The sequence below is a fragment of the Strix uralensis genome, chromosome 24 (assembly GCF_047716275.1).
Source record: "Strix uralensis isolate ZFMK-TIS-50842 chromosome 24, bStrUra1, whole genome shotgun sequence".
NCBI lineage: Eukaryota > Metazoa > Chordata > Aves > Strigiformes > Strigidae > Strix > Strix uralensis.
In genome coordinates this window covers 2,235,774-2,515,137 of record NC_133995.1, presented here as the reverse complement: position 1 = coordinate 2,515,137, position 279,364 = coordinate 2,235,774, and the positions used below count along the sequence as shown (strand labels likewise).

Here is a 279,364-nt window from a genome sequence, read left to right as displayed (position 1 = left end):
TCCTGCCTGTACCCCCGGGGAAGAGAGCATACTGGGGGTGTCGGGAGCATGCCCACCTTCCTCTTCCTCAGGCTTCAGCCCCATGGGCAGGATTTGGGGCGGAGGCAATGCCACCCCCCAGGCTCCTTGCCCCTCCGGGGGGACAGGGATTAGTCACGACCCGCTGTGATCAGCCTTCCCCCATTGCCTCCAGCTGCCGTGCCACTGCCCCAACCCCTCTTGCCCTCTCTAGGTCACTTGTCCACCTGCCCCGTGTCCCCCCCAGCCCCTGTGCCTGGGCCGGATCCTGCCCAGTTGCCCAGTCCTGCTGCTCTACTGCGCTGGGGCGGTGATCCAAGGGGGTCGGTGCCAGAGCTGGGGGCGGGGGGGGGGGGGGCACTCAGCAGTCCCTGCAGGGAGCCAGGGGCTGCCTCCTATCTCCTCCCTGCCCCAGCCGCCCCTGGAGGTGGCTCGGCCCTGTGTAGCCTCTCAGGGTGGTCGCGCTGCTCCCCACGTGCCAGCAGGCATCGCCTGCACCCGGCTGGGGGCTGCTGGCTCTGCCCCGGCCGAGGACATTGGGTGGGGACACCAGGAGGGGGGCATACGTGGGGACACGCGCGGTGCCCTGAGAGCCCCTGTGTGCCCTCAGCGCTGCCCACTGGAGCTGGGGGGTGCTCCCCGTGCCCTGCTCCCCACACCGGCCCCCAGCTCTGCTGCCCTGGCTGGGGGACACGGGGAGAGGGGGGCAGGGGGTAGTGGGGCTGGGTGGGGCATGGTTGGGTCCTTGTCTGCAGGTGGGGAGAGGGCGAGAGGAAATTTTGGGGGGGTCAGGAAGGCTGTGCTGTCTGTGCCGTGTGATGAGTTGTTGGGTCTCTGCAGGCATAACCTGGGGGCCTGGCCAGGTTGTTTGGGGCCAGTCTGGGGGGACACTTAGCTGGGCTGGGGGGGACACGCGGGTGTCAGGAGGGTGGGTGTGTAGTGGGGTCAGGTTGGTGGCACAGCAGGGAGGCAGCTGCCTGTCCCCAGCTCAGGACGGGGGGAGAGGGTGGTGGTGGCCCAGGGGCAGGGGGCTGCAGGGCCCCTCTCCCAGCCCCTTCCCCTGCTCGGCTCGGCTCTGTTCTCGTTTTTGCAGAATTGCACAAAGAGAGATTTCCTTTTTCTTTTTTTTTTTAATTTAATGAATTGTAAAGTGTTGTCACCCCCCACCCCCCCTTTTTTTTTTTTAAGAGATATTTTGGCTCAGATTTGACCTCTGTTCGAAAATGATTCTTGTAACCGTACAATTTTTTTGCCTCCTAATAATAATAAATTAACAATTTTGCGTTGTGGGGTGTGGTTACAGTCACGTTACTTCCTCACTGTCACCTGTCCCTCCTTGGTGCTGTGCCCATCCCTCAGACAATGGGGCGGGGGGTCCCTTGTCCCCCAGGCAGCACTGGCCACCTGCATGGTCGTTCTCACCCAAGAGGTGCCGGAGCCAGCTCTGATGGCTCTGGATGCCTTGTTTTCTTAGCCTGGGTGCGAGGACGGGCTCAGAGACCTCTGGCTGTGGCCAGGACCTTTCTCTGCCCCCACATCGTGTTCCGGGGCTGCCACAGGGTCCTGCTTCGATGCTGGCTTTGGCGTGGGGTTGCTGCAGGGCTCCAGCCCCCCGCTCCTTGCCCCCTTGCCCAAACCAGCCCCTTCCTGGGGGCTGTGGCCATCGCTGGCAGGGGTGGCCCTGCCCCGCGTCCTCTGGGGGGGCTGGCCCCCTGCCCTGCCCCGCAGGGTTGTGCTCTGTGCTTTACCTGGGTACCCGGGCGCTGGGGCTGGCACCAGGGCTGGGGTTCAGCCCGGCCTGTGGGGTGCTCTCCCTGCTGCGGGGCTGTGTGTTGCCCACAGCCCATGGTGATGGTGCTGCCTGCGCCCTCCCTTCCCCCTGCCCGGCTCTTCTCCTCCCCACGCATCCAGCCCCACGGGGCCACAGCAACAAGCCCGGCTTTGTTTGCCCTTGGCCCAGGCTCAGGACAGAGCCGCACGGACCAAGCGCGTGAGAGCTGCCCCCGCTCCCTTCCTCCCACCGCCACCAAACCCCCACAGGGACCCACTCACCCCGTGGGGATGTAGGGGGGTGAGGGCACAGTGGGCAGCCTGGCCTCTGCTTCCCCCCTTCCATCCCTGCGCCAGGATGAGACCCCTCTTCTCTCCGCCTGCTCCCACAGTGTGGGGCCCAGCACTGGTCGGGGGGAGGAAAGGAAAAACCCATTTCTGTGCTCTTGGAAGAAAACTGGGGCTTTTGTTTCCCTGGAAACGGGGCTGCGAAAGCAAAGCCTGGTGGGTGTCGATGCCGCACAAAGCCTGCAGTGAGCCCCTCGCATTCACCCGGCCGTAGCAACCGTCTCCCTTGCCCCGGCATTTCGTGGGCTGGGGCGGGTGCCAGCGGCAGGACAAGGAGCTTTAACAGCTCTGCTGGTCGGGGCCGGCATGGCCAGCCTGCCCTCAGCCTGGGCAGGGGGTGGATGTGGGGCTTGGAAACCCTGATACCCTGAAATCAACATCCTGGGACAATTTTGTCCCTGCGATGGGCAGGTGGATGAAGGCCAGGAGCCCTGCACGGGGCTGTGTGGATGAGATGTGCTCACCCCGTGGGCTCCCCAGGGGGTGCTGGGGGTGGGTGGTCCCACATGGGACTGTGCACCATGGTCCTGCATGGTGACCCGCCTGCCTTGCAGGCTGCAGAGCACCTCAGCCTAGTGCTAGGCCGGGCTGGCTGGGACCGGTTTGAGTGCTACAAACCACCCCAAGCCCAGACCCTCCCAGGGGCTGGCTTGGCACCAGCTCGCTCGGCATCACCCCAGAGGGAGCAGGGCAGAAGGGCTGGGGACCTTTCCCCATCTCCCTTGGGTGCTGCCTGACCTGGCACGGCTGCTTTCCTGCCCTCACGCCCACCCAGCTGCCCATGCCCACCCCAGAGCCCCCAGGTTTTAGGAAAGAGCCATCCAACCCCAGACGCTGGCTCCCCGGGGCTCTGCTCGGCGGTGCTGGATGGCTGCGTGTGCGACGTGCTCTAGGTTACTGGTTTATTGAGCTCTTTCTTACAGGGCACTGCTTGGATCCGGTGGGATATAATCACTGGGACCTTCTGCTACTGTGGAGGGGGCTGGCAGGAGGGGACAGGACAGGACAAGGGCAGTTTGTGTTTGCTATGTCATCTGCAAACCGCCATGGAAACCCTCTGTAGTTTCAGATGGGACCTTTCTGGCACAACTCCATCTCCAGAGCAGCAACCCCTCTGAGCCTGGCCAGGCAGGCAGGATGGGAGGGTGCTGATGTCCTTGCTGGCCTTTGGGCAGAGGCAAGAAGGCTGCCAATGTAGCCACGGGGACTGGGATTTCAAGCCCCACTTGCCCAAGATGGGGTTTGAAGCCCACGGCGCAGCCCCCTGAGCTGTCTCTTCTGCTTGTTCCACGTCCAGACACAGGCACTAATGGCAAAACGTTTGGTCTTGGGAGGAGGTGGTGGAACGATCTCTACAGTTTCCCGGTGGCACTTAGCAAGGTGTGCCGAGGGCCAGGAGGGGTGGAGGGGACTCCCGGGGCTTGTCGAAGAAGATGGAGGAGGACATCTCCGTTTTGAGCTTGCTGTCGGCGCTGCCCTCGCTGGAGGCAGTGTCGGGGCTGCAGCCCTCGCAGCAGCAGCAGCAGCAGTCCATGAAGGCCTGGCCCAGGGGTCTGCAGAGGCACAGCAGCAGGATGGGCGTCACCGAGCACTTGAAGAACAGGAAGAACTGGTTGATGAGGTTGAGCAGGTCCAACGTCTGCTTGGACATGTCAGGGGACATATAGGCCACCACGATGTTGCAGACGTTCTCCGGGGTGGTGCAGAGCCCGTAGATGATGGTCAGCCCGATGATGGTGCAGTTCAAGTGACTCTCGCACTGGCCGTGCTTGGTCCCGCGGCACTCGCTCTTCTTCTCGGTGCCGCTGATCCTCCGGGTCACCAGCTGGCAGCTCACGGTGAAGAGGATGGGCAAGCAGAAGTAACAACCAAAGTACCACCACATCCGGGCGTTTTGGTAGGTAAGCACCAGCGAGTAGACAGACTCGGGCAGGTTGGACGAGGGCTTCATGGTGCAATACTCCGTCACTATGCCAGACACAGGCGACGTGTCCTGCGCCAGCTGCCAGAGTAGGATCTCTGGCACCGACAGGGTCATGGAGCCCACCCAGATGACAGCCAGCTTGGCGATGATGGACTGGCACTGCTCGATGGGCCGGGCGCTGGCCTGGGGGCTGGTGGCTGCGTGGAACCTGTCGATGCCCAGGGCACAGAGGCTGAAGGTGGTGACTCCCAGCGATGATACCTGGCGAGGGGGGGAGGCAGAACAAGTGGGCCGTGCTGCAGGGTCATCCCAGGGGGCTTGACTTCACCAGGCTGGTGGCAAACCCCTGGCTACCCAAGACCACAGCCTGAGACCCTTCCTCCAAGGCTGTAGGGAGGTCACAACCTGCAGCTGCATCGCAGCTTTAGAGCCACTTTTCTGTGACTCCTGAAAGGGCAGTGGATAAAAATGTCCCTTGACCTGTTTGTCCCTACCCAGCTCCCTTTTCTGCAGAAGGGAGAAGCTTTGCTGGATGTCTGTCTGTCTGTCCAGTTGGAGTGGGAATAGCAGGAATGTCCATCAGGCTCTTCCTCTGTTCTGAAGAGGGACCATCACACCCACCAACACCTTCCCAGGGTCCCCAAGCCTCCCCCAAGCTGCCCCAAGCTGGCTTGTCCCTGCCCTGCTCTGCAGAGTTGCTGCTTCCCGGACAGGCCAAACGAGTTGAAGGCACCGTTGTCACAAATCAGCTTGAGGCAATTTCCGCTGCATTGAGAATGGCAGGAAAAACATCCCCTTTGCCAAAGGGAAGAGGCCAAAGGAGGCAGAGGAATCACGATGGCTCTGGGAGGGCTGGCAAGGCACCGAAGGTCACAATCAGCATTCACAGTCCCAGCCCCAGAGCTGCAGCTTTGCTCGGAGCCAAGTCCCACAGCCCTTGGCCAGAAAAATGGCAGAGTCACATGCTGGTGCCCCCCAGCCCTGTGGCCGTTCCTGGCCTCACAAAGCCATCAAATGTCACCCTGTGCTGAAGGACCTTCCGAGCACTCAGGAAACCACCCAGGGCTCTGCAGGGTGGCTGGATAGCAGCCCAAGCCAGGTCTGGCACTGCCCCCCCTGCCCCTACCCCCACCTTTTCCAGTGGTCCTGCGTTGGCCCCTTCACCAGCTTGTGGCCCACACTGATGCCAAGCACCAGCATCACCATTCGGTTATGCACAGCAGCATCCCCCCCGACACAACATCGGGGCACTAGCCCAGCATCACCATCCTGCACCCAGCCCCACCACCCAACAACCTGCTCATGTCCCAGCTCCTCAGCCCCATGCCCAGAGCCACCCTGAGCATTCAGACCCCTTGCTCTGCCCCACAGTCAACACCTAGCACACTTGCCCAGCTCCCTGGCTGGCAGCTGCAGCCATCCCAGCGCTGCTGTGTTGCTGCCTTTCCTCTCCCCCTACACCCTCCCACAGGCTCTTTTGTTTCTCCCGGTCCCCTCAGTCCTGGCATGTAACTCGGACATGGCAGAGCATCCTCCCCAGTGCCCTGGCAGGGATGCAGCTGGTGCCACTGGTCACCCCAGGCACATCCCTGCACACCGCCTGTCACCAGGAGCCCATGTAGCCAGCTCTGCTCCAAAAACCTGGCTTTGTGCCCCCCCACAGGGCATTTGAGTTGCTACAAAGTGGAGGACAGAAGGTTTGCTCATTACAGAGTTCATGCAGCAGCCTGAAACACTTGCGCAGTCCCACACTGAAAGGCTGGACACTAACTGCTGGACTGCAGACTGATTCCTCTCTCGTGGCTGACTCTGGGCTGGGGATTTAGCTCTGGCCTGGCCAGGCTCTCCTACCCAGGCAGGTGCTGGGTCCCAGGTGAACAGAGAAGCCCTGAAGCCCATTTCTGCCCTTGCTTTGGGGACCAGAGGCAGGAGGGCAGGGTAGGACTGGCAGCTGGGGTGGCAGAGCAGGAGTAGCCTCCTGGGTGGACCACAGCAGGACTGTGAATCCCCAGGGCTGTGCTGTGCCCATCCTCCAGCAGCCCCACCATCCCACCGTCCTTCCTGCCTCCTTCGGGGACCGAGCTGTCTCAGGGGCACCCTGGTGCTGTTCAATCACTGTATCTGGAGGTGCCACCCACAGGGACATGGCCAGGGACCCCATAAGCAACTCAGAGACAGGCTGTGGCAGATTCTTCTCAGGAAGGGGTCTGGTTTGAGGACATCACCCTTTCCTTCCCATCCTTACCAGGGTGCTGAGCCTGCCTGCCTGGGCAAAACATGGGTCCATATTCCTGCCCCTCTCTGAGTCCTCCTTCAACTCGGCTGTGACGTCAGGGGCCTGAGGGGGAGGATAGGGATGGGGCACTCACTGCATTTAGTAAGAGGCTGGGGTGGGAGATCTCCAGAAATGAACAGCTCCTGCTTGCTGAGCAGGGGAGACAGTGCGGAGAGGCGGGGGCTGCACATCTCTAGCAAACACCCCATTGTTGTGCTGGGCTGGAACTTGCAGGTTTAGGACTGTGTCTGGCAGGATACCCAGGGTGCGGGTCCATCACCCCAGGCCTGCGTCCAAACAACCCAGTGGAATTGCTGGGGTCCCCTGCTAGGGGCGTGCACAGCCAAGCTGCCCATGAATGTCCAGGAGCCCCTGTGCCTCCGCAGACCCTGCACAAAGGACTGGGGAGCAGCAGGACAGACTGGGACCACTGCTGCAGCCATGGCCTCACACCTGCTCACCTCACAGCCCTGGCAGTGGGGCTGTGCCAGCCCATCCAGATTCATGTCTACCCTCCATCTCGCCTGTGCTGGATCACCCCAACCTGCAGCTGCTGTCAGGTGAAGCACGAGAGGATAATCCGGCCACCCAGGGACTGGGATGCAGCCAGGTCCTCCACCCCAGAGCCCTGGGTCCCACTCTCCAGCAGAAGCCGGACCAGGGAAGGGGATGTTGGGGAGGGGATTGTGGTGGGACACGTCAATGTCTTGGGGTCATTTCTTTGCCTGTAATGACTGAGGCCTCTGCAGCCATGAGCTTTCCCTGTCTGAGTGCCAAGGCCTGCTCTCTCTTCCCTCCAGCTGTTATTTCTCTGAGCAGGCTTGAGTCCTGGTGATGGGCACAGACAGGTCTGGTGATGACTGAAGGCCAGGTCACATCCCAGCCTGGTGACAGCCCTGGGAGGGCAGGGCTGGCCTGGGCATGGGTGCCAAGGCGTGTCAGTGCTCTCACACAACCTGATCAGGTTTGGGAAGAATGAGGGCAGCAGCTCTGGGGCCCTCCAGCACAAGCTGTGGCCTCAGCTTGCAGCTGGTTTTTCTATGTCTTGTCGGGGGCACTGACCATGGGAGAAGACACTCGGTGGGATGGGCAGATTTTGAACCCTGTCTGGCCTGACCAAGCCTGAGGGGGTGGACCTGACAGTGTATATGATCTCTTCCACCCTTGGGTTTGCACCCTTCTTCAATAAACTGGGCTTTGGAGCCCCAGAGAACACGCACAGGCAGGCTGGGTCTGTCTGTTGTATGTGGGCATGGAGGGGACCAGCAGATCCCAGCTGTCCCTGCAGCATGGGACATGCCCCACAGTGAGGGTTTGTTTTCAATACAAGAGCAGAACCATGCAAAATCACACCATCTGGGGCATTTTTGCTCATTCTGCCTTCCCATCACCACAGTCCCTGTAGCCTTCTCAGCGGGTCCCCAGCTCACCCCGAATGCGGGCAACCCATCACGTGTGAGGCTTGAGGACAATCAAAGATCTCAGGTTCCCAAACCCAATTCCTGGGCTCTCCCACCCCAGTGCTGCCCCACCCACAGCCCCCTGCCCTGGGGCCATCCTCAGTAGTTCACCACAGCCAGTGCTGGGCCAGCACAATGTGGGGCTGAGCCCACAGGCTGTGGGGTGTCAGGCTGGGACAGGGACAGACAGACAGAGGGACCCCATGGACAGAAGCCCCCATGCTGGCTGGACAAAGGAAGGTTTCATGGGATCTGCCCAGCCCTGGCAGTGTTGGTGCTGGCTGCAGAGCCTGAGGAATAGCCTGGGGCCGAAGGAAAGGGAAGGTCAATATCGAGACTGTCCCTCGGCTCCTTGCTGTGCCATGCAATTGGGTTCTCGGACACACAACGCTTGTGCCAGGCCACCAGCAGCATGGACTGTCCCCAAAGCAAGAGGGAGACGAGTCCTTGAGCCCTCCAGGGCCCTGTGCAGCCCCTTACCTCCATGAAGGGTACAATGCGACAGGACACGTCCCCCAGCAGCCTCTTCTTGGTGATCTCGTTGAAGATGACCACGGGCAGGCAGAAGAAGAGGATAAGGAAGTCCCAGAAAGCCAGGCTGGCCAGGATGGAGTTCCAGGCACTCTTCATGTAGTAATTGTGCCACACAATGCACATCACAGAGAGGTTTCCGATGATGCCCACTGCGAAGACGATGAGAGACAGAAACATCACGGCGTAGGCACTGTAGGAGTTTTCCGTCACCGGGTACAAGGGGTTCTGGATTTGCAACCGCTTGTCGGACACGGTGGTGAGGTTGGCTCGGGGCTCTACCCCCTCCCCGTCCGTGGGGACTCCTTGTTGCTGCTCAGATGGGTCCGTGCTGGATGGCAGCAGGGCCTTGGTTGGGTGCAGGCTGGCGGAGTTGAGGGGCCGTGGGAACTCCACCCGCACTCCCGGCACGTACTGCTGCACTGACTTGGAGTCCTCCTCCGTCCCCCGGCGCAGCCTCTCCTTCATCACCTGGACCTCTGGACTGTCCCAGGAAATCATCGGCAGAGTCCTACTTCCATCTGCACCCTGGCCACGGTGGGTGCTGCCTTCCCCAGGCTGCCCAGCCCTGCCTCGCATCGCCGCAGCCCCCGGTGCCAGCAGCATCAGCAGCAAGAGGACAAGCGGCGGCGGCGAAGGCATCGTCCCCTCCGCACCCTCCGGAGAAAGCGTCTGCTGGGAGACAGGGCAGCCCCGAGCACAGGGACGCCGGGGCTGCAGGCAGCGAGGGAGCCGTCCGGAGGAGCAGCCGCTCTGTCCGGCTCCGGCCGCTGCTCTGGGCTCTCCGGAGAGCTCTGGGCAGAATAAAAGCCGCGCTGGGGAGCGGCAGCGCCGGGCCCTCTGCTGGTCACCCCCCACCCCCCGCGCCCGGGGCGGCTGCCAAGCTCCGCTGAGATGAGCCAGCGACCAGGCTGGGCAGCCCAGCATCCCCAACATCCCCCGACATCCGCCCAGCATCCCCAACATCCCCCAACATCCGTCCAGCATCCCCAACATCCCCCAACATCCCCCAACATCCCCCAACATCCGCCCAGCGTCCCCAACATCCCTCGACATACCCCCCAACATCTCCCCTGCATCCCCCCAGAACGAGCCGGACAAAGGCTGCCCGTGGCTTGGCACTGGGGATGGGCTGCTGAGCTCAGATCTGCCCACCTGAGTTCTCCCAGCCCCTGCCTGAGCAGGTGGCACTAAGGATGCCCGAGGTCCGGCACTGGGCACCGTGTGGCACATCCTCTGCACGCTCAACCTGGACTCAGGACGCCTCAAACAGCCAGACCACCTCCCCGGGGCTGCCCACGGTGGGAGGGTGAGAGGATGGACTGGCCGGCCTCAGGTGATGCTCCTCGCCACATCGGGGTGGCAGATCTGCAGGCCCAGCTCTCCCAAGGTTTGTTGCTGTTTTTCCTACTGATTTCCCCTCTGAGACAGGGGTTTGAACAGAACTGAGATCCCTGATCCCCTGCACCTACAACTTCTCCCCATACCCATCATCTCTCCCCCACACCCATCATCTTTCCCCATTTTCATCACCTCTCCCCACACCCACCACCTCTCCTCTGTCCTAGTCTCCTGTTTCCCTACCTGTTATCTCTCCCTGCGCCGTCATCTCTTCCCCATGACTGTGGGACTGGAGGAACCAGGGTCCCCGCTGGGGACGTGCCCTGTGGCACGTAGGCAGTCCATGGGGATGCACGCCAGGCTGGAAGCAGTGGGGCTGTCCCAGACCTGAGCAGCTCAAGGAGTCTGTCCCTCCCCTGCATGGGACAGTGGCAGGGCCTGGGATGCCTCACCCCACCGCCGCCAGCGAACACCAGCTTCCCCCTAGCTGGGACCCCCCTGCCATCTCCATCTGGCACCATGCCCACTCCTCCCTGAGCCAGAGGGGCCTCTGGGCTGATGTCCTGGGGCACTGAGGGGGACATGGGCCTCTTGCTGCGTCACTGGGAGCTGGGACAGCCGATGCCACTGGAACCAGTGCAGGAAAACTGAGTCCCAGAGCTCAGAGGCTGCCCCTTCCAGTGAGCGTGTGACCACAGCTAGCAGGACACTTGCTGACATGGGTTTCAGTGATGGGATGCTCCTGCTCTGCTCAGAATCACATACTCAGCCAGCCCTTGGTGCTTGGCCACCGCAGCTGGGCTGGCAGAGACTCCAGTCCCTGCAGGGTGAGGCAGGAGGAGCCTCTGCTCCCAAATCATTTGGCTCAGCCAAGTGCAAGCCCTTCATCCCTCCCGCACTGGAACCATCCCTCAGCTGTGTGTGACAGTGCTGGTCAGCAAAGGCCCCAGAAGCGGGAGGCACACCTGCAGTCTGGCGCTTTTGCCTGCAGCCCCAGGTCCTGCCAAGCAGCACTTTGCCCAGGGCCCTGCAGGCAGGAGCTGGCAGCTGTGCCTGGCTGCTCTTCCTCACGCTGCTTCTCCCGCAGCCAGGTGCTGCTCTTTGACTCTCAATAACGCTGTGATTTTTGAGCATCATTTGGCTATTTCCACAGGGAAATGAGAATTTCAGCTCCTGCTGGGTTCTACAGGAGCAAACAGTGGCAATGCCCGAGGTCTGTCCTGGGTGCAGAGGGACTGGCACCTCCAAGTGATCACTGGCCCAATGCTAGTGAGCCCATCTGCCAGAGGGAGAATTGCTCAGCCTGAGCTCAGTGACAGTCTGGGGATCACGCAGGACGGCTGCAGGCTGCCAATTGCTCCAGGTGCTCTGGCTGTAAGGACACAAGAGAATCTGTGAAAGATCAGGGGACCAACCCCAGCATTCATGGCTGCTCTGGCCTTGGCGCACCATCCCATACATAAATGATCCAAGTGTTCTTAGCAGAGAACAAACCCCAAAAAGAGGTGAACTGTCTCCAGTTTGCAACAGGGGCACAGTGCTGTGCACAGATGTGGGCAAGCCAGTAGAGCCAGGTCACAGGCAACTTGTCCAGCCAAGCACTGCCAGCATTTTAATTGTCTGGTTAACTGAAGGATAGATAACATGAACTTGGTCCTCAGTGACCCTCCAGTGCTGCTCCCAGCTCCCTCTGCAAAGGCCAGGTAGGAGAACTGATGGCATCAATCCCCACAGGAGGCTCAGACGAAAACCACGCTGCCTGGTGACGGAGCTGAGTGAGGGACAAACAGAGGCAAGGCAGGGCTTGGGGCAGGAGCACAGAGGAGGAGGATGAGATCTTTCCTCAGTGCCCACATCAGCCTGCCAGGAGGGATGCGGCAGGGTGCTGGCACAGTGGTGCAAGGCAGCCAGGTGTTTTTCTGCAAGGAGAGGGAGCTATTTTTAGTTCCATTTCATGGCCATTGCATAATGGCAGGGTGTGTCATGGAGCTGCCTGAAGACAACAGCAGAGTTCACTGGGGCAAGGTGGCATTTTGGTGGCACAGGAGTGACCTGAGGAGGGCTCTGTCACCCAGGGAATCGCCGTCCAAGCAGCCTCCAAGATGCTCCTCTTCCTTCCCTCTCTGTCCAGGACCTTCCAGAGAGCGTGGGTCCCTGACTGTCCCCAAACTGGGGGCCAGACAACAGCTCTGGAGACTATTTGGGAAGCTCACATTTATCTTCTCCAGCCTAAATGCACAGACAGGTTGAGTCTGTTTCTCGGGAGATGAGTGTGCGTCGGGGTTTTGCAGACGTCTCCTTGGAAGGAACTTTATCTGAGTCAGAGCTTTCCACTGTGACCCAGGGGAGGTTTCTTCCTAAATCCCCTCTTTCAGATATTTCATTCAACCCTCCAAGTTTCGCACAAGTCTGCACAAAATTCAGATCCCACCCAAGACCTGTATCTCCCTGCTCTGTGGCCCAGAGGGACCCTCAGCAAAACATTCAAAATCATCTGACAGAAAAGGGGCAAAAGTCAGAAGTGTTTCTGAGCCTGCATTGCACCACGCCAAATATCTTCCCCATTCTGGGACTTTTTTAAGCTGTTCCTTTGGAGCAAGACAGCTTTGTTGCAGCCAAGGGCAACTACAAAACCACCCAGCAACGGCCTCAGCTCCCATCCACCGTGTGCATGTACCCACCATGGCTTGCCAGGTGCTGGGGATGGTTCAGCAGGGACACAGCGGGACGTGAGGGAGAGCTGTGTTGGATTCCATTGCCGGACTGTCTTTCCCGGCCGGAGGGGATAGTGAGGGTACCAGCACCCTCCAGGGTGTGTAAGCGGGCAGTGTCTGTGGCAGCTGGGACCCCCCACGTCAGTTGATTTCTCCGACTCCCTTCTTGACTCCACAGGAAGACCCAGTGTCCTCCTACTCAGGCTCCAGCATCACCATCATGAAGGGTGAGCTGTGTCCAGTCCCAGTCTGTATAACATTGTTCACTGGCCTTGTGATTTCTGGGGAGAAGGAGAACTGCCCCAGGCAATTTGCTCTAATTCAAGCACAGGGGCTTGGCTGAGATAGAGGAAGCTTGAAAGTCTGGGCAGCAGTAAGATAGTTGTGCCTGCGAGTGTAATGCCATGTGCTGAGATGGACAGTTGGTCATCTGAGGGAACATGGGCCTGTCTGTGGGTGGGATGAGAAGCATTTTTGCCAGGAGGTGACAGCACCAGTGAGGCTGAGCTGAGTTTGCAGGCTGGCTGGGAGGGCAGGAGGGTGGCAGAGACAAGATGTTCTCTTCCCCATGGCCTGTACCACCCTGGCACCTTGGAACTGAGGCTCCATCCATGACCTCCGGCAGCCCCGCTCCTCTCCTCATGGCCCCACTCCTGCTGCTGTGCAACTCCAGCTCGGCAGGTCTGTGCTCTGCTGGGCCATCGTGTCACAGAGCATCCTCACCAAGGGCTCTGGGAGATGCCAGAGCTGTCCCTCTCATCCCCTGCTCAGTGCGTCCCTCAGCAGACCCCAACAGTGAGCTTAGACCCAGTGTAGCTCAGCTCTTCCAGAGCCCTGCAAGTGGGCAAGAGCCTCCTATAACTACAAACAGCCTGAAGTGACTGAAGAGTAGGCATGCTCAGACTCAATTTCACATCTGATTTTTCTCCGTTGATGAAAACACAGTATAAATGTCAGAAACCCCCCTGAGGCTTCAGTGTGTCCTCTGGCGAGCTTTGATGAGCTCCTCAGGGCTACCCCAAGCTACCTCTGACAGTGCATAGCAGAAGGGGATCTGTCCTGGCTGCTTTGCAGACATGGCAGGACGAGATGCTCCAGAACCAGCCACCCCCTGCCACTGCGGGTGCCCCTCACCCTGCGGCACCTCGCCCTTCCTCTGGTGACGGGGGCAGACGAGACCCAAATGCCCAATGAGAGGAGGGAACGGCTCCCTTTTGTTTCCACCAAACAGTCTGGGCTGTGCGGGAGCAAAGCAATAACAAGGCTGGTACACGCCTGTTTGCCCTGTGCTTTAGAGTGATCTGCATGGCTCCTTGGAAAGGGGGGAGAGGGCAGGGAGGGGACACGGTAAACACAGACAGCTGGTGCAGGCAAACCCTGCGCTCAGGCAGCTGCAGCTCTGAAGGCAGGGCTGCGGGAGGTGGGCGCTGCGAGGAGCTCCCCACCACTGCTATGACCCCTTGTCCTGAATGAAGATGCTCCCGTGTGGTTTTCATGCCCTCCCGAGGACTGCTGAGACCAGCCCAGCATCTGTGCTCACCCCGGCTTCTGCGTCTCAAAATTAACTCCTGGTGTGCTGGGCTAAGCCTGCCTCAGTGCTTTATGGGGAGTTTGGAGTTCCCATCAGTGTCTCGATAGCACCGACCCTGCAAGCTGCTGTCTCCTGCAGGGGTGGTATGCAACGGTTCAGTGCAGAATTTGGGGGATTTCGGGGTGAAGCAGCCTGTGATGTGTGACCAGCTGTTCCCGGCACACCACGGTGCCAGCCAGCTGCATGCGGGAGCCATGAAAGGCTTTGGAGCCTGCGGCTCCCCCTCCCCTGATCCTGCGCTTCCTTCCTGGAGCTCATGAAAAGCCTCTCCAGTCCGACCGCAGCCCCATTGCGCTGAGCTCGCTGCAGCCAGCACTACTGGAGCAAACTTGCACCCCACGGCCTTCCCGGCCTCCGGCAGGACGTGGGCTCTGCTCCCTGTGGGCGGGTTTCCCAGCAGTCACTGGTTTAAAGCATGACATGAACACTCAATTCCACTTTGCAGCGAGGAAACGAAAATGACGGTGGGATTTCCTTTGAGCCACAGCAGGAGGCGAGTTCCTGGGGCTTCCACACAGGGGCCACCGTGGGGATGTCCAGGCTCTCCGTGGGTCGGGGCCATGGCGCTGGACGCAGCCTTGGCTGTGCAGTGAAGTGTTATCAGCTCATGTGAGCAGGAGCTGCATTTCTGTTTGCAACACGGCGATCATGTTGGGTTCAGGGGAGGAGCGGAGAACCCAAGGCAAGTTCAGCTTAGGGCGAAGGCAGTATTCTCCCATGCAGTAAAATGAGCGATGGTCTGGAAGCAGTGAGAGGCCATTTGGAGAAGCCCTGAGCTTGGCCCCTTTGTTGGAGCTCACTTGGCGATTCACTCCCAAGTTCCCTGTAAATGCACAAGGACTCACAAATGCAAAAATGCAACTTGGAACAAAAACACTCAGAAGTATAATGTAGAAAATAAACCATCTTCACATCCATCACCTTTTTGGGGGGGACAAGGTATTTGGTTTCTCCATTTAGAATCATAGAATCACATTCGGGTTGGAAAAGCCCCTCGGGATCATCGAGTCCAACCCTCAGCCCGACTCTACAAAGTTCTCCCCTACCCCACATCCCCCCACAGCTCATCCAAACGGCCCTTAAACACCCCCAGGGATGGGGACTCCACCCCCTCCCTGGGCAGCCTATTCCACTCTCTGACCACTCTTTCTGTGAAACATTTTTTTTGCCTCAGTTCAGTCCCTCCAGCTCTAGTAATAACTCCTTTGTTTTTCCCTGCTTTCGGTTAATCCTCACGCTCTCTTGCTGCTGTGTCCCCTGCTCTGGCTGTCACACGCTGCAGCTGGGGGCTTCAGAGCTGCACAGAGCTTGGGTTTGGGGTGGCAGTTGCCGGGGGCTATTGCAACATCCCCTCTAGGTCCTGGGGGACGTCAGCTGGAGCACTGGTGAAAACAACCATGCTTCAAGGTTGTGTCACCCCCTGTTTCCTAGTACCACTTTCAGGGTGCTTCATCTTCCTAACTGCTCGCAGTGAATTCCAACTCCTCCTGCAGCCGTGGAGGTTAAAACCCAGATGAGGCTGCAGATGAGCAGGAGAAAGGTCTGGGGGAGCTTTAAGGACAGAGAGCCTGTGCTAGGTGACTTGTGTCAGGGCTGCCATCCCGGCTTGAGTCGGCAGAGGGAGAGGCAGATTGGGTGACCTGTGGCTGCAATCCACCCGCCGGCCAAAACCTGGGGCTGGGGAAACACCGGTGGAAAATAACCTGCCTGCAGAAAGACGGAGGCGGTCCTGAGGGAGGCACAGCGCTGGCCTCCGTCCATGCTCTACCCAAACCATTCAAGGTCTCAGAGCAAAAGTCAAGGTGATTTGCACTTATCAGGAATATCATGGTTTGTCTCTCCTTGGAAAGGCGCGAGGAGGGAGCTGGGATGTGGGCAGTCTGTGCTGCTCGGGGCGATGGGCCCCCTGTGCAGGGGCAGGGGGCACCCCCCCACCGAGGGCTGCCGGGCTTCAAGGCTGGCAGAGGGTGGCCCAGGGTCACGTCCCCTGCGGCAGGGTGTCTGTGGGCCCGGAGCTTTGTGAGAGGCTGCGGCGCATTCAGGGGGACCTCGTGCGCAGGCAGCCTTGCCCGCAGGGGCTGCCTGCTCTAGGCAGCCTGGCAGGGCTGTGAACTCCTTGGTGGGGGGGATGGCCACAGGTTTCCGTGCTCGCAGGGGTGCCATTCAGAGACTCCGCCCCACCCCATAGCCAGGCTTGGTCTCCTGAGTGGCCTCTCCTGTTGCCCCCAGAGCTTGCCTTCAAACCGGGCAGCTCATCTTCACCATCCTGACCAGATACTGCTCTTTCTGCATCCATGGGCAGCCCCTGGCCACCGCCGCCGGAGCCTGATCCTGTGATGTGCTGAGCACCCCCAAAAATGTCCATCCATGCCAACATCTACCACCAGACACCACAGACCCAGTGCCACTGCCTGCCCCTTCCTGCGGGTGAGGTGTCAGCACCCGGGGCTGGCAGCAGGGTGGGCAGCGGGGACTGCCCAGGCACCAACCCCATTGATGCCCGGGGGTGGCTGGGGATGGGGGGACCCTGCCCTGCCTGGAGGACATGCTGGGGAGGATGGCAGGGTTGGTTTGCCTGCTTGTTGCCCTCAGACCCAACAGTGCGTGGGTGCTGGGGGCAGGGTCCAGACCCCTTGCCCTTCCCCCTCTGGCTGCCCACAGCCTGGTCAGCGCTGCCTGCACAGAGGGACGGATCCCCAGCCCTCCAGTGGGGACCGGGGCACCACAGTGACATTTGGCAGCTGCTGTGAGTGCCCCACCCTAGGTGCGGATGAAGGTCACCATGCAGAAAGTTCGGCTGCTTGCTGACGGAAAAAATGGGGAAATTCCCTGCTTTGTGCAGATGCAAATGAGGTCTGGGCCTGGGGACCCTGTGCCCGAGACCCCTGCAACTGCCCTCCCTTCTCCAAGCCCCAGTGGCGCTGGGGGGTCTCCATGCTCCCCCACCCAGGCCACCACTGCAGCAGATCAGCCCCCCTGAAGCCTGTCCTCCACCCTGGAGTTGTCCTGGTGTCAGGGCATGGCTGTGTCCCCAGGGCGGTTCTCATGGCCCCCAGCCTGCCCCTACATCTGGGTGGGCTATGCCCATGCCCTGACAGACAGACACCCCCTCCTGATGGACCCACTCTCTGGAGCCAGAGGTGCCTTTGCTGGAGCCACATACAGGCGGGGCCACACCAAGACCCCAAGGACCAGGGGTGTCCCCTAGAGCTGATCACATCCTTATTGCTGTGGCCAAGGAAATGGGGGACAAGATTGTGCCAGGATCCTTGGAGGTAGGGGCTTGTGGGAGGAGATGGGCATCTGTCTGCGCTCTGCCATGCAGGTTTGGTACCTGTGACCCTTGCAGAGCACTGGACGCTGGTGCTGGCATTGTGCTGATGCTGTGTGACCAGGCCTGGCCTGACAATTGGGTTGGCAGGACCTCTGTGAGGTCCCAGAGGTGCACACAATTGGTACGATATGCTCTGAAGGTATCTACAGACCAGGCTCAGGAGAGGGCAGAGTACAGGAAGGGAATCTCCTAAGCCTTTGCCTTAGAAGTCCTGTTTTCCAGGGCTGTGGTACTGCCTGGGGTGCTTGGAGGATGATGGATGATGCAGGGAGGGAAAAATCTCCCCACCAAGTTTGTTAACCTGTAAAGCCATTATCCATATGGCTGTGTCTGTTAGTCAGGAGGACACAGCCACAAGTGGGTGAGATGGGCTCCATCGATGTTGGAGCTGCTCTCCCCCAACACCTGCAGCATCAGCAAGGCCCGCCACGAGCACAGATGTGCAAGTGAGATTCCTGAGGCCACCAGCACCATCCATCCCAGGCTCCAGGCCTTGCCACCTGCAAGTCAGAGGTGTCAGCCACGGCCGTGGCGGCTGTGCAGTGAGAGGGAGAGGTTGTCCTCTCCCCAGTGATGGAGAAAACCCCAGGCTCCCTGTGCAGTTTTCTCCACTCTCCTTGTGACTCAGTCCCACATGGTGAGTTGCTCAGCACTGCGACACTGACCCACACGGCCGCCAGCCAGCAGCCCACGAAAGACTGGAGCTTCTCAATGCTGCAATAAGGCAGGAGCTGGCAGCTTGCAAGATGTTCTCCCCTAGATTCAGGTCAGTAGCTCCAGCTGCACACTGAAGCCCGTGGCCCTGAGTCACCAGGTGACACAACCATGTCCCACTGGTATCTCCCAGGTGTGGCAGCTCCACAGGTGATGTGAGGCCAGCTGGCTCACCAGCACCAAGGAGCTGGTGATGCATCAGTAATTGCAGCCTGGTGCTGATGGCACTTGTGACTGTAGGTGGGGGATATCTTTCTGCTACTCACAGCTTTGGGCAATTGCTGAGAAGCTGGTGACAGACCACTTGGCTGGCAGATGTCACAAGTCTGCCAGGATTTGGGCCATTGTCTCCTGGAAGAAGCTGTCAAGCTCCATGGAACCCTTCTGGGGCTGTCGAGGGCTTGTGCCTGAGGCAGACTGCTCACCCCTCTGTTCCTGTCCCTGACAGCAAGGCCACAGGCATGGTCTGCTGCCTGCCATGTCCTGATCATCACACTGGGAACTTCCCCGCCTGCTCCACTGAGTCAGATGCACCACCTGGGAACAGAGCCAGCCTTGGACCCTGCGCCCTTGTGAGCAGCAGAGAGCAAGGCCACAGCACCAGGCCATGGGATCCTGGAGCCCCCAGACTGGGGATACACCAAATGCAGCAGTGTGATGCCACAAGCACACACAGGAGAGGGGGAGAAAGTGTCCCTGGGACATGCTTTGACTTCTACTGTTGCTGACGAGCACTTACAGACCGAGCGGTTCCCGATAGGTGCTGTACAGGCAGAGAGGGTACGTTCAGGCTGAAGGGCCGCATGACACAGTGTCCTGGCTTAACCAGGATAGGGTTAAGTTTCCCCAGCAGTGGGGGGGGAAGCTCTAGCCGGGTTATTCAGATACCATGCCGACGTCACATCCTGGCAGGTCACATTTTCCTGGCGCGGAGTGCGGTGCACTCGTGGTTTTGTACATCGTGCTTCAAACTGCTGTATTTGGTAGCTATTTTGCTCTGTTCACTGCTATCACTATTACTGTTATTGTTATTGTTGTTGTTGGTTGTGTTGCTATTGCATTGTTGTATTAAACCTTTCCTTATTTCAGTCTTGGGGCTTTGTATTTCACTCCCTTTGTGGGGGAGGGGCAGCGGCCGCGTGGTCTCAGATCCCGGCAGGGGCTAAACCACCACACACAGGCATGTTTCCCATGGGGATCCCAGCCACTGGCGCTGGGCAGCTTTAGTCCCATTGGCCTAAAAGTAGAGGTGCTGTTTCTTTTCCCTAAAACACCTGACATCTCCATCTCCAAACTGCAGAAGAGGTACACACCGTGGTCTGCAGGAGGACGATGGTGTTTTGTGTCACCAGCCACCTGGGCTGCAATTACCCCAGCATGGGAGAGGTGAAAAGACGTGATGTGATGGAGAGCAGAGGTTCAGGACTGGCCACAATCCCAGCGCACTCCTGGGGACTCTTCATACTGGGGTCAGAGGGACCCTTGGTCCTACAATGACGTCTTAAGTCTGTTGTCCTAATCATGGCCATGCAGGTGAGCTCATCAGGCAGGACAAGGTCCTGCCCAGCCTGGCAGGCCTCTCACTCCTTGCTGGGACACTCATAAAATAAAACATTTTCTCTGATCTCACTGTGTGTGAGCAATCCTGGGGCTGCCAGCAGAGAGCAAAGGCAGAGGGGGTGAGAGAAAGAGTGGGATGCAAATGGCAATACCCCATGAGCATCATATGTACCAAAACACTGGAGGATTTCCAGCACCTCAGGACATGACATCCCTTTATCTGCGGGGTGCTGAGTGAGCCCCCAGAGAAGGGAGCAGGAAGCAGAGAGCCAGCACTGAGCAGAGCCGGCAGGACACAGCCAGGGTGTTCCTGCTCTGCGTGCCTGGCTCCTGCAACCTCATAGTTGTGGGCTTAGAGAACCCATAAAACGTGGGAATATCTGGGGCCATCACCCCACTCCCAGCACTCGCTGCGGACTGACAGATAAGCTCCCATGGGCAGGTATTTGAGCTAGCACGGTGTCAGGCTCCGGGGCCGCTGAAGGGGCAGGCTGCCAGGCAGGTGGTAACGCTGCCAGGCGGTGCAAGGACACTCCTGCCAGTGGAGAGTGGCGTCAGCTAGTCAGACACTTGTGAGAAAAGGTGCATGTGAGGATGTCCCTTCCCTTGACGTGGGGTACACAGGGCTCTGTCTTCACTGGGACAGGGCAGCAGCCAATTGCACCAAATGTGCTGGATTTAGAAATAACATGTTGAGGAAAGCAGTTGGAAGATTTTAATAGGACATTTTCCAAAAGAAGCAGGGAGGGACGTTCTTCAAATAACCTTTTAACCTAGAGCTTTAAAAAAGTCTTAAAACCCCACCTGGTCAAACCATACTTCACCTGAAGATTTTTTTGCTAATTTGCTGGGCACTCAACAAACCCTTGGACCAGATCTAACCCTCTTACATCTGCCGCTTTTTGCGCAGAGTGGCCTTCTTCAGCCTTGCAGTAATGTAAATGCTCCTTTATCAAATACTCAGATGGATTTCAGTGGATCTGAACTGAGAACTGGTGAGCACAAAGCAAGGATCTTGGCAGGATCATAATGTAGACTGTGACCAAGAGGATAAAATTGTCTGAAGCATGGATGGAAACATCCCAGTGTGAAAGAACTCGAGAAAACACCAGGGATTATGTGAATGGCCTGTATCAGTAACCAGCAGTGGAAGTGACCACAGGTAAACTGATAAACACTGAGAAATGCAGTGTTCGTGCTGAGCCCAGGAGCCCTGCATTCTTGTAACAGGAGGGTGATGCCAGCAAATGCCCTGTGTCTGCCTCCTAGCCCAACAATTTGACAGAAAATGGCCAAAAATTAGGATGAACAGACAGCAGCTCCGCCTGAGTCATGTGGAGGGTGAAGTGAGCAAGGCTTGGAAGTGAAAAATCCTGCAATAATAACTGTTGATGCCTGTCCAAAACCTGCCCAATATCTAGTTTGTCATTGCCAGTTGAGAGGATGCAACACAGAGAGGACTTGACTTGTCACCCCTGTCCTCTGTGTCTCAGCCTGAAGACCTGGCCATACCCCTTGTGCAAACACATCGGGGTGGGGGTGGCTGTGAGAGTGAGAGAGACCAGCAAGAAGTTGAGAGTCTGAGTCAGTTTTGTTTAAAATAGAAATCCCCTGTCAATAAGGTCTGTCACGGAGTTCTGTTACATGCTCAGGAGTAAGCCATTTCTTCTCCTGCATTTCTGCTCCAACCCCCACCAGCCCAGCTTGTGCAGTGCCCCGGCCCGGGTCAGGAGGTTTGTGGTTCATTGGAGACAATTCCAACTCTGAGTTTTGTTCCCAAATGGTTCCTGGCACTTGGGACAGGTCTGCTATTTCCACTGTCCAACGTGTGTTTTAGTCTATGAAGCTTTTCTCTGCCCACCTCATCTCCTCTGCCATTGGCAGAGACACCTCTGGTCCATAACCCAAACATATATTTGGGGACCTCTTTTTATGAGCTTTGTTTAAATGGCTCTCTATTTGCTGAAATGACTTTTCTCTTTTCACTATCACAATTTTCTCACTTTTCTTCCTGTCCTTTATTTGAGGATGTGAGTTTTCTGACCTCAGCCAGGAGGATGGATGGACACGTCTGCACTCACTGGTCTTTTCCCACTCCATGATTGAAAAGTGACAAGGAGCTGGGTGCCAGCCACTTGCTGCTTCTGCAGTTTCCTTGGAGTCTGCTTTGGAGAGATGCTGAGCCTGGGACATCTAGATGGGATCACGCTGACCAGTTGCTGCAGGGGGACCAGCTCCCAACAACCATGTGCCCAGACAGCCCAAGGTCAGCACAGTGGCACAACCCCCAGATTGTCCACACGGCAGCAGCCTGTTGGCAGATAAACCCTGGGAGAGCTGTGGGTGGGAAGAGCAGTGCCCAGACACAGAGGGGGAACCTTCTCCTCCCAGAGGAGCAAGGAGCCCTGCAAGATGCATCTACTGTAGCTGCAAGTCTGAGCCCATGATGGTACCCACTTTTCTTCCTCCCCCTTTCCCCAATCCTGAACACCTTTCTGACCTTGGGTGGCAGAGTCCTGCCAACCTGCTGTGCCAGAAGGAGGAGCTGAGCCCTTCCCGACTGCTGGGCAGGCGTAGGTGGTATCTGCAAACCCATGAGTCAGCTTGCAGGAATGCAGCTGGGACCGGGTGGCAGAGGAAGGACAACAACCTGCCCCACAGTGCCGGGGGATCCATGAGTCTGTGGGTGATCTCTTTCCCTGCAGGGTGACGTGGTCACAAGCCCTCATGCCCACCTTGCTGTGAGCACACACACCACCTCTGCTGGGGCAGTGGTACCCTTTGTGCAACCCCTTTCCCTCCCAGCCACAGCTCCCTGCATTGGGGGTGACGCAGCAGGGGTATTCTCCTGGGTGAGCCTGACCAGCCACAGACGCGCTGGATTTCAGCAGTTGGGGTGTTTGGCAGCACAGATCCTCTCTCAAGCATTATTATGTGTCTGGGCAGGGAGCGCTGCACAGCACCAGCCATTGCCTTCTGAAGCACAATTTCCAGCTGGCAGCCGCTGTGGTGGCTCTTTGCGGGATCCAACCCTACCCTCCAAGAGCGTGTCCCTAGCGCTGTTGGACGCAGCATCATCAGCCTGCCCAGCACATCTTCAATTCCTCAGCCCCCAAGCAACTGTGCTGGGCAAATGCATCTCAGTTCCAGGAACAGACCCAGCCAAGTCACCAGGCGGTGTTGCAGAGGCTGAATACACACAGGTACCACTGGCATCTCAGCCCCCCACGGCCTGGGTGTGGACCAGCCCTAGCAAAGCCCTCCAAGGCCATGCCGACGAGGTGCAGGTTGGGGCTCGTGCTTCACTTCAGCACTACCTGGCCCCTGTGCCAGGCACACCGTATGTTGTTAATATAATAAAACTCCTTGAGGAAGGGGGTTTTTATTTTAAACCAAACTGGCTCAGTCTCTCACATTGACTCTCTCGCAGTTTCATTCATCCCCACACTCACCCACACAAGGGGTCTGACCAGGTTCAGTGTGCAGCATCGAGTATGAGGGATGCTAGCAGCTGTGTCTTCGCTGTATCTCATGGGCTCCTCTTTATTGGCTACAGCAAACTGGTGACAACAGGTCTTTTATACCCTTTAGGAATCAAACATTTTCACAGCAGCTTCTTTAGCCTCTGATCCTTACACACTTCACCCTCCAAGAGCCTCAGGCAGGATCGTTGCCCTTTGTTTGGGCTTCCTTGTTGTGGGTGTCTTTACAGGTGCCATCATGGGGTTTGGGGGAGGAGGAAGAGGTAAGGGATGTGCTTGTATCTTGTTGCCATCCTCCTGCTATCAAAGCACAGGTCTTCTGCTGGTGAGTCATCTACACCCAGGCCTTATCAAACTGCAGCCATCTAGGCTGATGCAAACAACAGATTCCTCAGCATCTGCCTGATGTTGATTGTGTGTTATCAGGTTATCAGTGCAGGCCACTCTCATCATTTCATCTTCAGGGTTTCTTCTGGTGCCTTCACACCCAACCATTCCCACACAAACTTTCTCCATCCCAGTCTTAGAATTTCTGTTACATAGCTCTACAAGCAGGACAACAAACCTAGTCCAAAACGTTATTCTGAAGACCATAACAATGTCTTGGACAAGACAACCAGCAGCATAAAATCTGCAGCAATATGTATGTGCAAAAAGAGGGACACTATTAAAATTAAGAAACTAAGAAAATTAGAAATTTAAAAAATTAAAAGTAACAACCAAAAGAGTAAATCTTTGGACGTTATGTAAATATGATGCTGGAGGCAAGAGTAAATGTACACAGTCTGTCTAAAGAGATTCTAGCAGTATTATAGCAAATGTTTTTCAAAAGCAAGTATGGGAGCCTGTTGGAAGTAAAGTGATATCTCTGAATGAGCTATAGCCATGTCCAAACAATGCAAACAGCAAAGAGTGTAAACCTGGGCAAGTGAAATGTAAAACCACAGTAAGGCGAGCCAAAACGTTTTTTGAGGAACAATTTGCTAAAGGCATAACAACTAACTTTCAAATGTTTTTTTAAGTACACAAAAGATGGTTGCCTGCCAAAGAGGCTGGAGTCAACAAATGGTGGAGTACAACAGGAGCACTCACAGAAGATAAGTTTACAAGAGAAGTGAGATGAATCCCCCACATTGCTGTTCCCTACAGAGGCACGCAGGGGCTTCCCAGGCTGGACTGCTTCTTAACAGTGAAGAAGTTAGATGAGGTCCCTCAAATGGGGATGCCAGTAGAAGAAAATTTCAGAACACGCTAGTTTACATGAATGGAGGGAAAAAATGCCAGGACCTTCACCCAGAGAAATGTCTTCACACAGAGGCTTGGGGAACTCACTGGTGGTGCTGCTGACTAGCAGGGGATCCACAGCATGTGGTTTAGCAGTGTGTTATGGGGAAGAGTCAGAGTGATTTTGGCAGTGAACTGCTCTCTACAGATTGAGGTCACCAGCTGAGTCTCATGGGGATCCTTTCTGGAGCTGGTGCTGCTGATGGCATTAAAAGCTACAGAAAGACCTTATGGTGACAAATGATTACCAGTTAAGTCAGTGTATGTCTGATGATGCCAAAGACAGAGAATCTCAGGAAACCCCCTGTGTGGCTATAATGGCATAGGAAAGGACTCTTCTGTTTTCATGTGCTGTGCTGATTGACCTAATGCCACAAAGGGACATTCAACAACAAGGAGGGAAGGAACAAAAGTGATGCCTCATACCCATTTCCCATTTCTCATTACCCATTGTCCAGTGCCTCTGCCGACCCACGTGCTTTATGACCTGCTCCACGCTCTGCTGCACAGATGGAGCTGCTCCCTTCCACTGTTCTCCTAAGGAATCAGAGATATTGTTTAAAGCTCTCAGGACTGCAGCCAGGAATAATTTTCCACCTGTACTGCTCTGTTTTCTCAGGCTCTAGGGCTTGCTCTGAGATCACAGAGTGGAACAGGAAAGACAGGGAACTGATGCTTAAAACCTGGCCCAGGCCCTTGGTGGCCATTCTCAGCAGACGGTGATCCCCAGGATGGACGCAGGGACATCCTCAGCATCCTAAAGGTGTGACACCAGCTCCCGCACTGGGATGCATGTGCCTGGGCTTGCCTCCAATGTAGTGTGCACCCATGGGGCAAGCCAAGGGAAGACTCTGCTGTGTCCCCAGGAGCTATCCCCGCAGGAGACCCACTGCCCCCATGAGCCAGGCACTGAGCTCGGCCATGACAGCAGGTGCTGTCCCAGCAAGGAACCAGTCATGAAAACCAGTGAGCCTCCAGGAGGGACCCAGGCAGTGAATCAGAGCCAAGCTCTCACCAATAATCCCTCAGGAGAGACCCCAACAACCAATCAGAGACTGTCTGTTGCTGCCACACCTATGGGAGTGGTAGCGGTGTTCTGATTGGCCTTGGGAGACACCTTGTTCTGCACTGGAGTCAATCAGAAGAGACTGCTAATAAAGGGTTACTCAGGAATCAGAATTTCCTGTTGCTAGAAAAAAATGACGTCAGAATAGTTGAAACTGAAATGACTGGCTTGTACCATACCTGGAGCCTGAAGGGTGTCTGGACATCTCCTCCCCGAGCCCGAAGGTGGCTCTGGTGGGACTCTGTAGCCCTGGACATGGGAAAGCACAGAGACACCTCCCCACAGGTGCCTCCTCCAGACAGCTGTAAGGTTTCCAAAGTGGAGGTCAGAGGAAGGTTGAGGCACCTCTGGGGATCAACTAGTCCAACACGCCTGCTCAGAGCAGGGTCAGCTAGAGGAGGTTACCCAGGACCGTGCCCAGATGACGTCTCCACAACTTCTCAGGGTAACCCCTTCCAGGGTTTTCTCCAGCTGTGGGCATGGAGGGTTTTGTGTCATGCAGTGCCATGAGCTACCTCGGAGGAGATGAGTCTCTGGCTGCTCCAGAGATGGGTGGTGGACCTCTGTGCACCTCCATGTTGAGTTGCCCCATGTAGGTATGAGACGATGCAGCACATGCTGCCTTCTCCCAGAAGTTGTGGGCTGCTGGGATGCTCCAGCGAGATCTCCATGTGGGAAAACCCCTGACACTGTGCAACAGGGTGAGCAGTGCTCCATCACCCACCATCGGAGCTCGGGGAGGCACAGGGATGGGGCAGAGGCACCCGAGCCAGGGTGAGACAGGAGGTGAGGAGCACTCATCTGCAGCAAAGAGCTGGTGGTGGTGCAGGCTTGGCTGCTGACTCACAGGCTGAGAGAGGGCAGGTCCCTGTCCTGTTCCCCCAGCTGTGAAACTACAGGAATTCCTCCTGGCTCTGTTTTTTGCAGAGCATGACGGGACAGTGAGGAAAGCGAGCTGACGCAGAGAGGAGGAGAAGCATTTTGGGGATGGGAGGGCTCTGCAGCTGAGGGACCTTGCTGTTTGCAACCTCTGCTTTGCGTGTCATGGGGCTTTTCAAATGTTTTTTGTCGCCAATGTACCATGCTGTGCCCCATATCAGGGAACTGACATATCACTGGGGTCTGGACTGGAGAATGGCAGAGACGGCACTGTCTCCAAGGAGATTATTCCTGGTTGCCATAGAAACTGGTTTGGTTTTTTTTGTGCCCCCTGTCCCTCATTGTTATGGATACAATAATTAAAATAAAACTTTATTTCGGTCCCTGGATCTTGCTGGAGGGATGGGTGTATCCCAGGGGGTGCCATTTGCCAGAGACCACCAAGGTGCTGCTGACCAGGTAAGTCCATGCCACATACTCATAGGGTGATGAGAAGTGGTCAGGGAAGAGCAGGTCCCAAATGAGGGGATTCACTAAGTAAATAAGGACTTCAAGAAGGAGAAGAGGCTCAGGTCTGTGTCCCGGGGTTGAGCTCCCAACCCCAGCATGCCCTGCCACAGCCATCTGCTACTCAGCACGGGCAGCATGGGGTGAGCACGGTCCCCTGCAGGAAAGGAGCCCACCCCACCCCATGCCCTGCTCCCCATACGCCTGTTGGTGCACACCCCAGTGCCACCACTCTGCAGGGTAGTGGCAGCCTGGGGACACGTGACAGTCGATAGTCACCTTGTCCGCCATCTGAGGGGAGAGGCTGCAGGCAGGAGAATCACATGAGTGGCAAAACAGGAGCAGCAAAGGACCTGCTGGCTTCGTTACTGATTTACAGGCATGGGTGGCCCCTGGATGTGCCATGTGGCACCTCCCCTAACTCTTTAGACACCCTCTGACCCCAAGGATGGGGGCAAGAGTTTTATTTGTTTATCTTGCAGGAGCCAGAAGCCTGCCAGGTCCTGCTGCAGTGGGAAGGCTGCAGGTCAGCCCAAGCCAAGGGAGAGCCACCACAGGCTGGCACTGGGAGAGGAAGGGGCGGTGGGCTGCGCTGGGTGCGCATTTGGGCACCCACCCCTGAGAAGCAGCCGATGCAAAACCTGCTGTGCCCATGGGTGCATACGCCCTGCGGGCAGATATTCCTGGCATGGGGTGGGTGAAGACATTTCTCTTTCATGTGTGGGCCCTGCCCTCTCTGGTGTTCCTGCTGTGGAGCTGGGGCAGTGGAGCAGCCGGGGTGAATGCTCGGGCACTGGCGGGGAGGAGCGAGTGCCCAGCAGGAGCCCGGAGAGCAGCGAGGGTGGCTGAGCCCTCCCCAGGCAGCCAGCGCAGGTGTCGAGCGTGATGCCCAGCCATGGCACTGCACAGCCGTCCCTCGCCACTCACCCCCACAGCCCCGTGATGCCGGAGGAGCCTGGTCTCCAGCAGCAGTGAGTATTGCCCAGCTGCCCGCCTTGCCCCTGCCACCACTCCTGCCAGGCTGGGGACTCCAGTTTCTGCCTCCTGCCTGTAATGTGAGCTCCTGCCAGCCTGGACCTAGTTTGGTAACCAAGCAATAAATATCCCAGGGACAATGCAATGACACAGGTCCCTTCCCAGCCGTTGGCGCTGGGAACTGACATGAATCACGCGATGGAAACCAGCCAGCAAAGAGGCCAGAGGGAGATGAGCCCACACGTGGTTTTCTCTGGAGGGCTCAGCCTTGCCCAGAACCAAACTGGGTTAACTGGGAATCGCGTTTTGAGGTTAGCTGCTGAAAACAGTTAATTTGTTCAGTGTGACAAAGGGTCCCGGCTGGCCAGGCACAAGCAGAATTCAGCAGATGAGGGCATTTCTCTGTGGTGCCCCATATTCAGTGTGGTGGGAATCAACATGGACCTGTTGAAAGCACCTGAGATCTCCACTGATGGCTTCAGGGCCTCTTTTCTGGGGGTTCCCACGTGCCAGACACTCCTGCCCATGGTACAGCAGGCATTCCCAGTTGCAGTGGGTTGCAGGAGCACTGGTGACCCTTGTTGTTTGTTGTTTATTCCCAGTAGTGTTGCAGCAGCAAAGCCAAGATCACCTACAGAAGAAAGCAGGGAGATGGTGGCCACCTGAGATCCTCCTTTCCAGCTCACTGTGGAAAGAAATGTTGGCGTTTCTGCTTCTGATGAGCATTTCCCGTCTCAAACTCCACAAGAAGCTGAAATGAAATAAAAAGCTATTTGGATCTGTTGTCCTTGGCTTTCCTCTAGGGAAATTTTTCAAAACAGCACATATTTGCTCTAAAACCATCCATAAAAAGGGACTTGCCCCTCACTCTCTGTGTCCCGCCCACCCTGGACACATAATCTGGTATCTGGCAGAAAGTGGCCGGGTGGTTGGGACACCAGTTAGCAAATAGTGTAAGGCAAGCAGGGGAATTTCTGTCTCTCTCCCTGGGATGACATCATGTGGATGTAAATGCTCCGATGTGCCCCCACCTTGCTGTGGGTTGGGGCCATGTCTCAGTGCACCCGTCCGCTCTCAGCTGCCCTGGGAGCAGCTCCCTGGCCTTGGTGTGGTGCATCACATTCCCTTCGGGCAGCGCTGAGTGCCAGCAGTGCTGAGGCAGAGCTGGCCAGGGGCTCCTCGCCCAGCTCCCCGCCATGAGCCAGCGAGGCTGGGGTGGGGACACGGGCCCTCCTCTGCCCGGCTGAGCCTGGAGAGCAGGTTTGGGGCTGAGGAGGATGGGTTGCTCGTCCTGGGAGGCACGGGCTGCCCGGGTCCTGGTAAACACATTGCGAAATGCTGGGTTTGGCCTCACCCCCCCACACACCCCGACATTGCAGCTGAGTCATCCCGTGCTCCAGGCTGCTCCTTCCGACGTCATCCCTGCTCAGCCAGCCTGCCCTCTTCTGCAAGGTGGCACTAGCGGGGGTCCCCTCCTCCGGCAGGCAATGCAGCATGGTGCGGGGACCCGGCCCCTCCACAGCACTGCCTGAAGATGGGAGTCAGTCACAACCTCTACACTGCCTCAGTTTCCGCACCCATGGTAAAAGATCTCCCGGGTCGGAGGCAGCTGACTCAGTTTACCAGCAGCCTGTGAGAGGACAAACACACCAGACACATCCTCGGCAGGGCTGAGCACATCATGCGCTACACCAGCGTTGGGAGGACAGCTTCCCACAGGCATCCTGGAGCTGTGGATGGTTTTTCCACCTTGAAAAGGATTGGCAGTACACTCCTCCCAGTTAGCCCCAGGATGTGCTCCCAGGGCCAGCCACAGCTGCTGGGAGATTGAAGTGCTTCCTACGAAAGCACAGAGCAAATGCAGCTCACAAAGCAAGGCACAGATTAAAAAAGCGCAGGCACGCTGCCTGCTCTGCCTGGAGAGTTTGGCTCTGGCTCTCTGAGCCGGCAGGCACAGTTTCCCTGGCAGCAGTGCGCAGCTGGCCCCACCTCTCCTTCATCACCGGGGACCAGGCCAGGACTGGTGGTGGGAGACCCCCAAGGCCATCTCTACACTTTCACTACCTCCGAGAAGAGCTGTGCCAAGGTCATGCGAGGGAGGACTTTAGCTCCTCTCCACTTGCTCTGAAGTGATGCAGTTCCCTGGCACAGAAACAAGCCACCACAGCAGCATGCCAGGACGTGCTGCCACCCGCCTGGTGCACTGTGACACCAGGACCCGTAGCACAGGGCGCTGGGCTGGCTGCAAGCACCAGGGGAGGTCCCCAAATCTGTCCCAGCCTGGGTTGCTCCAAGACCCCAGCCATGGTTCTGCTCCCCAGCACCCCTGGACAGGAGGAGAGGAAGGGTCTGGTGGGGGTCCAGGCTGGCCCCTCCGAGATGGTGGTTGTGGAGACGATGCTGGGGCTCATCCCTGCCCCTTGTGCAACTCCTGGGTCAGCAGCTGGGCACAGCACGATGTAGGCTGCCAGCGCTGGGTTTATGGAGGAAGGTGTGAGCAGCGGGGCTCAGCTCTTGGCTCACCCCGCCACCCAGCATGGCCTGGGGAGGTTTGTGCTGTGTTAAGGGTGCGGGGCTGGGGAAAGCCACCAGCTCACTCCTGTGCACCCAGAGATGGTCCAGGCACAGTCCATGATCTTGGAGGGGTGGAGGCAAGGGGCAGGCTCATCTCCTGGGGCTACCAAGCTGTTCTGTCTCAGGCAGGTAAAGCCCAGAGCCATGTCCTCCTCTGCTTTACTGGTTTGATTGCCACAGGGATCTCCCCATCCCTTGACTAGCGTGCTGCAGGCTATCTGTGGTGTGCAGCCATGCTCTGCACACACTGGTGTGTATCACCCTGGACACTTTTGCCATCGTTTTTCCCAGTGTGGGGCTGCCCTGTGGCTGTGACCAGCCTTGTTGAGCACGAGCCAGGCTGCCTGGGACTGAACAAGATGCCTGTCAGCTTGGAAACTTGCTCCAGACTGGGTGCTCAGTGCTGGAAGATGCCCTGGAGCAGGCTTCCTTCAGCAGCCACAAGATCTAAATCTGGTCTCAACACCAAGTTGGGGTTTCCTTAAACTCTTCTCAGGAGCTGGCAGTACTGGAACAGCAATAACATCTGGGGAGATGGCAACACAGCAAAGGTGCTAGACCTGGCGCTGCTCCATGCTGTGCCCCCAGGACAAAGCATCAGAAGTGTAGCAGAGCTCTGTCACTCAGAGCTGCATCCTCAGCTCAAGCCAGCTTAGCTTGCCCTCAGGGACCAGCACCAGCCCTGTTACCTGGGCACTTACCATTAGTCACCTGCAAAATAACCACCTGGAGGGTGCCAGTGGCAGAGATCTGTGCTCAGGCTGGCACAGCCTGGACCAGTCACCACCTGGCAGAGCCTCTTGGGCTACAGGGCCAGTGGGCAGGACCCACAGCCAAGGAAAGCCTGGGTTAGCAGTCCCTCACGTCTCCTGGGATCCACCTCTCCAGGAAACAGCCAATAATCTCCTGTCTCCCCTGGGCAGTTTAGACTCTATCCCACCCTTTTGCCTAGCAAAGGGCCTGGAGTACAGTGTGCGCCAGGTACTGCCTGTACCTATAGCTCACCCTTAGTGTCCTCCAGAGACACCTGCATGATCTCATGCCATGTTTCAAGGTTGGCCTGCCCCTTTACTCCTTTGGACCACTTGCTGGGGCTTCAAAATGGCACTGCTCATGCTATGAGTGTAACCCCAGCATCCCTCACAGCCACTCCTGTCCTGATGCCACTGCTCATGCTGTGTCTGTGCTCTTCCATGCCTCATCTACTTCTAATACATTGCTCAAGCCTTGGGACCATGGAAGCACAAGCTCCCTTGGTCTCAGGTACAAAAAAATCCTGCTCACAGTTTTACCCCATTCTGTAAACCTTCTGCTCTACTGTGGGCTGAGCAGGTCTGTGAGGAGCTGGAGTTGCAGCAGAAAGGCCGGGCAGACTACGTGGCTGAGAGTATCCAGACTACACACCCACATATCCCTGTGAAGTTTGACTCTTGAGAGCTTGGACCTGAATTATGTGAGTCTTTGGACATGGTCAGGGTAGGCAGGCTGGCTCAGGGGAGAGATCTACTTCAGCCAGTCCCAGGCTGTCTGCTACATCCAGGTCTCAGACCCTGCAGCACGGGCTGCCTGATGCCAGACAGTCAGGCAGAAGACTGAAGGAGGATGCAGGAGGAGCTCTTAGGGTGGGTAAAGCAAGACCTGGCAGAGAGAAGAGAGTGAGGAAATCTTGTGGAGTCCTTTACAATGAGAACTTATGGAGAAAGAGTAGGACTTGCATCTCCTAGGCAGGCATAAGCTAATCCTGTTCTCCATGCATCCATCCCTGCAGAGAGCACACAGAGCCAGGAGAACATGCAAAGCACCTGCAAGCAATGTGGGGACCCAGCTGCATGCAGACTCCCACCCATTAACGCATGTACATAGAGGCACATGCATCCACATGCCTGACAAAATGGACATACTGTACCTGCAGCACCGGACATGCACGAGCAGCTTCATGTCTGTTCTGACACGCTCTCAGCTGGATCTCAGCCTCCAGCAGAAAAGACACCCTCCTCCAGGGATGTTTGATGTGAAGTGTGGGCTGGGATGTCTGTACTGAACCAGAAGATCAATTAGCTGGCCCAAACTGCCACATGTGTCACGGGTAGATTTGTCCCCAGGGTCCCTTCATAACACCCCTGCATGTACCAGGTTTGGGTGCAGGACATCTGACAGACTGCCACAGCCTGAGCACGAGGTGGGTGCTGGCTGGGAGCAGCCACTGGGAACTAGTGCACATCTGGCCAGGCTGCATGCACGAGTGGAAGACGCTGCAGGGAGTGTGATGGACCTGTCACCATCCTGGAGATACACAGGGATCCAGCCTGATCCACCTCAGCGCTGCTTAGGGGAGGCAAACAGCTGCTCCAACCCCCGTCCCCCCCCAGGTGCAGTGGACCCTTTATACTTTTTTTTTTTTTTGCTGGGGCAGCTGGAAGCATCCTTGCCTCTGGGGCTGCCGGAGGGAGGTGCAATCAAAGTGCAAGAGGGGTTGTAGCAGCATATGGGTGGCAGGTTTTAAACAGGGTGAGTTGCCCTCCAGCTTGCTTATGAAGTGAAGCAGCTCTCAGGCAGCAAGGACACATGAGTTTTGGGACCATGGAGGCTCTTGGCCCCTTGCCCAGGGTGGGCGTCAGCGGTGCCTACACAGTGCTGGATCCTTGGGGTGCCAGGACTGGGTCAGGAAGCCCGTGGCATCCACGAGAGGCCATCACCCAGGCAGGTTTTGCTGTTTGGAGAGTAGGAAAGGGTTAGCACTCCTGGTGATGCCTGCATCCAGGTATTTGAGGTATGTGCACACCGGGCTCGGCAGGGGAGAGACGCTCCTTCGCTCTGGCCGGGTTGCCTGGAGAGAGCTCGGCATTGTAGACACCCATGAGCTTTGTGGGGCCAGGCAGAGAATTTGGCTGCTGGCCCCAGCTTGTGCTTTGCTCCTCGGGGAATTTACCTGGCAAACGAGCAGGTGTCCCCCTCCACCGCCCCTGCGCAGCCCAGATTTGCTTTGCAAAACCAGAAGGTGACATCTAGCACAAGGAGAGGGCAACAAACGCACCCAGAAACGGCACACAAGGACACTGTTGGCTCTGTTCTTATTATCCATTAATCGATCAGCCAGTCAGTCACCATGACCACCGTCTCCACAGCAGCTGCTGCCATAGGATCTGTGCTCCAGCTTCAGCATGCCCCATCCCACAGGGTCTGCCAAGCCTCTGTGGGTGCAGGTGAGAGGTGGGCCAGGCTACAACAGTGAAGCCGGGTGCTGCTGGAACATGGAAGAGAGGGACTAATGCTGCTGGCTTCTCCAGGGACAAACCGTTTCCTTCCTCAGGCTGAGAACAGCCCCAGGAGACTTAGCTCCGCCATGGTGTATGGGGGTGATCACCATCACTCAAACACAGCCTAAAGGAGTCAGGCTGAACCCAGACATGTCCACAGTGTGTGTCCCCAGAGCATTTATGGGGACTCCCTGTTCCCCAGGGACCAGACCCTGGAGCTCATCTAGTCAAAATTTTGCCTTTTTCCCCAGCAAAACTGACTGTCACAACCAAGGGAACTTGCAAGACCGGTCCGTGCTCACCGCTGGACAACAATGTGTTGTTTTGACAAAGGCAATTGCAAACCACAGCCTTCAGCAGCCCCATGCCAAGCTGGGACCCATAGAAGGGTGGAGGTACAGACCCCCAGCATAGGCAAGGCAGCCGGGCAGGCTGCAGCGGGGAGAGGAAGGGGAGCTGAAGGTGCCCCTGCAGCTGGGGAAGGCTGCGGAGCTGGAAGAGGCACAGAGAAAGACCACGTAGACCTTGAAGACACTGGTTTTTTTTCAGGTGCTGTTTTTCCAGTTCAGCAAAGTCCCAAAGGGGGACAAGGGCCAACAGGGTGTTGAGGGGCTTCTCCTCCCCAAGTCCTTCTCTGTTCTTGGGCTTGTTCCCAGGTGACCAGCTCCCAGGCTGTGTAGCAGGGCTGTCCAACCAACAAAGTCCATATTGCCCTGAGCAATACAGTCTTAGGGCTTTATCCTGCTGCCTGGGGCACCAGCAGGGCACAGGGGGCTGAGCACCCAGTATCTGGAGCAGTGAGGGGCCCCAGGACAATGCCTGGGGAGCTGCTGTCTCAGGGGCAATACCAGGAGCCTTCCCCTCTAATGGCAGCACGCAGCAGAGGTGCTCATGCTGCAGTGCCCTGGCTCAGAGACCTGCTCCAGGAGCCCTGACATGCCCTGCTCCCCACAGTGAGCTGTTGGGTGGGATGCACGGGGAGGCACAGAAACACCCCCATGTGCACCCCACCGTGTGCCTGCTTGCCCCATCCCAGAGGCTGGATTTTGGGTTAAGCTGCGGGGGCTGGGGTTGTGCAGGGGTTTCCCAGAGGAGCAGGAAGATTTTGTGGTACATTCTGGGGATGAAAATCTCTCTCTCCAAGCTGTGCATTGGGAGAATTTGACCTCCTGGCACTAAAAGCCTCCCATTTCCCATGGGGAATGAGGATGCTGAGCTGGGTGGGCTCCTCCCACCACTGTCCCTCGCTGTGTCACCCACCCAGAGAAGGAGTTGACCCCGATGAGGGCTTGTACGGCTGGTGCATCCTCCCTGCCGGGTCCGCTCGGCGCAGGGAGTGTCCGGCACGCACAGAGGCATAAAGAGCTCATTGTTCCCAGATGGAAATGATCATCCCGGTGACCTGGAAACACAGAGCAGCTCTGTCAGCAAAGCTATAGGGTTTCAAAGGCTGAGATCAAAGGGCCCCCCGGGGTAGGACTCTGCCAGGCTTTCAGAGACACCTGTAATAAAAGGCACCTCCTTCTAATTATTCTCATTTTGCCTGTGACAGCCACTGGGGCCGTGGAGCTCGGCATTCGGTCAGGGAGTAGGGGCAGGGACATCGTCCCCGCTGTGACGGGCATGGACAAAGGGCCGTTGTGCAGGGAAGGGCAGGCGTGGGGAGCTTTGGCAGAGCACTGTTAGCCCCGCTTTGCCTGCTGTGAGCCACGGCCGGGGCCCTGCCCTCTCCCACCTCCCACTGTCCCTGGCTGGGCACTCCCCACTGCTCCAGCACATCCCTGGTGATGTCCCCCTGTCCCCCTGCCAGGGCTGTGCTCTGGGGCTGCACAGCTGAGCAGAGTGGTGGCAGCCAGAGCCACGCTGAACTTGTGGCTAGTGGGGACCTGACCTCTCCCAGCACAACCTGGCGACCCCAGCACTGTGCACTGGGAACCTGTTCTACTCCCTCTGCAAGAGCCTGAAATCTCCTGTCGGCAGCTCCCCAGACTGCTTTCCCCAGCCTCTTATCTCCTGGACTTCAGACCCCACCATCATTATCTTGCAGACACACCTCATTCACGCAGCTATCAGCCTGTGAACACACTGCATTTCTCTGTCTGCCTTAAGTTGGCAGAGGTGGCCCTGGAAATGCCAGTGCTCTTATGCAACCAGGCCCCGCTCCCCATGGCCACATCCCACCGGTCTGGGTCAACACAGCTCCTGGCACAGCAGGGATGCTGAGTCCCCTTGGCTGGTACCTACAAGGTACATCAGGGAGGGGTGAGAAGATATTTCAGGCTCCCTTTTGAGAGGTGCAAACAGCTTCCAAAGTGCAAGGCCAGGGACCTGCCTGCCTACAGGTCCAGCAGAGAGCAAACCTGCCGCGACACACAGGAGATGAGCGGGGTGTGTTCTCAGCAGGTCAGGCTCAGCAGGTGTTAGGAGGAAAACTAGGACTGTCTCTGTCCTGGGACGTCATATGAGAAATTAGCACAGCTCCCCAGCAAATTATTGTGCTAATTAGAGGAGGAGGAGGTGATTTATGTTGGCTCAGAGGCTCCTACGGCCAAGGGTCAACCAGGTCTTGGACTGGCACGGGGTCAGCTCTGACCATGAGCTGCAGGTACCTGAGGAGCCGAGTGTGCACAATCCCAGCATGGCCCTTTGGCGGTCAACACCTTGTCTCCCCCAGGTGCTGCTGCCTTGGTGAAGGCAACCCTGCCAGGCAGGGCCCTAGAGTGCTCACCCATGGGACCAGGCCAACATACGTCAATCTCAGATGGGGACATGAGACCCCACCACTGCCACCCCTGGTTTGAACCAACTCATCCTTCCCCAGGCAGTGCTGGGGAGATGCTTCAGCCTTTCTCTTCCCTCCCCTCCATCAGGGCAGCCAAAGGCAGCTGAGAGTGGAGGGGGACAGGGGTGTATCAGCCCAGCCCCTGTGGCTGCAGATGTGACACCAGCACGGGACATGCCTGGGGCTTAGAGAGAAGAGCAGGGTGTTGCATGTGGAGTGTGGGGACACTGACAGTGGGGCACAGGGTCACTCCCCCACAGCAAGTTCTGCTTCTCAGAACAGCACAGGAAGATGGCAAATTTAGCATGACAGCATCAACCATCCTCCCACTAGGAACTGTCCCTGTGTCCTCAGGAGCCACCAGTTCCTCTGGCCCTGGGAGCCTGGTCTGCCTGGCTCACATGGCACAGTTTTAAATCTGCGCTCTGTGAATGCAGCTTGGGGCTGAGCAGGGGGACACTGCTGGGGCTGCGGCAGTTGGAGCCCCTGGGCTGACGTCCCTCATGCCACGGGTCATGCAGCTCTCCTCTTGGGTCAAGAGACCCTTCAGCAGTGGTTCCTGTGCTCTGAGCTGTCTCAGGGAAGAGGTAAGGGGCTGTCAGGGCCCTGGGGTGCCATCAGCTCCATCTGTGTGCTGGGAACACCCCAAATGCCACTCACCGCAGGAGGAGGCTGGGGGGCTGTGCCAGCCTCTGTTTGCCCTCATTTCTGCTCCTTCCAACACAACTGTGTTTGCCTTCACATGGCACCCGGTGCTGAGCAAACAGTGCGTAGGGAGAGACGAGAAGTTGGCAGGGAGGGCCAGTACTGACTGTGTCCCCACTGTCACCTCCCTGTTGCAGGCTTTGCAATAAAATGCAGATCCAGTTTGAACTGGGAGTCTGCAAGGTGCGGAGACCTGGTGAGAGAATCACCAGCCTTGCTTTCAGGGGTGAAGACATCTGCTTTACCCTGCGATGCTGTCATGCCTCTATGATGGTGGTGGTGATGACACAAGAATTTCTACATGGGAAAGGCCACTTGCCATGACAGAGTAGGTGCCAGGAGGGAGTGTACACCCTGGGTTCATAACAGTCTAGCTGTCCTGAACCTGTACCATCCCTCCTCCATGCCATCGTTGTCCCAGGGACAAGGTCTCAGCCATGGCAGGACTCTGAACTCTGTTTTTTGATGCTAGGGTTTGATATCTCCTGTTTGGTGACTGCAGGCTCACAGCTAGCTAGGGCTAGTAGCCAGGGAGATCTCACAAGCAGCCCAGGACTCAACCCCAGGTCCCTGGTGCTGCCAGCTCAGCCAGCAGCAGACTCATCAGTCTTGTCCCAGTCAAGTCCCCAGTGGGAAATGGCACTGATCAGATGGATGGTCTTGTTTGAACTGGTTTCTCCAAGTCCATAAGGCTAACGTGAAGACATTTACAGACCAAGGTCTGATGATGACAGCACAAAACCACTCCAGTCTCCATCTGGGGTGAATTCAAGGCAGTAAAGTTATACTGGTTGGTGCTAGTGTCTTTTCTCAGTAGGAATGGGATGGTTGATATGCTCATTTATGTCACTTGTGAACTGGTTTAAGACAAACTGGAAGAAAGCCAGTGTTATAACAGCAAAAGAACAAACAGCGCAGATCTGCACTTGCAGAATGACCCACGAGGTTATGTGGGTTCACCAGCTCCATGCAGGAGGGGGTCCCAATAAATATAGTTTGTTACAAGCACTGTCTGGGTGTCCCATGTGGTCATTGCCCTTCTGTGGTCATTTCCAGGCCAGCCAAAGTCCAGCACTCTGTGCGTGGACAAGGCTGGAGGAGGTCCAGGCTGGCTCAGGCCACCCCATCACCAGCATGAGCTGTGCACAGAGAAGCAGCTGCAGTAGATCAAAGTGATCCTACAGCCTTCCCCTGCTTCACTGGAAGGTGAAGCACTGCTGGTGATCAGCTTCTCCTGCTGATTAGCTTAAATCTCACCTGCTCGCACTGAACCTGTCCCAGTCTTGATAGAAGGGCCACGGTGGTGTGCTGCTGGGACATGACCAGCAAGCTGCAGCAGGAACGCCGGGCAGGACCATACGCACTCACACCATCACATCCTACTGCTCATCCTTAAATCCTCCCACAGAATGCCAAGTGGCTGCAGAGTTGGAGTGTCCCCAGAAGCACACATTTCACTCCACAGGTCACTAGCAGTGCAGAATGAGCATGTGCTGCCGAAACACCTTGGGCTCCTGTGGCACTGGAGAGGCAGTGCCCGGTCTCTGGTCCCGACTCGAAATTACTGCACTTCCTGGATGGAGACAAATCTGCAGCCGTGATCAGCACAAGGCCATCCAGGTGTGACTCTGCCAGGAACTCCCACAAGGATTTGAGGGAGGGGAAGAAGGTGCCCAGGTGAACCAGTATTGGGGTGACCAAGGTGGGAGCCAGGGTGACACCATGGTTAGTGGGGTGACACTCGCTGATGGAGGATAAGTATGAACATCTCAACAGCGTCCTTCCACAGCCCCAGGTTACACACGAGCAAACCTACCATCTTTCCACCTGACCTGCCCCCCAAAGCACACAGACACTCCTCTTTGCAGCCAGGCTTCACAGGTGAGCGAGCTGTACCTTGGGTGGGGAGTGGGTCTGGCCAGCCAAGCTCATGCCATGAAGAGCTCTGCTGCTGCCAAGCTGGTGGGAGTGAAGTCTGACGGCAGCCAAGACCTGTAGTTTTGGCCTTAAGTAGAAATAACTCTCCTCTGGCCACAGGATAGTCCAAAGCTGACCAAAATCCTTCCTTTTTCTAACTGTGGCCTCACTTATTTTGGTTGCTGTTCTCCTTCCCTGCTGACCACCCCAGTCCCAGGACTAGAGGGATGCTGGGAGACATGGCATCAGGTGTCACACGAACCGTTTTGCTGCAGTCCAGCAGTATCTTTGTTACAGTCGTGAGCCAAAGGCAGGGAGGAGCTGCCCACTGCGGGCAGAGCGCTCCGCAGGCTGGTCCAGATCTGGGGTGAACTCATGTCAGGGCTGGGGCAGATCCAGACAAGCCCTGAAGGGCTGGATGTGGTGTCTGCATCGGATCCTGGCCACCAGACAGCACTGCATGGACCCTGGGGTCAGGGCTTTTGCTCACCTTCAATTCTTGCTGCAGTCTCACCCCTCCCCAACAGCCTGCAGCGGGGTGGGGGTGGGCCACCAGCTCTGGGCTGGGGACTGGGTGAGACCTGGGTGCTCTGAGCCCTTCCCACTGCCCAGGGCACGCATCCAGCCCCTGCTGGGGGGCACGGTGTGGGGTGCCGGGATTTGGCTCTGACAGGGGCCAGGGGCACAGGCACAGGGGAAGAACAGCTGCCCGCAGGGCCCCGAGGTACACGTTTTCCTTTCAAACAAGCTGTTAGCGTTCACCTCCATAAATAAATAAATACCAGGAGCCTGGCACTCGCCTGCTCCCAGCCATTACAAAGAGACCAGTGTTTGCAGCCAGGCTCCTCCTCCGGCGCTGTCAGGGCTTGCTCATCCCCAGGGCTGCCGGGGTTTTGCAAAGTCAGGACATGGGCTGTTCTCCAGGAGCAAGATCCGCTAGGCCTGGCCAGGGGCAGAGCTCTCAGGATGACTGGGTGCCAAGGCAGAGCAGGTCCTGGGGATGGGGGGAAGGCAGGGAATTTCCACTGCCCGGCAGCCAGCCGCTGAGCCGAGCCCACTTCTTGGGAAGCCCAATGACACAAGGAGACGCGGTGGCCAACCCAAGGTCATGCTGTGAGTCAGCGGCACGGGTAGCAAGGTGCAGGGCTGGAGACAAGCCTACAAACTCCATGGCACGTGTGGCAGCGTTGGGCAAAGCCTGCAAGGCTGCAAGGCTCCTGCCCAAGGGTGCTGTATGAACTACCCTGTTCCCAAGAAGACAGGAGTGAAGTTCAGAAGGTCTGCTGCAGCCCTGCCCCTCCCTGGAAGCCTGTGCTTTCTCTGGGGAATGGGGACAAAGTGGTGTCTTCGTCCGGGGTGGATATCTCCTCCAGTCCTGTTAAAAGGAGTAAGCAGCTCTGCCACACTTGCTAAGCCCTAGTCCTGTTGTCCAGGGGATGCACAGGCTCTGTGCCACAGCAGAATGCTCCGGGCAGATGAGCACTGTGCAGGAGCAGGACCACAGGGCTCCAGGCTGTGGGGGGAAAGGAGGGCTTTCAAAATGGGGTTTGGTATGGGGTCTCCACTTCTGCTCTCAGTGTTGCTTTTTATTTCTGTGAGTAAAAGATTTGTAGGCAGATTAGTTTCAGGAAATAGTACTGAAAAGAAACGACTCCCCAGAGCCTGAAGCCCCAGTCCCACAGCTGTGCTGCTGGCAGGGGGCTGCCCCAGCTCCCCAGGGTCCCATCCCTGCGACAGACCTGAGCCACAGCCAGGTACAGAGCCACCTCTGCACCCTAAATGCCCTCTGCAACTCAGAGACCTCCCAGAGCTGCCAGAGGAGCTGACACATCCCGGCAGGGTGAGAGGCTGGGCCATGCCTGGCCTCCTGTGTGCTTCACTCCTGTCCTGGGGAGCCGCTAACTCCAGTTGACGGGGTGGCCTGGGGTCTTCCCGTGATGTGCCCTGGGGTCTTCCCGTGATGTGCCCTGATGTCCCCTGCTGCAAGACGGCTGGGATGGGAAGGCACAGTAGCAGAGAGTGGGGTCCCCAGACACTGTAGCCATGAACTGTGGTAAGGGCAGGGGGTGAGCTGTGCTCCTAAAGCCAGGGCAGACAGTCAGGGGCACCTCAGACAGGACATCCAGCTCCTGGCTTTTGCTGCTGCACCAAGGAACAAGTAAGTGGTGCTGGGGAGCACTATGGCTAAGCTGAGCTAAAGCCTGGCCACCCTCAGCAGCCCTGGGAGAGCCAGCAAGATTGCAAGATTTCCAGCTGCCCTGGAGATCTGGGTGGGTGCCAGGAACCTCCTGTCTTCCCGCATCTCCGCTGGGAGTCCAGCCAGAAGGTGATGAACCCCAGGTCCATGTGCCCATTGCTGGGGGAGGCAAGCAGGAACGTGGTCCCAGCTGTTACAAACCCGCCAGGGACTTGGCTGGAGGGAATCCTCACTCCCAAAACATTTCAGTTTCACATAAGTTGGTGGTGTGCTTTATTTGTCCGAAGGCAAAGGCTTTTGCCGTGTCCTCCCGTCCATCCCCTGTGCCCCGCTGCCGCTCTGCTCTCCCGGGATGACCTGGATGAGGAGGAGCGGTTCAGCCCGGGTGCTGGCAGAATCTGCCCTTGATGTAGTTCATGACCCCGTGCTATTTGCAAAATGAATGTCTGGGCAGTGCCGCACCCCTGGCTGACATGACGTCCTTGCTCAGCTCCATACTCGGGGCCCCTGCCCACACGTACACATGCATACACACACACACAAACACACACAAAAACCTCCCACAACACAAACAGTGCTTGGGTTACACCAGCCCCGGATCAGTGGTGGTGGTGTGAGGCTGCAGGTGGGTCCCTCCACTCACCAGGTCAGGCAGGGAGGGACCCAGGACCAGCTCTGGTGCTGGCTCCACGGAGCATCATGCAGTTGAGCCGTGCCTGGCTGTGCCCGTGGGACGATATCAGTTTTGCAGCTCTCCCAAACCCTTTCTTCTTTGCACTGCTTACATCCCCACCTCACTGGGCTGGTACCCTGTGAGCTCTCCGTATGGGGTCACCTCTCCCCAGAGCATGCCTCTGCCCCTAACCAGGGCAGGTGCCCCCAGGTTCTGCTCTCCCCCTCATCTCCAGATCTTGGGGTCTGGGTGCAGCCCTGTCACACAGGCTCATGGGAGTGGGGAACAGGTCTTTTGGCTATGGACAAAGGTCGCACAAGGAGAAGCGAATGTACAGCAGTGACTGTGGCCATATTTCAGCTGGAAAAGATAAAATTTCCAATCATCATCAGGGCAGGAAGGAGCTGCAATCATTTCCCAGGCAAGCGGCTGGAGCAAGAACCAGACATGGTCTTAAGGCAATGCTTGACCTGTCCACAAGAAGGGGGACCCATGGGGTCCCTCATACCCCGGGGCAGAGGTCCCTGCTGGCTCCCTGCCCTGGGCTGGGTATGGACCCATGGGCAGCGTGGCCAGAGCAGCCCTTTGCTGGCATCCAGCTGTGTGCTAGTTGCAGGGCTGGCTCTGAAGCCACAGGGCAGGCCTGGGGCAGCATGGGGCCAGTGGACGCCAGGAGCATCCTCAGCTCTCCCAGTGCTTCCCCAGTCCCTTCTCTGTTTTATGGAGACCTTGGCCAAGTCCAGATCTTCTCTGTACACACCACATGTGGTACCAGGTTTCCAGCCCTGACTCATCCAAGTGGACTCTCTGGGCCAGCAGCCAAGACCTCTTCCAATACTCAAACCACCAGCCCAAGGGGTAGAGCAGGGATGGACATGGATGGGGGGACACTGTCGTACCTAGGATGCTCCTTCCCTCTCTTTCCCTCAGGTTTTGTGTCTAGAGAAGAGCCTCAGGCTTGCTGAAACTGACAGACACGTGCTTTGAGCTACCCTGGTTCACACCCCTGGGGGAGAAGATGGGTGTTTGCAGGTTCACTGTGTTTATGGGATCCCAAAAGCAAAAAGGGGAGAAGAACCAGACAGTCCCAGGGGCTGGCACACATGTGTGTGCACATAGGCACACAGAAAAGATGGGTGAAGGGATGGGGAGAATGTGTGTGCTGGGCTGGGGTGTGCATGAGAGGAGTGAGGGCTCTGTGTGGGCAGAGGGGGGTGTATGGTGCAGGAGAAGAGGGGGCAGCACTGCAGCCTCCCCACTGGCTCATCGGGTGGGCAGGGGTCCGCAGGGGCTGTGGCCATGGCAGCAGGAAAAGCAGCTGCTGGAGAGGAAGAGGAAGAACAGCTTCATGTGAAGCATGGCCAGGTCTCCAAGGTGCTTAAGGGGTCCAGTGCCTTGGGATGTCAGACCAGAAGGGCTGCTGTGCCTGGTCCCTGTGCCCTGCAGGTTTGTGGCCCCACCAAAAGAAGTTTGCCCAGTGTGGTGATCAGCTGGCAAAGAAGAGGCTGGGGAGGGCAGGAGGGGCTCCTGGGGCTGTGGAAAATGTTCTGGTCCTTCCGGGGACATTTGTCCCCCTGGTTCTCAGGCCTGGAAGATGAGAGTGAGGGACACACTGACTGCCAAGGAAGGAGGTCCTGTCCCAGGCAGCGGAGGGATGCTTTCATGCTGCAAAACCCATCACAGAGGGTTTCTGTTGATCCCATCCAGGTCATGTCTCCTGATCTGACCCAAATGTGACCCGTCCTGACCCTAACCTGCCTTTTCCGGCCTTGATGATAATTATGCCCTGCAGACTGTTCAGCCGCTCTGCCGCACCTTGTAGGCGGGGGCAAAGTCTACCGCTCCCCCAGTCCATGCCCCATGGCTATAGAGCAGTGCCTGGTGCTGGATTCCCCAGTCCCCACCTCCCTGGAGCTCCTGTGGGAAGAGGAGGGGGCTGCACCCTGCCCGACTGCCCTGCTCACACAACCCCAGACACCCCAGCTCCCGCGCTCATCTGTGCTTGCTCTGGGCCCCCGCAGACCTTGAATAACCTGTTCCCACTCCTCCTCTTGCCTCATGACAAAGCACCTGGCATGCAGCAAGGAGGGTAACGACAGCAAAATGAGCTCATCGCCACCCGAGGGACAGTGTGGGACAATCACAGGGTCATGGGAGCTGCAGCCAAGGGCCCCTTCCCCATCCAGCTTTCTCTGTGGCACACCCTCTGTTAGGTGCCCGTTTCCTCACGATAGAATGGGATTTGCTCTCACTGTTTGGGGACAGGGGGACATCAAGATAGAGATTGTTGTAGGCTCTGCATCTAGATTCCCAAAGTGCTGGTGTAGATCCAGGGTGAGCATCTGGTCTCCGCACTGCCCTGGATGTCTGCATGGTGCCAAGCGACTTCTCGCTGTGCTGCACCCTCAGCCTTCCTCAACTCCCAGCTGCAGTCATTTACTTTGAACCCTGGCCAACGTGTCTGCCTCATGGCAGACCTGATCGCTGCTTTCATTCAAGTGAACTCCATCACCCTACCCCTGCTTTCTGGGACCCACATGTCCTGCTCACCCCACAGCCCTGGGGATGCCTGGGCAAACTGAGATAAATAGCAGTAGGTTGGTCTGGTGTGTGAACACCAGCTGTAGTTGGTTTGGCTGGAGCAGAGGGGTGCCCACCTACCTCTCTGCCTGGGCAGCTGCATGGCATTGTCACCCCAGCCTGTGGGGCACTCAGGGAGCTGAAACAGCTTTGGCAGCACCCCATGGGCAGAGAAGGTGCAGTGCCAAGCAGGGGCCCCATGGGATCTTTGGGTTACATCTCACAGGCAGGAGCAGCGAGAGGACACGGGACCCTCCCTCTGCCTGGTGGAGAGAGGCAGATCCCACACCTCTGCTTTGTTTGCAAGGGGGTTGAGATGCCTGCAGCCAGTCTGGGAGACCTTGAGCTGTTTGGCTTGTTTGCAAGTGGCTGGGCAAGATGCTGAGGCTTGTCACCTGGGGCTGGAGCAGCCTGGCTGGATTCTGGAGGTTGTTTGTGACCTTCAGTTAGCTGCTGAGATGCTGTCAGTGCTGGAGGTCTCTGACCCCAGGCGAGTCTGTCCCTGCAGCTCCTACGTCAGGTCACCAATAGGTCCCTGTGGACTGAAACTAGGAAAATAAACAGTGTGGGATCATACACCCCTTGGACACTGCCCAGCCATGCCCCGAATGGGCCCTCGTGGTCTCTGCTGGGGACACACTGGGTGGATGGGTGCCAGAGCAGTCAGGGTGCTGGCCAGAACTCCCACAGGTACAGGCCTGGCATTGCCACTTCTTGCCAAAGTACCAGGGATGGGTGAGAGTCCACCCGTAGTCTGCTTGCACCTTCACCAGGCAGGGGTGGGGGCTGGGTCCCTGCTGCCCCAAAACAGGGAGCACTCACCCTGTATCCTCAGGTGCCCTTGCCTGTTGCTTCCAGCTGGCCTAGGGCTGGAGTAGGGCATGACACACCACCGTGAGTCCTTGGCCCCATTAGCGCCCCGCAGGGGTTTCTGCCCATTCCAAAGTCCTTCCCAACCCAGGGAGCTGGGAGCAAGAAGACGGGCTGGGGCGTGAGTGGCCGGCCACAGTGGGGCTAGGGCCTGGGGACACCTGGGCACCTCTTCTGCGGGTGGTGGGAATGGGACACAAGTGTGACTTGGGTGACCACTATGCTGGATACGACCTGTCTGAGGGGGTGTGTGTGACCATGGGTGAGGAGTTGTGTGGGGGCTTGTGTGAGTAACTGCATGTGAGTAACCATGTGTGTAACTGCTCACATACCTGAGTAATGCAGTGTGTAACTCTGCGTGTATCTGTGTGCACGCCTGCAGCCCCCACACTGTGCATATCTGTGTGTAACTGAGCGTGTCCGTAACTCTGCATCTGTCGTGTGTCTGCACTTGTGACTGTTCACCAGTGTAACGCACTCTGCACCTATCTATACGCATCCGTAGCTGGATGGCTGCAAGTGTGTGTTACCTACTGCGTGTGCGGCCACGCGTGTGCAACTGAGTGTGCTTGTGGGTGCAGGATTTCCCCATGCAGCGGTGTGTTGCCTCCCGATTTCCCTCTGTGCCAGGGGCAGAGCTGTGCTGTCCCTGCAGGGTGGCACTGCTGGCCAGGGGCACCACTCCTCATCCCTGGCAGGGCCACGGCAGGTTGGGGCAGGCATGCAGGCAGGCGTGTAGGCAGCGGGTGCCAGCAGCTGCCCCCACCCTTGCTCTACCTGTCAGACAGGTGGGGCTGGCTGCCTGCCACCGCCACCGTCACTTCTGGGAAGGGAGGATGCGGGAGGGATGGGTTTCGGCACAAAGGCTGGGGACCTGCCCATAGTCAGAGTGACCCTTGGGACCTGCTCCCTGGGATGACTTGAGAAGGGCTCCCAGCACCAGCGACCCTGGAAAACCTCATGGCTGGCGGGTGCCCAAGGAGAGGGGACTGCAGCCCACAGGCACTCAGCCCTTCTGTGTGCCCATCTCCTCTCCTGCTGTGCTCAAAGAACCCCTAAGGCACATCCCCAGACCCCCTCCCTCCCAGTCCCATGGCTGGAGTGGGGTCGCCTGCACTTGTGTCCCACCACTCTGTTGGGATGGGAAGGTGAAGGGCTTCCCCTGTGTGTCCCAGGGAAGTCAGTGCCCATCTGTTCCTATAGATCCAGCCAGACCATCCTAGCCACTGGCAGAAGCTGATTTGGGGACAGACACTTTCTGTCCATCCTTGTGGATCTGCCACCCACCGTGACCCTGGCTCCTAACGAGGGCAGCACACCAGAAAGGCACCAGTTGGAGGCTGATGTCTTCCTGTGCTCATCTGGACACGCTGGGAATTTCCAGGGAAGAAAACTGGGATACCCAGCAGCTCTGGCACCTCCACATCTGGAAGCCTGAGTAAATTACCTGATGGGCACTAGCCACACTGTGGCCACTGTATCAGATGCTGCTCATGCACCAGCAAGTGCTTGGTGCCGCTAACGCAGAGGCTGTCCTTAGTGCAGGTGCAGATTGTCCGGGTGGGGTACAGCGCTGGGGCATGCAGATCTCACTGGGACAGTGCAGCTGGTGAACATACTCTATGGTCTCATCCTGCAGGACCTGGCTGCAAAGTCCTTGTCTCCCCTCAAGTTCAGCAGCACCTCTCTATAGCTCAGGCACTGGGTTCTTACCAGTTCAGCCTGCTGGCACCCTAAAACTTGTCTTATGTAATGGCAGTGGTGAAGGTGGGTCCCACAAAGCGTGCTCTGAAACTCAGCTCATTTCGGAAAGGCCTGGAGCAATGAGATCCTCTTGTAGGACCCACCCTTCGCCTGAAAGCAGACTCAGGCCTGGACTTGCTCACCTGCAGTCCTGAAGGCAAAAAACTAGAGGAGTGCCAGCTCTCTGGAGAGCCTGAAGATCTCACAGGAGCTGCCACCACATTACTCCATGATGACGGCACCTTAGCTAGCTGGATGTGCCCCAGCTGAGACTGGTGTCTGTGGCCTGGACACCATGGCCACTGGAGCTTGCCAGCAGATGGGGGTCATCTTGCCCTGGGATGTGTTATGACAGCAAAGACTCTGCCACCCTAGGTGTCAGTCCCCTGAATGAAGAAAACTAGATAAGGGGATTTGTCCCCCAGACAGATCAATGTGAAGGAACATCCTCAAAGGCTTTGTGTTGGGATGACCAGGACTAGATTCTCAGCTCATCTCAGCCAAGATCTTCCTGACGCACCCCATCCTTCGGAGACGGGAGCTCTGCCACCGCCACCCCAAGCAGACCTTTGCCCTGGGGCTCTGGAGGAGAGCACAGCTGACGCAAGAGCGTGTCTCGTGCTCAGCGGGTGTGCCCACAGTTCAGCAGAGCACTGCCACCCCTGTCTCTGCCGTACAGACACACCACGCAGCTGGAAATTTGATGTTTGTGGCCAATGACGGGATACATCACTTGGGCTGGCGGGGGTCACTCTGCCCTGCAGCACAGCTATGCTCTCTGGTGCTGTAGTACAGCAGCTTTGGAAGAGGTTGAGCTAGGTCATGTCCCCACTGTCCCAGCCATCAACTTCAGGGGCCAGCAGGCTGCAAAATCTGGCAAATACCATACAGCAGGCTAGACATTTCATTATACATGTCTTCCATCTCTGCTCACTGACACCTTGAGCCCTGACAGAAATAGAGACAGGAGGTGTGAGATGCTCCCGTCCATTGCCATGGCAGTCCTGACCTCCCTGGACCACCACAGCGTGACATGTGACTGTGTGATGGTTTCCATGTCCCTCCCAGGTGCTCTTGCAACATTGCTGACCATTGTCAGCTCTCATGCCACACCTGGTGCTGGAGGCCAGGAACACCCCAGAACTCTTCTTGGACCACTCAGAGAGAGATTCCACTCTCCATCCAGGCCTGATGGGCACAATAAAATGCTCAGCAAATGGTTCCCCATGTGTCTGGCTTCTGTAGGCACCCAGGAATGTGGCATTGCAGCAGGGTGGTCAGCTCCTGTCTTCCAGCTCCCACCACTCCTTTGCATCTTCTCTCAGGTGTTTCGGACACCAGTGCTCCCCATCTTCCTTCCCTCTCCACCACCTCATTCTCCTCTTCCTTCCTCTCTGACTGCATGCGTTCCTGTGCTCTGTCACAGGGTGCTGGGGTGCTTCAGCAGGAGAAGGCGGGGAGCTGTGACAGCCTTGCTCATACACCTCCATGCTGCAGCAAGGCAGGTCAGGCCAGGAGCGTCCTGGCCACTCTGGATTTCTAAACTGTGGCTTTTGAGGAGTAGCTCAATGACCAGTGACTTCAGCAAGTCACTGAACTGGGGCCAGAATGTACCCAAAGTGGTTTGGTGGGCTCAGACACCTTAATTTACTACCTGGATTCTCAGATGAAAACTTAAAGGTGAGCACATAGCCATGGCAGGGTGGGAGGGTGAACAATGAATGGAGGAGATCAGGGCTACTGGAGACCTCACCGTGAAATGAATCTGCACAAGCTGGAGGAAAGAAAATATCAGCTGGGAGCTGCAGCCCATGAGTTAACACAGCTCTGTCCCCCATATCCCAGAGCTGGTGTCTGCAACTGTCCCCATCCCCATGTGCTCACAGGGCTTTCAGGACCACACATCCTGATGGTTTGACAGAGGGTTTCTGGGTTTGTTTCCACAGGAAAGGAGATCCCAGATTTCCACAGGCAGGAGATCTCAGGAGGCATCAGTCCACTGAAGTGAAATGTATCTGTGATGAGAGTTGGGCTGCAGTAACCCTGGGCAGCTTCTTCAGCATCTGCCAATCTGCTGCTGATGCCGTGAGCTCGGTCGGGACCGTCAGTTCATGCCCTCTCATTCCTGGACTTTCCAGCTTGCGCTCTCTGCCCAGTGACTCCATTTGCAAGCTGGTGCAGTGCCAGGCTCTTTGCCGTGTTTGGTGGATAACAAAGGGTAGAGTTGGCCAGGAAACAAGAATGTGATTAACATTTCTTTTTGTTTCACAATGAAACAGGACTGGGATTTTTGGTAGTAGTGGTGGAGGGAGGGGAAGGGAGGAAGCTGGGAGACATCCACCTGAGAAGACCCACCAATGCCACTGTTTTGAGGATGCCAGAGACCAAGGGCTGAACATCTGTCCTGACCTGGGCAGTCCAGGAGCTGGCAGGAGGGGAAACATCTGCACAGGGTAGACAAGCTGGGGAGGATGCAGAGATGCAGCTTTGTCAGACCTGAGTAAGAATAAAGCTTTGGGCTGGAAGCAGGTCCCCAGGTCTGTTCCTGAGGAGCAGGGACCAGCCAATGCGGCCAGCAGGAGCCACACATGTGCAGCATGGCTGAGCCACATGCAGAGCCCTGGTCCCAGAGAAGCAGCAAGCACAGCACAGGACAGATGGGGCTGGCATGATACCTCCCCATGGGTGACAGGGCAGCTTCTGCCTTGCCATGCCTGTACCATGGGGTCAACCAGGACCCAACTGTTTGGGGAGCCCAAACCCTCCAGCTGCATGCTGGATGTGCTGCAGTGCCAGGGAGGCAAGCAGAGGACCTCCTAGTACAGACCCCTGGGAGCTCAGGCTAGAGGCAAAGGATGGGTGGGATGCAGACACTTGGATGCAGTGCTGACCATGGGGAAAGGGGTAGATGGGCATGGGCAGGAGGAGGCGTGTAGGTGGTACCCCCATGCCCTGGGGCTGCTCCCCAGCATGCCCGGCCTCTGGTCACCTGCTGTCTCTGGTTCCAGGCAGCCACCACAGCGGCTTCCCCGTTCCTACAGCAGGAACAGCCTCTCTCTTGTTTAACAACCAAACAGCCCAGGGTTTTAACAGATGAGTTACCATCAGTGGGTAGCTCTCCTGAACGAGCCAGACACCCCCGGGGCGGCTACTTCTGGAAGCAATTAGCAAAGAAACTGTTGGTTTGCAAGGCAGGGGGGAGCGTTGTCTGGGAGCCCAGGTAACTGCTGTTACCCTGGGGAAGAGGGACGCAGCCCTGGGGGGCCTGCCCAGCCCCGGGCATGCCTGCCCAGCCCTGAAACCAGGCTGGGCTTGAGCCTGCCATGACAGCACCCTGCTACAAACCCCTGGCAGCACTATCCTTCCCAGCTTCTATAGATATATATCCCCTGGGCAATAACTCTGCCCTCTCTATCACACCTGAGCAACAACCCTCCCCTCATATTACTCAGCTTCCAGAAGGTACAGAACACCCCCATCTCTTACAGCATGTCCCCCAGCAGCATTCGCCTTCCTGCCCCCAGCACATCCCCTAAAGCTCCATCCACAAGACCCCTCCCAGGACCGCAACCTGCCACGCATCCTTCACTCCCCCCATAAATGCAGAGATCCCATCCCATGCAATGCCCTTGGTCCTCAAGGTGTACCTTGTTCCCAGCTCAGTGGATGTCTGTCCACAGAGCACAGCCCCTCCTGTGACCGTGGCTGCCCTGCTCTGCCACCCTTGTGCACTAACCTCAGCTGCTCCCAGGCCCACTCAGGGGTCTGCAGATGGGCTGCCCCACCAGGGGGATGCTTCTCCAGGCATATTTATGCCAGCTGATTGTTAATCTGGCCCACTGTTGGAAAAGCACCCAAAACAGTTGGGCAGTCCAAACTGCCTGACACTTTTGCTCTCTAACAACTTCCATGGCAGACTCTGGGTACTCTGGATCCTGGTTTTGTCCATGTCAAATCCTGCACACCTCCTCCAGGTACAGGCAGTCCTGAAACCTGGGATATATTAGCCTGGGTGGCATGAAGCAAACCTGGGGCTGGTCAGGGACTGGCAAGGTCAGTGCCAGGTGAAATCCATCAGGGAGAGGGTTTCTTGTCACAGCTGCAGAACAATGCTGCAATAAATGTCTCCCACAGGCTTCCAAGACTTTTCCCACCTGGATGTTTTTAGGAGGACCAGACCCAAAAATTCACACACCTTTCTTTCTTTCTGTAATCTTGTTCCCAGAGTCTGAAGGGCTGATTCCCACCTTGACCAGGTACCCCAGGGAGAAACACAGCAAAGAAATGTCCGACCAAAAAAATGTTTCCCCCGAGGAAAGAAGACACTGGATATTTTGAGTCAACCTTCCTTTTGGGTCAGGTGCTGCCTTGATCCCACACCTGGGCTCTCTCCTCCTGCCCTCTCTGTGAAACTAGGGCCAGTCTCCATTCTTGTGCTACTGGGAGCTCCCTTACACAGGACAGTGGGAAGGCAGCTGGGACCCCACATCCCCGGTCACTCCCAGTAGGGGGTTCAGTCATGGTCCCCCACCGTACTGAGCCAGAGGCAGGAGGGTAAGAAAGGGTGAAAGCCCGTAGGGACAGCTTGAAGAAAAGGCAGTGGGAGTGTAAGGGAGAGTGGGGCATCCTAGGGAGGTGGTCTCTGCCTCCTGCAGGCTGCCCCTGTTCCCACCCCATTCCTGTCCAGCCTGGTCCGCTGCAAGGATGGCCACAGTCCTGCTCAGCTGGAAAATCAGGTCATGCTGTTGTGCTCAGGGGCAGTTCATGATCTGACATGTGGGATATTGGACACCTTCTTGCTGGCCCAGTCAAAACCTCTCCCCTTGCCCCATTTCTCTGCTCCCATGTTTGACACGTTTCAGCTGCAGCAGCTTTCTTTGGGTCCACGGGTCGCAGACAAGCACTGGCCAGGGCAAACTGCCCTCCTCTTCCCTAACTGGGACCAGGGATCAGCAATGGCCCCTGTGTCCCTGAAGGGGGGGGGGTCTTGAGGGACAGAAAACCCACTTTAATGCTCAGACTTGAAAGGCGACCAAATTATTTCCATGGGAACTGTGTACCAGAAATATGTTCAGCCTGGGATCACCCAGTGGGGAAAGTCCCCCAGCAGACCCCAGTGTATGTGTCTTAAGGGAGGTTGTTTTTGAAGAAAATCCTCTTTTTCTCCATTTTCTTCTATCACTTGCCACAGCCATAAAATCCAGGCACCTCCAGGGAGATTAAAAAAACAATTAAATCATCTCTTTTTTGTGCCAGCATGCTGGGAGGCTCTGCTGGATTGGCTTAATACAGGCCTGGAGGTCACTGTAGGGGTTACCCTGAGTGTGTGTCGACATGTGCACATGTGCATGTGTGTGTGTCTGGCCTTGCTTGCCCTCCTTCAGCCCTCCCTGGCTCTTTGTGCCACAGACACACGCAGACTCCATGGAAGGCTGCAGGATCTGGTCCCCCAGCCCATGCCTGCACACCCCTGCCTCTTTCTCCTCCTCTGGCCCAGGGTGCCCATACAGCTGAGGGGTCTATGGACCGCACACCTCTGCCCCAAGCCTCCCAGCTGGTGTGCCCCCCACTTGGCAATGGCAGTGGGGTGGTAGTAGCGGGTGCTGGGGACACCAGGGGCATGGGAGAAGAGGCAGACAGGTTCCCTGCTGCTGCCGGAGCTGGTTAAACATTGTCCCAGGCCAGTTAAGTAACACAAACCACAGCGAGAAAGAAATTAAACTGCTTGAGCAAACAAGGTGCGCTTGGCAGGGCAGCAGGCTGCGTGACAAAGTGCTCCCCTCTCCCTGCCAACCTGCCAGGTTTATCTATTGATGAAGAATAAACACCTCACCCACAACCCCAAAGTTGGAAGCACAGCAGCCAGAAGAACAGACCACTCCTGTGAGACCTGGGCTTGTCCTGCTCAGTGTCCTCTCCCTGGACATGCTGATTGCCACCAAGCACCCTCCCAGCCCCCTCCCACACATGCTTCTTCCATGGGCAGCCTGAGAACCTGGGCCTTGTCCCTCCTGCCAGCCGTCCAGGTCCAGCCTGCTCCTTGCAGCAGCTCCAGGAGGTCGGGGATGGACCTGGAGCACTCTCCACCCGCTGGAGCCAGCAGACGCCAGCTGGGAAAACCTGTTCCCTGGGGAAGGTTATGCAAGGAACGTGACGGAGGTCTGGCTGCAGCCCAGACCACGGACTAGCTCCTGGTTCACACCCAGGGACTGGGACCTCTTCTTGCACCACAGGGCAACATTGATGGCCTTATCTCAGCAGGTGGATCTGGGAGCAGTACAACTTCATCCCAGCACACTAGAAGGCAAGAGATGGAGGTCTTCCATATGATTTTGTCATCCCTGGGATTCTGCATGACTGCAGACCCCCTCTTATGTCTTGCTGAATTGCAAGGGTGAGCATGGCAAGGGATGGCATGGCATGGCATGACCACAGGAGACCAGGCATCCCAGCTGGACCAGCAAGGCAACTCCTCATATAAACAGCAGTTGAACCCAGAAGAGGTTGGATCTGGCCCATGGCAAGGCAAGGGGGCCATGCCCTTGATGCTACTGCAGCGTCTCCAGGAGGTCCTTCAGCCTCCACTAAGTCCACAACTTGGGTGCTGCTGGCAGAGAAGTAGGGTGCCCAGGGCCATGGCCACTGGGAGTTTGAAAGCAAGATGGGAGACTTGAAGCAGGGTCTGTGGTTCCCCCAGCCCTTGGACCCATCTCTTGTTATCCACATCCTGGTGAAGCAGGAGCCTGGGCTTCCCCCAGCAGCATAGTGGCTCGGCAGTGGGGATGCTCTAAGCCACCAGCCTCACCCTCAAGTTGGGGCCAGGCAGACTGGGTAATTCCAGCTGTTGCAGCCAGGACAGCTCAGGGGAGACAGCACAGATGGTCCATGTGAGACCTTGCTTTGAAGGACTTCTATTTCTCTCTTTTGCATCAGGTCACTCTTGCAAGTGTGGGATGGGTGATTTTTAACTGCACCATGTCTCCGGCACTAATGAAGGGCAGTCAGGGAACAATACCTGGGTCCTCCTGCCAAAAAATCATCTCAGGCTTTGCAAGGCACCCTTACTGCCTAGGGGCATTCCAAAAACTCCCCTCACCCCCACCACTGGTGGGCTGGCTCCCCTCCTTAGTCACTCCAGAAGGATATGGCATTGCTTTAGCCTGGGCATCCCAGACCTGGTCAAACTCCCAGCTCAGAGCATGAATAGGAGCTGAGCAGTGCTCCCCCTGCATGGCCACATTCAGCAGGGTCCTGTACACCAGCAAGAGGTTGGGGTGGCAACAAGACCCTCTGGTGCCCAGCAGCATTGAGAAATACTCGTCATGAAATGCAGGTGATGCATGCCAACTGGGAGCGATGCATGGACCACTGCTTGCCAAGCTCATGGTAGGAACATACCTGAGCACCTGCTTGGCCCCCAACCCCGTGAATTCCCTCTTGCAACCCCACAGACATCCTGTGGGTCAGAGGTATCCTCCCAGCACCCCTGGGGCACCCTCCCTGCCTCCTCATGGCTGGGCTAGCTGGGGAAGTCTGGTGTTGCTGTTGAGCAAGAAGGGGCAGATGGTGTGTTTGGGCTGTCCACACTGTCAGGCCTTAGCAGTCCCCCCTCCTGAAGATGTGGTCTTTGAGAGGCACCCAGGTCCTAGGAGAGGCTCCCAAATAGCCAGACTGGAAGATGAGCAAGCCTTAAACATATTGTAGTGACTGTGCTATTTCTTTATGTCCCTTCACGCCTCAGAAGAGAGCACTGGCCAGACGGGGGCTGGAGGTCCTACCGCAGCCTGTGATCCCCAGCCAGTCTGGGGACCTTAATGTGGAAGGAGCTGAGAGACCTGCCCCCACCAGACCACAGCAGACTGGGCTCTGGGACCAGGAATTTGCTTCTGGCTTGGAGCTGGTGCTCCAGGAAAACCCTCCTGCAAAGATGAGTGCCATGGCTGAATTTCTGGAGGGTCCTCAGGAGGACCAGGGTTTGAGAGTGGGTGTAAGATGCCCCTGCATGGCTGGCTTTGAGACAAGGCCTCCAGACCTCACTCCCACCAGCCCAGGGACAAGCAGCCCACCTCATCCAAAGGAAGATCCTGTGACCCCGTACCAGGATGACCAGGCAAGTCCAGGCCACAGCAGGCAGGAGGGATGGTAGCAGATGGGGTTCCCGCATGAGTTTGGTCCCCACTATGTCTTTAAGAACAAGCAAAATGACAGGAGGTACAAAAAACCCAACCAAACAACAATTTATTCCTCTTATGTTCCCATTTGAAAAGGAGGAAACCACATGCACCTGCTGGGTGCGTGGCTGGGCTGGCATCCCCCTCCTGTGGCTGACACAGAGCCAGTCTGTGCCCCTGTGACACTGCTTCAGTCCAGCTGAGCATCACCACCTGCTACGAGACACGTGCGTGCCCTACAATGCACATTCTCACACGGGAACATCTTACAAATGAAAAAATATATCTGTACATTCATTCTGTGGTTTTTTTTGGTCTTACATAAATTAGAAGCTACTTTTGGGGAAAAGGCCTGTTTTCAGATACAGGCAGCTGGGCTGGAAATGCAGAGCGGTCCTGCTGTCCCTGGTCCCCTCCCCCCTGAGGGCTCTCCAGGGCCAGGTGAAGCTCCACAATGTTCCCGTCTTCTCTCAGCAGGTGCCAAACTGAGAAGCTGCTGCATGGGGGGGGCTCACCCATCGCACGCAGAGCAAACAGGACGGTGGGCACTTTCAGCACGGTGCAAGCAGTGACAGGGGAGGACTCCATAGCTGGGACAAGGTCCGTCCGATCACAGGTGAGACGGTGGTGCTGCCCCTCTGCCCGGGCAGTAGGTGGGTGACAGCAGGAGACCTGCTGGGCTCTCCCTGCCGTGCCAGCTGCCAGTCGAACTTCTCTTCCCCTTTCTGTTTGTCCAGGCTTTGAAACAGCCAAAGTCACTGCGACTCCAGTCGGAGGTACAAATCCAGCGAGGGAAATAATGGTTTACAATAACCTACTGGAGCCAAAATATTAGCTTTAAACAGCTCCGTGACGGCAGTCACCATCACGCACGAGTGTGCCCATGCAAGGGTCAGCATTTCACACGCTGCACAGGGCATCAGCTTCCAGATACAGCTGCAGGCAAAGTTTCTTGCCAAGGAGCCCAGCTTGGGGCTGGCCCCAAGGGGCTTGTCAGTCCCTGGCTCATCCAGATGTCCTACAGCTCCTTGTTCCGGTTGAGCACCTCTTCCTCCTTCCAGCCACTGGAGTTCTTCCCAAACTTGTACACCAGCCGTCGCCCATCGACTCTCTCCAGGATCTCTCGTTTGTAATAATATCTGGAGGAGTTGGAGGTGGAATCAGGGCTCTGGATGCAGCCCCACATGCTGGGGAGCTGCTGTGGGGGATTGAGGGTGAGTCCTGGTGGGTCTGACCCAGCCCTGTGGGGCAGGTCCCCTTTGGGGGCAGGGGAGGGCACTTACCGCATGGCTCGGCTCAGCTTCTCATAGGTCATGCTGCTGTTTTTCTTCTTCTGCCCCCAGAGCTGAGCAACCGCCTCTGAGCGCAGGAACTTGAAGACGCCCTCCCGTCGGTCCTCCCACTTCATCAGCCCCTCGTTCAGCTCGGGGTGGATCAGGATGTCTCGGATGAACTCCCACAGGTGGGTACCTCTTGGGGCTGGAAGAGGAAAGCAAGCTGTATAGCAGGGAAGATGCTGTGGGTCCCTGCACTTTGGACCTCCCTAAACCCCCCTGCCAAGGGGCATGGCCAGTGGACATGGCCCTTCCTCCCATTTCCCCACCACGGAGCCAAGCTGGTGGAGGCAGTCCCCGCTCCTGGGCTGGAGGGTCCACGTACAGTGCTTGCTCTTCCGGCTCTCCAGGCAGTCTCTGCTCTCCTTGCTGAGTTTTCGGGGCCGTCCCCGTTTCCGCTTGCCATGTTTGCTGTCCCCTTTCTTGCTCCCTGCAAAGCCATCTGTGCACACAGACAAGGGGACATGTTATGGTCTGCCGAGCCTGCTGGGTTGCAGCTCCCCTCTCCCTGGGCACAGAGATGTTGACCTCAGGAGCAGCACAGGGGAGAGCTGGCTGGGGCATGGGGAGAGATCAGGGGCTGCACCCTCTTTTGAGGCCCAGGTACCAGCGAATGATCCCCCTGTGAGCAAGGTCTCCCCATTCCCTCCAGCCTCATCCCACCCTCATCCGTGCCACCACGCTTAGGGCAGCAGCATGCTGTTTGTTCCCCAAACCTTGCTGCTTCTTTGCATCCCCAACATCCCCAGTATCATCACCAGCTGAGATCAAAACTGAAAACACAGCTTTCAGTGCCCAGGATCTCTGGCTGCAGCCTTCACCCTACCACTTACCCCTTCCCACCAAGCTCCCTGCTGCCCTGCCTACCCCAGCTCTGCCCCAGAGCCTGCACCATTGCCATGTTCAACAGAGAGAAACAGACCCACGGTGCACAGAAAATCAACGCCCCCCCCTCCTTGACAGCATGGGGATGGGTGTTCGGGTGTTGTCCCTAAATCACCGCCAGACAGGATGTTCTCTGCAGTTGCTGGAAGTGCCTGGGAGCAAGCCCTCCTTTCCCAGCTCCCAGTGGGAAGCCAACAACTCACCATCAGGGAAAAGCTTTGCTTCTGTTGGATCGAGGTCGAGGTCACTTCCACCGGAGTCCTGGGAGTTGGGGCTGTGGGACATCACAGGCCCTAGGAGGCAAAGGGACAGGGCTCGGACCACCATCCGCTGGAATCTGGAAATGCTTCCCCCGGGTTCCCCCCTGCCCCCCTGCCCCAGGCCCTGCAGGCAGTCTGCTGCAAACCTGCCCTTAGTGGTGGGGCAGTTCCCCACTGATCTCCCAGATCAGGGCAAGCAAAGGGAGCTTGTTGCAGGGCAAAACACTGACCTGAGACATCAGAGCTGCCTGGGGACATGGCACCAGGCAAGCAGGTGAAGTCTGTGGATAGGAAAGGGTTTGTGGGCTTCATGTCCTCAAGGAATTCCTTGGCACAGGGATTTCCCAGCTCTGGAAGGGGCAGAGAAGGGAAGAAGGGGTTAGCCCAGCCTGCCCAGCACGTGGTCCCTGGCGAAAAGGCTTGGCTGGAGCCTCTCTCTTACCCAGGTGGCTGGAGTCCAGGAAGGTCTCTTGGGAAGTCGCATCCTCTTTTTCCAGCAAGTCAATGATCCAGTTCAGCTCATCAGAGGCTGCAGGGGTGGGGGGACTGGGATTAGCGATGCTTATTCAGTATGGAGGGGAATGGTGCATACTGGGAGCTGAGCCCAGCCCTGCCCTGGACTCTGGTCTGTGCCCTCACATCCCTCTGCACAGTCTCCCCAGTGCAGCCTTCCCCGGGCAGCCTCTGCAGTGCCCTGGAAGCACGGGGTCCTGGGCTGGGGAGGTCCCAGCCTCAAGCTTCAAGTTGCCAGGCCTGGAGCTGAAGGGGACTTTGGGACACTCACTGATCTCATGCAGGCGGTCATAGAGCTCGTCCCCCAGGGGCCCGAAAATGAGGCGCATCTGGTCCCTGGTGCAGTGGCAGAGTGCGTGCCCATCCATGTTGCAGCAGGAGAAGTCAATGGAGCTGGCATCGTACTTATTCTTCTCCACGTGGTAGCTGATCCATTCCAGCACCTGCACCTTGGTCCAGAAGTACGGGAGCTCACTGAACCACTCCGGCTTGTCTGCAAGAGACAGAGAGCGGGGCTGAGGGGCAGGGCGGCCGTGCCAGCACTGTGTGCCATGTGCTGGTTTTGGTGCAGTTTGTCCCCTCTGTGCTGGCATTCACCTTGCTCTGCTGGTGTGTTCCCCCGTGCCTCCCCTGGGGCCATCCCATGATGGTCCCACTGGCAGAGGGAGACCCCCGGCACAAGGACTGTACTTCCGAAATGCTCTCCTGGTGAGCCCGGGCAGCCCATCCCCTGGGGTGTGCTTGAGGAGGAGGGCAAGGAGTCCCTCATCCCCCATATGCATCCAAGAAGCTGCACCTTGTGCCACTCAGGGTCTCCTCCAGCAGCCTTTTAGCCAACACACCCCTTGGGAAGCTGAGGCATGGTGCAAGCTGTTGAACTGCCCCAGTGGCACCTGGACCTTACAGTGCTCACCCAAGCCAGCGGCACTGCCTTGCTGCTGCCCTGCATGCTGCCTCCCCTGCGCAGTCACCACCTCTCCCCCAGCCCTACCTGTGCTCTGTGCCGGGGGCTGGCTGGCGGGGAGGCTCAGCCCCAGGGCACTGTCATCCTCAAGGTGTCCCAGCACATCCAGGGTCGGCTGCGCCTCGTCTGGCTGGTACATGGCGCTGATGTAGTTAGAGAAGATGTTGCTGATCTCACAAGATCCCGCCATCAAGCTCTGTGCCAAGAGACCACAGTGAGCCCCGGCCCGAGGAGGCGGCGGGGGACCTGAGCCCGCAGCACCTGCAGCATCCCTGGGGCTGGGCTGGGTGAGGCCAGGCTCTCCCTCCCTCCACCCATCGTCACCTCTCAGGTCACTTCTGCAGAAACACCCACCCAGCACCCGCCGGCCGGGGCTGGGGCCTGACTCACCACCGCCCCGGGGGCCGGGAGCGAGGGAGGCTGAGCTGGAGCAAACCGGGGACACAGCGTCAAGGTGCTTGCAGAGAAGCCCCAGTCCCCAGCAGCCTGGCCTCACCAGCCAACACAAAGGGACAGCAAGTGGGTGGCTGGCAGAGCATGGTGTTGCAGGGCACCCAGCCGCCGAGCACTCCCCAGCCCCACGGCCAGCAGTGCTGGGGCTGGCACACCCGCTGCCCCACCGCCCGCTGCAGGGACTGCGGCGCTGGCAGCTCCAGTCCTCTCAACCAGTCGCAAGAAGCACATCCCAGTAACTCTGCAGCCAGGAGGGGACCAAGTCCCTGCCTGGCCCTCGTGGAAGAGCCAAATCTTGCTGTTCGCTTGACAAAACCTGGGGGCTGGAGCGAGGGAGGGCCTCCAGACGGCTGTCTCGCTGGGCCCCTGAAAGGGTGCGCAGCTGCGGTGCGAGAACAGGCGCGCAGTGAGGAACGACCAAGCACATCCCCCGGTGAGAGCAAAGATGCACAGGGAGGGGAGCAAAGCAGCCGTCCTGGGCTGGCGGACATCAACAGGCCCCGGACGAAAAAGCTTTGGTACCTTCTGCGATGGCAATCCTGGGGGGGGGCAGCTAATCCAGAGAGCAGCGAGGGGAGACGAAGTGCACCCTGCCCGGCCGCTAGCCACTGCTCATGGGCCCGGGGAGGCTGGTGCCGATGGGCAAGCCCAGCGCGTCTCCTCTTTTATAGAGCGGGCGGGGTAACGCGATCTGGCGGCCCGAGGGGAATTCCAGCCCGAAACGTTCATGCTTCCAGATCCAGGTGATTTGCATAATATGAACCACCGGGTCCCAGCCCAGCGCTGCCTTGCCGGGAAATCTGGGTTGGCCAGTTTAATCATTGTCAGAGCCCTTGCCCTGCTGGTGCCCAGAGTTTCACCCACACCAGCTTCGTGGGGTGTTTTCTTCACTGCTGTTTGCCCGGCTCGTGTTTGTTTGCTCGCAGCAGCAGGTTCACTCGGCTGCCGCTGCCAAGCAAACACACCCAGCAAGTCCAGAGCAGGCCCCGGGGGCTGTGCATCCCTCCCTGGGGCTCTGCCCGCGGCAAAGGGGCCAGGAGTGCTGCCCTGGGTGCCCACCCCGCCATGTGGCATCCCCCTGCTGCGGAGGGCAGCCCAGCCCTCATACGGAGCGACTGCTCGCATGGGTGCCCCGGCCACGTTTGGAGAACAGGCTCAGTTGCTCCCCAGTCTGGCACAGGCCCAGCTTCTCCCAGAGGGGGAGGAAGGACCCAGTGACCAAGCCAGGCAGATGCTGGGAGCAGCACTCAGGTGTGGATGGGTGGTCTGTGTGGGGATGGAGCAAAGACCAGGCAGATGCCTGAATATTGCTGCTCCCTCTGTTAGGATGGGTCTATTTTTGCCTGCGGGGAGGTCTGGGACAGTCTGCAGAGCTGTGACGGCCCATTCCTTGCCATTTCACAAGCGCCTGGCACAGGCAGACACGTACACTCACCAGGGACCCGTGCCAAGGGGACAAGGCAAGGTTGTGGGATGCATTTGGGGAATTACCTTCTGGTGGCTCTCACCCCTCTGGCTCTTGGGCAGGGGTACTTGGGACCCTGTCTGGATAGGTTCATGCTGGTTTTAGCCCTGTGCTGGCACAGAAGCCCCAGGCCAGTCCAAGTCAACAACTTGGCACCCATTTGCCTGGTGCTGGTGCTTCACCAAGCCAGTAACATCCATGCCACAGACGAGCTGGCGCAAACCCAGGGCACTGTGTGAGCAGGGCAGACCCTGGCACCACACAGCCACCTCTAGGTCCTTGTCACTTCAAACCGGTGCCTGGTAGCAAACCATCCTGTGACAAGGTGGTGACAGACTGTCACAAACATGGATGCTCTAGCTCAGCCCATGGGACAGCAAGGGTAGGGTGGCTGTGGGCCCCATCCCCCTTGTCACGTCACCCTGGCTGCCATGCCGTGCTGTGGCCCCAGGGCAGGCAGGGCCAGCGTGCCAGCCAGGAGGCACCAGGTCACGCTAGCTGATCACCTGCCCCAGCTTCATTCCTCCACGGCACAGTCACGAGTGCTGGGTGCTGCCAGGCCCTTTTGTTTCCCGGGCACAGCATCCCACAGCGCATAGGGACGTCCCCACACCCAGGAGCAGCCCCTGCCATGTCTCCCACAGGGCAAGCCAAGACCATGGGGGGAAACATGGGTGCCGGGCAGACATAGAGCCTTAAGCCTGTGTTCAGGCGGGAACTGAGCCCAGGGCTCCACTGTGCCTGGGGACTTGGCCGCCTGACTGGACTTCCAGTGCTTGTGGTTAGAAACCTGCCCCTGGGGAAGCATTTTCCACCCACTGCTGAAATGCAGGTGTCTCTGGAGCGGAGTGGGACATGGCAGCTCTGCACCATGCCCTGGACCACAGGCTAAGGAGTCTCCTGCCCAAGGCCTGCCCAGCCCGCCCACAGCTTTCCCCACCCTGGGGGATCTGATGGCGCTCTCTGGCATGGACCACACTGAGCATCCCCTGTCCCAGGTGTCCCTTCTTTGCAGGCCCATAGCAGACCCTGGGGAAGTGCCACAGTCAGTCCACGCACCTGGGCTATGGCATCGATGGGAGAGGTGACCTCAGCAGGTGACATCCCCCATGTGTGCCTGACATACTGGGAGCCCTCTGAGTCCTCCTGGGGCCCAGCCTGCCCCTTTCCTTCTGCTTGTGTTTGGGAGCCAGGAGGTCAGCAGAACCTGAGCAATCCTTCCCAACACCCTGCAGGCACCCTCTGCTTTTCTGACCTGGAGAAATGGCCTTCCCTGCCCATCTGCTCAACTGATGTGCCACAACCCAGGCCCTATAACAGGCCGTGGGTAGAAGATGACAGTGGGGGAGTGTCCACCAGGGACAGGGACATGGGAGAGCATAAGCTTCTCTTGGGGTGTCCCCATGCCCTCCCCAGAGCCGCAGGGCAGCATCAAGCTGCTGGACAGTGCCCGTGGGACCCTCCACTGCTGAGGAGCAGCTGCAGCACTGATGGGCTCAGGGCAACTTCTCCTGGCTGGCAGAGGGCTGCCACAATCTCCTTGCCAGAGCTGGTGGCTCCCAGGGATGTGTCCCTGCTGACCCCTTGCTGCTTGTCCAAGCTGCCAGGGCACCTTCAGGCATGTGGGAAGCATGGCACAGGGTGCTGCCAGCCTAGGCTTGGTGTCTTGCCGCAGTGAGAAAGAGGTGGTCGTGAGTTTGAAGTGAGTTGATGACACAAGAACCAGCAAGAAAAAGTGCCTGTGGTGCAGAGAGTGGCTGGGACATCAGATGGGAGGGGGATGCTACTGCTGTTACCTGCCCATGTAATTTGGCCCATGATAACACCATATTTGTTGCCCCACAGATCCTGTTTGCCCTTGCAGCACCGTGGTGCGGCTGTAGGTATGGAGATTCACACCAAGATAAGCCATGACATGGGCTGAGGGTGACACAGGATGCGGTGCTGGGGACAGGTGTGGCTCCAGGTGCCACCAGCCCTCCACAGACACCGTTAGGGCCGGGCTGGTCCTGCGCTCGGGATGAGCACCCCAAGGTGTGTTTTGAGCCCAGGGCTGGGGGGCCCCCAGCTCTCACCCTGCGGCGGCAGCAGGGTGTGGGGTGCCCCACATGTGGGGCGGGGTGTGTGCCTGGAGGAACCACATCCGGGGTGGTCAGTGCGGACACGGCCCCTGGCTGGCAGCTCCCTGCTCAGCTGCTCCGTCCAACCAGTTTAACCAGTGCTGGCTGAATGGGAAAGAGAAAGTGGAGGTTGCTGGGGCCGAGGCCCTGCCCTGCGGAGTTGGGGGTACAGCTTGCTGCCCCCGTCCGCGCCCTGCAGCACCTGGGGCTGGGGCAGGTGAGTGTCCAGTGTCTTGGGGGGCACAGGCCGGTGCCTACACAGGTCACCTCTGGGTGCGCAGCGAGCACCACACGCTGGCACCGGGTCCCCCCCGCCCTGGCCAGCGCGGGGGGGGGTCCCTGCTGCCCCCCAGCCCCAGCAGCTCTGCCGAGCCCCGGGCACAGCCGTGCCGCGGCCGCCGCTGCCACCTGCCGGCTGTCCCCAGGGCCGCCACCCGGCCCCTGCGCCCCCGAGCCCGGCCCGGGGGATCCGGCTGCCCCCCGAGCCCGGGCAGGGCTGTGGGCAACCGACCCCCTGCCCCGCAGCACCTCCCGCAGCCCAGGGCGCCGCCAGCGCGGGGACATGGGGACGCCTCGGGGGAGCGATGCGATGCTGCGGGAGGGGGATGCTCTGAGTTCTGCGGGGGGTGGCGGCCACTCTGGCTTGAACTACCTGGTTGGACCCTTCCTCCCCTCCTCCTCCTCGGCAGGAGAGATGGGCAGAGCCAGGCGGGCTGGGTCTATGCTTCCTCCACCTCAGCCCCTTAAGTCCCCCCCTGCGGACTCAGGGCCTGTGAGGATTGTGTCCGGTTCTGGGCACCTCAATATGAGAGATCTCGAGGGGCTGGAGTGAGGGCAGAGGAGGGCAACGAGCTGGGAAGGGTCTGGAGAATAAATCCTGTGAGGAGCCATTGAAGGAGCTGGGACTGTTCAGTGTGAGGAGGAGAAGGTGAGGGGAGACTCATCACTCTCTACAGCTCCCTGAAAGGACGTTGTGGAGAGGTTGGTGCTGGTCTCTGCTCCCAGGGAATTAGTGACAGAACAAGAGGGAACGGCTTTAAACTGCAACAGGGGAGGTTCAGACTGGACATGAGGAACAAATGTTTCCCAGAAAGAGTGGTCAGAGAGTGGAATAGGCTGCCCAGGGAGGGGGTGGAGTCCCCATCCCTGGGTGTGTTTAAGGGCCGTTTGGATGAGCTGTGGGGGGATGTGGGGTAGGGGAGAACTTTGTAGAGTCGGGCTGAGGGTTGGACTTGATGATCGCGAGCGTCTTTTCCAACCTGAATGAAAAAAAAGAAAAAAGAAAAGAAAGAAAGGATGCAGGCCACCTTCTCACAACACCTGGGCTGCAGCAGCATCGGCTCACCCATCCTTTCCCCGAGCCCCGCTGCCACCAGGATGGGATGGGCGGTTCCCAGCTGTGCTCTTCCCCTCTCCAAAGCCATCGCCACTCAGTCACTTCATCTCAGTACATTTTATTTGTGAAGACAAAAAGGCAAAGAACAAACACAGCCATTGAAAAAACATGTACATCATGAGACCAAAATAACTTACACTATTTACAGGAACACATCGAGGTATAAAATATACGTACACACCTTGTCCTCTGACAAACCCAGACCGTGGGGCTGGGCTGCACAACCCAGCAGAGAAAAAAAAAGCCTTCACAAGAGCTGGCCTCTAGAAAACAGCTCCGAGCAAGAAAAGGCACCTGCTATTTGCGATACTTGTGCAGCGGGAAGGGGTGACGGAGCAGGTGACGCAACGCTGCAGCTGCCCAAGCCCTGCCACAGGGCTGGACTGGAGGGTACTGGGTGGTTCAAAGACGTGGGGGATGCAGAACAGCTGGCAGGTACCGGGGCAGAGCTGGTATGGACAAGGGGACAAGCCCTTGGGGGCAGGAGGAAGGTGCAGGCCTGTGCTTTTCTGGGTACGGGGTCCAGGCAGCCAGAACAGGCCTGGGGGGTCAGGGCTGTGCTGGGCTCCCTCCCAGTTTCAGCTGGAGCACCATGCAGCATGTGGAGGGGCCAGGGCCCCCATTCCCTCCCCAGAAGGGTGAAGGGGGGTCCGGAGGGCGTACAGCCTGTGGAATGGAGTAAAGCTCCAGTGAGCTTGTGAAAAGCAAGTGGGAGCCCTGTGCTCTGCAGGGTTTGTACCTGGACCCCATCCAGCATGGGGCAGGGGAGGACTGGGACAGGGGCTCTGGGCAAGCGCCTGGGGGAGCAGCACCAAGGCAGGAGGCAGCATCCCAGACCCCACAGCAGCTGAGCTTGAAGGTGCTGGGGAGGAACAACGTACCTGGCGGAGACAGGCCCCTGGTGCTCCGGCTCCTTGCAGCTGGCCAGGCTGAGAGGCACCGCCAGCCCGTCCTTTTGTGCCGTGAGAGCTGGGGGTGCCAGGGCGCGGGCAGTGCCCAGCTCCCTGGGGGGGCTCACAGTGGTTTGAGGGCCCAGTGCTTTTGGGCTCCTGAGTCATCTCCACCCCTTGTGTGCAAAGCTCAGCTCTGGGCCAGCACTACGCCCTCAGCAGAGGCTGGAGCTGGCCCCTGTGTGCCGGAGGGAGGAGACCCACGGAGCAAGAGTCAGGACCCAGGGACAAAAGCATCACCCAGCGATCTGAGGAAGGGAAGGACCTCCCTGGACTGCAGGTACCATCACACCCTTGGCACAAACCAAGGCACCCAAGGGTGAAGGAAAACGAGGTGCATGGTGTGAAGGCAGCTCCAAACTGCCCCTGCAATGGAGGGGCTGGCCAAGGGGCTCAGAGACCACAAGAAGGGACTTAAGCTATGCAGCAGTGCAAGTCCTGAGCCCCAAGGGAGCAGCCCAGCTCAGTGCAAAAGGATGAAACAGCTCACCTGCTTCCTCCAGCAAACAGCCCTCACCATCATCCCCAGCCCCACCTCCACCTTGGTTGTCCAAGCCCACAGCCCCAGTCTGAGCTCTGAAGGACCAGAGTCCAAGGGGCCACCCTTGCCAGACCACCCACATGTTGGGACCTTGTGCTTTAATGTTTGGGGGAACCTGCCCCTCCAAACTGACAGCGTGGCTCAGAGCTGTGAACCCCCTCCCAAACCCCACTGTGCCAGGGGAGCAGGGTACAGCCCTGTGTCACCTCCCCAGCCCCGAGCAGGGGGTAAAGTGGGGGGTCCAGTGTTACCCTGGTTTCTGTTCAGTGCCTAGGACAGGATTTAGATTCAACTACATTTTGGGGGTGAAAAATCAAACATCACACACAAGAATCAGCTTCTCTCACAGACTGCCCCCACCCTGGACGGAGGCTTTTACAGCACCAGTTCCCTGCTGCTTCAGGCTGCCACCGAATTACAGCAGGGTCTGGAAAATGGGGCCTAGGACCAGCCCATTCCAGCGATGTGCTTTGCATGGACATTACTCAGACAAGAAGGGCTTCATTGCATCCACAGAGAGTATCTGTGAGAGCAGAAGCAGGAATACAAGCTGAGCTGAGCCTTTCAGAGGTCCCTTTCTATCCTTCAAAGGGACAAGAGGGACCAATGCCAGGCTGCAAATCAACCCAATAGCTAACGGCAACAACGCCGAGCCTCAGTCCAAGCATCCCACCAGCAATGGGAGCAAAATACCAGTGTTGTGACAGCTGGGGGATGTGACTCACCACTGCAAAGGTGAGAGCTGGGAGCACAGGGGAGAGCAGGATGCTGGTCCTGTTGCACTACCCAGGAGGAGGCGGGGAGGGGGACACAAGGGGCGGCTCAGACATGCAGTGAGGTGGGGGTGAGGCCACGTGTCCCCAGGACGAATTCAAGTGTCAAAACCATAACAATAATTAAGAGAAGAAAAAACTAAAAACGTAAACTCCCCAAAACAAAACCCAATGATGACAGCACCCAGCTTGCACCGTGAGGTAGCTAAACCAGATCAACACTTGAGAAACGCTCTCCAGTATGGGAAATACCAACCCACACAGATACTAAGACATACACACAGACACAGAGGGATCACAGTCACCCCTTGCTTCAAAGACCCCCCCCTCTCTGGACACTTGCTGCTCCCTCCACCTGCAGGCTGTGAAAGCCTTGAAGCCACCGCAATGTGCTGCTGGATGTAGCACTGAGGGGGATGCTCAGCATCATCCCAACACTGGCCACTCAGCCCTGGGAAATTAAGGAGGACTTGTGGCCTACACACAGGAAGAAACTGGTGGCAAAAGGCAAGTCAGGTCTGACCCCAACCCCCCCAAGAGCAGGTCCCTTCACCGACTTCAGCAGGGAGCAGCGAGAGGTTTCAGGTCAGGCACTGGAGATCTTGGTGCAGACACAGATGCACATGGTACACCTGGCTACAGACAAACACGCCCCCACCTCCAGGCAAGCAAAGGTTAAATTGGCTGAGGAATGAGCAGGGAAACCCTCTCCAAGACAGGCTTGGAGGGCAACACCTCCTCCAGCCCCTACATCTGTGCGTTACTCTGGCAGACGTGGTGCCCTGTGCAGTTTTGTTTCCCCCTCCAGTCCCGCCGGGCACGCAGCCCAGAGCTGCCAGCACTGGCACCACTTCTCCACCGTCCTGGGTGGATCACAAGGGACCGGTCACTGTCCTGGGCAGTGTCACACCCACACACGCCATCATGCCCTCCACCAAGGCAAGCCAGTAGGATCGGTTTTTTCCCCCTCAAAAGGCAATCCCCCCCCATCAAATCAATAGCGATACTCCTGTCTTTCAGGATGCGGAGGCATTCCCACACTCCGCTTGGAATGGTTTTAACAAGGGCTGGTGGCAAATGATCTGGGGCTGGTCCACGAGTCACCATGGTTGGAGAAAGCAAAGGGAAACCGGTCTGTGCTTTATGGGACAGGTCCCAGAGCCTCTGGCCATTGAGATTCCAGTTCAGTGCTGGTGGGATCATGTGGAGAAATCCTTATATTTGAGTTCAAACGCTGCTGCTTCTGTGACAGAGGGGAAGTGAGAGTGTGTGAGGCAAGAGCACCAATCCCAGGGTCTCCTTGGTCATCCCACGAGAAGCCCTGCCTGGCCCAGGGCAGGACAGAGCCAGGGATGGTCCAACAGGCCACAGGAGAGATGGAGGAAAGCTTCAGTGTGAGACCAGGGCCTTGCCAGCCCCTTGAATAGGAGAGAGGGAGGAGGGACCCTGGAGAAGCTGCATCCTTGTGGAAACACTCCTGGACGAAGCCCCCAGCCTTTCATGGAGATTGGACTGTGCGAGATCTTCCACTGCAGGATTGTCCTTCAAACACGGGGTGAATCAGGGGACTTGTGCAAGACCAGTGTGTGCAACCCCTTCCTCACCCTGCTCCTGACATAGCTGACTCCAACCTGGTCCGTCCTCCGGCTCCTCCAGGCCTTGCTGGGCCCTCTCGGCTCCTGGATCCACAGGGGCTGACGGGCCAAACCTGAGCTACCCCCTCCCAGGTAGAGGGCTGAGAGCAGAGCCTGGGGGAAGGATTTACAGCTTCCAGCTCCCAGTGATGGCAAAACAAGATGGGCCACAGGGGTGGGGGTGACAAATCCAGCCTTGGCTTCTTTGCCCTGTAACCTCTGTTCTTGCTTCATTTCTCCATCTGAAGGGGGTTAACATGCTGCAGGAACCCACCACAACACCCTGCTGAGGGCCAAGGTGTCAAGAGCAGGGTTAAGCAGCCCTTCCCTTCCCCACTGCAGAGCAGGGTGGGCACATAGGGAAGAGCCTGAGAGCCATGGGTCAGCTGTGTTTATGACTGGGGTTTGGAGAATGTCTAAGGGAACTGCAGTGGGTTTGTCTGAAAGCTGCTGGACAGAGATCTTCCCAGGCTTGCCATGCCTCCAGAGCTGGGATATGGCAAAGGAGCTCAGAGGTGCACACCGCCAACCACTGGGAACAGCCAGACAGAGGATGGGAAACAATGGGATTACCTGGAAATCCTTCTGCAGACCCTCCACAGCAGAGAGGCTGTCCCACGAGTAACGTCTCCAAAGAAGCAGCAGACACCAAATGTTCTTGTGGCCATGGAGTGGAGAAAGACTCCTGCAGGAACCAGCCCCGGAGCCAACAGGAACAGAAGCAGCACATCTCGGTGGAGGCCACATGAGCCCATGGTGGCAGGAGGGAGTTGGGTGTCTCAGAAGGAGCCAAGGAGCATTGACCCCCAGAAGTCCTGGCAGGTGTTACAGCAGTGTGGGTGAGAAGAAAGACGAAACGTTTCCTGGTCACTGGAAAACCATCAAGAAACCTCAGCAGGAGGGAAGGTGGAGCTGTCGGTGCTCCACAGAGCTGCCTCCTCACAGGAGCTGGCAGTGCTCAAAGTACCAGATGGGACATCATCCACCCCGTTGGGTCAGGCACAAAGAAATCCCTATCCCTGGGCTGAGCTCCTGTAGATGACCAGGTCTTGATAGCGAGGGAGAGGTACCCTGACCTTCACCCTCCTGTCATGTCTTCCCATCTTTTTGCAGTTCCTAGTTTGACCCCGCGGGTAGCCTCCTACCGCTCCAGAGCTTCACGGTCAAGTCGCTGAGAAACAAAGGTGAGAGGGACGGCATGACCCAGGGGTTCCCGCAGGAGCCCTGCAGACACGCTGCAGAGAGGGACTGCAAGGAGAAACACTCCCCACCCCCAGCCCATGGCAGCATGCAGCCCACAAGACTCCCCGGCCCTTTTCTCTTGTCAGGAGGTTGCCCAATCCGTTCTGGGGAGCAGGCAGGCCCAATGGGGCTCAGCCTCCAGCTCACCCCACCAGCAGCAGCTGGGGACAAAGGGAAATGGTGACCTCCAGGGCTGACCCTGACAACAGGACTCTTGTACCCCTTGAATGAGCTCTAACTAGGTCAAAGCAGTGATACCACAGGGAGCTGCTCTGCTTGGTCTCCCCAGAGCATGGGCTGCTTCAGGGGTGGCTGCTGACTCCCGCCCCACCATCCATGCAAGGGTGCGGGCAGGCCATGGCTTCCACAGTAGATGTGGGCACTTGGCAAGGAAAAAAAAAAAGCAAACCAAAACAATGCAGGGGTATGGCTGGGACAAAGGGGCAAGTCACTTCTAGCAAAGTTTTATCAAGTGAGGAAAAACGCAAAATAGTTTCATACCGTGAAGAAGCAGCTCAGACCAGAGAAAAAGAAAGAAAAAGAGAGGAGCAAAAGCAAGCAACAGAGAGAAAGACAGAGGGAGAAAGAGATGGAGAGAAAGAGACAAGGAAAGAAAAGACAGAAGAAGAGTGCATGAGCAAGAGAGTCAGAAAGAGCAGAAGGGTCAAGGCAGACTAGTAGCACGGCCCTTTATGGCAAGGACGCGTCGTGGAAGGCAAGGGGTGAGCCCAGGCACGTAATTCCATAACTTTACCCGGCAGTCACTGTGGCACAGATGGGAGGTGGGGAGGAGGAGAGACAGAGAGAGACAGAGAAAAAGGAAGGGAGAAAAGGGACATGGTGGAAAAGAGGATATCAGAGTCTTGCTGCCAAAGAGCTCCCCAAGAGCAGCAGAGGATGCCCAGCCCCAGGGGAGAGGGGTCCCTGCATGGGGAATAACCCGGGGCATCACCGGAGTGTGGGCAGGGGACAGCCGGGGGAACAGCTCTTGGCACTGCAGGGGCAGGCCGTGTCACGGGGCAGGCTAAGGTGGGCAAGATGAGATGAAGGAGAGGAGGGACTAGAACGCTGTGAGATTCCCCCCTTCCCTCCCTCCCTGCTCCCTGTCCACTCAGCACAAACCCACCCAGGCCCAGGGATGACTGTTCAATCCAGGGGTCTCCCACCTCCCAGGGGCTCTGGGGAGCAGAAAGCCCAGGGCTCACCTGGAGGCGGTGAAGATGTGCTTTGAGTTGGTGCAGATGGCGTTGATGGGGCTGTCATGCCCTTTGATCTCCCCAACCGGGGTGAAGGTGTCCACGTTCCAGACTTTGATCATGCCTCCTCGGCAAGCACTCAGCACCATGGGGCGGCCGGGGATGAAAGCCAGGGCACAGACCCAGTCTTTGTGGGCATTGGGGATTTGCTGTAGGTATGAACACAGAGCAGAGCTGATCACCAACCTCATCTGCAGCACCACCAGCAGCCTCAGGCACCCAACCTGGGAGGCTCAGATTCTCACTGTCACCCCAGGGCTGATCTGGACTGTGGGGCTAGTGATGCAAAGTTGGGAGGCCAAGGGGATGGATTCAGAAGTTGCGGCTTGGTTTGTCCCCTGGGCAGGAGACAACAATCCTGTCTCTAGAGAGGAACACAACACCCAGCACTGCAATTGGTGCTGCAGCAGGCTGTGTGCCCAGAGGAGCTGGCAATCCTGAGTGCCGTACAGCACGAACTTACAGGGGTACAGAGCCACCTCACACAGGCACTGCCAGATTCCCAGGAATGGGAGTGCCCTCCCTGGTTAGCTCGACACAGAACATGGGCACCAGCTCCCTGAACAAAGGTCCCCCCACACCCCCAGCAGCAACACTTTTCTGCCCCATGTTACCCCGAGGACCTGTGCTCTATCTCCCCTTCAGACCTGGATAAGTTCCTGCTGCTCCAGATCCCACTTCTTTATGCCGTTGTCCCTGGAGCCACTGAAGAGGATGTCTCCCTGGATGGCCAGGCACTCGATGCCATCATAGTGAGGGGGCTCAAAGTTGTGAGTGGGGCCAATATTGCCCACCGTGCCCTCAGCAATCTCAAACACCTGGGGGAAAAACAGTGAGTGGAAGACCCCAGATGGCACTGGAAACAGAGTTGACCCTCCCTTGGAGAACTTGGACATCACCCTCTGTTTTCTAGGCCCAGGGGACCCAGAGTGATCCTGGAAAGGGGAGTGGGCATTGGCCAGTGGAGGCTTTCTTGGGGCTGAGGTCTCTCCAGGGGTCCTGCCACCATCAGGGGAGGTCTGCCAGCAGAGGCAGCCCCCATTCTGCTGCATTTTACTCATGGTGAGCTTTCGCACACCTCCATGAGCCAAGCTAACAGCTTGCAGCTGTCAGAAGAGTGGGATCCTGCCTCCCTCATTATCTCACCATCCCTCTTCACTCCCCCTGGTGCCAGCTTCAATTTAACCTGCTAAAAATCAACAAAAAACTAAAAGGAAGGAACAAGCTCTTGCTCTGCTGGAGCTGTGAACAAGCAGGTGCAAAGCATCTGTATCGGGGAGGAGAATTGAGCAGAACAGGGTAAGCTGCTCATCTGGGTCAGCCATAACATGCACGTACCACCAGAGCCTGAGGGATGAGAAATGCAAATCCATCTCCAAAGGTGCATTTGTATTGTGGATCAAGCAAAAGGCAAGATCTGGGGTGAGGAGATATGCAAAAACCTCACATGCAGAGGTGAAAACAGAATCTGGGCTCAGATTTCAGGAGGAGAGAAGAGACCTTAGGGGTCGCTAACATCTGGGCTTCCCTCCCCAGGGGAGAGTACCTTGACGTAGTGATCTTTGGAGCCTGTGACCACCAGGTCGTGGTTGCTCGCCGTCTGGTTTACTGTGAGACACATCACAGGTCCGATGTGGCCACTCAGCTTCCCGATGGGCTGCAACCTGAGGTCAATATCATGGGTCAGCCAGCCCCTTCCCAGGTGGCCAAAGCTCCTCCAAGGGACTCCCCCAGGCAAAGACCCCCACAGCCCTGGAGCACCCCCGTAGGGATTGTTCCCTCCTTTGAGGGATTGTGAGCAGGGACACCCCTCTTCTTAGTGATGCCAGGAGAGGAAGGCAGCCTTGGGGCACGCCAGCATCTGGCTACAGAGCCTAGGCTGCAGCAAGGGGTCAGCAGCACAGTGCCCGCCCAGCAAGGAGGGGGGCAAGGGCAAAAGCAGGGGGGTACTGCTGCTCATCACACATGTCTTCCCTCTCCTTCTAAGCTCTTCCCAGCTCACAGACAATCCCCCCATCCCAAGTAGTTCCATTGCTCCTCATCACCCCTTGAGACGAATAGGAAAGGGTCCTGAAAGTCCTTACTCCAGGCAACTTCCATTGCTAAAAAGGCTTTCACTTTCCCTAGGAGGTGTCTTTCAGGCCCCTCTGAGCCAACAGTGTCCAATCAACATCTGTAAGCTGTCCTGCCCACCCCAGCACTACCCACTCACCTGCTCAGCTCCCAGATGCGGACAGAGTTACCAGTGGCAGCGTAGAGCATGGTGCCAGTGGGGTTGAGAGCAATCTGGTTGATCTGGTGTTCCCCCTGCACACTGGTGACAGTGCGGGTGGTGGTCCCGGCACATGCATCCCCAGAGATCACCTGTCCAGAAGATCTACGGGAGAGAGAGGTCAAGGGGGGAGGATGAGCAGAGATCAGAGCCACTGAGGCCACACGGGTGAACCTTGTGGGGCTGTTGGCTCCAGGCTGGCCCAGGTGGGTCTCACATCAGGGAAAGGCCATAGAGTTATCACCATCTCTCTGGCCACAATGGAATCAACAAGACCTCTGTGCCCTAGGCCAGTGTCCTGCTTGCAGAGGGAGCCAAGGATGTCAGGTGTGTGCCTGACACGGGAGCACCCTGCCCTGGTTTCCATTTGAGAGCTGCTCTTCTCTCCTCCCATTCCTCTTTGCTTCCTGCAGGAAGAGCTGGCTAGTGCTGGCAGTCAGCACAGGGACCCAGAAGTATTTGGCCTCTGCACCAAGGAAGAATCACCTTCAGGCCAAGGCAGATGAGCCAAGGCTGGATGGAGAAAGGAGCTGTATGCTGGATCAAGCTGGTAACCCTGCCCTGCCATATTCCCCTAACATTTGAGCCCTGCTCCAGACTGGCAGACCACAGCCAGCCTGTCCCATGCTCCTTTCTGGTCCTCAAAGTCCTCATAATGATCCAAGTTTCCCACTGGAAAGCCTGTGCTTTACTCAGCCATGATGCTGTTAGGGGCTGTGCCTCCTCTACAGAGCTGCTAGCTCTCTTGGCCACCCCCAGAAGGAGCTGCAAATCTCTTCAAAGCTCTTTATCCTGAGCTTTTGCTGCAGGAGGTCCCCAGGGGTCCACTCACCCCAAGCTCTCTCCCAACTCTCCAGTCTAAGGATGCAGTACTGCAAACTGGCACTAAAGCAGATGGTACTTGGCCCTGTCCCCAGCCCCAGCAGGTCCTGGGACTGGCTTCCGCAAAGCCAGAGATGCCCAAAGTGCCCAGGTTCCCCCACAGCTGCTCCTGCCTGCCACGTACGTGAGGGTGCGGATGCACCGGGCTGAGTCCCGGATGTCCCACACTTTGATGTATGACGTCGACACAGTGAACACCAGCCCTGTGTGGCTGCAGTACTTGATGGAAACCACGTTGTTTGGGTGACCCTTGAGGGAAGCAATTTCTTGGCCCGTCACCAGGTTCCACATTTTGCAGCTCCGGTCTACGGGAGAAAGAACACATGCAAGAGTGTCAGGCTGGGGGGGCGGTGAGCACGGTGGCTTGTGGGCCATACCCCTTCTGAGCATTGCCTCCCACCACCCACAGGGCCAGCGGAAAGGAGCCAGCCAGCCCCACCACCAGGGCAGTGCAGGGCAAGGCTCAACACTGAGGACAGAAAAGAGGCCCAGGAGGAACCATCCCCATGGTGCCCAGCACTTCACGTATTCCCCCGTGCCGACCTGCTCCCATAGCGTCTGCAGGCCAGCGATCCCCACATCCTCTGTCCATCACACACCTTTGGACCCAGTGAAAAGCAGCTCGTCGGTGGCATCCAGGCAGAGCACAGGCTTGGTGTGTCCTTCTGCCACAGAGACACACTGCAGCGGGGCTGTCCGGGCATTCTTGGTGCCACCCACCGGGTTAATGATGCCCCTTGCGTGGGAAAGAAAGAACAAGCACGGTGGGGTGTGTGTGGAAAGGTACCACGCTACACAGTCTCAGGGGCATGGGAGAGCAAGAGCTGCCTCACCCCAACCATCTTCCACCGCCTGGCAGTGTGATGGCCCCTCCATCTGAAGCTGGCATGTCTGAGCACAGGTCTTCATGGAAACCCCAGGAATCTCCCCAGGAGCAGTCCCTGCCTACTGCCTCTGCCCCAGCAGTACGGACTGGGAAAGGGGGTCTGCCCAGTGGTCTCTGCTCTCCTGCTGAACCTCTCATGCTTGGCCAGCAGACCCAAGGAGCCAGCTTATCGGTCCTCAGGTCAGTTTGGGACAAACCGCACCTTCTCCAGCCTTAAGCTCTGCCGGGATAAATGTTTCAGGGTACCAATATCCAGCACCCCAGTTCCTTGGGGGCTGTCAACCTGTGGCTGGTGACATTTGGAGACTGGGCCCTACCCCTTCACATAAGACCAGAAGGGTGACAAAGGACAGCACAGGCATTTGCACCCAGCATCCCTGTGGAAGCCCTGCACCCACCGCTGGCTCTGGGCAGGAGAGGACCTATCCCTGCCAAACCTCCCTCCAAGGGACATCTGCTGCCTGTCCCTCTGGACACAGCATCTGTCAGTCCCCTCCACTTCAGCAGCGCTCGGGGTGCTGAGGACCAACCGCCCAGCCCTATCCACCCAGTGTGCATGGCCACCAACAGCTCTCCCCAGCTGGCATCCCAAAGCACAGCCTCCCCGTGGCCATGGGGTCCTGGGTTGTACTAGCCTCTTCTTATAGGCAGGGAAACTGAGGCACAGGGCTGGAGAAGGGCACGCCCAAGGCCACATAAGGTCGCATTAGTCATGAGGACAAACACAGGCTCATTAATTTGGGTTTGGAAATCACATGCATGTGAGCTTTCTTTCTCAGTAAGCAAACTCAAATTAAACAGCCCTCCCCTGACCCCTAGTGTTCTAATCTAAATGGGAACCCTGGCTCCTCTGGGTGAGATGTTATCGATGGACTTTGTGTTGCTGCCTGACTGCAAAGTGCCCAAGGTGATACAGCACAGACTTGTCTGGTGCCACCTCCCCTGTGACTGGGTGCCTGCGGGATCTCATGGCATGGTCAAGGTGAGGGGACAACCAGGTGCTGGAGGGCTGATGTTCCTCAAGGATGGGGGAAAGGTGGCCTTCATGTTGGGAAACCTCTGCAGGCGGGATGGTGCAGTGGGACAAGCCCAGGAGCACCTTAACCCCAAGGCTGAGCTCTGCACCACAATCTGACTTGGTTTCTTTGGGAGAGAGATCTACCTACCCACAGGGAAGCACAACCAGGTGTGGGGAGCACCTGGAGATATCTGCCTGGAAGATGCTTGCAAGAAGGACACACTGGGAGTGCCCAGGATTGCTTGCCCCCTTCCTCAGCATCACACCATCCTGCTGGAGAGCTGGGCAACGGGATGGGACATGGTGGCATCATACTGACGAGAACCCATCAGAGGTGGAGGAGAACATGCTGCCACCCCAAATCAGCCAGTGCCCATAGGTGAGCCCAGCATCACGCTTCCAAGGGCTAATCAGAGAAGGAACAAACTTGCAACCGAGGGGACAGCATCAGACACCAGAGGTGGCATGCCAACAGAGGACAGCACACACAAGCTGGGAGTTGGGGGAGAGCAGCAAGGTGCGGGTGGAGCATGCAGGGACAAGGGAGAGCAGACTCGTGAGACAGAGAGGAGGAGGAGAAAGGGATAATAAATAGAAAGTTGTCTATACCTCAGCACCTCCGAGACAGAGGAATCGCTGTCATCAGACCTAGGGGCAGAAAATTAGCAGGATTATGGGAGAGAAAACCCAGACTAGAAGAGGCAGCAGAGGAATCAGAGATGGAGGATTGTTATTGCATCCAAGCCAGTGTAGGACAGAGAGGAGGAAGGGAGAGAGGGAGAAAGAGAAGCACACATGGACAACCAGGGGAGAGAGCAGAGGAGCAGGAGGGCATGTGAGGATCAGACAGCAGGTCTCCATCAGGGAACGTCAGCGCTGCTAGCAATGCTCCGAGCTGAGGGCAGCTGCCTGACCTGCTGCAGGGGGAGGCTGGGAGGCTGGAGCAGCATTTGTGGGTTGGTGCCAGTCTGTCGGCATCCCACTTCATCCCATTCTGCTCCATAGCTTTTTCCAGTGGTCTGTCTGGCACCGCTCTTTCTCCCAGTAGGGCTTAGCCAGAGGCCAGGACTGCGAGCTCCTGCAAGTGGCCAGGTTGGAGGGGACACACAGCAGGCAGGGTCCAGCATAGCCCTTGAAGGGCATCGGCTCCCTCACAGAAAAGAGCAGGGAGTGAAAATGGTGGCAGAAGGCTGGCTGGAGCCGACCCAGGTCCTGTGCTCCTACACCCCACTGTGGAACCCAGTACATGCCATTTGCTGTTATGTTATGGGTCCCCCTCACTCCGACCCTCCCACCCCACCAGGACTTACTTATCCAAGGCAGACCCCTGGCTCTGGTTGCTTGTGAGACGGGAGAAGACATTGCGGTCGTTGCGTGGACGGGTGGGGGGGGATGAGGGAGGTGTGAAGCCAACATCTGGAGGCCTGAAACAGGAAAGATTAGAGGGACACATGATTTGGGAACTGCTCACCTGGCAGCTGCCTGGCACAGCAGGGCCCAGCAAGAGCTGGTCCAGCCAGCACTGGACCACTTGTCTGGGCCACCCAGTTTCCCCCTGCCCATGTTGCCATTTCTCCAGCTTCAAGCTCACCTGGCAGGTTGCCCACGGTCATAGGATTTCCTCCTTGTCAGAGGCGAAGTGTCTGAGCCACGAGATTGCCTGGGACTAAAGCAAGTGAAACAGAGCACAGCTGGGATCCCTCCATGATGAACACCCACATCCTTCCCCAGGAGAGGAAATGGAGAAGTTGGGCTGCCCTGGAGTCACAATCACAAGATCAGAGGATGCCTCAAGTCATCGCATGAGCGCGGAGGCTTTTGACAACTCAAGAAGCCTTCAAGAAGGCCGATAACCCAGGGCAGTGATTCAGGGAACCTTGCATGCCCCCCTTCTTTCCCTCCTTCTGAAGTACCCTTCTCTCCATCTGCAGGGGATACCAACACACTCCTAGACACTCTCCAAGTCCCGCTGGAGAAATCCACCACTGCTTGCTGCAAACAAGTCTGGATAGATGCAGGATTGGGCTCACCCTCACTGCTCTGCAAGTCCACAGCCAGAGCACAGCTTCCCACCTGATGGCCCATGACTCCATGAGCCTCCCAATGCCCAGAGACCCATCACCCCATGCTCACAAGGTACTTCCTCGCGTGGGCAGGCTGATGGTGCGTGACACCTTCTCCTTGTAATAGGGATCTCGGATGGAGAAGCTGATCCCATCCTCTTTGATCTCCATGAGCGATGCCAAGGACTTGGTGATGTTCTTGGTGGAGACGTCCAGTGTGGGTCCTAGACACTCAGCCGACACTGCCTTCATCTGCCCTGAGAGCTTGGGCTCTCCCTAGAGCAGGGCAGAGTGCTCAGGCACAGGCAGCACAGGGGGAGGACAGCAGCAGCAGCCAGAGAGCTGTGGGGTGGAAGAGCTCATGCTCTCTGGCCACAGGAGGTTGAGTTCCCCCTGTATCATGCTGGGATGCTCATCACAGTGCCAGCTCTCCATACTCTAAGCAGATGTGACAGCCTGTGCAGAACAACAGACATTTTCCTCCACCTTTGCCCACAATGGATGCAGCATTGCACAAGGACCTCCTTGGTGCCCACTCAAATCTGCAGGGTGTGATGTGGTGGATGTTTCCCAAGTTTTTGGTGCTTCAGAGGACCACAGCACCAGCAGGCCTTGGTTCCCCCTTGCCTAGAGTAACCCCACCCAGAGACTAGCCATACTGCCTTATGCCAGTCCTGGCTCTCCAAGAGTCAGATTACAGAGCAGAGGCCTGGAGCATCACTGAACAACATGCCCCTCCATCCCTCCTCCCATTCCCTGTGACGAGGCCACACAGAAAAGCCAACTAACCTTGAACTTAAAGTCATCCTGGCTTGCTGAGCCCTTCATGGTGAAAGACTGGGAGATACTGCAAGGAGAAGGGAGCAAAGATGGATCTTCAGTGCCAAACTCCTTTCAAAGAGCTGATTGCCACCAGCCCACCAGACTCCTTGGGTCGCTCCCTGCTTCCCAGCACCCTTTCTCCAAGGGATGACCTAGTCTTCACTCCCTGCTGGAGTCTAAGAGACATCTCTGCTTCCCTCCCCAAGGGCTGGGCACCACAGGAAAGCTTAGGCTTGTCCATCCATGTCCATCTGCGAGGTCCCACAGGTGGCACCAGACATCCTACCCCACCCCTGGCCTCCTCAGCCACCACCAGCTCAGGCAGGGCTGGACTGGGTGCTCACCTCCCATCTGAAGCCAGGCTGAACTCTGAGACCTCCTCGTCCGTGCTCGTGTAGCCATTCTCTGTGCAGGGGGAGACAGTGCATCAGCAGTGCAGAGGGGACCCCATCATGCCAAGCCCTGTCTGAACTGGTGGCAGAGCGGGCAGCCCAGGCAGTTGGCAGGGGGGACCCAGTCCTTGTCCCTGTTGTGTGGTGGCTAGAGCACACATCCCACCCCCGTCATCGCCCTCAGGGCAGCCCTGAGCATGCAGGTCCCAGCTATGGCACCTCCAGGTGCTCCTTGGGGGGCTGGCATGAGTGGGGCACCTTGCCCTGCAGGCAGCATGCCTTGTCTGAGGATGCACCAGCCCAGGGTCCCACCTTGCTGGACATTGTGGATCAGGGCCTGCAGCTCAGGGTGCAACTCGGCCTTCTCCCGCAGGGCATCCAGAATAGCGTGGTTCTGCGAGGAGCTGGTCATGTCCGTCTGCCTCAGGCGCCCCTCCAGCAGGCGGATCTGGGCCTCCTTCTGTGCCACCTGCAGCCCCTGGGGAAGGATGGCCATGCCGGGCCTCAGGCGGGTGCTTCGGGTCCTCGCCACCATGTCTCTACCCTGGCACCCTGCTCCCCTCCCCAGCTGCGAGAAATCCTCTCACGCATCTGGGTCCTGACGTGGCCCCGCACCTTGTCAATGGAGGCCTTCAGGAAGTTGTCCAGCAGGAGTCGGGCTTCAGCCAGGGAGCAGGAGCTGATCACCACTGAGGTGTCCGTGGAGTCCAGCTCCTCCTGAAATGTGGAGGGACGGGCATTGGATGCAGTGGGGAAGCTTTGCTGTTCGGGGTAGGACAGGTTCTGTGGCCAGCTCAGCATACCCACTGCCCTGCCCGCACTGCCCAGTGCTGACGCTCGCCCTCCTCAGTCTGCCCAAGTGACTACTGGGGAGATCTGGCCATGGAGATGGCCAACGCAACCTGAAGGGCTCCTGTGTTGCTACAGAAATCCTGGTGCCAACACTTAATTAGACACCAATCTGCAGACACCAGCCTCACCCAAATCCACAGCAGATCAAGTCACTGTCCCAAAGGTTAGTGTGAACTAACAACAGCCCCTTCTTCCCCATCAATCTAGGTGACAGCTAGGGACAAGCCAGGGACAGTACACAGCCTCCAGCCCAGGCCGCAGCCACTAGAGGGGAGTTGGGAGCTGCACGGCATCTCTGCAACATGCCCAGTGTCAAAACTGGACACAAAACCTGCAGGATTTCTGTTGGAAGAAAAGCCAGTCCTCTCTGAGATGTTACCACCACACAAAACTCCCACAGGGACAAGTGACCGCCAGCCCCACAGGCCAGACAGGGGATGCAGCTTCCCTGCAATCCGAGGGTGGTGAGGTGCAGGGCACCAGCAGCCTGTCCATGGACATGCAAGGACCTGGCAGCACTCTGCTCCACAATTAACCACCTAATGAGAAGTGACTATGCAGGTGCAGCCCCATCGAGTGTGTGACACAGCTCAGAGGACTGCGGGACACCCAGCCTGGCCGTACCCAAAGCCACTCTCACCTCCCAGGGATGCTCCTGCTCTCTCCCTGCCAGCTGGGCCCAGTCCAGCCACCTACCTTGGTCTCCTCGATCTGCATGATGGTGGCCTGGCAGTCAGAAATGCTGTCGTTGATATAGTCAATGTTGGCTCCCAGCACCTCAATCTCTTCGTTCAGCTCCTGCAGCCCCTTCTGCTCCTTGGGGCTCTCTGCCTGCAGTTTCGCCCTCTTGCCCAGCAATGCTTCCTGCAGTAGCGCCAGCTCCTCGCGTTTCTGGGGGAAAAGGGAGGGGGATTGGCACTGTTGGCATGGCGGTCCCCCTGCCCCGCACCCACCACCCAGCACTTTCTGTCCCAAGTGCCATGGTCACCTTGATGAGCCGCTCCATGTCAGCCTCCAGGTTGACGATGGTCATCCTCTGCATGACAATGTCAAAGATGCGCCGCTCCAGCGACTGCCACTTGAGGCGGGCGGCTTTGCTGAAGGTCTGGCTTGTCCCCTTCTTGGGGAACTTCTTCCTACAGCCAGAGGGTAGAAGAGGCACATATGGGCAACTGGCCACACCACGCCTGGAAAGCTGTGCTTGCTCCAAAAGGATGCCTGGTCTCTGGCTGGCCAGGAGCGGAGGAGGCATCTGCACCATTTCTGGATTGGCCAACTTTTCCATTGCCCCTTAGCAAAAAGAGGAACGAAAGATGAGCCCAGCAGGGTTTGTGCTGTGGCATTTAACACTCATGGAAGGCCAGCACTGGGCTCAAGCCCAGGTGACAGTCAGTCACACGCTGCCAGCACAGCCTGTCACTGGTCAGTGATTTAACACCGGCCAAACGCACAATAAGAAGCTGGCCTTCAAACTCCACCACCAGCCAAAAGCCAGACGTGGGAGTCCTGGGATGCCTCATCACTCATCCACACAGTCCCTGCCCTGACCTGGTGGGCCGAGCCCCATTCACGGAGGACGAGGGGTCTCCCAGGAAGTTGTTGATTTTCCTGTTCCACTGGCGCACGATGCTGGAGACGGACCGAGCACCAGACTCAGGCTCGGAGGAGGTGGTGCTGGCCGAGACCTCTGCGCCTGAATCCAGCATGGCCGACTTCTGGCTCGTCCTGCCGGCAACCCGGTCTGACATGGGCTTGGCGAGACGGCGCAGTGCTGAGACCTGCCCAGGGAAGGGGCGGAGGAGGGGGTGTCAGACGGGTGTCCCCAGTCCAAACCTGTCGCAGTCACCCCCAGGTCCCTGTGGGACCAAGAGCAGGAGCTCTGGAGACCCAAAGCCCCAGGTCATTTGTGCCTCATGGGTTTCCCCCTTCTCCCTCATAGCCCATCCCCTGCCGCCGGGCTCAGCTATCCCAGGAGATGGGTAATTCCTCTGCTGCCTGCAACCATCTCCCACCAGGTTACTGAGCTGTAAAAATCCTCCCACCCTTTTGGAAAACCCACTCCCAGAGCTGGCTCTGTCTGGAGCACAGGGTGTCTCTGAGCCAAGCACTGGGGCCAGGACCCCCACGGGGACTGGAGGCTACATGGAAGCAAATCCCCCCTGCCTCTCACCTCCTGGGTTTTCCTCCTCAGCACTATTTCCTGCTGCCGCTTCTGAGACTCCAGAGCCCGGATCTGAAACTGCATGAGAGAGATCGATCCCTGGGGTCCTGCCCAGACACCCCAGCGATGGTTGGAGTCCTGGGGCTCCCACCACCAAAGTCTGGGGCAGTTAATTTGGCACTAACAGTCTCACTCCTGATTTTAACAGTGAGCAGGTTTCCAGCCTCGAGGCTGGCCCTGATGGCACATTGCCCCTTACGCACGGTGGGGAGCTCCCAGCATCTCCCACAGCCACGCTGGGAGCTGTGGGAAGCCCTTGGGAGCCATTCAGCCAGGTGTGCTCTGCTGGGGCTGCACAGCCCCTGGCCAGGCCATGGCTGCAGCAGGGCCCCAAGCTTCACCAACTGGTATTTATGAGCACCTCAGAGCAGGACAAACATCCATTCCCAGCCAGCCCAGTTTCCGTCTGCACAGGGACATCCAGCAGCACGTGTGTGGGCTGGGCTCTCACCTCCTGCCGGCGCTGCTCCTTCTTGAGCTGTGCAATCTCCCGATTCCTCTTTGTCTCTGCCAGCCGCCTCCGCTGCTGCTCCTCCCGCATCTGCTTCATCAGCGCAACCTGGAACGGGAAGGTACCGCACGTCAGTGCGGGCACCCAACTGTCCCAGGGCACCCACCCACCCAACAGAGAGACAGATGTCCTGCACTTGCCACCAGGAGTGGGAAACATCACTTCTGAGCAGAGAGACAGACTTGACCAGGGGATGTCCTCCCTGCCCTGGCATGTCCAGGTACCTTTGCCTTCTTCATCTCGGCCACCTCCGCCTGCAGCTTCCTCAGCTCCCGCTCGTAGCGGGACTGGTTCTTGAGCAGGCGAGCATGCTCCTTCTGGGCTGCCTGGAGCTTCTGCAGGTCCCGGTTCATCTCTTTCAGCCGCTTCTCGTAGTCTGCTTTGATCTTGTTGGCTTTCTCCTCCGTGTAGCACTCCATAGTGCCTGGGGGAGAGAGAAGAGGGCTTGAGATGGCCACGCACACCGGGCTCCTCCTTCACCTACACACCCTGCCTGGAGGCACCCACCACTCCTCCCTCCCCATCCCACCAGACCTCTCCCTCACCCCTCTGCTTTGACCCCATCACAGGCGGGGGACTGTCTGGGGGAACCTGCTGGAAGAGATGAGTTAGGGCTCAGCGCAGGGTGGGGACAGTGGGTTAAAGCACAGTCGCTGGGCTGAGAGGAGCTGCAGATCTAGATCTACAGCCATGTGCATGGGTGATCCTGCCCTGCTGATCCTAGAGATCAGCTATAACACCCGTTTTTTGGGGTCTTCATGTGCCACTCAGCACATCAGTTTCCCCAAGTACTCCCACATCTCATGTTTTGTTCACCACTTCAAGGTTAGAAGAGGCTTTGCCTCAGCATCCTTTCCAGCCATGTCTCCAGCTGACTAGTCCCGCTCCCATGGTAAGACAAGAAGGGTCTTGCGGGTCCCAGGGGCTCAAGCAGAGACAGGGAGATGGCAAAGCTCTACCAGGGCGAGTGTGGCGTGCAGGGGGTGGATGCTTTAACTCTGAGTCAGCTGGGCAGGAGAAGGGACTGGGGCCCAACACTGCGGGGATTCTCACTGAGGTTCTGCAGGACCCGGTCCCGCTCCAGCTGTGTGTCCCGAATCTTGTTCTGCAGCAGGATCAGCTTCTCCTCGTACTGGTGCTTGAGGGTCTGCAGGCGCCGCTGGCTGTTCTCCAGCTCATCAATCAGCTTCTGCTTGATCTCTATCTCACAAGTCAGATCTGCCAGGTCGGCCTGGAAATTCACAGCTGGAGGCAGGTGGGGGACAGTCAGGCTGGGAGGGATGGGGGACCATCTCTCTTATGGCCTCACTGAGCCACAGCACAAGCAGAGGGAGCCAATGGGAACCCACATCGCTGGGGAGTGGCAGCACCCCAAAAAGTGTTGGAGACTCCCTGCAGCAACCCTCATGCTTTTCCAAGCCCCCCAGAGGAGATGTGGCTGCAGCATCCCAGCGGATCCCTTCCCAGGACCAGAGCTCAGTGCCAGGAGACACCAGCAAATACACCCCCATACCCTGGGGCTGCACACGTGGCTCCGCACTTTACCCTTCTCCTCTGCATCCGAGTCCGAGTCCACCAGGCTCTCTTCACTGCCTGAGTCCTCATCTTCATCCTCACGTCCATCCTCTTCCTCACAGCCACTCTCATCCTGTTCCTCCTCCTCCTAAGACACAAGTGCCTAACCTCAGCTTGCAGCATGGCCTTGCTCTTCTCTCTGCAGCTCTTCCCTCCTCTAAACCTGAGTTCACCCCACAGTGATGGACTGTAGCCCCCACAACAGGACTCAGCCTCCCACACAGGATGTCCAGGGGCTGCAGCACCATTTCTGGACGCCCAGCGTACACTATTGAAAGGAGCAGCTCTGTGCCCCATCTATACTTGCATTCATCCCCTCCCAGCTGACCAGCAACTGCATCACCCAACCCCCTTTCACCTACACTTATTGAAACCAAGCGCAAAAAGATGTGGGCTCCTCGCTCCACAGCAGGGCTGGCTGGGGAGCATCCAGCTCCCTGCTCCTGCAGCACAGAGTCCTCAGCTCCATGACCTCTCCAGCCTGCTTGCAGCGCTAGGCTGGGCTTGGTCCCTCTCCCACATGGGGCGATGATAATGTTCCACACCCAAACACCCTGCTCAGTATAAGCACGAAGCCCGCTCACCTCTTCCACCTCATTCTCATCTGTCTCCTCCCCATTGTCCTGCTGCAGTTTCTGCCGCTTCTTAAATGCTTCCTTCTCCGGGCTGGGGGAGAACAGGGTGCTGGTGAGTCCCAGTGTGGGGGAGCCCAGGGATGGGTCCTTCCAGGGCCCCCCTTGCCTCCTGCTTTTGGACCCTTTGGGAAAAACAGCCTCCAGGATTGTGTGGTTGGGGAAAAGGAGACCAAGGGCAAGGCAGTGCTGGGAAGGGAACCCAGGCATCTGGGTTCTGTCTTGGTGCTCTGACTTTAGCATGGATGGGGGAGTCAGGATACCTGATCCCACAAGGACAGATGGACCAACATGCAGCCTCCCCCTTCCCAACACTGCACAGCAGCTGCCTTCACCTTTTCCTCCGTTGCCTCCTCTCTTTCTTTTTCAGGCGCTCCAGGTCCTGCTTGGCCCGTCGGAGGACATCAGAGGCCTCCGTCTCCACTGGAGCAGCAGGGCTGCACAGGCCAGCCAAGCCAGATGCTGGGGATGAGCCCATGGAGTACGGGGGACGGGCAGAGACACGCGAGAGGCTGCGGCGCAGAGACTCGTTCATGGACTCACTCTCCAGGAGCTTCGTCCTAGGGAGTGGAGATGGGATGTGGTCAAAGAGGAGACATCCCACTGTCCCCAGAGGGTTTTAGGATGGTGTGAGCCAGGGACAGAGTCACCACAAAACCATTCCCATTCATACTGGGTCAGAATGTCAGGATGCTGCAAGACAGGGTCCCAGGATCACACAAGAGATTGGGATGAATGCAGCTCTGGGGGGCCAGCAGTCCCTAGGAGACACTAGGCACTCCCGCCAAGATCTCCCCCTCCATCAGTGGCCACACAAAGCATGACAACGGCCAAAGCACTGTCTGGCACCAAGGCCAGGACTCCTACAGCCCCAGTGTAGCAGCAGTGTAGTCAGCTGCTACTCCATCAGGGCTTACAACTCACCCCAGTGATGCTGGAGGCATGGAGCTGTGAGCCACACCTGGGCTCAGATCCCACCACAGCACCCACCAGCCCAGGGACCCAGGTGACTTACCAGCTCCCATGCCCAGCTCACCTCAGCTCTTCAATCTCCCGGATGTAGTTCTGGATGAGAGCACCAATGGCTTCGTTACCATCACCTGGAGGAGCAGAGGCGCAGGTGGATCAAGGCAAGACATGGGCTGTACCACAGCACCAATCCCAGCTACGCTGGCTGGGCTGACCCGCCGTGCCATGCACTCGCTAACCCAGCCTCACCTGCCTTGGCCAGCATCAGATTGGCCTCCTGGCTCATGAGGTGGGTGACCCTGCTGTTGATAGCATCGATAGCCTCCTGCATGGCCTTCACCCGCATGCGCAGAGCGCTATTCTCCTTCTGCAGCATGGCGTTCTCACGAAAAAGGTCGCTGTAGCCCTCTGTGCCATCCTCCCCAATGACCCGCTTGCCCTGTGGGGACAGGAGGGGAGTCCCTGAGTGCAGAGCGAGCTGGAATATGGGGGCCCACCACTGCATCCTGGGGGGAAGCCTCAGCCACCAAAGCAGGGGCAGGGACAAATCTAAGGACCAGGAAGGCCTGAGCTCAAGAGGCAGGGGGTGAGAGATGCTTCAAGGCTTCTCCCTGCCTTAGCATCCCCAAGAGACTTGCCCAAGGTCCTGCCTGTGGCAGGGCAGGAGCTGAGCTCCCATCTCTTAAGCCTCCTGACCTCTCCTAGCAATCACCCCTATCAATAGGGGCAGAGCATGGTAGGCAGGAGGGTCTTTCCCACTAAAATCACCCCAATTCAAACACAAGGAGGTGGCTTTCTTCTCCTGCCTCCATCACACCTCTGCAGGCTCGCTCGACCACTCACCGCCTTGTACTCCATCAGCTCCATCTGCAGGCGGGCGATCTCAGCCCGCAGCGCACTGATCTGCTGACTTGTCTTGTCCTGGTTCACCACCACCTTGTTCTTGATGTTGCGAGCCCGGTTGGCATACTTGAGCGTGTTCAGGGTCTCCATGAAGTCCCGGTCAGATGGGCTCACGCAGGCAATCATGATGGTTTGGCTTGGGGAGGTGAAGTTCAGGGTGAAAGGACAGTTTCCCTCACCCTGTGCCAACTCAGCAACTGGAAACCTGGGACCCAGCACAGGCCACATGCCCCCAGACACCCATTCTAGGCCCTTCTGTGATTTATAACCAAGGTATAAAATGGGTTCAGTCCCTCCCAGAGCCAGAGCACCAGCAAGACCACACGAGCAACACATCACACAGCACGGAGCAAAGCCACCCTCCGCCAGCCAGCCCACACATGCCAGGATTGCTGAGGAAGAATGGGCTCTTGGGAGAAATACCCCCAAAGCAGGCAGGGAATTCAATCCATCCCATACTGGGCAACACCACCTGCCAAGTCCCAGATCTGCAAGGGCTCCAGAGAGTTTTGCACCAGCTAATTCTGCCAAAGCTGGATAATTGTGTCTGGGACTCTTGAGGAGCCAAGGTCTTTACATCTGCAAAGTCACGCACTGCCTGCCAAGAGGCATCCCCTCGCCACTGGGCAAGCCACGGGGCATTTGAGTCCTGAAACAGCTCCTCCATGGCTTCACAGACCTTCGGCCCTATTTGCAGGGGGACAGCCCCTGCAGTCCTCTCCCAGGGCTCAGCCCCCACCTTGGACCCCCTTACCTGTTGCCCCCAAGTGAATCCTGCAGCAGGCGGGTGAGCTTGGAGTCACGGTAGGGCACATGCACAACTTTCTTGCTCTGGTCTCCAAGAGCACTAATGACGTTCCCCAAGGCCAGCTACCAACACAAAGGAAAGCCCCCCCCCCAATTCAGCCCCTACTGAGAATACAGTTGTCACATAGCCAGCACATCAGGCCTGGGGCATGTGCTGTGGCACAGGTCTGGGGTGCAAGAGGTTGAGGCATGAAGCTTCCCTTGGCAGTCTCAGCATTCGCCCCCCTTCCCTGGGCTGTGCCTCTCTCCCACATGCACTGAGGAACATGAGCCCTGGAGTTTTTTTTAAGCTCAAGTGAACAGACTTTGACTTTTTGGGGACTTGCACCCTTGTGCCCAGCTGTACCCCTCCCCACAGTCCTGCCCTCACAGAGCTGTGCCCTCACCACTGGCATTTTGGATTGGGCATATTCCTGCCCACAGGGCCAGGTAGCATGAATGCCAGCAGACACAGCAGCAACCCCAAAAGCCCAGAGCAGCTCCAAGCAGGACCCAAAGGTGTTGCAGGCTCCCCCAGGCAGGCCCTGCCTCCCCCCTCCCCTTGCACGCGGGTGCCCGGGGCCATACCAGCCCACAGTTGATGGAGATGCCTTCCTTTGCTCTCTCGCCGGTAGCACCCGTTCTCTTCAGCCTCTCCGAGCCAGCCAGGTCTACGAAGTGAAACTTGGCCGTGAGGGTCTCATACTCAGTAGTGGGCTGGGCTCCATCCAGGAGGCTGGTCACCTCCCCGTTTACCTGCAGCCAGGCACACATGGAGAGGGTCAATGCCACAGATCCGGAGCGAGCAGGAGCCCCCTTGACCATGCTCAGACATCAGCAAAAGCCTGAGCATTCACCCTCCACATCCCGCCCCTAAGTATGGGGGAGAGGATCCTAACAGCACCTTGCTCTGGGCCATTCCTTGGGCCAGACCATTCCTGCCTTGGATGGGGCTGCTCCAGGGCAGACCTCAGCTCCCATTAAATGCTAATGCTTGGCTATGACTGGAAAGAAGAAAGACAAAGCCCTGCCTCTCTTTGCAAGACTTCAAACCCTCTCCCTTTCCAAGGGACCCACACACATTGCCTGGGTATCAGATCCAGAAACAGCCCAGCCACGAGGCAGGAGCACATCTCACCAGCTCTGGACGGGTGCACACTCTCATCTGGCACAGGTGAATGGTGAAGATGGCGTGGGACCGGGAGCTCTGCACATTCATCTGAGTGCTGGCAGTGGTGCGGGAAAGAGCCCCCTGTTTTAGGCACTGGATCAGCTACAATGACATGGGGCAGGGAAGAAAAAAACCTTGAAGGACCCTTCTAGGGAGCCAGGAAGCACCCTGCCGCAGCCCAGTGGGCACAGCAACCTCTCCCTGCATCACCCCGGGACTGCTCTGTCCCATCCTGGGTGAGATCCCCACCTCGCCTGGCTGTCCCCAGGTAGCACATCCCAGCTGCCATCCCTCCTCCATGTCTGCCCTGTCCTGCACCCACCTCGTCCTGTGAGTTGATGAGGCGTGACGTGACCCCCGTGGTGTAGATGCCTCCACTGGCATCCTCGTGGATTTTGATGTTGGATTTGCGGTGGCGTGCGTCAGGGTCGCGGGCACTGTCAAACAGGTCCAGGATCTCCTCGTTGTAGAGCTGAGTGGGGCAGAAGCAAGTACAGGGTGAGTAGCAGGAAGCAGGAGGCTGCTAGATCCTGGCACAGTGGGACTGACATCCCGCTGCTGCAGTCCTGAGAGCCAGGAGGCCAGGCCGCACCGCTGGGGGTGCGCAGGTGCTCACACATACATGTGCTCACACATGTATGCTTAGGCAAGGTTGACCAGGAGAGCCGGTGTGCCTGCAAGTGTCAGACAGGACACACAAGCAGATGGATAATGTACAGGCAAGCTCCAACCTGCAGGTGTGGGTACCCAGCCAGGACAGGACACCCAGAAGGAACGGTGCGTGTGCACAGGTGTGTGCGCAGGCACGGATACTTGTGCCTGTCTGCCGCGCGAAGCTCTGAGCTGCAGTCTGGGTTGGTTCCCGCTGCCCGACCCTGTCCTGGCCCTGGCCCACACAAGCAGCTGTGCGTGAACCAGGACACTTTCAGAGCCCTGTCCCCAGAGTCTGAGTGGACACCTGGGAGCTACGTGTCCCCCCAGCCTTCCCTGCTTACCCAGGGAGCCCCTGGCCACACGAGCCAGCAGAGCCCCTCTCCCACCACAGCTCCTTGAGGTCACTGCTGCTGGGTGGAAAGGGGACAAGGGGGACCAGGGAGTGCAGGACAAGCAGGAAAAACCCTGAGGACCCAGAGCTGACAGAGGATGGCCCCATTCATATCTTGACAGCATTCTCTCTCACCCTGGGGTGGAGGGACACCTCTGCCTGTCTGTCCCCCTGTCACCAGCACTCAATGCCACGTCACCCTCATCCCAGCGCAGAGAGAAGGGTCACCCAAGGACCACAGGCTCCTGGCCAGCAGAGCGGATCAGTCTAATCCATCCCAGGCCGCCCCAGGTGCAGATGGGCTCCCCAAGGGCTAAAACCCTGCTCTGACAGCCTGTTCCCAGGACGAGAGTCACAGGACAGGGATCAGCAAGGCCAAATCCTGTACCACTGCTGGCACAGCAGGGTTGGTAACCAGCACCTGATGTGGCCATGTGCCCACGTTGGCACAGGAGATCCATTATCTCCCCAAAACGTTCCCTGGGTTGCCTGGATAAGGGTGGCTGTAGACAGGTCTTGGCACAGTGGCACAAGAGCTTTTGGTTTGATGTCCATGCCTGCATGGTGGACTAGTGGGCAAAGCCCTCGACAAGCTCCAACAATGGCCTTGGTCACCGGGCCATCAGGCAACGGGTTTTAACTCTCCCCGCCATGTAACAGGGCCCTTGGAAAGCCTTCAATCCCCTCACTGTGGGTCTGGCAGTGTCCCACTGGGCACAGCTAGCCTGGGAAGCACGACCATGAGCAGCTCTGAAACACAGCAGAGGAAGCCTTGTTCCCATCCTCCACTGCAGTCACCAGAAAAACATCTCTGAGTCTATTTTGAGAGTCAAAACCACCAGGGGTCAGAGGTGGTGAAGAGAGAGAAAGACTACAGGAAATCCCCAGGGCAGCTGGTGTGACCCCATACAGGACCACCGCTCTGTCACCCCCAGGTGCCCCTGGGGTCGCACTGGAACTCTTGGTCTGCAGAGACGCTTCCAGGATCGCCTGGGGCAGAAGCAGCACAGCTGTCCCCTCCCCAGGGTTCACATGTTCCAACCCCAGGTAACAGGTCACCCAGCTCCTTGGGGCAGCGTTGTGTCATCCCAAACTGGGAGAAACTGAGGCAAGGAAAACTATAGCTGGATAGCAGAGGATCTCCTAGAGGGCAGATATGGGGGGCTGAAAGAGAAGGGAAAGTGTGTTGCATGGGGTGAGGGGACACATGTTGGGCTGAAGGCCAGTATCCAATCCTATAGCCCAGGGAAGGCAGGACTATGCCCCAGCCCCAACAGCGATAGGGGACTCTTCAGCAGGGAGAAAGCCTGACAAGGTTCACCCCAGAAGGACTTCAGCACAGGCAGGCATTTCATCCATTTCATTTCCATCCCAGCCCACAGGTTCCCCAGAGCAGAGCCCCACGAGGCTGAGGATGTGTGGGAAGGCAGCCAGAAGCTCAGACAGGCCAAGTGGTGGGGAGGGAAGTATGTGGCTGGACACAACAGCTCCATGGGAGTTAACAAGGTGGAAAGCTGGTAGAGAGGATATCTCCAGCAAGAAGGTCAGCCCTCCAGGCTAGGTGGTGTCTTTGGGCACTTGCTTCCCCTCTCCAGGCCATCGACATCTGGAGGAACCCATATGGGATGTCCACCAAAGCCACGCGGTGGCAAGCTCACAGCACAGGGCCTTTCTCTCTGACTGCTTGTCTCCTCTGAGATGTACCCCAGATCAGGACATCAACCAGATGAAGTTTGTTCAGGAGCTCAGCTTTGCTCAACACCACCCTATGTTTTCTCACCAGGGCCTTAAAACAGTTCCCATCTTGAGCTTCTTTGCACTTTCACCCCAGGGCCAGCCCACAGGGAAACCACTGCAGACACAAAAGGTCCACAGCCTTCCTGGGACAAACTTCTTCAGGGAAAGAAGTGGTTAATAGAAGAGGCTTTTGAAATGGGGACGCCAAAGCAGAGGTGGGAGAGGATGCAATGAAGCACTCTCAAGGTCAAAGATGCAGCAAAGGACATGGGAAATAATGCAGCTCTTCCTCCAATCCCCACAAGAGTGGCACTTTTCCCTCTCCTTGTTTCACTGGGAACACTGGTCCAGAGCCAGGGGAGCAGGTATGCCGCTACCCGTGACCTCAAACAGGAATAAGCAAGCCCAGAGCCCCCTGAATCTCCAGGGGACCAAGGCACAAGCCCCTTCCCCATAGCGCGGAGGCGGGGGGGGGCGTCCCTGCAGCCAAGAAAGTGCCACCCCAGTTTGTGGCCATCATGGAGTCAACAACATTCAGGTGCTTTGAGTCTCCTCTGCCCTGGCATGCATCCCCAGCCACACGCCTGCTGTGGGGACCTGCTCAGCCGGGGAACAGACAGGACATGAGGACTCAAGTAGCCCAGGACAGGGAAACCGAGCAAAGATCAGGACAGGGCCACAGTGTCACCCAGACCTGCTGTCACCCACCTCCAGGAACTGGGCACTGACTTTGAACTCAGGTGCTGCCACGCCCTGACTCTGTGCCACCCGCTTGCGCTCCTCGATGCCACTAAAGAGGTGGCCAATGGCCCGTGGGATGATGCCCTGTTCATCCTCGGAGATGTTCATGTCGAAGCCGGTGCCCATGGTGTATGTCTTCCCCGCGCCAGTCTGCGGAAAGGCAGCAATGGGAGAGCTGGCTGGGCCCTCCCAGGCTCAGCTTTGCCCACTGTGCCCCACACCTCCCCCTGCCACCCCAGGCTCCCCAGACACCTCTGGGAGCCCCTCTGATCCCCACCGCCACACAGGCTCCCATGCTCGCACCCCAGCCCTGCCTCCCTCTCCTTCCACCCAAGGCCAGACCCTGCCCCAGCTCTCACCCAGCCCAGGGACAACTCTGTCCCATCCACACCCACAGGTTTATACACCCCCCACCTTCCCTAACCTCTGCAGGGGCCATCTCAGCATCCCCAGCACCCAGCGCAGCAGGAGAGCCCAAGCCAGAGCCCAAGGAGCAGGCAGAGCACATACCTGGCCGTACGCCAGCACGGTGGCATTGTAGCCCTCGAAGCAGCCTTCAATGAGCTTGCCCACACACGTCGTGTAGATCTGCTCCTGCCATGTGTCCAGGTCAAAGACAAAGTCATAGGTGAAGGCCTTGTCCTTCCCCAGCAGCACCTGGGGCTCGCCAGGCGTCACCGAGGTGCAGATGTGGCATCCCTCTATTTTCTCTTTGGACAGTTGGGGACGGATCCTGCAGGAAGAGAAGTGGGCTGAGGGCAGCCTCGGGGCTCACCCCGGTCCCAGGGACATGAGCCTGGTCCTGAGGATGTGAGTGTGGCCCACGCTGGGACCATGGCCACTGTGGGCAGGGCACCAGCAGCACCTCTGCCTGTGGAGCAAACAGTGCAGGGGATGCTTCAGCTCCTGCACCCAGAGACAACCTTGGTCCGTTTGGGTTGAGAAAAGAGGTCGGCACATCGCAGTGATACCACCAGCCACCTCCGCAGCTGGTGACAGTCAGGTCTGGGTACCACAGCACGGGCAGACCCGGTAACAACACGCAGCCTGCACTTAAAACTGCCCTTGCAGCAACAGCTGAACGCAGCCCAGCGTGGCCTACACAGGGTCAGCCAGGCTCCCCACGGAGCCAGCGAGGCTCCCCATGCCTGTGCCGGCTCATTCACCGCGAAGCCCCCAGCCAGGAGCGAGCTTTGGGCTGCACACATCGAAGCAGCCCTCACAGGGACTGCCAGGGTACGGGTGGGCAGCGGGATGCACTGCAGCCAGCCACGCTCGCTTGAGAGGCAGCGAGATCAAACTGCAGCTACAAAGGCTGGAAATGCAAAATGCAGAAACACGACAAAACAGTCCCAGCGCCAAAACAACCACCTAAACCAAACCACCGCCCAGCCCGATGGCTGTCCCCAGCCGTGGACTCGGCAGACGGGAAGAGGACAGGCGAGGCTGTGCTGGGCTCCTGGCTCTGGCTGCACGCGCGACTGACCCGCCGCATCCCCACCCACCACACTCAACCCCACCCCGAGAAATCTGGGTACAGAACGGGCGGACCCAGCCCTGCTTCAGCGCAGGCTGCAGCTCCACTTTCGGTGGATGTGGCGGCCACGGGAAGCTGCCTGGTCCCGGGGGACTCATGGAGAAAGCGGGAGCGCAGAGCCAAGCGCCACGGAAAACAGTTCTCATTAGAGCTAATGACTGCACATCTCCCCTCCCTGGGTGCTTCATAAACACAGCTATTAATTCCTCCGAAGCCGCATCACTGGCAAGCCGGCACAGTGACCGCAGCAGACGCGTTGCAGACTGGGGCTCTGCACGAGACACGGCTCCTTGCCAGCCCGGCCATGGGCAAGCAAAGCCCAGGAGGGCCAAAACCCACTGTGTTTGGGGGGACAGGGTGTCCCTGGTGGGGGGAGGCAGCGCGAGCACCCCGCTCACCCCGCCAGGAGCCTGCGCAGCAGACATGTGGGAACAGCTATGGGCGCCCGTGGGTATATTTAGCTCAGCAGCCACAATAGAAAGCAGCTTCTGATGTGCTCAGCCCTAGACTCGCTCCCGTCGCCTTCCCAGGGTCCCACCCTCCTTCAGGAAAATTAACCCCAGCTTTAATTACTTTTTGACCAGCATAATGCGCTTCCCCCTCTCCCCACCCCAGACATGCACAGCGACAGTGTCCCCAGGGAACAGGCAGAGGAACAAACTGGAACCACGGTATTTTTGGAAAACATTTTTCCTCGCAAGAAGAACGAGAACAGGGTTTTCAGCAAAAGATTTCTTTCTTTTCTTCCCCCCACTCTCCCCAGGTGATAAAATATGTGCACATGGGTTTGGAAGAGAGGATGAGCAGCAGCACTGGGGGGAGGTGAGCACATAGGGCATTTGGGGACCCGCCCCGAGCCTGGCCATGCTGGGCTGTTCCAGCTGTCCACACGCCAACACCGATGTCTCCCCCACTCCTGCTCCCCAAACCTCGCTGCCCAGATGGCTCCAAGCACCCGAGGGTCCCATCACTCATCCTGGCTCTCACAACCAGGGGACCTATGGGGGCTGGAGGGGACCCAGGGGCCAGTCCTCAACATGCTCCCCCATGCTGTCCTGCCTCCCCTGAGTGACTAGAGATGTGGAGGGTTCTGCTCTCCAGGCAACTGGCCAAGCATAACCCAGAGATGTCCTTGGGAGCTGCTGCCAACTGGTGTGTGAATACTATGGACCCCCCACTACAAGAGGAGAACAAATGAAGCAGGAAGATGGGAACGAGCACCAGCAGCCACAGCCCCACACAGAACAGCACAGAGATGCCACCCAGCAACACAGGAGATTTACATGGCCACCAAGAGACATCACAAAGGGTTTCTCTAGGCCTGTGCAGCTGCTCCTCCTGCTCCCCAACATCCAACTGTCCTAGCTCTCCCATACTGGGGTGTCCCATCCCTGCCCTCCCAGGAGGAACATCACCACGCCAGGCACTGGGCAACATGAGATCCTCGTTGGGCCAAGTAGGTGTTCACGTGTTGTTCAAGTCATGCCCAGGCACCACAATACCTCCTCCAAACATGACATAAGCATCTGCAGAGCCAGCACGGGCTCTCTCCTTGGCCCTTGTCCTCAACCCCACCAGGTGACACTGGGAGAGTTGGCAGTGCTTGCTGTGCTCTGCCTCAGCTGCCCTGCTCTGCAACAGAAACTTTGGTGGTCATAAAGTCACCATCTGAGAGCATTCTGGCACTCCTTGTCCCTACCTCTGCCAAAAAAGATGCTGGCCATGTCCTGTCTGTCTGTGGGTCCACAAGAACTGGGTGTGATGCTGTTAGGGCCCAACCTGCGGGACAATGGAGCTGCTCCCTCACCTGCATCTGGACACAGCCAGCCACCCTGCTATGTGCCTGGTCATGGGCCACCAGCCAGAAGGACAGCTTGTGCCCAGCACCAGGACCCACTGCAGAGCCAAACACACTGGTGTGCCCTGTCCTAAATGGCTGGGACACCCACTGAGAGCCCAGCTGGTCTCCTGTGTGCCCGTGGCACAGGCTCCTATGCTTCCGTGGCAATTATGGACTTCTCTGCTAAGCAGCAACCAAAATAAACCAGCACTTAACCAGCGGGGTGCTGCTTCACCACCCCCCGGCTCAGGCAGGAGCGGATCAGAGCCCCAGCTCCATCAAGCAGCCTGTGCCCGGCTGTCCCCATGCTGGCACAGGTGACTGCTTCTCCTGCTCAAAGCTGGCCTGGGGAAGACACAGACTGTCCCGGGGCCAGAAAAATGATCAGTGCCAGTCCCACCTCCCTCCAGCCCATGCTGATAAACCAACCAACAGGCAACACACCAGGGAGGAGAGACCCATCAGGACCACAGCAGCACCACGAGCCTGGCCACCACCTCCAGTCCCTCCACACCCCAATCACTTCGAAGGGATGGTGACAAGGGACTGAGCACCAGGACGGAGCTGCACAGTCCCAGCTGAGTGTTCCTGCCAAGCAAATCTGGCTGCTTCCCAGCCCCAGGCACCCCACACGCCGGGCTGGGAGACAGATGGACGCGCAGACAGAGACGGAGGCACAGGCAGGGGTGGAGACCGCTCCTTCCCGAACCAGCAACTCTTGCTGGGGTGATGATGGGTGGCACAGCAGGAGCCTGCCTGCTCCAGCATCAGCATCCAAACCCGGTAGCAGAAGCAGTGTGTATGCCAGGCAGAGCCCGCAGTCACATGGGGACACAAAGGGGACCTTGGCTGGGAGCCTCCCCATTTCTCTCCTTCCCTTCCCTGCTGCGCTGGCAGGCTGTGAAAGCGCCGTCTCCACGGCGGGGCTGCCAGGACGACCGAGCATCTGGGAGGAAGGGGGGAGCGGGTCCTGCTCCCCGAGGGACAAGGAGCTTCGGCGTGCACACGAGTGTGCTCGGCGGTAAGCACAAAGGCCGAGTTGTTCAGGGCCGCTGCCCTGTGCCAGCGTTTGGCTGGGCAGGGGGTGCGAGCGAGGCTGGGAGCCAAGTGCCGGATGGGCACCACAGGGGCAGGCAGCTCCTGCAGGCAGCCCTTGTGGGGTTGGCTTGAGGGTCCCTCCACCCTGGCAGGAGCAGCCCCCCTGGGGAGAGACCTGCCCGTCCCCACATTTCAATCCCTGAACCAGTGGAGCAGATGGGGTTCACCACACCGGGCACAGCCGGTATCCCCATGTCAGGGCTGCGTCCACCAGCAGACACCACCCAGGCCCCGCTGTGCACCGAGGGGAGGCTGTTTCCTTGCACAGGAAGGCACAATTCCGCTGACATGGGCTGCTGGGTTCATGTCCTCATCTCACCCTGTCTCCTTACGTGACTGCCTCAGTTTCCCCCTTCCCAGCCCACCGCTATGGCAACCCCCCAGGGCTCCAGAGCATCCTTTGGCCCCCAGCACCTTGCCAAAGCTGTGGCAGCACACTCCCACAGCCCTGCTGCCCGTGGTGAGAGCCACAACACCCCCACACGGCAAACTGCCTGCACCCACAGCCAGGCACAGGGTAAGCGACCCCCCGGGCCACACCCCCCTGGGGCAGGGCAGCCATCCCACCGGGCAGGAGACCATGGGCAGGGGAGCAAAGGGAATCCCCCAGACCCATCACCCAGCATCATCCACCTCAAGCAGGGGCTGTCCCAGCTCCCCAGGGAGGCCGAGCACACACCCATTCACCAACATTTCTCAGTGCTGGCAGGGGGCTGCAGGGCAGCCGCTCCAGACTGGGGGTGTGGGCAACCCCCCAGCTCCAAATGCCTTTCACAACCTTGTAACTGCAGATGGGCAGAGCCTGCTCCCAGACAGGGAGCTCCTGTCCCTCCGAGACCCTCTGGGAGGGAGGTTGGCTACCTGCAGACCCCCTGCAAGGGGCTGTTCCTCTCCCCTCCCCAGGCCGGATCCCAGGAGGCTGCCCAGCCAGGCAGGGCTGGTTTCCCAGGGAGCCAAGCCAAAGAGCCGGGGAGCGGCGGGTGGAAGAGCTCCACGGCATTTTCCCTCTCTGTGCCAGGCCCCAGAGGCTCAGAGCCACTTGCTCTTGTCCACCTCATCTCCAGAGGGGCACGACTGCCCGCTGCGATGCTGGCAGCGCCGGCACCTGCCAAGGGTCTGGGGCGCTGCCCCCCACCTGACCCCGGGCACTTCTGCCGGTGTGGGCTGGCAGGGGTTGGAGCAGGCAGACCCCTACCAGCCACAGCGCCCAGCTGCTGCGGATGAGCCTGCCAGGACAGGCGGCTGGGCAAGCCCGGGCAGCGCCTGGCGCTGCTCCCCACATTGCCTGCATTCATCCTGCTCCCATCCCCACTCCCGGCATCACCTGCGTTCACCCTGCTCCTGTCCCCGCATCACCCCGCTCCCCACATCGCCCGCATTTGCCCCATTTCCCCTCCCCACGTGACCTTGCATTCACCCCACTCCCATCCCCGCATCACCTGCATTCGCCCTGCTCCCGTCCCCACTCCCCCCACTGCCCCATCCCCGCTCCCTGCGTCACCCGTGTTCGCCCTGCTTGCGCTCCCTCCAGCCTCCCCAGCATCGGAGCTGCAGGAGCATCTGCAGACAGCCCAGACTCACACACAGCCCATCTGCCAGCCTCGCTGCCCTCTCTGCTCCCCCCACGCTTTGCTTTCCTCTGCCCCAAACCTGCCCTCCATGCTCTGCTGCTGCCCTGAATCCCAGGCAGCCAGGAGAAGAGCATCTCTAACACAGTCCTGTGCTCCCCTCGGCCATCCTATGGGTCAACCCCGGGCATTGCAGATCCAACGGGCAAGGCAGTGTGAGCCCCGTGGGGTGCAGCGTGGCTGTGTATGGGGCACTCAGCCTGGCCAAGCAGCTCTCCAGGCAGCTGGGTGCTGCCAGCATCACAAGGGTGAGGTCAAAGCAGAGTGCTCCAGGTTTTCCCATATCTCCAGACCAGCACAGCAAGCGGGGGGCTGCCCGCCTGCATCAGCAGACTCCCCAGGCCTCAGCTCAGCGTGGCTCAATCCCACAGGGGGATCTGCCCCCTTGCCCAGGAAGGGACGCCCCCGGCCCCATTCCCCCCTGAGCTGGGGTCGCAGGAGAGGGCTGGCTGCCAAGGGCTGGCTGTTTGCACACAGGTTGCTTTGGACCCAAATCAAGACAAAGTTAAGCATTTAATTACCGCAGCAGGGAAGCGGCTCAGCAATGAGAGAAAATTGAATCAGGCTCCCTGGGGACTGCCAGGTCTGGTCAGCAAACGCTCCAATTAAGAGATATAGCAAGCCCCCTCCTAGCAGAAGCAAGCACAACACGGGAAAGCGCCGGGCTCAGCTCGCCCGGAGCCACCCACGCTGCCGGATCGCTGCCTGTGCTCCAGCCAAACGCCGCCAAAGCAGAGGGTGGACCAGCACCAGGGGCAAGATGGAGCTCCCCGGCTGCTGGGTCCCCACCCCCCCGCAGCACCAGGCAGCCTGGGGACAGGCTGGTCCCCACAGCGCATGGGGGCAGCCTGGACACGGCTCAGCGCCATGACCTGCCTCCACCCCACACCCAGTACAGCTCCTCCACGTGCTGGCTGTGCCCAGCCTGCTCTCCTGAGGGGCAAACCCTGCCTTGGACCCCAGAACCCCACCAGGCCTCCCCTAATCCTCCTGCTCCAGGCTTTCCCAGGCTTAGGGAAACCTTTAAATCAGGCTTTGGCAGCTGCCATGTGCTGCTCATTAGCTCTGGCAGGAGCACACCGGCGCTGAGCCCTGCCATCTGCTCTGCTCCAAGACCCACCGCGGGTCCGGGGTAAGGGATGCACTGCCTGCATGGGGACCCAGCACCCGCGGACAGCCAGCCCAAGGCAGGGCCCAGGGAATGCACAGGATCATGCGTTACCCAGCCTAGAGGGGAGCAGCAGCAGACCAAGCCTGTGATCTCCCTGGACTTGTCTTTCACCCCCGTAAGTGACTGGCAATGCCATCAGCCATCAGCTCCATGCTGGACCTGCCCAAAAGAGGCTGGGAAACACCACAAGGATATTTGCAAACAACAGACCCACGACAGTCACTCACAAAGGGCTGCAGGGCCCCAGAACACCATGCAGGGTGAGCAGCGCAAGGGAACACGTGTGGCAGCACACATGACTCGACGCACACCCCGGCAGGGCCCCTGCTCCCCTCCGACCACGCGGGAAGGGCCATGAAACCACCGGCTCAGCCGCAGCGTCAGCAATTACCAAAGAGCAATAGGAAACCATCGTTCACCAAGAGACTTTGGGCCTGGCGGGCCATCGGCCTGACCCTGCAGGGGCACAGAGGTGCCACAGGTCCAACGGGGACAGACAGACACACTCCCCCTCCCAATTCTGCACCCTGGTACTAAGGCTCCCATCTCCTCCCAAGTCAGTGAATCATACCCACAGGGTCTCTCCCTTTCCCAAGTGTCCCTGTGAGGTCCCCATGTCCCAGTCCCACCCCAGTACTGGTGCACCCACACAGGAGATAAGGCTTTCCTGGCCCCCCCAAAAGCAGGCATGCCTGCAGCCCCCCGACACACTCTGATTGCCACTGAGGAAACCACCTGATCTTGGCAGAAGATGCTGCAACCCCAGAACCCACAGGGGACAGAGAGCCAGTGGCACAAAAGAGGTGCCTCTACACTTCCACCCCCCACCAAAATCCCAAGTCCTTGGCCAGCAGGATGGGGGATGCTACAAAGCACCCAGGAGCAAACCTGGTCTCACAGCTGGGAAGGGAACAGACACATTTTGCCCTAACGTCCTCCTCAGGTGGGTGCAGCATCAAATAATAGATGAGCAGAGACCACAGTGACATGGCCCAAGAGAACCCCCTGTCCTAACGCAGGCAGGGGCTGGGTTGTGCCTCCCAGCAACAGGGAAGTGCCTGGAGGGAAGAGAGGAAGGCAAGGACCCAGCCTTTCTCCCCCAACACAACGTTTTTCCTTTTTTCCCAGCATTGCTCATCTCCCTCCAGCAAGGATGGAGACATCCCACTCCTGCCATCCAAGCAGCATGCCCCCAGCACACCCACAACGCCAGTGGGTTACTGGGGTTATTATACCCACCAGCACAGAAGTTCACATGAAGCTCACAGGACCCTTGAGACTTCTGGGGAAGAGTGTGCAGAACAGACCCGCACATCCCACACTGCCCCACTGAGCCTCCTGCCCCTGCCCCTCCATCCCCCACCCCCGAGCATCCACCTGGGTCCTGGGGCTCCAGCACCCAGATGTGCCCCAGCCTGTGGCGGAGGAGGAAGGAAGAGCCTGGAGAAGTGAGAAGCAGTTTTGTGCCTGGTGCTAAAGGTCAGGCTGTGCTGCTCTCCAGGGAGGGGGCTGAGAGCCTGTAGGGCCCTGGCTGCAGCAAAGCCCAGGGGCAGAAGAACCTTCATTAAATCTTTCAGCCCTGGGGATGGCCAGATTGGTGCAGGAATGCCCCCTGGGCTGCCCCAGTGCCAGCATCCAGAGCTTTGCCCTCCGCGCTGGCCCAGATGTGAGGCTGGTGACACTGGGAGAACAGACCCAGAGTTTGGAGGGGGGCTGCTGAGCCACCCCCCAGGACACCACAGAGGCGCCCACTAAGAACTAGAGGCAGGCAGGGGCGGATGGGCTGGGAGGTGTTTACAGCCCCATGGGGTTACGTGGGGTGGGGGCACCATGGGACAGGGGCGCTTGGGGCCAGGCCTGGCTACAGCAAGCTGTGACAAGAAACCTCCCCACCACGTCCTGGCACCAGGGAGCTGCAAAGAAGGGGAAGGGATTTCACTGGGATCCCTGGGAGCTCGGGCTCAGCCGTGAGCCCTCACTTAGAAATGGGGACGATGACCGTGTTGTGTCACGGAGCAGGGCAGAGCGGCAGATGCCAGGCGGGGTAAGGCTGCCAGCCAGCCCTGGCCTCACAGCAGTGCAGAGCCAGCAGGGACATGGGGATATGCCAGGACATCCCTGGACCAGCTCCTGCTCTGCCTGGAGGGGAAGGGGTGGTGGGAGGCCCGTTGCCTTCCCTCCCACCGAGCCAAAGCAGAAACCCATCAGCATTCGACCTGGGTGGGAAGTCACCCTGCAGCGTGCTGATCCTCTGCAGCAGAGCCCGGCAGCAGCTGCCCTCACAATCCCCCACATCCCAAACCTGTCGGCTGTTTAACCACCGACAGGGACTGTTTTGACAGTCTTCATCAGGAAACAGCTCCATGGGACCACTGGGGCCAGCCCCACTCCCCGCAGCACCAGCCCGACAGCTGCCTGGCGGAGCTGGCTCCTCGGTTAGCACCGGGCTCAGTGGGGGTATCACCTTCCCTCTCAGGGGGCCAGGAGCCATGTTCCCGACAGCTTTGTTTAGGGCTTCATCTCCTGTAATTTTCTCCTGCCCCCAATTTCACTGCTGGTGCAGGAAAGCCGCAGCTGGCTGCGTCCTCTGACTTAGAGACAGCCCCAGCCTCCCAAATTCCTGAGACTTCATAGCATGGCACATTTAAATCCCTTGCTGACGGGTGATGGGTGCAGGCAGCAAAAGCCTCTTAAAGCTGCTTTGCTCCGAGCTGTGCCGCAGGCGATGGCGTGTCTGCGTGGGGTGCGGCCGTGCTCCCCCTTTGCACCGGCACCATCTCCATCCCCTTTCTAACATTTCCGCTGTAAAAGCCAGCCAATACATGCCTGATTGAAGCCAGGTGCAGAAAAACCCTCGCGCCCACACACCTGGGCTCAGCACTTCCCTCTGAGACCCCATGGGGCCCCCCACCCACCACAGACCCCAACATCTCTCTCCAGGCTGGGGAGGCCAACGTCACCCCGCTCGCTGGCAGCCCAGAGCACGCACACCCCTGCAGCGCACCGGGGCTGGTGAGAGCCAAAGTGAAACCCAAGTGCAGCAGCTCACCCGGATGGGTTCAGCACAGCAGCAAAACAGCCCCGGGACATGGCGGGGGTGCCACTGCCAGGGCTGAGCTGCCCTCGGTAGAGGCAAAGGATGGGGAAAGCAGCTGGAGGTGCCCACGCCGGTGCTCTGCCTGTCCAGCAACCCCAGGCTATAGCAGCCCCCTGAGATATTTCCTTCCTGGGATCAAGGCTGCTCGCCACGGAGCCTCTCAGCCCCCACAGATGGGAGATGGGGCACCCCAGGGCTGGGCTCTGCCACCACACCAGGACAGGCTGTCTCCCATCCATCCCACCAGTGAGGTGGGTTTGCCCCATCTCTCCCCCGTGCAACCCTGTGACATCTGAGCAAAACCAGCCCAACACCAGCCAGACATGGCAGGAGACAGTGTCCCATGAGAGACTCCACAGTGTCCCCCTGGGACCACACCGAAGGGGCTCAGAGCTGCAGCAGCACTGTGGTGACGGTGGGCAGTGGGTACCAGGCTGTACCCCCCCTCTCCACACCGGAGCCCTTGGGCAGCACGTGCACCAGTGTGGCACGAGTTGGGCTCACACCACCTCCCCATCCAGACCCAAAACTACTCCTGGGAGGAGCTGGTTTGGAAAGGCTACAACAACTCTGCCTCCTCGGGGAGTGACCCCAGCTGGTCCTGGAGGCTCCAGGTTCGCAGAAACCATCCCAGCAGGGCCAGGAGCCCAGATGATCCCAGCACCTGGCCTTTGCCAGCCCACTCCCAGTGAACCGAGGCCCTCCAGGGCACATGGCGATGGGTGCACGAGTCTGTCCTGTCCCAAGTGGCACATCCCATCCTTCTTCCCGAAGAGGAGGGGGGAGCAGCTCCCGGGGGCAGGAGACAGCTAGCACTGGGTTGCCCGCGTGGAGCATGGAGCATCACAGCAGGAGTGTTTATGAAAGCAGCAGAGCACTGGAGGTTGCAGGGTTTAAATAAACTTGAAATCCGACTCAACTTCCTTCCCCAATTTCACAAGCTCCGTTTCCTGAGTCTCCGCAGCCAGCCAGGCGCGCTCGGGTGCCACGGGCAGCTCTGGCACAGGGGGTGTGATGAGCTGGGCGGTTTGAAAGTGCCCTTAGGGAGCATTTCTGCAGCCAGCCTGGCTTCTCAGACCTCCCCGGGCCAAGGAGTTTAATGGCCTCTGGGTCAATACGTGCCATCAGCTCTTCCTGACACAGCAAAACCACCGGCGCACAGCGAGTCTGGGCTCCACCTCCTGCAACCAGCACCACAAGCCCCGCTCCCCCCGCTGCACCCCTGGCTCACTGCGGCTGCAGGAGCCGACAGCACCTGACTGGGAGCTGGGGTGCTGCAGGGAGGGTGCTGATGAAGCTCAAGGGGAGGCCGGAGCCTCAAATCAAGGATGGAGGGCACGAGCAGGGAGCTGCCGAGCTGGCTGCACTGCAGCCACCCGTTTGAAGGTCACCTACAGAAGGGAACAGCAGTTGCTGCCTTCCCCAGGCTCTGAGGAAACCCCCCCCAGCAGCAAGGAGAGGGCTCCCGGGCCGCCCCGCTCAGCACCATCGTGGCAGGCAGCTGCTTCCCAGCTGAGACCGTTACACCGGCGCAGGGCACGCGGGCGCCCAACCCGACCGCTGCCGGCAGCTCGGCCCTGTCGCTTCCTCCCCAGCGGCATCCGCCAGAGCCAGCAAGCTGAGACGCGCCCACGAAGCGACACACCAGGCTTAACGCTGGTGGGCAAGTGAAGGCAGACCCTGCCTGCAGGGAGGGCGGGAGTCAGGGCAGGATCCAGCCCTGCCTTTGCGAACGGTGCAGGTCTGAGTTGCAGGTACAAATCAGCCCCTGAGCCAGGAGCAGCCCTTGGGCCTGCATTTCCCTCTGCCAACAGCAGTGCTGCAGCAGGTACCGGCCATCTCACTCCTGGCACGCAGGAAGCCTAAATAACGTGCCCCAGTCAGTGGCTCAGCACCCGCGTCCTTTGGACCAGCACTGCCAAAGGGGCAGCCAGGGCTCTGCTGAGAGGGAGATGGAACCCGTGAAGCTGACAGTGAAACCACAGCGCCTGTCATGCCTCCTCCTGCCAGGCCGGGAGAACCAGGAAGAACTTGGGGTCCCCCCAACAGCCCCACCACCCCTGCTCCTCAGTCCCTGCTCCTCCCACCCCGAAGGCTCTGTGAGGCCGCAGTTACAGTCCAGGTGGCTGCAGCACCACCTCTGGACCATCCTCATCACGCAGCCATTTAACCCCAGCAGAACACGGTGCCTTCCCCCAAAGCCCCCATCACCTCCCAGCGTGCCCAGCCCTTCCTCAGGTTCCACTGTGCGACCAGCAGCACAGACACAGAGACCCTGAAGAAATGGCACAGCTGGCACATTCATGTTGCTATAAAGGGACAAAAGGGGAGCTTTGATCCATGTCCTGCTGCACTCTAGAGGCGTTCAACCTCCTCCCTGCTCTGGTGGCCGAGGGAGGTGGAATCTGTGGGCAGGTCTGCTCGGAGGGTGAGAGGTCTCGGAGACTCAGGCAGCCTGGCTGCTCCACCAGTGGGGTGTCACAAGCGCTCACAAAGGAAAACCTCGCTCTGCTCTCAGCCCAGTGCAGGAGGGGACCCATCATCAGCCCCCTGGGTCTGCTTTGGCAGAAGAGCTGGGTGGTTAGTCCGCAGGAGAGCGGCTCGGCCCTTGCGCACTCAGCGCATCCTCGGGAGCCACCTTCCCACATGACGCTGCAACCTGCCTGCTTTGTCTCGCAGCATCCCTGCTCCCAGCCCTCCTCCTCCTTTGTCCTGCCAGCTCACCTTCGCTACCGCATCACCCCAGCTGCCCCACACCCACCGGCTGCACCAAGTGGGGTGCCAGCTCGCTCCCTCAAGGAGGGGGTGGGACAGAGTTGGACCTCCCCCCGCTTCCCAGATCCTCACCACGGGCACCCCACCACCGCAATGCTGCATGTTCAAGTCACCTCCCAGTTGGGATCCCCACCCTGTGCACTGGACAGGCCTCGAGCCCATCGCTGGCAGAGGCCGAAGGGACGGGGTGGGAAGAGCCCAGCAGAAACGACTCCACAGCCGTCATCCCCAGCAGCACCCGCTCCATCTCCTGGGCAAAACTGACCCCCGGCCTTGAGCCGGGCTTTTGTTACAAGGCTTCATCCTGAGAGAAATGCAGGATGGAGGACGGGAAGAGTCCGGCATGCAGGAAATCTCCACCCCCAGCATCACTCGGTTCCTGGGTCAGTATCCTGGCACGGACACCCCTGCCTTGGCACAGCCCAGCCCAGGCACCCCAGCAGCACCCGCACGAGAGGGATGCTGTCACCTCCCCCATCCTTTAAAACCAGTCTGGCCCCGATTCAAACGGAGAAAGGCAGAAAATCACCACCGCCTGCTTCCAAGACAGGAAGAGTGGACGGGCAGGCAGCGCTGGGAGGTGTCCTGGTGCACACACACGCGTGCACACGCACACAGACGTGCACACTCGCAGCGCACAGCCCCACACCCCTCCCCTCTCCCTCCATCACTGGCGCATCTTTTGTGCTCTCGCTCTGCCCAGGCAGGGACCGGCCGGCATCGCGCCCTCCGCAAATCCTCCTCCGGGGACTAACGCAGCCCCCCCGCAGCCATCAGCACCCCCATCTGCCTCGTGCCCTGAGGGGTGCGGGCAGGGGGAGCCGGCACGCCCTGTCCCCCCCCCGGGTGACCCTGCGGCCCCCCGGTGGGACACAAGGCAGGCGGGGAGCGCGGTGTCACCGCGTGGGGCTGGGCCAGGGGGGCCCGATCCCCCCCTCGCGCCGAGGCCGGGCTCACGCTTGCCCGGGGCGAGCAGGGGGGAGCGGCACGGCCGGTCCCTTCCCCACGCGGGGACGGCAGCTCCGGCCGTGGCAGCGGGCAGGGCCCCCCCTGCCTCTCCCGCTGGCTTCGGCGGGGCTCGGCCCCCCCCTTCCCCCGGGGGCTCCTTCCCCCCCCCAGGCAGAGGGAAGCGCCGGTGGCGGGACCCCAGCGGCGGTGCACGGAACACACCCAGCCTGGCACGGCGCTAACAAAGACCCCCCCCGGTCCCACCCGCCCCCGGGGGCTCTGCAGACGATGCGCGATCTGCCCCGCCGGCTGCCGACGCCCCCCGAGCTCCCCCCCGAGTCGTCGTCCCCCCCCCGAGCCCCCCCATGAATTAGATGCCGCCGGCATCTCCGTTACTGAGGTGCCCGGGCTGGAGGGCGCATTGTTCCCCGCCCGGAGTCAGCACAAAGGACCCCGAGATGCCGCATCGTTCCCGACCACCTAGCGGGGGGGGGGGCGAAGGAAGGGGGGGGGCAGGCAGAGACCCCCCCCACCCCCCAGCAGCTTGCCTGACACCCCCGGGGGGGTCAAACCCACCCGCGAGGCAGCCAGGAGCTGCAGAGCCGCAAGGGCTGGCGCCAGCCCCGCTGTCCAGGTGAGGGGGCCGGGGGGGTCCCCACCTCGCCACCCCCCCGCCGCAGGGGAGGGGAGTTGGGCATCGCGGGGCTGGGCAGGGGGGGGCCGGGGGGGGGGTGAGGGGGGGAGGCAGCCCCGAAACGATGCGGAGTGGGGGGTGGGGAGGTGGGGAGGATAGCGGCGGCAGTGGGGCTGGGGGGGGGCAAAACCCGATCCGGGGAGGGGGGGAGGAACTCAGTGCCCTGGGGATGGGATGGGCAGCGACACCCCCCCCCCCCCCCCCCCTACCCCGCCGCGGGGCACCGGGCCCCCCGAGCCCTCTGTGCTGCGGGGGGTGCCCTGAGCCCCCTGCGCCCCCCGGGCGTGCGCGGTCCCCCCGGCCCCCCCCCCCCCCCCCCGGCACCCACCTCACGGCCACCTTGACGCAGCTGTCCGGGGCCGCCATCCCCCGGCACCGGCACCGGCCGCCGCTGCCCGAGAGCACCCAGGGGCGGGGGAGGGGGCGGGGGGCGGGGCGGGGGGCGGCCCCAGGTGGGGGGCGGGACCTCGGGGACACGCCCCGCCCCCACTGCCGGCAGCGGACACGCGGGGGGGGGAGCGCGAGGAGACCCGAACCCACCCCCCGGCACCGGGACAGGAGGCACAGGAACGGACCCCCGTGTCACACACACACAGACACACACACACACAGACACACACACACAGACACACACACACACACACAGACACACACACACACACACACACAGACACACACACACAGACACACACACACATGCACTGACACACACACACACACACACAGACACACACACTCACATTCTCACACACACACACTGACACACACACTGACACTCTCACACACACACATGCACACACACGCACTGACACACACTCACACACTCACACACGCACTCTCACACACACACACACACACTGACACACACACACTCACACTCACACTCACACTCTCACCCGTCGGTCCCTGCCGCCTGCCGTCCCAGCAGCCCCGCTCCCGCCTGCGCACGGCTGTACCGAGCACCACGGAGCACCCAGGTCCCACACAGGATCTTGTTCCCCCCGGCCTCCTGCCTGCTCCCCTGCCTGTTCCCCTGCCTGTTCCCCTGCCCTGACCCGTCCCTGAGCCTCTGCCTGTCCCCCAGCTCCTCTGCCCCCGGGTGCACAAGGCAGATGCTCACAGCCAGCCCCGCTGGTTTGGGAGCTCCCGGGGGACACACGGGAGCTCTGCCCGCTCCTGCCCACGAGTGGACACAAGGGAGGGGATCATGCCCCGGTGACAGCCCACCCCCCTCGGCAGCAGTGGCAGGAGCGGGGCAGCCTGCAACAGCCCCCCGCGTGGAGACGGGGGCGCCGGGGCTGCTGGGTGTGCGCACACAGGCGGGGGCACCCCGCTGTCACCCCACACGCTGTCCCCAGCCACCCACCACTGATGAGGCCACATTACACTTGGCACTGAGGAGGGAAACGCCTCCCTGCGAGAGCATCAGTGACAGTCCCGAGGGGTCCTCGGACCAACCCCTCCAGCCCGCGGTGCCCATGAAGGATGTTTCCAGCCTGCTCTGGTTTGGGACAGGGGACAGAGAGCAGGACCCTGCAGGTCCCTGCCCCTGCGAGCAGCAGAGCCTGGAGGAGGACGGAGGTGAACTACCACCCCCAGGACTTTTCTCCCCACATGCTTGGCACCACTCAGACACCTCCACGGCTTCACCTGGTCCCCTCCGTGGCTCTGCAGTGTGGAGGGGGGTGAGACCACTGAGCAGCGGGAGCCAGCGCAGGGCGGTGGGGACCTGGGTCCTCCCGCCAGAGCCACTGGCACTGGGGGGGGCAGGGTTGGTGGCCCTGCGGGTTGCCCAAGACCGTGTCAAGAGCCCATCCCCAGAGGACAGGGGCTGAGGCTGATGGTGTGGGCATGACATGGCCCTCCAGCATGCCCAGTCTGTGGGGGCCAAGCAGCATGCCCACAGGGCCATTGGCTCCATCCTTTGAGCTGCTCCTGGGTGGCTAGTGAGGGGCACATGTCCAGGGCCCATCAGGGAGCGGGACTGGGGACAGGCAGGCACCGAGGAGCTGAAGGAGGTGGCTGGTTTCCCTGTCTGTTGCCTTCACATTGCTGGGGCTGGTGCCGGGCGGATGTGCTGCCCTGTGCCAGGGACACGGGGAGCCTCTGGCTTGGCAGGAAAAAGTATCTCCCAGCCTGAGGCGGGTGTGGGACCTACAGTGGAACCCCAGCTCTGCAGGTTGGTGCTGGTGTATTTCTTTGCAGAAGGGGTAGTTGGGCGTTGGAATGGGCTGCCCAGGGCAGGGGGGGAGTCCCCATCCCTGGAGGGGTTGAAGAGTCGGGTTGACCCAGCGCTGAGGGATCTGGTGGAGTTGGGAACGGTCAGTGTGAGGTTCATGGTGGGGCTGGAGGAGCTTCGAGGGCTTTTCCAGCTGAGAGGATTCTGTGATGTCAGGGTGAACAGCAATGGGGCGTGAGGGGAAACTGAGGCACACTGAGGTTTACCTTGAGGAGCCCAGGCTGTGTCCTGGGAGAGGTGCCCGTCTGCTCTGGGACAGCCAGGACATGCCAGCACCGGTGGCTGACAGCTAAGGAGGTCAGAACTGTGCCCAGCGCGGAGCCCAGCACCCGCCCTCTGCTCTGGTGTCTGGATGCCTTCACCTGAACAGCACTGTCCCTTCGCTGCGGCTGCTCGTGCTCCCGGGGCTCCCAAGGTGCCAGGGCCACACACCACCTGTGGCGCTGGCTTGGCCTCTGCTGGGATGGGGAAGATCCAGGGGACCTCATGCTGGTACAGCATCGGGGGATGAGCAGCGAACAGCCTGTCTGTGGTCCTGCGAGGATGTGAGGAGCTGGGTTTTATCTTCCTTTGTCCCTGGGGGCCACGTTTGCAAGGACACCTGGGGTGGGGGAGACTTCCCACCCTAAACTGCCATTTTTTCTGAGGCTGGACCCTTCCCCGTTAAAGCTCCAGGCAGAGAGGGGCAGTGACTGTGCCGTGGTGCTTCTGCCCCACCTTCCTGCTTCACCCTTGTGCCAGCCACGTCACAAGCCAGATCCATTCATCTAGAAATCAACTCAAGAAAGATCCCCCAGATGCTAGTTTGGGGCAAATCAGCCCTTGTGCAGTCCCAGACCCCAGGGGAGGGTGCAGAGGCACTGACCCATCACTGCAGCATGTCCCCACCAGTGTCACCCTTCGTATCTGGAGTCCCTGGTGAGCACCCACCTGCCTTGGGAAGTGGCCCAGGCAGTCCCCCCCTCACCGAAGGGAGCAGGAAACCATCGCCATTCACCTTGTAACTAATGAAGCACGTCCTTGACCTCCCCTTGGCAGAGCAGATGCCAGAGCCTCATTGGCAACCACCCCCCGCCCTGCCTCAGGAGGGGGGGATGTGTCTGTGTGTCTGTGAGGGGGGGTACGTCCTGCCCGGGGCAGTGAAGCAAGAGCGAGTGATGCAGCGGCTGCCCCTACCCCATCCCTGCTGATCGTCTGCATCCCCTCGGGGGAAAAATGTTTGTGCTGCCATGTCCCCTGTACAAGATGGGCTCTCCGGAGCTCGGGCTGCAGCTGGAGCTCAGCCACAGCCATTTCCCTTTTATTGAGTTAACAAATAAATGCCCTGCTGGAGAGCAGGCAAGCTCTATTGATTCAGCACCTCCCCTGGGACCCATCCGTTTGCTGCATTTTAATATATATTAGACAAGGCAGAGCCCTGCATTGCCCAGTTGGCTGGAGGCCCTCTGGGGAGGGTCCCCTGGGAGAGGCTGCCCCAGGGCTTGGCACCCAGACCCCACGTGGGGCACTGAGGTGAAACCCCTGGGCAGCCCCATTCCCCAAGAGGAATAACCTCAGCTGCTACTCGATTGCAGGCAGCAGCAGGCAGCGTGCAGGCAGCGCTGGCACGGGAAGGCAGCAAGTGCCATGCTCCCTGCGCTCTCCTGGCTGTGGCACCCCTGTCCCCTGCGGAGCACTGGGGATGTCTGGGGCTGGATGAGACCCTCCTGCGGGCTGGGCTGAGCGGTGGGTGCCTGAGCCCGAGAGCTGGGTTTGGAGATAGCTGAGGTGACAGAAATCGCACAGCAGTGCCCAACTCTCCTCATGGTTAGACCCAGGGCTGCTGCACCGACCCGGACATGCTTTCACTCCCCTGTCCCATCCCGTTTCTTACCCAGCTGGGATTGAGCCAAGAAGCCCCCAGGCCTCACTGTGGTGCAGAGCCTGGGCCTGCCTGCTGCCCTGGCCCAAGGCAGATCTGCCCAAGCCACTTGTCCTCCTCCCCAAGGGACAGGTTTGGCTGCAAGCTGGAGGAATAGGCTCCCGCAGAGACATAAGGACGCTGGGTCCAGCTGCTGGGATATCAGGAGACCCCCAGAGCTTGGCACCCTCAAAATGGCTGGTTGAGGCGTGAGCACTGGGAAGCAGGGACAGACCTCCCTCAGCATGGGGACTGGAGGCGGCCACGTGAATCTCTGCCACCTCTGGTTAATGTGGTCTCATGTGTGCAGCCCAGGCTGGGCTGGGCAGCGAGCAGCATGAGCACGGGCTGCGCAGGCTGGGTGCCAGAGGAAGGAGGGGACAAGGGGGTCCACGGAGTCACACAGCAGGAACACTTTAATGACTGTCCAGCTCTTGCAAGACCTCTTGTCCTGCACCAGCATCCTGGAGACCCGGCCCAAAAATCCTCCTGCAGCTGGACAGAGCCCACCAGGACCCCAGGCAGAGAGGGGGAGCAGTGTGGCCTTGCTCCAGTAACCCCCTGCCAGCTCCTGAAGGGACGTGTCTGCTGGGCTGCCCTGGCAGGCAGCTCACAGGCGAGTGGCAGCGATGGTCTTTTGGGAGGGGGCTGGGGAGCTGCCTGGTGATGCAGCTGAGGTGTCCTGGGGGGCAGAGCCACTTTTTGTGTCCTGCAGTGTTTCTCTTCCTTTTAGCATCTCTATGGCTGCTTTCTCCACTTCGTCCATCTCCAACTGGCTGCTGGCTGCCATCTCGTCCCTGGTCACTGCTACGAAGGCTGGGTCACGGGCCAGAGCCGCAAGGCCCCCGGAGATCAGAGCCTGCAGCAGAGGATGGGGTCACAGCCCAGTGTGTGCTCAGTCTGTACAAGTGTCACTGGCTGCACCCACCCTCATCTCCTTTTCCCTGTTGCCATCTGTGCTGGCACATACCTGCTGCTCACTCTTGTAGCTAAGCTTTGCCCCCCTCCTCCCAGACTGGCATGAGCATGGCACCCCTGCCCGCCCCCTTCACTCCCTGGCAGCCCCATCTTTCCCTCTGCCAGGCTGTGCCTTACCTCCTGAATGAGGAAGGTGATGGCCGGGGTGGAGGATGTACTTGGGTGACCGCTGTCACCCCGCTGGCAGCCCAAGCTGGATGCTGCTCCCGTCACAGTGCCATCCTCTCCGCGCAGCTGGGTGAGAGGAGCAGAGCTGCTGACTGGGTCTGGGCAATGCCCGTGGAAGATCTCTCCCGTGTTAACGCGGGAGCTGCAGGTGCTGTCCCCAGCCTGGACACACGCTCCCATCCTGCTGGAGCTCCTGGGTCCGGGGCACCACCCACAATGGGACCAGCAGGGCCACGGGGGCAGAGAGAGCTGGGAGCCAGCCCTTATCTCCATCTCCTGGCCCAGCACTGGCCGGGTGATGAGGCACTGTGGCCAGCCAAGGGCAGCCAGGGCAGTGTGGGAGCAAACCTGACGTACCCCTTTTTTCTGCCCTGACTCTGGAGGCAGCCGGGGAGCCAGAGAGATGCTGCTTCGAGCTGTCCCAGCTTGGATGAGCACCCCGTGCCCACTGTAGCAGCGGGGAGGGGCCCCCACTCCTTCCCTGAGCTGATCAGAAAGGGAAGCTCCAGCAAATGACTGTCCAGCTCTTGCAAGACCTCTTGTCCTGTCCTGCACCAGCATCCTGGAGACCCGGCCCAAAAATCCTGGCTTCATGGCGGGGACCAGCTCCTCCCCAGCACGGCTGTGACAGCCTTTCCCAGGAGGGGAGGGAGGTTCACCCATGTCCCCTGCACGCTGCCTCTGGACATACATTTCCCCCTTTACCTCCTCGGGGAGAAGGTGCAGCCCTGATGATGGGTGACGCCCAGAGGTGGCCTCTCGCCTCCTGCTCAGCCTCCACTGCAGCCTCTCCATGGGTAAGGGGTGGTTGTGCTCTGGGAAGAGAAAAAGGTGGGGACATCAGATGGGCACAAAAGCAAAGACATCACTGCCACCCAGAGTTGGGAATGGGTTAACTAGACTGGGGGAACAAAAGGGTTTAGGAGTTCAGGACCAAGCAGAGTCCCAGCGCCTGCCCACTGCCCTGCGCTGGCTCCTCACTCATGGTTGGGAAGGAGAAGTCCCTGTTTGTGGAAATGAACACGGTCTTGTGGCCAGTCCTCCCCCAGCCCGAGGCACTGGTTCCATGCTCCATCACCCCGAGGGTGGGGAGGTGGGAGGAGGGTCTCCTGGAGCTCCCCAGACAGGTCCCACTGTGCTCAGGGTTCTCAGCTGACCTCCAAGGTGTTGGGGTCTGCGTCTCCTCCTCCTGCCTGCCAACATCAGTCCCTTCCCCCTGTGCTAGCCCTTGGGCTGGTCGAGATCCCCCAGAAGAACAATGCTGAGGCTCACCCTGCGCTGGATGCCTGGGTGCTGCTGGTACCTTCTTCCTCAGCACCTCATCCTCGTACTCCATCCTGGCAAGGGCAGGCAAGTGGTCAGCCTGATCAGGGACAATGTTCCAAGACCAACCCCACCCCACCTTCCCCACCCTGAGGGATGCAGCTGGGGGGGCAGATCAGGAGGGGCACCTGGGATGGAGGAACAGAGTGGAGACCCCAAGAAGTAGGATTAAGTACATCCTCTTACACTGGTGACCCTTGTCCCTTGTACCCAAGCCAGGCAGGTGCTGGTGGCCCCTGCCTGGGCCTTGGCACTCAGAGTGGTGGGGAAGGGGGAAGGCTCGTTCCTGCCATCGCCGGAGCCCTGCTGTCCACCTCGATCCTCACAGCACAAGGAGGGCAGGAAGGGCATCACACATGCTGATGTGCAGAGACACATGGAGCCACTCTGCATGTTCTGGCAACATCTCTGGGAGTGCTAGGTTGGGGTTTGGGGACCAGTGAGGGGTGTCTGCTCTCCCTGTCCCCTTGCCTGGGCCCTGGATCACACCCCAAGGGCTGAATTTCTGCACAAAGCTCCTGTGTCCATGGAGCCACTTCCACAGCCAGAGCTCAATGCCTCCCAGTCTGCAGGGACCTCCCTGCTGAACTCATCCACTTCTCCAGACCTTTCCCATCCATGAAGAACCCCTGGGCAAAACCAACATGCAGCCAGCTGCCAGCACAGCCCCGCCGGGGCACGGCCCAGCTCCGCCCCCCCTTGCCTGCCCACGCGAGGCTCACCAGCCCTTACCCCTCCAACCAGTCGCTGCTGTTGGCGTTGTTGACGTTGGTGTTGCCTTCCTGGGGGAAGTCATCGAGGAAGACAGGGGAATCGAGGTCCTCGCTGCCCACCTCTGTGAACTGCAGGGGCCTCTGGCTGGCCACCTGGGGCTGCAGAGGGCTGCTGGGCTCCAGAAAGCTGTCGACCTGGCCAAACAAGCCACCTGTCCTCTGCAACCAACAGGGAGGGCATCAGGGCAGGCCTGGAGCTCTGGGCTGCTCTGGGGCCATTCCCATGGCAGGAGACACGTGGGGGTGCCCATGGGAACTGCAGTCTCTCTGCTCATCTCTCTGTTCAGGCCTCGCAGACCACAGGGTTTCAAAAGCCTCACTGCCCAGGTGGGGAAACTGAGGCACTTAGGGGTGATGGTCACACAACAGCGCTGGGATGACAGCCAGCCCTGTGCATGACAAACCCTGCCACCTCTGTGGGACAGCCCCAGCCGGTGGCATATCTGGACACAGCAGGAGGTGCAACCCTGCAACACCAACAGCTGCCCAGGCTGTCTCAGAGACTCCCAGGGAGCAGAAAGTGAATCTGTTCCTGCTCTGGTGATGATGACACCTGGGCTGTCTTGCCTTAGCCTGGCAGAAGGTGTGAGTGGGGCCCTCCAAACCTGCGGGTAAACATTCAGCACACCCCTGCCAGGCATATGAGCAGGGTCCTTTTACAGAGGGGAAACTGAGGCAGAGCGCAGGTTGCCCAGGATGACTCAACCAGGATGTCCTGATACTCAGGGAGAGGAAAGAAGTGCTTGCTGATCCACCTTGTGCTCCACGCTGTCTTTCATGGTCAGGCTCACCTCTGGACTGTCTGCCAGGTGCTGCCAGCCATGCTGACCCACCAACACATCAAAATGGGGGCTGGGTGGGACCACCATCACCTGGGGTGCCCTGAGGGCTGCACTCACCCTGTATATCCCTTCCTCCATGGCAGCCTCCACCATTGCTCTTTCCAGCTCCTCCTCAGCAGTCAAGTCCCCAGAAATGGCCCGATGGATTTCAGGAGCAGCTTCTTCTTCAATGCTCCTCAGCCCAGCCTGGTGAGGACAAGAGGCACAGCTGGATGTGGCCTGGCCCCCCCCCCCCCCCCCACCTCACTTTGGGCTTTGAGAGGAAAGGTGATGAAGCATGCTCACCTGGTAAGCCACGCTGCCCTGCCAGGACTCCTACCAGTGACAGGTCATGGGTCGTCCTGCGACTGCTTGGGGAAACAGCTTCTGGGCTAATGCTGTCCCACAAAGGGTTATGCTAAGGGCAACCTGGCAAAGGGTTGGGCTGGTGACGCCCAAGGAGTAGCTGTGCCTTTGACCCTGATCTGGAGTTACTGATCTGGGGCCTGGCTCTTTTCCTTGTTTTGCACCTTTGGGGCCCGGTCTTTTAACCCTACAAGTGATTTCCTCCCTATAAGGTCAGGAGAGGCTGGGGACATCCCAGCTGCTCTGGCCAGGCATATAAATCTTATAAATCATATAAATTTGGTCTCTTCTCCCAAGGAATTAGTGACAGAACAAGAGGGAACGGCTTTAAACTGCAACAGGGGAGGGTCAGACTGGACATGAGGAACAAATGTTTTCCAGAAAGAGTGGTCAGAGAGTGGAATAGGCTGCCCAGGGAGGGGGTGGAGTCCCCATCCCTGGGTGTGTTTAAGGGCCGTTTGGATGAGCTGTGGGGGGATGTGGGGTAGGGGAGAACTTTGTAGAGTCGGGCTGAGGGTTGGACTCGATGATCCCAAGGGTCTTTTCCAACCTGAATGATTCTGTGATTCTATGAAATCCTCTCCCATCCCACCCTGACAGCATCCTTCAGGGCTGCTGTGCAGGCTTCTCTGACTGCAGTAATCCTGCTTGAGATCAGCCACCTCAGCCCTTCTCCACCTGATGTTGCACTGGGCAATGAGATGCTACAGACAGCACCATGCACACAGAATGATCTGCAACACTGCTAAGGTGAGAAAAGGGAGAAGACCCTGGGAATGGAGAAAAGCAGGTGGATAAGGGCCTGGATGGGCAGCATTTGGTCCAAACATCGGTCTGTGGTTTCCAGGTCTTAAAACTGCTTGGTGAGATATCAGACCCTGCTGAGCCCTCTCTGGGGCTGAAGTCAGTGGGTAGAGTCAAAAATCTCCTTTGCTTCCAGAGTCACCTGCACCCTGGAGACTAAGGTCACCCTCAGCGGTGAAGTGCTTGTGGCCAATTCAGCGCTGGTTCACTTGGGGCCACCCCATTTCCAGAGCCTGAGGCACAGCAGTCCCTATGTGTCACTGCAGCTCTGCCTCTCTAAGTCACCCTGGACTTCCCTGAGCTGGGGGAAGCCTCTTCCCTGATCTGCAGAGCTCCCACCACACCCTGCCTGTCTCCAGGACGGGTCACCCCTCCAACGCCACCCACATGCTACCAACCTGGATCTCCACAGGGTTCTTTTTGGGCCGGTACCCATAATACTCCTCCTGGCGCTTCATGAACTTCCTGAAATGCTCTTGGATGAGGAAAGTAGCATAGAATTTGCCCACTGTCACCTCATCATCTGGAGGGGAGGAAACCAAATTGATACGCCCATTGTAAGGCCCCAAGTTGTCGGAGCATGAGGCTCCGGGCAGGTGTCACTCTGCCCCTCTGGGAAGTACCAGCAGGTGACACACCTCCAATAGGAGGGATGACCTGGTCCAAAAGCTTCATACTCGTTCGCTTCCAGATTTTTTTGATAATGGCTCTGAGCTCCTCGTTGGCCTGTTCAAAGTTACCTGCGAGAAAAGCGAGCAGGACAGAGCAGTTCAATCGTAGGGAAATGTGAACATGAGTGAAGACAAAGCATGTGAAAACCTGGCCAGACTTCTCCAGGGCGTGACAGCTCCTCTCCAGCCTCCCACCCAGCAAAAATGAGCTTTGTAAGGATGAGACTTTGATTTTAGCAAAAAGACTTTAACTGTAGAGTGAGACAGACCTGGAAAATGGGTGGAGTGTTAGTGCCACCTCTCTGTTCTGGTGATCAACAACATTTCAACCTCCCCTTTGGTGCTCTCACAGGCTTTAACATTCCTGCTCGCCTGCAATCCCCATCTGTCCCCAGGCATGCTTGGAGACCTCCTGTGCTCCTCCCAGGGCTGCCCCCACTGTGAGGCCATGTTCCCTGCCCCAGCTGAGGGAGGACACCCATGCCACGCTGCCCCAGGGCTGACCGCTGCCCAGCCTCCCCTGCTGCCAGAGCTGCCTGCCCCAGCCTGGCCACAGAGCTGCCCGTGTGACACGGCCTAACCCAGAGCCTGGAAACCAGCTGCTGCGGCATCTTCCCAAAGCAGGGCTTTGCAACCCATGCTGCTGGCAAGGAAAGGGGGGAAAGCAACTCCTCCCCAGCACAGCTAAATTCAAAGAGAATCCGTCCCCTTCCATTCCAGTCTGAGATTGTAAATACGAGGGGAAATGCAGCGCTGGAGCAGGTGGTGCTATGCTGGGGGCAGGGGGAGATCAGGCCACACTCCAGTGTGGGAAGGGAGGCCAGTGGCTGCGCATTGTGGCATGGATGGGAATTCAGCCAGAACTGCTCTTGAGCTGTTCAGGGTGAAGTTACGCAGCTGGGGCCGCACTGGTTCACTCTTCAGGGCTGCAATGCACGTGCCTGCAACTAATAACGTCCTGCAGGCTTGGCCTGAGCAGCCCCATCATGTGTCCACGGTCTCTGGTCTGATGAGATAATTCATAGCATGAAGCCGAGGGTGGCACCACAGGCTCCAGCCCCACGGGCAACTCCATGAGGGTCCCCCCATCCGGCCGTAGGGGCAGACAGCAGCAGCACTTACCTTCTGTCTTGATCTTGAGGGCTGTCCTCACCAGCGCAAAGAGGGTTGCATTGAAGGTGACAGTGCCATCGCTGTTGAGGGGCATGTTCATGCACACGAGACGCTGCACAGCAAACCCACAGTGTGAGCCCAGGCAGCAGCTCCCCACAAACACACGGCTTGTCCTGGCCTCAGGGCAGCCACGCTGCCTGGGGAGAGGCTCCGCTCCTGGCACTGAGCCCTCCCAGCTCTGCCAGCTCCACCCAGGCCCACGGGGCTCTGCACCACTGCTTGGCAGCACAGGGGCCAGGGGCAGCAACATCCCCCACGCTAACCAGCCAGCTAAACCAGACCAGGCTGCAAGGAGAGCGAGCTCAGATCTGTGGAAATAACCCCACCTACGGGGCACCGGTGCCATGGGAGGAAACCATAGAATCATTTAGGCTGGAAAAGACCTTTAAGATCATCGAGTCCAACCATAAACCTAACACTGTCAAGTCCACTACTAAACCATGTCCCAAGTGCCACATCTACATGTCTTTTAAATACCTCCAGGGATGGTGACTAATCGCTTCCCTGGGCAGCCTGTTGCAGTGCTTGACAACCCTTTCAGTGAAGAAATATTTCCTAATATCCAAACTAAAACTCTCCTGGTGCAACTTAAGGCCATTTCCTCTTATCCTATCACTTGCTGCTTGGGAAAAAGAGACCAACACCCACCTCAATACAACCTCCTTTCAGGTAGTTGTAGAGAGAGATAAGGTCTCCCCTGAGCTTCCTTTTCTCCAGACTAAACCACCAGCCAGTGAGAGACACAGCACTGCTCTCAGGGAAATGGGAGTCATTCTGTGTTTTGTTCCACACTCCAAAAAGTGCCCCAGGCTGCTGTGAGGGATCTGGGAATCAAACCTCCAGTGAATTTGCCCAAGAGCCATGAGGGGGGGTTACACCAGTCCCTGAGCCCCTGCCCATGTCGTTTTACACATCAGCCTCACACAGGTCCTGGATTTGTGCAGAATGAGCTAAGCCAGGAAAAGCGTACTCATGCCGATGTCTCCAGCTCCCTCAGTGCTATCAGCCCTTGGAAACAAAGTTTTACAGCCCACTCGACGTGGCCAGATACTCAGGCCCAGCATTGCCCTCCTGTATGAGATGCAGGTGTGGGGCACCCCAGCGTGGCTTGGGAGTCCCTCTGCACTGAGGGCTCCAGACACAGACCAGCCCACTGGTGCCATCCTCCTTGGTGTGGGCGTGAGCACAGGCAAGTCTGAAACACATCAGCTCCATGCAGGTTAACAGCATCTCTCCAGGCCCCCAGAATACTCCCCTCCATTAAACACAAGAGGTCAGAGCACATGTATAAACCAGGACCCTGGGAATCTGGCTGCACTGCCACCCTCAGCCTCCCCGGGGAGGATGCACAGACAGCTTGGGAAAGATGCCCCTGTGCCCACAGACCCTGCCACCCCCTTGGCTCTTACCTTACAAGCTACACGGTGAGGGCAGAACTTCCCGAAGCCCAGGGGAGGCTGGATACGTCTCAGCAGAGTCACTACATCCAAGTGTTTGATTCTGCCCCTGCAGAGGCAACAAACTGCATCAGCAGTGTGGTGGCAGACGTGGGGGACAGTGGTTTGGGCAGGGGCTGGGTGGGTTCATCCTTGTGGTCTGTCCCATGCTCCTGTGGTGGGCAAATCCCTAGACTTCCTTATTCTCTTCTTGGGAAAAGCAGTTGTTCCCTGTGGCACCAGACAGCAGATAAAGGTGCACAGTGGCATGGGAAGAGTTGGCAGCGTCACCAGGGCTGGATGAAGAGAGGACTGGAAGTCCCGTGTCCCCAAACATCCTGACGGCTTGTACCAGCCCTGGAATGCCACCTCTGAGACGCTGGGATCTAACTCTTAGACAGTGCCCAAGCTCATGCTGCCGTGTGTGTCTCAGGGCAGCCCATCCCAGGCTCCCCATGGCCCACCCGCTCTGTGCCGCTCACCCCCTGTCACTCACTTGGCCTCGGGGTCATACTCAGCCCAGATCCGTTTGAACTCGTCCAGGTGATGGGGCCCAAGGATGGACCAGTCGCGTGTGAGGTAGTCAAAGTTGTCCATGATGACAGCCACGAAGAGGTTGATGATCTGAGGGCAGAGAAGCGGGTGTGAAGGACCCAAGTTAGGGCAGGGCCAAGCACTCAGTAGGTCCCTGGGCAGAAGGACAGTGACAACCCTCACAGCTGGCAGCGTGGAGCAGAGCAGTGCTGCCCGCAGGCCCCGGCCATGGCCATGGGAAAACGCAGGGAAAACGTGTTTAGGAGAAGGGGTTTGGGTTCCCCTGGAGCCAGGGGATGCTCCGGGTCACCCCATGCAGGGCTGGGCTCCCACCCAAGGAGATCATGTGAACGACTGCAGCAGACACAGGGCATCTCTTCCCTCTTCACCCTTGCAAGAGTCAACACAGACAGATCTGGACAGCAGCGCACGGGGGCAATGGGAAGGGACTAACGGGGGATGCTGGGCCCCACAGGAGCGCGGTGTCAGGTTCACAGCATGGCTGGGTGGATGGGCTGGAGGATGATGCCCCTAGGAAGAGGGTGCTGTGGACTCAGCCCCACGAGATGCAAGGCGAACTCAACACCAGGCACTGCCCAGGGCCAGCACCAGGGTGCCAAAGGGAGCCCTGCATACCAGGAAGGCGCAGAGCATGTAGAAGCTGATGAAGTAGAAGTAGGCGAAGCCCGTGCCGCAGGTGTATTCCTCGCCCTCGGCAAAGTCTGACTCGGGGTCGCACAGCTTGCCGTAGCTGCAATCCAGCAGGATCTCCTGCCAGGCCTCACCGGTCGCACACCTGGGGAGAGGGGATGCCGGCTGGTCCCTGCCTGTCCTGGGCACGCAGGGAGGGCTGCGGCCAGCCCAGCGCACAGGGAAACAGGGAGCCACTGGGAAAGGAGCTGCCAGGATCCTGGGCTTGCTGTGCTGCTGTGGAGAGTCTGTTATTGAAAGCTCCAAAGTGAAGTGTTTGGAGTCAAGGACTGCCTTGGGATGAGCTCTTGCTTCCCCTTGAGTTTCCTCACAATTCACAAACTAAAATCCAGTCTGAAACATTCAGAATAGAAACCCCAAAGTGCCCCTCTCTCCTGCAGCTCAGCTACACCAGGCAAACCAACAGCCACTCCTGAAATGCTTCCACCGCTGCAAGAAATTTTTCTGTAGGGCAAAAAAGAAATCGTCTACAGAAATGCTGGTCTCCCTCACTCCAAGCTGGTAGGCTCCCATGCCAACTCTGAGCCCAGTTCCCTTCTGGAGCTGCTTGCTCGCCAAGACAAGACTGACCTGAAGAGCAGCAGCACAGCTTGTGGAAAGGTTTGGAAGTTGTTGTTTCGGTTGATCTGGGTCCCGTCCACCATGGCGATCTTCCCAAACATCTGTAAATCACATTGTCAGGTCCCCAGCACCCTTTCTCAGGCACTGACCACCCTCCAGAGCATCCCTGCCCCTGAGCAGCATCCTTCTCCTCTTGTTTACTCAGCTTTGGGTGTCCCCAAAAGAGACTGAGACTGGGGTGTGGGTGCTCAGGGGCTCATGAGCTCCTTGGACATTCCTGCCTACGCTGAAAATGCCCCTGTCTACGCTGCACTTCATCTGGGCCAAGGAGACAAGGTCTTATGAACCAGGCACAAGCACTTGTGACTGTGTCTAGGTTGTGCTGTTGACTCCAAAAGTACTATTTGCTGCGTGTCTCTGTTGCCCTAGCTGCAGCCCAGTGATGGGAGGAGGCTGCTGGGGCTGTAAACATCCCTGGAGACCAGGGTAAAATGGTCCCACTGTGTTCAAAGACTCAGGGAGTGCCCAGCAGAGCACCTAGTTCCTCTCCATTCCATCTCCCCAGATGCTATCAGGCTCAGGGCATCTGTTCAAAACCAGATCCCACCCCTGTGCCTCTCACCTGCATCCCGATCACAGCATAGATGAAAAAAAGCATCACAATCAGCAGGGCTACGTAGGGCAGAGCCTGTGACAAAAGGACCATGGCTTGTGTGAGATACCAGCCCAGCATCAAGGCAACCCAGGGACAGGAGGTTGGGTCTGGAGCTACTGCGTGACACCAGCACCCAGACCTCCATGTGCGGAGGGGACAGCTTGTTGTCTGCCTGTTCCTCTACCCACCCTCCCACAAACCCCACTCCCCAGTTCTCATGCATGAGAGGCTTATGCCAACCCCAGGGAGCACTGGGTCTGTGCAGCTGGGACGAAGGCTGAGCACAACCCACGGATACCCAGGGCTGAGGGAGCTGCCCAGGCTCAACAGCTGCATGCTGAGATGCTGCAGCACGCCCTTCAGCTCCCCACTCGGTGCAGAGCCCAGCCTTGTTGGGACCAGGGCTGACAGTCCAGCTCTGACATGTGGTGGTGTCAGCCAGGGAGACTCCCGACATCTTCCCACTGTGTTCTCCTACACAGCACAAGCCCTGGTCCAGTCTGAGGCCAGCAGCCTGCCAGCAGGGGAGCTTTCCTCCTCTGCCTGGTGAGGACATGCTGCTCGCCCCCCTAGCCTGAGGATCAGAGCTTGCTGCCAGCACAGGGCATGTGCTTGTCTGGGAGGGGAGCACTGTTCCTCACAGACCTGGAAGGACTTGATGAAGGTCCACAGGAGGGTCCTGACACCCTCCCCCCGGCTCAGCAGCTTCACCAGCCGCATCACCCGGAACAGGCGGAAGAAAGTGATGGAGACGCGGGAGTTGTCGTCAGAGTCCTGCAGGCAGAGCACAACACTTGGAGGGCAGCGGCTGCTGATGCCTCCAGGCAGACAAGGTGGGGTCCAGGTCCTGGGGGGGAAGAGTAACAAGATTCCCCCCGCCAGGCACCAGCCATGGTCCCCACAGCCCTTGCCTGCACGGAGGACCAGACTGCGGAGGGGATGTGCTGGCACTTTCCCTCCAGACTTCCCAGTGAGTTCCTCTCCCCAGCCCCACTGTCTCACATCTCTGCCCCCCCCCAGCTGCTCAGGATGCCTGGTTATGGGTACAAGAGCACTCCCGTTAGCTCGGGGGGTGGGACACTGCAGGGGATGGCATGCTGTAATGCGGACGGGGAGAGCTGTGCTGTTCACCCCACGCCAGACAGGGCCACCCAAGGACAGGCTCTCCAGGTTCTCACCAAGCAGGTATCGTATGGGATGCTCCCACCTCAGGGCCTATTTGTAAGGCCAGGCACTAGGCACATGAAGGGTTAATGCTGGGTGTTTAAGCACAGAAAGGGTGGTTTGAGAGTTCCCAGCAGGGCCTTCATGGACCAAAAAAGGGACTGAAGGCAGGGCAGCTCTGGGGCAGTGCTGCCCAGTGTCAGCCCTACCTGCAGTGATGCCTACTCTCTTGGGGTGGCTGCAGATCCCACCCTGGAGGGGCAAAGAGCCATGTCCCAGGGCTGGGGACTCCTGCGTTCAGGACAAAATGGGTAGGCAGGAGGGGACCCAGCAGGCACAGCTCCTGGGCTCAAAGGGCCAGGTTTTGTCCAGGAGCACCTGGGACCCTGGCAGCTGGGAGATGCTGGGGGCTCAGTCACCTGCTCCCTTGGTTGCTGCAGCGCGGCACAGCCTCAGCCCCAGCCTTGGCCACCAGGAACCATGAGCAGACCCTCCCGGCCTCCACCAGGCACTGTCCATCCTGCCTCCACCACCGCTTGGGACGCCTTTCCTACTGCCCCTCGGCCTCCCAGAGCTTGGCTGCTGCCACTGGATCCCACTCACCCCCGTCACCCAGCCCCCCCACTCCCAGCTATTTCAGGGCAACAAAACCCAGCTGTAACCACCCCTCCCAGCAGCTCCGTCTTCCCCAGTCTGGCATTTTTGAGTTCCCAGGGCTACACTTGGAAACACCATTCCCTCTCTCCACCTCTCTTTCCTTTGCCTTTTGCTCTCCTAGTGCCCAGCGAGCACAGTGGTCAGGAACTTCCCATCAGCTCCAGTGCACCATGTCCCCACCGCCAGGACCTGGGCAGTGCCCACCGAAGGCCAGCTTGCCCTCCACAGTTCCCAGCACAAGGGCCCTGGGAAGAGGCTCCAGCGCATGGGGCCCTGCAGCCAGCCCCTCCCCATTTTCAGAGCCCCTACAATAGCTCCTGCGTGCCAACCCAGGGCACCCCCACCCCACTGCAACCCCATGGTGGTCTCAGCCACCAGTGTAACGCTTGTCCCACTCAGCCCCCAGCACATCAGGCCAGCAGCCACGGGACACAGCCTGGGGGAAGGCACCGGGCAACAGCCGCCTCTCTAACCACTTCTCTGGCTAAGAGTGTCAGAGGCTGCATTCACCCAGGCAAATCCCCTCAGGCCTTATACAGACAGAGTGATGGTCAGAGGAACCAAGGCCAACTGTCCTGCCCTCAGCAGCCAGGGACACCTTTGTTAGATGCTGTGTTCAGGTCAGATATCACGGCGCTGGGGGGTGGGATGGTTGGAGGGCAGGGCTGGGGTAGCACATGGACCCAGGAGGGCTGGGGAACAGCCCAGCACATCTCAGGGTGGGAAGGGGTGTCTGTGTGGGGGGTGTCTCACCCCAACTCCCTCTCAGCAAGGGGAGAGCTACACCCCAGAGAGCAGCTGGGTCTGGCGTGTCTTAGTAACATGCAGGACACATGCAAACACTGGCCACAGGCAGGCTGGCAGGGCCATGGGCAGCAAAGGGGAGGGGGCGCACGGCAAGCACATGCAGCTGGTATTTACAATGCTATCACAGCCTCCGCCCAGGCAGTACAATCCACCACTGGATGCAAGAACAGTCTGTCGAGAGAACAAGAGAGTCAGCAGAAGTGAGGCAGGAGTGAGAGGGAGGGAGGGATGGGTGGTTGCAGAAGATGACACAGACACAGAAGAAAGAGTAAGATGGAAACTGAGGACAAGAGGAGGAGCATAGGGGAAGGGCAGGCAGAGACCCCCCATCACCTGGGCTCATGGACAAAGACTTCTGAGGGGCAGAGGCAGCAGATGGCTAGCCAGGGAAACACACTGATCACGAGGGACTTACCACTTCTGTGCCCCACTGCACCTCACCTGCTGTGACACGTGTGTCTGGGGCAGGGGTGTATGGGCCAGGAAATCTGAGCCAAATCTCAGGACTGTATAATTTTGCTGCCTCTCACAGACACCCCCAGGTCAGGCCCAGGGCTGTGGCAGGTGGGATCAGGAGGGAAGGTGACCAGCTCGAGCCAACCCATGGCTCCTCTGCAGCAAGCCAGGCTGCTCTCAGCACGGCTGCTCCGACACCAAGACAAAACTGGTGCAGGTTTGCTGGGACTGAGCTCCAAGACTGGTAGTCCCATGTGTTGGTAGGAGGCAAACCATGGCCTGGCACCGTTCACCCACTAACCAAGAGGCAGGAACTGCTGGTCTGCACACACACAGGGCACACACAGGGCACACACATTCACACGCAGAGGAGTGCTCGCTCACACACACACACACACACACAAACCCTGAGACTTCTCAAAGCTGGCTGGAGACACACTCCTCTGAAGAGAGCCTAGGATACTCTGGAGCAGGGAGACTCCTTCCCAGTGCAGACACCAACACCTGACCCTTGGTGGGGTGGCCCAGCCCCAGCACCCCCTGCACAGACCAGCCTCAGTCCTGCGGGCCCAGCAGGAGGCTTTGGGTAGGCTGGGAGGGCCGGGCCTTGCGAAGGGGCTGAGCTTCCAGGGCAGGCAGTGGCAGGAGTTACAGAGCAGCACGGATGCTGCCAGCCCCCTACACCTCAGAGTCTGGGGTAGCACTGCCAGCGAGGCCCCATCCCTACTTCCCTCCTGCCCCAGACCCCTCAATACCCCTTGGGATCTGGGGGAACTCGATGACCATGAGGATCTGGCTGTGGTGGCTAGCAGAGGGCTCCTGACAGCACAACTGTCCCCACCGCCTCACCCTGACAGCCACACACAGAGACATGAGGGAGGAGAAAAGAGGCAGAATGGAAAGAGAGAGGAGGAGAGGACAGACTTTGCAAACCAGAGTCGCGTGCCTGGGTGCCACTAGGAATGGCTCGGCTGCTGTGAGCTGTCACCCACCATCCCTGCACCACGGGGCAGGCCTGTTTTGTGAAGGACACCCTCCTGAAAACACTGTAGCCCCAAGGTCTGCCTGTGCCTGCAAGGTGATCTATGATGGGCGCAGTGGTGACAAACAGCTCCTGGGGACCAGAGGTAACAGACCCACCTTGCAGTGACCTCTCAGCGGGGAGGAGACTTACTGGAAGGAGAGGTGAGGTTGCCCCCCGCCCCCCCCCAATCCTAATCCCTCAGCACATCACCAGATGGCTGGGAAAAACTTGGCGATGCTGGGAGAGATGTGGCTGTGGTGGAGAAGAAAGCACATACAGGAAAGTTGGGGCAGGCATGAGGGGCTCTGCTCTCAGGAGGGGACATAGGTGGTCACTGGGGCACCAGGCCTGCCAGAGCAGGACTGCCTGTGACAGGGGTCCCTGAAGAGCTTGGGGATGGGGAGGGGAGGCCAGTGCTCTTAGTGCCCCAGCACCCAGACCTGGGGGAGAGGACCAGTGAAGCTCAGGCCATATAGGATCATTCTTGAAATCCTGCCTGGCCCTTCTGCACAGCCCTGTCACTGCCAACAGCGTTGTGGCACACAGAGCACAGGGCCTGGGTCAGTCCCTGCCAGACCAGCCAGGGCACCAGGCTCCTCCGGGTGCCTGTGACCTGTGTCCCTGGGCATCCTCATGGAGCCACGGCCAAGCCCGGCAGTACCCTGGCACCTGGGCCAATTGACCTGCTTCCTCGCTCCATGGGCACTGAAAATCTCTGCCCAGTGCAGGGCCTTGAGCACCCTTTGAACTTCATTTCTGAGTGACAACAGGATGGGGAAGGAGGTAGAGCACTAGGAAATGATACCCTACAGGCAATAGGAAACCAGATCACAGGTACAGAGAACTGGTGGTCCAAGGATGGGGTCCTGGAGGACCTGGTGACAGATGAAAGCTGCTGGCACTGGCATGAAATCTGGGAGCTTGTCAAGGCTGAGCAGCTCAGAGGCTAGAGGACGGCAGTACTGACGTGCAGGTTGTGCAGGGAGGAGCATGTTGCTGTCACGGGAGGATGGTGGATGGTTTTGCTCATTCCAGCTCTGTGAGGCCTGGGCCACCCTCCAGAGAAGAAGGTGACTGCCACCAAGGGCCCCTGATCATCCTCTTTTCCCTGGCACAGAGAACAGCTGAAGGTCACCCTGTGCAGGAGTGGCAGTGACAGCAGCTCTGCCAGACAGCCCTGCAGTGCACTGGAGCTGGCAAGCCCTGCTCCCGAGAGGAGACAGCATGCGAATTCACTAGAGAGGGTTAATCTATAATCTACCCGATCCTACAGCTCCTTCTAGAGTTACCATCAGATCTGCTAAACGCAGCACACCATCTCCTGGTGCAGAGGGGCATTTTCAGTGCTAGGCACGGGCTGCGGATGTCCCAGTGCTATGAAAGGCAGTGGCATGCTGGCTTCCTAGCACTGCTCTGAAAATGCTCCCAGCAGAGCACTTACCATATAGCCACTGCCTGCAGCCACCCAGCCACGCAGCTTATATGGTGTAGAGCTTCTGAAATAGTGTATCGCTTATAGACACGCACACATATACAGTCAGTGTGTGTATATGTATGGGTCACTGTATGAAGGGACACATGCAAAGCAAATGCCTTGAAATTTGATGTGTCTGATCTTCCCCCGGCATGGGACAGGAGTGTCCTGTAGGTACAGGGAGCTGTGGGAACCCTTTTTTCTTCCCACCTGCACTGATCTGAGGCTGGACACGGTGACTGCCTGTCCAGGTGCACGCACGGGGAAGACAGGCAGGGTGAGTGGGCAGGGGCTGGCATTGCTGCTCATGGTCCAGTCCTGAGCGACTGGACTGTTTTCCATCGGATCCCAGTGCCTATAGATTCAGGGGATGGGAGGGGGCAGTGTCTCACGCTGGCTGGCTAGGGATGGTCCCCTCTGTTTAAACAGTGCTTTAAGGTCCACAGGGCCACAGCTGTGATCTCCACATGCTCATGCCACGGGATGATCCTGGCTTGTCCCTCCTCAGCGAGGAGAGGACACCAGCACTCTGCAGAGCCACACTGGCATCTCTGTCTTGCCTCAGGCAGTGCTGGCAGCGGTGCTCTGCAAGGACACCTTCATGCCTGAGCAGCCTGACACTTACGTCAATCTCGCTGAGGATGACATCAATGATGCTGCCAATCACTATGAGGAAGTCGAAGACGTTCCAGGGGTCCCCGAAGTAGCCCTGCCAGGGAAGAGCCAGAGAAAAGGAACAAACATTCAAGAGTTAAATCAAGAAGAGAGATGCTGGAGCCCAAAGGAAGGAGTGCCAGAAGGATCACCAGTGATCTCTGGCACCTCAGGGAGAGCCAGAAGGAGGGATGATGGTCAGACCTTGTACCCTCTGGTCAATTGTTTGGTCCTGTATTGCCATGGGGTGAATCGAAGTGGCTAGACCTATGTCCCCACCAGTGACAGATGACCCTGAAGATGGGAACAATGGCCGGCTGGATTGGCTTGGACTTGGCTAGCAAGGGTAGCCCTGACAAACAGTAGTCCTTCCAGAAACTAATAGGACCTGCGCACGGGGGTCCCCAAGGGTGTCACAAGAAGTTCTCTGGAGTTGCAGGGCTGGGGGTGCTTGTACTCCAGAGATGCGAAATGCAGTGTAAAAGGACTCCCCGAGCCTCACCTGAGGCCCTCTCCTGCTCTCCAGACCATGCCCTCCTCTCACCTTGACTTTAAAGGCCATGAGCTTGAGGATCATCTCCAGGGTGAAGAGGACGGTGAAAGCCACATTGAGGATGTCTGAGACGTGGTTCATTTCTGCAGACTGATTGTAATGCTGAGGAGAAGACAGAAGGAGCTTTGTTAGCCCACGGCAAATCCAGCCTCCGTTGTGAGCTCAGAGGCCTGTGCTGGATACAGAACCCACCCCGCCTCCCCCAGACCTATGGCTCAGCAGTGGTCAGCAAGAAGGAAATTTGCCCCCTGCAGCCCCTTCTCTGGGGTCCCTACATCCAACCAGTCCCACTTGGCCCCTGTCCCCAGGAGCACACACCACAAGCTTTGCTGTGTAGGAAAGACCTCCTTCCTCCCCAGAAGTTCTCTTGGAGGTGGCAGGGCTGAGCTAGCCCATCCACTGCCCTGCACAACCCCCCATCACCCGTGGTGGGCACTGTACCCCTTACCTGCATGCCCAGGCAGATGGTGTTCAGCAGGATCAGGAAGAACATGAGGTACTCAAAGTAGGAGGAGGTGACCACATACCAGATCTGGTACTGGTAGGGGTTCTTGGGGATGTAGCGCCGCAGCGGGCGAGCCTTCAGTGCATACTGCACACACTGGCGCTGGGGAGGGGAGCACAGGTGTGACCCCATGGCAGGGCACAGGGCAGGGTCAGGGGCACAGGCCCAGAATCAGCACCACTGGCAACACTGCACATCCCCAGACACGAGTTGGATCCCCCCTTCTCTCCCAGCCCAGCCACAGTGATGGTTCAAGTATCTGCTGTGCTTCCTACAAACAAACCCCAGGGCACTCACATGGGACCAAGTTTCCAAAGCCACTGCTTGCCTCCAAAAACTGCCACGCTGCCCTTGTACCAACCCCTCCAGTCCCGAGCATGCCTGGTTATCACAGCACTTCCCCAAGGTCTCTCAGGGCTGACCAAGAGCCTCCTGAAGACATCACATGAACCAGAGGTGAAGAGGGCACTGAGTTTTCTCTCTGCACCTGAGAGGTGCTGAGCAGGCCCCTCCTTCCCCAGCAGGCCAGGTCCACCTCTGCTGGGTTCACATGCAGCTCACATCACCCCGGCACCCCCAGCTCACGGTGCCCGTGCTGCCTCCGCAGGCTCACTCAGCACAGGAGCGTGCCAGCACCTCCTTCGGGCCAGCAAGCATCCCGGTCTAGCTGTCCTCCCCAGCGTGTGCCATGTCCTCTGCCAATGCCAGTCTCACTTCTGCTGCCTTCAACCTTGATGTCCCCAGCCCGAATCACAGCATGACAGCATCACAGAAGGGCTGGGAGTGGAAGGTTCCTCTGGAGGTGGTCCAGTCACAGTTCCCTGCCCAGCTAGCACATGCTGCCCAGGACTGCGTCCAGTTGGGTTTTGAATACCTCCGAAGATGGAGACTTCACAACCTCTCTGGGCAACCTGTTCCAGTGCTTGACCACACTCACCATAAAAAAGGGGTTTTTCTAATGTTGAAGTGGAATTTCTTGTTTTCTTCAGTTTGTGCCCACTGCCTTTTGTCCTGTCACTGGGCACAACTGAAAAGAGCCTGGCTCCATCTTCCTTACAGCCTCCCAGTGCGTATTTATACACATAGGTAAGATCCCTATGTGCCTTCTCAACACCACTCAGCTCTCAGCCTCTTCTTATATGACAGATGCTCCAGACTCTCAATCATCTCAGTGGCCCTTTGCTGGACTCAATCCAGTACGTCCATGTCGCTTCTGTACTGGGGAGCCCAGAACCAGACTGAACCCTCTGCCCCAGCTCAGTCTGGGCACCCTACCCGCACCAGAACACCCGCTCCCTGGTCCACTCTGCCTTCCCCTTGCGAGGCCTGCGCTGTGCCAGGCCTGGGTCCAGCAGCGAACAGACCTGGGGCAAGTTCAACTCGTCTGTGCCTGCAGTACCACCACTATGGGCTGCCCCAAAGCAGCCAGGCTCAGCTGGGCCAGATCCTGGGCCCTCCATCTTGGCCTATCCCAGCAGTCTCATTACCTGGTTCTTGTCCAGCTCACAGTTCTTGTACTCGCTCTCTCCCTGCTCCTGGAAGGTGACAATGACAAAGCCCACAAAGATATTCATCATGAAGAAGGCAATGAGGATGATGTAGATGATGAAGAACATTGCAATCTCCACCCGGTAGTTGTAGATAGGGCCTGTATCCTCGGCGTTAGTGTCAATGGCCATGTATAGCAGCCTACAGGAGGGAAAGCAAGGCAACAGAGATCCTAATTAGGTGGGAAAGACCATCTTTCCCCTTGAAGGTTATGGAGACCTCTGGGGACATCCCAAATCCAACACCGGTGGGACAGGGCTGCTGAGATGACCTTGTCAGCTCCATAGCCACTGCCAGGATGGCCAGCCCTGCTCCTCCGCCTGGGCAGCTCTTCTTTCTTTACCATGGTAAAGGCCTGCTGCAGTGACCTGCTCCCAGCACAGACCCATCCCTCGGAGGCCCCGCGCGCAGCCAGACTCACTGTGGCCAGCCCTCGAAGGTGGAGACAGTGAAAAGCGACATCATGGCTGAGAAGACGTTGTCAAAGTGGAAGTTGCTGTGCAACCAGACACGCTCCTGTAGCTCAATCTGCGTGGGGTCCCCGTCCACGTAGTTGATGAAATAACCCCTGCAGCAGAAGGGATGCGGTGCTTACCAGGCAGGGCCCCCTCCAGCCCACCCGCTGCGGTGCTGGCCCAGGGTTCTTTCACAGAATCCCAGAATCATTCAGGTTGGAAAAGCCCCTCGGGATCATCAAGTCCAACCCTCAGCCCGACTCTACAAAGTTCTCCCCTACCCCACATCCCCCAACAGCTCATCCAAACGGCCCTTAAACACACCCAGGGATGGGGACTCCACCCCCTCCCTGGGCAGCCTATTCCACTCTCTGACCACTCTCTCTAGGAAAAATTTTTTCCTCCTGTCCAGTCTGAACCTCCCCTGTTGCAGTTTAAAGCCGTTCCCTCTTGTTCTGTCACTAATTCCCTGTGAGAAGAGACCAGCACCAACCTCTCCACAACGTCCTTTCAGGGAGCTGTAGAGAGTGATGAGTCTCCCCTCCCCTTCTCCTCCTCACACTGAACAGTCCCAGCTCCTTCAATGGCTCCTCACAGGATTTATTCTCCAGGCCCTTCCCCAGCCTCGTTGCCCTCCTCTGCCCTCGCTCCAGCCCCTCGAGATCTCTCTCGGATTGAGGTGCCCAAAACTGGACACAACACTCCAGGTGTGGCCTCACCAGTGCAGAGCACAGGGGGACTGTCACCTCCCTGCTTCTGCTAGTCACACTATTTCTAGCACAAGCCAGGATGCCGTTGGCTTTCTTGGCCACCCGGGCACACTGCTGGCTCATGTTCAGCTGCTTGTCCATTAGAACCCCCAGATCCTTTTCTTCCAAACAGCTTTGGTCCCTGGGAGGGCAGGATAGCCCTGTGCTTGCTTCTGATTTATTTCAGGGTGAGGGAGAACAGCACGAGACCTCAGCTCTGCTTTTTGGATGCAACATCCCCATGCAGGAACACAAGTGGCCCCTGCCACACCCCCCCCTCCCATCCCTGGCCACTGCCCTGCTGGGGCTGAGCTGCAGCGAGCTCTTACCTGCATTCCTTCTCCGTCATCTTGGATGGATCTGTGCATCTATAGAACTTGCCCTGCATTTAACAGAGATCAGAAGAAGCTATGATTTTGCTGTGACTTCAGAAGCCCTGGGGAGTTTTGACTTTTTCACAGCCCACCATCAGTCCCTACCCTGCCTCCACGCTGACTCTGGCCCCTGCCTCACCCCACCGCTGGCTTCCCCACTGGGCATGCCAATGCAACCCAGTTCACAGGGTGTTTCAGGAGCCATAGCAGACCCTGGGGTCAATCCCAGGCTGAGATAAGTTGCCTAGTGATGGATACAAATCTTCCAGGGCCCTGAGCTGAGACCTATCTAAGTCATCCTATCTGGGAACCAACTATTTGGAAAATAGGGAAGAAAGCAGTAACCACAGAATTAACTAAAAGTTAAGGTATGCTGACAGGTCTGCTCAGTCTGCAGGGTGTCCCGAAAGCTCCTCCCATGGCTGGGAATTTAAGCTCAATTATTATAACAAAGCTGAATTCAGCCAGGGCCAGCTCTTGCCAAGGCCCAGAGAGCAAGAGTAGTGCTGTGAAAAAGGAAACACTTTACATCCAAAGTGCAGAGGAAGTCAGAAGCACTTGCTGCCTTAGAAAGGGGAAACTGAGGCACTAAGTGAGGTGAGGCAGCTGGTCCCTTTATGTGTGCTGCCTGGATGTGGCAGTATCCTGAGTGTTTCCTGCTCTCCTTCCACTACCAGGCGGTCTGCTTCAGGCAGGTCGGTCTTCTTGCAGAGCACAGAGAGTATGGCCTGTGCTGACCTCAACACTGGGAGACACCATCCCCAAGAGCTACGACTAGAAGAGCCTGTCCAGGATGTGCCTGAGCAGGACGTCTCTCCTGCCCCTTTGAGACACCTCTCACCTTGAAGAGCTGGACCCCAATGCAGGCAAACATGAACTGCAGCAACGTCGTGACGACCACAATGTTACCAATAGTCTTGATGGCCACGAACACGCACTGGACCACGTGCTGAGAGAGTCAAGGACAGCACACACGTGAGCACAGCTGGGGCCAGTCCCTGCTGCGTGTCCCACACCCTCTCACTGCAGGGATGGGCCCCAGGAAGACGGGAGCCTGCTGAGAGCAGCGGGGCGGGGCAGATCCCTTCCACAGATGGGGAGTGGGAACGGGGCTCCCGGTCCCCCAAACCCCACAGGGCACGACACCTGCCACATAACCTCATGTGAGGCCGAGGACCCCCAGCCCCAGCCTCCTTCTTACCTTCAGCCCCTTTGCCCTGTTAATGGCTCGCAGAGGCCTCAGCACTCTCAGCACCCGGAGGATCTTCACCACTGAGATGGTACTGGACCTGAGGAGGAAGGCAGAGCTGACATGGGGAGATTCCCCTGCCCAGGCCAGCCTGGCACAGCCTCACCAAGAAGCCACAGAGGCCAGGCTGGGACCAGGGGTGAGGGGCAAAGGGATGGCAGAGACATGCAGGTGTCACTAAGCCATCACCCCACATAAGGCCAAGGGACACTGGCAGCTGGAGAAAGCAGCTCCAAATTTAATTCCTACCCAGATCTTCACCTTTGCCACTCAAGGAGTTTGCCTCCCTGCCTCCCAGTTGTCTGTGCCCTGTCCCCCTCAGCATGATTTTATGGACACTAACACATGGAGTAGTGCCCAGCCCTTGAGCTGGCTGCTCCTCCTCCATCCAGCACAGAGAGCTGCAGCAACCAGCGGCCCTGCCAGGTTAAACAAACTAGTGCCCACCCTGTGAAGCATGGAGGTGCTTACTCGATTCCCATGGAGATGAGGGAGACAGCGACCACCAGCAAGTCGAGGATATTGAAAGAGTTCCTGCAGAAGGAGCCTTTGTGCAGGAAAGCACCATAGGCTGTCATCTGGGGAGCACAAGGAGTTAGAAGAGAGGCCAGGCAGGGGTCAGGGCCATGGTCCCTCCACAGCACTGGGGTGGACAACGCACGAGGGGCTTCCCACAGCTCCATGGCCTGAGGACCCTGTCCTGCTCAGACCTCTACCTCTGCAGTCAGGCTTCAGCTAGAAATCCTCTGAACTGTACCGGCTGGAGACAAAACCCTTCCCAGTCATTCAGCAAATTAAAGAGGAAACGAGTAAAGAGACTTGGAGTAAAGAGACACACAGAAGCTGCTTGAATTGCTGTTTTACTCCACAGATTTCCATTGCTTTCTCTTTCTCAGAGTTTTTAAGCGCGTGTCAGAACGAAAACGCTGGTGCCGTGGCCCATCTGTGTCACAGCACAGCTGACTTGGCTGCCTGACTTCACTGGAGGGGACACGCGGCCTCTGGCACAGGTCACGTACCACCTAGACTGCACAAACTCTGGGGCTGTGAGGATCAGCCGGCAGCTTCTCCTCGCTGAGACCTCCAGCTTGTGCCCAAACAGCATGAGTGCTCACAGCCAGAACAGTCCAGACCTGTGTGCTGGTCATGTGCATGGCCAGGACCAGAGGGCAGAGGGACTCACCTTCAAGACAATTTCGACTGTGAAGACAGAGGTGAAGCCAATGTCAAAGTATCCGAGAATCTGGGGACAGAAGCACCAGAACTGGATGAGATTTGGGTGACATGGGAAATGCTCCAGTGTGTTCAAACAACCAACATTGTAGTTTTGCTCTCCACTCTGCAGACTGGGGAGCCCATCTGGCTCAACAGAGCCTGCAAACCCAGTGCCAAGAAGACTCCTGAACTTCCCTCAGCTTTGCTGATTTTCCCCAGTGCATGACCCAACCCGCAGCCTGGGACCAAGCTCTCAGTTTCCAAGTGAGTGAGGCTTGACCTGATTCACCCGAAAGCATCTGATCCCCCAAAGCACTGAGTGCTCTGGGAATCTGTCTCATGTGGGACCCCCCAGTCCCTGCCAGACACTGCAGGGGTGCAGACCTGTTTGTGCCTCGTGTGGCTACTACTGCTCCACGCCAGCAGCATTTCAGGGTGCTAAACACACCGGTGGTCCAGTTTGCCACCACACAGGATGTTCCCACCCTCAATAAGCCACAACAGCCTTGGACCAAGGTACCTCACACACACTGTCAGGTGGATCTCTTCACCCAGAAGTAAACTGAGACATGGAGCAGTAAAAACTCATCCCAGCTATGCCGTGAATGGAAAAACACAACCAGCCTCTCCTCCCAGAGTGTACTGCCCTCCCAGACGCAGGGATGAAATCACAGCCACCTGCCTAGGCATGACCTCTGGCAAGCAGGTCTCTGCTTACTAGGGAGTTGGGCATCTCCATGAGGTCTCCCCCACCCATCCCAACCCTCCACAGCTACACGGGCACCTGGTTGCGGAAGGACTCAGCCCGGATGGGATCCTCAGCTGCCAGCGAGATGCTGCTGAGCAGGATGAAGAGCAGGATGAAGTTAGTGAACCAGGTGGCATTGACAATTCTGTGACACAGCATCCGAAACCTGCCAGGGACAGAAACAGCACGAGAAGTTCCATGGGGCCAGAGGGACATCAGATAGGGCCATGGTAGCCTGGAAGAGTTATGGCTAAACCTGGAGGACAGGAAAGCCCTAGGCATGAAGGGGTGTCCACGCCAGCCCTTCCACAGAGACTTGTCCCAGGGAGCTGGCTCCCTTCAGAGCTGGCTGTTACACACTAGTAGGACCCCACTGGGAAGGGCTGGTGCCAGAGGTATTTGGGCCAGGCCTGCCTCCACAAGACAGGGAGAGGGGTCACTGCCTACTTGTTGGTTGGGCTGAAGATGAAGAAGGAGCTGGCTTCAGGCATGGGCACGGCTTTCTCTTTCAGCTGTAGCTCTGCGAGCGGACGTGGCCGAGGACTCAGGGGGATTTCAGGCTCATCTTCCTCATCGTCACCTGCAGGGTGGCCATGAGGAGGGAAAAGGAAAGAATCACCCAGAGAGGGAGAGGGAATGTGACCTTATGGACAATTCTCTGACCCTGTGATCCCGGTCTGGCATCTGTGCCAGAAGGACCCTCAGACCCTGCGGCTGGCAGAGGGTCACCACATCCTGAGCTCCTCACACAGCCAGGGTTCTCTCTGCCTGCCAGGGACAAGTCTTACCTGGGAAGTCTGCAGAAGGGTAGGGGTCTTTGATCTCATTGACATTGGATTCAAATTCATCCACTTTTAACTGAAACAAGGGAGAGACAGAGAGGAGGACATGCAGCTGTGTGTGCCACTATTGCTGTCAAATTTGCATGTTGGCCAGACCCTCTCATCTTGGAAGCCATGTGGGGCAAGCAGTGCCTCTGCATTTGGCCTGTACAGCACCAAGCACAAGGAGTCCTGGCCCAGGATGGAGCAGGATGAGGGGAAACACCACAGGGATCCTGCAATCTGAGCAAAGGGTAATACCAAGAGGACAGGACATGGGAACGTGTGCTGGGGAAGAGCCTGGGGCCATGCACCTATACCACGGGTGGAATAAGACAGAGGGTGACTCCTGGGTGAGCTCCCATGGGGCATCTCTGGAAGGTGGATAGGGAAGTAGCTGCTGGCCAGATGCTTATGAAGCAGCTGGGCACACAGTCAACACAGCTGAATAGAGGGTTTTCATACAGGGTGTGCTGGTGTGGACATAACGAAGGTCTAGGATGCTGCTGACCTGCTCTGCTCCCCTCCACACTGGTGCGCACCAGCCCACCTCAACCACTGACAACTGGCTGTGGCCAAGGAAATGAATCAGAGGAAGAGGATCCTCAGCAATGGGCCTGTTTCATCAGGCAGCATGTCCTGCCTGGGCCCAGAGAGCCCCCATCACCAGAGGATGCTGAGGTGAGGCGTGATTCTGGCCCAGAAGAGTCCAGACCCAGGCTGGCTCCAAGTCTTTGTCACTCCTGGCTGGTGGGGAGAGGAGCCTGGTCCCTCACCAGGAGCTCCACAAAGCCCAGCCCCACCAGCACTGACCTTGGCTGTTGTGGGAATCCCTTCTCCCTTTGGTTTCTGCTCAAGCTTCTTTGCCAGCATCTGCTTCTCATCTTCAGACTTCTCTGGGTAAGCTCTGAGTGGAGAGGAGGGGAGAGCAGGAACTGAACTCTGGGTAGGGGCACGGGCAATGCCGTTCTGTGCCCTCACACCAAAGCACCTGTTTGGGAGCTCCCACTGCCAGGGACTGCAGCACTCACCTGGACATCTTCCGCCGCTTGCGTTCCTCTGCTTTGGCCTTCTGGGCTAAGGTCAGGCTCTCGGCCTCGGCCAGGTTATCGACTGCGATAGCCAGGAAGACATTGAGGAGGATATCTGGAGGGACAGTGCTAAGGACGTGAACGTGGTTACTGTTTGGAGGATGTGGCCAGAGCTGTCCATGGTTTCCAGGGTGCCCTGAGAAACCTTCCTGGAGTTGAGCCCATGAGATAACCCTGGCTGGCGATCCCTAACCCTGCACCCGTCCCTGCGAGTACTCAGCTCTGGGCTGGCTGCCCTCTCTCTGCCTTGGCTCAGTCTGTCCAGCTCAGATTTGTTACTGCACTGACTGATGGCTGAATCTACACCTGCCAGTCATCCAAACCTGCCCCGTGGTGTGCTTTCCTCCAGACTCCAGATCCCAGCCACCACCGATGCAAGTCCAGAAGCCTGTGTTTTGTTCCCCTGCTATTCAGAACTGACAAGCTTAAAGCAAGCACTGAAAAGCTTAAGGAAGCCCCCGTTTCCCCACCTTCACAGTCCTGTGTAGCTGATGTTATGGGGCTGGGTACAGAGAGCCTGGGCCTGGCTTTGCAGGCAGAGGATACAGTTCCCACAAACGAAGAGGATGATGAAGTAGATGCAGACCAGCATGCCAGGAAAGGATGGGCCCCCGTAGGCCATGATCCCATTGTACATGATTGAATTCCAGTCCTCCCCGGTCAGGATCTGGGAGCAGAGCAGAAATGGGGACTCAAGAGCTCCCACAGCAGAGCACAGAACTCCACAGCTTGATCCTGCCCTCCTGGCTCCAGCACCAAACCCTCACAGCCTAGGGGCCAAACCCCACCTCCCTGCTTAGCCCTGAACCTGCACTACTGCTTGTGACCCCAATCACATTTCCCTGTTCCTGCCTCAAAGTTACATCACCTCCCACAAACCCACATCTCTCTGAGCCCCACCTCTTGCCAGGAGAGCCACAGCCCAGGTGAGGCTCCCAGCAGCTTGTCCTCCAGCCCCCGCAGCACGTCCCACAGCCTCATACCTGGAAGACACTGATGAGGGCCTGGGGGAAGTTGTCGAATGTGCTGCGCCGCACTTCCATGTCCTCGAAGTCAAACATGCCCCCAAAGAGCTGCATGCCCAGCAGTGCAAAGACAATGATGAAGAGGAAGAGGAGGAGGAGCAGAGAGGCAATGGAGCGGACCGAGTTGAGCAGGGAAGCCACCAGGTTGCTCAGGGATGTCCAGTACCTGGGGAGAGGAGAAACAGGAGTGTGAAGGAGTGGGGAAAGCTGTGGGCAGGCTGCAGGGAACAGATCACCTGGCCCAGGGGGGATGTACCCAGCAAGGGGGGCTCTGCACCAGCACCCAGCCAGGCCCAGGAGGTGGAACTGAAGCTCCAGGTGTGGTGTGACAGGCGAGACACCCTGCTGCCCGCACAGGGCACCAGCAGGCAGGATGGGGAAGGGGGGAGAACACACAGCGGGTTGGTGCCAGAAACAGAAGCCAGGAGTCCCGACCCACAGCAACCCCGTTTACAACACCCCAGAACACAAAGCAAGAGGGACCCCAGGAGATTTCCAGCAAGCCCTGCTCTGTCCTCCTCAACGCTCCCAGACCCTGTACCGGAGACAGAAATCCCCAGCTTGGCCTTGCTCCTCCATCCAGGAGCTACCAGCTCTGCTCATGCTGCAGCCTTCCGCGGGGACAAGGCCAGTGATGCCTGAGGACCGTGAGCCACCAGCACCCAGAGCTCCCTCCCCACCTGGTGATCTTGAAGATGCGGAGGAGTCGGATGCAACGCAGCACAGAGATACCCAGGGGCGACAAGGTGCCGAGCTCCACCAGGATGGTCTCCAAGATCCCCGCACACACCACGAAGCAGTCAAAGCGGTTGAAGAGCGACATGAAGTACTGGCGCAGGCCCAGTGCATACATCTTCAGCAGCATCTCAGCCACAAAGAGGGCTAGCAGCACCCGGTTGGCATTGTCTGGGGCAGGAGAACCAACCCATCAGAGCATGAACCTCTTAATCTCAGCGTGGGACAGCAGGAAGGGAAGGAGGGCAGTGCTCTCACCTCCCTTCTCTGCCGACCGTGACCTGAGCTGCAGCTGCAGCAAATGCTGCTGTTCAGGGAACACACAGGAGAGGAAGACGAGGAGAAGGGTGACGTGCAACCGCGTGCTTGTACGTGAGAGAGTGGCTGTACTGGCACGTGAGTCCGTGCAGTGGGTGCATGTGTACTGAGCTGTGTGCGTGTACACGCGCGGCTGAGCTGTGCACGCGAGTGCACTGCTATACTCCACGGGAGTCTGCGTGTGTGTGTGTGCAGGCAGTGTGACTGCTGCATAAATGTGTGCGGCTGCACTGCGTGAGTGCGTGCAGTGTGTGTTTGTGTGTACTATGAGTGTACAGGTATAAATGTATACGCTCTGTGTGTGTTCACCACGCAAACCCATGTCCCTGGGAATATATACACTGTGCAGCTATAACTGTATGCACTGTGTTCAATGTGCAGTTGTGTGCCAGTGCAGTGGGGGTGGTGTACACACACTTGTGTGCAAGCTGTGTTTGTGTGCGTGAGCAACTCTGAAGGTGTCTACCAGCCCCTGTGCCGTGCTGGTGTGGCTGCGCATGCACAGTAAGAGTTCACACACGTTTCCAGGGCAGCAGGGTGTCCCCAGCCCTCCCTCTCCCTCAGGCTCTTTGCTCACCTTGCACCTGCGTCAACCATTCTGGCTGGAGGTGGTGCTCAGAGGCGATGGAGAGGGTGTTCAGTGCCACCAGCAGGATGACAAGCCAGTAGAAGAACTTGGACTTCACCACATCCCTGCACTTCCTACGAAACATTCGGTTCCAACGCCTCCACTGACGGCTGCAGAGACGGCCAAAGGGTCAGCCTGGGGCTGTGCCTGCAGACTGCAGAGCAAAGCCACCCCTGCTCTCTTCTCCGGGGGCTGTCCCTGAAAAGTGCTGCGAAACACAACCCTGCCCCTGGCACTCGGTGCGTTCACTCAGCATTGCAGTTCATTCACACAAAGACCTCCTGGTTCTTTTGGCCTATGGTCACCTTTGGGTGGCTGCTACAGGCCCAGTTCCTAAATCACAAGACATGGGCCATGAGAGGATGCTTGGAGCCTGGTCCCAAAATGAAGAGGTTGATCACCTTGAAGTGGCTTTTTGCCAGTACCAGAGCAAAATTCCGTTTGCTCCCTGCAATATTTGCATCTCCTGAGTACACAGTCCCTAGCTCTCCCCCAGAAGCTGGTGGGTGACAGGAAAGCCTGGCCCAGCCAGGACAGCAAGCGAGAGACTGTGCAGCCCACACGCTGTGCAGCAGATGGTTCAACCAGAACATACTTACAAGTAGAGAATCCACTTGTTCATGCCCTCAATTTCATACAAGCTCTCTGTCTCTGATCCTCCTTCATCTGACGGCATCATACCTAAGGAGGAAACGACATCCCAGGCTTTCCTTGGAGCCCTTGGGAAGAACAGGTAGGAGGGAATCTCTCCCAGCAGCACATCAGAAAGAGCCTCCCCATCAGAAGTGAAATCAAGAAACGCCATCCCAGGGAGACAGCAGCAAGAGTTGGGGCAGAAGATTTTGAGTGTCAGGTGCAAATCAAGTAGGAGGCACCAGGAACACCTGCCCTGCAGCAAGAGCAGCAGCAAGCCAGAGAGGCAGCCTGAGGAGACAGCAGCTGTACGTAGGCTGCGAGACACTCCCAGCACGGAGAAAACTGGGGACAGTTGTGATCTGAGTAAATGCTGAACAGGAGGTTTATAAGAGCACTGGCAACAGGCGTGGAAGAGGTGTTTTGACTTTCCCACTGTTTCCCAAGGATCTCTGCACACATGTATCACTCAGCTTGAGGCACCACAAGTTATTTCAGTAGGCAGGGTTGCAATAGCAGATCCAGCAGCTCAGTGGCAGAGCTCCCCAGGCCTTGCTGAGCCTTTAGCTGGATGCCTGTGTATCCACCTCCTTCCCTGAGCCACTTCTAATTCCTTAAAATTGTCAAGCAATGGCAAGAAATTCATGCATGTTAAGAGTGTGAGCTAGCAACCCTGCAGTCTGCCTCTGCACACAAAAGTGCACGTGCTCCTCATGGCTTCTCATGGCCACTGCAAGTGCATTTTGCCAAAGGAGACCCAGACCTTGCTGGCAGTCTGCAAATATTAAATACAGTGATTGAGGTGGAGATTTAGCATGAGGGCAAAGTTATTGCTACTTTGGGTCAGATTCAACAAAATGATTCAGGAAAGAAAAAAAAAAACAGAGAAAGGAAACTGTTCTGCAGAAGTCAAAGCATTTTGTTTCATAGGTTTTCAAGCAAAACGAGTCTTTGTGACTTCTCCAGAGGTCTCTACCCTGCCTCGCTAGGATGGTCAGTGCTAGGAACCCAACCCTCATGCTAAGGGTCTTTGACCAAGCAGAGCTGGTACCTTCTCCCCTGGCTCGGTCACTGTCCATGACCTCAGCATGGGTGATCCAGTCCATGTAGCCCTTCAGATCCTCCTCCAGCTGCTGCTTCTCCCGCAGCTTCTGAAACGTGCCCCGCGACTTGGCCTTCTCACGCTCCTTGGTGAACTCGCTGGGACAAGGCAAGCAGCAGAGTGAGACTCAGGAGGGGGACAGTGTGGGGGGCAGGTACCACAGCCCTGTGCCAGGCCAGTCCTTGTAGAAAGAGAAAAGCCTGGAATACCCCACCACCTAGTGCTACCACTAGATTTAGTGACTTTCCTCTTTCTTGGCCCTGTTCCATGATGCAAGATCACGGGGAATCATTACCTAACACACGATAGCAGGCAGGGTTTCTTCCCCACCACTGGCTGTTCTGTGGAAGCTCCTTGCTGCAGGATGCTAATGCTAAATGTTGGAGGCTGTGGGATTCTCCAGCCCTGCTAAGGATTAGAGCAAGTGGGGTCTCACCCATCTTGGGGACAGAAGGCTGCCCCAAGCTTTCCATGTGGGGAAGGTGAGCTCATCACATAGCAAGTAGACAAGACACTCTTTTCACAGTAACATAGAAAAGACAAGTCTGCCTTCTCTTCTCATCCTTTTTTAATTAATTTATTTTCTCTCCTGGTATCTGGCAGGACTGTAGATCTGTTGTCCAGCCAATCTGGTGCTGCCACATGTTAGCAATAGGTCTCAGACATTATAACAATAATTAGACATACTAAGCCTCAGGACTTGTCAGGCCTCGTCTGGATTTTCCTGATCTCAAGCATATTTTAACTGTATTTGCAAAAATATTTCAGAAACTTTTGCTGTGCCTGCAACTTGCTCCAGGATCAGACGGCTACTGTCCACCTCACCCTGCTGTTACAGCCAGCTTCATACAAGGGTCAGGTGCCACTGGTCTGTCTTGTGGTTTTAAGCTTATTTTAATTATATTAACACCAAATTTGTTTTAACCTTGTGCAGTTGTATGGTTCTTGCCATAGAAGAGGACTAACAAATCCGAGTAATTTGGGTATAACTAACCCTGTGAACTAACAGAGATGATGAGTGCGATCCACTTGCACACACAGGACTGAAACATAAAAAACGACCCTGAGCCTACACAGAACTGAGGAGAAAAGCCCCCCTCACTCCCCAGGACAACACACACTTCCCAGCAACAAAATCAGGATGTTGGCACCTCACCACAGCAATGCACCAGAGCGCTGAGCGCTGCACCAGAGAAATTTTGTGCAAAGCAGCTTTAACTGTACTCCTATGGGAATGAGCACTACTTGAGTCATTTGGCACAGAAGTGTTATGATCACTGTAACCAGGCTGATGATAGCTCATTGTTGTATTTGGGTGAGACTGTTGAAGAATTAATTAGACTAACAATAATTCTCTTGGCTTCCTTGCGTTCACATCAAAGGTGTTAGGTTGGCCATAAGGACATCGTGTGTGCTCACAACAGGACGGCAGCACTGTGGGTACCGGTGTGAACGGGTGTCTCAACCCACAGCAGTGGGGTAAGGACTGATACTCTGAGCTCCCTGCTCAGCTTTTGCTGTGAGTGATGGCAGACCACACTCCAGACACCTAATAATGTGCTCCATGGCTGTGTTTGCTGACAGCTGCTTGTGCAACAGAAAAAAGATTTCTGTGTTAGGTGTTGAGCTAAAATCTCAGTCATGAACACTGACACAAGAAGTAACTCAAGGCTCAGGGTTTCTAAGCATGCAAAAAAAAGGGAGAGGAATGGGAGAGGAAAATGAACAGAAACTTTTCCAGGCTTTCTTCTTGTATCCACACTCTGATCACGCTCACTGATCTGCTGGCAGAAAGGACAGGGTGGCACTTACCCACTGAGCACCCCCAGCACCAGGTTGAGAACGAAGAACGAGCCAAGCAAGATGAGGCTGACGAAGTAGATCCAGGGCCATTCGTTCCCAATGGCATCATTTACCTGGCAAGGAGAGAGGCAGATGAAGCATTCTGAACACACTGTCTGCTGTCTTAGGGCCCCCTGAACGGCCTCTGGGAGCCTTGCCCCCTCTAAAGTGAGTGCTTGCAATGGCAGCAGATAAACCTGACTCTGAGCTCTGGCTCCTTATGACTCTGCATCTGGTTTTAGTGGAGGTAAAGCCAGACCCAAGCATTTTGGGAGCAGATTTCAACATCAGCCCCATGCCTAAGCCTCAGCAAAACAGTCTACCAAGGACTGCAAAACATGGGGTCTTGCTGGAGAAGCATCCACCAGCCAGCCATTGTCTGTGCCCTTCACAGAGGTGGGAGCTGGAGCACCCTCCTGTCTATCTGGAGAGTGAGGACAGCTGGGCAGTGCCTGCAGAGGTGCAGAGGACGTGCCTGGTACACTATGGGATGTGCTGGGTGGGGACAGGATGCTTTTCACTGGTGGAGAGACCTGGTCCTGATATGGGGTCCTGTGTCCTGGAGGGAATTCCCCAGCAGTCGCCTCTGCCGCACTGGGCACCGAGCCCAAGCTGCTGGAGCCTACCCAGTAAAGGACTTCAGTCCAGCCCTCCATGGTGATGCACTGATAGACAGTCAGCATGGCAAAGCCGAAGTTATCGAAGTGAGTGATGCCGTCGTTGGGCCCCGGCCAGCCGCTTCGGCACTCGGTGCCGTTGATGCTGCAGTGTCGCCCGTGCCCAGAGCTGGTGCATGGGGCTGGCTTCTCTGTTCCCACCGTGGCAATCACATCTGAGGGGGAAAGCCGTGGTGTGACCAGCAGGTCAGGCCAAGTACAGCAGGTCCCAGCACCTCCCAGCCTCCTGCAGAAGCTTTCCAAAAGGGGCCCCTTTCACCACCTCCTCACACCACGCACCATCACCAAGCTGCGTGCTGTACCAAACCTCCTTCAGTCCTGCCACACTCCCAGGCCTGACGCTGGGAAGACCAGACTTTCTGCTACCCACAGAACCTCTGTGCTCCCCACAGCAGCCACAGAGACATCTCTGCCATATCCCCCCCCCGCCACAGCCCCACCTGTCCCGAGGTAGTAGCAGGTCTTGTGCATCTTGCCCTTGAAGAGCTCTTGCCCGACAATGGCATAGATGATGATCATGAAGAGGACCAGCAGGGCGATGTGGAGCAGGGGCACCATGGCCTTGATGATGGAGTTCAGGACGACCTGAAGGCCTGCACCAAGAAGAAGGGAGAGGAGGTTAACCACTTCCAAAACAACTTCGGGTGCACCTTGCATTCCTGCCAGCCCCTCTGCCAAACAGCCTCTGAAATGCCCCGTGCCAAGGGAAGAGGGGCACAGATAGGTTGGGACTGAAATCTCTGAAGCAAGAAACCCTTTCTCTACCCACCATGCAAACATGTGGAAGACTCCAGCAGAGTCAGGCACCAGGCAGTGCTGGAGGCTGCTTCGTGCCCCTCCATTTGTTCTGTTGCTCTTATCCTGGCTGTATTCACATGAGTTATGGGAGAAGGAGATCCCTGCCCTGAGAACCCAGAGTGAGGTCCTGGCTCCTTTCACAGTGGCCACCCAAAGGTGCTGACACTGAGCCACAGAGGGAGCTCTATGTGTGCCAACCTGCAGATCCCCAGTGTTGACAACTGCAAGCTGTAGGGATGAGCAAGAACCTGTGGCTCCTCCACACCCACCCTGTGGTTGGGCTTGATCCAGCAGCAACAAGAAACCTGCCCCATGGCCCCCCACCCCGGCCAGGGTTCAATCCACCCGCCAGCCCTTCATGCTGGCAGAGCACCTAGCACCCACTTGGCACTCCAGACACCAGGCGCAGGGGTCTCAGCACACGAAACGCTCGCAGGGCCTTCACGTCAAAGCCGCCTTTTCCACCCGAAGTCCCTCCCTGCTTCGCATTGACCTGCTCCAGGGTCATGGTGATAAGCCTGAAAGAGCCAGGGCACAGAGCAGGGAAGGAAGGGGGAGAAGCAGAAGGAAGGACAGGGAGAAAGAGAAGGGCATGAGGACGGAGGCCAAGAAATCTGTGCTAAGGATTCAGAGCTCTGCGGGCAGGAAAGCAAGGGACAGGACTCTGCCAGCCGTGGTCAGCCTGACCCAGGGAACAGCTCTTGGCTGTTCAACTCCTGGGTGAACTTGTGGCTGGGCACCCCTCTGCTGGGTGCCACCTCCACTGCTGAGCAGTCGGGGTCCTCCCATGCCCTGGTGCCCAGTGGACCCTCTCCCTGTGTGCCAAACCCCAGAGGACCCCCATGCCATTCCCATTCTCCAGGGAAAGGAGACCTAGGAGGTGTTAAGGAGTCAGACAGGAAGAAAGAAACAGGAGTTAGAGAGGATCCGCGGGGATGTCAGGGCATGGAAAAGGGGCCCGTGGGAAAAGGCCATGAACTGAGTCTACAAGTTACCCCCAAACCCACTGCAGTCACTAGAAAAATCGATGTTGCCCAGCAGCTTCCCCTCCTTGCATTACCCTAAAGACACGATGGAGAAGTCGAGCACGTTCCAGCCGTTTCGGAGATAGGCATCCGTATGGAAAAGGAACCCGTAGGCAATTATCTTGAGCATCGCCTCAATGGCAAAGAAGATGAGGAAGGCGTATTCGATCTTTTCCTGGGGATTAGGAAGGCAAGCAGGAGACGATAGGCCATTAGAGCAGACTGTCACCTCCCTTGGCATCACCACCATGCATGGTGGCCCCTTGCATCTCTGGATCAGCCCCCGCTGTCAACCCATCTGTGATCCCCCCCACAGCAGGCAGCGCTGTGGCTACCCGGGGCAGGAAGGGGTGGCATGATGAGCCACCACATGCCACTCTCTGGCTTGCAGCATGATCCCCCGCATCCCTTCAACAGCACGCTGCCAGGACCGTGCCCCTGGACGATGGCTGTTCTTACAAACTACACTGGCAAAGCCACCACTTCCCAACCCAGCACCCAAAGGTGCCTGGCGCAGGGCACTGCACTTCTCTGGTTCTCCTGCCTTCTGCCTCACCCTCCCATTCTCCCACAGCCTTCCTCCCAGAGGCAGCACTGACACCTTCTCCTCATCCTCTCCAGCTGAGGGCTTGCTGGGTCTGTCCTGGAGACACCACACAGTCACCACGGGACAACCAGCTGCATTATGGCTTCCCTTGTGCCCTGGGCTCCCACAGAAGCGAGGCCGTGGGCTCAAGAGCTCCTGCCTAATGCCAGATGTCTGCCTGCCAGACTGAGCTGCTAGAAACTGGTCTGGGGGCTCTGCTGGGCAGAGGCGTTGCACCCACTTCTGGTGGGACCTGGCACCCCACTGCAGGGGCTCGGCACAGCCCTGCAGCCACAGGGCCCAGAACAACTCATCTTTCCCTGGACCGCAGCCAAGAGCTGCCTGTGCCCACCTGGTTCTGCCTGTCACTGCGATCACTGCCCTTGCTGCTGATGGCCCTTTCCAGACTGGGATTAAAATCCCTCCGAAGCAGCCAGATGGATGGGGCTATTTATAGTTCTGGTTTTCCATGGCCCCTCTCCTCCATCTGCACCCCATGAAGGGCAAGGAGCATCCCTGCTCGGGCTCTGCAGGGAATTGCACCCAGAAAGGCAGAAATGCCTCTCTGAGACCAAACTGGGGGCGGGTCTCCACTGTGGAAGGCTGCAGTGCTGTGAGCACATCTTCCTTCCATGGTCCCTCTGCCTTGCCAAGTGGAAAATGATGTCCATTTAAGAAACCAGGGCCAGGACTCAGACAGCAGCATTGCTTGCTCAATTACCATGTCCAAAAGCAGTGGTCACACCAAGTGTCCCTGTATGACTGTCACCCATGTAAGTGCCAGTTCCTTGCTGGACCTGAGGGCAGCAATGGTAGGAGTAAAGACCTAAGCACTGTAATTATTGGTGTTATCAGGGCTCTGTCTTCAAGGTTTTAGCTAAGGCAACTCAACACCACTCGCCTCCCCCCCTTATCAGTGACAGATCACCTCTAGGCTGTCCCAAAAGCCTGTCCTGGCAATCCCAGACATGTAAATACAATATCGTGAGGGTCATTTCAGGTACAGAGGGACTGCAGAGCTGCACCAGCAGCCAGTGGTGCGGTGAGGCATCACCCCTGCTGAAAATGGAGGAGAAATGGGGGAGCCCACTGCAAGCTACAGCAGCCCTGCAGCTGCCAAGGCCCAGGCGGTGAGTGTCAGGCCCCAGCACTGCAAAAATTTATTCCTTGACCCGCTTCATCCAGCAGGACAGAATCAGGTTTTAGGGTCTCCAACTAGCAGGGATCTCCCTCTAAAAACCCCCTGCCCAGAATCGAAAGGTGACTTGCTACTCCTTGGAGGTCCCTTTGAGAAGCCCAAACCACATGAATGGTGCTTTGGCCAGATCCAACAGTGTTTGCCCACCATGTACAGCCAGTGAGCTGCAAGGTTCAAACCTGGGCAAGTGCAGGCCAGCAGGCAACCCCCTGTAACCTGGCTACATTCCCTCCATCCTGGGAGAGGCAGTAATTGCAAATTTCCTTGCAGTACCAGCTCACTGTTGTGCTTTGCAGACCCAGCATACACGGAGCTGGATCACCCTGATCTGTCCTGCTGGTATCACCCCTCTAGCACAAGGAAAAGTCTTGGCATGGCCAGTATGAAGGCTCTATGCAGCAGTACAGCTGGACAGGGATCTGGCTATAGGGATCCCCCATCACCCGTCCTACAGCTGTGGGTCCAGTGCCCCCAGCTAATCTGGCTGTAAACTGTGGGCAACTGTTGATGTTTGCGGAGCAAGAGAAGACAGGCCCCTGACTATGAAGACATCTCACAAGTGCTGCTGCCAGTGGACTGAAGTGGTGTGGGCTTTCAGTGGGGCAGGTCATGGCAAACCCCCTCTGGATCGTCCAAGTGGTAGGTGTAGCTGCAGGAAACATACTGGCAATGAAACTCATGCGGCTACAAAGCCAAGTCTTGAGCCAGGGCAAACTTACTGCCACCTCCAGGTACCAGCAGCAGGAAGCTAAGCGATATTTTGTCCTGGGAGACAGGTCAAGGACGGCATGTCCTGCACCTGGTGCAGACCCTACTTCATGTGCCCGGGCTGATTTGAGAAGAAATCAGTCATGCACCTCCCCCAGCTCTGGTGCTGCCCATGCTGCAGGTCAGCACAGAGACTGAACTCATGCCCCACGTGGCCACCCCGTGCCTGGGCCATGGCAGACCCTGCGAGCCAGGCACACACCATGTACAGGCACAACTCCGCTGGCTTCATTGAAGCCCTGGGCAGCTTCTAGCAGCTGAGGACCCACTCTATGCCACCACCACCCACCGTCCCCTCATCATCCCCAGAATTCAGAGCTGGCGACCCATGATGGCAGAGCTGGGATTGGGTGTATGAAGATCACAGCCTTCAAAAAGCCACTATAAAGAGAGGCAGGTCTTTATAACACTGGGCTGCTACACACATACATGCTTCAGCCATGTTAGGGGACACAGAGTAACCTCACCTGCGGGTGCTGAACGAGCCCCAGAGCAGCAGGAATAACAGTGTGCATCATGCTAATGCAATGCAACATGACACAGCTCCAGCCTGCTCAGCAGTGTCAGCTCCCAGCCCCTGTGGCCACACAGGGCTCTCCAGAATGAGTCCCAGCTCCATGTCCCACGGAACAGGGGGAGCAGGGCTTGGATAAAGCCTCCCAGCTGGACAAAGTTGGGGATACATGGTGAGGGGACAGTGTGACCAAAACACAGCCAGATAGCCACCCCTGCTTCCCCCATGTGCACACTCACAGCACTCACACTCCTCCCTGACCCCTCCAAACTGTCCCCAGCCTCCTGCCCTCCTCCGTGCCCTCTGTTCCTGCTCCTGCACCATCAGCCCCTGCACCTCTCCTAGAGCCCCTCAGTCGCAGTCAGGCCCTGCTCCCCTTTCCCCCTGCAGCTCCAGCCCCCATCACCTCCGCTGTCTCACACCACCCTTCACTGCTAGGCTGAGGGGTGGCCCTTGCCATGGCTGAGGCAGTGTCACAGGTCACAGGAGGTCTGAGGCTGGCAGAGATCTCTGGAGACCACCTAGTCCAAGCCCTCACTGCTCAAAGGAGGGCCAGCTTATAGTGGCTTGCTCAGAAATTTGTCCATGCAGGTTCTGAATATCTCCACAGACTCCAGAACCTCCCTGGGCAACCCATGCCAGTGTCTGACCATCCTCCCCAGTAAAAATGGTTTTTGTATGTGCACCAATGGGCCACCCAGAATGCACACGTGGACTGTCTGTACCCAGACATGCAGGGCAGGTAGCTGTTCTACCGAAGTCTTTCATAAGGGCTTTTTAAACATAAAACACCCATAAGGGTGTTCTCCAGAGGCTTGCAGCAACCATGCTTTGCAAAACAGAGTAGCTCTGTGTCTTCCTCCCCTTCCCCTGAATGCAGATGAGACAGGGAGAAGGGGACAGGACAGATAACGAATGTATGGGAACACAGTTACAGCAATCTCATAGGCTCCCCTTCCTTTGGAAATCAAGATAAAAATGAAGGCTGGAGCAAGGCTCCTTTGAGTCCGTGGTGGGAAACCCTGGTACCTGGCATGGGAAGGGCACAGGGGAAGGCAGGCAGGCCCCTTAGGGCTGCTCTGAACCATGGCCAGGAACAGACATGGAGAGAAACATCTCTGCTTCTCACAGTGGCCTCTGGCATAGCAGGGGGAGAGCTTGGGATGGGGAGACACGCAGGAAAGAATTTGGGAGAGTTTTTGAACCGTTTGCACAAATGTTTTAGAGCAGGTGGTTGGATTTGATGATCTCCAGAGGTCCCTCCACCCTCAGCTGCTCTATGATGCTTTTCCTGCCATATGCTCCAGCCACAGCTCCTCCTTTCCCATAAACAAGTGACAGACAAACCCCAGGGCTGCAGAGGCAGGAACCAAAAAAGCAATAAACCTCTCCAGCAGCTATGCAAGCACAGAGGGGCCAGGCCCTACAACAAGTTGTTCCCCATTGTGTCTCTCTCACTCACTGTCCACAGCTCCTCATTGCTCCATGTCCCTTCTCTGTCACACCAGCTGCCTCACGCCTGGTCAGGTGTCTGTGGGACACCTTGGTGGCATTCTTGAGGGTTATCCCTGGACTGCTTGGTTTGAAAAGGTTTTGCTGGGTGCTACTACCTCAGTCAGCAAAACCATGGACAGGAAAATGATTTGGACACAGTACAGCTGACACCTGTCAGCCCCAGGGTGTGGAGAGCCCAGCTAGAGGAAGAGAAACCCAGAGGAGCTGCAGCTAATCCACCCTCCTCCAGGGCTGGGAGCAGACAGTCAGCAAGGTCCCTTCAGAGGAAGCCTTGCTGTGGAGCTGGGGACCATGGGGCATCCTGCTTGGTGGAGCAGGCTTGGGAAACTGCTGTATTTTTACTGGCATTCAGGACAAGTGGTCAGCTCTGCAGGCCCAACTGGAGGGTGAGAGCTGTGCACCAGCAACAGGCAGCAAAAGTCACAGCTGGGATCTGTGCAAAGGGGAGGTGAAATCCTCTCACCAGCTCTGTCCACAGGGGAAGGGAGCCTGAAAGAGTGCAACCTTGTGATGGTGGGGCTGTATATGAAAAGGCTCCCAGGGTGGCCAAGCACCCATAAGCAGGGCCAGGAAGGGATGGCAACGGAGAGATCAGGGCGCCTGGCTCAGCTGCCTACCCAGGCAGGAGCCAGGGAGGCTGCTGGGTTTGCCAAGCCACAAGCTGGGCAGGGTGCCAGCCCTTGACAGCGGCCCCAGCCCAGAGTGAAGGGGAAGACTGAGGCAGGGGAAGCTCAAACAGCTCCATCCTTATGGGCATCCCTCAAGTTGCTGGGTGAAAGAGCAACAATAGGTTCTGAAGTCCCATGTACCGAGTCTGTGCATGGAGATGTGCAGCTGTGTGGTCTATTCTCACAGCTATTAGAGGATGATCAAGGGTGATCCTAAGCTCTACGAAAGCCACATGTAATCAGGACTGTTCTGCAGTGAGAAACCCATGTCAGCCTCACGGGACAGACACCCAACAGCAGGTACTTGTTCTTCAAAACCAGCCCTGAGCCAGCAATCTCTGCTCCAGGACTGCTAGACAGAGTCAGCTGCCCAAACAGCGGTTTTCAGTGCCACTGGAGATACCCCAGGCTACAGGAGACAGTCCTGGGGTGGCAGATGTTACACAGGACCCACAAGCAAGTCACACCCCTCCAGAGCAGCAGATAGAGGTCTAGGACACCTGCAACAGCATCAGATGCCCATATTCCTGTAACAGAATTGTGTCTGGGGCTGTGTTCAGGCTTTAAAACACAAGGGTCCCCTGACCCCTGTGGCTGAGATACAACCCAATGCAACCCAAAATGGTGGGATTGTCAGAAACTTGCTCCTTTATATTAAACACCTACCTGAACACAAAGCCATTATCTGTGATACTAACAGAGTGCCTACACACAGGCCATTACCTGTGTTAAGAGTGTCTTCTGTACATCTTGAGCTTCAGCTCTGTCCCCGACTCACCAGGCCGCATGTTCTACCCAATATTCTTACAAAGCACATGGGACTCAGCCCAGCTGCTTTTGGATGCTCTGAAAGGGTGGCCTTCCTCTAAGCAGTCACCCTTGGGTCCCATTAGTGGGGGAAAAATAGGTTCTTTAGTGTGTGCAGCATGTCAAACACCACCCCCCAGAAATGCAGGAGATCAACTGCCCTAGGAGACAAACCCTACTCTAAATTTGCCCTTACTTCTCCATTGACCATAAACAAAGTCCAGGCAGCCAGCTCACATGCAGACATCTGTATTTTCTTGGGTGAATCCCCTTGAATAACTTGCCTTGCTAAACACTTTCTTTCTGAACTTTCTTGCTCCTGAAGCAAGACTTCCAGTGAAAGACAAACAGTATAATTTGGAGCTCACTGATAATTTTGGAAACTCAAGTCAAAGTGAAAATAAATGCTGTGAATTTTTGATCAAGTTGAAAAGTCTAAATCATTTCATCAAGGTCAAAGAAAATATTTTGATTTCATTAGAATTAAACAAAAACAGTATTACAAAAAAAATATCTTCCGGACCAGAAGAAATCGAATCTAAAAAGAATAATAATGAAATATGTTGAAATTAAACAACAGTATTTCTTCCAGGATAAGGTGAAACGGATTCATAAAAGATTTGCAGGTTATTAAATATACTTTTTTCACAGCCCAAAATGAGTTCTGGTTAACAAAGTTTTCACGAGAGTAATTTTAAATCTAGCGTAAACTCTGCGTGCAGATCTTCCCCGGGTGATCCTGGAAAGACTGAGTCACAAGTGTGGCTGCTCACCAGCTTTTCCAACCTTGAGGGAAGAAAGGGGCAGCAGAAGTCTCCCAGGAGATCCTCCCTTCCCGAGACTCTCCTTGCTGGAGACCCTCAGCTTTAGAGCAGCCCGGCTTTCACTGCATTAAGAACCTGGGATGCAGGAGGCTTCTCTGAAGGAGGCTTGGGCTGGACAGGCTCCCGCACACCCATCAGCAGTGAGCTCTGGTGAGAGTGAGCCCCGGTCCTGCCCCCGCAGATAACATGGGGCAATGTCCCCACTGCTCTGACTCAGTTTCCCCTCACATGTTTTTGCCTCCTCAACACTTTAAACAGACTCAATCCTCTCCGGAGAGGATTGGGCAATGAAGAGAGGCGGTTTAAAAAGTGACAGGGAGAGATTAAATGCTTTGCAGCACCTCTCTGCTGCAGGAAGAAACACCTCCAACAAGCCTTTGTTGCACTACCTGTGCGCCCTGTGGAGAGCACAGCCTGACACCTGAGGTGATGAAGGTCTGGCTCAGGTCTTAGCTGGGATTGCTCCTACAAAGCCACCAGAACATGATGACAAAGGGGCATGCAGAGCAGGGATGAAAGAACAGAAGCCTGGGGCTGTCATGCTCCTGATATAGAGGGCTGTTGGCATGGTAACAGGCTGAAAAATCCCCCAATAGGATATAGCATAAGTAGTCTAATATACAATAAATACAAGTAGATGAAATTTCATTTATACATGACTTTACTCAGTACACACCTGCCTGCCCCCCATTAATGGGAGAGGCTGTTTGGTCCTTCTTGGGCAGCCCCAGGCCCTGCCCAGGAGGGCCCAGGAGCACTGCGGGGGGGGTTGCTGCCCCATCCCGGCACACGGCCGTACACTGCTGGGCTTTCTCCAGTTCTGCCCTCACAGACATCCCGGCCCCAGCCAAATCCCAAACCCCCTCCCAGCAGGAAGCCCACACCCCCACTGTGCTCTCCTCCTGCTTTCCATGCTTAACCTGCCCCAGTTTTGCTTTGCCTCTTTAATCTCTCAGCTGTGGTAACTGCACCTTTCAAGTCCCCTTATGCCCCCTTGGGCAGGGAACAAACCAAAACCAGCGTCTTGAGCTTAACTCTGCCCCAAGCTCACAGGGGTTGAAGAAGCTGGTCAGACAGTGCACCGGGAGGCTGAATGAACACCCCAGGAATTAACTCTCTGTGGGTATTTTTAATTCCCCTCCTCTGTGGGCCTATCATGGTTTTATTTTTAAAAGACATAACAACACACTGTCAAGTGACTCCTTTTCTTCTTTTTCCAAGGAAATGAGAAGTAAACATTATCCTCACTGCCACTAAAAGCTCGTTGAGAGGGAAAGAGACAAAAGCAGTTCAAGGAACTAAAAACTGCACAAGTAAAATCTTACTTCGTATTTTGTATCTCAGATTCTTTGACTGCTTTAGTGTTTTTCCCCGTGGAGTCTCTAAGGAACAGACAAAAACCAGACAGGTGTTTTTTTAAGTCCCAAGCTGCCAGCAATACCTGCACCCAACACCCCAACACAGAGGAGTCCTGAAATTAGTTACAAATTAATTTCAAAAGGATGTATACAGATGCTTTGATTGAGTCACCAAACTCAGACTCTCAATGGAAATCAATGTGGATTGAACCACAATGGGGATCTGAAGAGGGGAAAGAGTGGCAAACTAAAAATAGTGCAAACTATTGATCTGGATCACATCAAAACATCTTGTTCCAGGCAAAATGGAGTGACTGGGGAAAAAAATGGAATAACTGATTGGAAAGGAGCAACCTCTCTGCTTAACAGAAATGATTTTTTCCCTCTTAAATAAAAAGTACCAAAATTAAAATACAGTTTTGAAATGAAAGGTCAGAAAATTTTATTCCAAAAATGCTGAAACAAAACATTTCAGCCTTTCTGGAACAGGATGTTTCCTTTTGAAAGTGTCATGATAAAATTTGAGGGAATTCATTTATTTTTTGGCATCAATTCTTCCTTCCTGGGTACTTCATACACCAATCTGCTGCCTTTGATCTCAACCTAAGGGTGGTTTCAGCCCCTCTGAAAACTCATTTTGCCACAGTTTCTCCACCACTTTGCCTCCCTCTGACTTTGCAGCATCTCTCACTGGACCGATGACACCTGGCTGCGCCCCGCAGGTCAGCAGCAGATGAGATGCCCCCACTACAGTTACCACCCTCTTGCACCCCACCACACTGAGCGGCCAGTTCCGCAGAGCCCTCGCAGGCGAGCGCCTGGCTGTCCAGGAGGACACGAGGAGGGCTGAGCCTTACCAGGCTGGAGTTGGCGACGTTGGTGTCATCCTCGGGCATCGGCAGGTATATGGCCAGTGCAACACAGTTGGCAAAGATGGTCAGGAGGATGATGATCTCGAAGGGTCTAAGGGGAAGCGTTAAGGAGTAGAGACAGGAACAAAAAAGCAGGTACAGCCCTGCCCCTGCCCCCTCTGGGTATGTGTGGGGAATGGAGAAACAATCTGCCACTCGGGCAGAGCACCAGAGAGAGCAGTCAGACTTCACCCTCTGCACATCCTCAGTTGCTGCCCCAGGGAGGGAGGGAATGGGCCAGGATGAGACACAGGGCCTGGACACTCAGCACACGGCTGCTGGAGAGGGGCAGCTTTGGCACAGGACTTATGGGGAGGAGGCATGAAGTAAAAGGCTGCACTGAAGGAATAAAGAATGGATGGGAGGTCACAGTTTCCCCCTCCTCATCCTTCCTAAATTATCCTGAAGGGTCAGGACCCTCTTGCATAATGTAGGCATTTAATCAAAGCATCACCCTTTGCTGGCCCCGGCTCCCTCTGTACTCAGCATCCGTGAGGGAGACACTGTTGAGCAGCAGATCTCAGGTGGGCCGTGTCTCCCTGGCTAGAAGGTATATAGGGGCAAGACAGCTCAGCCAGGGTCTCCTCTAGCAGAACATCCAGCTGCTAACATCCCCAGGTGTCCTACAGCCTCAGTGCCCCAGCGCAGGCAGCGCTTCTGTGACCATCTCCAGGAGTGCCATGGGCTAGGAGCAACCGGAGCGCTCAGCCTGAACTCTGTCCCACTCCCTAGAAGGTGGAATTGTGCTGTTTGGGCCCTATGACATCTCTGAACAAATGGGTTAACTTGCTATTTCCCCCTGAAGGCCCTAGGATGGACACTTGGTCACTCCCAGGCTCCTGCTACTGTCACTGCTCTGTTGGGCCAATGAAACTTCATGGTCAAGCTTCAGCGATCATGTCACTGAAGCCCCAAAAGAGCTCAAACTCTGGCTCTAGGACCTTGTCCACAGCCAGGCTCTCACCCCAGGGACCCCACTTTCTCTTCCTTCCAGCATGGTCCAAACCTGCCACCCTATAGTACCCTGGGAGGGCAGCAGACACCAGCACAGTAGGTCAGAAGACAACAGCCGTCACCTTTTGCTTCCCCTGTGCTGGTCACATCCAGGCCCTTGCTGCAGCTCTGAAGTGCTCGTGCCTGGCCAGCACACCACGCAGCTATGCTCATACCTAAAAGCAAAGGGGTCTTTTCCACTCATCTAGTGGCCTTGTGACACCAGAAGACAGCTGGATACAGCATGATGCAAAAACCTCCAAGAAACATTTTTGGTCACAATGCTGATCTCAAAGTTTCCTGGCCAATAATGTTTCTTGACGAGTACATCTCATTGGCCCCTGATCCACTTGCCTTGCCTGTACCCCTGGAAGCCACTGAAACTAAAAGCAGATGGAGGGAATTAAAATGTTGCTCCAGCTGCCCACTGGGCCAGACCCACCTACAGTGTAAATCAACAAATAGTGACATAAATCATCACACTCCCCTCCAGCCACTTCTCCTCTCCATTGCCCTACCAGCCAACACCCACACTCATGGCCACCCCCATGAACTGTTTGGAGATCTCCCATCCCCACCTCCACATGTAGCTAACAATCTGCCATCACAGGCAAACTGGAAAATCTCATCCAGCAGGTACAGAGGTTCCAGTACAAGCCAGGACTTCCCAGCATCCCCATCTCACTTGGTGTAGACCATGCAAAGGAGAACAGCTCCCAGGAACACGCTCTGTGGGAACACCTGTGGAATCGCTGGAGAACAACGAACGTGTTATGAGCGATCCAGACCGAGTGGCCTCACTGTAACAAGAGGCTGCAGCTGTGTTCAAGGACATAAGCAAGGCTGAGATAGACTGAGAAACTACATTCCTGGCCAAAAGAGAAGTTGGACTGTTGAAAATAGGAGGCCTACCTAGTGGGAGAGCAGTGCGTGGACACCACACCGGGACCAATCAGAGAGGGCAAAAGGGCCCATGAACAAGTCGCTTTAGCCTATTGGCAATAAGATAGCGGTGCGTGAAGCTTGTGATAGTGTATAAACTGCTGTGTATCCTGTAATAAAGTGGCATCAACTTGATCACATTGGTCGTCTAAGTTGTGTCCAGGACTTCCGCGTCAGCGAACACCTACAGCTCAGCCATGCAGACTGACGTCACTGCAGAGCCCAGCACAGGCCTCAAAACTCAGTACTCCAGCAGAGAGACCCTGCAGCCATCCTGATGCTTCCTTACACCAGGGTTAATCAACTAATTAGCTCTGCTTTCCAGATAATTATGCTGAGGCCTGCCTTGGGCTGCCGTGGCCAATACCACTGTCCAATCCAGTGTGACAGGGCAAGGGGCACCTAGGGTGCTGAGCTGGCTGAGTGCTGTCAGTCATGTCCTATGCTCGTCACAGGTTATTTTGCCTTTTCTGGATCCTTCTATCCATCAACTTGATGACACTTTAAAACCTAAAGTCAGCTGGAAAAGCTGTTTCCCTTCTGTGTTCCGGTAATGGGGCAGAGCCCAGGGGTTAGAGGCTTCCCAACAGGGTGAGATGAGCAGCCCTCCTCGAAGGGTGACCTATCTTGTAACTGGAGCTGGAATCAGCTTGCTGCTTGCAATCTGGCACTGTTATTAGGTAGAAATGCAGTGGCACAGGTTGAACCAAAAAAAGAGGCATGTAGTCTCACTGGGCACAGTGTCTCTGCCTCTCACCACGTAGCTGGAACCTCAGCATCACTCTCATCTCCCTGCCCTGCAAGGTCGCTTCTTTCTCTCCAGCAGCCTCCTGCCACACAGCACCCAAGGGTCCCAACATCTGCCTTGCAACAGGAATTAAGCCCTTAGTGCCTTACAGTTCTGTGGTTCCCCAGGGTCCCCAGACACCACACCCATCTGCCTTGAAGTCCTCCTGACTGCAAAACAACCTGGAACACCAGGGTGAAACCACAAAGCTAGACGTGTCCCAGCAACCATCAACATGCTGGGCTAGCTGTCAAGCACACAAGATCCAGCAATCTGCAGTGCACCCAGATTCCCTTGTGCTAACAAACATGGGTTTTGAGATGTGAGCAAATTTCAGCATAAAAACTCCTCTGCCTCAAGCCAGCCTGACTTTCACCCACCCTAGGCTGAGTGCAGGGATCCTCCCCACTCTCCAGCTGCACAGAAAAGACCCTGTCCCACGCCTGTGGCTCAGCTTTGTGCTCTGACAGCAGAAGCTGTACAGCAGAGACGGGCCCAAGGAACAGCAGTGTGTGCTGCCATACTGAACCCAGATGGCAGGTATCCCCACAGAAAATGGTCACAGCTAATCTGCCCTTGGCAGCCTGCCTGGCCCTGAAGACCATAACAACCCACAGGATCTGGAATGACCCTGTCAGGCCTTGCAAACACTGATCCCTGAACAAGGGCAGCCAGGTGCACGGGGTATAAATACAGCCAGGAGCAAGAGAGGTGCTGGGGAAACCCGATGCCCTGGATCATTTGTCCTGCACAGGTCGGAACCACCTGCAACCTTCCTGGTGGGAAACCCACCTCCCCCCTCCACACACCCTGTCCAGGGCACCAGTGTGGGAAAAGACCCCCCGCTGTGCTACACACTCTCTCTGGCATTCGTTGGCCCAGGAGGAGGAATGTGTTTGAGCATGTTGGAAGATGTAAGTCCTATTTCCAGCTTTTCCCCTGCCACTAGGGTGTATGCACAAGTTTCTTCCATACTCAGTGCCTATTTAAGACACAGACACAGTTCCCTTCCATGTGCCTGTAGAACAACTCAGGCCACAGGCCAGAGAAGCAGAAATGGAGCGTTCCCCAATTTTAGCTCTGCTCCCTCTCCTCAAAGGACAGCGAGCTCCTTCGTAGGAAAGCAACAAGGGCTCAAAATCCATGGCCAGCACAGCATCACCAGAGCTGTGAGCACGCCTGGACTGCCTGCAAACAGGCACACTGGGCTTTGAACAAGTTGGCATCTCTGGCAGTGCAGGGGATGGCTTTGGTGTCCCCACATGTACAACACCACAGCCAGTCTAAGGCCATCAAGCCACCTCCAAGAGGAGCAGAGTCTTCCCGGGGCTGGGGTGATCCTGCCAAGGTCAGGAACATGCGGATAGCTTCAACTGAAATGAGAAAAGTTGGGGTGGAAGAACTGGATTTACTGGAAACATCCCCAAATTCCATCATTCTTGCTTGAGCCCAAATGTTTTACTGAAGCCAGAGTGAAATGTTTCATCTCCCATCCTCTTCTGTTCTATAAAATACAGGTGAACAAAGCAAATCTAATGGCCTAAAATAGTTCCTGGATGGGTGGCAGGAACATGACATTTTGGTATTTCTGAGCTACAACGCCCCAATGAAAAGATAACAAATCAAAGAGCCAAAACTCATCCTTAAATTAAGCCAGAGGCACAGAGAGATACTGTCCCTCTGAACATTATCACTCACAAAAGCTTTCACCTGTGACAGCAGTGCCAAGGAGGGATGGGAAAGGGGGGCTGAGAGGACAACGGTGTCAGCAAGGATTTGGGGGATGCTGGCCAGCCCCCCCAGCAGGGCAGGGAGCAGCTGCAGGGTGAGGCAAGCAGTGACACTCACAGAGAGCTATCCCAAGCAGCTCACCACAGTCTCACTACCCACCTCCAAACCTCTCCCCTGGGCCAGCCTTTTGTCCCCAGCTCCATCCTCAGCTCCTGCTGCCCCACCCTGGCCCTCCTCCTCTGCCTGGCCCCATCCCCACCCCAGGATGGGCACTGTGCCCCCTCCTCACACATCAAACCCTCTCCCCTCCCAGCAGGCTGTCCCCTCTTTCTCCCCAGCACAGCTCCAGCCAGCACAGAACATGTTCCCTCCCACAAGTCCCTTGCCACCCAGGCTGTCCCTGCCTGTCCCTGCACCACCCTACCAAAGGTCCCCATGGCCTGACCCACTTCCCAGCCCCAGCTCCCCCCACAAGCCTATTCATGACCCCAGTCTGCACAGCCATTGCCTTTGCCAACGCATCCTACCAGGGCTCCCCGAGTGCCTTGTTGCCTTTTACAGACCCGATGAGACAACCAGCACAGGCTTAAAGCGGGCTGACAGCTCTCCTGCTGGCAGCCCACGGGGTGCTGCTCCCCAGCCCCCCTCCCCAGCCCCCCTGCTCGCAGTCACACACACGGGTGCTCCCAAGCCCACGCAGTCAGAAGGATACTTCCACTCCACGATGCTGATGCATGCCTTCCGCAGCGGGTTTTGCAGAGTTAAGCAGAACAGAGCCCTGGCTGGCCGGGGTGCTACTGGTGGCACTGGCTTCTTGGACTTCTCCTTCTGTTGCCTCTTCTTCATGTCATCCTGGGGAGAAGGCGGCTCCATGGTGTTTCTCCCCTAGCTGTTTCTGCTCCTCCTGTCCCACCGTTGAGTCCCCCTTCCCCGGGTCCCAGCCAGCTGGAGCTCCTCTGGATCTCCCTTCTTGCGGAGTCTGTCTCCTCCGTGCACCGGGGGACGTGGTGGGGGAGTGGGGACTGGAGCCTGCACTCGCACGTACAAACACACAAAGCATGAGTTTAAATTTAGATCCCGGCCTGGCTCCCGGGTGCTGTCACAGCTTCTGAGGCAGCAAAAGGGCCCCTGCAGCTGTTGCTTCTTTCCCAGCGCACTGGGAGGCAGGGGAGTGCTTCGCATGCCACTGACCCGGGCTGGGGGTGGGAAGATGGGCACATGGAAAGAAAAGAGCCTTTGTCCCAGGTCAGCTCCTTCCCCAGCTCCCCCAGCCTCCCTTGCCCAGACTGGGCTGCCTCAGGCAACACTTGCAGCCCCATTTGCTGAATTTTTCGGGTGAGATGGAGAATTCGACTCTGGCCAGTTCCCAAAGGTTACCCCACAAACTGATCAGTCCCCTCCCTCTGCAGGATTTCACCTTCATTTGGTGCAAACTGTTCAGTTGAGCCCTGGGCCCTGTGATCCTGGGGCTGTAGGGCCTCTGGGACTGGGTCCATCTCACTGACAGGGACTTTGACTTCAAGCTCAGAGCTCCAGGGAATCATGGTGAGTCCAAAAAGTGCTCTGGCTTGCTTTTCTGGAGGGGCAGAAGAAACTCTTGGCTGGCACTGCTCGCTCAAACAACCCCTGGCTCAGCCTCACCTCCCCAGTCCTGCTTGCAGGGTCTGGAGGATGCCTGGGGATGCAGGAATCCAACAAGACTAGGCTGGATTGTGTCCTGGCAAGTCCAGTCGGGCTTGGGAAAGCCCAAGTTGACAAATGATATGAACAGTTATGGTAACTCCTGAGCTGAAAGGCAGGCAGAGAGAGGGGCTGGTTATCAGCACCTCGTCACAGGAGGGGAAACTGAGGCACCAGGAAGTGTTGCTCTTGGGGTTTTCCTGGGGTTTCCTGGACTGAGTCAGTAAAATAACTGCAGTGATGTTGTTACTTACAGTTACAGCCCATGGCAATGGTATCCCTGTCCTACAGGGATGTTACAGTCTAATGTGACTGACCAGCTGTGCCCCAGTCAGCCCCACGCACCCCAGGGAGCTGCTGCCCACTGTTCCACACTGCCTTGCTCCAAGCCTTCTCTCCTCTGCTGCGCAGGGTCACTCCACCGTAGAGGGAAGTGGCTTTGCAGCTGTGCAGCAGGCTGTGCCCAGGGCCAGGAGGGCCACAGTGCCGAGAGAACTCATCACCCCCTGCGCACAGCAGGGAGACAGCCCGGGGGGGCAACTCTTGCAGCTGCTTCAGCCGGTTTTGCTGCACTTTGGAGGAGGGACCCCTCAACTGCAAAGGGGCTAAATGAGTAACCTGCCCCCTCCTACACCACCCCATCGCATTCTGTGCAAATCAAGAATGAAACCGTTCCTGCTGAGGGCTCCAGCCCTGTCTTCATATGAGGCAGGTCCACGCACGTTCCCATTTCTCATTTAGACCTCATTCCTCCTCCACAACCCCAGTGAAAGCCAGGAGCTGTTATTTCTGCTGCTGCCTGTGCAGGAGAACCTGTCCCAGGGACAGCAAAGGACGTGGGGCCCATCTAGTGGTGAGCCTGAGGAGAAACACCTGCCTTTGACTCACCCTGGAGAGGTCTCAGAGGAAGAGGGCAGGCTGAGCAAGCCAGGGCAGAGGCCCCTGGAGAGGACACCCAAGGCCTCTGCGGTCTCCTCTACATCCCTTCGCTCACACCCCCTGCGCGCTGCTGCTGGCAGCCACTCGCCACCTCGCTGTGCACGGGGCCGTGCTGGCAACCACCAGCCCGCTCGGCTTTAAGGGAACACGCTCTGCTCAGCGCTTCCTACCTGCCCGGCGGGGAGAGGCTCCCTCCTCCTGAAACCTCTTCACGCCCATCCTCGTCTTCCTCACGCACCTCGCGGGCCTTCACGTTCATCTCCCGCCGTCACTGCACAAAGCCCCGGGCTCCGCCGGGCCCCGGAGGCAGGCGGGGAGCGGGTGGCGAGGCCGTGCCCCCCCGGAGGGGCTCCTCCCGCCGCCCGCGCTCCAGCCCCGGCGGCGCCAGCAAACGCCTCCCGGCGGGCCCGGGTGTGTCCGCGCACCCCCACAGCTCCCCCCGGCCCCGGGCCCGGCCCTCGGGGCTGCCCAGACGGCGGCAGCCGGCCCGGCCCGGCCCGCGCCCCCCGCGCCCCGTCCCGCACCGGGCACCAGCCAAAGGCCGCGACTGCCCGCGAGGCCCATCGGCCGGGGCTGGAGCCCTCCCGCGCCCGCGGTGCCCGGGGCGGGGCGAGGCAGCCGGACCGGAACTGCCCCGGCCCGGACTCTGCCCCGGCCGCACCGCGGGGCCGGGCCGGGCGGGACCGAGCTCAGTCCCGCTTCCGGATCTCGGCCGGCCGCGGCCCCGCTCCCGCCCCCGGCTCGGGCCCCGCTCCCGCCTCCGACTCAGCCCCGGCCCCGCCTCCGCCCCAGTCCCGCTCCCGCCCCCAGCTCCGTCCCGCTCCCGACTCAGCCCCGGCCCCGGCCCCGCTCCCGCCCCCGGCTCCGCCCCGCTCCCGGCTCTGTCCCTCTCCCGCTCCCCTTCCGGCTCCCACCCCCGGCCCTGCCCCCGCTCCCGGCCCCGGGCGGACCCGTCCCTGAAGCCCCCCCGCCTCGCCCCGGGAGCGGGAGCAGCGCTCCGGGCCACCTTCGGGATGGGGGTGAGCGGCCCCGCCGGGGCCGCAGGTGGCTGCTGGAGGGACCGGGGGAGCTCGCGAGGTGGCGGGGGGGCGCTGAGACCCCGTGTGCGGGTGGGGGGCTCTGAGCATCGGGGGGCTGCGGCCTCGGGCCGGTGTGTCCCGGTGCCAGCGACTGGGGAGACCGGGTGGGGTCCAGGGGCAGCTGCCGCACCGGCGGAGGGAGCTGCGTGGCCTCGGTCCGCGTACATCTCCATACCTGTGTGTGTGTGTGTGTGTGTGTGTGTGTGTGTGTCTGTGTCTGTGTCTGTGTGTGTGTGTGTCTGTGTCTGTGTCTCTGTGTGTGTGTGTGTGTGTGTCTGTGTCTGTGTCTGTGTCTGTGTGTGTGTGTGTGTCTGTGTCTGTGTCTCTGTGTGTGTGTGTGTGTGTGTGTGTGTGTGTGTCTGTGTCTGTGTCTCTGTGTGTGTGTGTGTGTGTGTCTGTGTGTGTGTCTGTGTGTGTGTGTCTGTGTTTCCCACTTAAGGACTAAGGCACCTTCATTCTGATCAGCCAGAGACAGGAACAGGATGGGGCCACTTGTGCTGTTTGTGCTGTTTCTGAGTGTGGAGTGTGTGTGTCTGTGTGTGGCCAGTCACGGAATCCCAGAATCATTCAGGTTGGAAAAGCCCCTCGGGATCATCGAGTCCAACCATCAGCCCGACTCTACAAAGTTCTCCCCTACCCCACATCCCCCCACAGCTCATCCAAACGGCCCTTAAACACACCCAGGGATGGGGACTCCACCCCCTCCCTGGGCAGCCTATTCCACTCTCTGACGACTCTGGTGGGGAAACATTTTTCCCTCCTGTCCAGCCTGACCCTCCCCTGTTGCAGTTCAAAGCCGTTCCCTCTTGTTCTGTCACTAATTCCCTGGGAGAAGAGACCAGCACCAACCTCTCCACAACGTCCTTTCAGGGAGCTGTAGAGAGTGACGAGGTCTCCCCTCACCTTCTCCTCCTCACACTGAACAGCCGTACATACATGTGTATATATGTGCGTATGCATACACATGTACCTGCGCGTTGGCCTCTGTGTGTATGTGTATGTGTGTGTATACTGGGAGCCCCATTACTGGTTGGACCCGGGCTTATGGAGCTGTGGCAGGATTCAGCAGCTCCTAGCAAGGAGACGTTTCATTTGCAGAGAGTTGCCTTCCACAGCCCCTGATCTTTTCTTGTAGAGCACATCCCTTGGAGATGCACACATGGTCTTAATTTTTAGGTAGACACAAAGCATCCCTTTACCAGGGTTGAACCCACAAGCCAAAACCCAGAAGGTTTGTTCAGATCCCTGAATAGATGGAACGTACCTGCAGTGAAGACAATGACAAGTTTTTTTGAGATTTCACAAAAAACTCTTGCAAGCCAGCATGTAAGATAGCTCTGCCTTGAGTTACTTAATGAGAGAATGAAGTCTCCTGGGTCGTGGGGGGAGAAAGAACCACTGTCTGCCCTGTAGCTGGGAAGAGGGTCTTCTGACTAGGCTACTTTGAGCATATTTTCTTTCTCAGATTCAGCCATTAAACAAATATGCCTTTCATAGTTAGTTTATACATTCACGTAAGACAAGAGTTAGCATCCCTTTATTGCATGAACATAAAAGCAGGCACTGCTCACCAAGCAGCAAAACAAAGCCTATGAAGAAGCAAACACGGTTTCAGTGCCGTGACCTTCCATTTGTGCACTGTTTCTGGATTCAGCCTTTGTTTGGAAAAAGGGCTCATGTCCTAAATGGCAAAAATTTCTCTTTCCTAATTGGCTTCCCAACCCATTATTTCATCACAGAGATGATGCCTACATCTTTCCTAGACTGTGTTTGATCTGATACTTCAAAGAATTATAAGAAAAGTCATATTCAGCCTGGCCAGATGTCCATACATTTCAGTGCTCTATCTCTCCCACCAGCCAGGAGCAGATGCTCGGATAAATTTAAGGAGCAAGCATAGTTATGTGTCTCTGTCAGCCAGCTGTACTACCCACCTCAGTCAGGGACTGTGTCCTAGTTACAAGGCAACTGCAGTCATGCAGGTCTCACAACTATTACAACATTCATTCACGTTCATATTTTCTACACTCAGGAAAGAACAAAAGAATGAAAGAAGGTAAGGGAGGGAGGGAAAGAGGATGGGAGAAGGGAGGGATGAATAAGAGAGAAAGAGACAGAGAAACCCTGAACGTTGGCAAGCCCTCTTAGTCAGGACAACAAAACCTTGATTATGCAAGTAAATGGCTGAAACTCCACCTGTAATGCACTTCTGCTAAGTTTTGTTTCTACTAAACCATCAACCTTTAAGTTCTTTACTTGCATTGCAGTAGCACGAAGTCCTCATAGTGTTAACAATACCCAGCACCCTTTCTACTTCAATAATACACTGTTTTTAATTCCCCACACCCACCCATTTTCCCCAGCCTTTGCTTCATACACCCCCACTCTTCACCACTGGCGATCCTGAGAGAACAGTCACTTCTTTGTGTGGTGATTTAGCAACCCTTGACGTAGGAACGCAGGTTTCTGCCCTTGCAATGGTTTCTCCAGCCGTACCTGGAAAATAGATACATGATGTAATTTGAGGAGTTAGATGATGTTTGAATTGGTTATAAAAACAAACTTGGTTAGTCTTTGAGAGTCTTGGCTGAAGAAAACTGGGCATGAAAGATATGAATCAATGAAAATTCTGATGAGTGCAGTCTAGGCAGCCAGGGGAAGGGGAAGAAAACAAAAGGGAGAGCTCTGGGAGGGGAGGGAAATTTAGGGAGTTAGAGCAGATGCTATGAGCCAGGACTCCTCAGTTCTCCTTTCAGCTCTAGGAGGAGGACTGTGCTAAACTTTACCAAACACAGCTTCTCACCCATTGCCCCCACTACCACCACCAGTCAGTAGCAGGATTTTCTTTTGTCTCTTCTGCCCCCTTTCCCCCAGTGCCCACTGCAGATATCCTTACCAGGGACTGAGGCCATGAGCCTCTCGAGCAATCTTCTTGGCACACCGAATAGAATCCTCAATATTATCTTGAAGTTCTGTAGAGAAGGGAGAAGAGGTCAGTATGGAGATAAGAGGGGTAGAGGGAGAGCAGGGGTAGATGGGCAGACGGAAAGGTATTCATCAGGAAGGGCAGTGGGATAGTGAGGAGGTGGATGAATAGAAGGACCCAGGGAGAGAAGTGCTCAGATGAGCTGCTACACAGTTGTCATGGACATATGAGGGTACTTTCATAGAGTGGATGAAGAAAGTCTCTTTGTTCTGTCCCGCCACTTACTTGAGCAACGGATATGGCAGGCATTCTTGGATCCACGAGTCTTCCCATCGTCACACCAGTACTGGCTGTTGATCTGAAAGATCCCATAGTCCCTGCTCGCACCATTGTTATGAAATGCTTCAGTGTTGTAACCGCTCTCATGTTGCACCAGGCAGACCCCTGCAGGAGGAAGAGCCCAAAGAAGGAACAGTAAGGTATGCTTAGGGTAAGTAAGAGGAAAGAGATGAAGGGCTCAAGGATGAATGAAGAGCTAGAGAAGTTATTAAACTGGTGATATTTTAAGTCTGAGAAATGGATGGATAAATGCTTAGAAGAATAAAGCTCTGGATGGGTGTTTGTTGTGTAAGCAATAGAAGGGGGCAAGGAAGGGGATGAGGAAGAGAGATGGTGAAATCAAAGGAATGGAGGGACAGAATAGTACTGCTGAAAGATTACAAAGAATCTGAGAGGGACAAGGGTGGTATAGGCAGAGAGATGCAATGGAAGCTCATTATACTCACAGTCAGCTACTGTTGTGCCCTCAAAGCCCTCAAAGCCATGCTTACGAAGGATCTTCACCAAGTCACATCGGCGGATGATTTTTCCTTGGGTGCCTGGCAGAGCCAGACCAAAGAAGACAAGAAGAAAGCCAAAAAAGAGCACTGACTTTCTCATCATGCAGTCCTCAGCAAGGAAGTGCCAAAGCAACTTGAGCTCTCTGTCTGTCAGGACTGCCTTCAATGCCAGCCTTTTATCCCTGCTCCCAGGAGGAGGCCCAAGTGGCTAGCCAAACATGCCATGGGTAGTGTGGGAGGCCTTTACGGTAACGAGCCAATGAGGAAATGGGCCAAAAGCCAAAGACAGTTCCTGGAGGATGCCAGCCCTGCAAGGGTGGGACATGTGCATGCCACAGACAATCCAGCAATCCCCAGTTCGAAATTCCGAAGGCCAGAAGCCAGGGACAGAGTTGCTCCAGGAAAGAAATTTAGGGATAGCATTGAGATTGTGGTTATGGTTGTCACAGGAGTTGAGCTGGGATTTACCTAGGAGTAAAGGAAAGCTCCAAGAGTCACATTTACAGTAATGTAAAAGACTGAGTTTGCAATTAAATGATAGTCACCTATGGGTTAGGACCAGCCTTAGTTTTATTCTACTGATACAATTTAGAATTGTGCTATGATTTGAGGGTAGGGTTGCTATAGGTCTGGCTTGGCGTGATTGCAAGAACTGAGATCACCCCAGATTGCTCTGTATGAGGGTTTGGCTACACATCCATTAATTTTAGGATACTGTAGTTACCAAATCTGGAGGCAATCACCAACTTGGTGGTTGGCGTTATGGACACTTAATGGATCAAAGGCTGTAGTTACCTTGTGTGGGTGTCGTGGTTTAACCCCAGTAGACTGTTAAGTCACTTGATCTCTCTCCCCCGGTGAGATGAGGGAGAGAATCAAAAGGGTAAAAGTGAGAAAACTTGTGGGTTGAGATAAAGACAGTTTAATAGGTAAAACAAAAGCTGTGCTCACAGGCAAAACAAAATAAAGAATTAATACGCTACCTCCCATCAGCAGGGAATACCCCACAGGTATTTCAGCAGGAAGATATTTAGCCACCTCCAGGAAAGCAAGTCTTCATCACATGTAACAGTTACTTGGGAAGGCAAATGCCATCGCTCCAAATGTCCTCCCCTTCCTTCTTCTTCCCCCCATTTTGTTGTTGAACATGGCATCATATGGTCTGAAATATGCCATGGTCAGCTGTCCCAGCTGTGTCCCCTCCCATGCACCCCCAGCCCTGTCACTGGTGGGGCGGGGTGAGGAGCAGAAAAGGCCTCGACACTGTGCAAGAGCTGCTCAGCAATAGTTAAAACATCCCTGTGTTACCCACACTGTCTTCAGCACAAGTCCAAACCACAGCCCCATACAAGCTGCTATGAAGAACTGTAACTCTATCCCGGCCAAAACCAGTACAGTGACTTACTGTGAGCCTGGGGCTGGGAACGATGTCCCGCAGGCTAGGCTAAGCTGGAGGCTTCTCAAGGGCCACATTTCAAGGTATACTCAGTGGCACTGAGACTGGTAAAAAAGACCTTGTGTTTGCGTAGTGAGCTCAGGGAAGGGCACATTAGTAGTTTAGAAGGCAGGACTGGGAGCCATCCTGGACCATGTTTGTTCCCATTGTGGCAAGTAGCAGTTTACAAGCTGGGGTTCTGGCTTTCAGACACCTACTAAATTAGTCATACAAAGCTTTTTAAGACATTAGTACTCTGGTTCACAAACCATTTGCATCTCCAGTGGCAGACATGTGGACATAGCAAAACATCAAAGTGCCAGAACACCTCTCTTTGCAGATGCCTCAAAAGAAACTGTAATTTTTAAATGGTACATGAGACACTTTCCAAAGTGGATAGTGATGGTGGATGCCTCGTTCTAGAGGTGTCTTCCTTCCTAATTTTTTATGCAGCGCAACTTATCAAAAAGGTCTAAATGTGTCAACCTGAAAACCAATCTTTCAGTTTCTTCATGAAGGAAGCAATACCTCTGGTCAAACTTAACCTAGAGACATGTTTGAGTCAAAAGCAGCTGTCACAGGGTGCAGGACACATTCTCACGATCGTAAAGCAACTTTCTCCTGTGCGTAATTGCATTGCCTATTTGCTTCCTTTTTGGAGAGAATCCTAGTCTCACAGATGTTCCTAGCAAATGTGGAGGGGAGGAGGACAAATCTTCTAGCTGACGGCTAGTTCCTGACTGGTACTGGGCCAAGGTCAGTCTGAACCTGACACAGAGAGGAAGAAACTACCAAAAGATGAGTCTGCGCATCCCAGAGCACGTCCCTTGCAGCCAGGGAGATGCCAAGACAGTGTCAGGTAAGAATTTGTTTAGGTACTGGGAATTCAATTGTGCCAGGGCACAAGTGTACAAGAATTAATACAATTGGCAGGATAATTGCAACAGAACGTCTCCTTCATACGAGCAGGTGCGAAACACCAATTGTGCTTATGTGCGCAGCAAAAGCTGAGAAGCAAGGATAATGCATTATGGAGTCTGGCAGGGTACAATTCTGTTTATTTCTGTGTGTGAGAAGGTGATGAGAAGGTACAGTTCCAACTGTTTTCACATCCTGAGCTTTTGACCACCAAGGCAGGGGTCCAAAGATCCCCTTGCAGTCACTTCTGTGGGACCCAGTGCCGTTTCACTGAAAAGCAAACTTCCCATTGGGCTGGAGACATGGAGAGAGTCTGGGTGGGATTCAGCTACCACAATGCATGTGTCAAGTGTCTTTTGAGATGTCCTAGGTATCTGACAGTGGCCTCCAGTCACCGATTCAGATATACGCAGGTTTCCTGTAAGTACTGGTTCATATCTGACAGATCCACACAGATGTTGCAGATATCCTGAGCCTTCCCTAGATGTCCTGCCTCCAAGGCCCTGCCAGTCTGATCTCTAACATCCCACTTCTGCTCTAGACACAGGAAATCCAGTGTTTAGCTCTCCCTGCTTGTGGTGGGTTAGCTAATGGCCAAACTGTCACCCAGCTGCTCACTCACTGACCTTCTCAGTGGAACGGGGGAGGCAATAGGAACAATGTGAACAAGGAAGTTCATGGATTGAGATAAAGACAGGGAGGTCACTCACCAGTCATTGTTGCAGGCAGAACGGACAGCTAGGGGAAAATTAGCCTTATTTATTTATTTCTTCTGCCCTTTCCCAGGCTCAGCTTCACTCCTTCACTGCCGATAACTCTACCCACCCTGAGCAGCACAGGAGGGATGGGGGGAGTACACTTGGCACATAGTGGTTCCTCTCTGCTGCTCCTTCCTCCTCACACTTTTCCTCTGTTCTGGCATGGGTTGTACTTGGGCTGCAAGAGTATCTGCTCCACCATGAGGCACCTCCTCCTTTCCTTTCTTCTCTGACCTTGGTGTTTCCCCTGTTTTTTCTGGCTTTTTTTTTTTTTTCTCTCCTCCTCTCCCTGTGTGGCATTTTCTGCCTTTTCTCAAATATGTTATCACAGAGGTGCCACCAGCTTTGCTGATGGGCTCAGCTTTGATCAGTCCATTACTTTGGGTCCATTTTGGAGCTGGCTAGAACCAGCTGTCCCCAACACAGAGGCAACCCCTGGCCTCTTCTCACAGAGAACCGCCTGCAGCCCCTCCTGCCGATACCTTGCCATGTAAATCCAATGCACTGCTTAACGCAGCAAATTCAAGTGCTCTCACAAGAGGCGATAATACCCACTTGCTTCTGTAATATATTCCATTCCCCTCCTGTTATGAGGAACAGAAACTGCCCGTCACATTTAATTAGTTCTAAAAATAATATTAGCAGAATCATTGCCATTGGAGAGGACCCTTGAAGATCTTTCTTTCAGTTGTTCAATACTGTTCTAAGTATTTCTACCTTCAAAATGAGGACAGGTAGCTCAGCAGCTTGACTGGTGAAGGCTTGAAAGTCTCCAAGGATTTTCATTATGTTCTGTTGGTATTTCTCCATTTGCAGCTTGTGCCTGTTCTCTCTTGGCCTTTCACTGTGTCCCTCTGAGAAGAGTCTGGCTCCATCTTTACCACACTTCAGGGTTTCAAAGTCTGCTATTGCATCCTCTCTTCAGCCTCTCTTCTCAAAGCTAAATAAGCCCAGTTCCTGCAGCCTCTTCACAAATGTTTGGGTTCCATTTCTCTGACCATTGTGGACACATGCTGTTGGACTCTCCAGATTTTGTTGGCACCTTGCCTTCCCTGGGTGGCTCAGCAGGGGTTATAGTATCCAGATACAGCAGCACAGGTGACAGATAGAGCTGAACCATCACTTCCCTCAATCAGCTGGCTACCCTCCTATTAGTGAAGCCCACCCTGAGGTTCATTACTAAAAGTGCACATGCTAATCCATGTTCAACTTCTTGTTCATCAGGATCTCCAGCTCCCTTTCCACAGAGCTACTCCTTGGGTGGTCAATTCTCAGCCTGCCTTGCTGCATGAGGCTATTCTGTACCAGGAAAAAAGCAGGACTTTACGTTCACTTTTGCTAAATTTCATGAGACTTCTGACAGTTTCTACCAAGTAACTGGCAGCTTGTAGGCATCCCTCTAGATGGCCACCGTGACTCCAGTATTTTAACCATTCATCCCTCAATTTGTTTTTCTCTACAAACTAAATGAAGATGTGCTCTGTCCAATCTCCATTCTGTTCATGAACATGCAAGCAGTTATTAGCTCCAGTATCAGCCCCTGAGGAAAATGGCTCTGAAGTCACTACCATTAAAACTTAGAATCATCAACCACTGCACTTGGAGGTTCATTTTGTTTTCACCCACCTTGCAGTTCATCCATCCAGCCCTTATAACCTGAGTTTCTCATCCAGGATATTGTGTTGGAAGCCTTAGGAAGAGGGAAGGTGCATAAGCACTGCTTTCCCTTCAGTCACAGAACCAGCCATTTCATCTTAGAGGACAATCAGGTTGCTCAGCCACAATTTGCCCTTGGTCAATCCATGGTAATTGTTTCTACTCCCTTCTTGTCCTTCATGTATCTGGCAGTGGCTTCTGGGAGAACTGAACCCATGATCCCCCCAAGAACTGAGGTGAAACTGACTGCCTTGTAGTTCCCTGGATCCTTTTCCCCTCCCACCTTTTTGAGGATGGGCATCACATTTGTTTTTTTTACCAGCGACCAAGTACATCTCAAAGTGTCACTGCTTTCCAGAGATGGTAGAGAGTAGCCACAATGATATTGGCTGTATCCTGTAGCACCTTCAGAGGCATCCCATGGAGTATTATGGACCGGTGAGTGTCCAGTATCTCTAAGTCATTCCTACATGGAGCTTCCGCTACTGTGAATAGAATAGACTAGAATGAAATGGAATGGAATAGACTATTTCAGTTGAAAGGGACCTACAACAATCATCTAATCCAACTGCCTGACCGCTTCAGGGCTGACTGAAAGCTAAAGCATGTTATTAAGGGCATTGTCCAAATGCCTCTTAAACACTGACAGACTCGGGATATTGACCACCACTCCAAGAAGCTTGTTCCAGGGTTTGATACCCTCTTGTTAAAGAAAAGCTTCCTAATGTCAACTCTACAGCGTGTGTAGCCCTCTGAATCTCACTGGCAGGTGGAGACCTGCAAGCAGCTCTTGCCATTGAAGGCTAAGGTACAGGTGGCATGAAGTACTTCAGCCCATCCCATGTCCTAAAAAAATATTGGCACTCTAACTATATATTATATCTAATAGTTCTATTATGATTGTGTTTATTCTGTATTAGAATAATAAAAGTGTCATTGTCTATTATACAAATTCCACTACTGTAGAGTTATCTTATCACAATGTTTTTTCCAGTAATGCAATTTCCTTTAGGTCAGCCATCTAACTAACCATTCCTTTAAAAATTGGCTTGTGAATTGACATAAATCTTTACCTCCTTCCTGTAAGGAGTGACTTTTTGCTTGGAGCCTCACCCAAACATTGCCCATGTCCACCCTGTGCCTGGCACAACCAAGTCCCGCTCAAAGCTGGGAACTTTCCACCCTTCCCAGCACTCCATGTTTCTTCCTGAGTCATGGTGGAGTGTCTCGGTGCACCTGGCAGGAGCTGTGGTAGAAACTCTTCCTCCATGCACTTGTCTGGGGTTGTCAAATCACTGAGCAACCCTATGGGAAGGAGACCCCAGACCCCAAGATGAAAAATGTTGGAGACGGGAAGTGTTGATGCCATGGGACGTTGCCTCGGGGAGAAATTACTCAGGTGTCTACCTCACACTGGGCTTTTCAAGTCTTTAGGGAAATTCTAGTTGTATCATTGCTTGTAAAGAGTTCTCCCTTTTCAGTTTTACTGATAGAAGTAGAATGAGGCAAACCAAAGAAATAACGATGGTTATCTCTGCTTGCTGGGAGAGTATTGTTTGGGTGGGCAGCTCACAGACATAGTTAGAGAAATGACAGAGCAGAGAGTCACACAAAGGCAGAAATGTCACCCCAAAACTGTCAGTTGTACTCTAGCAAATCAGTGAATGCTTCTCCTCAAGATCTTCGCAAGTGAGCTTTTTTTCATAGATCATCTTTCATACACACTTTCCACAGTATGAGCTGATGAAGGCTGAACTGTCCTGAGACACACACCAGTGATGCACTGCATCAGCTGACCACAGTGCTAAACAGTGGGTGGCATCTCCCACATGCTATGGGACCTCTGGCCTTGGCGGGGCTATCACACATGTTTTCTCCCACTATGGACCTGGTCCAGTCTGTGCCAGAGTTGTGTGTTACAGAAAGAAGTGGAAGTTTGGACAGTCCCTAACAATATCTTCCCTACTGTGGGTAGTATTTCTCTTCTGCAGACTCTGTCATGAGGCACAAGGACCTCAGGGCAGGTTGCATCAGTAAAGCCTGAAGCCAAGAAGTCAGAGAATAGAAGTCAGCCTTTTCCAAATCATTTGTCACTAGGTCCCCTGCCTCATTCAGCAATGGACCCACATGTCCCTTTGCCTTCCTTTTGCTGCCCATATACTTCTACCTGTTACCCTTCATATCCCTCAATAGTTCCACTTCCAACTTAGCTTTCCAAATGCCAGCTCCATTTGGGCAATGTCTCTATATTCCTCCTGGGTAGCTCATCCCTTCTTACACCCCCTGCATCCTGTTTTCATCTTTTTTTTTTTTGTGTGTGTGTGTGTGTGTGTGTTTCACCTCTCTCAGGATTTCCCTGTTCATCCACAGAGGCTTCCTGTCACACCTGTGCAGCTTCCCACATATCTGACTGTACCACTCATGTTCTCAGAAGGTCCTCATTTCAGTTTTAGAAGCTGTTCTGGGTGTCTTTGCCCTTCATGGCAGTTTCCCATGGGGGAAGAGAGTCTCTTGGAATCACACATTCAGACCTGTATTCTTCCTCTGCCAGAGAGGAAGTGAATTGTTAGTGGTCTGCACAAATACAGACTTGCGTGGAGAATAATCACCAAATGCTTCCCTAAACCAAGGTTTCAGCTTCCTCAGAGCTCTGCTTCCCACATAATGTTGCACCAGTCTACCATGTTTCCCACACAAATGTCATCATAGTTCAAAGTTGTGAACTAGTCACCCACTATTTTGATTTCCCTTTAGTGATAAGGTATCTGATGTTACTTCTGCTGTGTTTCTTGATTAACACTAAAGAAACTTTCAGAGGAATTGTTCAAACCGGTGCCTGTTATGACAACTAGATCGTGGTTTTGAGCATTTATGTACGCTAACGCAAGCAGCATAGGGTGTAAGCTTGAGGAATCAGAAATATGCATTTCTATGGTTATGCTCTTGTTGAGATCATGGACACATGGCGAGATCGCTCACATGATTGGAGTGTTGTGATGGAGGGATACAGGCTCTTTAGGAGGGACAGGATGGGAAGACAAGGAGGGGGAGTTGCCCTTGATGTGAGGGAGAAGCTGGAGTCCCTGGAGCTCTGCTTGGGGATGGGTGATGAACCAGCTGAGAGCTTATGGGTCAGGATTAAAGAGAGGACAGGTAGTGGGTATCTGCTATTGGCCACCTGACCAGGAAGAACAAGTGGATGACAGATAGGAGCAGCCTCAAATTTGCAGGCCCTGGTCCCCACGGGGGACTTCACCGCTCCTAGATCTGATGAAGGGACAACACAGCAGGACATAAGGAATCCAGGAGGTTCCTGGAGGGCATTGATAATAAGTTCCTGACACAAATGACTGAGATGCCCATGAAGAGAAGTGCTCTGCTGGAGCTTGTACTCACAAACAGGGAAGGGCTCTGGCCCTTGGCTGCAGTAACTATGAGATAGTGGAGCTCAGGATCCTGAGAGGAAGGAGCAGGGGAAAAAGCAGTATTACAGACCTGGATGTCAGGCAAGGAGACTTCGGCCTCTTCAGGGGTCTGCTTGAAAGAGGCCCATGGGATAAGACTCTGGAGTGAAGAGGGGCCCAAGAAAGTTGGTTAATATTCAGGAATCCCTTCCTCCAAGCTCAAGAGTGGTTCATCCCGACAAGTAGAAGGTCAGACAAAAAGGCCAGAAGGATGCATCAATGAACAGAGAGCTCCTGGCAAAACTCAAACATAAAAAGGGAGTATACAGAAGGTGGGACCAGGGACAGGTAACCTGGGAGGAATGTAAAAACATAGTCAGCGTGGATTCCCAAGGGGGAAATAATTCTTGACCAACTTGATAACCTTCTACAATGAAAAGACTGGCTTGGTAGATGATGGAGGAACAGTGGATATTGTCTACCTTGGCTTCAGGAAGCCCTTCAACATTGTGTCCTAAAAGATTCTCAGAGAGAAGCTGATAAAGACGGACTGGATGAGCAGAGACTGAGGTGGATTGAAAAATGGCTGAATGGCTAAGCCCAAAGGGTAGTGATGAGTGGCACAAAGCCCAGTTGGAGGCCGGTAACTAGTGGTGTATCTGAGGGGACAATAATGAGTCCAGTTCTGTTCAGCATCTTCATTAATGACCTGGATGATGGGGCATAGGATACCCTGTGTTTACAGTCCCCCACTACATTATTGCCACTAAATTGGAGAGAAATGGGTTTGATAGATGGACTGTTAGATGGATAAAGAACTGGCTAGGTGGCCACATCCGATAAGTTATAGTCAATGGCTAAATGTCCAAGTGGAAACCAGTGCTGAGACTGTCCCTCAAGGGTTCATACTGGGTCCAATACTATTTAATATCTTCATCAATGACATAGTGCGATCGAGTGCACCGTCAGGAAGTTTGTGGATGACACCAAGCTGAGTGGTGCAGTCGATACACTTGAGGGAAGGGATGTCATCCAGGGGGACCTGGATGGGATGGAGGAGTGGGCCCATGCAAAGTTCATGAAGTTCAACAGGGTCAAGTGCAAGGTCCTGCACATGGGTTGGGGCAATCCCCACTGACAGAACAGACTGAGGGACTGATGGCTTGAGAGCAGCACTGCAGAGAAGGACTTGGGGATACTGGTGAGTTAAGAACTGGACATGAGCCAGAAGCGTGTGCTTGCAGCTCAGAAAGCCAACCATATTCTGGGCTGCATCAAGAGAAGTGTGGCCAGCAGGTCGAGGGAGGGGATTCTCCCTCTCTACTCCAGTCTAGTGAGACCCCACCTGCAGTGCTGTGTCCAGCTCTGGAGTCCCCAGTGCAAGAAGGACATGGTCCTGTTAGATGAGGCCCAGGGGAGGCCACGGAAATGTTCCAAGTTCTGGAACACCTCTACTGTGAAGAAAGTCTGAGAGAGTTGGGGTTGTTCAGTCTGGAGGCTCTGGGGAGACCTTAGCACAGTCTTTCAATGTATAAAGGGGGCCTATAGAAAAGACAAAGAGAGACTTTTTTACCAAGGCCTGTAGTGACAGGACAAGAGGCAAGGTTTTTAAACTGAAAAAGGGTGGGTTTAGATTGGACATAAGGAAGAAATTTTGTATGATGAGGGTGGTGAGACAGTGGAACAGGTTGCCCAGCGAAGTTGGGCATTCCCATTCCTGGAAGTGTTCAAGGTCAGTTTGGATGGGGCTTTGAGCAACCTGATCTACTGAAAGATGTCCCTTCACACGGTGGAGGGGGATTGGACCAGATGGTCCTTAAGGGTCCCTTCCAACCCAAACTATTCTATGATTCTACCCTCATCATGCTTGCTGATGACAGAAAACTGTGAGGAATGGCTGATATGCCAGAGGGTTGTGCTGGCATCCAGAGGGACCTTGACAGGTTGGGGAAATGTGCTGAGAGGAACCTCATAAGTTCAACAAGGGGAAGTGCAAAGTCCTGCACCTGGGCAGGAACAACCCCCTCCACCAGTATATGCTGGAGGCTGGAAAGAACCTGGGGAACACCAAGCTGAACATGAGCCAGCAATGTGCCCTGGCTGCAAAGAAGGCTAATGGCATCCTGGGCTGCAGACGGAGGGCTGTTGCCAGCGGGCCGAGGGAGGTGATCCTTCCCCTCTGCAGTACTGGTGAGGCCACACCTGGAGTGTCGTGCCCAGTTCTGGGCTCTCCAGTACAAGAGAGATATGGACGTACTGGAAAGGCTGCAGTGAAAGGCCACAAAGATGATGACGGGACTGGAGCATCGCTTCTATGAGGAAAGGCTGAGACAGCTGAGAGTGTTTTATCTGAAGAAGAGAGCACTGTGATAAACCAGTGCCTGCAGGAAGGAATTAATTCCACACTCCGGTAATGAGTGAAACAGATACCCATCATAATTGATCTCACAGTGAGTGCTTCCTGCTGGCCAATCAGATTGCTGCAATAAAGTGACATCACGATACCCCAGCCCCATCTGTCTTTACTTGCCAGTGTCTCTGCCCTCCCCCTGAACTGTCATCTCTGCCGCAGAGTCTTTGTGATTCACACTTGATGACCTCAAAAATCTACCTGACCAGGGTGCTACAAATGAAGTGACTTCACAATTGACATCCCCTGCATTGTCCTGCACTTTTAATAGCAAATCTGCAGCTTGAAGAGAGGAACCAGGGAACCACTCAAGTTTTGTGAAACACCCACCCTGTGTGATGGGAAAAGACTTCATGTACCAGCTGGGGTCAGTCAGTGGAGGCAGGGTGACACAGCCAGAAATTTTCTCCTACTAGAGATATCAGTTCAGATAATGCAGAGAGATAACTAGGGCCTGGCTTGGAGTTTAGCTGACTAAAAAGAACATGAGAAATTACTAGACTTCTGGAGGTCATTGGTTCAGCCTCTCACCCAAAATAGGATTAATTTAGACCAGGTTGCTTCGGGCCTTGGTCTAGCCAAGATTTGACTGGCTCCAGCAAAGAGATTTCACAACCACTCTGGGCCTGTTCCACTGCTGGAACACCTTTGTGTTAAAAACATTCTGCTTATACCCGATGTGAATTTCTCCTCCTCCAGCTTGTGACTGTTGCCTCTTGTCCTATCACTGTACACCTCCAAGCATTTGAATCGATCTTGTCTATGCCCTTCTAGTGAGCAGCTGTAGGTAGCAACAAAATCTCTAGAGCCTTCTCTAGGCCTGAATGAAGCCATTTCTCTCAATTTCTCCTAGTACATCATGTACTCCCAGTCCTAATCATTTTGGACTTGCTCTAGCATATCCCTGTCTTATATGGGGGATACCTAAAGCCAGATACAATGCTCCAGATGCAGTCTGGTAGGGGCCCTTAGACAGATCTCCATATTTTAACCACAATATTAGATTAAATTAAAGATTCCACATTTGTCTGGCACACAGTTAATCCTTCTCTTGGTGCTTTCAGCCTTACTGCTCTACTTGAACACTGAGGTTCTGCCTTCAGCCACTGATGGAGATGAAAAGAACAGAGTTCTACCTAAACCCAGTAGCATGAGCTGTTTATTTCTGCTGTTCCCTCTTCATTGAAGAGCCTCTGAAATTCTGAAAAAGGATCTGGCCAGTTCTTTATTATTTTTTGTATATGAAGTTTCAAGCATTCATTTTCATGTTGCTTTAACTGTATTTACTGGATAGAAAAAGATGTATTTCAAAGTGAGGAGATCAGCCAGAGGTGGCTCATGAAGATATTGCTCAATATGAACAGCAAGATATATTTTTCTGAGGGAATAGCCTAATGCTTATTTAATTGGAGAAGCATGTAAAGATTTAAAAAGATATCTTCTTGCCAGAAACACTGACAGCTATGACACTGATCTTCAGAACAGACTGAAGGCCATGAGCAATTCATGTTTCCTACTCTTTTAGTGTGTCCCTCAAAGAAACCAGAAAATAGTTTGAGATTCTGTGTTTCTTCCCTTTTTCTTCCAGTTGTTTTTGTTAACATCTTGCTGTGTGCTGGAATGAGAAGGTCCACATTACCTGTTGGTTACAAAGACTGGATAATTGACCATATTCAGAGGCATTGTCAGCTCTTTTCAATTTTTCCTGGCGTCTCAAGCACCTTCTGTGTTCCCCTGCAGTTCTTGCCCCAACGAGGAACTCACCAGATGAACTATTCCCTCTGCTCTTGAGAAAATGTCCCTTTATACCCACTGTGTAGAAGAGCTCTCAATGCAGCCCCAGTAGTGATCCAGGAACTTCCAACATTTCTTTTATGCCACCATTGTTCAGTCTGCCCACATATACTCTACTTTTCTGCACTTGCATATGTCTCACTACACAACAATGTCACACACTAAATGAACTTTCTACTTTCTACTCTTTCCTGTCCCCTGGGACTGGGCACGAGTACAGGAGAAGACAGTGGGACTGAGAGGAATCTGGTAACTTGCCTTGGGAAAAGCTTTCTAAAGGAAAATCACCACTCCAGACTTTGGCCAAGTACATAAGGTAATGAGATGTTCCTGTTAACAGATTTTCAAGAGCATAAACTAAACTGCAATCTGCAAAATTAAGTCTAGGAATGGGGAAAAGGCACTGGTTCTTCAGAATTGCAGAGAATTGTGCCAACCATAGAATGTCTCTATGCTGATAGTTGGACAAAACTGGATGAACTTGACACACTGGAGTGTCTCACAAAAATCCTTCAGAAAAGCAGGAGAGGGAGTCGTGCAGTGAGAGCCACCATAGGAAGGAGAAGGAATTTAAGCAGAGATCAAAGGAGTGCCAGGAAGAAGGGCAATGCAGTAAATCAGCTGGGTAAGATTAGTTCCTAGAGAACTGTGCAACTCTTCACTTTTGTCTGTCTCCTTCAGATAACTCCCTCTATCTGAAAGGGTAAAGTATACCAAACCCTTAGAGATAAGTGCAGATCTCCAGCTAAAGAGGGCTAGGCACAGGTAGACAGGCCTTAAACCCAGAATTGTCTAGAAGTTAGGTTTGGCACAATTAAACTGCTGGAAAGGAATAGGCTTCTTTAGGCTCTTTTCTAGAAACCATTTACATAAATAATTAGTTCAGAGCTGTCAGAATTATAACACATCAAATTTGATGCAATCAAACCTGTATGCGGCTGAAAAGCCCAACCCAACATTTCGATTCAGAGAAGAAAACATCCTCCTACAGTCCTCCTGAAGGCCTCTTTCACCTCCTCGTTCCTCAGGCTGGAGATCAAGGGATTCAAAACAGGGTTTGCCCAGGCGTAGAAAACAGATGATCTTGTCCTGATTGACAGAATATTTTGAACTAGGCCACTGTCGTGGTTTAGGCCCAGCTGGCAACAAAGCACCATGCAGTTGCTTGCTCACTCTGGCCTTGCTCAAACCCACACGAATGCTATGCCTCAGATGTGCTGTGGGAGGTGGAAACATTTTCTTCCATTGCTGGCAAGCGGCTGGAGAGATTTGTGGTGCACTCTAGGCGCTGACAACATGTCCACAGACATCCACAACTAGTCAATGAAGAGAAATAATAAGGTCCAGGTTATGAGTCATTTAATCTTAAAAAAAGTTTTAAAACATTGTGTGTGAATTAAAACACTACAATACTTCCTACTTTCAGTTGGCTCCTAGACAACTGCCTTAACCTAAGAGGTGTATGAAGTCTCAGGTGGGTAAGATGAATCCCACTGTTGGTTTTACTATCCCTCTTCATTTTCCAGTTCAACACCAGTTCAGAGAATAAGCTCATCCTTAGATGTGATAGTCTGCTAATGAACCCACTCCTGGACTGACATCCTTGAAGACCTTTTTACCAGAGTAATCCCTGTTTTTCAGAAAGCAACATTCACATTCTTTGAACCCTGGATTTCCATTTTTTCAGTCTGGGCTTTTCCCTCTCTGGTCTCTGAAACTGAAAAGAACAACAAAAAAATGTCATTCACAGAAATTTAGAGTCAAAACATTTCCTGGACTTTTCAAATGTGCATGCTCATACTTTCCTGCTGGCTAAATTGCCATTAAATTTTTACAGTAATACCAAAAGCACCATCTTCATAATTATCTCTTCACTATTGCTGACTATTCATGTGAAAAACTGCACAGAGAAAGTCACCTGAGGAGTTCTAGAAGAGCGCATCCTCTGTGACAATTACAGTCAAAAGGGACCATTGATCATTCCAACTTTAAACAACACTTTTCCTTCTGTATGTTTATGCCAATCACCAGTTTTTCAGAGGAGCTTTTCTCTCTCTCTCTCTCAGAATGAGCCTCAGAAAAATAAATGTGTAAAAATATTAAATAATTTTTATACCACTGAAGAGGACACTCGAAAGACATGCAGAAGGTAAGCTTCATTTCACTTGTCAGTGTCTGCACCTGTATTAAAATTTTTAAAGTGATCAGCAGACATCTAATCAGGGCTGTAAGGGAGCTCAGGGTCTGATTACTCTCATTCTTTACTAGGCCTCTCATATTTGGTCAGATAATAGTTCGCTCAGTTCCACTGACTGTATAAGGTAAATCTCCACTGTCCATCAGAAGGATTCTCCCCTCTTCGCCTGCCCACCCTGAGGTCCATCACCACCATGCTACTGACCAGGTTCATTCTCACCCAAGCAGCAATGGCTAAGTAGTCTGTTTCAGTATGTTGAGGACATCAAATGGCATTTCTTCAACAACATGCTAATCTGCAATAAATAAAGAAATAAAAGATGCCAAAGTGATATTCAGCATGATTAGGATGCTGTCTGCAGTAAATAATGTTTATGCTCCCCAAAAGAAGAAAGGATTGCCATTTACTGGGAAGAAAAGTGAACATTCTTTCACACCTCAGAGCCAGAACCAACACCACTACTTTCTTCACAGCAGTCATCTATTCCCGTTAGAGACTTATAGAAGTGTTTATTTCCACAGATGTCATGTGGTCATCATCTCCCTGGAGGACACTTGTGTATGAACATCATCAAGGCAGATATTGTTAGGATTACTAGAACACATGGCCTGTCTCCTCGGGGATAACTGCTAACAACATTGCATCTCCCAAATGCGCATGATCTGCCTTTCCCTCTTTCTCTCTTCTCACTTTCAAAGTCAGATTGCTTTTGAAAGATCAAAATCTCAGTGTGTCAAATCTCACCAATAAGGCAGAGACTGACAGGTAGTCAGAAAGAGTGAGAGATCCACATGCACACCATAAATGCTGGGCATACACTTGGATGCTGCATACATCCCTGCACTGTCTTGAAACTGTTGACTCTGTTCCAGACCAGGTATGAAATTTAAATTTGTATTCTCAGCAGCTCATACTAGGTGACTAAATAATATTAGGACAGATTAATAAAATAGTCTACTTTTCAATCATCATAGTGTAGGCATTTTCCTTCTAATTATACTGACTGATTAATTAGTGGTTGCTCTTTGTAATTTTAGAGATCCCAAGAGTAGCAACATTTATCTAAGATGTTACTTAAAAATCACACAGAAAAGGCTGAAGTACTCAAAGCCTTCTTTGTCTTGGACTTCACCAAGGTAGGATCAGTGACCAAGTCCCTGTGCCAAGAAGCAGCAGTGAAGTAAAAGACAAACCACTGATAGTAAAGGAAGGTCCAGCAAAGGGCCACCAAGACAATTAGAGCACTGTAGCACCTGAATTATGGTAAAAGGATGAAGAAATTAGGTTTGTTCAGTCTAAAGAGAAGAAAGTGCAGGGGGAATCTAATTACAGTTTTCAAATACCGAAAAGTTATCTCTAGAGAAGATTACAGTACTTCACAAGAATGCATGGTGATAGGACAAGAGGCAATAAGAAAAAATTCTCCTCTGTGAGAACCAATAAACATTGGAATACATTGTTCAGAGAAGTGGTGGAATGTGCTTTGCTGGAAATCCTCAAGACTTCGCTTCTCAGGGCCCTGGATAGCCTAATCTAAGTTCCTGCTTTCAGCAGGAGGTTGCAAGAGATGATCTCCTCTGATCCTTTCCAACACAGACTTTTTGATGAATCTATAAAACTTCAGTCTTGGCTCTCTAACATTGGCACCTACACACCTTCAAGACTCCTGTCTGATAGACCAGGCAGACATGAAGGGTACCTTGAACCAAGACCCGGACATTAACATCAGAAAGGCTGTTAGAGAGTGGTTACACCTCCTGTACACGCAACAGCTTACTTCACAACACTACAAAGGATGGTCACTTAGGAGTTATTCAGCTCTCAAGCTTATTACAGATCTGCAGGCTTACTGTGTACATACTTAAACCACTCACAAGGTACCATCATTAAAAAACCCCTTAGAAGTAGGTGTGCAGATGAGCCATCACCATCCCGATCATAGGAGCTGGCAAAGCAGGAGTGTGACTTTCAGGAGGCAGCAGTGGGTACAGCGTAGGGGTCTGAGCAGTAGCAGGTGCAGAGTGAAGCAGAGCAGGGGGAGAATTTAGACTCAGGTGTCCCAGCATTTTATTGTACTAACATCTGTCTTATTTTAGCCGAATCCCCATATCCCCCTGGTTGTTTAAAAGACCAATTATTCCAGACAAACAAGTAGTTCATTTGCTGAGGTTTTTGATCCTCCAGTTGACACAAGAAAGTCAGCTTGCTCATGTCAAATGAACCTTCCAGGAGCCACAGCTCAGAGGGTGTCCCCTCCTGAGTTTCAGCTGGCCACTCGTCCCGACAAAGAACTATATCTTAAGCTTCACTGAGTCCTAAAGTTCCACTGATTTTCTTCCAGTTTTCCAGAATTTCTGCCAGCAACAAACCCCATTTTTCCCTACCTATTGAACACCCCATGACTTGTGCTACCCTGCTTTTAGTACCTTCCCAATGAATGCGGATCCTTCAAGGACAGTTGGGTGAACACACTCCATGCTGCCTGTGTCATATGAGGTAGCTACACTCACCCGGCTGGAAGCCTTCAGTGTCCCATCTGGGTTGCCCTCAGAGATCACTCATACAGATCTGATTTAGTACTTAGTTTATTAGGTTCTAACCAGTAAATTTAGGTATGCAAAATATTTAATAAGTACATTTGGATTGGCAGTGAATACTCTACTATTGACTACACAAAGTTGATATGGGATATAAAAGTTATTGCTTAAACTATAGATATGTATTGCTAAACTATACTTATCCAAATGTTACATGCATGTAGAAAAACGTCACTTACCAACCCATCAATGTCTGGTGCCGGGTAAGGGATTCTCAGCCTCGAGGGGTAACCTTGAGCAGTGTCTCTCCTCAAGGGGAGATGGCTGCCGTGCAGCCAGCTGCTAGGGAGGGAGAGCTCAAGTTCTCATTAAGACTGCTAATATTTATAGTGCTAAGTAGTTGGCTGCTAGTCAAACCACAAGTGTATGCACCCTTTTTTGTACTTGGGGGTCTCTGATAACCTGGTTTAAACCGGTTCCATGTTCTTGTCCATGGTCCAGGGCTATTACGCCCACAGGTTCATGTTTGATCATGAGTCCTGTTGTTCCTTTATAAGCCTGAACCAAAGTACAGCCAACTGGCTCAGCAGTTGAACATATCCGTCAGAGTTGCCAAATTGTTGGCAGAAAGGACTTGTTCACATTTTTATTCTTTTCTTCTAGTTCATGTGTGGGAACTGAAAAGAGGGCAGCAGAAGTACACACCAGCTAAAACCATCAGTTGCCTTTATTGCCAGCAGTAAAGGTGCTTCTCGGCTGGGAGCCTGAGAACGACCTCGTGTAGTGCTCTTGAGTGTTTGCATACAATTGAAAGACTATTCACATACTCACTTTTACACTTTACATAACCTATTGGCTTTGGCCATGGCATCACTTGTTACCATCCACTTTTCAGTATTTGTTCACGTGACCCTCCTATGCAAGCAGGCTTGTTAGCTGAGTTTGCACTAGTTTTTTGTTGCAACTTTGCTGCTTTCAGCTGGTTTGGTCTGGTTTCTTCTAACAGCAGACCCTCTTGTACAGGCAAGGTCATTGTTGGTCAAGTCCTATTGCGCATGTCTTTGAAGCCATCTTTACACTGGAGCTTTTCTTATGTAACAACAGTATGCTAAGGGGAGTGCAGAGAACTGTGGAACAGAAGAGCAAAAACTTGTTTGATCGTGATTTTCCCTGCAAATACAGACAGTGAAAAGTGAGGCCTCATGGTCATTCCGACTTTTCAGGTTTTAAGCAGAAAGTCTCAAAATAGCTACCACAGGGATAAACTAATCTGAGGTAGTTACGTGTTTTAGAAATGATGGGGTTTTTATGCAGAATTGAATAAAAAATCATATTCTTCATATTGAAGGAGACTTTACCAAGTGCTGGGTATTTCATCCGCTATCAGGGAACATGAACTGCATTTAGATTACGGGTAGACAAGTCACTTTTACCCTTCCAGTGAGGTATTGTTGCAATGGTGATTGCGCTCAGCAAAAGAGTAATCATGGGTTCAGAGCCTTGGTGTATGTGCTTGATCGAGGAACCAGTGCAGCAAACACTGAGTGCCTCTAAATCAGAATCACCCCTAAACCCAACCATACATGACATCCCAGTGCTTAGTCTGGATAACCAGCCTCCTTGCCTTCCCCCACCCCAGAGCGGAGCTGCACACATCAGGGAGGTCAGGGTGCACACCAAGCCAGTCTATCTTTCCCCCTCTGCAAACCCCATGTTCACAGGAACCTCATGCAAAGTCATTTGCAGAGAGTCTGATCCTGGGTCTGGGTTTCATCTGCAGTGAGCAGCAACCTCTCTGCAATTCACTGGAAGTCAGCACTTGCTGCAAAATGTTGTCACTCACTCAGAGTCTTGGCTGATGGGAGGCCTCCTTCCTTCCATGGCACTGCTCACCTTCTCACTGGTGCTGCTGGCGGAGAACAAGGGCAGGTGAAGCAGAGCTGCTGTTCTCACAGGTGTTAAGAGGTTGACCTGGTGGCTGAACTTTCCTTTCACCATAGTGTCCACTGCCCCAAATCGGAAGATATTAATTGAAGTTATTTTACTCCACTCAAACCTGGAAGAGACTAATTTAAGTTATTTTTCATGTAATTTTCTTTTCATATAAATGAACTGTGGAATTCACTGGTGTTGTGTATTCCAGAAATTGCCCAACTTAAAAAAAAAAAAAGGCTCAGTGATATTCGTGAAGAAGAACCCACAAATATTTACCAAATAAAAACAATGCAGTCTTCCTCTTGGGAACTCTGAGAGCTTCCACTGAAGTCCAGGTTTAAACCAATATATTTCTAGATTCTTTTCTTGTCTCTCAGCCCATGGTCACTGTCAGAGGTGGGGTACCTAGCTGAAAGGCCTTTGTTCCTGTCCACAGTGTGGTTGTGTATTGGCTACAAAGGAAGACACTGTCAGAGTGCTCTGTGCTGGGGCAGAAGGAGATCAGGGAGAAAGAGGAGAACAGTGCAGGTTTCCTTCTAGCTCTCCATAAGAAATGCCTGGCAACCAGTGGCTTAATAAAATAGATGTTTTAATAACACAGATAAGAAGAGTAATATCAATAGCAAGTCTTACATCCCTTCAGATGCTGGATACCCTGTGTGCGTCCCAGGGCAGCATCAGAGGGATCCCGGATGGGTTTTCCCACAGCGCTGCGCAGAGCCCATTCATGCTCCTCCTTTTTGATCATTCCAGCTATTCTATAATTTCCTTACAAGAAAACAACTCTATTTCTAAAAGATGTTTACATGAGAACTGTGAGCTAAAGGCAAGGCCGTGGAGGTGGCATGACAATCAGCCCTGAGTGGGAGCTGCACACAGGCTCCTCTGTTACAGTGAGCTGCTGGGGTTGTCCTGCAGCCAAGGGGTTTGTGCCCCCCAACACAGCCTGAGAGACACTGGACATGCAGCACAGCGTGGCAGAGCACAGCTCAGGGTTAACCTGGGTCACTGACTCCTCGATGTACAGTCATCCCCTGGTCGCATCAATAAATGTTTAAACCACTCTAGAAGGAGTTAATGAATTGCCATGTGTTGGGATGCAGTGAGAGTGTGCCACATGAAGAAACGAGGAAAGTTGTGGTTTTTATGTAAATAGTAAGCTGAGGGGTAGTAGTTAGAGATTCTACTGATTCCTTTTTCTCTTTAACATAAGTAACTAAAATAGAGGTCATATATCAATACCAATGAACCAGCAAGTTAATTTTAAATTAGATTTCCTGAATCAGATGGTTTTGCCTATGACAGTAGATGGTGCAGAAGGCAGGAAAACTTTGTCATAGCTTATAATTGGAATAATTGGCTTAGCTGTGAATTTCTGGAAAGACCCTTTGAGTCTTGTTTTAGAAATTGTTTTTTTATTTGTTTGTGTGTGTGCTTTGTCTTTATGTATCTGACAGTGTTAAATGTACCCTGTGGATCTGCCAGTGAGCCAGGACTGCCAAGAGTGGTGTGTCCCCACTGCCTGGGTGCTTGGGAGCAAATGTGAACGCTGTGTGAGCAGTATGGCATTAGTGGTGGAAAAGGGTCTAGAAAGAAACTGAGAATATTGGACCTGGGCGGGAAGATGACCAGGACGAGATGGGATGGTACCACGACCCTGTGGCTTGGAGCTTGGATCGCCACCTGGGCTGCTCTGGGAGCAGTCAGCACAGACAGAATATCTGGGCTGCTGCAGACTGGCATCCTGAAACCTCGGATGAAAATATTTGTGATGTTGAAAGAATACAAAAAAACCCCAGTCAGGCAGCCTCTCTCACCATAGTTAAGCAGACTTGTGGGCATGTGAGCATCATTCCCCAGCATGTCACTGCTCACAGTAATTGACAGAGGATGTGTCACGTCCCGCTCAGACGAGGGGGACAAGTGACTCAGGTTCACAAATCCCCAATGGAGCAGACAACAAGTCTCCAAGTCCAAACATTTATTAACTACCCACAATGTACTAATTGAACACATGATAGTTAGCTAATATATAGCAAGTTGTGGCAAGCAATACAATATGCCTTGCATTGCTTAATGGGAAAGGGAAAAGAGGGAGATAGAGGGAATGGGGAAATACAGATCACCGGTCTGGGTTTCTGCGCTGATCCTGCCGGTGAGGGTTCCAGGAGGCATCCGTCTTCTTCACTTCACTGCACTCTCCAGGCCCCCCCTTTCTTTCCCCCCCCTCGATTTGTACACACTTTCCTTGGATCCATCCCCTAGGCTGACCCACATACCTACGTATCCCATGTACGGGGAGGGGCAAGGTGCTTCATGGGATGATGTAATTAGCATGATCTTGTTAGTCCTCGTTAGCATATTGAGGGGTGTCAACTTTAACATGCATTTTGTGGATAATGAAGCAAAGGTCATTCACTGGACAGATGCCCTTGGAACTTGACCAGGTGTCCCAGAGCAGAGCCGTCCTGTCCCCACAGGGCTCCCCTCTCCAGCTGCATCCCGTGTTATTGGGGCAGCCTTATCAGCCTCGGCCTCCCCACCATCCACCCTGGGACTCATAGTTTTGTCTTGCAAGTGTTTGAGGCATTTCTTCGATCAGCCTCAACTTTTGCTTTCTCAGGCTGTTTTTCTTAGTTTCTCGCAGGCCTGGTTTCTCGTCTCTCACTGGATGAAACTAAGAATTCTTGGAAAACTTACAGCCTGTGCCCTCAGCAAACCCTACTGCAGTGGCTATGGTGGTGCTAGGAAAGCAGAGCAGGCAGTGTATGACTGGTGGCTTTGGAGGGATCTCAGCAATCTTTGCAGGATCTCAGCAATCTGGGACCATGTACCTCGTAAATGCTGCCCTGCTTGACAGGGATGAATGGACTTTGGAAAGTGGTTCATAGAGCCGTGTTGTGGAGCAATGACCTGATCCTGCAACCCAGTGAATGAGATACTCTTCTGGAGGGACAAGGGCGAGTCAATTGACTACAGTTGCTCAGGATGCTGGAGTGTGTTTATAAGCAATGGGGAAGGGATCCCCAAGAGGTCACGGTTACTGATGCCATGGCTCTCTGGCTGCAGTGGGTGCTCTGATGGTTGGGCATGCTACCAAATTAATGCCTCTTTGTATCACCAAGCAACTTGATGAGGTGTCCTGTTGTTCAAGGAATGTACTGATATTAGGAGCGGGGAGGAGGATCAGCATAGGGTCAGCATCTTAGCTAGACATAGTAATAAAGATTCAGCAAACTCCCCACGTCTTCCTCCTACCTCTTGGGATATTCCTGAAAGAAAAAGGACTGGTACACTCTATTGATTGCTTCTGGTCCTGGTCCACCTGCAGTCCTTCAAACTGATTGCCTGGACCATAGCAAGTGGACTGAGAGAGGGGGAAGCTTGTGAACGTCTGAAGATGGCATCTTAATCTACTCAGGAGAAAAACATCTGCAGAGCTACCCGGGGCTTGTACTGGTTCTGATGCTGTGGGAAGTGTTCAGGTAGACCAAACCATTGTTCTCTTGGTGGCAAAAATATTAATCATTGGCAGTATTGCACCAACTGAGAGGCTAGTGTTGATACTAAAAAATTAAATTAGTCTCTTGAAGAAACAAGGGGTGCTGTCCAAAACACATTCACCCTGGGGAGGCTGGCTATTGCTGGACTCTGAGCTTTCCACACATGTACTCATTTGAGCCTTGCAAAGCTTTAACCAGAGCCGAGAAGGAAGAGGTGTGTGCGTGTTTGAGTGTGCAAGTCAAAACCAGAGCAGTAAGTACTGACACCATTTTGCTGTATTTCAGGGAGTATTTCAATGGCAGAAGGACATAAATTTAACTGGTTGTGGTGTACTGCATGGTGACAGCCACCAGGAGGAAGGGACTGTGTGTCCTCAGTGAGCTGATAGCATCCTCAGGATATAAGAGGATGCAGGCGTAAGAGATGAGGACTGCAGAAGGGATATATCTGAAGAGGCATACCGGGGTGGTTTCAGATGGGCAGCTCAGTGGCAGTTGCTCTGGCCTGAGCAGGTCTTTGGTCTCCTCCCTTCACGCTGTTTCAGGTCCTCAGTGTGACTGTCCTCAGTGTGACAGTCACAGCAATTTGATTTTGTCTTATAGTGGCACCTCTGGGCTTTGTCAGGCCTCATGCTCTCCCACTAATAGCGCTTGGTATGGTCACAGGCCTATTACGGATGTAGCTGCTGGGTTTAAACCTGAGCCTGAACAACAATCATTTTTCTCTCATGACCCTTTATATTTCAGATGTAAGGGTTAAGTTAGTTCTGGGATCTTCTCCACACTGAACAAGGACTCTGCACTGCAGATGATGTAACAGATGGCACCTGTGAGACCCTCTGACAATGTAATTTATTCTAAAATCAAATTAAAAACTGGGGTTTCTGTACAAGTTTTTTTAATCTTATGTGGTGGGTTTTACCTTGGCTGGATGCCAGGTGCCCACCAAGCTGCTCTATCACCCCCCCTCCTCAACTGGACAGGGGGAGAAAAAATAAGACAAAAGGCTCATGGGTCAAGATAAGGACAGGGAGATCACTCATCAATTACTGTCAAAGGCAAAACAGACTCAGTTTGGGAAAATTAATTTAATTTATTGACAATCAAAATCAGAGTAAGATAATGAGAAATAAAAACAAATCTTAAAACACCTTTTCTCTATCCTTCCCTTCTTCCTAGGCTCAACTTCACAGCTGATTTCTCTACCTTCTCCCCGCCAAGCGGCCCAGGGGAATAGGGAATGGGGGTTGTGGTCAGTTCATCACATGTTGTCTCTGCTGCTCCTTCCTTGTCACACTCGTCCCCTGCTCCAGCACGAGGACCCTCCCATGGAAGACAGTCCTCCATGAACTTCTCCAACATGGGTCCTCCCCACAGGCTGCAGTTCTTCATGAGCTGCTCCAGTGTGGGTCCTTTCCACATGTCCTTTCCACAGGCTGCAGTCCTTCAGGAACAGACTGTTCTAGCATGGGTCACCCCACGGAGTCACAAGTCCTGCCAGTAAACCTGCTCCTGCTTGGACTCCGCTCTCCATGGGTCCACAGGTCCTGCCAGAAGACCTGCTCCAGTGCAGGCTCTCCACAGGCTCAAAGCCTTCTTCAGGTGCATCCACCACCTCTGGAATGGGGTCCTCCATGGGTTGCAGATGGATATCTGCTCCACCATTAACCTCCATGGGCTGCAAGGGGTCAACCTGCTTCACCATGATCTTCACCACGGGCTGCAGAGGAATCTCTGCTTCGGCACCTGGAGCACCTCTTCCCTCTCCTTCTCCAGTGACCCTGGTGTCTGCAGAGTTGTTACTCTCCCATGTTCTCACTCCTCTCTTCCAGCTGCTGTTGCGCAGCAGGTTTTTTTCCCTTTCTTAAATGTGTTGTCACAGAGGTGCTACCGTTGGTTCAGCTTTGGTCAGTGGCGGGTCCATCTTGGAGCCAGCTGGCCTTGGCTCTGTCTCACATAGGGGAAGCTTCTAGCAGCTCCTCACAGAAGCCGCATCTGTAGTCCTCCCACTACCAAAACCTTGCCATGCAAACCCAATACACCTTATTTAACTTGTTTACCAGATTCTGGCAAGTAGAGAGGGTGGATAGAAGAAATCTGAAGAGCAGGAGCTCTGTGGCACCAAAATACAGGTTCTCTACAAAGAACCATCTCTGAGGCTATTCCTTTTGCCAAGCAGGCCATCTTCTTTAGTTAGCTCTATGTCTTCCCAGCAAAACAAAGCAGACTGAAAATAAGATTTGTTCAAGCACATTTAAATCTCCATCTCTAAAACAGTTCAATGCTGTATTCAGCTTTGCCTGACCCATAATCTTTAAATAAGTCCACAGGGTGACCAGGTCACTCTGCCACCAGGTCAGGTTTCCCTGATGTACAATAATGATTGCCAGTTTTTCCTGGACTTTTTTCCTTTGAGGTAGTCTATCACTGTCCTCGAGTTTAGGGCAATAATCAAGACTGACAGCTTACTCTGAGAACTGCTACTTTCAAGGACTGATTGTTAGACTTTAACAATGCACATTGGAGCCAATTTAAAGATGCTCTTGAATTTCTTTGCAATTTGCCAGGCAGAGACTTCTTAACCATATCTACTGAGAGCTTCTTAAAACCATCCCAAGTCATTTCCTTGAGAAGCAAACTAATTATATCAAATTGTTTGCTTTGACTTTTCAGTTACAAGCCCCTTGAAATTTAACATCTTTGGAACCTGCACTGGATTTTCTTATTGAACACAGAATGATTATTTCAAATTAGTACTAGCAATAATCTGCACAGTTTTCTCTTAGGAAAGCCCAAGAAATCACTAACAAACTCTTTTTCCTAAAGAAAATTTTTAACATCTGGAAGAGAAGAGAAGAGAAGAGAAGAGAAGAGAAGAGAAGAGAAGAGAAGAGAAGAGAAGAGAAGAGAAGAGAAGAGAAGAGAAGGGAAGGGAAGGGAAGGGAAGGGAAGGGAAGGGAAGGGAAGGGAAGGGAAGGGAAGGGAAGGGAAGGGAAGGGAAGGGAAGGGAAGGGAAGGGAAGGGAAGGGAAGGGAAGGGAAGGGAAGGGAAGGGAAGGGAAGGGAAGGGAAGGGAAGGGAAGGGAAGGGAAGGGAAGGGAAGGGAAGGGAAGGGAAGGGAAGGGAAGGGAAGAGAAGAGAAGAGAAGAGAAGAGAAGAGAAGAGAAGAGAAGAGAAGAGAAGAGAAGAGAAGAGAAGAGAAGAGAAGAGAAGAGAAGAGAAGAGAAGAGAAGAGAAGAGAAGAGAAGAGAAGAGAAGAGAAGAGAAGAGAAGAGAAGAGAAGAGAAGAGAAGAGAAGAGAAGAGAAGAGAAGAGAAGAGGGAAGAAAAGAAAAGAAGAGAAGAGAAGAGGGAAGAAAAGAAAAGAAAAGAAAAGAAAAGAAAAGAAAAGAAAAGAAAAGAAAAGAAAAGAAAAGAAAAGAAAAGAAAAGAAAAGAAAAGAAAAGAAAAGAAAAGAAAAGAAAAGAAAAGAAAAGAAAAGAAAAGAAAAGAAAAGAAAAGAAAAGAAAAATCAATTGTATGATCTATGATTGTGAAACTGTAAAGAAGAAACAGCTGAAGTGCATAGCTTTGTTTCTCATGTGAAATGTTACTGATTTTCTAATAAATACTGACCCATGTTCCTGTGCTCCATCATCTTTCCCGTCTGCCTCCCTAGCACAGGGTCTGTCTAAAGGGAGTGTCTCTTAATGGCTAGCAAAAGCAGGACAGCAATCAAAAAATTCTGTTTTGAACTCAAACATCTATCACAGACACAGGTTATGAAAAAACCTCTCCCAAAGATATATAGTTATAGACATAGATATAGATGCATATAAAAAATTCTTTTAATTATAATAATATTGGAAGTCTATACCAGTCTAAATCCCATGAGAAGTCCAGGTACTACAATAATGGCAGATAGAAAATTGGAGTCCTTTCCTATTTTAAAATCTCCATTGTGCTAAATGGCCTTGTGACACCCTGAAAGAAAAGACCTTGAGTCTCAAATTGTTCCACTGATCCCAGAACTGGATATGAAGAAAAAAGACTGCAAGGAATATAAGTGTCTCAATTGTATGGTGTATTCCAGAAGTCACCCACCCCCCTGGTTTCTAATCACATCTGGGGTGTTAATTCTGCCCATTTTATTGTGTCCCCTTCTCCTTCCTTGAGGACAGTAGGCCAAAAAGGATGGGTTGCCTTAATGAATGGATTACTAGAGGCAGCCAAATGACCATGACTCCAATATGGCAGAGTCTTGGAAATTCTGAGTTGGGTAGTAGGGGTGGTGACTTTGAAGGAGAGGGAAGGATAACACGTTTCTCCCAAGAAAAACAGTTATGTCCTCAGTATTCTGTGATTTTCATAGTGGTTAGCAAGTCCCAGCTCTTCAGGTCAGTCTCCTGAGCCATTGCTGTGTCCAGTTTTGGGCCCCTCACTACAAAAAGGCCATTGAATTACTCGAGCGTGTCCAGAGAAGGGCAACGGAGCTCGTGCAGGGTCTGGAGCACAGGTCTGATGGGGAGCGGCTGAGGGAACTGGGGGGGTTTAGTGTGGAGAAGAGGAGGCTGAGGGGAGACCTCATGGCCCTCTCCAACTCCCTGAAAGGAGGGTGCAGAGAGGGGGGATGAGTCTCTTGAGCCAAGGAACCAGCACCAGGCCAAGAGGGAATGGCCTCAAGCTGCGCCAGGGCAGGGTCAGACTGGCTCTTAGGAAGGATTTCTTTGCAGAAGGGGCTGTTGGGCGTTGGAATGGGCTGCCCAGGGCAGGGGGGGAGTCCCCATCCCTGGAGGGGTTGAAGAGTCGGGTTGACCCAGCGCTGAGGGATCTGGTGGAGTTGGGAATGGTCAGGGTGAGGTTCATGGTTGGACTGGAGGAGCTTCAGGGTCTTTTCCAACCCAGATGATTCTGTGATTCTGTGACCCTCCTATGCTCTGGGCAAAGCCTACTTCCCTCAGCCTTGGCAGAACCCATATGCTGAGAACACTGTTTGCATCCTGCTGCTAGTCAGTAATTCCTTCATCACTTTGGTCAGCCGGTGTCGGCTGTGCTGGATGTGAACCCTCCCAGCCTCTTGTCCACCCCCAGCCTACTCACTGGGGGGGCAGTGTGAGAAACAGAGAAAGCCACGATGCTGTGCAAGCACTGTTCAGCACTAGCTAAAACACTGGTGTGTTATCAACACTGTCTTAGACATAAATCCAGACCACAGCATGATACAGGCTGCTGTGAAGGAAATTAGCTCCATCCTGGTCAGAGCCAGTACAATGTGTGAAAGGGTGTAACAAGTTTGTGATCACAGCAGGAAGATAAGAGCTGCAGTGCAGCAGAAGTGGTTAGCACAGTGCAAGAGTGATATTGCTGAGCAAGCAGAATAGACACGGAAGGATCAATGTGGATTAACAACACTGTTAACATAAGGCTAGATCCGTGCATTAATCAAAGACAAGCCTGTGTGAGAATGTCTGTTAGGGAGGCAAATGAACCTGTATTCCTTGGCTTAGAAAAATGCTGTTAGTTATGCAGATGAAGTCTGCAGTCTACTTCTCTTCTGAACAGTAATAAAAGTGATCTTGTACCCTTGAGTCTTGTATGTATTTGGTAGGATTATAGTTTCTGTGGTATTGGGTATTAAAAGGAAAATATGTAAGACTCCGTTAGGAAGGTCTACCAGAGTTACGCAGGCAGGTCTCTATGCGGCGCACAGAGGTCATGCCTCTCCCTCTGGAGGATGTTACAACACAACCCTGCAGCCTCACAGGAAAAAACCCTGGCTGGGGCTGAAACCTGGGGCAGCTTTAAAACATCAGGAAGGCATGGGTGTGTGTTGTGGGTTGTGACAGGTTCAGCTCTGCCTGATCATTGGGGAATTAATGTAGGATACACTGAGGAGTGTTAGGGGTTTCGGCAGATCTCAGCTTTTTAGGCTTCCAAACCCCAACTCATTGTCAGGCTGCAGAAGCCTTCTTCCTGAGGGAGCTGGTTGCAGGGGTGGGGGAAGCATGTGTGTTACAGAATAGCTAAATCCAGTAGATTTCAGGATGCAGGGGTTTTCTTATTGATCCATTAGAGTTTAATCAGTATAAAGTTTAAACCCAGGAGGTTCCTCTTATATTGGTTTGATGGATGCTGCTGGTGCCACTCTGTGTAGGTCCAGCCAGAAGAAAGTCTGAACTTCTGCTCCAAAGATGGAGTTACACAGCAGGCCACAAAACAAGGGCTTTTACTAATACCCACCCAAATACAACCAGCACTCATGTTAATGTCAACACCGATGGTTGATCCTGTTCCTCCGCATGACCAGCATTGAACCTTATCAGTGCATCCAGAATCAAAAGGAAATTACCAGGCAGATGACATTTACAATAGAGTCCACAAATGCAGCATGCGGAGCTACACAAGGAGAAGAGGCAACGGTGGCAGAGGAAAAACTGGCCTGAGGAAAGTAACCGCAAATTTCATTACACAGCTTGTGGAAAATATATAATTGAGACCATATCCCTCCACAGACCCTTCCACCAACTTCTGAGCTTTGGCCATCCCATCTGTTGTAGGAATTACGCAGTCACCACCTAGACTATGGTAGGCATTACGCAGACCCCACCGCAACAGGGCTCATCCCTAGGTTCTGCTTAATAAAAGAATCAAGAGTTCCTTCTTCCACTATGTTGAGTATGTAATGCTAGCTACATCTCAAGCTGGGTGCCTCTGAAGAGGGACCCTGCCTGACAATTGTTACAGGATTTTATAGTCTCTATAGGTCACTTGATTTCCTGATGGCACTTGTGCTCATCCAATCCTGTTCACGGAGTCTGAGGTCTTCTCTTCTTCTGATACGCTCTAGCAGCCTCCAGGCACCCTTTTGTCTGTCTTGAGACATTTCCTTATCTTTTGTTATGGAATATCCTGTAGTTAAAGTTTTACTTATACGTCTTTATCTACTGATTACAGTTCCATAGATAAAAAGAAAGGTTAAAGTACAACTCATTTGGCCTAAGGCTTTGTTTGCTTTACTCACTAGTGCTAAGCTCTGGCACAAATTAGTCTCTCACTACACACCCATACTCAAGGTGTGGGGGTCTCCAGCATTGTGCCAGCACAATCTTAATCCTTGGACTTGTAGCTTTCACTCTCCCCCTTCTGGGATACACATAACCACTGTGCAATATCAGGTGTTTAGGAGAGATAAGTTGGATACAATCAGTCACCCATGCATCCTCTAAAATCAGCATTCAGGCTTTTAATTCATTTAGTGGTTGTTTTTTTGGGGTTTTTTTGTTTGTTTGTTTGTTTTCCCAAATTAAAATGACTAGATTGCTGGTTTCCACAAACAACTAAATCTGGAGACATTTTATATTGACTAAAGACTACTTGACACTAGGTTTAGCCATTCCCTACAACTGCTTTTCACACTGGAGAAGTTTTTACAAAGCACGTTGAAATTTAATGTAACCCTGAACGATTTTGCTGACAATTGTGACCTAATGGATATGGCACAGAATCAGTGTAAACATAAATTGACTGCTTTTCATCTTATAGGACTGAACAGCATGATTTTACTGAAGGACAAATGTAAATACATATGTAAATGAGGTGATTCAAGAGGATATGGAAGTGCCATGGGATGTGACAAACTCCCTGCCTTTTTTGACATTGTAGATCATGTTGAACCTCAGCTAATCAGAGGAGGGAATACCTGCTCAGGGTTTGTGGGCATAAGAAATGGAAAAACATTGAAGACAGTCTGTGATACATACTTCAGTCTCAAAACTGCCAGTGTGATCCACACTCAGTTACAACGTGGGATGACTCTGTCCATCTTGAAAGGAGCTCCCTTTAAAAAAATCAGGAGGTCCAATTTGGACTGAAGAGTTCCAGTGTGTGGGGATTGAATTCTTCCTTTTTTCCTGCCCCAGGAAGCCTCACAGGAACCAGATATACTCACATGAAGGGGGTGCTGGTATCATTTGCTCACATAAGAATTCAGTGTGAAGCCTTCAGGATAATGTTTGTATTGGTTTCTGATGAAGTCTTCACAATCTCAGATGATAAATCTCGAGAGAAAGACAAAGGGATCAAATCCTCCTGACTTTTCCTTACTGAACTCTTTGGTGTTGTTATCCGAAAAGCAGATTTGTGGCTGGTGTGCAATAACCCAATCTTAACACATTCAGGAGAGATTTATTCAGGCCTCAGTGCTCAATGGACTTTTCCACGAATCAAGCACACCAACATCAGATTTTCATGCTCCTTGTATACAAAAAAATCAGAGGTTAGTACTTTTCCAAACACACCTATTTGATACTGATTGGTTAGTGATTAACATACAATTATAATAAGGCTCACCTAATGCTTCTACTCCTACACATGCTCAGAGGAAGGGTCTTAACCCGGGCAGGGGTTTTTCTGACCTGTGGGTGTGTTTTTTAGTATTATCACAGAATTATCTAGGCTGGAAAGGACCTTGAAGATCATCTAGTCCAACCATTAAATGAAGTCCAACCATTATAATGAGGGTAGTTCACTTTCAGGACACTCAAAAGTTGGTTTCATTGTCAAGTTAGGTAATCAAATAGTCACTTTGCCAGGTTGTCAAATAACTCATCCTCAACACAATCCCAGACATTGTCTTTATGGTCCAGGACATTCTACATATATTCTAGGGTTTGGAGATCAAAGACTATTCTTTATGAATTTCTTATCGCTCTCCATATGTGCAGTAACTATAGCTACCAGCATAATCATTAACCATGGCTACTAGCAAATGTGAAGTGCACTATATCCGCGTGTCTGTCTGCTGAACTCCAGATTTTGGCTAACACAGCTCATGCTAAGGCCGGATGTACGCTGAGAGCAGAACCATTAGGTCAAAGCAAGAGTACCACGATAGGCGGGATGGGTGGCTGGAAAGAGCTAAAGGAGCGTTACGCAGCCCTTATCACCTGCAGATGGCTGTCTCCAGCAGCCATCATCTTTGCATGTTGATTATCTGGCAGTTTCATCAGAATCTGCTAACTTATGGAAATGCTATAGACCAAACTTCCAAGCTGGAAGGTATAAAATTATCAGCTTACCCCAAAAGCTTTTGAAGGGGATCCAACAGCAGCTGGACTGCTGAGGCTTTTGTGCTTCCCAAAGTGATACAGGGGATGCCTGCACCTTGACACAGGAGGAAGGGTGAGCACTCTCCCCACCAGCTAGGTAACTTATTTTTGCCCATAGGTGCATGAATTCAGAGTTACAGGTTACAAATTATAGAACCTTATGACTTGAGTGGTGAATAAGTGAATTCATGTGATAGACAAGGGGATGGAGCTCTGTTTGTCAAGTTTATTTGTTGTATATCTTAATGTGCTCATAAAATAAAGCTTAGATAACAGAGTATGTTGTCCTGTAAAATCATGGGATCCAAACAGTGATATCTGGTATAAAGACAGACTGTGACATTTGGTATAAAGTAACAAAAGGGCTTCCTCTCTAATCACCCTCTTTCCACTTCCCAGAATACACAGAAGTCAGTGGTGGATGGTAGTGCATATTTAGGGAGACTTGAGATCCATGTCATGGGTACCTGGAGAAACATCTGTCACTACCTGTAATGGACATACCTTTAAATTGTTGTAACCCACGATCTGAGCTGCCTGCTATAGGAAGCATGACAGCAGGGACCACTCCTGCTGACAAGGATGAGCCTCACAATAAGCAGCACAAAGTGCAGCAGTGGCCCAATCTGAGCCGCCTTTGGTGCCTGATAACTCCACCCAGATACCAACCCTCCTGTCCTAAGTGACCACCATAACAAATGGAGACAAAAGCCATGCACAAAATGATCTAGACACTCATTTCACAAACAATTTACTATGGGCCACACCTGGCCAACCGACTAAGGGAATGGCATCTGTGTATATATCAAACTACAGAAAGAGGAGGGGTAGTTAATGAGGATGTACTGCACAGAGTGGGACCTGAGCATGACAGAAATGGTATGAAATGAGAGGTGGGGATTGTACCGGTTTTGTCTAGGATCCACACCCCACCCCCACGTTGCAGTTCACATCACCAAAAGACAGTTATTTGTCTGGGGTTGCCAGCGATGCCTGCAGTTGGTGTCAATGATCCAAGTCTTGGACAAACCCCCGCACAGGTGGATTTCCCTTTTCAGGCTGAAAAGCCACCATTTTGGAAGTTGCTGCCGACAGAGGGCTGACAGAGCAGTGCCCAGGAGGAACATGATTTCTGTCCACACTGTTCAACACTGCCAGCAGCTCTTCCCCAAAAGAAGAGCTCCAGGAGCATCTTCAGAATGAAAATAATCCAGGGTAGTAAAGAGGTTGAGCAAATACAGACTGCTTTTCATCAATCTTCCAGTGTGGACCTTGATCCCTCTTTGTCTGAGAAAGCAGGCCTGTTCTCACTTGCTACCACACAGATCTCTATAGGGCTGTTTCTCCGCACAGCTGGGAAGCGCAGGAGCTTTGTGCAGCTTTCCTCCTCTTGACGGAGCTGGGAAAAACCCTTTCCCTGCAGAGGCTTGGCTCTGCACCTGAGTGTCTGGCTATGGGGCAGTTTGTCCTGCTGCAACCAAAGTCTGGGGTTCAGGCAAATGAGTGGGAGACACTGCCAAGGGGCTTTTTACATTTTCCAAAGCTATTTGAGGTTACACAACCACATTAGCAGGTAACATGGCAGCTTCTAAGCCCATGGCCAACCGTTGTTCCCAGATGTAGTAATCTGGATGTAGTACCTCACTGATGATGTGCCTGGCATCACTAGGGCCGTTAGGCCCTCTTCGTTTTCGGTGTGAGGTAATGGTGTAATTAAATAAACTCTTGAAGGGCACCTTCTTGGAAAACCAACAGAACATCTTAATCCAGCCATACTACAAGGATTTAAGTGGGAATACAATTTAATATTCAGGTACTATTCATTAATGCTTGATTTGTGGAATCAGACCCCTCCAGCCAGTCTTTGATTACCTCACCTTGCTGTCGGTGGGTGTGGTGGTGTCAGGACCACACCCAGCTCTATGAGCCAGCACTGTAACTGGTTACATCCCCAAACCTGTTTGGTATTTGCAAGCACCAGTGTGCAGTCATGGGTGACTCACAGGCTTTTCTAATTTTGGAGGCGATTCCCGATAAGGTAATTTAAGGCACAACTCCCGATTAGCCTTCCGATAAGTGGACTCATTAAATGTACCTGTAAAATTTCCCGGATATGGATACCATTGTTGATTGTAATTAATTGGTAATGATTTATTCCACACCCAGCAGGTATGATTCCACAACTTCTCCCATATGACATTTGATGGAGCCTGCTAGAAGGTGTTCAGGCCTTGCCATATTCCTCTGACAGTGTTAATTTCTGTAGCCTCAACAATTCCCGAGATGTTTTGGAACACCTGGGTTAAATTTGCAGAATCAGTGCAGTGAGATTGACTGGGCTGATGGTGAATTTAAAGCCATCTCTGGCAGAGGTCGGTAATGGTATACATACACCCTGGTAAGTTTGGTTCCAAATGTTCATGAATCCTTGTATTAAGTCCCCCCATAGTCCCACCACTGCAAGGACAAAGGTTGAACACCAGGTCTCCCAAAATATCTTTCCCTTGTAATAGTTTAAGCAAATTACAAATAATAACTAGCCGATAATGCCTATAACCATTGAAAGTGCTAAAAGTAACATAGGTCCCCTGTTGTCTAGGATCAAAGCCCTGTAAGACAAATATATCCATAACAAAACAATGATGGTTAGAAAGAAGGGACAATCCCTGGTATTGATGCGGTATTCTTTCCCATGGGCATCAGTAGCCACCCATGAACAAATATTGATGGGAGTTTTCAGGGTTGGGGGTACTTGCCCCATGGTGGGCAAGTCTACTAGAACAGGTTGTCCAGGACAATGGAGCGGGTTTGCAGGGTTTTTAGTCTCCTTTTTCCTGGTGAATATGGACAGAGGCTTAGGCCAGAATGTGCTAAGTCGTGGGCATCCATGAATTCCCCACCGGCTGTTTACCCTCATTACTGCGTCTGGCACCCGTTGTGACCGTCCCGGTTCGTGGGGTTTTAGGGCCTGCTTTAGAAGCCCGTTGGTGTGTTGCAAAATCTCATTTGCTTGGGGATAGTATGGAGTATGGAAAATCCACTGATTTCTTCATCTTGAGCCCACTCCTGAACCACCCTGGCAGTAAAGTGACTACCATTGTCTGGTTGGATCGACTTGGGCTTAGGCAAGCAGCTAAACCAGCGTTTTAACCCCTTCACCATATTTTCCACAGCTTCTGATTTGGTTAGGCCCGACACTATTTCCACCCCCACCAATACTGAGCATTTTCACTTGGAGAGCCCAAAATGACCAATATAATCCACCTGCCAGGCGTCCCATAGTCCCTTGTTGTCCCTTAGGTGTAGGGGTTGGTCCTTAAGAGGGTTGTGCTCTCCCAACCAAGTACAACATAGACTACATGCTGAAATAATGGTATTGCACAATTCCCTGGTTACAGATCATCCCCTGCTTATTGCCTCTTTAAACAAATCTTTGCTTCCTGAATGGCCCCGCTTTACATGCAGCCATTCCAGTAAGTGTTCCCATTCCTCCTCCTCACCTTCTGTAGCAGTTCTCATCAAATGGGTCATTGAATCCACCTGGTTGTTTAGCAGGTGGGCAGGGTGGTTTCCCAACTGGTGTGCAGCGACCCATCCTACTCAAAAGGACTTCCGTTTTGCAATGTTTAAGATTTCCTCCCACTTTTCATGCTGCCACACCAGCACCCGATTTACTTCCCAGTGGTTTTGTTCCCAACATGTGAGCCATTGGGTACACCCCTTGAATAGGGCATAGGAGTCTGCGTAAATAAATACTGGGTCTGTAGTCTCAGCTTCTTGAAGTCTCACGCTCCATACCGCTGTTAACTCTCCCACCTGAGCACTTCCCTCACCCTCTGTTATGACTCAGTCCCCCGAGTCAACATGCAGTGCTGCCACTCGGTATTTCCATACCTTTCCCTCTCTTCTAGAGGATGCATCGGTGAACCATACAATCTTTAGATGGGTTTCAAATGGGGGAGCAGGTTTTATGTATGAGGGAGGGGGTTCAGGGAGATCGGAGGGTGGATCTTGTATTTTGAGCACTTTGGGTGCCCCCTCCTCTATCTGGTGCATGTGGCAGTAATGATCTAATTGTGCTCACCACTGCCTCGCTGCCTCTCGCTGCACACCCCCCACGGGAGGGGGTGTTCTGGCCAGCACTGGTTTCAAGACCTTAAAGGCTCCTCATAGAATGATTGTTGCTGCCGTATGATTCTTTCAGCTTCCTGCAAAGCTAGGCTAACCACAAAAAGACCCTTCTCCCAGACCGAGTAACCCTTTTCTGTGTCTTTGAAACTGTGCAAATGAAACCCTATAGGGCGGGTTGTACCCTCTGGCCCACGTTGCCACATATGGTTGGATAGTCCAGGAACTGCAAAACCCCACTCAATTTGGAGTGGATCTGTTGGATGTATCAGCCCTAAGGCCTGATACACTCCAGCCTCAAAGATTAACAGCTTTAAGGCTTCTTCATGGACAAGAGTCCAGTCCCAAATAGCCCTTTTGCGTGTCAAATCATATAAAGGACAAACTATGATGGAAAAATCGGGGATATGTTTCCTCCAAAATACCAGCAAGCCTAAGGCATGTTGCAGCTCCTTATTTCCAGGCTTCTTTACCTCTTCCAGGTAGTTAAAGTTTCCAGGGGAATACACACTGTTCCTCCCCGTCACCAAATACCCGGAAACTTTACCTCGGAGGATGGGAGTTGTACCTTTTCAGCTGGAATTTGGAGCCCTAAATTTTCTAGGTGGGTGATTATCTCTGTCTGGGTCTGTCCCACTGCAGCAGCATCAGAGTCACCAATCAGAACATCATCAATATATTGATATATCCTGACCCCTTCCCTAGGAGGGATTTGAGCAAGGTCCTGTGCTAGTGCATAATGAGCGATGGTTGGCGAATGGCAGTATCCCTGGGGGAGACGTGTAAAAGTAAATTGCACGCCTTCCCATGTAAAGGTAAAGCGATCTCTGTCTGCCTCCTGTATGGGGACCATAAAGAACATATCTTTTACATCAATAGTTGCTAAGATCTGGTGGGCTTGTTCCTGTATGGTTGCAATCAGTTCAGCTATGTTAGGCACTGCAGCTGTTAGAGGACCTGTATTGGCATTTAATCGCCGAGAGTCAATTGTCAGTCGCCACTTTCCATTAGGTTTACGGACTGGCCACACCGGGGAGTTATAGGGTGAGTGAGTTGGAACGATTATCCCTTGCTCCCGCAGCTCTGCTATTACCGGAGTGATCCCCTCCCTTGTACCTAACGGTAAGGTATAAGGTTTCACATTAACAGTTTTAGAAAGAGGAAGCGCAGGCGCTTGCTGTAAAAGTCTTATAGAGGCAGTTGGGGACCCAAATTTCCATTCCCTTCCTTTTGAATCCGTCCAGGCTTGTCCCTTCAATGGGTCAAGTCCCAGGATATTTGTGGGGAAATTTCCCAGGATCATAATAGCCTCTGTTGCAGTTTCATTCCCAGGTAACGAGCATTTCACCCGAGCAGTCGGCTGTGGCTTAGAGTCCCCGAAAACATCTGTAACCCAGATCTGCTTTTTGTCAGCAATGGTGCCATTCCGCTTGGCAACATCAGCTTGGAGTGCTGAAATCTGAGCACCCGTATCTACTAGAAATGTAACTGGAGTTTTAAGGGGGCCAAGGGGAAAGGTAATCAAAAGTCTCCCTTACTATTTTCTGTGGGCATCCTTAAGTGGACCCACCCACCATCCCCCGGCTCACTTACTGGAGATGGTGTGTCCAGTTTCCCGACCCTAAATCAATCAAGTCCTCTTCAGGGGCAGTTGGTGTTTGAGAAGCAATTACCACCATCTCGTTAGTTTTCAGTTCTGTCCCTCCCCTCTCCTGAAAGGTCTGCTCGGTTGTGAGGGCACCTTCTTTTTGTCTTTCCAGGCTCAAATGAGCTTTTCTAGAACTATAGCAGACATACCATCCATTAACTCTCGGGGAATCCCCTGTCCAACTCCCTCAGCCCACAATAGGTTTCTCTTTGCCCTTAAAGACTTGTGGAGGGGGAGGAGATGGATTTTCCTGCTGTTCCACTCTACGTACCGAGGGCTTAGGTTTACCCATTCCCCCGGTAAGGCCCATTCTCCAGCTGTAATTTATTAAGTTTTGAGCCACATCTCCCCAAGTGATGGGTCCTCCCCCTGCCCGTCTCCCCCCTCGCGGGGCTAATGCATCCCGCAAACTATCTTGTAATTGTACTGCACGTGATTTCAAAGACTCCAGCAAGCCCCAAATCAGGGGAGTCATTTGATCAGGGTTAGCAACTAATAGCATCGGGGCAGGCTGCTGTGGAAGCAAACGCCTGTCATGCATTAATTGGAGACAAGTTCCTCAGCCAATAGATCCTGGAGAGCTTTTACCAGATCTTGCAAGGATTTGATCATTTCCCCTTCTGCTTGCCTGTTCTTATCTTTTTGGGCTGTGGTCAGTGCTGCCCCTAATACAGCACACCCTATAGCTTTTCCTTTGCCTGGCTGTAACCTTTGTTCCTAGTGATACAGCTTGCCACTGCTTCTGGATTACACCAATTATCGTGGGCCCACATCATTCCTGGTGGAGTAGGACATGCCTTATACTCCTTCAGTATCTCGAGAATAGTGGAGCAGTCAAGCACCAACATTTCCTGGCCACTCATGGCTTCTCACTGGTTGAACCTCTCCTGGCTTAGACCTGAGAGGTCACTTCCTGGTTTTCCCCATCCAAGTTCACCAGATAGAGAATCAGTATCCCTGCAACCCTCTCCGGCTTATAGCTGAGGGGTCAGTTCCTGGTTCTCCCTGTCCATGTCACTGAATGCAGAATCGGTATCTCACAGGACTTCCCAACACTGAGGGGATCCTGAAAACTACGCCAATTTTAATGTCACGTCCTGCTCAGATGAGGGAGACAAGTGACTCAGATTCGTAAATCCCCAATGGAGTGGACAACGGCGAGACAAGTCTCAAAGTCCAGACATTTATTAACTTCCCGCAATGTTCTAATTGGATACATGATAATTGGCTAAGTATATAATGAGTTGTGGCAAGCAATACAGTATGCCTTGCATTGCTTAATGGCAGTGAAGGGGAAAAAGGAAAGGAGAGAGATAGAGACAACAGAGAAATAGACATCACTGGTCTGGGTTCCTGCGTTGGTCCCGTCTGAGTTCATCAGGGATGTATCCATCTTCTTCACTTCTTCATATCTTCTTTTTCCTTTCTCCTTCCCACTCCCTCCCCCCCTCGATTTGTACACACTTTCCTTGGATCCATCCCCTGGGTTGACCCACATACCTACGTATCTCATGTACGGGGAGGGGCAAGGTGCTTCATGGGATGATGTAATTAGCATGATCTTGTTAGTCTTCATTAGCATATTCAGGGTGTCAACTTTAACATGCATTTTGTGGATAATGAAGCAAAGGTCATTCACTGGACAGATGCCCTTGGAACTTGACCAGGTGTCCCAGAGCAGAGCCGTCCTGTCCCCACAGGGCTCCCCCCTCCAGCTGCCTCCTGTGTTATTGGGGCAGCCTGATCAGCTTCGACCTCCACACCATCCACCCTGGGACTAGAGTTTCATTACTTGCGAGTGTTTGAGACATTCCTTAGCTTGGAGGGCCTCCACTCCCTCTGCTAACTTTCATCTCTTTCTCAGGCTGTTTTTCTCACAGGCCTGTTTCTTTCAGGCCCTGTTTTTTGGGGAGTTACAAGTTGTCTCTCACACTGGCCTTGAACCCTTCCAGGGAGGGAGCAGCCACAATCTCTCTGGGCAACCTGTGCCAGTGTCTCACCACCCTCACAGTAAAGAATTTCTTCCTAATATCTACTGGAAGTCTCTCCTCTTTCAGTTTAAAACTGTTACCCCTTGTCCTATCTCTACACCCCCTGGTAAAAGTCCTGCCCCAGCTTTCACCTAGGCCCCCCTTTAAGTACTCTGTGTTAGCCAGCTACAGACAGCAAAGTAGCAGTTTACTCCAGGGCAGCAGCCTAAAGCCCGGCAAGGGAACATAAGGACTGGGCGGGCGGGGGGGGTTAGTTCAGACTTGTCAGCACTGAAGGGTGCAGGTAGTAATTGTCTCCTGTGGCAGAAAGAGAAACATTCAGGAGGGTGAGAAGAAAAAAAGAAAAGTCAGGAAAAGGGAGCATATTCTGAAGACATTTTAATACTTGTTATTACTTGACATAAAACAGTAAATAGGCTCACTGCCTGAGAACTGTGTTGATGCCACAACAACCCACAGATGTATCATTCATCTTGTACCACAGTCCATTGCTGGCCTGTAAAAAAGGGCACCGATAGCTGGAGATGAACTGCCTGGTTTCTCCAGAAAAACACAGGCAGAAAGCTACAGAACCAAGAGTACACACACCAAAACAAATCCAATCCAGCCCCTAAGGAGACCTTTCCCAAAACCTTGGCTGCCAGTAACACTGCTGTGAAAAGTTGTCTTCCCTGGCACACATTGTTTCTTTCTTTGGAAGGAAGTTGCTCTTTACCTTTGTGTAGCAGAAATAATGTCCTGCATGACAGCTGCTGCTGCTGTGTACCAGGACAGTGTACGAGGAGTAGAGGAGCGGTTCTCCAGCTGTCCGAGATGTGTATGGGCAAAGATAGAATTACTATGGAGAGACCAAGAGGGCTCAGAAATGATCCTGAAATACTACATGAAATAGCCCTCAAAGGGGCCATAGGTGTATAAATGCATCTTTGGGGCTCATGTTCCCTAAAGGAACATGTCAGGGTTTGTGGCAGGAAACTGTTCTCGGCCAAAGCAGCTCTGTTAGAGCAGAGTATGTGCTTGTTGTCCCACGGGAACTCTCCTCTCCACAGAAGGAAATATGAAAAACTCAACACGAACAGCTTGTGAAAGAGCGCACTGCCTTGGGAGGTCTCCTGCTCCAAGAAGAGGAAGTTGCTGATCCTCCTGCCAGTGAAATCTTCGCACCTTTTCAGACACACTGTGAGAACCTTGGGTGCACGATGGACTGTAAATATCTTGGAGGCGGCAACCACCTTGTCACACCTTGAAACCAAGCACAGAGCCAAGTGCTGAGATGCTCCCTGTCTTGCCCCAAGAAGGCCAGATAACCTTTCAGGGCTCACACATCCTTAAGCTATTTTAAGGCTATTCAGCACCATAAGGCCATATTAAAAAAAGTTATGTCTCACTAATGTGCATTAAACCTGTGTGAGAAGATGACTTATGAGAGATGACAACAGCACCTTCATGCAGGATCAGTACTAATATGTCATTACTAATGACCTTACTTGCTACATTTAAAGCAGTTTTCACCATCCAGCTGCTGAGGTTTCACAAAGTTCTCCAGAGCTGCGGTGACAGATGATGTGGCCTGGAGGAGTGAGAAAGGAGAGCACTGAGCTGCGGGAGATACCCTCACCCAAACACTGACTAGTTTACACAAAAACCCAGCTAGATGATGCTGAGGAGAGCCTCTGTGAACCCACAAGCAGTGTCCAGAAGGAGGCAGAAAGAGGGTATTATGCTCGACATTTCCCCCATTTCCCAGGGATTCCCAGGGCTACTAAGAGCTACATCTGTGGGCCACCGCTCCGTTGAGCTACCGATGGTGTGCAGGGTCATCAGTAACGAAAACAACACAACCCACCAGGCTAGGAACCAGATGGGTGCTGAGGGAGGGCAAAGGGAAGAAGGGTGAGAGTACATCAAGGGCGCAGGGAGGAGAGTGAGTGCTTGCTCAGCTTAAGGCCAGCACCTACAGGGAGACCACTGCCATGGCCTCCCCAGGAGGACACCGTCCATTCCACTTCCCACCCACCACCAAGCTCTCTTGTGTTTGCAGGATACATTTTTTAAGTCAGATGTGTTGATTCTGGAAAGCTACAGGGGCCTTGGAATGTCTTGAAGCACAGTTACAAACCCTCTTACTTTTATATCCAAAGGAATATCCAGGGAGGCCTCGTAGGAATCAGAAACCGCATTGCAGCTCAAGCACGTGACTGGAAGGCAAATGGAAATGCTCAGGGATAGGAGAAGGCAACTGACTCTGCCAGTTTATGTCCATACCTACTACGCTAGTCACACGATCAGCTGTTTATCACAGGCAGACAGGACACAGGTAATTCCAAGGGGAGCAATAGTTGTGGAAAAGTACCTCTGGATCTCAGAAGGCCCGCAAATATTTGATGGACAATGGTAGTTGATTGAGAAGAGATGTCCAAGCTGGAAATAAATGGTAAGGCAGAGAGTGAGCTCCTCCCAAGAGTTTTGCTTTGTCTGAAAGCCCTAGGTGTAGGATTTCCTTGATGGGAGTGCATCAAGGTGTCTAAAGGGCTTGGGAACATTGAAAAGGTAATTTGTTTGTGCTTACTTGCTGCTCCCACTCAGACAAGCTCCCTGCATGGCACTGACAGTACAGCGTAAGAATTCATGGGCATCTTCCTGCATGCCAGCCTCGAAATGTTCTGTTCCTAAGAAAGAAGTTAGTAGTTCTGTCCTACAAGAACAGCAGAAAACATGTAAAAGCACCTGAAATGACTTATGTGTGAGAACACTGACGACAGCCCACGGCTGGATGGTGCTGCCTGAGGATTGCGGGACCTCACTAATGTGCTCTGCCATTCTGCACATCATGCAGAAGCCTTGCTGAGGATCTGAAGAGGGAGGGAGAGAGGGAAGCTTCTCAGGTTAGCAAAACACCCATAGTGATGGGAAACCTAATGGAGATCTTGACATTATAAGAACAGACTCCACTCTCTTCTCCCAAGGTGCCAATGTCCCAACAAACCCGGGACATTTTAGTGCGTAGAAAACATTCTTCAGAGGGATGCTAAACTGTTGTAAGTTTTCTGTACAATAAGCAAAGAGAGTTTAACTTGCAGGAATGGGGACTAGGACCCAGGGCTAGAAAGAGGTGCCTTTCTGAAAATGAACATGTCTAGATACAAGCGGCTTCTAGGCTTGAGTGTTCAAAGAACACCAACTCAGGGGGTTGACAAAGAAGGGCTGCTTTTCTCTTAAATCAAATGCCAGATTCTGGGAATCCTTGTGAAGTGCCTAGCAGATTTACAGGGAGATGTTCATAAAAGCACTCACACAACTAGCTGTGCTCCCGAGAGAAGAGGCCAGAGGTGGGTGTACGTCAGGCACTGCAGGGTGGAGTTGAGGAAGCACGTATTGCTCAGGTTGTGCAGTCCCACTCCAGCTCTCTGTCGTTGCTGCCATTCCACGCAAATCTTCTCTGGGGGATAGAGGATCCTTTGTGGCAGAGCCATTTCCTTGGCAATGACTGCAGGGAAATGACATTTGAAAAGAGATGAGATGATACTGTTGAATGAAAGCATATTTAGAAGTCAAGTTCTCTACAGGAGCACCCAGTACAACCAGCTCTACATCCAACCCAGAAACACTGGGGGAAGCCTAATACTGACATTGAAATTTACGGGTCAAGAAACAGTTTTGGAAAATAGTCTGTTCCCCTGCTTACTTTGCCAACAAACCCACGCTGATTTCTGTGCCTCGGGCTACCTTCCTTTCCCTCTAGAGTCTTGAATTGGATTATTAGGTCAAGTCTTCCCTGTTCCTGATCGTAACTTGGTGAAAACAAGCAAGTATCTCGCGCAGACAGTAACCCTACTGATGCCAGCTCTTTCCACAACAATGACATCTTTCAAAGACTTATAGTAGGGGTAGAGAAGTGATGAAACACATTTTCCTGTGTGTAATTGAAAGCACCTGGGTAAGTCTGGCTGCTATCAGGAGAGACCCCAGAATTCACTCTAGCTGTCAGCACACCAACGCTCAGGGCTGGAGCACCAGCCACGTCCGTTGCCTTTGGGCAGTCACACAATCCCAACCTGCTGGGGAAGCCGTTACCCACGGGAGTCGTTCCCCATTGTGGCCATCGCTCCTCTCAGGAACAGAGCGGGAACCTTTGGATGGCAAAGGATCTCGGGGTGCTCTCCAGAAAGAGACGATCAGTGCAAATCCCTGATCACAAGAAAATAATTGTAGCTCAACAAAATGTCTTAAAAAATGCCAAACGCAACCCACAGAACAGCATCCCCCATCAAAAGTGTTTCAGTGGTACCTGTAGCTGCTGCAGAGCTGCAGGCTGATGGCCCCGCTGTCCCTGTCACAGGACCCAAGTGACAGCAGTTGCGAGGCCCTTCTGAAGGACTGCATTGCTGGCACCTTCTCCAAAGAGGACCTGCTGCTTACCTGTGGCTAGCGTTAGCAGCAGAGCCCCTCTGGCTCTCCAGCCCACACTTGCTCTCCTTTCGGAGAGCTACTTTAACAGCTGCCTTTGCTGTTCTCCTTTTCTGTCGCCCTTCCTACCGCGTCAGTCTGGGTGGGATTCTTGTCATTTTAGGCTGAGCCCAACGCCTCAGACTACACTGCCACCCTGCTACTTACCTATCCTAGGATACGGCAAAGAAATAAGAATTAGCAAATAGGAATTGCACCCATAGCCCATCTCTGGCCAGCAGCTGCATCAGTGCCAGGTTTAGCTCCCAGACACCCTGGTGTAAGCCTGCCTTCTGCTCAGCACAGGAGGTTCTGCAACCACCAGCAGAATCCAGTCCAGGCCTTTATCATCCTTACTGAAAATTGGTATTGATGTCTACCCCAGGCTTCCCTTCCTGCACCTCAGGCTCAATACTTCCCTGTCAAAGCCCAGGATTCACCCATATCACGCGGAATGTCCCAGCCGCTTGGGCACAGCGATCCCACACGTGCTCTCTTGGCTCTGCAAGTCTCTGTCTCATTCCTGGAGGCACAGGCAGCGATATGGCTGTGAAGCTGCGGGCTGAGGACACGAGTTCCGGACCCCCAATTGCCTGGGCAAGCCCAACCACTATAAGGCATTCTAGAAACTACGGGCAGCACCGCCACCTTCACGGGCATGTTTCAACAGAAAGCAGGTGAAGCTCCATTTCGCAGGGAGTCCAGGTGTACGTCAGTGTGCCGGAGTGTTCACCCATAACCAACACCAGCCCAGCCACGTGGCACGCAGCCCCCGCAGACAGTTTTTCTAGTCTGCAGCGGAGCTCAGATTCCTACCCCCTGCTCTCACAACCAGAGTTTGCAGAGACATGGCTGGGTCCAACTCTTGTTATTCCATTTGATCATGACTGTTCTACATCCTGTTATCCCTGTGTGTTTATACACTATAAAACATTCAGCCAAAGTTTGATTGATATTACAACATATATGTAAATACTCTCCAATTCTTTTCCCTTTCAAAGTCAGGCACAAGGTTTGCTTCCAGGTGCCTCCAGTGCCGAGTGCCAGTTTATCTAAAAATACACAGTTTTGCCTGCTTTTATGGAGCTATTCCATAAAGAAACAGCCAAAATTTTACTTCATTGCAAGTTTACTAGTTAGTCTGAACCTTGATAATAAAGCATACTTAACACATTCCGACTCGAATCCCGTTCCACTGAGTCCTAATTTTTCTGTATTTCGTTAGGCCAAAGTATGTTCACAGAGAACGGTGCAAAAAAAATCTTCTGTTTTCAATGGCCTCATCATCACGAGCACAGACTCTGCAAAGGGAGAGACTGAGTCTGCCTTAAATTCCCATACATCTGCTGTTTACTTTGGTGACACCAGTTCCCTGGAGCACGCTTAGGAAACGCTAGATGAGCACGTTTCATGACTATTACGGACCTGTGCTCTGTGATTCTGGGAAGTAAACATCTGAGTGGCTTAACTGGAAAGAGTTTTTACCTTGTGCAGAAAACACCTCAAGTCCACCAGGAATGCCTTGACATGCATAGGAAGTGAAATCCAACACTAATTGTGGTGTGTTCTTGTTTGAACCATCAGAAGTACAGGATGCTCAACCTCTAACCCAATATTTAAAATGTGATACTCACCTCCGCCGAAAACCAAGATGAATTAGTACCACTACTATTTACTATCTCTGTACTGTTAAACACCCCAACAAGAGGACCTATAAACAATGGCACTTTCTGAATAGAATAGTCTCTGCAAGAAGGAAGCCCTAAAACGCTGCTTTAATTGATAGTATTTTCAAACAGAACTCTTTTGGGGCAAATCCCATAGCCAAACAGTCGAGGGCTTTCACTACTGAATTCAATCATTACCAGATGTTCTGCCCTTAATGCACCATGAGAAGTATTTCTTACCGTGCTGCCTTTCTGACAGTGGAGCAACATCATCGCTGCCACCTTATTTAATTTTTTTTTTTTTAATTTTACGTCTATCTTAAAATTATCAAGCTAATTAAATTTACATTTTTCTAGATTTCCTGCTATTGTTCAAAGTAGTTTAAAGCAGAAGCCTGCCTTTCTAGCGGGATTTCTTCTTCTACCCAACTCATCTGCTGAACCCCACATCTAATGAAAGGGTTAGCTCTGTATCACCATAGGAAATCACTAATAATGTGCTCAAGTTTTTGCGGGCAGTACGGTTTTTTGAGCTGCCTGGTGGTGCTGTTGCCGGGGAACACTCAAGACACAGGCAGGCTGCCTGCACCTGCAGGCAGGGGGTGGAATGTGCGCAGCGAGAGCGAGCGATGGTGTGTGCAGCTGTTGAATGGCTTTGGCCTTTAGATGTGTCCAGCCTGGTCCGCCTGGTTCCTTTTGCCTTTGCAGGTTGTATTTAGAGCTTACATTGTACTTTTTAAAAAGCAAAACCAACAAGCAGACAGAAAAAAAAAAAAGCTGGGCAACTTTTCTTCCCCCAGCTGGGCTTTTTTTCCCCGGTCCTGGCCACTTTGCAGCGTGACGATCGGCACCAATATTAGTGCGCAGGACTGGGCCCAGGGCAGGGCTCTTGCAGGCAGCACATTTCTTGGGGCTCCCAGTAATGCAGTTCAGGGGGAGCGCTCAAGAAACGGGGGCACTCGCCCATAACTGCTTCTTTTGGTCTCTCCCCATTGCTCTCTGTCCGGATCCCTGCCCCCGTGTTTTAATTCCTCCCTATCTTTACCCCATGGCTATTTTGTCTTTCTCTGTCTGACTCCCTGTCTGTAGTTTCTCATTCCTCCCTGTCTGTCCTATGGCCTGTTGCTATTTTTTCCTTTCCCCACATCCCTCTCTCCCTCCCACTGTCCTTCTCTTTTTTCTGTCACCATGTCCTGCTTCCTGGCCTTACTCTTCCTCTCTCTCCCGCAGCCTGTCCCCTCTCTCCCCCCTGTCTCCCCCTGCTCAGCTGCCTGGGCCTTCTCTCTGGGCCTCTGTCCTGCTCCCCATCCCCTTTTGCTCTTCCTCCGTCTCCATCCCGGAGGCCATCGCTGTTCTGTCCTTCTCCGCCCCCTCGTCCTGATCCTCACCCTCTGTTTCTCAGTCTCCGGGGACTGGTTCCCGTCCCTCTCTCTCTCTGTGCCCTGCTCTCTGTCCCTGCCTCTCCCCTCTCACCATTTCCCCTCCGTCCCTCTCTCCTGCTCCCTGTCCCATGTCCCTGTCACTCCTCTCCTGGTGCCTTTGCTGTCTCTCGCCCCCCGTCCCGCTCCCTCGCCCTGCCTGTATCTGTCCGTCCCTCTGTCCTCCTTCCTGCCCTTCTCCTCTCTCTGTCCCTCCGTCCTGAGGCTTAGCACTCTCTTTCTTCCTGCACCCACTGTCCCCTTCCCCTCCACCCTCTTCCCGCTCTGCCCCTCTGCCCGGCTCCTCACCAGGATTTTTGGCTCCAAGGGCCGCAGCAGCCCCGGGGAGCGGCCATGGGGCTGCGGGGGCGGGGCTGGGCCGGGGGATGGTGTCCCCGCAGGGTCAGACCGCAGGAAACAGCCCTCGGGGCATGCTGGGAGCTGTAGTCCTGGGCATGGGGCTGCTGGGCAGCCATGTTGGTTCCCAGGGCATGCTGGGAGCTGCAGTCCTGGGTGCAGGGCTGCCGGGCGGCCATGTTGTCTCGGGGGGTGCAGCCTCTGCTCCAGCTGCGGCCCGGCTGAGGTGAGTACTGGGGTGACCCGTGAGGAGGGAGGCCCTTGGGCAAGTGTCGGGGTTTCTCCTGCCCGCTGGACGCCTGGCGGTGGGGGGGGGCGCTCCTGGTCAGCTGGAGCCGGGCCCGGCCAGGGCAGGGCCAGGAGTAACGTGAGAGCTGGGAGGGGAAGGGGGAAGGAGACAGCCCCCCCTGGGCACAGGCACCGGGCAGCCCTACCCCCAGAGCCCCCGGGAGCCCCCCCAGCATGTTCAGTTACTGCAGTAACAGGACTTGTGTGGTTTTCTGTTAGCTCTTCCAGGGCTTGTGTTGTCCCTCAAACAGGGTTCATTACCCTGTGCAAAAAAGCCAATCTTACACACAGAGCTGAGAGAGCAGTTTAATCCACATTTGTGCAAAGATGGGGGCCAGGTGGTAATTCCACAAAGCTAGCATGCTACACAAAGGGACTGCAGCATGTTTATATTGTTACATGATTAGTAAAAACCTCTCTAAGATTACACTCATTGGTCCATAATTACCATTCCATCTGCTATTGGTTAGTTATATTTAAATTACCCTCGCTTGCTGTGTACGTTAGCACGCATGCTCCTTACAGGTGTGTGGGGGGCAAGTCTTTTTGGTCTTGAACGGAGTCAGTGGTCACGGTCTCCCCCTGCCCCCCCCCCCCCCCCCCCCCCCCGCCTTTCCCTTTCCCTTCAGTTACCTCTGATTCTCCCTGAATTCATACTTCTCAGACAATCATCCAAGCATCTGGCGCCTTCTGGGACAGAATGTGCCCTCTTATCACTCTTTTAGCTGCTCTTCAAAGGTATAGTTGTTAAGCAGGCACACATTCTTTATGCAAAGTTGGAGTCACTCGCTCCCTTGTCTCCTGGCTCCTTCTTTTCACTGCAACAGTCTTAAATCAGAAACTGCCCCTGTCATTCTTCTATTTACAAGTTCAGAATGAGCAGAGAAGAAAATTCCCTAGAGACATCAGGGAGGCCGGGCTGTGAGCTCTGCTGCTCCCCGGTTGCACCCTGGCTTTCAGCCTCAGGCTCCAGGCAAACAAGCTCACAGCCTGTCGGCCATCTCCTGGCCCAGGGGGTGGCAGATGGGGGTGTCCAAAACCAGCGCAGACAAACACCGCCGTGGCTGCGGAGCTGGGCTGTGCCCCAGTTTATGACTCCGTTTTACCTCCGTTCCTTGTGCAGTCTCTATAGCCTCCTGGACTCAGGCCAGACCATAGGGTTGGTTTTGAGCAGTTTTTAGGGCTGCCTTCCTATTCTATCGGGAAGCATTCCCCCACAGCTTCCATTAATCAAGGCTTCTATATTGTTCTGCTCTCTGGCCCATCAACTGTGATCTGTTATCCTATTTAATCTTAATTATCTTTTAACTAATGGGCCTCTAGTCCCCAGCCTGATCTCTAAGTCTTCCATCTTTGTCTTTCAATTAAGTTATACCTTCATTTCTTAAGTGCCTAACGTCTATATCCTATTTTAATTTCCTAGCTCCTAATCTCAGCGGTGCAGCAGCCCTCCATCACGCTTGCTGCCTGTTGCCCTCAGCTCAGAAAAAAAAGATGCTCTTCACAGAGCATCTCCTCTCCAACGTGCCCCTGCCCCAGGGCCGTGGCTGCAGGGGAGAGGCCACACTGTGAGGACACAGAGCCCTGCGGTGCCACCCCGGGGTGTGCAGTGCTGTTGCCGGGCACCACACCAGATGTGCCGGCAGCGGCAGCAGCAGCAGCGACGTTGTGCAGGTGCAGGTGAAGGGGACCATGGCCCCCACCCTCATCCTCATCCTGCTTCTGGTGGCCCTGCGAGCCCAGGGTGCCGGGGCTGCTCCGTGGCAAGCGCGGGGATTGGGTAGCTGGGCAGGAGGTGAGGGCCAGCGTCCAGTGCCCAGCCCTGGCAGCGTGGGGCAGCACCCACTGCACCTCGGGCTGACAGCGGGGCTGGGGTCGTGGTGGGGCAGGGCCAGGAGGGCTGCGGGGCCGGGCTGGGCCGGGCGAGCTGTGTCCAGCTCCGCGGGCAGCGGGAGGAAGATGCCCTGTACGGGGGTGCATGGGGCTGCCTCCGTTGCGGGGGCTTTTTCCAGGTGGACGGTGGGACTGGGAACAGCCGTGGGAAAGTGTCCCTGGAGCCGGCCCTGTGCCGCCTGCCCCGGGGCAGCCTTGCCCTGGTCTGTGTGTCAGTGCCCGGCCGCACGGCAGCAGCCGGGCAATAGCCCTCGGGAGCACTTCTTCCCCGGGCCGGGCACAGCCACGTGCAGGGGTTTGTGTCTCTGCTGCTCCCCGGCTGGACCCCAGCTTTCAGCCTCGGAGACGTCCGTCCTGGGGAGGTGTCCACTGGGGAAAACAGGAGCATTCCTGCTCCAGCCCTGCAATGCTCTCCCCGGGCGAGCCCAGGTCACCATAGGACACACAGCCCCAGCCCACAGCCCGGGGAACAGACGGGGCAGCGCTGGGGCAGCCTCTCCCTGGTCACTGGGCTCTTCTCCGTCAGATAGGTGAACAATAACGTTTTCACGTGGGCGCCTTTTCCGCCCAGAAAATGTGTCCCAGGAAGAAATGCCCAGGGGCCATACGTTTGTCCATGCGGTCCTTGAGGGCTGTTGCACAGGGCCTGGAAACAGTATTTTGAAAGCCTCCAGGTGCAGCTAACAGGTCACCCCGGCCCCTCTGCACCTCTGGAAATGTCCACCCACGTCTGGGTCCCATGGCATTACCTGACCCCCTCCAGTCACTGCAGGTCACTGGCAAAGGAGCTCCCAACCTCTACTGGGAACGTGCTTGATTACAGCTGTGCCCGAAGCCAGTGGCCACCCGACTGCTCAGCCGGATCTTTTCTGGGAGGATCAGGGTGATCCTTCAGGTATGTCCCTTGAATGAGTGAGCACTTGGGTTTTAATAGTCCGTTCGTGTGAAATGTCAGTTAATGCTCTCTTGGCCCACGCTCAGCCGTGCAGAAGAGGAGCAGAGAGGGAATGGGTGCTGTGAGCACTCTGCCTTGCGAAGGTGTCTGTGCCAGCCTCTCGGCCCTGCGCTGCTGCTAGTGGCTGCTGCAAAGCCAGCGGTGGGCTTGTTGGGGTTGAGTTTAGAGCTGGTGTGAGCTCCAGGGAGTCCTTTCTCTCAACACCTCTGTGCATGTTTTGGTTTAGATCTGCCTGGTCCAGGCACCCAGTACCTGTCTCACAAAGCTCCTGATGGAGGGGGGAGACGAGTGCCACGGGGCACTCACATGTTGGAAGTGCCTTCGCGGCTGTTCAGACCTGCAGAGGTGTATTGAAATAGTTCACGGGAGCTTCTCTGTTCTGTCTGTTCACAGACGTGGCTGGAGGCGATGGCTCTGCAGCTTCCCAGCTGGGTTCCAGGGAGGACGCTCAGGGAGATCGCACGGGTACGTCATGGCTTTTGACTTCCTTTGGGAGCTGCCGGCTCAAAGCCCAGATGTGAGCGAGGCGTTTCTCGCGGCTGTGAGAACGTGGACCTGCACTATGTGTGCAGTGTCATTGCGTGATCCGCTTGTATGTTCTGCTGCTCAGTCCTGGCGGTGTGTATCACAGTGCCTGATGGAAATTCTCGTGGGTGTTTGGTTGCAGATGTGGGTACAGGGAGGACTTTTCCAGCTCCTCCTCCGGATCCTGCGCTGGAGCTTCGCTGGCGTCGCAGGGGTGAGTAGTCAGTCTTGACTGACTTCACAGACAAAGCCCTCGTTTTCAGTATTCTATTGGTGAGAAATTTAACTTTGGACTTTGCGTTCAGGTCCTCAAAGAGCAAAGTATATCGCTGAAATGGGACAACCCTTCCAGTGGTCCTCAGAAGTCGTCCAGGTAATTCTGAAGGAGCTGGACAGGACCATGCCAGCCCACGGTGGGTGTCTGTCCCTGTTAAGCAGAAGCCTTGTCAAGCTGAGGTTTTAGATGCGTGGATGGACAAGCTGTAGCCTGCACAGTAGGAAGGGGCCGCTCAGAGCGTCACTGCAGCGATACTCAGTTACAGGCCTTGCGGGCGCTGGCGAGCTGCAGACATGGTCGAGTCTCTGGTGGCAGTTGGGGTTCCAGCCGAGCCCCAGGAACCGCTGCTGCCCCAGTTACAGCCTTACTGGGGCCAGAGCTGTTCTGGGCAGACCGTGGTGTCCAGCTGGTGGGACTAACACCTTGAGTGTGCAAGGGACTTGCCGAGGAGCCGATTGCTGCTCAGTGCTGAGAGGGCAGCACCCTGCCAGTCGCCAGAGGGGAGAGCGCAGAGGATGCGCAGGCAGCTGGGGCTGGCTGAGCCCAGCAGGCACTGCCGGGGCTGCAGGCCTGCCCTGGCCAGGATCGGAGCAGCCCCAGCATCAGAGCCTGCTCCAGCCCCGTCGTTCTCCTTGATGTCCGAGGCCTCTCGGTGACGCCTCGGTGTCAGGGGCGGGTGAAAGCTGGACACCCAGCATGAGGCCGGACACCTGACCTGAAGGCAGCGAAAAGGAAGGGCTCTGAGTTCAGTCTCGGGTGCTTTAGCTCTCTGCTTCTAGTTGTGCTTTGGAAAACTGGCTGGTGGTTTTCCTCTTGTTTTGGGGGACTGTGGGAAGCGCTGCTCAGAAAAGCTCTTTCCCCAGCTCAACTGGCTACAGCATCTTCCTGTCCTCTCTGAAGGACGTAACCTGCCATCACCTTGCAGTTTGCAAAAAATGCACTAAGTGGAATGTCAACAAGACCACGTGCAGCCTCCTGGTCTCTGGGCAGGTCAGGATTTGCTGTCTGCTGGTAAACTGGAAAGGGTGTAGCGCTGAAAGTTTTCTTCATGACTGACACCTTGTTTGGACTAGTGACTAGGTGCACCCCCAAACGTCCAAGCCTTGTTTCTTAGCACTGTGAATGTATTTGGAGAAGTACTGCCCTCTGAAGGCATCATTATCCTGATGAGGAACCGTTACTTCTACTTAATCTGACCTTCTTTCTTTCTAAAGGGATGGACCGTGAGTCTATGGAGAAGGAGGTGTTTGGGGAAGGAGGCAGCCAGGCGGTGCCAGCCTCTGCTGAAAGAAGAGGGGCAATTCAATCAGCGGGCGTGCCAGGTAATTGCTGTCCTTTGTTCTCCCAGTGTCATACATCCAAACCTCTCCCTGTCTGCAGGCTCTTACCCCAGTGCCCGCTCCTGCACACCCTGTCAGCAGCACAACCCACAACTGTTAGTGCAGAGCAAGTGTTTTCAAACCTCTGAGGAGGACTGTCACCTCTGGGCTGTGGAGATTTTTGGTTTCAGACAGACGCTCACCTCCCAGCACAGCCCATCACAGGAATTTCAGGACTTTGCCAGTTGGGGAACAAGAGCGTCTCAGCCACGCTCAACAGACAGTGGGAAATGTGACTCTTAATCGAATGGGCCTCCCGCAACACCTGCATCCCAGAGCTTGCTGTGGGTGCCTGGAGGCCCCAGGCACATCACAGGGGGATCCGTCCTGTGACCTGAGGACCGAAGGGGTGCACTGAGAGATCGGGAACAGGCTTAGAGGGAACCTGCACCATCCTTCCGCACCCTCTGTGCCTGAGCCGTGAGCTTTCTCTGAGGCATTTCCTTTCTCTGACTCTCGGCAGCGCTGTCCAACCCCGGGGAAGCCCAGCACGCCAGGATCTACAAATTTCTTCAAAACGATCCAGGTACTGAGCAGTCTTGCAGGGGGCCGTAAGTGGGAGACAAGTCCAGAAAACTGGAGGCACACAAGCAGTGCCCACGCTGGGGAAAAGGCGAAGAGGGAGAGCGAGGCTCAGGCGTCTGCCGAGAGGACCCGAGTCTGTCCCCTCGGCGTGTGGGTGCTGGGCTGGGGAGGGAGAGCTGGGGGGGCGCTCCCTGATGCAGGGCTGTTTTCTGTCCCTCTGGCTCAAAGGGGCGATTGCTGTGCTCCCCCACGCGCTCTCCATCTGGCCCGATGACTTCAGTTCAGAGGGACGACTTGTCCCAAAGGGTCAGAGGGGGCCTCCGTGCAGCAGCACTAGCAAGCCTCGGAGACTGACGGTGGGAAGTGCCAAAGGAATTGTGCGCAGATGGGAAGGGTGACCAAGAAAGGGGAGCAAACCCCTGACACTGGGAAAACTCGATTATGGCCCCCCCAGAGCGTAATCAAAGCTGAGAGGAGAAAGGGACGCTCCAGAGTGCATTGATGTGCAATGGCTTTGGGAGTTGCCTTTCTTCTGCTGAAACCAAGGAAACATTGCAGCCCCAGGACAGTCACTGGCTCAGAGTTGCTGACAAAGTGAGAAGGAACTGGCCCTGGCCGTGTCAGACCTCCTGTGAGATGCCCAGTCATGTGCAGGACACTCTAACGCACAGAATTGTTCCTCCAGGAACGGACGGCAAGAAAAGAGCAAATGCCGCGGATCGTACGAATTTCCGCAAGTACTGCCTGGAAGGGGCCGCGGCAGTCCTGGGCTCCATGCTGCTTGGGATGGTCTTCTGCTGTGTGATCTGTGTGTGGAGGAAGAGAAAACGGTGAGTGTTGCCAAACTTCTGTCTCAGATGGCTGTTGTATTAGCCGTGAAGCATGTAGAGGTGGGGTATTCTGGAGTGCCGAGTTAGTCGCTGGCCAAACTCGACTGAGATTTCTGCTGCAAGAAGTTGGAACTGCCCTCTCAGTTCATGGGCACTCTTTTCTGAAACCCCTTCTTCCTGTTGCAAGTGTTACATAAAAGCGACCCTGCCCCAGCAAGAGCAGACCCAGTGACAGAGGTAGCCGGGCAAGGTCAGGAAGAAGAGCAGTGAGGAAGGGCGTTGCCATGGAAAGGGAGCAGCGCAATAGTGACATCTCCCTGCCAGTGAACCTCCCGGCAGAAATCACCCTGTTAGGTGATGCCATAAACCCCACGTGTTCCCCTCGGCCAAGGTGTCCCGGCAGCTCAGACCATGATGATGAACCTTCCCAGCCCTCAGCCTGGCTTTGGAGCAGGAGGGTCGATCTGTCCCATCTGCGCCCGAACGCTGCCAGCATGCGTGTTCTCAGCACAGGCCCCCAGGGGTTTTGTCTGTGCAGAGGTCTGCATCTCTTTGGGGAAGTATTCTTGAAGAGAGGCTGGGGAGCCCCTCCCCGAGAGCCGAGGCTGCCCCTTGTCTGGGCAGGGACGGGCAGGGGAGCCGAGTGCTGGTCTCTGGCAGCACCAGGAGCCAGGAGAACAGGAGGCTCTCCTGGCCCCGCAGGGCCGTGCCCAGCTCTGGTCCCCTCGCTCTGCTGGGGTCAGGTCTCCTTCCCGGCACGTGCAGAGCAGCCAGGTCAGGATGGTGAGGGCCGAGAGGAGATGAGCCCAGGGGAGGCGAGCAGAGCCCCAGCTGAGGGGTGAGGGGCACCCCATTTTCTGCACAGAGCTCACTGTGCCCACGGCTCCCACGTGCAGCCGGGGGCCCACACTCCACAGGGTGCCCGGCGCTGCCCCACACCCTCGCACTCGGCCTCAGGGGGCCCTCAGCAGTCTCCTCTCTCTGCAGGCGCCTCGCCGAAGCTTCGAGATCCTAGCCCGACAGCAGCAGCCGTCCCTCGCCCCTGGACAGTCGGACCATCCAACCCGGCACCCCTGAGAGCTGGGACAGCAACCAGCAGCCACCGTCACCTGTGCTGGAAACCTGTCCCGCCTGCCACAGAGCTCCAGGGGCCTGGCCCTCGCCAGCCCGGACAAACGCCCGGCCCGCCCGCCTCCAGCCCGGCCTCCATGTCCGGCCAGCACAGGCAGCCAGCTGCTGTGGGACCAGCCCAGCACCATCCAGCCCATTGTTCAACATTCCCAAAGGCTTGCAGTTGTTGAGAAATTGTGTTGCCAAACAATGTTGAACTCTGTATGGAACAAGGCCTGAGGGACTAAAGTGTAAACACAATTTCTCAACAACTGCAACCCTTTGGGAGAGAGCTCCTGGAAACCTTACCCGTGCTGGAGAGCTGCAGGAGTGTGGGGAACAAGCTGCACAGCTCACAGCTGACAGCTGCGGTGCAGCAGCCCTCCATCACGCTTGTCGCCTGTTGCCCTCAGCTCAGGTCTTGCCTCCTGGCTGGTCGGGCCAAGTTGAAACTAACTTCTCCAACTTATCAGTTGACAACCCATCCATTAAGTCACGCGAGATTCCTTTCTGACAGCCTTCACTCCACAGGGTGTTACGCTTATTTGGGATCTCTCTCCCTCCCATAGTTCTTAGTGGAGGGGACTTCTTGTTACTTGCAGCCCGTGGGACCGCTTCTAATTGTGCTTGTCTCATGCCTCGGGAATCTACCTTGGCGCTTGGGATTGGAGTAGGTCCGTATTGTCGGGCATAATTAATTAATTCCCTAGCTACTTCTTCCCATGTCCATACTTTGTGCTCCTCTCAGCTGCGTCCAGGAGTTAATGTTCCTTGCAATGATACCAATGCTCTCTGACTTGAAGAAGTTTCGGCTATCTCCTTTTGCAATTGAATCCTCATAGTCTTTAACGAATTGGGGAGTCCCCTTACCAGAGGCGTCATTCGAACAGGATCTACTTGCAACGTCATGGGTGATTCACAATAAGGCTTTAATTCTCGGTCATACATCATCTGCAAACATGCAGCCTTTTGCACACTCTCCATGAGTTGGTGTACTGTTCCCTGTATGATTACCGGTTCTCCTCTCTCTCGGGGATCTATTCCCCCTGCCCAGTAGGCAGGTCTTTGGGTTAGGGACCATGGATCCCTTCTGTCTCCAGTTGTTAAGAAAACATTGGGACCCCAATAGCCCCCAGCTTCTTTTTCTGATAACATAATCTGGTCTCCTCCATTTAATGACACTCTCCACACATATTCAGTTTTGGACTTCCCTCGAGTCCGAGCATATTCTTTTCTTAACTTGGCCAGCTCTGTCGAGGTAAAAGGAACTTCTTTGCTGGTTATCTGCGGACTGGCATCATCATCGTCCCCTTCGTACTGATACTCTGTTTTAATCAAGGGATGGAGACGGACTTCTAATTTGTCTAAGCGCATTTTGAGGTTTTGCAACTCATTAGTGGGGTAAAGGGTACACATTTCTCCTCGTTCTTCCTCATTTTTATCTGACAAAAGATACTCTTTCAAAACTCTATTTGCTGTTTCCCTATGTTCTTTTTCTTTCTTCAGTCTCCCTTTTAAATCCTCTACTTGTCTCTGGAGAGACTGAACCAGATTCTGGAGGGACTCTATCATTTGCATTTCAGAGGTGCGGTGGTTTTCCCTTTCATCTACTGTGGCTGCCAGGCTGGCACCCAGGACTGCACATATAAAACCTTTGCCCTTGCCAGACCTGACTTTTGCATCTTTCTGCAGAGCAACAATCCTATCAGTGACAGCCTGTAAGTTGTACCAATTCCCGCGGGCCCAATCCATTCAAGGCACCGAGGGTCTTGATTTATGTTTCTCTAACAATTCAAACAATATTTCCTTCCCGATTTTGGGTACTTCCTCTTTTGAGGGTTTTTCTAAAGCAATACTCATTTTTTCTTCAAAGCAAAACAACAATTCTTCGGTTACACAGTGTTCTACTCCTTACGTCCCTAAGAGGTACACACTAAATGTTACTCAGTCAAAAAGATCGGAGTGGTCGTCTTAGGGACACAACACATCAAGGCTCATCTTTCTGCAACACTAAGAAGTTCTCAATTTCAGCAAGGCTGTGTGGCACTTTCACTTCGAGGGATCCTGTCCGTGATGCCAATTTAAAATGTCCCGATCCGATATCGGGAAGGGTTCTTAAACAATCCCAGGAGTGAAATTAATACACAAACGAGGTCAGATGTCATACAACCTTGTTTACTTTATTTGCTATGACAATTAGTAATAGCGATAGGACAGAGAGGAAAAGAAGGGGAAAGTCAGAATCCCCAAGCAAGGAAACGGTAGATATGCAGCTAATTACCACCACCACCAGGGATCCAGCGATGTTCTGTTGGCTCGGGCTCAGTGCGGGTGATGGTGCTCCAAGCTCCACTGAGGTCCCGGCTCCAAGTAACAGGTGTTGAAGAAGGTGCCCCGAGGGAGGAGTACGCAGTGCTTGTATTGTCCTAGTCCCCTCGATCTTTTCCAAGGAGTCCGCCCATTTCATGCCAGCCTGCACGTCTCACCCCGATCATGGGGTTCCTGGTCCCGTGGTCCTCCAGGCGCTGGTCATGCTGGCTTGCGTGTCTTCTGCACCCAGATTTAGCTTCGGGCGGATGCCGTGGTTTTGTCTGGGACCCTTCGTCTTCTTCAGAACATAAACTTCCATGGCAACAGGACAGTAAATGGTGGTGGTGGTGCAATGTCGAGACAAAGTGCTGGGGATTGGGATCCCGAAGTTTTGGTGAGGCGCCTGCAGAGAGAGGAGACTGCTGAGGCCTGATTGAGGGCGGGGGCGAGGGTGTGGGACAGCACTGAGCACCCCGTGGAGTGTGGGCACCCAGCTGCATGTGGGAGCCGTGGGCACAGAGAGCTCTGTGCAGAAAATGGGGTGCCCCTCACCCCTCGGCTGGGGCTCTGCTCGCCTCCCCTGGGCTCATCTCCTCTCGGCCCTCACCATCCTGACCTGGCTGCTCTGCACGTGCCGGGAAGGAGACCTGACCCCAGCAGAGCGAGGGGACCAGAGCTGGGCACGGCGCTGCAGGACCAGGAGAGCCTCCTGTTCTCCTGGCTCCTGGTGCTGCCAGAGACCAGCACTCGGCTCCCCTGCCCGTCCCTGCCCAGACAAGGGGCAGCCTCGGCTCTCGGGGAGGGGAGGGGCCCTCCATCCTCTCTTCAGAACACTTATCCAAAGAGATGCAGACCTCTGCACAGACAAAACCCCTGGGGGCCTGTGCTGAGAACACGCATGCTGGCAGCGTTCGGGCGCAGATGGGACAGATCGACCCTCCTGCTCCAAAGCCAGGCTGAGAGCTGGGAAGGTTCATCATCACGGTCTGAGCTGCCGGGACACCTTGGCCGAGGGGAACATGTGGGGTTTACAGCTTCGCCTAACAGGGTGATTTCCGCCGGGAGGTTCACTGGCAGGGAGATGTCACTATTGCGCTGCTCCCTTTCCATGGCAACGCCCTTCCTCACCGCTCTTCTTCCTGACCTTGCCCGGCTACCTCTGTCACTGGGTCTGCTCTTGCTGGGGCAGGGTCGCTTTTATGTAACACTTGCAACAGGAAGAAGGGGTTTCAGAAAAGAGTGCCCATGAATTGAGAGGGCAGTTCCAACTTCTTGCAGCAGAAATCTCAGTCGAGTTTGGCCAGCGGCTAACTCGGCACTCCAGAATACCCCACCTCTACATGCTTCACGGCTAATACAACAGCCATCTGAGACAGAAGTTTGGCAACACTCACCGTTTTAACTTCCTGCACACATGGATCACACAGCAGAAGATCATGTAAGCCTGAACGGAGCTCAGACATACCAGGGAGACTTCTACGATGTACCTCCAGTAAATTTCAGGACGCGTGGCATTTGCTCTTTTCTTGCCGTCCGTTCCTGGAGGAACAATTCTGTGCGTTAGTGTGTCCTGCACACGACTGGGCATCTCACAGGAGGTCTGACATGGCCAGGGCCAGTTCCTTCTCACTTTGTCAGCAACTCTGAGCCAGTGACTGTCCTGGGGCTGCGATGTTTCCTTGGTTTCAGCAGAAGAGAGGCAACTCCCAAAGCCATTGCACATCAATGCACTCTGGAGAGTCCCTTTCTCCTCTCAGCTTTGCCTACACTCTGGGGTGGCCATAATTGAGTTTTCCCAGTGTCAGGGGTTCCTCCCCTTTCTTGGTCACCTTTCCCATCTGCGCACAATTCCTTTGGCGCTTGCCCACCGTCAGTCTCCGAGGCTTGCTAGTGCTGCTGCACGGAGGCTCCCTCTGGCCCTTTGGGACAAGTCGTCCCTCTGAACTGAAGTCATCGGGCCAGATGGAGAGCGCGTGGGGGAGCACAGCAATCGCCCCTTTGAGCCAGAGGGACAGAAAACAGCCCTGCATCAGGGAGCGCCCCCCCAGCTCTCCCTCCCCAGCCCAGCACCCACACACCGAGGGGACAGACTCGGGCCCTCTTGGGAGAGGCCTGAGCCTCGCTCTCCCTCTTCGCCTTTTCCCCAGCGTGGGCACTGCTTGTGTGCCTCCAGTTTTCAGCACTGCCAAGAGTCAGAGAAAGGTAATGCCTCAGACAAAGGTCATGGCTCAGGCATAGAGGGTGAGGAAGGATGGGGCAGGTTCCCTCTAAGCCTGTGCCTGATCTGTCAGTGCACCCCTTTGGCCCTCAGGTCACAGCAGGGAACCCCCTCTGCTGTGCCTGGGGCCTCCAGGCACCCACAGCAAGCTCTGGGATGCAGGTGTTGCGGGAGGCCCATTCGATTAAGAGTCACATTTCTCACTGTCTGCTGAGCGTGTCTGAGATGCTCTTGTTCCCCAACTGGCAAAGTCCTGAAATTCCTGTGATGGGCTGTGCTGGGAGGTGAGCGTCTTTCTGCATCCACAGAGGGTTACGAGCGTGTGTGTCTCTGGCAAAAAACTCCACCCCCAGAGGTGACAGTCCTCCCCAGAGAGCCCTTCCTGGCTTCTTCTAAAACACTTGCTCTGCACTAACAGTTGTGGGTTGTGCTGCTGACAGGGTGTGCAGTAGCGGGCACTGGGGGCAGAGCCTGCAGACAGGGAGAGGTTTGGATGTATGACACTGGGAGAACAAAGGACAGCAATTACCTGCCACGCCCGTTGATTGCATTGCCCCTGTTCTTTCATCAGAGGCTGGCACTGCCTGGCTGCCTCCTTCCCGAAATGCCTCCTTCTCCACAGGTTCACCGTTCATCCCTTTAGAAAGAAAGAAGGTCAGATTAAGTCGAAGGAACTGTTCCCCTTCAGGAAGATGACGTCTTCCAAGGGCAGTACTTCCCAAAATACATTCACAATGCTAAGGATCTGAAGCTCGGGCTGCTCCGACCCTGGCCAGGGCAGGCCCGCAGCCCCGGCAGTGTCTGCTGGTCTCAGCGGCCCCACGCTGCCTGCGCATCCTCTGTGCTCTCCCCTCTGGGGACTGGCAGGGTGCTGCCCTCTCAGCACTGAGCAGCAATCAGCTCCTCAGCAAGTCCCTCACACACTCAAGGTGTGAGTCCCGCCAGCTCCTGACAGCTGGACACCACCGTCTGCCCAGAACAGCTCTGGCCCCAGTAAGGCTGTAACTGGGGCAGCAGCTGTTCCTGGGGCTCGGCTGGAACCCCAACTGCCACCAGAGACTCGACCATGTCTGCAGCTTGCCAGCGCCCGCAAGGCCTGTAACTGAGTGTCGCTGCAGTGAGGCTCTGAGCGGCCCCTTCCTACTGTGCAGGCTACGGCTTGTCCATCCACGCATCTAAAACCTCAGCTTGACAAGGCTTCTGCTTAACAGGGACAGACACCCACCGTAGGCTGTAACGGCCCTGTCCACTGCCTTCGGGATGTCCTCGAGGACTTCTGAGGACTGCTGAAAGGGTTTTCCTGATTCAACGTTATACTTTGCTCCTTGAGGACCTGAATGGAAAGTCCAAAGTTAAATTTCTCACCAATAGAATATTGAAAACAAGTGTGTCGTCTGTGGAGTCAGTCAAGACTGACTACTTACCCCTGCGACGCCAGGGAAGCGCCAGCGCAGGACCCGGATGAGGAGCTGGAAAAGCCTTCCCTGTACCCACATCTGCAACCAAACACCCACGAGAATTTCCATCATACACCGTCATGACCGAGCAGCAGAACATACGAGCGGATCACGCAATGGCACGGCACACACAGTGCAGGTCCACGTTCTCACAGCCGCGAGAGACGCCTCGCTCACATCTGGGCTTTGAGCCGGCGGCTCTCAGAGGAATTCAAAAGCCGCGACGTACCCATGTGATCTCCCTGAGCGTCCCCCCTGGAACCCAGCTGGGAAACAGGATAGTGATCGCCTCCAGCCACGTCTGTGAACAGACAGAACAGAGAAGCTCCCATGAGCTATTTCAATACACCTCTGCAGGTCTGAACGGCCGCGAAGGCACTTCCAACACGGGAGTGCTCCGTGGCACTCATCCCCCCCCTCCATCAGGAGCGCTGTGCAGACAGGTACTGGGTGCCTGGAGCAGGAGGATCTAAAACAAGACATGCACGGAGGTGTTGGGAGAAAGGACTCCCTGGAGCTCGCACCAGCTCTAAACCCCAACAAGCCCACCGCTGGCCTTGCAGCAGGCACTGGAAGCAGCGCAGGGCCGGAGAGGCTGGCACAGACACCTTCGCAAGGCAGAGTGCTCACATCTCTGAGCCCAAGCCGGTCCCTCTCTGCCCCTCTTCTGCTCGGCTGAGCGTGGGCCAAGAGAGCGTTAACTGAAATTTCACAAGAACGGAATATTAAAACCTAAGTGCTCGCTCATTCAGGGGACATACCTGTGCGATCGCCCCCAGGCCCCGAGACAAGATCCGGCCGAGCCGTCGGGTGGCCGTTGGCTTCGGGCACAGCTGTAATCAAGCACATTCCCAGTAGAGGTTGGGAGCTCCTTTGCCAGTGACCTGCAGTGACTGGAGGGGGTCAGGTAATGCCATGGGACCCAGACGTGGGTGGACATTTCCAGAGGTGCAGAGGGGCCGGGGTGACCTGTTAGTTGCACCTGGAGGCTTTCAAAATACTGTTTCCAGGCCCTGTGTCAAGGACCGGATGGATAAATGTATGGCCCCTGGGCATTTCTTCCTGGGACACGTTTTCTGGGCAGAAAAGGCGCCCACGGGAAGATGTTATTGTTCACCTATCTGACGGAGAAGAGCCCAGTGACCAGGGAGAGGCTGCCCCAGCGCTGCCCCGTCTGTTCCCCGGGCTGTGGGCTGGGGCTGTGTGTCCCATGGTGACCCAGGCTGGCCCGGGGAGAGCGGGGAGAGCATTGCAGGGCTGGAGCAGGAATGCTCCTGTTTTCCCCAGTGGACACCTCCCCAGGAGGGACGTCCCCGAGGCTGAAAGCTGGGGTCCAGCCGGGGAACGGCAGAGACACAAACCCCCCGGACGTGGCTGTGCCCGGCCTGGGGAAGAAGTGCTCCCGAGGGCTATTGCCCGGCTGCTGCCGTGCTGCCGGGCCCTGACACACAGACCGGGGCAAGGCTGCCCTGGGGCAGGCGGCGCAGGGCTGGCTCCAGGGACACTTTCTCACTGCTGCTCCCAGTCCCACTGTCCACCCGGAAAAAGCCCCCACAGCGGAGGCAGCCCCCTGCGCCTCCGTACAGGGCATCTTCCTCCCGCTGCCCGTGGAGCTGGACACAGCCCGCTCGGCCCAGCTCGGCTCTGCGGCTCTGCCGGCCCTGCTCCGCCACGACCCCAGCCCCGCTGTCAGCCCGAGGTGCAATGGGTCCTGCCCCACGCTGCCAGGGCTGGGTGCTGGCCCTCATCTGCCCACCTACCTAATCCCCGCGCTTGCCATGGAGCAGCCCCGGCACCCTGGGCTTGCAGGGCCACTAGCAGCAGGACGAGGATGAGTGTAGGAGCCATGGTCCCCTTCACCTGCATGTGCACAATGTTGCTGCTACTGCTGCTGCTGGCACAGCTGATGTGTTGCCTGGCAACAGCACTGCACACCCCGGCGTGGCACCGCAGGCCTCTGTGACCTCACAGTGCGGCCTCTCCCCTTCAGCCACGGCCTGGGGGAGGGGCTGCCCCGCGGCAGGTGGCACAGGGCCAGCTCCAGGGACACTGTGAAGAGCATCTTTTTTTCTGAGCTGACGGCAACAGGCGGCAAGCGTGATGGAGGGCTGCTGCACCGTGGCTGTCAGCTGTGAGCTGTGCAGCTTGTTCCCCACGCTCCTGCAGCTCTCCAGCACGGGTAAGGTTTTCAGGAGCTCTTTTACAAAGGGTTGCAGTTTTTGAAAAATTGTGTTGCCAGACAATGTTGAACTTTGTGTGGAACAAGGCCTGAGTAATTGAAGTGTACAGAGGAGATATCCTAACCTTGATAAGAGACACATCCTGGCAGAACTGCTGGAACAAGGCAGAAAAGAAAGAACAGCTTGGCCGGGCAACAGAGTTGGGGAACATCCAAGGAGAAGAAATTGTCCTCAAAAGTCTCGTGACCATAAAAGGAAAAAAGGAGTAGGGGGGTGACTCCCCAAACGACCACCTGAGACCCCTGCACATGCGTAGTGTAGTGTTGCAACACCTGCATTATGGAAATGTAGTAGATAGGTGGAAAGGCGGAGGCTTCTCGAAAAACGTATGAATATTCTTGGCTTGAAGGTACATAAAGGGTGACCTTTTGTTTTAGTGTGTGCATGATCCCCCATGCACCCAGCGCCGAATAATGAAATGCCTGCTTCTTAACGCTACATTGGTGTTGAGAGGTTTATTCCCGATTTTGGTGACCCAGTGGGGCTGTCCAGTGTCAAAAGCTGCAGCTGCTGGTCTGTGGGGGTGGGTGGACAGGGCTCGGGGCTGCTGCGAGAGCCCTGCCTGAGGGTCCCACCGGGCTGGGGGAACAATGTGGCACCCAGGACTCTCTTAACATGGGTGTGACCTGGGTTACCCCCCCAGCCAAGGCCCAAAACTCTCAACAGGGTGAAAGGATGGGCACACGTGGGACTGGGTGGGTGCAGGGGCTGGACGAGGGGAAGGCAGAGGGGGTCTCTGGCAGAGGCTGAGGTGGGGTGTTCCCTGTTGATGCAGCCACCTTTCCCCACGAACGGTCCAGGTCCTCAGAAGGCTGGAGCCGTATCACCAATGGAGGAACATATTCAGGCACGTCTCTGAGAACAACAGGCGGCATCAAGAGCAGCAGAGGTAGCTCCCCTGGTAACTGTCTCCAAAAAGGGCTGCGCTTTCCCTGGCTGCAAGGCCCATCCCTCCACTGAGGGCAGCCCTGGGGAAAAGAGGGGATTCTCTGACACCCCTCATGAGACAGCAGCAGGGTCTGGAGGCTGGCTTTGGGCTGGACCAACCTGACACCCAAGGGGGACTGCCTGGGCACCCAGAAAAGGCTTTCTATGTGGGATGTAAAAGTCCTGGCTGCAGACAGAGGGATCCCTCTGATGGCTGGCTCTCCCCTTTCCGAACCAGAGAGCCACAAAATGAAGCACCAGCCATTGCCCCCAGGGGAGACCCCCTCTTTCAAAAAGAGAGCCCAGAAGTTGAAATTCACACCACCATGGATGCTCAGGACTGTGGAGTCAGAGGAGGTATAGGGTTTATATCGCTGCCCCCTCTCCATTCCGGGGGTTGGACATACCCACCTCTGCTCCCTCAGGGACCAACAAGCCCCTCTTCCCTTGCCAACACTCTCTCTGCTCCATGAGCTCCCCTCTGCTTTCCTGCACAATATCCAACTGTCACCAGTAAGCTCAGCTTGAGCCATCATTCCCAACTCACATTTGGCTCTCAGCTGGCTGCCTGCGTTTCTGACTCCAAGAGGACACATGTGGAGCAGCCCAGGGCATGGAGAGGGGATCACACTGGCACACAGCCCAGCACAGAAGCAAGCCAGCCCCCTCAGCACTTCAGACAAGCCACCCTCCTCCATCCTAGCAGGGTCTGACCGAGGCAGGCTGCTGGCCCTGCTCTCTTCAGAGGCACAGGGAACTGTTGGTTCATGCAGGGAGCCACTCTACAGGGCTGAAAATCCTTCCCCCACGCCCTGGGAAATGCTGCTGACAGCTCTCATCCTCCTGCAGAAACACACAAACGTACAGCCAAGGGCAGCAGCAGGCATGTGGCATTATTAACCTCTCTCTTGCTGCAGTGCCAGAAGGACACAGGGCACCATCAGCCTGCATCCCCCCGCAGCCCTGCTGCAGGCTCCGAGACAAAGCCCCAGCACAGGCACTGCCCAGCTCTGGACACCAGGACCAGAGCCCCTGGCGGGTGACACAGGCACATCAGAAACTCTTTCCTGGCATCAGTGCTGCACTCACCAGATCGAACCCACAGAGTAACTGGGCACAGCTGGTGTCTTGCAGAGGACACGGAGCTGCAGCAAAGGCAAAGACAAGGGCTGCAGTGAGGCCCCAGGGAGAGGAGGGCAGTGCTGGCACAGACAGCTTACACCATCCGTGGGAGCATTCCCTTCCTCTGTTTTAACCCATGAAGGAAGAACTCCAGCGCTCAACGAAGGGACTGACTGCGACACTCAAACCGTTTTAGATGCTATCAAAACATTTCCTCCCAAATAACTGCAGTGAGATCACTTACCCAGCTGCATCATCATGAAGTCCCAAGCATGAATTCCCAAATGGGCAGCCCATAATCCTCTCTAATCCAAGCAGGGTTTGTACTTGTTTTCTTCTGAGAAAGAAGGGAAATAAAGTTGGCTCCTTTCAGCCATGTTTCCCCTGCCTTCCTCTGAGCAGTGCAATCCCACATTGCAGGGGAGAACATTGATTTTTTTGGTAGCACACACCTCAACACACAGCCCTGGGTTTGCTTTCTCCCTTTTTATTCCCACGTTCGGAATCAATTTTTTTCCTCACTTTCTGTTTATTTTACATCCCACTTCCAAACCCTGAGCTGGTTCTCTACTCCTTTTCTAAATCAAGACAGTATCTCAAATGTCTACATTTTGCACACCCCAACATTAGCGGTGCAACCATGATATCCAAGAAGAGTAAATTGGTTTTTCCCCACTGCTTTTTGAAACAAAGCAAAGTCCTTGGCCCCAACAAATGTAATGCCTCCTAGGTTTTCTTTTTCTGTAATACTATGAAACCATTTAATCCAGCCAGCTGTCTTTGTGTAAATGCAGAAGAAAATTTACAAGCCTCAAGAAGTTAATCACAGCTCAAAGGGAATCTCTGACCTGGAGGTTAGCAAGGCAGTAACTGTGAGGCTGTGACTGCCAGGAGACAATGCCACAGGAAGATGGGTCCATTCTGGATGGAGGTTCAGGCCTGACTCAGCAGGGTACTGCCCTTAGGCATCTCAGCCTAAACAAGAAAGTGAACATTTGTCAAGGGCACTGATCACCTACACAGTTACAAGATGCTTCAGTAGTTGTTCCTGGGGCTCACTCTGCCTTAATCCCAACTCTCCTGGCCTTGTGTTTCCTCTGGCAGCTAAAAACCACCGAAGTCTTCACCATATTGAGGGCAGAAACACGCTGCAGTACCAGCACACTGTAGGAGCAGGGCTTAGTGGCCTTTCACAGTCACAGAGGCAGAGCAGGGGTCAGCCTCTCCTCCTCCACACCCAGCTCTTCTCCTCAGCTGGCAGGGTCCTGCCAGGACACTCTCCATCCCACCCAGTGCCATGGGGCACCACAGGCTGGGGAGCACCAGGCCCTCCGCTCCTCCACCCAAGGAGGGCACAGAGCCTCCTTCAGAGCCCAAGCACATGGCAGCTCTCTACTACTGGGCATCTCACGCATTTAAAACCATGGCAATACCTGAGCACCCACAGCCCAGCAAGACCCTCTCATGGTCAGCTCCAAGGACCACACTAAATGCCACAAGTGGACCTTCCCTCCAACTTCTTCAGGCCAAGAAAAAAGAACTTCATGTGCTTTACCTGGTCCACCACAGCTTGGTTGGCATTTGCAGCTTCTGGCATCACTTGGCAGCTCCATTTGCAGTGGGACGGGTCTCCTTGGCTCCTGGCTTCACAGCAAATCGGTCATCCAAAGCCCCAGCAGGTCCAGTACCTCTCCTGCAGGGCACTTTCAAACACCAACATCTGGGTCTGCGATTTGAAGCAAAGGAGAGGAAGATTAGAAAAAACAAGAGCTGTAAGTGGGACACAGGGAAGGGACAAACTCAGCCCATGACATGCATTTCAGCCTCAGCCCACAGGAGCCCCAGGCACAGTCATGGCAGCTACAAAGCACCACAGCGTGTTCAGAAGCAGTGCTGGGAAAGGAGCAGCTTGCTTTCTTTATGCCTTGTGAAGCACTGAAGGGACAAGCTGGTCTCCTTGCCACTGCCAGGCCAGCAGGTGCAGCTCCCTGCAGCACACGGGCTGTGCCAAGAGGTGCTGGGGCAGCCTGAAGGCACCAGCTCTGCTGGGCGAGGAAGTTACAAGGTGAACAGGCATCAAGAAAAAAGGCAAAGTGGAATGTGGCTTTACCTGCTCTGGGCAGTTGCCTTCACAGGCTTAATACAACCACGCAACAGCCACAACTGCTGAGTTTGAACTTAAGCAAAATCCCAAAGCAATTGCTGGATTAGTCAAATATTAGGCTGCATTTGTATCCAAAAGTCTTTTGTCAAAAAACCTGGGCATTTTGTTAAAGAACAGACACACAGAGGCCGTCCTGGGCTCGAACCTGAGCCAGGGCTTTATGATTTTTAAACAGGGCACCTAGTGCACCCCTTCAAAGAGCCCCTGCTCTCTGCCGTGGAAGTACTGTCAGACGCCACAGCTTTGACGTGATCGAGGTCTCCACGCTGACTCCCAGCACATCACATTTTGGCAGTGGGAGCAGAGGGTCAGGTTTTCATTTTCCACATAGAGATCGTCCAAGCTGAACTGTTAAACCAGCTCCTCGGGTTCTTCCTTTGAACCTCTTCCCACCCTTCACACATCCCAAGAACTACCATGAATCAAAGAGCCAGCAACAAAACCAGCCCCAAACATCTCCTGCAGATTCTCCTTGACAGAAATCTTCCCACTCATGAAAAAACAGCTTTGTAATAAGCATATGGCCCCAAAAGCAGAGGGGAAAACCCTTCAAAACACAAAGCAGGAGCGGAGCCACTCGTGAAATCAGACCGGGTGATCAGAAACGCTGATCGGTCTGTGCAGGGAGCACCAAAGGCCTGAAAGAATGAATCTGCCGAGCCACTGGTATCATTTAAAACAGCTGGGGTTTTAGAAGACAAGACAGTAGCCACATTAAAAAAAAACAAAAATGAGGATAAAAAAATTAAAAGGTAGGCACCCCAATGGGCCCAGAAACAGCTAGGTTTGCATCTCAGTGACCATCAGCAGAAGCGTCTCTGAGTCTCAAGGCTCAGCATTGCAGGACAGACCCACCCAACCCGGAGCTGTCAGCCTCACGGCAGAGCTTCTGTTTCCCATTACCAGGTCTGTTACAGGAGCAGCTCAAGAGGGTGCAGGTTTTATTTGAGCAGCCTCTCTCTGCCAAGGATGAAAACAGGGACCTGAGTACCCCAGTTATGACTTCTTCTCACACTGAAAAGTCTTCCTAGTGCACCCTGGCACCTGATCTCATTAAAAGGGAAGAGGGGGAGCAGATGGAAACCAAAAGCAGCTGCCAGCTGCCAACCACTGACCCCGTCCGACTCCATTGCTCACCCCACTGTGGCAGAGGCACAACTGGCTGCTCCTGGAAGGACAACAACAAGGCCAGCAGGAGACAAGGAGGATTTCAGGTGGGCAATAAACAGCAGGAGCAGATGAAATCTTGGTAAATAAGAGATCCTTTGTCAGGAAGAAATTCATCTGCAATCAGGAAAGACAACACATGAGGACTGTGCCATGCCCGGGACCATCCTGTCCCTGCAAACAGGGAGGAGCGGTGTGCTGGCTGGAGCAGCCACCATGTCTCAAGCCTCTCCAGCACGTCTCTGCCTCCAGGCACCAGCAAACCCAGCAGCAAAGTCCCGGAACATGAGCTGGGATCCCCGGCAGGGCCTGCGGGAATCACACTCCTATCCCACAGCCTCTAGTTCAGGTATTCAAGCACTCCAGAAAGCCTCAGCAGACCCAGGTGATGTCCTGTAAGCAAGAGCATAAGAGAAGGTACATATATCCACCACCCTTCCCTCCAAGGTGTTTGCTTCATTCCTATCCCCAGAGCATCCCCCGTGGGCTCCACCACAGAGACAGCCCTGACACTTTCCCTTACAAAACCGCACGGGGACTCCCAGGGCAACCAGGCCAGAGAAGAAACCTTCCTCATTTCCTGAACCAACCCAAAACTACTTTTTCCTCTTTCCTATAGATAGAAAAAATAAAATCCCCCCCATGACAGAGGCAGCACCTAAGATGGACCAAGGGTGACATTAAAGGTCACAGATTTGCAGTCATCTAATTACAGCTCTGCCAGGGACCAGGCAAGGTGTTTGATCTCACAGGGACTCAACTCTCCTACCTGCCAGGCCAGTCCAGCAATACAGATTTGGGAAAAGGCAAAGCACAAGGGCAAGCAAACAGCTCACATTCAACACGGTGAATGCTACGGAGAGGCTTAACTATCCTCTCCTTATTCAACCTCTCTGAGCAGTCTAGTGTTTTTCACAACATAGAGAATAAAATTTCTTAGTAGAAAATGGTATCTTTTACCAGACTAACTGGATGGGAACAGAAAGTTTTACTGACAAACCTTACCTTCTCCATACCCTTACAGCACGTTGGCTAGATCAGCATTCCTGAAAACATGTGCCTGCAGCAGTCCTGAAAGGCAGGGAAAAAAGCATCTCCGCTTGGTGGATAGAACTGGGATGCAGATGATATTGCACAGGAGAATTAAGGTATAAGGCTATTATGCATCAGTTTTTCTCCATCAGCTGCCTACAAGCAGGGTCCTGTCCCACAAAAGACACGAGGTGTCACACTCCCCATTTGCTGTGGGCTTCGATGCCCGGCACATCTGCAGCCAGGTTACAGCTGCCTGCCTCCGGCCTTGGCCACCCACCTAAAAACCTTGAAGAGGGGAATGGAAGGGCACCGAGCATCCAGCTGGTGCCTTCAGCCCTCAGCATCCTCCATCTCTAAAGAAAAACAGAGCAGGGCAAGTAAAATCATGCCCAGGCACCAAGACCTTCTAGAGGCATCCATCAGCTGACCTTCTGACTGAGAAACAAACATCTAGGGTTTCTCTTTAGCACAGCCTCAAGGCACAGACCTTCTTTTAACCCTCCCTGGCTGCTGTTCCCACCTTTTTAATCAGAAACTGGATGCTGATTTCTCCCAGACAGGTTCACAACACCTCGCTGGGCTGAGCACAGAAAGATGGCTTCTGTGTAATTTTCCTATGACTAGAAGACAGAGGTTTCCAAACCTGTTTGGAAACTTTTTTTTCCCCTGTCTGGTCTCACCAGCACTGGGAACTCCTTTTACAAATGATATCTCATTAAAGATACATCTGGGATTAACCAAGCCAGCTACATCAAACCTTCCCAAGGAATAGCTGGGCTGCAGGGGAGCTGATGAACCTCCTCATGGAGCAGATCTGGGTAACTAGCCCAGCAAGGAGACTGCTCAGGAAGCCTCCTTGTGAGTAACACTTCTTCTCCATGAGCAAGAGCAGTGACAGCTTTGCAGGCTGACTCTGGGAGGCTCCAGCTGCTGGCAGAACACAGCTCCCTCCTCCGCTGGTTTGCAAGCCCTCCCTCCCCAGGCAGAGGCAGCAGATGAGGTAGCCAACCTCCCTTCAGACAGGACATCTGAGTCTATAATGGCAGCTTCCATCCCTGGGCTTAGCTTCCTTCCTCTCCACAGCTCAGAGAGCTTTTCTGCCTCGTTGGACTCACTGGTCCCTCCCTGCCCTGAACTCGAGAGAGGGCCCTGGGGAGGTCGGACTGGCCCCTCCATGCGTTCAAACTTGCTGGGCTGTATCTCTGTGCAATCCACAGTCCCTGCACATAAGGGCAGCCCTTTTTTTAGTCTCTCTGGCAAAGTCAGCTGAAAAGCAGCTGGGGAGAAGCATTCACTTGGGACAGTCGCATTTCTCCTTCCCAGCGAGTGTCATTTGCAGGGCAGCAGACAAACTGGCTAACATTTGCCGAGAGCTCTGAAGGCACACAACCCTCCAGAAATGCCCATCGTTAGTCCTGCTGTTCTTGTCTGTCTCCCACTAAAGCTACGACACAAAAGCACAACCCTTACACACATCCTGTCTCCCTACGCTCCTCCTCCTTGACTTAACTGTCCCCTTGAGCCCACAGAAAAATTTCAAGGCCTAGAAACACCTGGTATGAAATGAAAACAAAGGTCAGATATCAAGTGCAACCTCTCTTGGGGATGTACGCCCAACAAGAAACCCTCTCTTATTATGGTCATAATCCAGGTAAGCCTGAAACAGCTGCTCTTGAGGAAAGAAGCAGTACAAGGAGCTCCTCCCCAGCACATCGCTCCCAGAGCCCTGCTTGGTCCCCAGGCAGGGCAGGGGCTACTGCCAGCATGGGCTCCCTGCCTTCCCAAATTCCCCCCTCGACATTCCCACTTGCCCCAGGTCTATGTACAGGTTCATCTGGACACTTCACAGCAACAGCAGCTGTCTTTCCAGTCAAATAAATTCATCTAGAAGAGAAATAGGCAGCCAGCATCTGCTCCCTGGCAGAGCTTGCAGCAGACAGCAATATTGCTACATTTCTCCATGTTTTTTAATGCTTTTTTCTCTTCCTTTCACTCCTCATAAAGCAGACTGCATGGGTCATCAGCAGGACCAGGCACAGAAACATGGAAAAATGTAGGAGGAAGAGACTTTGGATGTCTCTGGTCCAACCCCTCTGCACAAAATGGACAATTTCAAAGTTAAAACAGATTGTGCAGGGATGTGTCCAGCAGTGTGAAATATCTCCCAGGATGGAGATTCCCCACCTCTCTGGATCACAATGAGCCTTTACCTGCCTTTAAAGTTACCAGATGTTTGTCCTCAGCTACAGCACAGGCTCCAAGAGATACTGTGTGTTGTGACCCTGCAGCCTTTGTTCTGGAAGTGAACCTCAGCACGTGCCTTCAAAGTCCTTGGCTCCTGGAAAAGAAGAGAAAGTCTCCTGGTTTGAGTGGATTTTTGTTTTTAAGCAGCCATCTGCTGAGACCAAAATGCCAGTTGCTTCATACCAAAGATAAAAGCCAAAGCCAGGGTACAGCAGAAAGGCAGGGAGGTCATCGACCTTGTGCACAGGAGTGCCAGATGTGCCATGGGCCAGTAATCCCACGGAAATAAAAGGTACCACTTGCCTTTAAATATGGGTGATTGCAACAAATTGGTGCAGACTTGTGTCTGCTCCAAGTACTTTAAAGTGCTAACATCTGCCCTGGGGCCCTTTCAGTAAGAAGCCCTTGGAGACACAGGCTGCCAGACTTGTGCCAGCCAGAAGAGGAGAGGGCGGCATGTCAGTGATTCTGGCTGAACTGGCTTTCGTCACAAAGTCGGGAGGAAGAATTTGATTTTTTTGGTATGTTGTGCTACATCTCTTTGTGCTTCTCTTTCCCGGAAAAACTAAAGGTGATGGTTGGAGCAGTGACACAGACCGGGCATGTCCCAGTCTCAGTCAGGGTCACCTACGTTATAGGAATGGTAAGGTCTGGTCCCCCAACGCCACCCGGAGCTCCCTGCAGTGGTAGGAGGGGGTTAACTGGGAAGCACCGATGCCTGTTCCACTTGCTGGTCTGTCAGCTGAGTACAGACAGAGCAAGTCAGAGATGGACATCCAGACAGACAGTTGCTTGTACAAACCAAAGTGTTTCAGCCAGAAAATACTGAAGAGAGGCCAGAGTCCCAAACAACCTGATAGTAGAGCATGTGCTAAATGGGCTGATGGAAAGGAAAGGAGGAAAAGGGTTCCCGAAGCCCCCAAGGCCCACGGGGCAGGAAAAGTCAGAAAGCAGGCAGCATTCCTGAGAGTCAGGCCAGCTGTAAGTGAGCCCAGCTCATGGGCTCAGAAAAGCAGAGCTGTAACTCGTACTGAGCGCCAAGATCTGCTCAGCTCAGATATGTCAAACACTCAATAAAACAGCAGTTCTGGTTTGGGTTTTTTTCCCCAATGGATGAATAATCTTTCCTATCTGAATGCAGTCAGGAACCCAACTCCAATGTGGCTGGGACAGCCCTTCCTCTGATCAGGAACCTGGAAATCTCAGCTCAGCCACTCACAAGTTTCTCGCTCGCAGGGAGACTGCTTATAACAGCGCAGCAGATTAAACACAACAAGCAGTCACTGCAAAAATCAAGGCAAACCCAGAGCTGCTGCTTGCCAGCAGAGCATTTTAGTTGAGGGAGCAGAGCAAAGGATCATCCTTTCACTGATCCCTTGAAAGTATGCAGCTGCTTTCCATCACTCATTGCCACCCAGACTGAGAAGGCTGAAGGGGTTCAGTTCTTCCTGCAGTCAGGGCCAAATAACGGGCACTTGTCACCACACATGTGCACTTGGGACTTGTCCACATCTGACTGACACAACCACTGCAAAAACACAGAGCAACACCCAAAGTCTGTCCTAACACTCGATAACCACGCCTAGAGGGCACAGCTCATGAAACAGCAGGGCCAACCCTGAAACAGAGATCTGCCCAGGGCATGGGGGAGAACGGGGAGGAAGATGCAGGGCTGGAAGCACTGGGTTCCTGAAGCTAACAGCAGCACGGATGCAATCTAGACAAAAAGCTCTGCCTGCTGCATTCCCATTGAGTAATTAGCAGGAGGTTTAGCTTTCTGTATTTGTAAGGTTGTCCTGTACCTTGCTAGAGGGGTATGTCTCGTGCAGATCTGCAGTAGGGGATGTCCCAGTTCACTCAGCCCTGGCAAATCAAAGCTGTATCCTAAGGACAGAAAGCAGAGCTGAGCTGAGAGATGGGACCACTGTGAAAGCCACTGCCTGACGTCCAGGAGAGAAGAGCAGAGGTCTCCAGTCTCCATCACAAGGGGCCACTCCCAAAGTGCCTCCTACCTTCTGGTCGGTAAAGCCGTAACTTACAGACTGGTGACAGCTTTGAGAAAGGGTCCAAAACCTCCACTACGAACAGCAGACGAGCCCCAGATGTCTTCAGCACAGGGTTGGCCGGATTATTCACAGCCAGGGAATCAGCTAAATGCAGTTTAACTCATTTGCCTGCTTAATCTAGAGCACTTTTAAATCCCCATACACTGATCCAAGTTGCCAGAGGTATTTTAACCCCTGAGACCCCAAGGTGCTAAACACTGGTTAAGAAAGCAATTTTAAATACACAAATCGAATTTCCTTCAGTGTTGACGTAACTGTGAATGAACTCCTCATCCATCCTGGCTACCAGCTCTTGCTAGAGGAAAATTTATTCAGCTCCATCTTGCTTAAAATACTGAGCTGAATCAGCAGATCCTGTCCTGGAGGAACAGGTAACCCTGCCCTGAACCTCTGTGCATCACGCAGCCCCAATCTGCTGCCGCAGATTAAGGGCCAGAAGCAAAACAGAAACAGGACAAAGAATAAACTGACAAACTGCTGGATCTGGAGGCCTGGTAGCCCCCTCCCAAAAGACGCATCCAGAGACACCTGGGCTAAAGGATTGTTCCTTCAAGTACAAGAGGTAATACAGTAAACCCTCTTGTTTTCTCCTGGATTTGGTCACCAGAGAGCTGCCCACCAGCCCCTGGCCAGAAAAGCACACATCCTAAGTAAGGGCAACACGTAAAAGCCCAAAACAACAAAAGTGGAGATTCATTGGTGGCATTTGGCAAGTGACAAAGATACAGCAGCTTTTGGTAACAATTCTTTGAAGGGAAAGCCAGAGGTGACAGGCATCCCCGCTGGAAGGCTCTTACAGAGGAGAGTGTTAAATAGCGTCAACTGGCACGTTTAAGCATTGTCTGGGAAATGTCAAACACTGTCAAGATACCACAGAGCTCTCTGCAGCCAAGCCCCAGCGAGGGACTCCTGTGGGCTCATCTCTGAGAACACAGACTGATGGGCCACCAGCCCTGCCGACAGAAAACACCTTATTAGCAGCTGGTGCAGAGAGTACAGCGCCCTCAAAACCACCAAACCAGACAGGTCAGCCCACCCAGACACCCAGCATCTCCCCGCAGTACCTGCAGCCACATCTGCAGCTCAGCCCTGCTGTCAGGAGTCCTCTCGGACTGGTCGGGTCAGCGCTCCCAGCCTTCCAAACCCCGGCCTTCTGGGAGCTGCACTCAGCCCAGTTCAGGGAAAAAAGATGAAGACACCCCTTAACTCGATTTGGAGACTTCCAGGAATTCTCCCACCTCAGGGAAAAGGAAATGGAATGAAAAACGTTCAGTTTTTCCAAAGCAAAATAAAACCCAACCACTGCAGCAGCAAGACAGCTGTCCCAGGAGTAGAGATCTTCAAAGCCCTGAAATAAATAGTCTTGCCTCTGGCTTCCAGCTGCATGGGATTGCTTTATAGCACCTTACACAAAACCCACAATAAAATACCTCTGACAAGTTATCAAAGAAACAGCATTAAACTTGTCCACGGGATTAGGCATTGGCTTCTAAACCCCCCATTCTTTGGTACCTTCAGCAAACCGCCAGCTCTGATTCAGCCCTTGGTTGGTTTCTGAAAGGGTGACAAAAGCAGCTTCAGCAAGATCAGAGTCAGACCACAAAATCTGCTTCCTTTAGAGATCAGGCCCTGCTGCCTCTGAGCAGCTCAGATCCCCCAACAGCCACTGGGCCTGCAGGAACTGAACAGCTCGAGTCTGACCAGGGGACAAGGCAAAGCCTGGGGAAGAAGGCCAGCTGTGAAACAGTTTGACAGAGAAGAGGGGAGAGAGAAAAAGTGGGGCAACAGAGCTTCCAAAGGAGATTAAAAGAATCAGGGCTTTGTGAACCCAATCCATGAACTAGAGGTTTTGTATCTGTACAGATGTTACTGTACTCGGAATGGCAGAACACTAAAATCCACTGCCCAGGGGGAACAGAGAAGCTTTGGAGATGAGCACAGAGCACAGCGCTGCCAACTCTTTAACGGCCAGCAGAGCACACCTCCTCCTGGGGGGGGCAGCTCTAACTGCCACACTGCTGCCAGGGAGGACAGGGGAGGAGAGTCAGGACAGCTGCAAAACGTTCATGAGACTTCTCAAAGGGCAAAAAAAGGAAAGAGAAGATAACCAAGATCTTTTTACCAGGCTGTCTGTGACACGAGCCATCAAAACATGAGAGTGGGTGATGGACAGCTGGGGAGAACAGTCAGGATTCAACAAAACAGTTCAGACAGCATGAAATCAGAATGAAAATGAACATTCGTCAAAAAAATCTCTTAGTATTCTGCTTTGCCTGAGAGGTACCTCTGTGTCACAAGGTAAAGATCCCATTCCGCTGCCCAGATGCAGATTTATTCCAACAGAGAATTATTCCACTAACCGAGGGCTTTTCTACACAATAACCTCTGCAGCCTGGGGCAATGCAGCCGTGCATTCGAGTACATGCACACCCAGCGTGTGCAGGCTGGCAGCTGAAACCTTTGCATACTTCTCTCTTCATTGCTGCTGAAACATTTTGACTCCCCAGCCCTACACTCTGGTTCTGCAACAATTCCCCACACGGTCAAACTACAGTTTCAGGCACATCCCATTGCCTGCCCAGGATGGAATCCAAAAAGTGTGACTGTTCCCAATTCCATTTTTCCCGTAGGAAACAATGGGATAGAGAGGAATGTGTGCAGGCACTTCAGCAATGCACACGGCCGAACCACACAGGAACAGCTGGTGTGAGGTGGAAGGTGGTGAGACAGAAGCGAGACCTCTGGGGTTGTCAGCTGCCACTTCAACACCTGGTAATGACAGAAGTAGTAGAGGAAATTCTAACTGCTTTTAATATGCCAAGAAATAACTGCTACTTGCCTGAGGTTTAGAGTGGAAAATCCCTTTATAACACAAAATTAAACTTCATGATGTCCTGGTGACCCTGTGTGACCCCTCTTCAAACAGATCACCATTCTGAAACCTCTCAGCTGCTTCTCCTGTGACACTGAACACCTGACAACTCTCTCACTGCCAGTGGTCCTGCTGCCTCTCCTGATCCATCACATTTTCATCACCACCTTCAGATGCCTGCTGCTCACCATGGCCAGTGAAGGATGAAGGAAAACAGGACCATGACAACAGTAACCAGAGCAGGGTATTAAAGAACTGACAGCAGAGCTCTGAAACAGAAGGCACAGACAGCAAGGCATTACTGTGCACAAGCTTTCACAGTGCAGACGCAGTATAGACAGGGTAGGAATCTGCTCCCCAGCTCTGGAAAACCCAATCCCCTCAGCAGCAGCACTACTGACACCTGCAAGCTTCCTTCCTTAAGTTCTAAGGACAGAGGAGCATCCCCTGGATCCAGATGCAGCCCCCCTCTGAGTGCTGCCATTCTGAGGTGTTGCATTTTTCATATCGATCAGCAATAACTTATAAAGCAAGATTTCAGTTAACTGTCCCAAAACCTCAATCCCCAACAGGAATTGCCTCAAAAGGTCGATCAGAGACGAGCCGGCTCCACCTGCTGCATGGCCTCCCCTGACCACCACACACAAAGCTCAAGCCCTCCCCAGCCTGTCCCAGCCAGCGCCCCAGGAAGGTGCTGTCAGACCTCTCCACTCCCCTGACAGCCCCCCGGCCAGCTCCCCGGCACAGGGCACACGCCGGCTGCAGGCCGCCAGCCAGCCTTAGGGACAGGGAGTCACCTCAGGAAAACTCACGTTTTCTCCAAAGACCAGGTTCTGCTCCGACCCCGAGCTACCGCCGCGAGCCCACAGCACCCTGCCTCTCCGCAGCACCCAAGAGGTGCAAACCCCGACCCGGAGCAGACACCAGCCCTGTCCCACCTGCTTCACACGGCATCCCTGCAGCCACAGGCACCTCCTGAAAGGGGGGAACCTGCGAGAGCAGTTTTTAAATGTGTTTCCACAAAGACCAGGCAAGTACAGAAAAGAGATTCCACAGGGAGAAAACCAGGGAAAAGGAGGAGGAGGAAGTCGGTCTGCCTGGCTACATGAAATGGGGATGAGAACGAGCAGAGATGCAGGGCACAGCAGAACTGAACAGGAGCTTGAAGGTGACAGGAGGAAAAAACAGGCAAGATGAACTACACAGGTGTTCTGGACAGGAGACTTACTTTGTTTAAATCTTGATTACTTCTTCCTTATCAATTATTCTGATGATTAATTCTATTTTCACATGGGCATTTTGTCAACATTTAAGAAGATGCACAGGAGACCTCAGGAGAAGCCCCAACACTCACCTAGGAACGAGGTGACGATCTGCAGACTGACAGCGCATCGGGCGGGACAAGCTGGCAAAGAAACACAGTGGCAACTGGTTACATCATGTTTACAGCAATCCACAGCCACGGGCAGTGAAAAGTGACTATTTTCTGCAGAGCTGGTGCAGAGCAGAGAGGTGGAGGTGAAGGAGCAGCTGACGGGGGAGGCTGAAGCAGTGCCACCCACGGCAGGAGCTCTGCCGGCTGTTTGCAGCCTCAGAGCAAGTGGTGCTGCCAGATTTCCCAACCAGAAGCCCTCCCAGGATCCCAGCACACAGAAACTTGTCCTTTAATTGCTTTTCAATTACTTCTTGTACCTTCATTGTGTGAGATTTCTGCTCTGCCTGCAGCTGTCAAGAGATACTTTTCTGAAAGCGGAGCAGGTCCTTCCAACTTGAAACAAACAGGATTTGTCTTTTGGCAAAGGTGCAAATTAGAAGCTCAGCTCAGAAACTGAACTTTGTCCAGAAAGCCAGAGGAGCAGCAGGGCTCTGCAAAGGGGCTGGGCTCCAGCACACCCCCCTGCTCACCCCCCCACATCTCTCCCAGCACCTCCGAGCTGGGAAAAACTGTCCCACAGCCCCAAGGCAAGAGCCCGCCTGGGCCAGCTCTCGCCCTCGGGCTTAATGCCGGTTTCTGATCAGCACCTCTTGGCTCTGGTGACTGGCACCCTCTGAAGCACCACTCTGAGGGGTTTCATCAGCCTGAACCCACCCAGCCCAAAGCACCACAGAGAGCAGAAAATATTAAATGTGTCACTTCTGTCACACTTGAAGTAAAAATAAAGGGCTAAAATTCACTTTCCCTGGGGTAACCTGACAGATAAACCCCACAGACACAACAGGCCCTTACAGACAGCAAAACCCACCAAGTTCAAGGTAAAAGGACAAGCACAGTCACACATCAGAACGTCTGAACAGCCCCAACTGTGACAACAAACCTTTTTTTGAAAAGAAATTCAGAACCATGAAACAGTTTGGGTTTTTAGACCAAAGCTTTCCCTTCCCCGGCGATCCCACCACCCCCTCCAGGGAAATCGGCCCCAGGCCCTGCGCTCACCCACTGCTAGGCCGGGGACACCACCACTAGTGCTGGGGCTGGGGCTGGTGCCACCTTTGCAGGAGAAAAATTCCTTCAGCCATCCAGAACAAAGCGAGTGTTTAAAAGGAGGAATTCCCACTTGCTGGGTGAACCAAATCTCTGCCTGGAACATCCCTCAGTGCAGACCCCAGAGAGCTGGAGGACCTCCTGCCTAGGCCGCCTCACTGCAGACCATAGAGCCCTGGCAGACTGTCAGCAGGAAGTAGGCCCTGTGGGGTCCAGGGGGACCCCCGGGGGGGCTCCAGCACGTTGTCCCCCCCTAGCACCTGCCCACACTCCTGCCTGTGCCGTGAGGGGGGATTGGGGACCTGGGGGGATTATTGGGGGGGTGTTATTGGGGTTCTGTGGGAGTTGTGGGGGTTATTGGGGTCCTGGGGGGTTATTTGGGTCCTAGAGGGAGTGTAATGGAGTTTGGGGGGGGGGGGGGTGTCCTGGAGGGGTTTGGGGGGGGGGGGGGTGGTATCCTGGAGGGGTTTGGGAGGGTTATTGGGGTCCTCGGGGGGGTCTTGAGGGAGATATTGGTGTCTGAGGTGGGGGGATTGGGGACATCCTGGAGGGGGTTCTGGGGGAGGTATTGGGGTCTGGGTGAGGGTCTTGGTGCTTGGGGGTGTTATTGGGGTCATGGGGGAGTTGAGGGGGTTATTAGTGTCCAGGGGGGGTGGGTGTGTGTCTAATGGGCTCCTGGGGGCAGTTTCTGGGGGAGATATTGGGGTCCTGGGGGACAGTAATGGGGTGCAAGAAGGGTCCAGTGGGGGCTACAGGGGTACTGGGAGGGATCTTGTGGGGGATAACCCCCCCCATAACATTTCAAAATACCTCTTATATCCCCCATATCCCCCCAAACCACCCCATATCCAACCAAATCACCCGAAAACCCCCCATATCCCCCCAAACCCCCATATCTCACCAAATCCACCCTGATCACCTCAAAACTTTCCCATAGCACCTCAAAACCACCCATATCCTTCCAAAATAACCCTTATATCCCCCATATCCCCCCAAACACCCCTATATCCCTCCAAATCTCCCCCACATATCCCATCCAAACCCCCCATATGACCCCAAATCACCCCTAAAATTCCCCATACATCCCCATATCCCCATATCCCCCCATAACCCCCATAAACCCAAATTGCCCCAAAACACCCCCATATCCCCTCAACATCCCCATATCACCCCCAAACTTACTATACCCCCTAAACCTCCCCTGTAGCCCCAAATCAACCCGACCCCCCATATCCCCTAAATCACCCCCCAAACCTCCCCATATGCCCCCAAAACCCCCATATCTCACCAAATCCCCCCTACATCCCCCATATCTCCCCAAATACACCCAAATCACCTCAAAACCTTCCCATATCACCCCAACCCCCCATATCCTTCCAAAATACCACTTCTATCCCCCATATACCCACAAACACCCCTATATCACCCCCAAATCACCACCCGATATCCCCCCAAACCTCCCCATATCCCCCCAAATCACCCACCATATCCCCCCAACCCCTCCCATATCCCCCCATATCCCCCCAAACTCCCCATATATCCCAAATCACCCCCAAAACCTCCCCCTATGGCCCCAAACCCACTGATATCCCACCAAATAACCCCGAAAACCGCTTATATATCCTAAATCAACCCCAAAACCGCACCATATGTCCCCAAACCCACCCATATCCCCCCAAATCACACACAAAACTACCCATATCCCCCCAAATCACCCCGCAATATCCCCCCCAAACCCCCATATCCCCCGAAATCACCCCAAAACCCCCTTATGCCCCCAAATCACACCGTATCTCCACCAAACACCCCCCAAATCCCACGAAATCACCCCAAAACCTCCCCATATCCCCTAAAGCACCCCCAAAACCTCCCCATATGCCCCCTAACCCCCCATATCCACCCAAACCCCCCAAAACCCTCCATATCTCCCCATATCCCCACAAATCATCTCAAAACCTGCCCATTGCACCCCAAAACCCCCATATCCTTCCAAAGTCCCCCTTATATCCCCCATATCCCCGCAAACCCCCACATATCCCACCAAATCACCCCCCAAATAAACTATATTCCCCCAAACCACCCCCCCATATCCCCCAAAACCCCCCAAACCCCCAAATAGCCCTAAAACACTCCCGTATCCCCCCATATGACCCCAAAGCCACCCATATCCCAACAAATCACCCCAAAATTCCCCATATCCCCTAAATCACCCCCAAAACCTCCCCATAGGCCCCCAAAACCCCCCATATCCCCCCAAATCCCCCCATATGCCCCCAAATCACCACCCCATATCCACCCAAACACCCCCATATCTGACCAAATCAGCCCAAAGCAGTCCCCAAAACACCCATATCCCCCAAAATCACCCCAAAACACCCTATACCCCCTAAATCTGCGCCAAAACTTCCCCATATACCCCCAAAACCCCATATCTCCCCAAATCCACCCTGATCACCTCAAAACCTCCCCATATCACCCCCAAAACCCCCATATCCTTCAAAATAACACTTATATCCCCCATATCCCTCCAAATCACCCCCCATATCACCCTTAAACCCCCCATATCCCATCAAATCACCCCAAAACCCACCCATATCCCTGCAAATCACCCCCCATATCCCCCCAACCCCCCAATATCACACCATATCACCCCAAACCCCCCCATATCCCCCAAATCACCCCCATAACTCCCTCAACTGCTCCCATATCCCCCCAAATCACCCCAACACCCCCCATATCCCCCCAAATCACTCCAAAACTTTCCCATATAGCCCCATATCCCCCAGATCACTGCAAAGCACTCCATAACCCCCCAGATCAGCCCCCAAACCCTCCATAGCCCGTAACACCCCCATATACCCCCCAAACCTCCTCTATATCCCCCAAATCACCCCAAACCTCCCCATATCCCCTAAATCACCCCCAAAACCTCCCCATATGCCCCCAAATCCCCCCATATCCACCCAACCCCCCAAACCCTCCATATCTCCCCATATCTCCATAAATAATCTCAAAACCTGCCCATTACACCCCAAAACCCCCATATCCTTCTAAAGTCCCCCTTATATCCTCCATATCTTCCCAAACCCCCACATATCCCAGCAAATCACACCCAAAAAACCCCATATCCCCCCAAATCACCCCCCACATCTCCCAAAAGCCCCATAACCCCCCAAATAAACCTAAAACACCCCCATATAACCCCATATCCCCCATATGACCCCAAACCCACCCATATCCCTACAAATCACCCCCAAAATCCCCATATCCACTAAATCACCCCCAAAACCTCCCCGTATCCCCCAAATCCCCCCTAAATCCCCCATATCTCCCCAAATACCCCCAAATCACCTCAAAACCTGCCCATATCCCCCCAAACCCCCACATATCACCCCCATCCCCTCAAACCACCGTGCCCCCCAAATCACCCCCAAAACCCTCTGTCCTGGTTTAACCAGGATAGGGTTAAGTTTCCCCAGCAGTTGGGGGGGGAAGCTCTAGCCGGGTTATTCAGATACCATGCGGACGTCACATCCTGGCAGGTCACATTTTCCTGGCGCGGAGCGCGGTGCACTCGTGGTTTTGTACATCGTGCTTCAAACTGCTGTATTTGGTAGCTATTTTGCTCTGTTCATTGCTATCACTATTACTGTTATTGTTATTGTTGTTGTTGGTTGTGTTGCTATTGCACTGTTGTATTAAACCTTTCCTTATTTCAGTCTTGGGGCTTTGTATTTCACTCCCTTTGTGGGGGAGGGGTAGCGGCCGCGTGGTCTCAGACCCCGGCAGAGGCTAAACCACCACACCCTCATATCCCCTCAAACCACCATATCCCCCCAAACCACCCCAAAACCCCCCATATACCATAAATCACCCCCAAAACCTCCCCATATGCCCTCCAAGCCCCCCATATCATCCCAAATCAGCCTATGTAGCCCAAATCACCCCAAAACTTCCCCAAACACCCCCATGACCAACCTCCACTCCAGTGACCCTCCCACACATACCAGGGTACCCCCCGGACACCTGGGTCCCCTCAGAGTGGGGCTGGGGACTCCCCAGGTGCCTGGTTCCTCCCAAGACACCCCCCTCTGTCACTCTGTGTGTGTGTGTGTCCCAGGCACCATCATGACGAGGGCTGCGGGATCCTGGCCAACGGGCAGTTGAACTCCAGTTCAGCCTCGACGAGCTGCAGGCTTTAGTCCCCTGCCATGTACAATCCACACCACCCTCGGCTGGTGTGTGGCCCAGGAGAGGGGTTGGAATCACACCAAGCACCAGGCGGCCCCGCAAGCAGGGGGGGAATTGCCCCACCACAGCTGCTTCTCCCCTCTCGTGTAGACTCATGAGGACAAAGCCCACACGTCTTGTTCAATAGTTACTATAGTGTTCACAGCCACGTTCTTGGAGAGGCTTGGAAAAACCACGCCTGAATTAAGGCCAAGCACGCAAGCATTTCCATAGCAGTTTCAGATAGGACCAGGTTCCCTGAACGTATTATTATATTGGATAAGAAAAGGGGCTCCTGTGCTCATGGAGGTGCTGGGAATGCCACAGCATGTCCTAGAAACAGGAAGGAACGAAGGTCATTGGAACCAGGCGTCAGCATGGAGTCAGCAGGAGAAACCCTGCTGGCCCCACCTAATAACCTTCTGTGGGGAAATGACTGGCTGGGGAGACGAGAGGAGTGCGGTGGCCACTGTCCCCCCAGACATGAGGAAGGCTTTCCGCAGTGTCTGCCAGAATAGCCCCGTGGAGACGCTGAAGCAGCGTGGGCTGGCTGAGGAGAGGGGGAGGTGGGTAGAAAGTGGCTGACCAGCCAAGGCCAGAGGGTGGTGAGCAGCGGCACCAAGTGCAGCTGGAGCCCGGGAGCCAGCGGGGAAGCCCAAGGCAAGAGGCATTGCCAGCAGGTGGAGGGAGGGGGGGTCCTTCCCTCTGCTCCGTCCTGCACTGGGCTCCCCAGGGCAAGAGAGGCGGGGCCATGCTGGAGAGAACCCCCAGCCCGGGGCCCCTCCCACTGTCCGTTGGGGTCGGGCTGTCGGTCAGTTGGAGCCAAGAGCCCCCAGCGCCGGCAGGACAGAGCTGTGCTGGCACGGAACGGCACTGGAAGGAGGCAGGGTCTGGCCGAGCAGCGCTGACCAGGCTCTGGCAACCCGCTTCTAATCCTCGCTGTCACCGGCTGGGCCGCATCCTTGGTGCACAGCGAGGGTCCTCCTGTCCCGGACAGGATGGGCCGGGCCAACGGCTGCTGCAGCTCCAGGTGGGCTCCCCCCACGGCTCAGGGACAGGGGGGCACGGCCGGGCCCCGCAGCAGCGGCCTTTCTGATGCCCGCCACGCTCTGCTCCACAGGGACGCTCTCGCCGACGCAGAGCCGGTGCTGAGCGCAGACGTGCAGCTGACTCGGGGCTGCAGGAGGAACGAGAGGCGCCTTCTCCTCCTCCAGGAGGAACTGGTGGTCACCGAGCTGCGGTAAGACCCTCCGACCCAGCTGCCCTTGCCCCATCCCTGGCCCAGGCACAAGGGCTGGGACACCCTGCCCCCAGGCCCCGGGACCTGGGTGCTGGATACACCAATGCCCGTCCCAAGGGCAGGGGGGAGCAGGGCTCTGCCCGGGGGGGTCACCCCAAGGAGGCCACCTCCAGCTCACTGCCTGCCTCTGCTCTCTGCAGAGGTGGCACCACCCTGCGCCCACAGCTCTGCCTGGCCCTGGACCAGCTGTGGGTGCTGAGTGACGGGAAGGAGGCGGCATGGGAGGAAGAGGTGGAGGGTGTCGGCAGCCATGAGGAGAGGAGCTCCCTCATCTTCCTCTGGCCCAGGGGCTCCTGCACTGCCACTTCCGGGTGAGTCATGGTGCCACGGCCCACAGCCGGGCAGGAGAGGTTCCTGTGAAGGGCCTCTGCCCTCTGTGCAGAGCCTGGGCAGGGAGCGGGCAGCACGGCGGCAGGGAGGGATGGGGGGCATTTCTGCGTCCTGCATCCCCTGGTCACCTTTTGGTCCCCAGAAGGGAAGGGCCAAAGCAGCTGCTCTGGCAGGACAGAGGGAGCCAGGGCTTGGGCAGCGGCTCTGTCCCGCCCCACAGGGCTCTGTCCTGCCCCTGTGTCCTTCCCCACGGAGCAGGGCTGTGCAGGCGTCTGCCTCTGCCCATGGGCTGGGGGGCAGCGGGGCCTGACGCTGTTTCTCCTCTTGCTGCAGCTCCCGGGCGCTGAAGGAGCTGTGGGTGTGCACGTTGCTGGGGTAAGCTGGGGGGTGCTGCAGGCACAGCCAGATTGGGGAACACAGCTCCCCAGCTGGGGAGAGGTGCCCCTGCGGCTGTGGGCAGCTCTCGGGGAGAGCTGCCTGACAAGAGAGAAGAGGTGTCTTGGGGCTCACCCAGCTCTCTCCCTGTCCCTTCCCAGTGCACAGGACACCCGACGGAGCCAAGAAGCCCCGAGTGACCCTCGTCCCGTCACTCAAGCTCCTGGAGAAGGAGCTGAGCCGCCGCCATGCCGTGGGTGCCTCTCTGCCCTGGGCACTGTCCTCAGCACTGCTCCTCCAGCCGAGCAGCACAGGCATCACTGCTCACCTTCTGCCACTGCTTCTCTCTTGCCAGTGGAGGCCATTCAGCACCAGGAGCCTGGAGAAGCTGGTGGAGGGCCAGGCAGAGGTGAGAACGGCTGCCTTTCCCCTCTGGCTATGCTGGGGTGCAGGGATGGGCGTGCAGTGGGGTGAGCTTGCGAGGGAGGGTCCCTTGGTGCAATTTGGGGAGTGGGGAGGGTTGAGGAGCCACCAGGAATGCCGGAATATCCTCGCTGGTGGCACTGGGAGGAAACCTGCCACACGGGGCAGAGGGCCCGGGAGGGCAGAGGGTCCCCACTTCGCCACGCTCAGGCTGCTGGTGCCGGGTTCTTGCAGGCTGACCTCAGGCAAGGGCCTCTGACGGTCGCGTCCAGCAGTGAAGGGGGACTTTGCCGCTCACCAGGTGAGTTTGGGAAAGAAAGGCCCCTCCTGCAAGCGGCTGGGCTGTGCTCACTTGTCCCTTGACTGTCCCGGTGCAGGTTGGGCAGCCCGAGGGAGGACGTCAGCCGGAAGAGGAAGGACAGCGCTGGGCAGCGGCCGATGGACATGGTTCTGAGGGGAAAAGCACCCTCTGCTGCTGCCCACAGCCTGGAGGAGGACAGGGCCAGGGCTGGGCAAGGCTGTCTCAGACTCTCAGAAGCCCCCGAGCCGGAGCTGTTCAGCTGGAGCCGTGGTTCCAGCTGCCAGTCCCTGCACGTCCTGATGCACCGCTCTCCAGGACAACATAAAATCTGGGGCTCTGTGCTTTCTTTCGTTCTGAACAAGTGTTACTGTTTTCTGCACAAAAGCGATTCTGCGAAGCAATGTGAACAGGCACAGAGAAGGTGCGAGCAGGGAATTCTCTGCCTGCCTTTCCCCAGTGCTCTGCAAGCTCTCCAGGACAACATAAAATCTGGGGCTCTGTGCTTTCTTTCGTTCTGAACAAGTGTTACTGTTTTCTGCACAAAAGCGATTCTGCGAAGCAATGTGAAGACTTCTTCTTCCCAGGCACAGAGAAGGTGCTAGCAGGGAATTCTCTGCCTGCCTTTCCCCAGTGCTCTGCAAGCTCTCCAGGACAACATAAAATCTGGGGCTCTGTGCTTTCTTTCGTTCTGAACAAGTGTTACTGTTTTCTGCACAAAAGCGATTCTGCGAAGCAATGTGAACACTTCTGATTCCCAGGCACAGAGAAGGTGCGAGCAGGGAATTCTCTGCCTGCCTTTCCCCAGTGCTCTGCAAGCTGTCCAGGACAACATAAAATCTGGGGCTCTGTGCTTTCTTTCGTTCTGAACAAGTGTTACTGTTTTCTGCACAAAAGCGATTCTGCGAAGCAATGTGAAGACTTCTTCTTCCCAGGCACAGAGAAGGTGCTAGCAGGGAATTCTCTGCCTGCCTTTCCCCAGTGCTCTGCAAGCTCTCCAGGACAACATAAAATCTGGGGCTCTGTGCTTTCTTTCGTTCTGAACAAGTGTTACTGTTTTCTGCACAAAAGCGATTCTACGAAGCAATGTGAACACTTCTGCTTCCCAGGCACAGAGAAGGTGCGAGCAGGGAATACTCTGCCTGCCTTTCCCCAGTGCTCTGCAAGCTCTCCAGGACAACATAAAATCTGGGGCTCTGTGCTTTCTTTCGTTCTGAACAAGTGTTACTGTTTTCTGCACAAAAGCGATTCTGCGAAGCAATGTGAAGACTTCTTCTTCCCAGGCACAGAGAAGGTGCTAGCAGGGAATTCTCTGCCTGCCTTTCCCCAGTGCTCTGCAAGCTCTCCAGGACAACATAAAATCTGGGGCTCTGTGCTTTCTTTCGTTCTGAACAAGTGTTACTGTTTTCTGCAAAAAAGCGATTCTGCGAAGCAATGTGAACACTTCTGCTTCCCAGGCACAGAGAAGGTGCGAGCAGGGAATACTCTGCCTGCCTTTCCCCAGTGCTCTGCAAGCTCTCCAGGACAACATAAAATCTGGGGCTCTGTGCTTTCTTTCGTTCTGAACAAGTGTTAGTGTTTTCTGCACAAAAGCGATTCTGCGAAGCAATGTGAACAGGCACAGAGAAGGTGCGAGCAGGGAATTCTCTGCCTGCCTTTCCCCAGTGCTCTGCAAGCTGTCCAGGACAACATAAAATCTGGGGCTCTGTGCTTTCTTTTGTTCTGAACAAGTGTTAGTGTTTTCTGCACAAAAGCGATTCTGCGAAGCAATGTGAACACTTCTGATTCCCAGGCACAGAGAAGGTGCGAGCTGGGAATTCTCTGCCTGCCTTTCCCCAGTGCTCTGCAAGCTCTCCAGGACAACAGCAAATCTGGGGCTCTGTGCTTTCTTTCGTTCTGAACAAGTGTTAGTGTTTTCTGCACAAAATCGATTCTGCGAAGCAATGTGAACACTTCTGCTTCCCAGGCACAGAGAAGGTGCTAGCAGGGAATTCTCTGCCTGCCTTTCCCCAGTGCTCTGCAAGCTCTCCAGGACAACATAAAATCTGGGGCTCTGTGCTTTCTTTCGTTCTGAACAAGTGTTAGTTTTTTTCTCCACTAAAGCGATTCTGCGAAGCAATGTGAACAGGCACAGAGAAGGTGCTAGCAGGGAATTCTCTGCCTGCCTTTCCCCAGTGCTCTGCAAGCTCTCCAGTACAACATAGAATCTGGGGCTCTGTGCTTTCTTTCGTTCTGAACAAGTGTTACTGTTTTCTGCACAAAAGCGATTCTGCGAAGCAATGTGAACAGGCACAGAGAAGGTGCTAGCAGGGAATTCTCTGCCTGCCTTTCCCCAGTGCTCTGCAAGCTCTCCAGGACAACATAAAATCTGGGGCTCTGTGCTTTCTTTCGTTCTGAACAAGTGTTACTGTTTTCTGCACAAAAGCGATTCTGCGAAGCAATGTGAACACTTCTGTTTCCCAGGAACAGAGAAGGTGCTAGCAGGGAATTCTCTGCCTGCTTTTCCCCAGTGCTCTGCAAGCTCTCCAGGACAACATAAAAACTGGGGCTCTGTGTTTTCTTTCGTTCTGAACAAGTGTTACTGTTTTCTGCACAAAAGCGATTCTGCGAAGCAATGTGAACACTTCTGTTTCCCAGGAACACAGAAGGTGCTAGCAGGGAATTCTCTGCCTGCCTTTCCCCAGTGCTCTGCAAGCTCTCCAGGACAACATAAAATCTGGGGCTCTGTGCTTTCTTTCGTTCTGAACAAGTGTTACTGTTTTCTGCACAAAAGCGATTCTGCGAAGCAATGGGAACACTTCTGTTTCCCAGGCACAGAGAAGGTGCTACCAGGGAATTCTCTGCCTGCCTTTCCCCAGTGCTCTGCAAGCTCTCCAGGACAACATAGAATCTGGGGCTCTGTGCTTTCTTTCGTTCTGAACAAGTGTTACTGTTTTCTGCACAAAAGTGATTCTGCGAAGCAATGTGAACACTTCTGCTTCCCAGGCACAGAGAAGGTGCTAGCAGGGAATTCTCTGCCTGCCTTTCCCCAGTGCTCTGCAAGCTCTCCAGGACAACATAAAATCTGGGGCTCTGTGCTTTCTTTCGTCTGAACAAGTGTTACTGTTTTCTGCACAAAAGCGATTCTGCGAAGCAATGTGAACAGGCACAGAGAAGGTGCTAGCAGGGAATTCTCTGCCTGCCTTTCCCCAGTGCTCTGCAAGCTCTCCAGGACAACATAAAATCTGGGGCTCTGTGCTTTCTTTCGTTCTGAACAAGTGTTACTGTTTTCTGCACAAAAGCGATTCTGCGAAGCAATGTGAACAGGCACAGAGAAGGTGCGAGCAGGGAATTCTCTGCCTGCCTTTCCCCAGTGCTCTGCAAGCTCTCCAGGACAGCATAAAATCTGGGGCTCTGTGCTTTCTTTCGTTCTGAACAAGTGTTAGTTTTTTTCTCCACAAAAGCGATTCTGCGAAGCAATGTGAACAGGCACAGAGAAGGTGCTAGCAGGGAATTCTCTGCCTGCCTTTCCCCAGTGCTCTGCAAGCTCTCCAGGACAACATAAAATCTGGGGCTCTGTGCTTTCTTTCGTTCTGAACAAGTGTTACTGTTTTCTGCACAAAAGCGATTCTGCGAAGCAATGTGAACAGGCACAGAGAAGGTGCGAGCAGGGAATTCTCTGCCTGCCTTTCCCCAGTGCTCTGCAAGCTCTCCAGGACAACAGCAAATCTGGGGCTCTGTGCTTTCTTTTGTTCTGAACAAGTGTTAGGGTTTTCTGCACAAAAGCGATTCTGCGAAGCAATGTGAAGTCTTCTGCTTCCCAGGCACAGAGAAGGTGCTAGCAGGGAATTCTCTGCCTACCTTTCCCCAGTGCTCTGCAAGCTCTCCAGGACAACATAAAATCTGGGGCTCTGTGCTTTCTTTCGTCTGAACAAGTGTTACTGTTTTCTGCACAAAAGCGATTCTGCGAAGCAATGTGAACAGGCACAGAGAAGGTGCTAGCAGGGAATTCTCTGCCTGCCTTTCCCCAGTGCTCTGCAAGCTCTCCAGGACAACATAAAATCTGGGGCTCTGTGCTTTCTTTCGTTCTGAACAAGTGTTACTGTTTTCTGCACAAAAGCGATTCTGCGAAGCAATGTGAACACTTCTGCTTCCCAGGCACAGAGAAGGTGCTAGCAGGGAATTCTCTGCCTGCCTTTCCCCAGTGCTCTGCAAGCTCTCCAGGACAACATAAAATCTGGGGCTCTGTGCTTTCTTTCGTTCTGAACAAGTGTTACTGTTTTCTGCACAAAAGCGATTCTGCGAAGCAATGTGAACAGGCACAGAGAAGGTGCTACCAGGGAATTCTCTGCCTGCCTTTCCCCAGTGCTCTGCAAGCTCTCCAGGACAACATAAAATCTGGGGCTCTGTGCTTTCTTTCGTTCTGAACAAGTGTTAGTGTTTTCTGCACAAAAGCGATTCTGCGAAGCAATGTGAACAGGCACAGAGAAGGTGCGAGCAGGGAATTCTCTGCCTGCCTTTCCCCAGTGCTCTGCAAGCTCTCCAGGACAACAGCAAATCTGGGGCTCTGTGCTTTCTTTCGTTCTGAACAAGTGTTAGTGTTTTCTGCACAAAATCGATTCTGCGAAGCAATGTGAACAGGCACAGAGAAGGTGCGAGCAGGGAATTCTCTGCCTGCCTTTCCCCAGTGCTCTGCAAGCTCTCCAGGACAACATAAAATCTGGGGCTCTGTGCTTTCTTTCGTTCTGAACAAGTGTTACTGTTTTCTGCACAAAAGCGATTCTGCGAAGCAATGGGAACACTTCTGCTTCCCAGGCACAGAGAAGGTGCTAGCAGGGAATTCTCTGCCTGCCTTTCCCCAGTGCTCTGCAAGCTCTCCAGGACAACATAAAATCTGGGGCTCTGTGCTTTCTTTCGTTCTGAACAAGTGTTACTGTTTTCTGCACAAAAGCGATTCTGCGAAGCAATGTGAACACTTCTGTTTCCCAGGAACAGAGAAGGTGCTAGCAGGGAATTCTCTGCCTGCTTTTCCCCAGTGCTCTGCAAGCTCTCCAGGACAACATAAAATCTGGGGCTCTGTGCTTTCTTTCGTCTGAACAAGTGTTACTGTTTTCTGCACAAAAGCGATTCTGCGAAGCAATGTGAACAGGCACAGAGAAGGTGCTAGCAGGGAATTCTCTGCCTGCCTTTCCCCAGTGCTCTGCAAGCTCTCCAGGACAACATAAAATCTGGGGCTCTGTGTTTTCTTTCGTTCTGAACAAGTGTTACTGTTTTCTGCACAAAAGCGATTCTGCGAAGCAATGTGAACACTTCTGTTGCCCACGAACACAGAAGGTGCTAGCAGGGAATTCTCTGCCTGCCTTTCCCCAGTGCTCTGCAAGCTCTCCAGGACAACATAGAATCTGGGGCTCTGTGCTTTCTTTCGTTCTGAACAAGTGTTACTGTTTTCTGCACAAAAGTGATTCTGCGAAGCAATGTGAACACTTCTGCTTCCCAGGCACAGAGAAGGTGCTAGCAGGGAATTCTCTGCCTGCCTTTCCCCAGTGCTCTGCAAGCTCTCCAGGACAACATAAAATCTGGGGCTCTGTGCTTTCTTTCGTCTGAACAAGTGTTACTGTTTTCTGCACAAAAGCGATTCTGCGAAGCAATGTGAACAGGCACAGAGAAGGTGCTAGCAGGGAATTCTCTGCCTGCCTTTCCCCAGTGCTCTGCAAGCTCTCCAGGACAACATAAAATCTGGGGCTCTGTGCTTTCTTTCGTTGTGAACAAGTGTTACTGTTTTTTGCACAAAAGCGATTCTGCGAAGCAATGTGAACACTTCTGCTTCCCAGGCACAGAGAAGGTGCGAGCAGGGAATTCTCTGCCTGCCTTTCCCCAGTGCTCTGCAAGCTCTCCAGGACAGCATAAAATCTGGGGCTCTGTGCTTTCTTTCGTTCTGAACAAGTGTTAGTTTTTTTCTCCACTAAAGCGATTCTGCGAAGCAATGTGAACAGGCACAGAGAAGGTGCTAGCAGGGAATTCTCTGCCTGCCTTTCCCCAGTGCTCTGCAAGCTCTCCAGGACAACATAAAATCTGGGGCTCTGTGCTTTCTTTCGTTCTGAACAAGTGTTACTGTTTTCTGCACAAAAGCGATTCTGCGAAGCAATGTGAACAGGCACAGAGAAGGTGCGAGCAGGGAATTCTCTGCCTGCCTTTCCCCAGTGCTCTGCAAGCTCTCCAGGACAACAGCAAATCTGGGGCTCTGTGCTTTCTTTTGTTCTGAACAAGTGTTAGGGTTTTCTGCACAAAAGCGATTCTGCGAAGCAATGTGAAGTCTTCTGCTTCCCAGGCACAGAGAAGGTGCTAGCAGGGAATTCTCTGCCTACCTTTCCCCAGTGCTCTGCAAGCTCTCCAGGACAACATAAAATCTGGGGCTCTGTGCTTTCTTTCGTTCTGAACAAGTGTTACTGTTTTCTGCACAAAAGCGATTCTGCGAAGCAATGTGAACAGGCACAGAGAAGGTGCTACCAGGGAATTCTCTGCCTGCCTTTCCCCAGTGCTCTGCAAGCTCTCCAGGACAACATAAAATCTGGGGCTCTGTGCTTTCTTTCGTTCTGAACAAGTGTTAGTGTTTTCTGCACAAAAGCGATTCTGCGAAGCAATGTGAACAGGCACAGAGAAGGTGCGAGCAGGGAATTCTCTGCCTGCCTTTCCCCAGTGCTCTGCAAGCTCTCCAGGACAACAGCAAATCTGGGGCTCTGTGCTTTCTTTCGTTCTGAACAAGTGTTAGTGTTTTCTGCACAAAAGCGATTCTGCGAAGCAATGTGAACAGGCACAGAGAAGGTGCGAGCAGGGAATTCTCTGCCTGCCTTTCCCCAGTGCTCTGCAAACTGTCCAGGACAACATAAAATCTGGGGCTCTGTGCTTTCTTTTGTTCTGAACAAGTGTTAGTGTTTTCTGCACAAAAGCGATTCTGCGAAGCAATGTGAACACTTCTGCTTCCCAGGCACACAGAAGGTGCGAGCAGGGAATTCTCTGCCTGCCTTTCCCCAGTGCTCTGCAAGCTCTCCAGGACAACAGCAAATCTGGGGCTCTGTGCTTTCTTTCGTTCTGAACAAGTGTTAGTGTTTTCTGCACAAAATCGATTCTGCGAAGCAATGTGAACAGGCACAGAGAAGGTGCGAGCAGGGAATTCTCTGCCTGCCTTTCCCCAGTGCTCTGCAAGCTCTCCAGGACAACATAAAATCTGGGGCTCTGTGCTTTCTTTCGTTCTGAACAAGTGTTACTGTTTTCTGCACAAAAGCGATTCTGCGAAGCAATGGGAACACTTCTGCTTCCCAGGCACAGAGAAGGTGCTAGCAGGGAATTCTCTGCCTGCCTTTCCCCAGTGCTCTGCAAGCTCTCCAGGACAACATAAAATCTGGGGCTCTGTGCTTTCTTTCGTTCTGAACAAGTGTTAGTGTTTTCTGCACAAAAGCGATTCTGCGAAGCAATGTGAACAGGCACAGAGAAGGTGCTAGCAGGGAATTCTCTGCCTGCCTTTCCCCAGTGCTCTGCAAGCTCTCCAGGACAACATAAAATCTGGGGCTCTGTGCTTTCTTTCGTTCTGAACAAGTGTTACTGTTTTCTGCACAAAAGCGATTCTGCGAAGCAATGTGAACACTTCTGTTTCCCAGGAACAGAGAAGGTGCTAGCAGGGAATTCTCTGCCTGCTTTTCCCCAGTGCTCTGCAAGCTCTCCAGGACAACATAAAATCTGGGGCTCTGTGCTTTCTTTCGTCTGAACAAGTGTTACTGTTTTCTGCACAAAAGCGATTCTGCGAAGCAATGTGAACAGGCACAGAGAAGGTGCTAGCAGGGAATTCTCTGCCTGCCTTTCCCCAGTGCTCTGCAAGCTCTCCAGGACAACATAAAATCTGGGGCTCTGTGTTTTCTTTCGTTCTGAACAAGTGTTACTGTTTTCTGCACAAAAGCGATTCTGCGAAGCAATGTGAACACTTCTGTTGCCCACGAACACAGAAGGTGCTAGCAGGGAATTCTCTGCCTGCCTTTCCCCAGTGCTCTGCAAGCTCTCCAGGACAACATAGAATCTGGGGCTCTGTGCTTTCTTTCGTTCTGAACAAGTGTTACTGTTTTCTGCACAAAAGTGATTCTGCGAAGCAATGTGAACACTTCTGCTTCCCAGGCACAGAGAAGGTGCTAGCAGGGAATTCTCTGCCTGCCTTTCCCCAGTGCTCTGCAAGCTCTCCAGGACAACATAAAATCTGGGGCTCTGTGCTTTCTTTCGTCTGAACAAGTGTTACTGTTTTCTGCACAAAAGCGATTCTGCGAAGCAATGTGAACAGGCACAGAGAAGGTGCTAGCAGGGAATTCTCTGCCTGCCTTTCCCCAGTGCTCTGCAAGCTCTCCAGGACAACATAAAATCTGGGGCTCTGTGCTTTCTTTCGTTGTGAACAAGTGTTACTGTTTTTTGCACAAAAGCGATTCTGCGAAGCAATGTGAACACTTCTGCTTCCCAGGCACAGAGAAGGTGCGAGCAGGGAATTCTCTGCCTGCCTTTCCCCAGTGCTCTGCAAGCTCTCCAGGACAGCATAAAATCTGGGGCTCTGTGCTTTCTTTCGTTCTGAACAAGTGTTAGTGTTTTCTGCACAAAAGCGATTCTGCGAAGCAATGTGAACAGGCACAGAGAAGGTGCGAGCAGGGAATTCTCTGCCTGCCTTTCCCCAGTGCTCTGCAAGCTCTCCAGGACAACAGCAAATCTGGGGCTCTGTGCTTTCTTTTGTTCTGAACAAGTGTTACTGTTTTCTGCACAAAAGCGATTCTGCGAAGCAATGTGAACACTTCTGCTTCCCAGGCACAGAGAAGGTGCTAGCAGGGAATTCTCTGCCTGCCTTTCCCCAGTGCTCTGCAAGCTCTCCAGGACAACAGCAAATCTGGGGCTCTGTGCTTTCTTTCGTTCTGAACAAGTGTTAGTGTTTTCTGCACAAAAGCGATTCTGCGAAGCAATGTGAACAGGCACAGAGAAGGTGCGAGCAGGGAATTCTCTGCCTGCCTTTCCCCAGTGCTCTGCAACCTCTCCAGGACAACATAAAATCTGGGGCTCTGTGCTTTCTTTCGTTCTGAACAAGTGTTACTGTTTTCTGCACAAAAGTGATTCTGCGAAGCAATGTGAACACTTCTGCTTCCCAGGCACAGAGAAGGTGCGAGCAGGGAATTCTCTGCCTGCCTTTCCCCAGTGCTCTGCATGCTCTCCAGGACAACATAAAATCTGGGGCTCTGTGCTTTCTTTCGTCTGAACAAGTGTTACTGTTTTCTGCACAAAAGCGATTCTGCGAAGCAATGTGAACAGGCACAGAGAAGGTGCTAGCAGGGAATTCTCTGCCTGCCTTTCCCCAGTGCTCTGCAAGCTCTCCAGGACAACATAAAATCTGGGGCTCTGTGCTTTCTTTCGTCTGAACAAGTGTTACTGTTTTCTGCACAAAAGCGATTCTGCGAAGCAATGTGAACACTTCTGCTTCCCAGGCACAGAGAAGGTGCTAGCAGGGAATTCTCTGCCTGCCTTTCCCCAGTGCTCTGCAAGCTCTCCAGGACAACATAAAATCTGGGGCTCTGTGCTTTCTTTCGTCTGAACAAGTGTTACTGTTTTCTGCACAAAAGCGATTCTGCGAAGCAATGTGAACAGGCACAGAGAAGGTGCTAGCAGGGAATTCTCTGCCTGCCTTTCCCCAGTGCTCTGCAAGCTCTCCAGGACAACATAAAATCTGGGGCTCTGTGCTTTCTTTCGTTCTGAACAAGTGTTACTGTTTTCTGCACAAAAGCGATTCTGCGAAGCAATGTGAACACTTCTGTTTCCCAGGCACAGAGAAGGTGCTAGCAGGGAATTCTCTGCCTGCTTTTCCCCAGTGCTCTGCAAACTCTCCAGGACAACATAAAATCTGGGGCTCTGTGCTTTCTTTCGTTCTGAACAAGTGTTAGGGTTTTCTGCACAAAAGCGATTCTGCGAAGCAATGTGAAGTCTTCTGCTTCCCAGGCACAGAGAAGGTGCTAGCAGGGAATTCTCTGCCTGCCTTTCCCCAGTGCTCTGCAAGCTCTCCAGGACAACATAAAATCTGGGGCTCTGTGCTTTCTTTCGTCTGAACAAGTGTTACTGTTTTCTGCACAAAAGCGATTCTGCGAAGCAATGTGAACACTTCTGCTTCCCAGGCACAGAGAAGGTGCTAGCAGGGAATTCTCTGCCTGCCTTTCCCCAGTGCTCTGCAAGCTCTCCAGGACAACAGCAAATCTGGGGCTCTGTGCTTTCTTTCGTTCTGAACAAGTGTTACTGTTTTCTGCACAAAAGCGATTCTGCGAAGCAATGTGAAGACTTCTGCTTCCCAGGCACAGAGAAGGTGCTAGCAGGGAATTCTCTGCCTGCTTTTCCCCAGTGCTCTGCAAGCTCTCCAGGACAACATAGAATCTGGGGCTCTGTGCTTTCTTTCGTTCTGAACAAGTGTTACTGTTTTCTGCACAAAAGTGATTCTGCGAAGCAATGTGAACACTTCTGCTTCCCAGGCACAGAGAAGGTGCTAGCAGGGAATTCTCTGCCTGCCTTTCCCCAGTGCTCTGCAAGCTCTCCAGGACAACATAAAATCTGGGGCTCTGTGCTTTCTTTCGTCTGAACAAGTGTTACTGTTTTCTGCACAAAAGCGATTCTGCGAAGCAATGTGAACAGGCACAGAGAAGGTGCTAGCAGGGAATTCTCTGCCTGCCTTTCCCCAGTGCTCTGCAAGCTCTCCAGGACAACAGCAAATCTGGGGCTCTGTGCTTTCTTTCGTTCTGAACAAGTGTTACTGTTTTCTGCACAAAAGCGATTCTGCGAAGCAATGGGAACACTTCTGTTTCCCAGGCACAGAGAAGGTGCTAGCAGGGAATTCTCTGCCTGCTTTTCCCCAGTGCTCTGCAAGCTCTCCAGGACAACAGCAAATCTGGGGCTCTGTGCTTTCTTTTGTTCTGAACAAGTGTTACTGTTTTCTGCACAAAAGCGATTCTGCGAAGCAATGTGAACACTTCTGCTTCCCAGGCACAGAGAAGGTGCGAGCAGGGAATTCTCTGCCTGCCTTTCCCCAGTGCTCTGCAAGCTCTCCAGGACAGCATAAAATCTGGGGCTCTGTGCTTTCTTTCGTTCTGAACAAGTGTTAGTTTTTTTCTCCACTAAAGCGATTCTGCGAAGCAATGTGAACAGGCACAGAGAAGGTGCTAGCAGGGAATTCTCTGCCTGCCTTTCCCCAGTGCTCTGCAAGCTCTCCAGGACAACATAAAATCTGGGGCTCTGTGCTTTCTTTCGTTCTGAACAAGTGTTACTGTTTTCTGCACAAAAGCGATTCTGCGAAGCAATGTGAACAGGCACAGAGAAGGTGCGAGCAGGGAATTCTCTGCCTGCCTTTCCCCAGTGCTCTGCAAGCTCTCCAGGACAACAGCAAATCTGGGGCTCTGTGCTTTCTTTTGTTCTGAACAAGTGTTAGGGTTTTCTGCACAAAAGCGATTCTGCGAAGCAATGTGAAGTCTTCTGCTTCCCAGGCACAGAGAAGGTGCTAGCAGGGAATTCTCTGCCTGCCTTTCCCCAGTGCTCTGCAAGCTCTCCAGGACAACATAAAATCTGGGGCTCTGTGCTTTCTTTCGTCTGAACAAGTGTTACTGTTTTCTGCACAAAAGCGATTCTGCGAAGCAATGTGAACACTTCTGCTTCCCAGGCACAGAGAAGGTGCTAGCAGGGAATTCTCTGCCTGCCTTTCCCCAGTGCTCTGCAAGCTCTCCAGGACAACAGCAAATCTGGGGCTCTGTGCTTTCTTTCGTTCTGAACAAGTGTTAGTGTTTTCTGCACAAAAGCGATTCTGCGAAGCAATGTGAACAGGCACAGAGAAGGTGCGAGCAGGGAATTCTCTGCCTGCCTTTCCCCAGTGCTCTGCAACCTCTCCAGGACAACATAAAATCTGGGGCTCTGTGCTTTCTTTCGTTCTGAACAAGTGTTACTGTTTTCTGCACAAAAGTGATTCTGCGAAGCAATGTGAACACTTCTGCTTCCCAGGCACAGAGAAGGTGCGAGCAGGGAATTCTCTGCCTGCCTTTCCCCAGTGCTCTGCATGCTCTCCAGGACAACATAAAATCTGGGGCTCTGTGCTTTCTTTCGTCTGAACAAGTGTTACTGTTTTCTGCACAAAAGCGATTCTGCGAAGCAATGTGAACAGGCACAGAGAAGGTGCTAGCAGGGAATTCTCTGCCTGCCTTTCCCCAGTGCTCTGCAAGCTCTCCAGGACAACATAAAATCTGGGGCTCTGTGCTTTCTTTCGTCTGAACAAGTGTTACTGTTTTCTGCACAAAAGCGATTCTGCGAAGCAATGTGAACACTTCTGCTTCCCAGGCACAGAGAAGGTGCTAGCAGGGAATTCTCTGCCTGCCTTTCCCCAGTGCTCTGCAAGCTCTCCAGGACAACATAAAATCTGGGGCTCTGTGCTTTCTTTCGTCTGAACAAGTGTTACTGTTTTCTGCACAAAAGCGATTCTGCGAAGCAATGTGAACAGGCACAGAGAAGGTGCTAGCAGGGAATTCTCTGCCTGCCTTTCCCCAGTGCTCTGCAAGCTCTCCAGGACAACATAAAATCTGGGGCTCTGTGCTTTCTTTCGTTCTGAACAAGTGTTACTGTTTTCTGCACAAAAGCGATTCTGCGAAGCAATGTGAACACTTCTGTTTCCCAGGCACAGAGAAGGTGCTAGCAGGGAATTCTCTGCCTGCTTTTCCCCAGTGCTCTGCAAACTCTCCAGGACAACATAAAATCTGGGGCTCTGTGCTTTCTTTCGTTCTGAACAAGTGTTAGGGTTTTCTGCACAAAAGCGATTCTGCGAAGCAATGTGAAGTCTTCTGCTTCCCAGGCACAGAGAAGGTGCTAGCAGGGAATTCTCTGCCTGCCTTTCCCCAGTGCTCTGCAAGCTCTCCAGGACAACATAAAATCTGGGGCTCTGTGCTTTCTTTCGTCTGAACAAGTGTTACTGTTTTCTGCACAAAAGCGATTCTGCGAAGCAATGTGAACACTTCTGCTTCCCAGGCACAGAGAAGGTGCTAGCAGGGAATTCTCTGCCTGCCTTTCCCCAGTGCTCTGCAAGCTCTCCAGGACAACAGCAAATCTGGGGCTCTGTGCTTTCTTTCGTTCTGAACAAGTGTTACTGTTTTCTGCACAAAAGCGATTCTGCGAAGCAATGTGAAGACTTCTGCTTCCCAGGCACAGAGAAGGTGCTAGCAGGGAATTCTCTGCCTGCTTTTCCCCAGTGCTCTGCAAGCTCTCCAGGACAACATAGAATCTGGGGCTCTGTGCTTTCTTTCGTTCTGAACAAGTGTTACTGTTTTCTGCACAAAAGTGATTCTGCGAAGCAATGTGAACACTTCTGCTTCCCAGGCACAGAGAAGGTGCTAGCAGGGAATTCTCTGCCTGCCTTTCCCCAGTGCTCTGCAAGCTCTCCAGGACAACATAAAATCTGGGGCTCTGTGCTTTCTTTCGTCTGAACAAGTGTTACTGTTTTCTGCACAAAAGCGATTCTGCGAAGCAATGTGAACAGGCACAGAGAAGGTGCTAGCAGGGAATTCTCTGCCTGCCTTTCCCCAGTGCTCTGCAAGCTCTCCAGGACAACATAAAATCTGGGGCTCTGTGCTTTCTTTCGTTCTGAACAAGTGTTACTGTTTTCTGCACAAAAGCGATTCTGCGAAGCAATGGGAACACTTCTGTTTCCCAGGCACAGAGAAGGTGCTAGCAGGGAATTCTCTGCCTGCTTTTCCCCAGTGCTCTGCAAGCTCTCCAGGACAACAGCAAATCTGGGGCTCTGTGCTTTCTTTTGTTCTGAACAAGTGTTACTGTTTTCTGCACAAAAGCGATTCTGCGAAGCAATGTGAACACTTCTGCTTCCCAGGCACAGAGAAGGTGCGAGCAGGGAATTCTCTGCCTGCCTTTCCCCAGTGCTCTGCAAGCTCTCCAGGACAGCATAAAATCTGGGGCTCTGTGCTTTCTTTCGTTCTGAACAAGTGTTAGTTTTTTTCTCCACTAAAGCGATTCTGCGAAGCAATGTGAACAGGCACAGAGAAGGTGCTAGCAGGGAATTCTCTGCCTGCCTTTCCCCAGTGCTCTGCAAGCTCTCCAGGACAACATAAAATCTGGGGCTCTGTGCTTTCTTTCGTTCTGAACAAGTGTTACTGTTTTCTGCACAAAAGCGATTCTGCGAAGCAATGTGAACAGGCACAGAGAAGGTGCGAGCAGGGAATTCTCTGCCTGCCTTTCCCCAGTGCTCTGCAAGCTCTCCAGGACAACAGCAAATCTGGGGCTCTGTGCTTTCTTTTGTTCTGAACAAGTGTTAGGGTTTTCTGCACAAAAGCGATTCTGCGAAGCAATGTGAAGTCTTCTGCTTCCCAGGCACAGAGAAGGTGCTAGCAGGGAATTCTCTGCCTGCCTTTCCCCAGTGCTCTGCAAGCTCTCCAGGACAACATAAAATCTGGGGCTCTGTGCTTTCTTTCGTCTGAACAAGTGTTACTGTTTTCTGCACAAAAGCGATTCTGCGAAGCAATGTGAACACTTCTGCTTCCCAGGCACAGAGAAGGTGCGAGCAGGGAATTCTCTGCCTGCCTTTCCCCAGTGCTCTGCATGCTCTCCAGGACAACATAAAATCTGGGGCTCTGTGCTTTCTTTCGTCTGAACAAGTGTTACTGTTTTCTGCACAAAAGCGATTCTGCGAAGCAATGTGAACAGGCACAGAGAAGGTGCTAGCAGGGAATTCTCTGCCTGCCTTTCCCCAGTGCTCTGCAAGCTCTCCAGGACAACATAAAATCTGGGGCTCTGTGCTTTCTTTCGTCTGAACAAGTGTTACTGTTTTCTGCACAAAAGCGATTCTGCGAAGCAATGTGAACACTTCTGCTTCCCAGGCACAGAGAAGGTGCTAGCAGGGAATTCTCTGCCTGCCTTTCCCCAGTGCTCTGCAAGCTCTCCAGGACAACATAAAATCTGGGGCTCTGTGCTTTCTTTCGTCTGAACAAGTGTTACTGTTTTCTGCACAAAAGCGATTCTGCGAAGCAATGTGAACAGGCACAGAGAAGGTGCTAGCAGGGAATTCTCTGCCTGCCTTTCCCCAGTGCTCTGCAAGCTCTCCAGGACAACATAAAATCTGGGGCTCTGTGCTTTCTTTCGTTCTGAACAAGTGTTACTGTTTTCTGCACAAAAGCGATTCTGCGAAGCAATGTGAACACTTCTGTTTCCCAGGCACAGAGAAGGTGCTAGCAGGGAATTCTCTGCCTGCTTTTCCCCAGTGCTCTGCAAACTCTCCAGGACAACATAAAATCTGGGGCTCTGTGCTTTCTTTCGTTCTGAACAAGTGTTAGGGTTTTCTGCACAAAAGCGATTCTGCGAAGCAATGTGAAGTCTTCTGCTTCCCAGGCACAGAGAAGGTGCTAGCAGGGAATTCTCTGCCTGCCTTTCCCCAGTGCTCTGCAAGCTCTCCAGGACAACATAAAATCTGGGGCTCTGTGCTTTCTTTCGTCTGAACAAGTGTTACTGTTTTCTGCACAAAAGCGATTCTGCGAAGCAATGTGAACACTTCTGCTTCCCAGGCACAGAGAAGGTGCTAGCAGGGAATTCTCTGCCTGCCTTTCCCCAGTGCTCTGCAAGCTCTCCAGGACAACAGCAAATCTGGGGCTCTGTGCTTTCTTTCATTCTGAACAAGTGTTACTGTTTTCTGCACAAAAGCGATTCTGCGAAGCAATGTGAAGACTTCTGCTTCCCAGGCACAGAGAAGGTGCTAGCAGGGAATTCTCTGCCTGCTTTTCCCCAGTGCTCTGCAAGCTCTCCAGGACAACATAGAATCTGGGGCTCTGTGCTTTCTTTCGTTCTGAACAAGTGTTACTGTTTTCTGCACAAAAGTGATTCTGCGAAGCAATGTGAACACTTCTGCTTCCCAGGCACAGAGAAGGTGCTAGCAGGGAATTCTCTGCCTGCCTTTCCCCAGTGCTCTGCAAGCTCTCCAGGACAACATAAAATCTGGGGCTCTGTGCTTTCTTTCGTCTGAACAAGTGTTACTGTTTTCTGCACAAAAGCGATTCTGCGAAGCAATGTGAACAGGCACAGAGAAGGTGCTAGCAGGGAATTCTCTGCCTGCCTTTCCCCAGTGCTCTGCAAGCTCTCCAGGACAACAGCAAATCTGGGGCTCTGTGCTTTCTTTCGTTCTGAACAAGTGTTACTGTTTTCTGCACAAAAGCGATTCTGCGAAGCAATGGGAACACTTCTGTTTCCCAGGCACAGAGAAGGTGCTAGCAGGGAATTCTCTGCCTGCTTTTCCCCAGTGCTCTGCAAGCTCTCCAGGACAACAGCAAATCTGGGGCTCTGTGCTTTCTTTTGTTCTGAACAAGTGTTACTGTTTTCTGCACAAAAGCGATTCTGCGAAGCAATGTGAACACTTCTGCTTCCCAGGCACAGAGAAGGTGCGAGCAGGGAATTCTCTGCCTGCCTTTCCCCAGTGCTCTGCAAGCTCTCCAGGACAGCATAAAATCTGGGGCTCTGTGCTTTCTTTCGTTCTGAACAAGTGTTAGTTTTTTTCTCCACTAAAGCGATTCTGCGAAGCAATGTGAACAGGCACAGAGAAGGTGCTAGCAGGGAATTCTCTGCCTGCCTTTCCCCAGTGCTCTGCAAGCTCTCCAGGACAACATAAAATCTGGGGCTCTGTGCTTTCTTTCGTTCTGAACAAGTGTTACTGTTTTCTGCACAAAAGCGATTCTGCGAAGCAATGTGAACAGGCACAGAGAAGGTGCGAGCAGGGAATTCTCTGCCTGCCTTTCCCCAGTGCTCTGCAAGCTCTCCAGGACAACAGCAAATCTGGGGCTCTGTGCTTTCTTTTGTTCTGAACAAGTGTTAGGGTTTTCTGCACAAAAGCGATTCTGCGAAGCAATGTGAAGTCTTCTGCTTCCCAGGCACAGAGAAGGTGCTAGCAGGGAATTCTCTGCCTACCTTTCCCCAGTGCTCTGCAAGCTCTCCAGGACAACATAAAATCTGGGGCTCTGTGCTTTCTTTCGTCTGAACAAGTGTTACTGTTTTCTGCACAAAAGCGATTCTGCGAAGCAATGTGAACACTTCTGCTTCCCAGGCACAGAGAAGGTGCGAGCAGGGAATTCTCTGCCTGCCTTTCCCCAGTGCTCTGCAAGCTCTCAAGGACAACATAGAATCTGGGGCTCTGTGCTTTCTTTCGTTCTGAACAAGTGTTAGTGTTTTCTGCACAAAAGCGATTCTGCGAAGCAATGTGAACAGGCACAGAGAAGGTGCGAGCAGGGAATTCTCTGCCTGCCTTTCCCCAGTGCTCTGCAAACTGTCCAGGACAACATAAAATCTGGGGCTCTGTGCTTTCTTTTGTTCTGAACAAGTGTTACTGTTTTCTGCACAAAAGCGATTCTGCGAAGCAATGGGAACACTTCTGCTTCCCAGGCACAGAGAAGGTGCTAGCAGGGAATTCTCTGCCTGCCTTTCCCCAGTGCTCTGCAAGCTCTCCAGGACAACATAAAATCTGGGGCTCTGTGCTTTCTTTCGTTCTGAACAAGTGTTACTGTTTTCTGCACAAAAGCGATTCTGCGAAGCAATGTGAACAGGCACAGAGAAGGTGCGAGCAGGGAATTCTCTGCCTGCCTTTCCCCAGTGCTCTGCAAGCTCTCCAGGACAACAGCAAATCTGGGGCTCTGTGCTTTCTTTTGTTCTGAACAAGTGTTAGGGTTTTCTGCACAAAAGCGATTCTGCGAAGCAATGTGAAGTCTTCTGCTTCCCAGGCACAGAGAAGGTGCTAGCAGGGAATTCTCTGCCTACCTTTCCCCAGTGCTCTGCAAGCTCTCCAGGACACCATAAAATCTGGGGCTCTGTGCTTTCTTTCGTCTGAACAAGTGTTACTGTTTTCTGCACAAAAGCGATTCTGCGAAGCAATGTGAACACTTCTGCTTCCCAGGCACAGAGAAGGTGCGAGCAGGGAATTCTCTGCCTGCCTTTCCCCAGTGCTCTGCAAGCTCTCCAGGACAACAGCAAATCTGGGGCTCTGTGCTTTCTTTCGTTCTGAACAAGTGTTAGTGTTTTCTGCACAAAAGCGATTCTGCGAAGCAATGTGAACAGGCACAGAGAAGGTGCGAGCAGGGAATTCTCTGCCTGCCTTTCCCCAGTGCTCTGCAAACTGTCCAGGACAACATAAAATCTGGGGCTCTGTGCTTTCTTTTGTTCTGAACAAGTGTTACTGTTTTCTGCACAAAAGCGATTCTGCGAAGCAATGGGAACACTTCTGCTTCCCAGGCACAGAGAAGGTGCTAGCAGGGAATTCTCTGCCTGCCTTTCCCCAGTGCTCTGCAAGCTCTCCAGGACAACATAAAATCTGGGGCTCTGTGCTTTCTTTCGTTCTGAACAAGTGTTACTGTTTTCTGCACAAAAGCGATTCTGCGAAGCAATGTGAACAGGCACAGAGAAGGTGCGAGCAGGGAATTCTCTGCCTGCCTTTCCCCAGTGCTCTGCAAGCTCTCCAGGACAACATAAAATCTGGGGCTCTGTGCTTTCTTTCGTTCTGAACAAGTGTTAGTTTTTTTCTCCACTAAAGCGATTCTGCGAAGCAATGTGAACAGGCACAGAGAAGGTGCTAGCAGGGAATTCTCTGCCTGCCTTTCCCCAGTGCTCTGCAAGCTCTCCAGGACAACATAAAATCTGGGGCTCTGTGCTTTCTTTCGTTCTGAACAAGTGTTACTGTTTTCTGCACAAAAGCGATTCTGCGAAGCAATGTGAACACTTCTGCTTCCCAGGCACAGAGAAGGTGCTAGCAGGGAATTCTCTGCCTGCCTTTCCCCAGTGCTCTGCAAGCTCTCCAGGACAACAACAAATCTGGGGCTCTGTGCTTTCTTTCGTTCTGAACAAGTGTTACTGTTTTCTGCACAAAAGCGATTCTGCGAAGCAATGTGAACAGGCACAGAGAAGGTGCTAGCAGGGAATTCTCTGCCTGCCTTTCCCCAGTGCTCTGCAAGCTCTCCAGGACAACATAGAATCTGGGGCTCTGTGCTTTCTTTTGTTCTGAACAAGTGTTACTGTTTTCTGCACAAAAGTGATTCTGCGAAGCAATGTGAACACTTCTGCTTCCCAGGCACAGAGAAGGTGCTAGCAGGGAATTCTCTGCCTGCTTTTCCCCAGTGCTCTGCAAGCTCTCCAGGACAACATAAAATCTGGGGCTCTGTGCTTTCTTTCGTCTGAACAAGTGTTACTGTTTTCTGCACAAAAGCGATTCTGCGAAGCAAAGTGAACAGGCACAGAGAAGGTGCTAGCAGGGAATTCTCTGCCTGCCTTTCCCCAGTGCTCTGCAAGCTCTCCAGGACAACATAAAATCTGGGGCTCTGTGCTTTCTTTCGTTCTGAACAAGTGTTACTGTTTTCTGCACAAAAGCGATTCTGCGAAGCAATGTGAACACTTCTGTTTCCCACGAACACAGAAGGTGCTAGCAGGGAATTCTCTGCCTGCCTTTCCCCAGTGCTCTGCAAGCTCTCCAGGACAACATAGAATCTGGGGCTCTGTGCTTTCTTTCGTTCTGAACAAGTGTTACTGTTTTCTGCACAAAAGTGATTCTGCGAAGCAATGGGAACACTTCTGCTTCCCAGGCACAGAGAAGGTGCTAGCAGGGAATTCTCTGCCTGCCTTTCCCCAGTGCTCTGCAAGCTCTCCAGGACAACATAAAATCTGGGGCTCTGTGCTTTCTTTCGTCTGAACAAGTGTTACTGTTTTCTGCACAAAAGCGACTCTGCGAAGCAATGTGAACAGGCACAGAGAAGGTGCTAGCAGGGAATTCTCTGCCTGCCTTTCCCCAGTGCTCTGCAAGCTCTCCAGGACAACATAAAATCTGGGGCTCTGTGCTTTCTTTCGTTCTGAACAAGTGTTACTGTTTTCTGCACAAAAGCGATTCTGCGAAGCAATGGGAACACTTCTGCTTCCCAGGCACAGAGAAGGTGCTAGCAGGGAATTCTCTGCCTGCCTTTCCCCAGTGCTCTGCAAGCTCTCCAGGACAACAGCAAATCTGGGGCTCTGTGCTTTCTTTCGTTCTGAACAAGTGTTAGTGTTTTCTGCACAAAAGCGATTCTGCGAAGCAATGTGAACAGGCACAGAGAAGGTGCGAGCAGGGAATTCTCTGCCTGCCTTTCCCCAGTGCTCTGCAAGCTCTCCAGGACAGCATAAAATCTGGGGCTCTGTGCTTTCTTTCGTTCTGAACAAGTGTTAGTTTTTTTCTCCACTAAAGCGATTCTGCGAAGCAATGTGAACAGGCACAGAGAAGGTGCTAGCAGGGAATTCTCTGCCTGCCTTTCCCCAGTGCTCTGCAAGCTCTCCAGGACAACAGCAAATCTGGGGCTCTGTGCTTTCTTTCGTTCTGAACAAGTGTTAGTGTTTTCTGCACAAAAGCGATTCTGCGAAGCAATGTGAACAGGCACAGAGAAGGTGCGAGCAGGGAATTCTCTGCCTGCCTTTCCCCAGTGCTCTGCAAGCTCTCCAGGACAACAGCAAATCTGGGGCTCTGTGCTTTCTTTTGTTCTGAACAAGTGTTACTGTTTTCTGCACAAAAGCGATTCTGCGAAGCAATGTGAACACTTCTGCTTCCCAGGCACAGAGAAGGTGCTAGCAGGGAATTCTCTGCCTGCCTTTCCCCAGTGCTCTGCAAGCTCTCCAGGACAACAGCAAATCTGGGGCTCTGTGCTTTCTTTCGTTCTGAACAAGTGTTACTGTTTTCTGCACAAAAGCGATTCTGCGAAGCAATGTGAACAGGCACAGAGAAGGTGCTAGCAGGGAATTCTCTGCCTGCCTTTCCCCAGTGCTCTGCAAGCTCTCCAGGACAACAGCAAATCTGGGGCTCTGTGCTTTCTTTCGTTCTGAACAAGTGTTAGTGTTTTCTGCACAAAAGCGATTCTGCGAAGCAATGTGAACAGGCACAGAGAAGGTGCGAGCAGGGAATTCTCTGCCTGCCTTTCCCCAGTGCTCTGCAAGCTCTCCAGGACAACATAAAATCTGGGGCTCTGTGCTTTCTTTCGTTCTGAACAAGTGTTACTGTTTTCTGCACAAAAGCGATTCTGCGAAGCAATGGGAACACTTCTGCTTCCCAGGCACAGAGAAGGTGCTAGCAGGGAATTCTCTGCCTGCCTTTCCCCAGTGCTCTGCAAGCTCTCCAGGACAACATAAAATCTGGGGCTCTGTGCTTTCTTTCGTTCTGAACAAGTGTTAGTGTTTTCTGCACAAAAGCGATTCTGCGAAGCAATGTGAACAGGCACAGAGAAGGTGCGAGCAGGGAATTCTCTGCCTGCCTTTCCCCAGTGCTCTGCAAGCTCTCCAGGACAACATAAAATCTGGGGCTCTGTGCTTTCTTTCGTTCTGAACAAGTGTTAGTTTTTTTCTCCACTAAAGCGATTCTGCGAAGCAATGTGAACAGGCACAGAGAAGGTGCTAGCAGGGAATTCTCTGCCTGCCTTTCCCCAGTGCTCTGCAAGCTCTCCAGGACAACATAAAATCTGGGGCTCTGTGCTTTCTTTCGTTCTGAACAAGTGTTACTGTTTTCTGCACAAAAGCGATTCTGCGAAGCAATGTGAACACTTCTGCTTCCCAGGCACAGAGAAGGTGCTAGCAGGGAATTCTCTGCCTGCCTTTCCCCAGTGCTCTGCAAGCTCTCCAGGACAACATAAAATCTGGGGCTCTGTGCTTTCTTTCGTTCTGAACAAGTGTTACTGTTTTCTGCACAAAAGCGATTCTGCGAAGCAATGTGAACAGGCACAGAGAAGGTGCTAGCAGGGAATTCTCTGCCTGCCTTTCCCCAGTGCTCTGCAAGCTCTCCAGGACAACATAAAATCTGGGGCTCTGTGCTTTCTTTCGTTCTGAACAAGTGTTACTGTTTTCTGCACAAAAGCGATTCTGCGAAGCAATGGGAACACTTCTGTTTCCCAGGCACAGAGAAGGTGCTAGCAGGGAATTCTCTGCCTGCCTTTCCCCAGTGCTCTGCAAGCTCTCCAGGACAACATAAAATCTGGGGCTCTGTGCTTTCTTTCGTCTGAACAAGTGTTACTGTTTTCTGCACAAAAGCGATTCTGCGAAGCAATGTGAACAGGCACAGAGAAGGTGCTAGCAGGGAATTCTCTGCCTGCCTTTCCCCAGTGCTCTGCAAGCTCTCCAGGACAACATAAAATCTGGGGCTCTGTGTTTTCTTTCGTTCTGAACAAGTGTTACTGTTTTCTGCACAAAAGTGATTCTGCGAAGCAATGTGAACACTTCTGCTTCCCAGGCACAGAGAAGGTGCTAGCAGGGAATTCTCTGCCTGCCTTTCCCCAGTGCTCTGCAAGCTCTCCAGGACAACATAAAATCTGGGGCTCTGTGCTTTCTTTCGTCTGAACAAGTGTTACTGTTTTCTGCACAAAAGCGATTCTGCGAAGCAATGTGAACAGGCACAGAGAAGGTGCTACCAGGGAATTCTCTGCCTGCCTTTCCCCAGTGCTCTGCAAGCTCTCCAGGACAACATAAAATCTGGGGCTCTGTGCTTTCTTTCGTTGTGAACAAGTGTTACTGTTTTTTGCACAAAAGCGATTCTGCGAAGCAATGTGAACACTTCTGCTTCCCAGGCACAGAGAAGGTGCTAGCAGGGAATTCTCTGCCTGCCTTTCCCCAGTGCTCTGCAAGCTCTCCAGGACAACAGCAAATCTGGGGCTCTGTGCTTTCTTTCGTTCTGAACAAGTGTTAGTGTTTTCTGCACAAAAGCGATTCTGCGAAGCAATGTGAACAGGCACAGAGAAGGTGCGAGCAGGGAATTCTCTGCCTGCCTTTCCCCAGTGCTCTGCAAGCTCTCCAGGACAACATAAAATCTGGGGCTCTGTGCTTTCTTTCGTTCTGAACAAGTGTTAGTGTTTTCTGCACAAAAGCGATTCTGCGAAGCAATGTGAACAGGCACAGAGAAGGTGCGAGCAGGGAATTCTCTGCCTGCCTTTCCCCAGTGCTCTGCAAGCTCTCCAGGACAGCATAAAATCTGGGGCTCTGTGCTTTCTTTCGTTCTGAACAAGTGTTAGTTTTTTTCTCCACTAAAGCGATTCTGCGAAGCAATGTGAACAGGCACAGAGAAGGTGCTAGCAGGGAATTCTCTGCCTGCCTTTCCCCAGTGCTCTGCAAGCTCTCCAGGACAACAGCAAATCTGGGGCTCTGTGCTTTCTTTCGTTCTGAACAAGTGTTAGTGTTTTCTGCACAAAAGCGATTCTGCGAAGCAATGTGAACAGGCACAGAGAAGGTGCGAGCAGGGAATTCTCTGCCTGCCTTTCCCCAGTGCTCTGCAAGCTCTCCAGGACAACAGCAAATCTGGGGCTCTGTGCTTTCTTTTGTTCTGAACAAGTGTTAGGGTTTTCTGCACAAAAGCGATTCTGCGAAGCAATGTGAACACTTCTGCTTCCCAGGCACAGAGAAGGTGCTAGCAGGGAATTCTCTGCCTGCCTTTCCCCAGTGCTCTGCAAGCTCTCCAGGACAACAGCAAATCTGGGGCTCTGTGCTTTCTTTCGTTCTGAACAAGTGTTAGTGTTTTCTGCACAAAAGCGATTCTGCGAAGCAATGTGAACAGGCACAGAGAAGGTGCTAGCAGGGAATTCTCTGCCTGCCTTTCCCCAGTGCTCTGCAAGCTCTCCAGGACAACAGCAAATCTGGGGCTCTGTGCTTTCTTTCGTTCTGAACAAGTGTTAGTGTTTTCTGCACAAAAGCGATTCTGCGAAGCAATGTGAACAGGCACAGAGAAGGTGCGAGCAGGGAATTCTCTGCCTGCCTTTCCCCAGTGCTCTGCAAACTGTCCAGGACAACATAAAATCTGGGGCTCTGTGCTTTCTTTTGTTCTGAACAAGTGTTAGTGTTTTCTGCACAAAAGCGATTCTGCGAAGCAATGTGAACACTTCTGCTTCCCAGGCACACAGAAGGTGCGAGCAGGGAATTCTCTGCCTGCCTTTCCCCAGTGCTCTGCAAGCTCTCCAGGACAACAGCAAATCTGGGGCTCTGTGCTTTCTTTCGTTCTGAACAAGTGTTAGTGTTTTCTGCACAAAATCGATTCTGCGAAGCAATGTGAACAGGCACAGAGAAGGTGCTACCAGGGAATTCTCTGCCTGCCTTTCCCCAGTGCTCTGCAAGCTCTCCAGGACAACATAAAATCTGGGGCTCTGTGCTTTCTTTCGTTCTGAACAAGTGTTACTGTTTTCTGCACAAAAGCGATTCTGCGAAGCAATGGGAACACTTCTGCTTCCCAGGCACAGAGAAGGTGCTAGCAGGGAATTCTCTGCCTGCCTTTCCCCAGTGCTCTGCAAGCTCTCCAGGACAACATAAAATCTGGGGCTCTGTGCTTTCTTTCGTTCTGAACAAGTGTTAGTGTTTTCTGCACAAAAGCGATTCTGCGAAGCAATGTGAACAGGCACAGAGAAGGTGCGAGCAGGGAATTCTCTGCCTGCCTTTCCCCAGTGCTCTGCAAGCTCTCCAGGACAACATAAAATCTGGGGCTCTGTGCTTTCTTTCGTTCTGAACAAGTGTTAGTTTTTTTCTCCACTAAAGCGATTCTGCGAAGCAATGTGAACAGGCACAGAGAAGGTGCTAGCAGGGAATTCTCTGCCTGCCTTTCCCCAGTGCTCTGCAAGCTCTCCAGGACAACATAAAATCTGGGGCTCTGTGCTTTCTTTCGTTCTGAACAAGTGTTACTGTTTTCTGCACAAAAGCGATTCTGCGAAGCAATGTGAACACTTCTGCTTCCCAGGCACAGAGAAGGTGCTAGCAGGGAATTCTCTGCCTGCCTTTCCCCAGTGCTCTGCAAGCTCTCCAGGACAACATAAAATCTGGGGCTCTGTGCTTTCTTTCGTTCTGAACAAGTGTTACTGTTTTCTGCACAAAAGCGATTCTGCGAAGCAATGTGAACAGGCACAGAGAAGGTGCTAGCAGGGAATTCTCTGCCTGCCTTTCCCCAGTGCTCTGCAAGCTCTCCAGGACAACATAAAATCTGGGGCTCTGTGCTTTCTTTCGTTCTGAACAAGTGTTACTGTTTTCTGCACAAAAGCGATTCTGCGAAGCAATGGGAACACTTCTGTTTCCCAGGCACAGAGAAGGTGCTAGCAGGGAATTCTCTGCCTGCCTTTCCCCAGTGCTCTGCAAGCTCTCCAGGACAACATAAAATCTGGGGCTCTGTGCTTTCTTTCGTCTGAACAAGTGTTACTGTTTTCTGCACAAAAGCGATTCTGCGAAG

At 54.5% G+C, this 279,364-nt stretch overlaps 6 protein-coding genes, 2 long non-coding RNA genes and 1 pseudogene across 17 annotated transcripts in view; 2 read left to right on the top strand and 7 right to left on the bottom strand.

Moving 5' to 3' along the window:
• ARL8A (ARF like GTPase 8A) overlaps positions 1 to 1,305 on the top strand; it is a 21,580-nt gene extending 20,275 nt beyond the window's left edge. Inside the window, exon 7 of the mRNA XM_074894030.1 lies at positions 1 to 1,305. This exon is cut by the window's left edge and continues 516 nt beyond it. The gene's annotated coding sequence lies outside the window, so the exon portion shown is untranslated.
• Positions 1,306 to 3,024: 1,719 nt separating this feature from the next.
• GPR37L1 (G protein-coupled receptor 37 like 1) lies at positions 3,025 to 9,125 on the bottom strand. The gene is made up of 2 exons (XM_074894028.1): positions 8,276 to 9,125; positions 3,025 to 4,321 (listed from the first exon to the last, which is right to left on the bottom strand). The coding sequence occupies exons 1-2, from the start codon at positions 8,966 to 8,968 to the stop codon at positions 3,509 to 3,511; spliced, it is 1,506 nt and encodes a 501-aa protein (XP_074750129.1). The 5' UTR covers positions 8,969 to 9,125; the 3' UTR covers positions 3,025 to 3,508.
• A 13,937-nt stretch (positions 9,126 to 23,062) lies between these two features.
• On the top strand, positions 23,063 to 28,551 carry LOC141954345 (uncharacterized). 3 transcript variants are annotated; one of them, XR_012632153.1, is made up of 3 exons: positions 23,418 to 23,705; positions 24,085 to 27,769; positions 27,908 to 28,551. It is a non-coding gene; the product is annotated as an uncharacterized LOC141954345 (long non-coding RNA). The 3 variants fall into 3 exon arrangements; XR_012632152.1 differs by having other exon boundaries at positions 23,422 to 23,705; positions 24,085 to 26,750; positions 27,281 to 28,551; XR_012632151.1 differs by having other exon boundaries at positions 23,063 to 23,705; positions 24,085 to 28,551.
• A 26,732-nt stretch (positions 28,552 to 55,283) lies between these two features.
• Positions 55,284 to 60,275, bottom strand: ELF3 (E74 like ETS transcription factor 3). The gene is made up of 9 exons (XM_074893840.1): positions 60,174 to 60,275; positions 59,226 to 59,394; positions 58,506 to 58,727; positions 58,164 to 58,250; positions 57,952 to 58,071; positions 57,665 to 57,754; positions 56,902 to 57,018; positions 56,526 to 56,721; positions 55,284 to 56,381 (listed from the first exon to the last, which is right to left on the bottom strand). The coding sequence occupies exons 2-9, from the start codon at positions 59,386 to 59,388 to the stop codon at positions 56,261 to 56,263; spliced, it is 1,116 nt and encodes a 371-aa protein (XP_074749941.1). The 5' UTR covers positions 59,389 to 59,394; positions 60,174 to 60,275; the 3' UTR covers positions 55,284 to 56,260.
• A 4,399-nt stretch (positions 60,276 to 64,674) lies between these two features.
• KIF21B (kinesin family member 21B) lies at positions 64,675 to 107,697 on the bottom strand. Of its 4 annotated transcripts, XR_012632139.1 has the most exons (36): positions 107,623 to 107,697; positions 93,017 to 93,239; positions 92,474 to 92,656; positions 89,306 to 89,455; positions 88,951 to 89,085; positions 88,401 to 88,568; positions 87,781 to 87,896; positions 86,967 to 87,162; positions 86,373 to 86,562; positions 86,191 to 86,254; positions 85,490 to 85,714; positions 85,107 to 85,188; positions 84,493 to 84,610; positions 84,001 to 84,192; positions 83,172 to 83,371; positions 82,888 to 82,995; positions 82,386 to 82,454; positions 81,764 to 81,993; positions 81,204 to 81,351; positions 80,912 to 81,106; positions 79,979 to 80,080; positions 79,676 to 79,841; positions 79,316 to 79,376; positions 78,939 to 78,996; positions 78,220 to 78,425; positions 77,678 to 77,752; positions 77,397 to 77,510; positions 76,696 to 76,734; positions 74,782 to 74,918; positions 74,307 to 74,487; positions 73,241 to 73,405; positions 72,575 to 72,692; positions 71,676 to 71,846; positions 70,978 to 71,177; positions 70,274 to 70,536; positions 64,675 to 69,701 (listed from the first exon to the last, which is right to left on the bottom strand). XR_012632139.1 is itself a non-coding variant. In XM_074893604.1 (35 exons), exons 1-35 carry the CDS (start codon positions 107,658 to 107,660, stop codon positions 69,647 to 69,649), a joined length of 4,878 nt encoding a protein of 1,625 aa, XP_074749705.1. In that variant the 5' UTR covers positions 107,661 to 107,697; the 3' UTR covers positions 64,675 to 69,646. The 4 variants fall into 4 exon arrangements, 2 of the variants coding, with proteins under 2 accessions (XP_074749705.1, XP_074749706.1); XR_012632140.1 differs by lacking the exon at positions 76,696 to 76,734; XM_074893604.1 differs by lacking the exon at positions 70,274 to 70,536.
• A 4,134-nt stretch (positions 107,698 to 111,831) lies between these two features.
• CACNA1S (calcium voltage-gated channel subunit alpha1 S) lies at positions 111,832 to 163,543 on the bottom strand. Of its 5 annotated transcripts, none has more exons than XM_074893918.1 (45): positions 163,126 to 163,543; positions 161,049 to 161,365; positions 155,830 to 155,935; positions 146,770 to 146,909; positions 146,094 to 146,227; positions 145,352 to 145,504; positions 144,861 to 145,066; positions 144,205 to 144,308; positions 142,342 to 142,490; positions 141,257 to 141,338; positions 140,607 to 140,767; positions 139,657 to 139,882; positions 138,935 to 139,142; positions 138,498 to 138,618; positions 137,892 to 138,006; positions 137,674 to 137,767; positions 136,828 to 136,897; positions 136,487 to 136,619; positions 136,076 to 136,205; positions 135,260 to 135,319; positions 134,548 to 134,654; positions 134,029 to 134,116; positions 133,669 to 133,776; positions 132,783 to 132,835; positions 131,671 to 131,817; positions 131,189 to 131,390; positions 129,645 to 129,803; positions 129,188 to 129,298; positions 128,615 to 128,698; positions 125,150 to 125,206; positions 123,053 to 123,181; positions 122,375 to 122,440; positions 121,762 to 121,853; positions 121,117 to 121,276; positions 120,461 to 120,570; positions 119,920 to 120,016; positions 118,460 to 118,562; positions 117,305 to 117,406; positions 117,065 to 117,189; positions 115,575 to 115,703; positions 114,635 to 114,834; positions 113,852 to 113,916; positions 113,285 to 113,394; positions 112,529 to 112,645; positions 111,832 to 112,292 (listed from the first exon to the last, which is right to left on the bottom strand). In XM_074893918.1, the coding sequence occupies exons 2-45, from the start codon at positions 161,207 to 161,209 to the stop codon at positions 112,044 to 112,046; spliced, it is 5,523 nt and encodes a 1,840-aa protein (XP_074750019.1). In that variant the 5' UTR covers positions 161,210 to 161,365; positions 163,126 to 163,543; the 3' UTR covers positions 111,832 to 112,043. The 5 variants fall into 5 exon arrangements, with proteins under 5 accessions (XP_074750019.1, XP_074750018.1, XP_074750020.1 ...); XM_074893917.1 differs by having other exon boundaries at positions 120,443 to 120,570; positions 163,126 to 163,510; XM_074893919.1 differs by lacking the exon at positions 125,150 to 125,206 and having other exon boundaries at positions 120,443 to 120,570; positions 163,126 to 163,509.
• A 2,926-nt stretch (positions 163,544 to 166,469) lies between these two features.
• On the bottom strand, positions 166,470 to 167,899 carry LYZ (lysozyme). Its single transcript, XM_074893868.1, has 4 exons — positions 167,746 to 167,899; positions 167,246 to 167,404; positions 166,931 to 167,006; positions 166,470 to 166,530 (listed from the first exon to the last, which is right to left on the bottom strand). Exons 1-4 carry the CDS (start codon positions 167,897 to 167,899, stop codon positions 166,470 to 166,472), a joined length of 450 nt encoding a protein of 149 aa, XP_074749969.1.
• A 41,664-nt stretch (positions 167,900 to 209,563) lies between these two features.
• On the bottom strand, positions 209,564 to 210,853 carry LOC141954427 (uncharacterized). The gene is made up of 3 exons (XR_012632183.1): positions 210,492 to 210,853; positions 209,767 to 209,866; positions 209,564 to 209,618 (listed from the first exon to the last, which is right to left on the bottom strand). It is a non-coding gene; the product is annotated as an uncharacterized LOC141954427 (long non-coding RNA).
• Positions 210,854 to 223,281: 12,428 nt separating this feature from the next.
• On the bottom strand, positions 223,282 to 224,911 carry LOC141954144 (uncharacterized; annotated as a pseudogene).
• Between the last annotated feature and the right edge of the window lie 54,453 nt (positions 224,912 to 279,364).

What these genes read in the sequence shown, in the direction of transcription:
- LYZ (XM_074893868.1), bottom strand. Translation starts at nt 167,899, where the DNA reads ATGAGAAAGTCAGTGCTCTTTTTTGGCTTTCTTCTTGTCTTCTTTGGT. An exon ending in GGGCACAACAGTAGCTGACT is followed by an intron (nt 167,405 to 167,745) that starts GTGAGTATAATG and finishes TTCCTCCTGCAG; the next exon opens with GGGTCTGCCTGGTGCAACAT. An exon ending in CTGCCATATCCGTTGCTCAA is followed by an intron (nt 167,007 to 167,245) that starts GTAAGTGGCGGG and finishes CCTTCTCTACAG; the next exon opens with AACTTCAAGATAATATTGAG.
- GPR37L1 (XM_074894028.1), bottom strand. Translation starts at nt 8,968, where the DNA reads ATGCCTTCGCCGCCGCCGCTTGTCCTCTTGCTGCTGATGCTGCTGGCA. An exon ending in GCATTGTACCCTTCATGGAG is followed by an intron (nt 4,322 to 8,275) that starts GTAAGGGGCTGC and finishes CCCCCTCGCCAG; the next exon opens with GTATCATCGCTGGGAGTCAC.
- ELF3 (XM_074893840.1), bottom strand. Translation starts at nt 59,388, where the DNA reads ATGGCGGGATCTTGTGAGATCAGCAACATCTTCTCTAACTACATCAGC. An exon ending in GAGCCGGAAGAGCAAGCACT is followed by an intron (nt 56,722 to 56,901) that starts GTACGTGGACCC and finishes TTCCTCTTCCAG; the next exon opens with CCCCAAGAGGTACCCACCTG. An exon ending in AAGCTGAGCCGAGCCATGCG is followed by an intron (nt 56,382 to 56,525) that starts GTAAGTGCCCTC and finishes CAACTCCTCCAG; the next exon opens with ATATTATTACAAACGAGAGA.
- CACNA1S (XM_074893917.1), bottom strand. Translation starts at nt 161,209, where the DNA reads ATGGAGCCGCCTTCTCCCCAGGATGACATGAAGAAGAGGCAACAGAAG. An exon ending in ACCTTCGAGGGCTGGCCACA is followed by an intron (nt 131,391 to 131,670) that starts GTGAGTCTGGCT and finishes TCCCTCCTGTAG; the next exon opens with GCTGCTATACATGGCCATTG. An exon ending in TGGAGGAAGGGATATACAGG is followed by an intron (nt 114,835 to 115,574) that starts GTGAGTGCAGCC and finishes TGTTGGTTGCAG; the next exon opens with AGGACAGGTGGCTTGTTTGG.
- KIF21B (XM_074893604.1), bottom strand. Translation starts at nt 107,660, where the DNA reads ATGGCGGCCCCGGACAGCTGCGTCAAGGTGGCCGTGAG. An exon ending in TCATCAACTCACAGGACGAG is followed by an intron (nt 89,086 to 89,305) that starts GTGGGTGCAGGA and finishes ATGTCATTGTAG; the next exon opens with CTGATCCAGTGCCTAAAACA. An exon ending in CGGTGCATCCGCACCCTCAC is followed by an intron (nt 73,406 to 74,306) that starts GTACGTGGCAGG and finishes TCTCTCCCGTAG; the next exon opens with ATCTTCTGGACAGGTGATCT.